Source organism: Musca domestica, unplaced genomic scaffold (assembly GCF_030504385.1).
Source record: "Musca domestica strain aabys unplaced genomic scaffold, Musca_domestica.polishedcontigs.V.1.1 2, whole genome shotgun sequence".
NCBI lineage: Eukaryota > Metazoa > Arthropoda > Insecta > Diptera > Muscidae > Musca > Musca domestica.
Window position 1 is genome coordinate 13,511,024 of NW_026712249.1, and position 271,322 is coordinate 13,782,345.

At 35.5% G+C, this 271,322-nt stretch overlaps 1 protein-coding gene across 1 annotated transcript; it reads right to left on the reverse strand.

Moving 5' to 3' along the window:
• Positions 1 to 3,156: 3,156 nt before the first annotated feature.
• LOC101898904 (mucin-2) lies at positions 3,157 to 210,170 on the reverse strand. Its single transcript, XM_059121801.1, has 6 exons — positions 209,855 to 210,170; positions 34,974 to 35,103; positions 20,839 to 20,953; positions 15,475 to 15,638; positions 14,997 to 15,136; positions 3,157 to 10,225 (listed from the first exon to the last, which is right to left on the reverse strand). The coding sequence occupies exons 1-6, from the start codon at positions 210,011 to 210,013 to the stop codon at positions 7,466 to 7,468; spliced, it is 3,468 nt and encodes a 1,155-aa protein (XP_058977784.1). The 5' UTR covers positions 210,014 to 210,170; the 3' UTR covers positions 3,157 to 7,465.
• Positions 210,171 to 271,322: the final 61,152 nt, after the last annotated feature.

Genomic DNA, 271,322 nt, shown 5'->3' on the forward strand with positions numbered 1-271,322 from the left:
TCAAAATACCGAATATCGAGGGGTACGGTATATGGGGGCTATATGAAGACGTGGACCTATATGGCCCATTTTCTGTTTTATGCTGCAGTATCTATTACGAACTTCAAACACCAAATTTGGAACGATTTCGCTGAATAATTTCGCTAAAATCATCAAAATACCGAATATCGGGGGGTACCGTTATATGGGGGCTATATGAAGAAGTGGACCTACATGGCTCATTTTTTGACTTAGGATGTAGTATCCATTACGAAGTTCAAATACCAAATTTGAAACGATTCCGGTAAACAATGTCGCAAAAATCATAAAAATACCGAATATCGGGGTGTACCGTTATATGGGGGCTACACGAAGACATGGACCTGCACAGATAATTTTCGGTTTTAGGCTGTAGTATTCATTACGAACTTCAAATGCCAAATTTGAAACAATTCCGGCGAATAATGTCGCTAAAGTCATAAAAATACTGAATATCGGGAGGTACAGTTATATGGGGGCTATATGATAACTTGGACCTACATGGCCCATTAACGAACTTAACCTGCCTACTGGCAAAATATACATGTGTGCAAAATTTTAGCCTTCTATCTCAATTTGTTCGAAAGATAGCGTGATTACAACAGACAGACAGACAGACGGACAGACAGACACACAGACAGACAGACGGACATGGCTAAATCGTCTTAGAATTTTACGCTGATCAAGAATATATATACTTTGTTGGGTCTGACATGAGTATTTCGAGGAGTTACAAACGGAATGACAAAATTAATATACCCTCCATAGTATGGTGGAGGGTATAAAAACTAAGATGTCCAAATTAAACTTTTAGAAGGTCATAGAGTAGGCCTGAAGTAGATCTTCTACGCTTAAAAGAGGCAAAGCAAATCTTCCAGGTCTAAAAGACCTATGGAAGTTCTTCAAGGTCTAGAAGACCTATAGAACATCTTATACCTCTAGAAGAAATACAAAAGGTAATCTATGTTTGGAAGACCTGCAAAAGGTCTTCTAGGTCTAGAAGACCTACAAAGGATTTTCTAGGTCTGGGATACCTACAAAACGCTTTCTAGGTCTAGAATACATACAAAAGGTCTGTTATGTTCAAAAGATATTCAGAAGGTTTAAAACACCTATAGTAGGTCTAGAAGACCACCAGAAGGTCTTTTAGGCCTAGTAGACCAACTGAAGGTTTTTAGGTCTAGAAGACCTACAAAAGGTCTTCCAGGTCTAGAAGACATACAAAACGTCTTTTATGGCTAGAGACCTACAAAAAGTCTTTAAGAAGACCTATAGAAGGTCTTATAGTTCTAGAAGACATGAAGCAGGTTGTCTATGTTCAGAAGACCTGTAGAAGGTATTCTTCGTATAGTATACTTGTATAGTCTTCTACGGAAGAAAGAACTGCAGAAGGCTTTCTACGTTCAGAAGACCTACAGAAGGTCTTCTATCTCTAGACGACCTACATAAAGTCTTCTAGGTCTAGAAGATCTGCAAAAGCTATTACACGTCTGTAAGACTTGCAGAATGTTTTTAATGCTTGGAATACCTACGGGAAGTCTTCTACGTCTGGAAGACCTACTGAAAGTCTTCTACGTATAAAAGACCAAAGGAGGGTATTTTACACATAGAAGACCTGCCGACGATCTTCTAGATCTAGATGGTCTACATAAAGTCTTCTAGGTCTGGAAAACGTATTGAAGGTCTTTAATGTCTAGAAGACCTACGGAAAGTCTTCTAGGTCTAGAAGACCAACTGAAGGCCTGTAGAAGGGCTTCTATGCATTGGAGGAGAAGGTATTCTGCGCATAGAAGACCTGTAGAAGGTATTCTGCGCATAGAAGGCCTGTAGAAGGTCTTCTGCGCATGGAAGGCCTGTAGAAGTTCTTCTGCGGATGGAAGGCCTGTAGAAGTTCTCCTGCACATAGAAGACCTGTAGAAGTTCTCCTGCACATAGAAGACCTGTTGAAGGTCTCCTGCGCATAGAAGACCTGGAGAAGTTCTCCTGTACATAGAAGACCTGTAGAAGGTCTCCTGCGCATAGCAGACCAGCTGAAGGTCTTCAACTTGTAGAAGATATACAGAAGATATTCTAGATGTAGAAGACTAGCTAAAGACTTTCTACGTCTAGAAGTCCTAGGTCTAGAATACCTACGGAAAGACTTCAAGGTCTAATAGAACTACAGAAGGATTTCTATGTTCAGAAGACCTACATGTTGCCTTTTATGTCTGCAAGACCTTCAGAAGGTCTAGAAGACCTACAGAGGGTCTTCTTCGCATAAAATACCAGCTGAAGGTCTCCCACGTATAGAAGACCTGTAGAAGGTCTTCTGCGCATAGAAGACCTGTAGAAGGTCGTCTTCGCATAGAAGACCTGCAGAGGTTATTTTATGTCTCGAAGACCTTTATAGGGTCTTCTTGTTCTGGAAGAACTGCAGAAGGTCTTATATGTATAAAAGAACTGTAGAAGGTGTTTTACGTATGGAGGACCTCTAAAAGGTCGTCTACGTATAGAAGACCACTAGGAGGTCTTCTAGTTGTGTCAGACCTTTAGAGGGACCTCTACAAGGTCTTCTATTCCTAGAAGACCAACAGAAGGTCTCCTAGTTGTGTCAGACCTTTAGAGGGTCTTCTACGTCTGGAAGAACATCTGAAAGTTTTCTACGTCTGAAAGACCTTCTGAAAGTCTTTTAAGTCTGGGAGGCCAACAGTAGGCCTTTTACTTATAGAAGACCTGTAGTAGGGAATTTTCATCTAGAAGACTTATCAAATGTCTTGTTCGTATTGTGTTGCTATAGAAGGTCTTATACATATCGTAGGCCTAGAAAATATAGAGGACCCTTTCAAGATCTTCCACTCGTATAAGACTTCCCATAGAAGACCTGTATCGTAACTTAAATCGGTATATGTTTATCGTTCGTGTTATCAGAAGTGATCTATGTTCTCCAAAGCATGCGTCCCCTGCCAGCATCATATCTTTAATTATTTTTTAATTAATTTTGTTTTTATAACTTATTCTGTTTTTATTTATTTAGGGGGTTTTCACTAAAACACCTTACGATAGTAATTAAATTTGCTGTGTAAACATTATTTATTTATTTTGTTATTTACCAAAATTCTCAATAAATTGTGGTTCTCCTTTTATTTATTTATTTATTTGTTCCTTTTAAATATAATTAAATTTTGTATTCAATAAATTTATTTGGCATTTTCTGTTGCATGACATACATTTGTGAATGGTGTGTTGTTGTTTTCATTACTCAACATCCTTGTTAGTGGTGTCCTTGTGTGTGTGTGTTTGTTTGTTTGTGTTAAGGGTCTGTTGTTTAAAACGGGAAGACCAGTGTAACAAACGTACATCCTGTTTTTTGGGGGTTTTGGTTTTTTTAGATTTATTTTTCTTATAAATTGACTCTGACTATACCAACATGTTTTTCCATTTTTTTTTTTTTTGAGTTGGATATTTTTTGGTTTTCGGGTTTATTTATTTTTCTTGTTCTTGTCCTTGTTCTCCGTCGTTTTTTTTAATACAATTTAATGTTCTGTGTTATGTTTTGTGTTGGGATTTTTTTTACAGACTATTACTGACATTTTTCTCTTGTTCACAAATAATTTATTATTTCCATGCCGACTATGGTTTGTTCGTGTGTGTGGTGTTACCTTAATCCTTTTTTTAGTTTTTTGGGAGAAGGGGAAAAGGGTTATATTGTTATTTTAACTGAATTATAAAAACAACATAAAAAACGAACTGGAGTGGGACTTATGTAAATAATTCTAAAATGACTTAAAGGTAAAATATACAAAATTTATTTAATTTGTTCTTCCACAAAACAAAGTGTGTTTTAGTTTAAGTTTAAGTTTAAAGGATTAAGGATATACATGTTGTTGTTATGTTGCTATGCTACTGAATTTTATTATTTTTGTTTTGTTTGTAACTCTCTAAAACCTGTTAGAAGTTATATTCATTTTGTGCATGTTTTGTATAGATTCTCTACATTTTATTATGTTACTATTTCTGTTCGCAAAAGGATGTCATAAGTTGCTCTTTCGTTTGTATATTAGGGTGTGCCGGATATTAAGAATGATATTCAATACATGGAGGAATGCCAATATGTAGCTGATAGCTGTGAAAGATCGTCCTGTAAAGGAGGCCTAGATAAGGACTTCTGGGATGTAAAAAGTCATGTAGAAGACCTGCAGAAGGTCTTGGATCTATAAAAGGTATAACAATTCTGTAACACCTATTACAATATCACATCTAAAGAAAAGAACTTTAAAAAATCATATAAAATCTATAACCTTTTAGATATAGAAACTCAGGGAGGCATAGAGACCCCCTGCAAAAGGTGGTGTAACCTTAGAGAAATAGTAGAGGGTCTTCTAGCTATCAAAAACTTGTAAAAAGTCTTTTAGATTTTCAAGGACAATAAAACTTCTACTCTTTTTGTCATCCGAGAAACTGTAAAAGCTATTCTGGCCACATACGTCATATAAAAGCTCTCATAGCTAATTAGATATAGAAACCCCTGGGAAGGTCTCCCAGATAAAGAATCCCTATAAAAGGTGGCATAACTTTGAGGAATAGTAAAGGGTCTCGTAGCCATCAAAAACCTGTAAGAAGTCTTCTAGATGCCAATAAAACGTTTTCTGGTCGTTTTTGTCCCCAGAAAACATGTACAAGCTCTTCTAGTCACATACGACATACAAAAGCTTTCATAGCAATAGAAAACTACAAAAAGTTCTAAAGGTGCCGTAGTCTAAATGGCATGTAGAAAGTTCTAAAGGTGCAGAAAACCTGCCTTCTGGCCAAAGAATTCCCCTTGTAGCCATATAATACATGTAAAAGCTCTTTTAGCTATAGAGAACCTGTAAAAGCTTCTCTACTTTAATTTTGTTTACTCACAGAAACCTGTAAAAGTTTTCTGACCAAAGAAGATCTGTAAAAGCTCTCCTAACCATAAAAACCTATAAACGACCTTCCAGCCATGAAATGACTTTAAAAGTTCCTCTAGCCAAAGAAGATTGTTAATGTCTATTCTAGCCAAAGGAGACCAGTCTTTAAGCCTTAGAAGACCAGCGAAAAGAATTCTAGCAACAGAAGACCTGAGCATGAACTTCTAACCACAGAAGATAGTCAAAAGCTCTCCTAAGCTCTTTTGGTAAAAAAAGAGCTGTAAAAGCTCTTTTGGCCAAAGAAGTCCTCCAGATGCTCTTCTAACAATAGAAAGCCTCTAAAAGACCTTCTAGCTATTAAATACCAGTAAAAGCTCTTTTGGTCATAGAAACCATGTAAACATTTTCAGGTCACATAAGACCTCCGAAATGACCTCTAGCCACAGAAGATCGGCAAAAGCTCTTCCAGCTATAAAATACCTGTAAAGTATTGCTTCGCCATATAAACTTGTAAAAGCTCTTTTGGCATAAAAAGTCCGCTAAAAGCTCTTCTGACCATAGAAAGCCTTTAGAAGTTCTTCTAGAAATGGACTACCTGTAAAAGCTTACTTTGTCATAGAAACCATGTAAAAGTACCTGAAAAACCTTGTTTAGCCATAGAAACTTGTTAAAGCTCTTTTAGCCAAAGACGTCCTCCAAAAGCTCTTATTACCATATAACGCCTTCGAAATTCCCTCTAGCCGTGGAATACATGTAAAAGCTCTTCTGGTCATGGAAGCCATTTAAGAGTTCAACTGGCAACAGAATACCTGCAAAAGTACTTCTAGACACAGAAAACCTACAAAAGCTCTTCTACTCATAAAATTTTGCCTAGCCATAGACACTTGTAAAAGCTCTTTTGGCCAAAGATGATCTGTAAAGCTCTTCTAACCATAGACACCCTCTAGAAGAAATACTAGCTATGGAATACCTGTAAAATCTCATCTGGCCATAGGAGCACATGATTAAGAGCTTCTGGCCACAAAAAACCTGTACACGATCTTTTAGCTATAGAAGACCTTTAAAAGCTCTTCCAGATAATATCCATATAATATCTATGAAACGTCTTCTAACCATAGAAAAGCTGTGACAGCACTTACGTCTACAGTAGACCTTTAAACCTATAGAAGACCTATGTATATAAGCTATTCTAGCCATAGAAAAACTTTACAAGCTTTTCTTGCCATAGAAGACTTTTATAAGTCCTTCTTCCGATTACCTGTTAAAGTCCTTCTAGTCACAGAAGAGCTGTAAAAGCTCGTCTATCCACAGCATACCTGTAAAAGTTTCTCAAGCTATAGAAGATCTGGCCAAAAATCCATCCAAGGAACGTCTACTCAAAGAAGACTTGTAACTTGTCTAGAGAACCTGTGAAAGACCTAAAATCTACAGATGACTGGCTTAAAAGCTCACAGCCATATGCAAAAGGTCTTCCAACTATAAGTCCCCTAAATATAAAGATATATTAGCATTCAAAGTCCTTTAAAAGCTCTTCTAGCTTTAGACGTATACAAGCTCTTCTCCTCTTTTTAAAGATCCTCAGACCACTTAAGACCTGTAAAAGCCATTCTACTTTTGTAGGACCCGTAAAAAGTCTGAAGCAGATATTTCTACATATATAGAAGAGGAGCTGTAAAAGCTTTTCGACCCATGAAATCTCTCAAAAGGACTACTATCCAAAGAAGACTTGCAGAGCTATAAACAACCATTGAAAGACCAGGCTTAAAAGCTTACAGTTTACGTAAAAGATATGTAATAGGTCTTCAAACCATTCTATATCTTCGAGATATAGAAAACCTTTAAAAGCTCTTCCATCTATAGACCCGCACACAATCTTCTACTGGCAAAAGTTCTTCTTCTAACAATAGAAGTATTTTAAAATATCTCCTTAAGACCTACTTTTGGAGAACCTGTAAGAGGTCCCAAGCAGGCATGTAGAAATATAAAAGACCTCTTCCTATGCTCAGAAGACTATGGACCCATACAAGGTTTTCTACTGGAAAAAGCTCTTCTTTTTGCCATAGAAGTCTATTGAAAGGTCCAAAGACTTCCAAAAGGCATTTTACTTTTAGAAACCCGTAAAAGACCCAAAACAGACATGTAGAAATACAGAAGGTCTCCTCCTATGCCCAGAAGGCTATGGACCTATACAAGATCATCTACTGCCAAAAGCTCCTATTCTTACCATAGAAGTCTTCTAAAAGGTCCTCAGACCATAAAAAACCGTTAAAGGTATTCCACTTTTGGAGAACCCATAAAAGGCCTAACACACATGAATAACTACAGAAAACCATCTCCTATGCCCTGAAGACCTAGAGAACTTTTGGAGAACCCATAAAAGGCCTAACACAGACATGAATAACTACAGAAGACCACCTCCCATACCCACAAGACCTTCAGATATAGAATTATCCGACCCACCCTAATATACAAAACCTGAAATTCTCTTTCAAGTTCCTTTTTTTCCTAAATACCTTTCATCACGTTCTTGTTGTTTTTGTTATTGAGTTATGTGTTTGTTTCTGTTTTTGTAAAACTTAACCTAAAATTTTCTTCATATAACTTACGGTTTCCGGTTTGGTTAGAGAGCGTCGGCGATTTGGTTTAAATGGCATTTCTGTGGTAACTTTTAAGAAATTTCGTGTAGTTTCCGATGCCAAATTTGTTGTTGGTGCTGCTGCTGTTGTTGTTGAGGTGGTGGAGCTGATGGGAGGTGGAAGTGTTGTTGTTGTGGTGGTGGTCGTAGTTGTGGTAGTAGAAATTTCTGCTGTTGTGGTGGTAATGGTGGAAGAAGGCAATGCAGATGATGGTGCTGATGTTGTTTGGCTGCTACTGCTTGTAGTTTCCGAAATCTTTGTCGTTGCTTCTGTTGTGGGTGGGTTGTTAGTGTTAGTTTCATTCGTTTCTGTTGTGGGTTTTAGTGTTGTGCTGGCGCCTGGAGAACTGGTGGATTCTGTTGCCTTTAATGTAGTCACATCCGTTGTTTCACCCTTGGCCGCCGATTCTCTTCCTCCTTCCGTGGCCTCAGTTGTGATTATTTCTTTGTGTTCTGTTGCTGCAATTAAACCGGATGTTGTTTGGATATCCGTAGCAAGGATTTTCTTTGTATCATCTGGTGTTACTCGGGCAGTTGTTTGACTAACTTGTTCCGCAGTGGTTGTAACACTTTTTTCTGCATATTTTGCTTTATTCAAATTCGTTGTTGTCGTCTTGGATTCTTGGCGATTCTGGCTTTCGGTGGCCACTGCAGCTGGGGTTGTTAATCCTATTGGCGTTGGTGTTTCTGTTACCAAATCATGTTTTTCCTCTGAAATTGGATGTCCTTCTTCTGCCGCCGACGCCGTCATCGTTGCTGGTGCTGCTGTCTCCTCGACTAGTTTTGTGGTTTGTTCTGTCTCGTCGGATTCTTCCTCTTTCATTACAATTGCTTTTGTCACAGCCACGGCATCAGTAGCTTGTGTCGTCCGAGCCCCAGTTGGCAGCTCGGTTTTATCTGCAATGTCATCACTGGAATTTGGATTTTCGGTTTGTTCGACCAGCTTCATTGTGGTTGTCTGCAAAGTTTTGTCTTCGTGGGGATTTATGGTTGTGGTGGTGGTGGTGCTGGTCTGCTCGTCAGCAACGGATTGAGGTGGCGATGTGGTGGTCAATGGTGTGACTGGAGTTGAATCAACTTCATCTTCTTCGCCTTGGCCATTTGCATGACTCGTTGCCAGAACTTCCTCCTCCAATTTCATATTTTGGTTATGTTTACCGATTTGCTGTTCTTCCGGTTCCTCTTCCTTTGTTCGTTGGGACTGAGTAATTGGTATCATGTTGCCATTTTCTGTTGTCTGTTCTTCTCTCCCCTCGGTCTCACCCTCTGATACTTTGTCCGTTTTCATTTGCAAAAGTCCAGCTGATTCGGTGGTAATTTTCTTTTCCTCTTCCTCGGCCAACTGCTGATGTGTCTGACTTTGATTCTCTTCGAATGTTCTTTCAATGTCCTTGGATTTCAGTGTGGTTGTGGACTCAACATCTATCGCCTTAGCTGTTGTTGTCATCGCCATGTCAGAGTGACTCTTTGGTGTCGGCGACGTCATTGTAGCATCTTCATTGTAGTGGGTGTTGGAATCCATGTGATGTTGCTGCTGCGGCTGTTGGCCCCCCGGAGCATGAGGTGCATGTCCTTGATGTTCATTGTGGCCATGTTTGTTGGCCTGGGGAACATAATGAGATTTCACCATCAACATGGGCGGAATGAAATGTGAGTTGTCAGCTGACTCTTTAACATGGCCATGTTGGGTTTCTTCGGTTATGACGGAGCTGCGAGCTTGTTGGGGGTGCATGGGATGGCCAATGGTGGCTGGAGCAACAGTCGAGGAGGCCCCATGACTCAATGTTGAGGATTCTCCATCGCTTGTTGTGGACATTTCTTGATAGCTATGATGTGTGGTTGTAATTTCTGTATCCTTAGTGGTCGAAGGGGTGGTGGTGGTTGCTGTAGTTGTTGAGGAACCCACAACTGTCTCCGTAGTTGTGGGGCCAGATTTAGACCTCAATGTTGTGGAAACCTCAGCAACTGTTGTTGTCGGCACTATCTCCGTGGTGGTAGTGGTACTGGTAATTGCCGCCGCCGCTGCAGCAGCTGCCGCCTTCTTCATTTGGGCCACAATTTCTTTGCTCTTTTGGGCGCTCTCCTTCATGGCAATGGCCTCTTTCTCCATTTTCTCCATGGCCTCCTTGTGTATGTTGGTCTTCTTGATGTGCGGCAATGGTTCCAAAATCTCATTCGACACCTCTTCATTAAGGATCTGTTCGGGCATTTCGGGCTCACCCTGAGGCTGATCACCCAACATCATATCCTCCATATCCAAGGGCATGCGAGCCGAATTCTTATCCTTTTGCTGTTGTGTGGCCGTCTGCTTCTTTACACTCTCTTTCTTGGTATATTCAACCACTTTCTTGGCCGATTTCTTAACAGGTTTTGGAATCAAACCAGGTATTTTATAGAACGAACTGACGGTGTCCATATTTGCGGGTTCATCGGCCTGCATTAGCTCATCCACATTGAATTGTTCAATGAGACGTTGTACAGTATTCTTTTCGGTTTGGAGATCTTCTTCGGGGCTATAATGTGAAGGGCCATAGTTGACATCCATGGGCAGTAGTTCAATGTCATTATTCTCATTATTATCCGATGGTATGCTGTTGATTATTTGCAGCGACTTAAAATGGGAATTGGTAATGTCATTGATACGCTGAGCTTCAAGACGTTCGCGTGGACAAATCAGATCCTGGAGAGCTCGTTCGCGATCCTAAGATGAAAAGGAAATCGGAAACATTTAAAGTATAAAGCAAACATTTGAATTTTTTATGAAAACCCGAAAATTGTATTCAAAGAAGATAGTCTCATGCTGGACGCTGTTCTATGTGGTGATATATCTTCCGTTCAAATCCAAAAAACACCTTGATCTGGAACCCTCTTTGTAACAAAGTAAAGCTTTCATCTGCCTTAGCGAGAGAAATATTTAGATAGAGCAAGTTGCAAAAATTCGCCGATTTCGTAAGTTGACAGATAAAACTATTGAAACTTGTTACCCTTCGTGGGTGAGGTACCAGAAGGCGTTCGCCGATATATACCATCTTCACAAAGGATCTTTTCTTAGCAAAAATTTTTGTATGTGTGAAATTTGAAGAGAATTGGATGTTTATATTGCTTTCTTTGAGCATTAGGTTTTTTAAAAATCTTGAATCCTAAGTGGGGAAGCACAAAAAAAAAAAATAAAAAAATATCCGATCCCTCCCATTTTTATGACAGATTTTGTGTTGATGGAAATATTGAGATATACCAAGTCCGAATGGAATCGAATGCTAATTTTGCGTTTTATGAGCTACATGGATATTCAAAATGTTGACCCTTTGTGGGGGAGGTACCAGAAGGAGTGGACCGATCTATTCCATATTCACAGCAGATCTTGAGTTAGTAGAAATATTGGCATGTGTGAAATATGAAGAGGATCGGATGCTTATTTCGGATTTTATAATAGTTTTGGTTATTCCAAATTTTGACCCTTTGTGAGGTGGGTTACAGAAGATACCGATATATGCCTTCTTCACTCCAGACCTTGGTTTAATAAATAAATTGTGAAGTGTGTAATTTGAAGAGAGACGGACATTTTATAAGAGATAAAGTTATTCAAAATATTGACCCAATGTGAGGGAGGTACTTAATGGAATGGACCGATATTGTTCATTTTTTCATCTAAGCTAGCACTGACAAAAATATTAAATTTTCAACCTTTTGTGGGGGAGGTAACAGAAGCAGTGCACCGATATCATCCTTGGAATTCGATCGAAATTTGACTATAATGTTACCGTGTACCAAGTTTGAACTAAATCGGGTACTCCCTTCGAGAGTTATCGTGCGCAAAAGCCAGCCATCCAGACGGACGGACGAACATCGTTAGATCGACTTTAAATGTCCTGAGACGGATTTGGTCCAAAGAGACCTAAACTGACATTTCGATGTGGTATGTTTTGGCCATAACATATGATATATACCTCTATTGATATGGTTGAGAGTATAAAGAAACCGAAAATATTCCCTAATTTTTTTTTCATCAATTCTTCCTCGGACTTTTTCCTCCTCGGTAATCGAATCGAATGAAAAATTTTAAATTTTAAAGAAGTCTTGATTTAATGCTTTTGTCAAACCGAACAAATTGGGTACTTTTCGCTGACGAAGGCGGGGATAAAAGCCTTTTTGGTCATTGAAAATATTTAAACAAATCAACGGCAATCCTTTAACTATTTTACGATTTTTTTTTTCTCAATCTGTGAAAAATAATCTTAAGAAAGATTTAAGATATTAGCCTTGTTGGTCCGTGAAAAATATTCTTTGAGTAACTAAAAATGTTACCCTAGTTGGTCCTTGAAAAAGATATACTTTAAAGGACACCAATTATAACTCCGGTGATACTGGAATATATACTTCCAAAAATCCACCTTTAAAATCTATTCTTCAAAAAATCGACGATTATCTTTGAGAAATATTATTCAAAAGAAAAAAAAAAACACTGAAAGCTAATCATCAAAAATATCTTAGATGCTAGCCCTGTTGGTCCCGGAAAAATATTATCTAAAAATAAACAATTACACACCTGTAGGTCTTTGAAAAATATTCTTTAAAATATCTACGATATCTTTAAAAAATATTTCATATAAATCAACAATTATACCCCCGTTGGACCTTAAGAAATATTCTTAAAAAAAATCACTTTTATCCTTAAAAAATATTCCTTAAAAAATTTGTGATTATCCTTGAATAATTCTTCTTTTTTTAAAAAATCACTGAAAGCTAATCTTAATAAATGTCTTAGATCTTAGCCCTTATGGTCCGTACAAAATATTCATTAAACAATCAACAATTATACCCCTGTTGGTCCTTGAAAAATATTCTTTAAAATATTCACGATTATCCCTAAAAATATTCCTAAAAAAATTAACAATTATACCCCTGTTGGCCCTTGAATAATATTCTTCAATAAAAATATTCCTTTAATGAAAGTATTCTTTTAATGAAAATATTATTTAAATACATTTACGATTATCCTTGAAAAATATTCCTTAGAAAATCCACGATTATCCTTGAAAAATATTCTTCAAAAAATTACAATTATCCTTGAAAAATATTCCTTAGACAATCCACGGCTATCCTCGACAAATATTCTGCAAAAAATCCGTGATTATCCTCGAAAAAATTTCTTCAAAAAATCCACAATTTTCCTTGAAAAATATTCTTTAAATAAATCTGCGATTATCGTTGAAAAATATTCTTTAACTAAATCCACGATTATCCTTAAAAAATATTCTTTAAATAAATTCACGATTATCCTTGCAAAAATATTCTTTAAATAAATCTGCGATTATCGTTGAAAAATATTCTTTAACTAAATCCACGATTATCCTTGCAAAAATATTGTTTAAATAAACCCACGATTATCCTTGCAAAAATATTGTTTAAATAAATCCACGATTATCCTTGCAAAAATATTGTTTAAATAAATCCACGATTATCCTTGCAAAAATATTGTTTAAATAAATCCACGATTATCCTTGCAAAAATATTGTTTAAATAAATCCACGATTATCCTTGCAAAAATATTGTTTAAATAAATCCACGATTATCCTTGCAAAAATATTGTTTAAATAAATCCACGATTATCCTTGCAAAATATTGTTTAAATAAATCACGATTATCCTTGCAAAAATATGTTAAATAATCCACGATTATCCTTGCAAAAATATTGTTTAAATAAATCCACGATTATCCTTGCAAAAATATTGTTTAAATAAATCCACGATTATCCTTGCAAAAATATTGTTTAAATAAATCCACGATTATCCTTGCAAAAATATTGTTTAAATAAATCCACGATTATCCTTGCAAAAATATTGTTTAAATAAATCCACGATTATCCTTGCAAAATATTGTTTAAATAAATCCACGATTATCCTTGCAAAAATATTGTTAAATAAATCCACGATTATCCTTGCAAAAATATTGTTTAAATAAATCCACGACTAATTAATCCACGATTATCCTTGCAAAATATTGTTTAAATAAATCCACGATTATCCTTGCAAAAATATGTTTAAATAATCCACGATTATCCTTGCAAAATATTGTTTAAATAAATCCACGATATCCTTGCAAAAATATTGTTTAAATAAATCCACGATTATCCTTGCAAAATATTGTTTAAATAAATCCACGATTATCCTTGCAAAAATATTGTTTAAATAAATCCACGATATCCTTGCAAAAATATTGTTTAAATAAATCCACGATTATCCTTGCAAAATATGTTTAAATAAATCCACGATTATCCTTGCAAAAATATTGTTTAAATAAATCCACGATTATCCTTGCAAAAATATTGTTTAAATAAATCCACGATTATCCTTGCAAAAATATTGTTTAAATAAATCCACGATTATCCTTGCAAAAATATTGTTTAAATACATCCACGATTATCCTTGCAAAAATATTGTTTAAATAAATCCACGATTATCCTTGCAAAAATATTGTTTAAATAAATCCACGATTATCCTTGCAAAAATATTGTTTAAATAAATCCACGATTATTCTTGCAAAAATATTGTTTAAATAAATCCACGATTATCCTTGCAAAAATATTGTTTAAATAAATCCACGATTATCCTTGCAAAAATATTGTTTAAATAAATCCACGATTATCCTTGAAAAATATCCTTTAAAACTTCCGTGATTGTCCTTAAACATGTTTCTTTAAAAACAACGATTATCCTTGAAAAATATTCCTTAAAAATTCCTTGGGTATCCATGAAAAATATTCTTCAAAAAATCCACGATTTTTCTTGAATAATATTTAAAAAAATCCGCGATTATCCTTGAAAAATATTCTTAAAAATTCACAAACAAATAGTTTGTTGGTCCTTAACACATTTCTTTAAAAAATCCAAATTTTTATTTTTGTTTAAGAACCTTCACACCAAAACTTCGTGGATTTGTTAAGAACATTTTAATTAGGAATATCTGATCATCATAGTCAAATTTTAAGAATATTTTTTTAAAGAGCCTTAAGGCCAAAAACGTAGATTTTTAAAGCAAAAGGGCCTTTTGTTCAAGGACCTTCTGAAAAATAATATTTTTTTATATGCAAATATCTCACACCATATATATTCCCTTTGAAAGTCCCGTTTGACTGCAACGATACGCGTTCTATCATATATCTACCAAAGCATTGTTTCATTTCCCCCCATGAAAGATCCATTTCTTCTTACATCCCTGCCAATTATTGAAATTAATTTTCCTTTCCCTTCTTTTCCTTTGCATCAGCAATACATTTCACTTAAGAATGAACATAAACAATATTAATTGTTTTTTAAAAAACTTTTTAATTAAATAACTTTCTTCAGCCTGCTGCAGCGTCAGTAGAAAACCATTATTGGAAAATAATTCACTTCCATTCGGAATTCTTCATTCATTTCAATTTCTCACATATAGGATGACATGCACACACACACATACGTAACAAAACTCACCTGCTTTCCTTGACATGTTGTCCGCAATAGACCCTCTTCCTGGCAATTGCGTATAAGTTCAATGCTTGCTGTATCGGCCATATATTGCATTGTTAAATTTGGCATATCCTTGAGGATGCAAACATCAGCCCAAGTTGGTACTGGTAAAAATGAAAAAGACACACATAGAGAGAGAGAGAGAGAAAAAAAAAACAACAACAAACCATAAAAATGAAGAACAATAAATTACCATGAATAAGCCGAGAGACAAAAAAATAATAAATGCCATTGTATGGCGTGCTCAAGAAGAGAGTGTCACTTAAAAGGAGAGGCTGGCTGGCTGGCCTTTTTTCCAAGACTGCAATTTTCGTTGTCAGACTTTTTTCGGTTTAATTAAGTTTTTTTCTCTTCCTCTCTCTGCCACACACATACACAGTGCTTCTGTTTTGGAAGTGTTTCTTGTTTTTTGTCTCTTGCATTTCATTTTTGCTGCTCTTACCTGGCATTTCACACAAAAACGATGCTGTCTCCGGACCACCACAACGCAGAGCATGCCAACGATAATCACGTATGGGATCAATAACGGCACACAGAGGTGCATCCATTAGGGGCAAAGATTCGGCCCAATAACCGGTGTCAGCCACCAAAGGTCGAGAGTTGCTACTTTAATTTGTGAAAAAGAAAAGAAGAAGGAAACAAAAAAGGAAAAGAAGGATGAAAAGAACAAAAGAAATGACGTTCGATAAAATTCAATTACCAAGTGTAGGGAAAAACTTTTACAAATTTATGAGCACAGAAGAATTTTAAAATTAAGTTTCGTGGGAAAAGAATAATTCGTTATTGAACAAGAGAGAATGTAACCCGTTTCTGTAGGATATTCAGTAAGGCTATGAAGGGAGAGAATGTTGGATGAGAAGAGATAAAACTACAGGAGGGATAACATTGACAGCAGATACTTTTTTCGGTGTAAGAATTTTTTAACAATGCTACTGTCATACTAAAAAGCATGGACGATTTTCAGACCAAGAACCTTTTTAGGATACTGTCAGACTTATAAACGTGGACTTTTAAGAAGATTTTTAAAGGGGCTGTTAAGGAGCTGTCAGACAAAAACATGGTATTTTAACAAAGACTCTTCTAGGTATTGTCAGACCTGATTGTTAAAGGACTTTCATGTCAGCAAAAATCTCCTAAAAAGGAGATTTTTTAAGCTAAAGGTCTTTTAAATATGATTTATTAAGAGGGCTTTTAAGGGGTTGTATAAAAATGTTTTTCCAAGAGAAAATGCCCTTTGAAGAAAAATTCTTCGGCTAAAAGCAACAATATTTTGGCACACAATGAAAATAGAGATTTCTATTTTTTGGTGGCTTATAGTAAAATTTGATTAAGAATATTGTTGTCTTTGAAGGCATCCTTCTAATAAAAGCTTTGTTGGAAAAATTTGCACAAACTCATACAAAGTACGGCTTTAACCCTAAAATGTGTTTTTATATGTATGAATTCCTTGCGTTTAAGTAAAATTTAGACCCTTGACGTCTTGTAGCACCTTTTGCTGAATTTTATGGCAGTTTTTAACCATATTAAAAAGAGGACCAAAAATTCCCCTTTTTAGACTGGCTCGAAGATTGAAGTTTTCGACAAAAACATTCTTCGTATTTTTATCTGCCATATTGATAAGACACTAAATTGATAAGACACTAAAATACACAGAATCTTAATCTAAAAATTTCCAAAAGTGTTGAAGATGGGGAACTTGTCCTCTCTATTTTGGTTACTTTTCGACTTTAAAAATGTTGATACACGTGACATTTTAGCTCTACTTTCATAATCAGCTAGATTTCGTCCGTATTTATTAAAAAGAAAAAAAAATAGATTTGTAACACAGTGTTTAGCAAATTCCGATCCTTTTTTATTTTGAGGAGAAGTAGCGGAAGTCCCATTCCAAAAAAGTTAACATTTTTGGAAAGTCATGAACCTGCTTTGATACGAATGGGGTTATCAATGTGGAAAGAGTTTGGTCTGAGGCAAAGATTCTTAGATTTATTAAAGATATCTTTCAAAGACATCCCATCCATAAATTGTAGAATTTTGAGTTTTTTCGCACTTTTTTAAAAAAATTTCATGCATAACCTGTTTTAAAGGACACCCCATATATAACTGGTTTTTTTTAAAAAAGGATTTTACCGGTGCACATTTTGAGCCAAGAATCATGATTTTTTTAAAATTGTATATTTTTCAACAAAATATGTTGATTGTTTAGGAAGATTATATTCCATCAGACCAAACATTATGTTTTCTAATATTATACACAATGTAATTCGGACTTAAGTACCGTGGATTTTTAAGAAAGTTTTATTCAGGGACCTTCGGAATTTTTAAAAAGATATTCAAATAATATTGTATTCGAGGACTTTTTAGCCGTGTTTTTTTTATTTAAGGACCTTCTGACCAGAACACCATTAATTTTAAGAACATAGAATTCAAGGACTTTCTTCGTGAAACACAGTAAGTTTTTAAGAAAATTTTAGTCAAGGACTTTGAGACCAAATATCACGAATTGAAAAAGATATTCTAATCACAAATCTATCCATTTTTATTGACGGACCTTCGACCAAAAAATCTTAAAAAAAATTCTGTGATCTTCTAATCAAAACTATGAGGAACAAGGACCTCAAGCAAAAAGGACATTGTAATCAATTTTTTTTTTCGCAAAAACTTTTTTTTTTCGCAAAAACTTCTTGATTATTTTTTTTAAATATTTCATTCAAAAAAAAAAAAATTATCCAAACATCGTGGAGTTTTAGAACATTTTATTCAAAGTCTTTATCTCTCGGTTCTGCCGACAGATGATTGGATCCTTATTTCGCGTTGCATGAAAGTTTTGTTTCTCAAAAATGTTAACCCTCTGTGTGGGAGGTACCAGAAGGAGTGCGCATATGTATCCAATTTTCACAACAGACCTTGCGTTAGTAGAAACAATGGCATGTGAAAAATTTAAAGGAACCGAATTTTGTGATCATTTTGGTTATTAAAAGCTTTGACCCTTTGTAGGGGGAGGTACTAGAAGAAATGGTCCGATCTCTATCATATTTACATCAGATCTTGTGCTTATAGAAATATTAAGATATGCTGAAGTCTGAATGGAGCCGAATGTAAATTTCGCGTCATTATGCGATTCTGCCAAAATATTCCATACCGACATATTGTGATGCATGCAATTTGAAGACAATCGGACTCTTACGTCACATTTTAAAAGAATTATAATTATTTAAGTGTTATATTTATTATAATATTTAAGTGTATTATTTAAGTGTAAGAGCTTAATGATCTGAAATTTGCAGTGAAAAGGAAAGCCAGATAGACACTATCACACACTCACCACTATGCGACGCGTTTCGCCGTTGGTTAAGCGGCTCATCAGGCATATTTGGTGTGGATGATGGCTTATTTAATTTCGACCCCTTTGGCGGTGGAGGTAATTGGTGGAGTGAACCGATATTGTCCACACCTAACCTGACTGATGCAAATACAAGGATTGGCCAAGTTGGAGCAATATTGGATTACCCTATCTCTTCCGGTGCAGTATTTTTTTATACTCTCCACCATAGTATGGAGGGTATATTAAGTTTGTCATTCGGTTTGTAACACCTCGAAATATACATTTTAGACCCCACAAAGTATATATATTCTTGATCAGCATAAAACTCTATGTCGATTTATCAATGTCCGTCCGTCTGTGGAAATCACTATAGCTTCCGAACGATATGAAGTAGGTTGTATTATGTCTGCAGGACTTTTGGTATTAAAAATGGGCCATGTAGGTCTACGTCTTCGTATAGCCCCCATATAACGGTACCTCTGGATATTCGGTATTTTGATGATTCTAGCGACATTTTTTACCGGAATTGTTTCAAAAATAATATTTAAAGTTCGTAATAGATGCTACAGAAAATGGGCCATGTAGGTCCACGTCTTTATAGCCCCAATATAACGGTACCTCTCGATATTCGGTATTTTGATGATTTTAGCACCTTAATTTATCGGAATTGTTTCAAATTTCGCATTTGAAGTTTGTAATAGACACTACAGCCTATGACAGAAAATTGTATGTGCAGGTCCACGTCTTCGTATAGCCCCCATATAACGGAACCCCCCCGATATTCGGTATTTTGATGATTTTAACGACATTATTTACCTGAATTGTTTCAAATTTCGCATTTGAAGTTCGTAATGGATACTACAGCCTATGACAGAAAATTGTCTGTGCAGGTCCACGTTTTACAACCACGATGGTACCTCCCTATGTTCGTTATTTTTATGATTTTAGCTACATTATAAACAGATTTTTTTTTCAAGTTTCGCATTTGAATATTGTAATAGCTTGTGACAAATGTTGCCTATGCAGGTGTACGTAGTCGTATAGACCCTAATATACGGCTACATTCGGTGTTTTTAAGATTTTAATAGAATTTTTAACTGATTTTATTTTTTTGAAAATTGTTAAATTTTGTACCACATGATGTATGGTATTCAAAGTTCGACCCGGCCGAACTTATAGCTTTTTTATTTGTTTTATTTTTAAATTTCGACTTTTTGGTTGGAGGGGCGTAGGAGGTACAACAAAGAGTTGACCAATATTACCCATCTCCGAACTCGATCTAAGTTATCGTGCGCACCAGCCAGATAGACAGGCAAGTGGACGGACGGACATCCCTAGATCGACTCCATTTTTTTCAAGGGTTTTCTGATTAAAACGTGTTTTTTTATTAATTTTTTTTAAGACAAAAATTTATTGATTTTAATATTTTATTCAAGGAACCAAAACACCTTGGAATTTGTGAAGGCAAATTTTGATAAAAAAAATTATGGATTTTACAAATATAAATAAAAGATCTTCTAGAATCTAGAATTTTTATTTAAGGACATTCTAGAAAAATCCTGGATTTAAAAAAATAAGGACCTTTGTATCAAAAAATTAAATTTTTGGGAACATTGTATTCAACATTTTTTTAAGGATATTGTATATAAAGACCTTCTCAACGGAAATATGGTAGATTTTTTAAGAAAATTTTATTCAAATATCTTCTTATTCGAGGATCTTTAAGTTAGAACTTTGTTGACTTGTTAGACCATTTTATGCAATGATCTTCTGTCCAGAACATTATGAATATTAAAGCAAAAATTATTCAAGGACCTCCTCAACAAAACATTGTGGATTTTTAAGAAAATTACCTTCAGACCAAAAATAACTTTTTTTTAAAGAATTTTATTAAAGGGGCTTCATAAGTGGGTTTTACATGTAATTTTATTGAAGGACAATCTGAGCAAAAAACTGGGTATTTAAAAAAGTTTTTGTTCAAACGCCTTAACTAATGAATTAAAAAAAGAATCTTCTATTCCTGGCAAATACGTTTTGGTTCTCGAAGAAAAACATGGAAATTATTAAAAAAACGATTTTTTTTTAACATGCAGACCAAATTATTATGATGGAGTGTTAAAGGTCCTTTTCACCAAAACATAGAATCTTCTGAACAAAATTTAAATTACCAATATTTTCAATACTACCTCGACCAAAAAAAAAAAAAAAAAAAACAAAAAAAAAAATCACAAAAGGCGGCCTAAAAATCGTGAATTTTTACGACCAGTCCCGAAATTCCTCCCTCCATACACTAGTAAGGTTATAAACAACCTCTCCGATTAAAAACACGTTCGGTTGTTTAAAAAAAACGAAGCATAAAAATGAAAATTTAAAAAATACATTTATCTGCAGCACCCTTAAAAAAACACCGCTTTACATACACATACATACACACATGTATGTGCATACTATAACACTCCCCCAGCACACAATTTAAATACTTACGACCACATAAAACGATCCGAGCTTTGCGGTCTCATCAGACCAATCCAAACGATGTCGTTAACATCTAATTCTCGTAAAAGGTCTCTGGTTGCATCAAATTGAAAACTGTTGTCGACTGAAAAGAGAAAAAAAACCCGAGAGGAGAGATAAAAAACAAATTCAAAACAAGAACAGATTATACAAGTGAAAATAAAAATAAAATCAACATCCAACCCAACACCACCCCAACAATGGAATTGAAAAGTTGCATATGAATGTGAACCTGTTTTGTTTTCGTTTTTTTATGGCAGCAGGACAAAGCAAAAAGGACACAAATCATTTGCATAATGTATGAATGTGTTTAAAGTGTCAAAATGAAAGAGAATATAAATAGCAACATTTTGTGTGAAGATAAATAAAACACAAAAACGTATACGAGATGCATATGAATGATAGGCAAATGGTGGAGTATGCAAACGGGTCAAGAACATTTTGTATAACATGTTTTATTTTAGTTTTATCTGTTACATGCTGAGAATAAAATATAACAAATAAGAAAAAAGGCCTCGGCCCGGCCAAACTTTTAATACCCTCCGCCATGAGGCCAAAGATAATGTTTGACAACATGCCCAAATTCACCTGTCACGAATAATTTTAACAAGAGAGTTAGCAAATCATAAAGTCCAAAAAAACAACGAATATATGGAAGGTATTGTAATATTAGGACCATGTCGTATCCATTGAGAACTGCAGAAATATCCAAAAAATGGAAAAACTAATTGTTCCAAACCCTGGACTTATATTGGCGGTTTTCTACTTAACTCATAACGAACTTCACCTACAAAATGGCAGCCAATTCTGTTAGATATGTAGGGGGATTCTGTTGATGGGCTAATTGGGCTAATTTTGTACGAAGCAAGCCCGTTGGGAATCTATATAGCAAATTTTAGCCTATAACTAACATTGGCTATATCACACCGATTACCGATATATCCATTATAAAGGGTTAAAAACGGATTGAAAATCCTAAAATTTTTTGCATGGTGGAGAGTATAAAATACATTTTCATCAAATAAGAGTATCACACAATTTGGTGCACAAAAGTTGGTTTACTCTACTGTTTTAAAATTAAGTACGCATTCGGTGATTCCGTTCTCGAAAATCTTGTTAAAAACTACAAACTTTTAACGAATTAGGAAAAACTTGATGATTGTGTTGAATGAAGGCTGAAAATGTTTGGATGTCGGATTCCATGTAGAATGGTGAATATTTTTGGTGAGGATCGTAAAATAGTTAAGAGCATTTTTATTTGTGCGAAATTTTTTTAGATGGATGTCATCTAATAATTTAATTTCTTTAAATTCGCCACTCAAACAGTTATCTCTGTACAGGTACAGGCTATTTCGAGGGTCTAGTTAATATCTGAAATAGTTCCACATTTTACAGTAAAGCCTTTACTTCATATTACAGAGGCTATTTTTTATAGCCACAGTCATATGGATACAGAGGGTATATATTTGCTTCATCGAAATAACGGTTTTAGACAGTTTGGACCAATTAGTTTTAGGACATTTAGAGTCGATCTAGCGATGTCCGTCCGTCTGACTGTCTGGCTGGTGCGCGAATAAATACCGAAGAGAGTATGCGGTTTGGTCCAAACTTGGTACATCGCAATATTATTATCGAACTTAGATCGAGTTCGAAGTCGAAACTTCAAAAAAAAAAATATTTTACTGAGAATCGATCTTCCGATTTTACTTCAACTTTGCAAATCCTGATATTTACCTCAGTGCTAGGTCAGGTCCGAAAATGGAAAATATCGGTCCACAAAATCAAATACCTCCCCCACAAAGGGTCAACATTTTGAACAGACAAAACTATTGTAATATCCGAAATAAGCATCCGATTCTCTTCATATTTCACACATCCCATTATTTGTACTAACACAAGATCTGCTGTGAAGATGAAGATATATCAAAAAGGGTTAACATTTTGAATATCCTCAAAGATCATAAAACGCGAATTTAACATTCGATTCCGGTCAGACTTGGTACATCTCAATATTTCTATCAACACAAGATCTGTTATGAAGGTGGTCTCTTTCTTACGCTACATCCACCAAAAAAGGGTCAAGGTTTTGAATAACCAAAACGATCATAAAGTCCGAAATAAGCATCCGGTTCTCTTCATATTGCACACATCTCACTATTTCTGCTAACACAAGATATGTTGTGAAAATGGGAAATATCGGTCCAATCCTTCAGGTACCTCCCTATCCATCCACAAAACGTGAAATTAACATCCGTTTCCATTCTGACTTGATATATTTCAAAATTTCCATCAACACAAGATCTGTTATCAAAATGGTAGCGATCGGAAATTTCTTCTGGTACCTCCTCCTTTAAGATTAAAAAACAAAACGCTCAAAGAATGCGAAATAAGCACCCAATTCTCTTCAAATTACACACGTACAAACATTTTTGCTAACCCACAAAGGTCTTTTAACCTTTTCGACAATATTCGCCTTGTATTTCCACAAAAAAAATTAATAAATAAAAAAAATGTTACAAACATTTAAATTTAGAACACCAACTACAATATTATTAGCAGATTTACTAAGGGCCCAAACTTTTGAATAATAATAATAATAACTCTAACAAAAATTTGAAATAAGAGTTCGATTGTCTTTGAATTTCGCCCATCTCAATATTTCCACCAACGTAAGGTTTGGTATGAATGGATAAAACGGACCACTACTTCTGGTATCCCCCCCCCCTTTCAAACGGTTCAAAATGTTGAATAACCATGAAACTCATGAAAAGTGAAGTACTCATCCGACTCTCCTCAAATTTTACAGAACCAGATGTATTCACCAACATAAGTTCTGTTATGGAAAACGGATAGAACAGACAACTGCTTCTGGCAACTCCTCCACAGCGGGTCAAAATATTTAATAACTTAAGTAAGCACACATATATTGTCTACAGATTTTACTGATCCCAATATTTTTTATTAACACGAGATCTGGTGCAGAGATGAGATATATCGGTCCTCTCCACCTCTCACACAAAAAAATTTCCTTTTCATAAAATGCGAAGTAAGTCTCCGATTCTCTTCAAATTTTACAGATGGCAATATTTTTCCCAACACAGAGATAAAATATATCGGCCCACACCTTCTGGTACCTCCCCACAAAGGGTCATAATTTTCGCATGACCCTTTTTTTATATCTGTCATAAAATATATTTAAATAAACGTACATAGCCTGATGAGGGTATACATCTGTCGGCAAAACCGACTAATACTTTCAAATAAAATTCTTCCACCGCTTCATTTTCGATTTTTTTAAAGAATTTAAATTTTGAAGTCAACATATGTTTTCATGTTTATTAAATAACAAAATATTTTGCAACATGAATGAATTTCATTCGAGATAAATTGAACAACAATTTTTGGCAAACTCTATTAACGATAACGGGTTGAACAGGTATTTATGTACAAATGTTTTTGTTTGACAAATATTCTTAGCTCCATAAAATCCTAAGGCATTTCTGAGCTCACACACAAAGATATATCTTCTACATGTGTTTGTGTTTGTGCAGATAAATATATGGAACATTTTAAACATGACAACTAAGAACAACAACATTCTGCCATTCAAGGAGCAGCAGTAGCACCAGCATTGATGTCGAAAATGGTATCACTTAAAATGTCAACATGTTTTCTTGCTTCTTTCCACTCGTACTTCTTTCAAAACATATTCCAAAATTCTCACAAAAATACCTGGCTTTGTGCACACACACACACAAGGAGTGTGTAAACAAATGTGTGTGAGTGTGTGAGTCTCTCTATAGATTTTACTCCAAAGAAGCGTTTTTTGTTCCAGAATACAACAACTAAACCAAGATGTTTTGCTCCAAATGCTCCCACAGCTCTTCTCAATACCAACTCTGTCAACTGATGCCTTCCTTTAAGTTGTCACTCGAGTGGAGTTCTGAGTGGCAGGGACTAGATAAGACAAATACAAATGGAGTAACAACAACAATGACGACAACGACAACAACAACATAAATTGTATTCCAACTGATTTTTAGCATCTTGTAGCGCCACAAGGTGTCACAAATCCATTGCCAAGAGATGGAGGGAAAAAATTGACAGCTCCAACAATGGTTGTCAAGCAAAGAGGCTAAAGTAATCAGGGTAGTGGTTGGAACTTCTTTGCCTTCTTTTTCTTCTACTCGATGTTGAGGGGTTGTTAGTCGAAAAGTTTGTTTAACTGAGTCGTTTTTTATACCCTCAACCATACTATGGAGGGTATATTAGCTTTGTCATTCCGTTTATAACTCCTCGAAATACTCATGTCAGACCCAACAAAGTATATATATTCTTGATCAGCGTAAAATTCTAAGTCTAGCTATGTCCGTCTTTCTGACCGTCTGTCTGTCTGTCCGTCTGTCTATCTGTTGTAATCACGCTATCTTTCGAAGGAGTTGAGATAGAAGGCTAAAATTTTGCACAAATGTTTATTTTTCCAGTAGGCAGGTTAAGTTCGCAAATGGACCATGTAGGTCCCCGTTTTCATATAGCCCCCATATAACGGTACCTCCCGATATTCGGTATTTTGATGATTTTAGCGAAATTATTAACCGGAATTGTTTTAAATCTGGTATTTGAGATTCTTAATGGATACTACAGCCTATGACAGAAAATTATCTGTGCAGGTCTTCGTATAGCCTCCATATAATGGTACCTCCCGATATTCGGTATTTTGATGATTTTAGCGACATTATTCACCGGAATCGTTTCAAATTTGGTATTTGAAGTTCGAAATAGATACTACAGCCTACGACAGAAAATTGTCTGTGCAGGACACGTCTTCGTATAGACCCCATATAACAGTACCTCCCGATATTGGGTATTTTGAAGACGTGGACAGCGACATTATTCACCGGAATTGTTTTAAATTTGGTATTTGAAGTTCGAAATGGATACTACAGCCTGAGACAGAAAATTGTCTGTGCAGGTCCACGTCTTCGTATAGCCCCCATATAACGGTACCTCCCAATATTCGGTATTATGATGATTTTAGCGTCATTATTTACCGGAATTGTTTCAAATTTGGTACTTGAAGTTCCAAATGGATGCTATAGCCTATGGCAGAAAATTATCTGTGCAGGTCCCCCCATATAACGGTACCTCCCGATATTCGGTATTTTGATGATTTTAGCGTCATTATTTACCGGAATTGTTTCAAATTTGGTACTTGAAGTTCCAAATGGATGCTATAGCCTATGGCAGAAAATTATCTGTGCAGGTCCACGTCTTCGTACAGCCCCCATATAACGGTACCTCCCGATATTCGGTATTTTGATGATTTTAGCGTCCTTATTGATCGGAATTGTTTCAAATTTGGTATTTGAAGTTCGAAATGGATACTACAGCCTGAGACAGAAAATTGTCTGTGCAGGTCCAGGTCTTCGTATAGGCCACACAAACCAGTACCCCCCTATGTTCGGTATTTTGATGATTTTAGGGACGTTATTCACCGGAACTGTTAATTGAAATTTTGTATTTGAGATTCGTAATGGATACTACAGCCTATGGTAGAAAATTGTCTGTGCAGGTCCACGTCTTTGTATAGCCCCCATATAAGGGTACCTCCCAAAATTCGGTATTTTGGTGATTTTACCGTCATTATTCACCGGAATTATTTCAAATTTGGTATTTGAGATTCGTAATTGATACTACAGCCTATGACAGACAATTGTCTGTGCAGGTCCGCGTCTTCGTATAGCCTCCATATAACGGTATCTCCCAAAACTCGGTATTTTGATAATTTTAGCGTCATTATTTACCGGAATTATGTCAAATTTGGTACTTGAAGTTCCAAATGGATGCTATAGCCTATGACAGAAAATTATCTGTGCAGGTCCACGTCTTCGTATAGCCCCCATATAACGGTACCTCCCAATATTCGGTATTTTGATGATTTTAGCGTCCTTATTGATCGGAATTGTTTCAAATTTGGTATTTGAAGTTCGAAATGGATACTACAGCCTGAGACAGAAAATTGTCTGTGCAGGTCCACGTCTTCGTATAGCCCCCATATAACGGTACCTCCCTATATTCAGTATTTTGATGATTTTAGCGTCATTATTCACCGGAATTTTTTCAAATTACGTATTTAGATTTCGTAATAGGAACTACAGTCTGTGACCGAAAATTGTCTATGCAGGTCCAGGTCTTCGTATAGGTCCCATATATCAGTACCTCCCTACATTCGGTATTTTGACGAGTTTAGGTACAATACCCACCGAAATTGTTTCAGATGTCGTATTTGACGTTCGTAAAGGATGCTGCAGCCTGTGACATAAAATTGTCTATGCTGGCCCAGGTCTTCGCACAGCTCCGATATTAGGGAACCTCCCTATATACGATATTTTGATGATTTTAGCTACATTATTCACCGTTTATTTTAAGTTTCGAATTTAAATATGGTAATGGCTTATGACAAACAATGCCCATGTAGGTCCACGTCGTATAGACCCCAATATAACGGCTATATTCGGAATTTTTAAGATTTTAACAGAATTTTTAACGGTTGTTATTTTTTGGAAAATTTCCAAATTCGTTCCAAATGGTGGAGGGTATTCAAAGTTCGGCCCGGCCGAACTTACTGCTTTTTAACTTGTTTTTTATTCGTTTCAAATAAATGAAAAAAACACCAACATTGTCAACTTTAAATTGAAATGTGTTATTGTTCATATGTACATTTATTTAAATTACTTTGAAATGTTTTCTTGAGATTGTTTCGCAAAGATATATTTACAAGTGCCATACAGAACGTACAACAGCAGTTATCAAAATAACGACTCTTGCAAAATAAAAAGCCATTTAAAAAACATGTTATTGTTGAAGAGGAGGAAAAAAAGTACAAGATTCGACAAATGAATCATTCAAAATTGCCAAAACGTGACTTAATGAAATTGATTGCCTCGGAAGTGTTGCAGTTTCAAAGAAAAACGAGGAAATGTAATAAAAGAATATGTAAGAAGTTTGAGTAGATATTTCTTGGCGAAAGTTTTAATTTAAGAGCAATGTAAATCGAAATCTTTCAAGAAATATCTATCATGGTTATATAAAATGTTAAAATTAATAAAATTGATAGATAATTAAATTGAAACCCGTAGTTATTGGAAAAAAGAGGGTATATTAACTTTGTCATTCCGTTTGTAACTTCCCACAATATTCATCGTAGACCCCATAAGATTAATGATTAGCATAAAAGTCTAAGTCGATTTAACCATATCCGTCTGTGTGTCTGTTGAATTCACGATACTGCCTACATTGTTTGACGTAGAGTTTCAAAATTTTGTAGAACAATTTGTATTGTGCCTACGATGGTTGGTATTTAAAATGGTGGTATATCGGCCCCACATTTTTGTATAGCCGCCATATAATGATACCCCCCGACATTCGATATTTTCCCACATTTTTTATTCATTTTTATTATTAAAAATTGGTATTTGTAAGTCAAAATGGCTTCTAGCTTCGGTGCCGAAACCTTTTTTGTACAGCCCCCATAACGGTAACTTCCGATATTCGATATTTTGGTGATTTTTGCCACATTTTTCCACGGATTTGTCTAAAAATTGATATTTGTAGTTCGTAATGGGTTCTACCTCTTGTGGCAGAACATAGTATGTATATATATATATATATATATATATATATATATATATATATATATAGATCCACGTTTTGGTATAACCTCCATATAACCTAATATTCGGTATTTTTAAGATTTTTGGCACATTTTTTCACGGATTTGTCTAAAAATTGGTATTTTTAGTTCGAAATGGGTTCTAGCTCAGGTGGCGGAATATGGTACAATAACCGACCCCATTAACGGTACCACCCGATATTCAGTATTTTTATAATCCTAGTTACATTTACCCACGAAATTGTTGCAAACTTGGTATTTAAGAATATGACAATCCTTGAAGTATAAAATATCTATAGAGGTTCCCGTTTTGGTATGGCCCCTATATAACGGCCTCATCCAATTTGTCATTTTTTTAAGTTTAACAGCATTATCCAAACGGTCTTTCTGATATTTGCAGTTTAAAGCGGAACACGTTTGAATTCAGATACTTTTATATAAAAATGTGTTAATACCCTGCACCGTTGGGTAAGTTCGGCCTGCCAAACTTTATGTTTTTATACTTTATGTTTTGATACGATCAAAACGTACCTCATCGAAATAACGATTTTAAACCCTAGTTCTCTTTGAACCAAATCCGTTCTAGGATATTCAAAGAAAATAATTTTATGGGCAGAAAAGATAATCCGATTTTGCTCCAGCTTTGCTAATCCTAATATTTGCATCAGTGCTAGGTCAGGTGCGAAAGTGGACAATATCGGCCCACTCCATCAAGTACCTCCCCCACAAAGGGTTAACATTTTAAATAATTATAACTCTTATAAACTGTAATGTATGTGTCCGATTTTCTTCAAATTACACAAATTACAATATGTTTATTCATCCAAGAATTTAACGGTCTACTCCTCCTGGTAGCTCCCATATAAAGGGTCAAGATTATGAATATTCATGAAGCTCATAATATACGAAATTAACATCCGATTCCATTCAGACTTGGGGCATCTCAATATTTCCAACAACACAAGATTAGTTATAAAGATGGTAGATATCGAACCATCCGAAATAAGCATCGGGTTCCTTTCAAAATACTCACATTACAATATTTTTATTAGCTCAAGGTCTGGTGTGAAGATGAAATATATCGGTCCACTCCTTCTGATACCTCCCCTACAAAGGTCAACACTTTGAATATCCATGAAGCTCATAAAACACGAAAATCTATCCGATTCCATTCAGACTTGATGCATCCCAATATTTCTATCAAGACAATATCTGTTATAGAGATGGTATGGATCACATATCTTTTTCTGGTACCTCCCCACATAGGGTTTAAGATTTTGAAGAACACAACGCTCAAAAAATCGAAATAAGCATCCGAGTCCATCCATCTCCTCAAATTTCCCACATAAAAACATGTTTGCTAACATGAGATCTGCCAAACCCCTCTGGTTCGAAAAATTAAAGAAGCGACTTGATCGAAACCCGCGTCGCAGTGGCCAAGAAATGACTCGTGAGCTGAACATATCGCAATATTCCATATGGCAAATATTGAAAAGTGAGCTCGGGGACAAGAGCTAAAGAGTTGCTTCGCTTGGCTTGGTGAACTGCCGAATTTGGTTTTCTCCGATGAGGAAACATTCGTTGTCCAGCAGTTTGTAAACAAACAAAATGATCGTGTTTACTTGCCAATGAGGTAAGGTAAATGTGCATCTTCGGTTGGCCACCAGAACTCAAGCGCCGCCCATGCTGATAGTGTGGGTCGCCAAACAACAGATAGTGGCTCTCCGCTCGTATTAATCGATCGTGGCATTAGAATAAATGCCGAATATTATTGCGAAAATATTCTGGAGGGTGTATTAAATCCTTAGCCACGCAAAAATTTTGGCCGCAGACCTTGGACATTTCAACAGGACTCAGCACCATCGCACTCAGCACGCGGCACCTAAGAATGGTTACAAAATTAGGTTCCTTGCTTCATTTCCAGCGTACAATGGCCACCAAAATCTCCGGATACCAATCCGTTGGACTATGGTGTCTGGAGTATTTTGGAAAACAAGGTTGGCACTAAAAAATACCAAAGTGTCAATCAACTTAAGCAAGCGCTTCGCCGGGAATGGGCCAAAATATCGCAGAGCAACATCCGGGCAGCGTGTGACGGTTTCATTGGTCGTTTGAAGGCCATAATTCGTGCAAAAGGTCACCAATTCGCACAAATCTAAACTTATTCTAAAATTTGATGCTATTTCCGACATTTTTTGATTTCATTCAATAAAATTAAAAAAATGTAAAAATTATGTCGTTCGACTTTGTTGCAGTTTTTTTTTCATCTCACCCTGTATTGGCAAACTGCCTCGGAAACTCCCCCATAAAGGGTTAACAGTTTGAACAATCATAAGTGAAGGCTGGGGGTATACATCTGTCGGCAAAAACGACTGATACTATTTTAGTTGGTAAGCTCTACTTTCAGAATCTGTTTTTTTTTTCTGTTATTATTTTTGATGTTACTTGTCTGTGTCAGAATCTGGAAATGAGTACTATTTTTAATCAATATTCAATATTATATTTTCGATGTTTCGATATTTTAAAGGAAAAATCGGAACAAAGCAATTATTATCCACCGTAGAGAAAGATATATGTTTGTAAACTTGATTCATTTATTTTTTGCCAGTTATTGCACAAAACTTGCATGGAAAACGATTGTTGATTTTGTTTTTTATACAACATATCAATAGGGGGTACAAATTTAAGTCTGCCTGGACCACTCCGGTAGAATTTTGATAGAATTTCCCCAGTGCGAAATAAGTCAAATTCGACAATGCCTTTAATACGTTTCATACACCTAATTTGCTGACTCATACTTTGCTAACACATCCTTGTTTGTGACTGTTCACATCTATTTGCAATGCAAATAATTTTGATATTTTTTCTTCACCTTCCTGAGATTGTTTTCTCTTTCCACTCTTCAAGAGTTCTCCACGTTGCTCTATTATTATTTAGACATCATTTGTGTGATGAAGAACAAAAGGTGTGATTGGATTGGGTCACATGACCCTTATTATGTCCGTTGGGGGGTTTGTGGAAGTGGGGTCTATTTGCTTTTGCTAATGGCTGTTTGTTCTTTGCAATTTTGATTCCTTTTTGCCAGGTTCTCATTTCAAAATTCTTTTTCTTTTTGCAGTTGTTTGCCATTTTATTATATGTTTTGTCATTTTCTCTGTCATGTGTTCTTTTGTGGGAGGGGGGGGTCAACCTGAAGATGAGAGTGTCATGAGTCCACTCCACAATATTGGCACGTTTCAAGAGGGATTTTTTAGTTTCAGGTGTCTAGCGTTTAATGATGTGTACAGCAGAGGTGGGTGTGGGTGTTTTGGATATTTACGTTTTTATAAGGAATAATTTTGATTTGGGTCATTTAAATATTAAAAACAATGACCTTGAACTGGAATTAAATATATTACTTCTACCATATTTTTTAAAGGAAATAGTTATGAAATTGGAGCTAAGATTAGTATTGAACCCAAAATGTGTGTCCCAAATCTAGGTGACTCCATAAAATTCAAAAATCCTATGATTTTTGTTTTTGAGGGGCATTGAAGATATCAATTGGGCCGTAGCAAATATATCGACGCCTTACTAAATAAGGTCTTAAAATAGAGCAATTCGAACCAGTCGGGTTTGCCGACAGATGTATACCCTCAGGCAATGTTCGATTTGACTTCTGTTATAATTATTGAAATTATAACCCTCTATGGAGTAGAGGTCAATTCTGAAAATGGAACAATATTGTTCATTTCATATCGGCACTAAAAAAATATGATATAAATATTGCGAAGTGCCCTGTTATAGACCAAATCAACATCGACTACGTGGGTAAAATTACAAGAAAATCGAACATTTATAACCAATTTTGCGTGAAATCATATTAATCTCAGATTTCAAAATATTAAATTTTCCGGGGGAGGTACCAGAAAAAATGGTCCAATCTGTACCATCTTTATAACAGATCTAGCTTTGATGAAAATATTGAGATGTATCGCATCTGAATGGAACCGGATGTTAATTTCGCATTTTATGAGCTTCATGGGTATTCAAAATTTGAAACTTTGTGTGGGAGGTACAAGAAGAACTGGGCCGTTGTATCCCATCTTCACAGCAGTTCTTGTGTTAGTAGAAATAATGGGATCTGTGAAATATGAAGAGAACCGGATGTTAATTTCGGATTTTATAATCGTTTCGGTTATTCAAAACTTTGACCCTTTGTGGAGAAGATACCAGAAGGTGTGGTCCGATCTCTACGATATATGCAACATATATTGTGTTAATACAAATATTGATATATTCCGAATCTGGATGGAATTGGATGTTGGTAGAAATATTGGGATGTGTGAAATATGAAGAGGACCGGATGCCTATTCTGGATTTAATAATTATTTGAGTTATTCAAAACTTTGACCCTTTGAGGGGAAGGTACCAGAAGGAATCGACCGATACATTCCATCTTCAAGCCAGATCTTTTGTTTATAAAAATATTGAGAAATATCGAATTTTAATGGAATCGGGTGACTATTTGGCGTTTTATGATCTTCATAGTTATGTGGGGGAAGTACCAGAAGGAGTGGACCGAAATCTACCTTCTTCGCAACGGATCTTGTGTTGATAGAAATATTGAGAAATACCGAATTTTAGTGGAATCGGGTGACCATTTAGCATTTTACGACCTTCAAAGTTATTCAAAATTTTGACCCATTGTGGGTGAGGTACCAGAAGGAGCGGACCGATACATTCCATTTTGAAGCCAGATCTTGTGTTTATAAAAATATTGAGATGTGAGAAATTTGAAAAAATCGGACCCTTACATCACATTTTATGAGAGTTGTAATTATTCAAAATTTTGACTCTTTGTGGGGGAGGTACTTGATAGAGTGAGCCGATCCATTGTCCATTTTTGCACCTGGCCTAGCACTGATGCAAATATTAGGATTTGCAAAGGTGGAGCAAAATCGGACTATCCTCTCTTTTTGTGTGCAGTAAAATATTTAGTTTTTTTTTTTTTTTAATTTTGACCTTTTGTGGGAGTGGTACCAGAAGGAGTGGACCGATATTGCCCATCTCCGAACTCGATCTAAGTTTGACAAACATATTACGTTGTACCAAGTTTGAACCAAATCGGATACTCCTTTCGAGAGTTATCGTGCGCAGCAGCCAGCCAGTGAACCGAACAGAGAGACAGGCAGACAAATAGACGGACGGACAATCCTAGATCGACTCTGAATATTCTGAAACAGATTTGGTCCAAAGAGACCTAGGGTTTAGAGCCGTTATTTCGATGAGACACGTTTTGGCCTGTCAAATGATATATGCTCTCTCTAGCCATATGGCTGAGGATATCAAAGGGCTATATAGTTCCACATTTTGGTATAGCTTCCATTTTACTCTACCGCAAAATTTGAAGGTTTTTGGGTGTTTTAGTCACTGAATTTATTGTATATGTTCCCGTTATGGATGAAGCATCCCTGTATTGAAATGTCAATATAGGTCTGAGTTTTCCCAAAGGTCCCATATAACTGTACCTCCAGATACTCGGTAGTTGGATGCCATACTTTTCACCGGAATTGGTTCAAATTTCATGTTGTAAGTTCATAACGGGTACTACAGCCTGGGACAGAAAATTGCCAGTGCAGGTCCACGTCTTCGTGATGGTGCCAATATAAGCATTACTTTCGATATTCGGTACTTTTATGATTTTAGCAGTATTTTTCAACGGTTTTTTTAATTGCAAGTTTCTTAAAAATGGTGAAGAGTTTTACAAGTTCGACCCCGCCGAACTTACAGTTTTTTCACTTGTCTAAACTATTGATTTTTGTTTTTGAGGAGTATTAAAAATAGGAATTGACCCAGAGCAAATATATCGCCACCTTACCACCAACAATAGAGCAATTCTGACCTCTCACAACCCCCCCCCCCCCCCCCCCCTGTTATGGTTCCAAAAACATTTTAAGCTCTAATGAAATTGTGTGACATTTCATGCAAAGTCTTCAAAAGTCTACATCAATTTGTTTCCATGCTAATTTAGTGGCCCCTAGCTATTTTCCAACTTGACTTCCTTGAGTGGTGGTGGTGGTGGTAGTGTTAGTTACCCGCTTTAGTCACGGTCAGTGTCTCTTCTGGTCGGAAGCGGGTGTGCTAGTGACATTTGTAAACAGCACATTCCATTTGGCCCCAAGGTCCGAAAATATTCTTTCATGTTTAATTTGTCTGTCCTGCCGTCCGGCTGTCGTTTCCTTGTGTTTCTTTGCCTTTACCTTTAAACTATGGCAATGAAAAACTGTTAGATTTATTAGTAGCTTTGACTTGTCGTACCCGAAGCCATCTATGGCTATTGACATTTGCAAAAGCAACAAAAGCCGGTGAGGGTGGGTGGATGAATAAAAAGAAGATGGGAAGATACGAAAAAAAAACGGAAACATCTTATATTGTAAATGGCCATATTTACCTGTCACCAGATTGGCATGATGAAATTGACAAACAGCATCTGCTTCGAACCATGATATCCGATCTCGAAAGAAACGGTAGAAGACATTAAGACCCTCCTGTGGCATTGTCCAAGTGTTGCTGACATTTACCTGTTTCGCAAAAAAGAGAGAAGTTGGCAGAAAGCAAAGAAGAAAAGGAAGAAGAAAAAGAGATGAAACAAAATACTATTTAGTAATGTTAAGGCTAACGAATAAAGGTCGGTTTTCTTTTAATATAACAATATGTAAATGTGTGTATGTGCTGCTTTAAGATTTAAAATTGTATGTTTGAATATTTTTTAACTTAATTTCTATTTGCAAAAATAAATTTAAAATGTTGATAAAAAAATATAAAATTTATTTGGATTGACTGAAGTAACTAAACGAAGGAGGAAAAACTGGGGCTACAGCGTACTCTCCCCTAGATATTAAGCAATTTGTTACACAGGGTAACCCCTTTTTAGGACTATGCGGCATCTTAGAAATTAAACAAAACTAATAATTTGGACATTTGGTTTTGATCTGCGTAATAGATACTACGGCTTTAGACAGGAAATGGGCCATGTAGGTTCACGTCTTCGTATAGCTGCCATATAACGGTAGCTGCCGATATTCGGTATTTTGATGATTTTAGAGACATTATTTACCGGAACTATTTCAAATTTAGTATTTGAAATTCGTAATGAATACTACAGCCTGCCTGCGCAGGTAACCGTTTTCGTATAGCCCCCATATAACGGTACCTCCCGATATTCGGTATTTTGATAATTTTAGTGATAATATTCAGCGGAATGATATTAATGATATTAGCTACATTATTACCGATTTTTTTAAGTTTCGCATTTGAATATTGTAATGGCTTATGACAAATGTTAGCTATGCAAGTCCATGTCATTGTATAGACCTTAATATAACAGCTACATTCGGTATTTTTAAGATTTTAACAGAATTTTTAACGGATTTTATTGTGTTTGAGAATTGCCAAATTCGTTCCAAATGGTGGAGGATATTAAAGTTCGGCCTGACCGAACTTACAGCTTTTTTACTTTTACTCAAAATGCATAATTGTTTATTTTTGACAAACTTTTCTAATCATAACTTACGTACGATTTATGGTACTTAATTTTGAGACTTTCAAGGTAGTCTATACTATTCAGGGTTTCCCTGTTTGGAAAGAACAATAGAAAAATAGGTATCTTTTACACCAAAAAGTCTTCAAAATCATTCATTTTGAAGTTGACCGAGGAGGATGTTAGTAAAATCATTGCAGAGTGGACACGCATTTTCCATATGTAAACCCTTCTCCCTATACCAAGTGTAGTACTACTTAGTACTTTTCATTAAATGATAGTACACATTTCCAACATCAGATATATCAACACAGAACTCAATAAGAAAATTCTAAATTCCAGCCCTATCCCTTCACCGAATATTAAATTTAGTACTTGTCGTAAAAAATAGTACACATTTCTAAAGCTACCTTCATATCTCAATTGCAGATATCAACAGAGACCTCAAGATCAAATTTGAGCTTTACAGCCCTATCTCTTCACCCAATACAAAATTTAGTACCATTCAAGACTGTTCGTACAAATAAAGTACACATTTCCACAATCACTTTCACATGTCCAGGCTACACAGGAACAGCGGCCCTAATATCAAATTTCAGACTTCAAGCACCCAATGTCAAATTGTACCAAATATAGTTCCATTTCGTAATTTTCGTGCACTTGTAGTACCCATTTGTCACAAATCAACCACCAAAAGGGACCCCAATAAAAATGCAAAAATGCCATCTCCATCTGTTCACCCTAAAACAAACTGTTTCATATTTGGTACCATATAGTACAGTTCGGATACTTAGTACACATTTCCAAAATCAACTTCGTATATCAAACGTAATCTTGATTCTTATACCTAATTTCAAGTGTTTAGCTATATCGGTCCACTTAATGCGAAATGGTACCATTTAAGTACTATCCTTACCCATTTAGTACAAAATTCCAAAAACTCAGCCTCATCACATGCCTACGCAAGATTCTAGCTTCAGCCGTTTCATTTGGGCGTTGATTCTGGAACAGTCTGTCAGTTATTATTCCCCAAAACGGCCAAAATGTGCCTCATCGAAATAACGGATTTAAACCCTAGCTCTCTTTGGACATAATCCGTTTCAGGACATTTGGAGGCGGTCTAGCGATGCCGTCTGTCTGTCTACCTGGCTGGTGCGCACGAAAACTCCGAGCTGGTTCAAACTTCGTACATCGTCATATAATTATTAAACTTAGATCGAGTTCGGTAATGAGTAATATCGATCCACTCCTTCTGGCAACTCCCCCACAAAAGGTCTAAATTTTCAAAAGAAGTAAGATAGTATCAGCCGGTTTTGTCGACATATGAATTACGATTATTCAAACTGTTGACCCCTCCTGATATGAACATTCCAACGTGCCAGATTTATACTATATCGACTACTTCCTATACTTTATATAAGATATGTGCAATTTTTTGGGAAATGTAGAAATATGCGTGATGTAACATATATTGCGACCGAAGTACTCCATTTTCATACCTATTGTAATACAGAAATTCCGATAAAATGCACATTCATATCAGATTTCTGGTTAAGAGAAATATTTAAATAAAGAATTGCCGAATTGTTTCGCAAGTTATGACAGATTTAAGAATTGGAAATTGTGACCCTTTTTGGGTGAGGTACCAGAAGGGGTTGGCAAATATATACCATCTTTACAACAGATGTGGCGTATATTTGGATGTGTGAAACTTGAAGATAGTTGGATGCTTGTTTCGCTTTCTTTGAGCGTTTGGTTTTTCAAAATCTTAAACCTTATTTGGGAGAGGTATCAGAAGATATGATCCTATCTCTACCATCTTTATGAAAGATTTTACGCTGATGGAAATATTGGAATCTGCCAAGTCTGAATGGAATCGGATGTTAATTTCGCGTTTTAAGAACTTCATGAATATTCAAAAAGTTGACAATTTGTGGGGGAGGTACCAGAAGGAGGGGACCGGTTATTCCATCTTCACACCAGACCTTGGGTTAATTAAAATGTTGTGATGTGTGAAATATGAAGATAACAGGATGCTTATTTTGGATTTTATAAACGTTTTGTTAATTCAAAATGTTAACCCTTTTTAGAGGGAGTTACCAGAAGGAATGGTCCGATCTCTACCATCTTTATTGCAATTCTTGTGTTGATGGATATATTGAAATGTACCAAGTCTGAATGAAATCGGATGTTAATTTCGTATTTTATGAGCTTCATGAATATTCGAAATGTTGACCCTTTGTTGAGAAGGAGGGGACCGATATTGTCTATTTTCGCACCTGACGCAAATATTAGGATTTGCAAAGTTGGAGCAAAATCTGATTATCGTTTCTCTTTCTGTGCAAAAAATATTTTTTTTTTTGAAAATTTCGACCATTTGTGGCGAAGGTACCAGAAGGAGTGGACCGATTTATTCCATCTTGGCACCAGAGCTTGGGTTAATAAAATTATTAGAATGTGTGAAATTTGAAGGCGATCGGACACATTTTATATGAGTTGTAATTATTCAAATTATTGACCCTTTGTGTGGAAGGTACCAGAAGGAGTGCACCGATATTGTCCATTTTCGCATCTGACGTAGAACTGACGCAAATATTACGATTTGCAAAAGTTGGAGCAAGATCGAATTATCCCTTCTCTTTCTGTGTAGAAAATATTTTTCTCTGCAAATTTCGGTCTTTTTGTGGGGGAGATACCAGAAGGAGTGGACCGATATTGTCCGTCTCCGAACTCGATCTAAATTTCACAATAATATTACAATGTACGAAGTTTGGATCAAATCGGATACTCCCTTCGAGTTATCGTGCGCACCAGCCAAACAGACAGACAAATGTCCTGAATCGGATTTGGTCCAAAGAGACCTAGGGTCTAAAACCGTTATCTCATTGAGGCACGTTTTGGCCGTATCAACTGAAGTATACCCTCTGTAGTCATATGTCTGAGCGTATAAAAAATGTTTCTATATATCTCAACAAAGTGCAATGATTAAAAAAAGCTCAACTCTATTCAAACATACATACATCCCACAGATAAATTCTGTTCTTTACAATTTCCTTCCACTTGCAAACGAATGGCACATCCCTGACTTGAGATTGACATTCAAATATCGCCAGACATTTATCTTGGGCTAACATGCAAATTCGCAAATGTTTTTCATTTGATGCATTTGTATGTTTTTCTATTTTCTCTCTCTCTCTCTATCCCTCTTTGTCTTATATCCCGAAGACAACCTCACCAGCCGACTTTTGCAGCAACGAGAAACATAGAAGTTTCCTAAGACCGGATGATAAATATGCGGTAATAAAAAGTTGAAGAATTTATGCTTTTAAAAAAGCATTATGCAAAGAGAGATGAGGAGGAGGAAGAAGCAACCAACGAGTCATTCGTTGCACAAGAAACGTGAATAATTTAAGAATCGAAAAAAAAACAGGTAAGCAAAGCAATCCGTTTAAATTCCATTAAAAGTCTATGCAATTCTCACCGTTGAGAGAGGAAACGCTGCAGAAGTTGGAATTAAAATAATAATGAGATTTCCATCGTTTTTTATTAAAGTAATTAAAATTTAAATAAATTGCTGCTGGTTGTTGGTACTCCCCATTGGTTTGTATTTTTAATTTAACTGCATTATGTTTCTAGGGTTTGCTTTTTTTGCGCAGCGTTTGTAGGAATGATGGGAAAAAAATCAGATTGAATTCAAATGCAAAATTACTAAATGAAAATTAAAATGAATTACGAAAAAATATTAAAAAGTATCAATCGGTTTTGCCGACAAATGTATACCCTCTGCCAAGGTTCGATTATTCAAATATATTTTGCCTTCTTTTATGATTATTCAAATTGTTGACCCTCTATGGAGTAGGTTCCGTAGGAATTGATAAATATCGTACATGATATGATTTAAATATTGTGACGTGCCAGGTTTGGTCTGTATCGAATACTTCCATTTTCATACTTAATCAAAAATTGATATGAGAAAAATTACAAGAAAACTGGTTAAGAAAAATATTTAGATATAACAAGTTATAAAGAATCGCTGACTTATTTCGCAAGTTGTGATAGATAAAAGTATTGTTAATTGTGACCCTTTGTGAATTAGGTACCAGGAAGGGTTTGCAGATATTTATTATTTTCACAAAAGATTTTGTGTTAGCAAAAATGTTAAGGTGTGTAATATTTGAGGAGAGTTGCATGCTTATTTGGCTTTTGTTTGTGGGATGTAACAGGAGAAATGGTCCGATATCTACCATCTTTATAACAGATTTTGTGTTGATGGAAATATTCATATGTACCGGATTTGAATCTGATGTTACTTTCGCGTTCTATGAGCTTCATGGTTATTCAAAATGTTGACCCTTTTTGGGGGAAGTCCCAGAAGGAGTGGACCGATATATATTTCATTTTCACATCAGACCTTGGATTAATAAAAATATGGTGATCTGTGTAATTTGGAGACAATCGGAACCTCAGTTATAATTCTTCAAAATTTTGACCATTTTGGGGGGAGGTACTTGATGGAGGGAACCGGTATTGTCCATTTTCGCACTTGACGTAGCACTGATAAAATTATTAGGATTTGCAAATTTAGAGCAATATAGGATTATCCTTTCCCCTTCTGTGCAGTATTTAATTTATTTATTTTGTTTAACTTTTTTATTTATTTTTTTTTTTTTTTTGAAAATTTCGACCTTTTGTAAGGTGTTACCCGAAAGATTGGACCACCTCCGAACTCGATTTACGTTTGATAGTAATGTTACTATTCACAAAGTTTATACCAAGTCGGATACTCCCTTATCGTGCACACCAGCGAGACAGACGGGCGGATGGACATAGCTAGATCGACTCTAAATGTCCTGAAACCCTCAGCCATATGGCTAGAGAGGGTATATATCATTTGATATGACCAAAACGGGCCTCATCGAAATAATGGTTTTATGGCCTAGGTATAATTGGGTCAAATCCATTTCAAGAAATTTGGAATCGATCTAGCGATGACCGTCCGTCCGTCTGTCTGTCTTTCTATTTGGATGGTGCGCACGATAACTCTCGAAGGAGGATCCTATTTGATCCCAACTTCGTACATGGTAATATTATTAAACTTAGGTCGAGTTCAGTCCACAGCATCGGGTACATCCCCACAAAAGGTAAACATTTTCATAGAAAACATTTTCCGAATAGGAAGAGAAAGGATTATCTTATTTTATTTACACTTTGCAAACCGCAAGATCGGGTGCGAAAATGAACAAGATCGGACGACTCCTTCTACTACCTCCCCCGCAAAGGGTCCAAATTTGGAATATCTTAAACGTTCATAAAATGCGAAATATACTGCAGATTCTTTTCAATATTCACACATATCAATATTTTCACCATTCCAAAATCTGGTGTAAAGATGGAGTATAACGGACCACTCCTGCTAGTACGCTCATAAATGCGAAATAAGCATCCGATTATTTTCGAACTTCGCATATCCCAATATTTTTTTTAAAACAAGATCTGATATGAAGTTGGGATATATCGGACCATTCCTTTGAATAACTTCCCCACATTTCGAATTACGAATTATCTAAAAAGCAAATAAAATGCGAAAGATGCATCCGATTCTCTTTAAATTTCGCACATCTTAACATATTAAGCATTACAAGATAGGGCATGGAAATGGGGAGATTTTGTAACCAATCTTGGGTGGCGCATGCTGAGTGCGATGGTGCTGAGTCATGTTGGAATGTCCAAGGTCTGGGGCCAAAATGATGAGTGCTCAAGGCTTTAATACGCAATAATATTCGGCATTTATTTTGATGCCACAGTCAATTAATACGAGTGGAAAGCGACTATCGGCTGTTATGGCGATCCACACCATCTCCATGGCCGACGCTTGAGTTCAGGTGGCCGGCCAACCGAAGGTGCACATTTTCAACTGACCTCTTTGGCAAAAGTAAACACGATCATTTTGTTTCTTTACAAACTGCGGGACAACGAATGTTTTCTCATCGGAGCAGAGAAAACCAAATTCGGCAGTTCACCACTTTCGGCCAAGCGAGGAAGCAACTCTTTAGCTGTTTTGAGTCTATTTTCTTTTCCGTTGCGGTGTAAGTTCTTGCACTTCTTGGAATTTCAATGGCTTTTTCAATATTTGCCGAATGGAATATAGCAATATGTTTAGCTCACGAGCAATTTTTCGGCCACCACGACGTGGGTGTCGATCAAGTCGCTTCTGTACTTTTCGAACCATTTCTTCTGATGTTGCTGTTTTCTTCCGTCCACTTCCTTGACGTCGGGCTACGCTACCAGTATCACGGTAACGAGCGATGGTAAGAGACACTAAAGTTTTATTCACATTTAAATGCTGAAGTGCTCTAACGATAGCCACTTGTGGTTTTCCAGCCAAATATAAAGAAATCACACTATCACGCTTGATATCCATTACGAATAATTTTTTTTCGGGAAAATTCTCATATAAAATGCTTTTGTACGCTTCTAAACAATATAATAAGCTGTCACTGGAATAATTTTAACATCTGTCGGACGAGTGGCTTAGAAATGACAGCAGTCAGCAGTGAATTTGGTCCCATTTTTTTTTTCATCTAACTCTGAATACTCTTTCTAGCCATATGACTGTGTTTGTCTCTCTGGCTGGTGCACACAAACCGAGTACCCAATTTTATCCGGATTTCGTACATTGTAATATTATCATCAAACTTAGATCGAGTTCAGAGATAGGCAACATCGGTCCACTCCATTTGGTACCTCTCCCATAAAAGGTCAAAATTATCATAGAAAATAATTTACCGCTTGGCAAGAGAAAGTATAATCTTATTTTGTTCAAACTTTGCAGATCGTGATATTTGCAATACCAACAGATCTCCTAAAATTGCAGATTCTCTTCAAATTAATATTTTCACCATTACAAAATATGGTGTAAAGATGGAGTATAGCGGACCACTCCTTCTAGTGGTCCCTCCCCCGCAAAGGGTCAAAATTTTGAATAACCAAAACGCCCATAAAATGCGAAATAATCCTACGATTATTTTTAAACTTCACATATCGCAATAGTCCTATTAAAACAAGATCTGATATGAAGATGGGACATATCGGATCACTCCTTTGAATGTCTTCCCCACAAGGGGTCAAAATTTTGAATATTTACCCACAAAGGGTCTAATTTTTGAATAATAGTCTCATAACATGCGAAATATGTCAAAGAAGATTCCTTTATTTTTTAAAAAAATAATTACAATATTTTACCAATAAGAGATCTGATTTAATATGAAATTTATGGACCCACTCCCCCTGGACCTTCCCAATTTTTAACATTATGAATTATTATTATAACTCTTATACATTATTTCGCAGCGATTTATTTCAAAAATCATGTACAGGGTTGCCCATATTCGACGGACCCATCTGGCAACGCCATAACTTTTGACAGAGATGTCACATCGCTTAATGACATACCGCGTTTGAAGCGTCAGTCCAAGCAGATTTTTACCATGAACCAATACACGCCACGCGAGCGCTCTGAAATAGTTAAAATTTACATTCAACAGAAGAAGTCAATTGTGAAAACTCAACGTGCTTTTAAAACATTAAAAAATGTGAGAACTGCGCCTTCTAAGAACACCATTAAGCGTTTATACGAAAAATTTTCGACTGGTAAGGCTCTTTCTAATCCGAAGAGGCCATATAAAAGTCGAGCAAGGCGATCGGCCGAGAATATCGCTACCGTACGAGCCAGTGTTGAGAGGTCCCCAAGAACATCCCAAAAACGCCGTTCTCAGCAGTTGGGCATGGCCACTTTACAACGGATTATTCGCATTGATTTGCATTTGTTCCCGTACAAAATTCAATTGACGCAAAGAATGTTGCCTGCGGACAAGCCTCGTCGATTAGAATGGGCCCAAAGGTCCGTCGAATATGGGCAACCCTGTATATGGGGAATGTTGACCCAATCTTTCTGGTAACTTCCCAAAAAAGTTGAGCATTTTCAAAAAATATGTACACATTATCCAAGCCTGCCACCTCCAATGATTATATCAGACTAAGGTCATAAGCGAACTGGACAATATTGTTCTACCGCATCGGTAGCTCTCCTATGGAGGGTCAACATTTCGAATAATAACAAGTAAAAAAACATTAAGTTCGGCCGGGCCAAACTTTTAATACCCTCCACCCTAGGGTAAAAGAACATTAGAAGAAATGTGGCAAAAAACGTTAAAATGCCGAATATCGGGAGGTACCGTTATATAGGGGCTACACCAACACGTGCACCTATAATTACAATGTTTCGCCACACGAACTAGGACCCATTATGACCCACAAATACCAACTTTTACACAAATCAGTGAAAAAATGTGGCATAAATCATCAAAATACCGAATATCGGGAGGTACCGTTATATGGGGACTATACCAGAACGTGGACCTATACATGCAATGCTTTGCCACACGCTCAGGGACCCGTTGTGACCTACAAATACCAATTTTCAGACAAATCCGTGAAAAAATGTGGCATAAATCATCAAAATACCGAATATCGGTAGGTACCGTTATATGGGGGCTATACCAAAACGTGGACCTATACATGCAATGTTTTGCCACACGCTCAGGGACCCGTCATGACCTACAAATACCAATTTTCAGATAAATCCGTGAAAAAATGTGGCATAAATCATCAAAATACCGAATATCGGTAGGTACCGTTATATGGGGGCTATACCAAAACGTGGACCTATACATGCAATGTTTTGCCACACGCTCAGGGACCCGTCATGACCTACAAATACCAATTTTCAGATAAATCCGTGAAAAAATGTGGCATAAATCATCAAAATACCGAATATCAGTAGGTACCGTTATATGGGGACTATACCAGAACGTGGACCGATATATCTCATTTTCAATACCAACCATCCTAGGGACAATACACACACTTGTGCCAAATTTCAAAGGTCTACGTCAAATAATGTGGGCTCTTCGTGATTTCAACAGACAGACAGACAGACGGACAGACAGACAGACAGACGGACAGACAGACAGACAGACGGACATCGCTAAATCGTCTTAGAATTTTATGCTGATTATGAATATATATACTTTATGGGGTCTACGACGAATATTTAGAGGTGTTACAAACGGAATGACAAAGTTAATATACCCTCCTACCCATGGTGGAGGGTATAATAAAATATGTCAAAATACATTTTTTTGGGGGTATCAATATTTGTGTCAATTGTCAATATAGGTGCACCTTTTTGTACAGCAGTTATATAATTATACCCCCAGAATATAGTTCTTACTTGGCTCTTGGTTATATTTTCCAATCGATTTTACTCAGTAGAAAATATGATAACGTCATCTGCCCAAAAAGCCTCTTCTATATATTTTAAAGCATTAAAGTTTATTGCCTGGATCTCTTTGTCCTTGCAATGTCCTTGTCATTATGCAGCAATTCACTTTTCCCCTCCAAACATGTATAATTTGCAATTTTTTTCAAGAACATTTTAATTCCCCTCTTTTTTTTACGTAATGACGTTGTTTTCTACGTTTCCCTTCCTACCCTAATTAATACTGTGCACCCAAATGGGAAGATATATTGCCGAGGGTTTGCAGGAACGTTGATGTATTGCCTTGCATTCTATTTTAGTTTGGTTTTTGTATTTTTCTCTTCTTTTATTTGGCGAGAAGAACATCAAGCAAAGTGATGCAACGATTTATTGCTGCTGTTGCCGTTGTTGGTAATGGTGGTGGTGGTGATGGCGATGGTGATGCTGATGGTGTTCAAGTTGGATGTTGCTGTTGGAACTGCTGATGTTGTTGGCCAACAAACAACGATGTTGAAACCCTCAAGTGATAATAATTTTGTTGTACAGTTGTCTATCATCGGTTGTTGGAGGGTAGTTTTTTTTTTGCATTTTTGTTTTCAATTTTTTAAAATGGGTACTAATGTAACTGCCACAAAAGAATGGCCAGTAACTAGGTGCTGGGGGTTGGATGTCCCTTCATTATATATTTTCCCCCATTTACTCTGTTATTTTCTTATTTTCTTTTTATTTATTTATGTTTTTTTGTTTATTATTAAATTGTTTATAGTTTTCCCTCTATATATTTCAATACGGTTCGTTATCCTTTCTTTTTTTAATGCTGTGTTCTGAATTAGTTCGCCTCTGTCCCTTTTTTATATCAGTTTTATTGAAGATTATTGCTATGCTTTACTTTTTGGTTTTATTCTCCTCTTCATTCTTTTCATAACAAACGAACCATTAATTTACGCCATGATTTTCAATTAAGGATAATGGGCTAGCTGCTTCTTTTTTCGAATCGTTTTTATTTGTTAACTCTTAAAGGCAAAAAGAATCGGACTTTAATAATTTTATGAAGTACTACCTATTTTTTAAAGGGACCAATTATTTGACCAATTAATAAAAATAGGGAAAAATAATAAATATATTATTAATGTACAATTTTGCCCTCTATCATTGTACATGTACTAAATTTTGTGTTGGGCAAACGGAATAAGCCAAAATGAAGTTTGGAGTGAGATTCACTGACGGAGTGCAGGATAGATTACCAAAGCGGCTTTGGAAATTCGAAACTAAATTGTATTAATTTGATTATGTGTATTATTTTGTATTATGTGAATGGCTAGAGATAAAACCTAACCAGTAAAGAAAGTCCTAAAGTCGGGCGGGGCCGACTTTATGATACCCTACACCACTTTGCTAATTTAGTAGAGCTCCGCATAACAATTAAAAGTTTTTATGGGAGAATTCAATCATACACGCCATGATTATACTTATAATTTAAAGTTCAAAGCACTAAATATGCCGAAACATTTGTATCTGTTAAATTCGGACTTGTATTGCCCATTTGGTGCAAAATTAATTTGAAATCGGATAAAAATATATATAGGAGCTATATCCAAATCTGAACCGATCTCAATAAAAATTGGCAAAGATATATCTGAGCTGTATTTGATATATTCCCCGGAATATCGTTGTTACGGAGTGCATATTATGGCTGGGGGTAACAAATACAACAAATCGATGAACAATATATATGGGAGCTATAGCTATATCTAAATCGATCTTCACCAAATTCGACATACTAGCTTCTAGACTCAATTCGGTCGTAGGTGCCAAATTCGATCTCATTTGGGCAAATATTAGATATTTGGTGCACAATAAAAGGTAAATCGGACGAAGTTATATATGGGAGCTATATCCAAATCTGAACTGATCTCGATAAAATTTCGAATATGTATTTCTGAGATGTATTTGATATATTTCTCCAAATATTTTTGTTGCAGAGTGCATATTACGGCTGCGGAAGACAAAAATAAAAAATCGGATGAACAATATATATGGGAGCTATAGCTATATCTGAACCGATTTCGATCAAATTTGGCATACTTATTTTCAAGTCTAATTTGGTTGTATGTGCGAAATTCCATACTATTCGGGCTGATATTACACGTTTGGTGTACTATAAAGGCAAGTCGGACGAAGATATATATAAGAGCTATATCTAAATTTTTACCGATTATCTCCAATTTTAATGGGGTTCGTCCTTGGGCCAAACAAATGATTTGTGCAAAATTTCATCTTAATCGGATAATAAATGCGACCTGCATTTTGATCACAAGAATACATGGACAGACGGACGGACTAATATGCAAAAATCAACTCAAAAAGAGATTCTATGGAGATCCTCAAAAGTAACTATGGGTCTATCTCGCTTCCTTCTCCATGTTACAAACAAATGCACAAAGACATAATACCCTGACCACCTTGTGGTAAAGGGTATAAAAATTCGGCATGTGAATCAAGGCTGGAAAGGAAGTTTGATATATGAAGGTGGTTTTAAAAATGTGTAAATGGTACCAAATATGGAACAGTTTGATTTAGGACGAACATACACGGTGAGATTAAAAAGCTGCAACCAATTTTAGACTGCTGTCATTTCTAAGCCACTCGTCCGACAGCTGTTAAAATTATTCCAGTGATAGCTCATTATATTGTTTACAAGCGTACAAAAGCATTTTGGTGCGAGTTTTCCAGAAAAAAACTTATTCGTGATGGAATTCAAGCGTGATAATGTGGTTTCTTTATGTTTGGCTGGAAAACCACAAGTGGCTATGTGAATATATACTTTGTGCTCGATACCGTAATACTGGTAGCGTAGCTCCCGACGTCAAGAAAGTGGACGGAAGATAACAGCAACATCAACAGAAATGGTTTGAAACGTAAAGAAGCGACTTGATCGACTTGATCTGAACATATCGCAATATTCCATTCGGCGAATATTGAAAAATGAGCTCGGGTTAAGCCATTGGAATTTCAAAATTTCAAAAACTTACACCGCAACAGAAAAAAAATAGACTCAAAAGAGCTAAAGAGTTGCTTCGCTTGGCCGAAAGTGGTGAACTGCCGAATTTGGTTTTCTCCGATGAGAAAATATTCGTTGTTCACCTACAAACCTACCTACTGTAAACCTACAAAATGATCGTGTTTACTTGCCAAAGAGGTCAGCTGAAAATGTGAACATTCGGTTGGCCACCAGAAATCAAGCGCCGGCCATGGTGATGGTGTGTGTGCCGCCATAACAGCCGATGGTCGCTCTTCGCTCGTATTCATTGACTGTGGCATAAAAATAAATGCCGAATATTATTGCGAAAATATTCTGGAGGGTGCATTAAAGCACGTAAACATTTTGGCCACAGACCTTGGACATTCCAATAGGACTCAGCACGCGCCACCCAAGAATTGCTACAAAATGAGGTTCCTTGTTTCATTTCCAACGCACAATGGTCACCAAAATCTGCGGATACCAATCCATTGGACTATTGTGTCTGGAGTGTTTTGGAAAGCAAGGTTGGCAATAAAAAATACGAAAGTGTCGATCACTTCAAGCAAGCGCTTCGCCGGGAATAGGCTAAAATACCGCAGAGCAACATTCGGGCAGCGTGTGACGGTTTCATTGGCCGTTTGAAGGCCATAATTCGTGCCAAAGGTGATCAATTCGAACAAATCTAAAGTATGGACAAACTAAAAGAAAATCTAACATTTATATCCAATTTTATGCGAAATCATAAATTCCATATTCATCTCAGGTTTCTGGTCGAGAGAAATATTTCGATATAGCAAGTTGTACAGAATCGCCTACTTGTTGACAGACAGACATAAGTATTGGAAATTGTGACCCTTTGTGGGGGAGTTACCAGAAGGGGATGGCAGATTTATATCACCTTCACAACAGAACTAGTGTTAGCAAAAATTTTTGTATGTGTGAAATTTGAAGAGAGTTGGATGCCCATTTCGCTTTCTTTGAGCGATTTGTTTTTCAAAATTTGGGTGGGGGAGGTCCTATAATAAATGGTCCGATCTTTACCATTTTTATAAAAATCATTTCTTAATGAAAATATTGAGGTATACCAAGTCTGAATGGAATCGGATGTTAATTTCGTATTTTATGAGGTTCATGGATATTCAAAAGCCCATTGTGGGGGAGGTACCAGAAGAAGTGGACCAATATATTCCATCTTCACAGCAGATCTTGTGTTAGCAGAATTATTGAAATGTGTGAAATATGAAAAGAACCGGATATTTATTTAAGATTTTATAATCGTTTTGAGATGTGCCAAGGTTGAATGGAATTGCATGTTAATTTCGCGTTTTACGAGCTTCATGGATATTAATAAATTTGAGCCTTTGTGGGGGAGGTATTTGATGGAGTGGACTGATATATTCCATCTTCACACCAGACTGTGGGTTAATAAAAATATTGTGATGTGTGTAATTTGAAGTCAATCGGACTCCTACATCATATTTTGTAAGAGTAATAATTATTCAAAATGTTGACCCTTTGTGGGGGAGGTACTTTATGGAATGTACCGATATTGTCCATTTTGGCACCTGACCTAGCACTGATGCAAATATTAGGATTTGCAAAGATGGAGCAAAATGAGGCACATTTTGGCTGTATCAAATGATATATACCCTCCATAGCCATATGGCTGAGGGTATACAAATAAAATGAAACATTTTAAGTGGAACAAGTAAAAAAACATTAAGTTCAGTCGGGCCGAAATTTTACAAATAGCGAATATCGGGAGGTACCGTTATATGGGGGCTATACCAAAACGTGAACCTATACATGCAATGTTTCGCCACTGCAGCTAGATCCCACTATGACCAACAAATACCAATTTTTAGACAAATCCATGAAAAAATGCGGCAAAAATCATCAAAATACCGAATATCGAGAGGTACCGTTATATGGGGACTATACCAAAACGTGGACCGATATACCAACCATCCTAGACACAATAAAAATTATTCTGCTTAATTTTGACGCTCTACGTAAAATAATGTGGCCTGTATCGTGATTTCAACAGACGGACAGACGGACATTGTTAAATCGACTTAGAATTTTATGCTGATTATGAATGTATATACATTATGGGGTCTACGACGAATATTTAGACATATTACAAACGGAATGACAAAGTTAATATACCCTCCTTTCCAAGGTGGAGGGTATAAAAATATATCTTTCTAAAGAATTAAAATGCAACTACAGAATTACGAAAACATTAAATCGTCTGCTTAACTACATTCCAAATATTCCATCATGACAAACATGTTCGCTTTAACCCTCAGAATGGCTAGGACTACAACAACGCACATTTGATCTCATTGAAATCTTCTTATTCCTTTGACTTTTCCTAGGCCCCATGACCAAAATTCGTAAAAAAACACTGAATTGTTCTATACCATCTTAAGAACATTTACCCTCAAAATCACTTATCTTTGTCATCTGAGGGTTAAATACCAAACCAAATGACCAGTTTGTAAAAAAGAACCAATGCAAAAAAGAGTCTAAAAAACAATTTCCATTTATCTAAGGATTGTTAACAAAATATTTCAGCAAAGTCTTAAGTAAACTGTACAAAATATCTGTTTCCGAAAGTTACACGAGTTCCTTAGAACTTTGTCCAAAAAAAAGAGGAAATTTAGCGAAAGAAAAAAATATACAAAATTTTAAAGGAATTACAACAAAAACTCCTTTGCAATAAAGATGCGAAGAAAACTCAAATTAGCTTTTGGCTAAATAACTACAAGAATTTACAACATGATTTTAACTGGAAAATGAAGTAGGAACCAACGAAAAAAGGACCAAGAAGCGATGCGCATCTAATGACTTGTAGCATTTTCGCGTTTTATTCCTTTCATTCATTCATTCCTTTTGGTAGATACGAAATTATTCATTACAAAACAAAAATCGCCATTAGTATAAGGATGAAAATATAAAAAAATATATGTTTAAGGGGAAAAGAAGACGTTTCAAAGAATTTTCGTCACTATTCTGCGCTGACAAATGATAAAATATTAATTAAACTCAAGTATTTTTTTTAGAAAAATCTTAACGGTTTCAAGTAAAACATTTCTTTGGAAGTTGGGATAAATCAAAAATAGATACAATGATAACAACTATTTGAGGTAAAAAATATACATCTTTAGAAATTGGTTCTCCAAAAAACACAGAGCATTGTATAATAAAACAAGTTTAAAAGTATCAGTCATTTACGCCGTTGTATACCTTTAGCAAATGTTCAATTATGTAAATATATTTTGACTTCTGTTAGGATTATTCAAATTGTTGACCCACAATGGCGTAAGTTCCGAAGGATTGGACCAATATTGTCCATTGCGTATTGGACCTAAATACATATGATACAAAAATATTGCGAAGTGTCTTCCTTCACTTTATATGACATATGAGATAATTTTACCCTCAGTCATTTGGTTACAGAGGGGGTATAAATCATTTGATACGGCCAAAACGTGCCTCATCCAAATAACGGTTTTAGACCCTAGGTCTCTTTGGACCAAATCCGTTTCCGGACATTTGGAGTCGATCTAGTGATGTACGTCCGTCCATCCGTCTGTATCTCTGGGTGGTGCACACGATAACTCTCGAAGGGAGCATATTCGATTTGGTCCAAACTTGTACTTATATTATTATCAAACTTAGATTGAGTTCGGAGATGGGCAATATTGGTCCACTCCTTCTGGTATCCCCCCACAAAATGTCGAAATTTTCAAAGAAAATCTAATTCTCCAATTCAATGTTATTCCAAATTTGCATATCTCAACACTCGCATCAGTGCTAGGTCACATCAGAAAATGGACAATATCAGCCCACTGCATTATGTATATACCCCCCACACGAAGGATCAACATTTTGAATATTTATAAATCTTATGAAATACAAAATTTTACACGTTCCAAAGCAAGATCTGGTGTGAATATGAGATATATGTATATATGTTCAGTCCTTCTGGTACCTTCCCCACAAAGGAGTCAACATTTTGAATAACCTGAAGCTCATAAAACCCGAAATTAGCATCCGATTACTTTCAAACATGGCATATCCCAATATTTTTATCAATACAAGATAAAGTGGGAATATGGAATAGGACGGATTATTACTTCTGGTACCTCCCATACAAACTTTTATAAAATGTGAAATAATCATCCGATTTTCTTCACATTGGTGTGAAGATGACAGATATTGATCCATTCCTTCTGGAACCTCACCCCACAAAAGGTCAAAATTTTGAATAATTATAACTCTTATAAAATGTGATTGTCTTTAAATTCCACACATCCCAATATTTTTATTAACCAAAGGTCTGGTGTAAAGAAGGAATATATCGGTCTACTCCTTCTGGTACCTACCCCTTCTGGACAAAATATTAAACATCCATGAAGCTCATAAGACGCGAAATTAATATCCGACTAACCTGTCGCATTTCGATATTTGTTCCAACACAAGATTGTGTAAAAAAATGGTTGAGGTTGGACCATTCCTTCTGGTACCTTGAATATGCATGAAGCTCATAAAACGCGAAATTAACATCCGATATAGATATACAAACATTTTTGCTAACACAAAATCTGCTGTGAAGATGTTAGATATCTGTGGGATGTATTCCTACAAAGGGTCACAAAAATTTCATGATTTTGCAACAAAGGGCCTATGAACATAGAATTTTTAATGAGATAAGGGTACAGGACAGCGCTGAAGCTTTAGCATTTTGGATGGTTATTGGATAATATTTAGCTGGGGAAATGGGTTATAATTTTGTGTTAAACAAGAAAAAAAAAACTGTAAGTTCGGCCATGCCGAACTTTGAATACCCTCCACCATTTGGTACAAATTTGTCAATTTTCAAAAAATAAAAACGGTTAAAAATACTATGAATTTTATTATAATATTCAAATTCGAAACTTGAGTAAAAAAATCGGTGAATAATGCGGCTAAAATCATAAAAATACCGGATATAGGGAGGTACCATTTTATGGGGGCCTAACGTGGACCTGCCCAGACAATTTTCTATCATAGGCTGTAGTATCCGTTACGAACTTCAAATACCAAATTAAAAACAATTCCGGTGAATAATGTCGCTAAAATCATCAAAATACCGAATATCGGGAGGTACCGTTATATGAGGGCTATACGAAGACCTGGACCTGCACAAACAATTTTCTGTCATGGGCTGTAGTATCCGTTACGAACTTCAAATACCTAATTTGAAACAATTCCCGTAAAAAATGCCGCTAAAATCATCAAAACACCGAATATCGGGAGGTACCGTTATGTGAGGGCTATACAAAGACGTGGACCTGCCCAGACAATTTTCTGTCATAGGCTGTAGTATCCATGACGAACTTCAAGTACCAAATTTGAAACAATTCCGGTTAATAATGTGCCTAAAATTAACAAAATACCGAATATCGGGAGGTACCGTTATATGGCGGCTATACCAAAACGTTGACCGATATATCTCATTTTCAATACCAACCATCCTACACATAATACAAATTGTTCTGCCAAATTGTGAAAGTCTACGTCAATTAATGTGGGATGTATTGAGATTTCAACAGAGAGACAGACAGGCGGACATCGATCATAAATCGACTTAGAATTTTACGACGACAAATATTTATGGATGTTACAAACGGAATGACAAAGTTAATATACTCTCCTTTTTAACGTGGAGGGTATAACAATTGCATAATTAATGAAATCACAAATACATAGAAGGTTCACCTTTAACCTTTCCATTGATGCTGATTCCATTGACGAATATAGCCAAATATCGGAGATACAGGAAATTATACAGAAGAATTTAAATTTTTAAATTTTTTAAATTTAATTTTGAAATAAAATTAATATTAAAGGTTCAATATGGAACAGAAATTTTGAATGTGAAATTTCTTTCTACGAAAATTTTTTTGAAATATTGGAACCTCCAATGTTTTTTAACTTTTAACTCCTCAGAGAAAATATAACAAAATATCATTATGAACAACCATAAATATGCCTACCTAAACCCCTCTCCCCCCCCCTTGTTATGTAACACAAATTGTTTTCTGCGCATAAATTAATTAAGCTAATGAGAGAGATATATTTAACTTTTGTTGTAAAACAAAGCAGGGTTTCCCTCTTTTTGCTGCCAACCACAAAAAAGCAAGAAAGTGTTCAAATGTAACTTTAACAAGACCACAACTCCAGCCCGTCAACCATCCGGCAGAAGGACCTCCCACCATTAACATAATCACCTTTGCCATCATAATTAGTCCATTTCTACTGGGCGCCTTGTTTCTTTTTTTCCTTCTTTCTTGTAAGCTGCAGGTATTTGATTTAACATCTTGACGACTGCAAAATATGTTGTTAGCTCCTGCTGTTGCTGCCGTTATTTTCGTCGCCCTCGTCGCCGTTTTTTGACAAAGTAATTTAAGCTAATGGTGGTGGTGGTGTTGCCAGGTGGAACAATTTTTCGCTCTAAATACATAAAGTAATCCTTTGCTAATTTTAAGAGGCAATTTTCCCATTTGCCACAGGCAAGGTATTATTGAAGGGTTAATGTTTCGCCACACGTTCTTTTTTTTTTGAGTTTCCATTTTTGTGTTTGTTGTTGTTGTCGCTACTAATTAGCATAATTAACATTTTTGTGAGTTTTTTCTTTCATTCATTCTTTTTGAATACCGAAAATTACCTTCCTTTGCCATTTGAGGGTGAAATAAAGATTTTTTTCTTCTTGGAAAAAAGCTGTTCGAAGAATTTTGCAAAAAAGCATATTCGTTCCGGTTGGGTTTCTTAGCATACATTAATTTCTTTAGAGTGTTTGTTGTGTTGGGCAATTTTTTAATGTTCGAAATGGTGGCGTATGATTAACATGCGTTGAGAAATATGTTGAAATCAAATAAAGTATACGCACATGGGTCTTAAAAAAGAATTAGAATGGAAAATGTCTTAATTCCCCAATCTTTTGTGTCCCACCTTAATATATGGCAACTTCCAATATAATTAGCGGCATTGGTTTCTTGGGTGCAGATATGTTTTCTAAAGAATATATTCCATTTATAAAATAGTATTGAAATAACTGACAGGCTCACTGACTGATCTACAATCAACGCTTAGACAAAAGGGCTGAAGCAAGAATCTTGAAACTTTGCTCGAGGGTCAGGACTGGTGGTGGGGAAACGATTTTCGATTTTTTCGAACCATTGGGTACGAAAAGCACTTGAATGTACTAAAAAGTGAATGCTTGGTATTCGACAAACGGAAAGAGCTAGAATACTGAAATATGGAATGACAGTCACTGATGGAGTGCAGGATATATGTACCGAATAGTTTTTGGTAAATTCGTGGACCTGCCTACCACATTTTTTTCATAGGCTGTAGTACCCATTACGAAATTCAAATATCAAATGTGAAACAGTTCCGGTGAAAAATGACGCCAAATTATAAAAATACCGATTATCGGGAGGTACCATTATATGGGAGCAATACGAAGACGTGGACCTGCATACAAAAATGTTTGTCAACGGCTGTAGTACCCATTACGAACTTTAAATACGAAGTTTGAAATAATTCCGGTAAATAATATGGGCCCTATACGAAGACGTGAACCTGCAAAAAAATATTTTTGTCATAGGCTGTAGCACCCACTACGAACTTCAAATATGAAATAATTCCGGTAAACACTGCCGCTAAAGTCATAAAAAACGAATATCGGGAAGTACCGTTATATGAGGGCTATACAAAAACGTGGACCGACACTACTATATTTGGTACTAGGTGAAGGGCAACGAGTTCGCAGATAGGTAAAATCGGTCCTCTCCTTCTGGTACCTACCCCACAACAATTCGAAATTTTCAAAAAAAAAAAAAAAAAAATACTTTACGGCACAGAAAGGGAGAGAGGATCATTTGACTATGCTCAAAATTTGTAAAATTCTAATATTTCCATCAGCGCTAGGTCAGGTGCGAAAATGGACAATATCAGTCCATTCCATCAAGTACCTCCCCTACAAACGATCATAAATTCCGAAATAAATATTCGGTCCTTTTCAAATTTCACACATCACACAATTTTTTTAACCCAAGGACTGGTATGATGATGGTAAATATCGGTCCACTCCTTCTGGTACCTCCCAAAAAAGGTTTAACATTTTTTTTAAAACCAGATTCCATTCAGACTTGTCACATCTCAATATTTCTATCAATACAAGATCTGTTATAAAGATGGTAGAGATCGGACCATTCCTTCTGGTACCTCCCAAAAATAGGGTTCAAAATTTAAAAAAAAAAACAAAACGCTCAAACAAAGCAAAAGAAGCATCCAACTCTCTTCAAATTTTAAACATACAAACATTTTTGCTAACACATGATCTGTTGTGAAGATGATATATATCTGTGAAACCCTTCTGATACCTCACCCATAAAGGGTCACATTTTTCAATATTGTTATCTGTCATAACATACGAAACAAGTGAGTGATTCTTTACAACTTATTTTTCTCAACCAAAAACCTGAAATGAATAGAAAATTTAAGATTTCGCAAAAATTGGATGTAAATGTTTGATTTTCTTGTAAATTTGCTCATTCCAATATTTTTACCTCTATTAGATGAAGTATGAAAATTAAATACTTCGGACGATTTATCTGGTACCTCACGTACATTTTAACCATTTCTAAAGATTATCACATATCTTATATAAAGTGAAGCAAATAACCAGTATGGTCAAAATCTGGCACGTCGCAATACTTATATCATTTTTATTTAGGTCCGATATGAAATGGACAATATTGACCCACTCCTGCGGAACCTACTCCGTAGAGGGTTAACAATTTGAAAAACAAAAAAAACACCTAAGTTTTGCTTGGCCGAACTATTTGTACCCTTCACCATTTGGAAGAAACTTTTCAAACGAAATTCCGTCGAAAAATACCGCTCAAATATATGGGGGCTATACGAAGACGTGTATAGCGTTGCCCATATTCGACGGACCCATGACTCTTTGGGCCCATTCCAATCGACGAGGCTTGTCCGCAGGCAACATTCTTTGGGTCAATTGAATTTTTTACGGGAACAAATGCAAATGAAGGCGATTAATCCGTTGTAAAGTGGACCGAGCCATGCCAAACCGCTGAGAACGGCGTTTTTGGGATGTTCTTGGGGACCTCTCAACACTGGCTCGTACGACAGCGATATTCTCGGCCGATCGCCTTGGTCGACTTTTATATGGCCTCTTCGGATTAGAAAGAGCCTTACCAGTCGAAAATTTTTCGTATAAACGCTTAATGGTGTTCTTAAAAGGCGCACTTCTCACATTTTTTAATGTTTTAAAAGCACGTTGACAATTGACTTCTTCTGTTGAATGTAAATTTCAGCTATTTCAGAGCGCTCGCGTGGCGTTTATTGGTTCATGGTAAAAATCTGCTTGGACTGACGTTTCAAACGCGGTATGTCATTAAGCGATGTGACATCTCTGTCAAAAGTTATGACGTTGCCAGATGGGTCCGTTGAATATGGGCAATGTAGTAAAGCTTCCGAACTTTATATACGAAATTTTACACAATTCTGGTGAATAATATCGCAAAAATCAAGAAAATACCGAATAACTGGGAATATAGTTATATGGTCGCTATACTAAAACCTGGATCTATTTAGATAATTCTCTTCTAAGGGATAAGATACTCAGAAGAAACCCCTTGTGTGAATTTAAAGAAAATTCCATTGAAAAATTTGGCTGAAATCATAAAAATACCGAATATCGGGGGGTACCGTTATATGGGGGCTATACGATATCGTGGACTTATACGTATGGATTTTCAGATAATTCCATTGAAAAATGCGGCTAAAATCATCAAAAACCCGAACATTAGGGGGGGGGGGGTGCCGTTATATTAGGGCAGTACGATATCGTAGACCGATACTGCCTATCTTTGAACTTGACCTGCCTGCAGACAAAAGACAGATCTTTGCAAAATTTTAGCTTCCTATCTTAATTCGTTTTGACTGTGGCGTGATTACAACAGACGGACGGATAGACAGGGCTAAATCGTCTAAGAATTTTACGCTGATCAAAATATTCCGAAGATTTATTTATTTTTTTTATTTTTTTTATTTAAATAATCGAACATTGGCTGAGGGTATACATCTGTCGGCAAAACCGACTGATACTTTCTAACTTGTTTCTTCTTATTCATAGCTTAAAAAAGTATCACAGCATCAGTCAATCCAATCCAACTTCAAATTTTACAACCACCACAAAAAACTTAAACATTAAGCCATTTTTGACGCATTTTTACATCTTTAGTGTTTTATTTCAGCTTATTATGCAGTTTTGCCACATTCTTCTTCATTTTTTTTTTGCGGATAGTGTTTTCCATTGTTGTTTCCATCCTCATCATCCTCATCACCATCATCGTACCGTTTATTTATTATCCTTATAAGATTTCCGTATCTTTTGCTAAACATTATAAATGAAGCTGTAACAACAAAGAAGAATGGGCGAAATGCCTGATGCGCGAAGCAGCTTTTGTCTTAAGACGACTTTGGTTGGCAGTGTTTTTTTACGCCGTCTTCTTCTCCAACATCGCGCTCTTTAAATAATTCTATTATAAACTTTATAAATTATTAAGTATCTTTATTGTTGCTGTTGTTTATGCACATACATTTTTGTTTGCTTAAACAAAAAAGACATTGTAGTCTTTGCTTATACTAAGCGGGGAATTTATGCGCCTTCTTCGTTGTTTTTTTTTTTTTCGTTCGGCAGAGGAAGAAGGGTGGGCGGTGTTACATTTTCTCGAATTAAGCTGTAAACGGAATTGTGTTCAGTTCAGTTTTACATTTTCTTTTTTTTTATTTTTTATTTATGACTGTATGCTGGCATTACAATTTAATAAGCCATAAAAAGCTTTTCTTGTTGCTCCTCGTGGAGCTGTTATTTTGGTTAATGTATGCCTATGTGTGTGTGTGTGTAGCAAAGCAGTTTGAGATTAAAAAATTAAAGGAAGTATACATACATACACACATTAACGTCTATGAAATAGAAAACATGTAAAATTGTATCAGTCGGTTTTGCCGACAGATTTATACCCCCAGCCTTGAGTTATGATTATTCAAACTGTTGACCCTTTATGGGGGAGGTTCTGAAGCAGTTGGCCAATATTGACCAATTCGTATGTGACCTAAGACTAATTTTGACCCTTTGCGGGAGAGGTACCAGAAGGTGTAGACAAATATATCCCATCCTCACACCAGACCTTGGGTTAATTAAAATATTGTGATGTGTATAATTTGAAGGGAATCGGATGCTTATCTCGGAATATATAATCGTTTTTGTTATTCTAAACTTTGACCCTTTGTGGAGGAGTTACCAAAGGGGATAGTCCGATCTCTATTGTCTTTATAACAGATTTTGTGTTGATGGAAATATTGAGATGCGCCAAGTCTGAATGGAATCGGATGTTCGTTTTGTTTTTTTTTTTTTTTTTTTTTTTTGAGTTTTCTGGATATTCAAAATTTTGACCCGTTGAGGGGGAGGTACTTGATGGAGTGGACCAAAATTATCGATTTTCGCACCTGACGCAGCACTGATGCAAATATTAGGATTTGCAAAGTTGGAGCAAAATCGGATTATATTTTCTCTTTCTGTGCCTTTTCTTTGAATCGTGTGCACCAGCCAGCCAGACAGACAGACGGACGGACATCGCTAGATCGACTCCAAATGTCCTTTCGATGAGGCACGTTTTCGTCGTATCAAATGATATATACCCTCTCTAGCCATAGGGCTGAGGGTATAATGAAAAATACAGTGATCTCATGATAATCTTCGGTCATAGAAGAGCGAGGGTCTTACTCTTCAATAACAGACTAAAGGTCTTCTAACATGAAAAAAAAACTGGTCTTCTATAGAAGACTAAGAGGCCATCTTCAGTTGACGACCAGACGAACTACTTCCAGAGAAGACCAAGGTTTGCTATCGAAGGAGACTACCTAATCCTTTATCGAAGACTTCCAGTAGAAGACCAGGCGGTATTCTTCGATAGAAGAGCAATGGGTCTTTTTCTCCCATAGAAAACCCTCTTCCATAGACGACCAAAGGTGGTCCTCTTCTTCAATAAAAGACCAAAGGTGATCTCCTTTTTTCAACTGAAGACCAAATGTGGTCTTTTCCCACAAAAAACAAAAGGTGGAGTTATTCTTCCCATAAAAGATCAGGTGGCCTTCTTTCATAGAAGAGTAGGTAATCTTCTCCCATAGAAGACTGAAGGTGGTTTTCTTCCATAGAATACCAGAGATGGTCTTCTTCTATATTAGAAGAACAGAGATGGTTGTCTTCTGCCATAGCAGACCAGGTGGTGGTCTTCTGCTACAGAAAACCAGGTAGTGGTCTTCTGCTATAGAAAATCAGGTGGTGGTCTTCTGCCATAGAAGACCAGGTGGTGGTCTTCTGCCATAGAAGACCAGGTGGTGGTCTTCTGCCATAGAAGACCAGGTGGTGGTCTTCTGCCATAGAAGACCAAAGGCTGTGGTCTTCTGCCATAGAAGACCAGGTAGTGGTCTTCTGCTATAGAAAATCAGGTGGTGGTCTTCTGCCATAGAAGACCAGGTGGTGGTCTTCTGCCATAGAAGACCAGGTGGTGGTCTTCTGCCATAGAAGACCAAAGGCTGTGGTCTTCTGCCATAGAAGACCAAAGGTAGTGGTCTTCTGCCATAGAAGACCAGGTGGTGGTCTTCTTCCGTAAAAGAACAGGTGCTGGTCTTCTTCCATAGAAGACCAGGTTGTGGTCTTCTTCCATAGTAGACCAGGTGGTGGTCTTCAGCCATAGAAGACCAGGTGGTGGTCTTCAGCCATAGAAGACCAGGTGGTGGTCTTCCGCCATAGAAGACCAGGCGGTGGTCTTCCGCCATAGAAGACCAGGTGGTGGTCTTCAGCCATAGAAGACCAGGTGGTGGTCTTCTGCCATAGAAGACCAGGTGGTGGTCTTCGGCCATAGAAGACCAAAGGTGGTGGTCTTCGGCCATAGAAGACCAAAGGTCGTGGTCTTCGGCCATAGAAGACCAGGTGGTGGTCTTCGGCCATAGAAGACCAGGAGACAACAGGAGACCAAAGTTGGTCTTCATCAACAGAAGGTCTTCTTCTATAGAAGACCAGTTGGAGACCAGACTAAAGAAGGTATTCTTCTATAAAAGATGAATGATGGTCTTCTTCTATAGGAGACCAAAGATGGTTTTTTCCACAGAAGACCTGTTGCTCTTCTTCCAGGTGGCCTTCTTCCACAGAAGACCAGGTGGCCTTCTTCCACAGAAGACCAGGTGGCCTTCGTCCGCAGAAGACCAGGTGGTCTTCTTCCACAGAAGACCAGGTGGTCTTCTTCCACAGAAGACCAGTTGGCCTTCTTCCCTCTTTGTTAGGAGTATGATACACCCAATTTTTTAACCGGTATACAAAAATCGACGAATCTAATAATGTCAAAAGTTCCATAGCTTTTGTTTTTATTTATTTCATGCGGTATCAAAAATTTCTAATGTTCCACAACAAAAACCAATTGCAACAACAGCAATACCATAAATAATGTAACTCCCATCGCCGAGCTATTAACAACGATGGATGGAATACTGTTGCGAGTTCCCGGCATGATCGTGGCAGCGCTGTTGGAGGATAAAGTTTTTGGCATTCGTGTTTTTTTTTTTTTTTTTTCATTCCGTCGTTCCCATTTTGAGCTCATAATTCAGTTTGTTGAAAATAATGTTTTATGGGCAATTTTTTGTGGCCCCTCTTTGGTTTTTGTTTTTGCCCCCTCTTTTTTACGGTTCTGCGGCATTGCCATTAAGGTTTCCTTCTGATAGTTTATTCTGGCAAGTTGTTGCTGTGTTTTGTTTTTCGTTTTTTTTTTTTCATATTTTTAATTTTTAGTTTTCCAAAGTCTATCATGACGCCAGCTTTTTGCCGGTGTCTACTGCACAGGTACTAGTATTTTTCCTGTAACAAGTTGCCACGAAGTTCTGTTTTTTTGCTGTTGTAAATTAGGAAAAATGTCATGTCCTGAAAATGAACTCTCTGGAGTTCGGGACATTTGAAAAGCGAGAAAAAAATTGTTAGCGAATTATAATGAGGTTGAATAATTTATTAACATTGTTGTGGAAACTTTGTTATGGTTGTTGTTTTTCCTGGCTTCTTTTGCTAGTTTGATTAAATGCCACAACAACATTTGGTGGGGGGGGGAAAGCAGTAGACGAGTGTGTTAATAAATCACACACTACAATGTAAACACACACAAACATATATACAATGTATGGCATGGGAATGCCTGAAAATAAAATGTCCAAAACACTGGAAAATTGGGACATTGTTGTTGAAAATTTCGTTGTGATGTGTGGTGGTGGTGGTAATAAACACGGAAGTGCACTGAACTTTGAATGGCGTTATTGGGAAATCAAATTTAAAATTTAAAAATGAAACATGAAACCCACAACGATAATTTTAATTTTTTATGACCTCGACTGGAAGAATAATTACATTTCGAAAATATGCGTTATAATACGAACTTTTCGAAATTAGGGCCGACAGATATAGCGTATTGAGGAGATAATATTTTTTAAGGGATGTCATACAAAAAAACCTAAGGAAATATATCAAAAATATTTTAATAGTTTGCTGCCCACTCCACTCCACTTAAGAAGCAAGCCGTCTGGCTTCTTGACTGAGTTACTCTCATTCCGAATGTCGCATACCCATGTGTTATAAGCAGGGCTTGGGAAATTCGTACTAAAAATGGTACGGAAAGTACTGTTATGTACTAAAAATTTAATACTTTGTATTGGACAAACAGAATGAGGTAGAATTCTGAACTTCGGAATGAGAGTTACTGATGGAGTGCAGGAAAGATGTACCAAAGGAATTTGGGAAACTTAAACTTAAAGGTCACGAAAAGTTCTGAAATGGTACTAAACTTTTAAAATGATGTTATGCAAACGGATAGAGCTAAGAGCTTGAAATTTGCTAAGAGAATCAAGAAAATTTGCAATAGTTTGGCTTAGAGCGAAAGGATGCAGCTGAACATTTAGAATTTTGTATTTGGGTCCCTGTTGGTGGTAGGTTTGCAATAAAGAGGTGGGTTTGGAATTGTGTACTACAAGTGCACGAAAAGTACTGAACGGTACTATATTTGGTTTTAGGTGAAGGGATAGAGATAACATTCTGAAATTTAATACTTAGATTACTGTATTATTATACCCTACACCATAGTATGGAGGGTATATTAAGTTTGTCATTCCGTTTGTAACACCACGAAATATACATTTTAGACCCCACAAAGTATATATATATTCTTGATCAGCATAAAATTCTATGTCGATTTAACGATGTCCGTTCGTATGTCCGTCTATCCGCCTGCGGAAATCACTCTAGCTTCCGAACGAATTGAAGTAAATTGATAAAATTTTGCTCAAATGTATGTTATGTCTGCAGGACTTTTGGTATTGAAAATGGGCCATGTAGGTTTTGGTATAGCCCCCATATAACGGTACCTCCCGATATTCGGTATTTGAACGATTTTATGGACATTTTTCACCAGAATTTTTTCAAATTTGTTATTTGAAATTCGTAATGGATACTACAGCCTATGACAGAAAATTGTCTGTGCAGGTCCACGTCTTCGTAAAGCCCCCATATAACGGTACCTCCCGATATTCGGTATTTTGATGATTTTAGCGAATTTATTCACCGGAATTTTTGTAAATTTGGTATTTGAAGTTCGTAATGGATACTACAGCCTAAGACAGAAAATTGTCTGTGCGGTACCTCCCGATGTTCGGTATTTTGATTTTATCGACATTATAACCGATTTTTTTAAGTTTCGCATTTGAATATTGTAATGGCTTATGACAAATGCTACCTACGCAGGTTCATGTCGTCGTATATATATAATAGCCAAAATCGTTCCAAATGGTGAAGGGTATTCAAAGTTCGGCCCGGCCGAACTTACAGCTTTTTTTACTTATTTTTCCTAAATTCTGAGATTTCATATTTAGATAACTGTTAGATTTGGTGGTGGGTTTGAAAATGCGTCCTATATTTGTACGAAAAGTACTAAATGGTACTATGTTTCGTACAATTGGTAATATTGGTGCTTGAAATCTGAAATTTGGTATTTGGGTCGCTGTTCATGTGTAGCCTGAACATATCGAGGAGATTTCGGAAATGTGTGTCATAAGTGTACAAAAAGTACTGAGCGGTACTATATGTGGTATTAGGAGATAACATTTTGAAATTTGATATTAATATTACCGTGTTTTCGGCGGTGGCTTGGAAATTCGTCCTGTGTTTGTACGATAAGTACTAAAGTGGTACTAAATCTAGTATTGGGTTAAGAAATAGGGCTGGAATAATCAAACTTGACATTGAAGTCTCTTTTGGTATCTGGAATTGAGATATGGAAGTGGTTTTGGAAATATATACTATAATTGTGCAAAAAGTACCAAATAGTACTCAATTTGGTATTGGGTGGAACTTGATACGGATGTCACTATTGGTATCTTTGGCTGAGATATAGGGAAGGTTTTGAAAATGTGCACTAAAATTATACGAAAAATACTAAGTGGTACTATATTTAGTATTGGGTGATGGAATTGAGCTAGAATCTCAATATTTGATACTGAGGTATTTTTTGGCATCTGGTGGAGGATTTGCAAATGGATACTATAATTGTTCGAAAAGTACTACATGGTACTAATTTCGGATCACTGTTGGTGTCTAGGATGGGGAGAGGTGTACATTGTTTTGGATATGCGTACTAAATTCGGCATTGGGTGAAGGTGGCAAAACTGTAATCCTCAAATTTGATATTAAGGTCACTGTTGGTTTCTAGGGTTTAAAGGTGGACACATTGAAATATTTTTGTACAGGAAAATTGGACGTGGGTCCATTGTGCAAAGGATTTACTAATATTCTCCTGAGTAAACTTCAAAATGAAAAATTTTGAAGAACTTTTGGTGTCAAAGGTAACATGTTTCTATTATTTTCCGAAGGAAAAAAACTATAAAACCGCGAAAGTCTGAAATTTAGTACGATTTATGAAGTTTTGATAAAAAAAATCACGTCAAATTGAACAAATTGTGTAGTTTGAGTACTAAAAAGGTCTAACACGAACAGTTGAAATGGACATTCATGTAACTATTGAATCTATTGAATTGACTATACTTTATTTACTCCTTTCCAGTGTGGAAAACCCATATTTAAGAATGTATTTGGTGGTGGAAGAGTCTTCTAACACTTGTAGAGTATTTTTTTAACTAAAATCCTCAAATTCCAGATGAGAGCCTCTGTACCAACAGAGAAAATAAAGCGACTTCAGAATATCAGACTAAACTTTTAGTATAGTATATATAGTGTAATTCCCTTGAATAACATGGGAGTGTTGACATAAAACTGCATACTCAAAAAAAAAAAAACAGTCTGATTCGCATAAGTCGATTTTCAATATTTTGTTTGATTTTAATTTTGAAAATTTACATCTTATCCGTTAATCATCAAAATTTATATTTTTTCTTCCTGCTTACATACAAAAAATATAATGAGGATAATTTTTGCAACATTAATTCCAAGAAGTAGTTCTCATTTTTGTTTATCTCTTTTCAGCCATGGTTAACCAACCAAAAAACGAAAGAAAAAGTAACACATGCCACCACAACCACACCAGATGAACAAAAAATCGGAAAAGCTAACCATTCCATTCAAAAACGAAAAAAAAATCTCGCGACCAACCAACATGTTTTTGAAAGGGAAAATGACTGAATGAAGAAACGAAAACATGAATGTATGAATTGAAGTGAAATGGTTAATGGCATAATCTGAAATACAAACTCTTGCTAGGATATACCATACAATACCACATACAAACAATCGTTGGCACTGTTATAAAATTATTTAGAAACCAAATAAGAGGCCTACTTTGCAAATGAATGCGAATAACGCCAAATGAGTTTTTCCTATGCCCTACGAAATTATGAGGAGTTAGTTTTCATAAAAAACGCGTAAAAAATCTACAAAAATGTATATCCGATTTTAATTTGGGCTAGTTATGCGTGCAGGTTAAAAATTGTTAAATAATAAAATAAATCAAGTTAGGAAAGATTATCATTAGGCGGGCCCACCATTTGATACCCTACAACAAAAATCTAGACAATTTTATGGGGGTTTAAAATATTAAGGGTTTAAAATGCACAAAAATTTTTAAACCTTAATATTTTGCGAACATCTTCCAAAAACAAATTCTATTCTGATCCAAACCCTACTCACATTCAAAATTTCGTGAAGATCCAACCAACAACCAGAGTGTTCGTTGGGCGCATAACGAAAAATTTAGTTTTCGGTGGTATGCGTTTACCGGTGTCACATATGGTATTCGGTTTGGGACACGATGAGACAGACTAGCTACTGCAGGAGGGCTTTCCAAAGGGTAGCTAGGGATTTCTTGAATCATTTGCCGTCTCCCGACTAAAAAAAGCGTTAGCTGGGAAAACCTTTTTTCAAGACTGGCTCTCATTAAGTTGAGTGACCGGTAATTCATTTACACAGGGGCTTTGGCTCGTTGCTCAGCGGGAGTTTCGGCTCGCTGTTCTGCAGGAGCTTCGGCTCGGAGTTCCGTATCATATTCAAACATTGGTAGTGGAGTAGATGGTCGTATACTTTGTAGACGACCCGAGTAGCTAAAACCGAACATACCTACAGTGAGATGCCAAATCCGAACGAGTTTCTACAAAGATCTAGACATCGGTTACCGAAACTACCTTCAACGAGCTGCCGAACTTGAACGAGTCCCTATCCATATATAAAGGTCTAGACATCAGCTGCCGAACCTACATTCACAGAGCTGTCTAACCCGAATGAATTTCAATAAGCTTACAAAGACCTGGGCAACTGCTCCCGAGCATCTCCATAGTCCACTGCTAGCTTTTATATCACAAGTGGCCAATCCGCCTCCGAAGACCTGCAAAGTCACATACCAACCACTTACATCGCAAACACCGATTGTACACCACTCGTCAGCCCGATAAAGTTTCCGCCTGACACTAAATCGTCAACAACCCGAATGTCAACCTCACTACATCGTAATTTCCGACTAAATGCAATCCGTCGACACCCGACGACCACATGTTCCCGATAACCATCAAATCGTCGACATTCCAGAAGACCAACGTTGTTCGAACACAAATATCATAAATCCTGATCTTCCTCACTTGTCAACATCCGAAGGCCGCCTAAAAGTACTCGGTCACTATCGAGTCGTCAGCTAATCGCACTTCACAGCAACCACCTAAGTACCAATCGTTAGCCTCCCAATTGTCCACGAGACGTTCCCCTTACCTACGAGGCGAAGCAAACGTTGAATGCTTAAGTTCCTTAGCACCTCCAAAGTCCATCCGGGATCCTATATTCAATATTCATCTTATTGTACGAGTAGATTGAAATTTAGTATTAAAAATCAATAAAACACCCGATTTTTATCCCCGGGAATGGGAGAAATCGACTCTTCTTATTTCATAAAGTTTAATGAATCCTTATGGATACCCTGGGTACAGCTGAGCTTACTCCGGCCGACGAGAAAACCACGTTACACCCGGGCTAAATTCCGAGTCGATTGATCTATAATTGCGACCTCTAGAGCAACTGCAAATCAGGACATTTTTCTATTTTTGGTGCGTTTTAATCCCTCAAAATTTTGTTATCATATCCCCCAAAAAATTAAGTTCTATTCTGACCATAACCCACCTCCATGCCAAATTTTATGAGGATCGGACCATAATTGGAACCTGTAGCGTGATTACAGGAGGATGAATGGGCATAATAGGTTAGGCTAGACTCAGCTCGGCGAAATACGAAGGTCCGTATATAGTTTCCTATGTCCAGAACCAATATGTTGAAAAGTTACATAATTTTTGGCTCAATCAAACTTATAATACCCCCAATACATAGCATTGTAGGGTATAAACACTTGTAAAAAATTTAAAGACGTTAATATCCGATTGAAATTAGTGCTAGTTAAGGGTGCAGGGTATGTGTTCTGTTCACAATCCACACACACATACTAGGTTACCGTAGACAGCTTATGTTCCGCAGATGTGTAGTAGAGATGTAGGTTAGTTGAATTAATGCTGCTGGCGTTATCTTTTCATTACACTTTTTCTTTCATTCGAATAAAATGAGGGTGAACTCATATTTGTTTCTCCTGCTCATAATTAGATAATTAAAATTACTATTATTTTTTTCAATTTTCTTCTTTTATGCAGAAGCAGGATTCTTTTTCCTATTTCTTTTTTCCCTTCCATTTTTTTTATATAATGCTTAACATTGCCCTATTAATTAGGAAGTGAAGTCTGGAATTCCCACGAGACAGGATATTCATTTGCATTTGTTAGTTGTTGTCTTTCTATGGCGTTAATTAATACGGGCTTCCCTTCATGAAATATTTATTTTTTTTTTTAGGGTCTTATTCTTCGGAAAACGAGGAAAACTAAAAAATAATGTGTGACGTTACAAAACACGTATAAATTGTGATTTTGAATCGGGAACTATTTTACAATATTTATACCCTACCCCTATGTGGATGTAAGGGTATTATGTCTTTGTGCATTTGTTTGAAAGCGAGATAGAGCCATTGTTAAGCACTCCAGAAGAATGATATTTGGTACCGAACATCATATACTGATCGAAAATACCTCGGTCAAATTTTATCGAGATCAGTTCTGATAAAGATATAGCTCCTATATATACATTTATCGGATATCAGGTTAATTGTGCACCAAATGGCTAATATCAGCCCAAATGGACTGAACTTTGGCAATAACGACTAAATTCATCCTATAAACCAGTACTTCAAATAGCTATAGCTCCCATATATATGTCTCATCCGCTTTGCAGTTTAAAGTCCCTCACACGCGTAATATACATTCCACAACAATGATCTTTGGTACCAGATATCAGATACAGCTCTGAAATAAGTGTATCAAATTTTATCAAGATCGGTTCAGATTTGGATATAGCTCCCTATATATCCTCAATCGATTTCGGGTTAATTGTGCACCAAATAGTCAATATCACTTCAAATGACCTGAATTTTGTTACATCCGAAAAATGACTAATATCAGCCAAAATGGAGTGAATTTCTGGACGTACGTTTCCATGTTGTTCAACTAGGCTCTGATATATATTTTTTATATAATTCTTCTCCAAGTAGCAAACTTTAACTGCTCTAAAGCCAAATGTTGATAAGTGGTACGATCTACTTCAAATAAATTCTTTTGTTACGGCAGCTCTACTAAATGTGCATAGTGGTGTCGGGGCCGACTATATGCCCCTGCAGACTTTTGACTTATTCTTACTGGTTTTGTAAGTCGCTGACGCAAATCTCACAAGATTATATATACGTCGTTTCTAGGCCTCTGAAATTTGAAATGAGGATCACTGATGGAGTGTATGATGGCTGTACCAAAGGGTTTTTTGCAAATTCCAACTATAAGTGTACGAAAAGTGCTAAAATGTACCACATTTGGTACCATTTCGTATCATATAAACGGCTGGAGGTAAAAACTTGAAATTTGGAATGGGGATCAAAATTGGGGAGTATGGTCGATGAATGAAGATAGTTTTCGTATACGAAAAGAAATGAATAGTCCAACATTTGGTACAACTTGAATTGGGGGGATCGAAAGGAACTGGAATCCTGAAATTAGATATTAAAATTACTCGGATATGGAGGTAGTTTTCGAAATTGTGTAATAATTTGCACGAAAAGTACTAAGTTTGTACTTTTATGTACTAAACTGTACTAAATTTGGTACAATTTCGATTTGATGGAGCAGACAGACCTGCTTTGTTGAAATTTATAAATAAGTAACCATTGCATTGTAGGACTAAGGTATGAAGGTAGTTTTGGAAATTCGTACTTAAGTGTAATAACTGGTACAACATAAATTTGGGAGAACCAATAGAATTGGAAACCTTAAAATTCGGAAATACTATTTCTATTAGATTATAGGATGTAGGTAGTCATGGAAATTTGTACTTTTGTGTACTAAATAGTACTAGATTTGGTGCAATTTGGATTTTGTTGAACCAATAGAGCTGGTATCCTGAAATTTGGAAAAAAAATTACTGTAGGAGGGTAGAATTGGGATATAGACGTAGGTGTAGAAATTTGTACTTATATATACCGAAATGTCCTAACTTCGGTACAATTTGGATTTCACTGAACCGATAGAACTGGAATCTTGAAACGCTTTTGCAAATGAGTATTAAAATTATGCGAAACGTAAAAGTTACTTAATTTGGTTTGGGTATAGAGCTAGAATCCCGAAATTTGATATTGAGGTCTCTGTTAATATCTGGTAGTCGTTTTGAAAATGTTCGAAAAGTACTAAATGGTACATATTTTGGATCACCGCCTTCGTCTAGGATGGAGTACATCTCTCCATCCAACTTTTGGATATGCGTACTAAATGTTATTGAATTTGTCATTGGGTCACTTTTGGTTTCTAGGGTTTACATATGAGGACATTAAAATGGTTTTGGACAAAAAAATTAGATGTGGTTCCATTGTGCAATGGTACTACTAATATCCTCCTCTATAATCTATAAAATGAAAGATTTTTAAGACTTTTTGTGTAAAAGTAAAATTTCCTATTTCTATTATTCTTTCCGAAAAGGAAAAAAAAAAACCTGAATAATATATAAAAATTTAGGACGATGTAAGAAGTTTTCATGATTAAACAATTAAAAAAGCAGTAAGTTTGGCCGGGCCAAACTTTGAATACCTTCCACCATTTAGAACGAATTAGACATTTTTCAAAAAATAAAATACATTAAAAATTCTATTAAAATCTTTAAAATACCTAATATCGGAAGGTGCCGATATATGGGGGATATATATGCTCATAAAGCATATACAAGCAAATATCGATATCGGGGGATACCGTTATATGGGGGGCTATACGATATTGTAGACCTATATAAATACTTCTCTTCCAAGGGATAAAGTATTCACAATGAACTCCTCGTGTGAAATTTCAGACAATTCCATTAAAAAATATTGCCGAAATCATCAAAATACCGAATATCGGGGGTACCGTTATATGGGGGCTATACGATATCGTGAACCTATATAGATAATTCTCTTCCGAGTTATAAAGTACCCACAAGGAACCCCCTGTGTGGAATTTTAGACAATTCCATTGAAAAATGTGACTAACATCATAAAAATACCGAATATCGGGGCGTACCGTTATATGGGGGTTATACAAACTTGAGCTGCCTGCAGACAAAAAAGAGATCTGTGCAAAATTGTAGCTTCCTACCTTAATTCGTTTAGACTGTAGCGTGATTACAACAGACGGACAGACGACCGGACGGACAGGACTAAATCGGATTAGAATTTTACGCTGATCAAGAATGTATATTCCTTTTTGGGTAAAAATTTATAATTTCGATGAGTTACAAACGGAATGACGAACTTAATATGCCCCCCATGTATGGTGGAGGGTATAACAATTTGGTGAACTAAAAAAATTGTGCATTTTGAGCACGGTTTTAAGGTGGACTTTTCGCTGATGTAGTAGCGGGCTCTTGCTAGTATTTATCTAAATCTTTAACTTGGACTTGAATGACTAAATGGAAAATGTTGTTAAATGTTTTCTGGTCATAGAAGAGGTATTCTGGTCTTAGAAGCCCTGTAAAAGGTCTTCTGGTAATAGAAAGTCTTCCTCATAGAATACTTATAAAAGGTCTTCTAGCCTTAGAAAACCTGTTAATGTCTTCTGGTCTTAGAAGACCTGTAAAGGTCTTCTGAACATAAAAGACCTGTAAAAGTCCTTATGGCTCTAAAAGACCTGCTAAGGGTCTTCACACCTCTAAAAAGACTTTAGCCCCAGAAGAGCTACAAAAGTTGTTCTGGTTATAGAAGGCCTGTAAAAGTTCACCTAGCTATAGACTACCTGTAAAAGGTATTTTGGCTCTGGAAGACCTAAAAAAGTATTTTGTCCCTTGATGACACTCATACTATGTATGGTGGAGGGTATAAAAATGTTGGTAAACTAAAAAAATTGTGCATTTTGAGCACTGAAGCGGTTTAAGGGTGGACTTTTCGCTGACGTAGTATCGGACTCTTGCTAGTATTTATCTAAATCGTTAACATGGACTTGAATGACTAAATGAAAAATGTTGAAAGTACAATCCATTTTCATTATTCTATATTTAAATTTGCACAGTTTATTTCATATATAAGTCACGTTCACCTCATTTAATGGCAATGATTCATAGAAAACTTGTTTTCAATTTAGTGTAATTTTGCGAATTTTCATCTCATTTTTGGCAGGTGAAACTTTTTCCGCAAAATATCAATCATTGGCTTGTATCAGAAAAACGGCATCTAATGTAAAAGTAAAAACATTTGAAACAAGTTTAGGCAATATGTTGTATTTTTTTTAACTTTCTTTATAAGAAAAAATAACTTTTTCTTTCCAAACTTTGATTTGTCTTCCTGAACAAAAAATCAACACGTAACGACATACAAACCCAGTCACATACAACGGAAAGCCACACATGAAGGTGAAACTCATTTGCATTTACAACATAAAATATCAGAGACGTCTGCTGCCAAAGGAAACTGAAGATTATGCCATGCGCCATGTGAGAAACCTCTTAAAGTCGTCATACTCAATATAACAAATGAAGCGGAACGCTATGTATTTTATTTAATTTACAGACATGTGACTGTGACTATGAATATTTACATTTTTACTCGAAACACCATTTCTGAAGACTATGGTCTGGCATGAAAATTTCTTCAAAAATCTCCAAAAGGCGTAGACGACGTGTAAAGGTGTGTGAGCAGCATTGCACGCAAAAGAAAAACTTTTGAATTTCCATTTGCAGCACCAACGTTAAAAGGCAAACAGAAATAAAATCAAGCAAATAAGAGCAAAGCGAACCACATAACTTTTCACTTTCATTACCTAAGAAAATTGGTAGGGGAGAGGGGGAACGGAAGCGTAACAAAAGCTTACACGTATGTTTTGGCAAATATCACCATGAATACATTAACCGTCTGCCGAAATGGAAGTCTTGAATGAACAGTGCGGATTGTTCAAAAAATAACTTTTACATTCACTAAAGATGGTTGAAGATGTAGTACATTCATAGAATGGCATATTACAGCTTTTCCATAGGCTGTTACAGATATTCTATAGCCTGTTACAGGTATTCTATAGCCAGAGCATAATCCGGAGGTCTGCTAATGCCAGAAAACCTTCTGCAAATTTTCCCTAGCCAGAAGACCTTTGTTAAGTTGTTAGCTCTTCTACGGCCATAACACATTTTGGAGGTCTTTAATGACCAGCAGGCCTTTTACAGGTATTCTTAGACCAAAATACCGTTTATTTGTCTTCTTTAGGCAAAAGACGTTTTGCAGTCTTCTAAGACCATTTACAGTTCTTGCAGGGACATAAGGCCCCAAAGAGGGCTTCTAAGGCCTAAAGCCCTTTCACAGGTCTTCTAAGACCAGAATACCTTTTAGAAGTTGTCTAAGACAAGCCATAAGACCCCAAAGAGGTCTTCTAAGGCCAAAAGCCTTTTTACATGTCTTCTAAGACCAGAAGACCTTTTAGAGGTTGTCTAAGACCAACAGACCTCTTTCAGACCTTCTAAGGCCAGAGAACCTTTCACAAGTCTTTTATAGCTAGAAGACTTTCTACAGGTCTTTTATCTAAGGCCTAAAGCCCCTTTACATGTCTTCTAAGACCAGAAGACCTTTTAGAAGTTGTCTAAGACCAACAGACCTTCTAAGGCCAGAGAACCGTTCACAAGTCTTTTATAGCCAGAAGACTTTCTACAGGTCTTTTATCTAAGGCCTAAAGCCCTATTTACATGTCTTCCAAGACCAAAAGACCTTTTAGAGGTTGTCTAAGACAAACAGACCTTCTAAGGCCAGAGAACCGTTCACAAGTCTTTTATAGCCAGAAGACTTTCCAGAGGTCTTTTATAGCCAGAAGACTTTGTACAAGTATTCCATAGTCAGAAGACATTCTACAGGTCCTGAAACCAGAACACCTTTTACAGGTTTTCCATGCCTAAAGATTTTAATGGGTTGTCTCGAACCAAAAGACCTTTGTCAGGTCTTAAATACCAGAAGACCTTTAACGAGTCTTCTATAGCCAGAAGATGTAGAACAGGTATTCTATAGCTGGAAAACCTTTTTCAGGTATTCTATAGCCAGAAGACCTTTTTCAGGTCATCTAAGGAAGACCGTTTGCAGGTGTTTTATGCCCAACAAACCTTTTACAGGTCTTCTAAGGTCAAAAGACTTTCTACAGGACTTTAATGACCAGAAGATCTTTTATAGGTTTTCTAGGCCCAAAACACTTCGTGCAGGGCGTGTAAGGCCAGAAGACCTTTCTAAAGGTCTTACAAGGCAAAAATAACTTTTACAGGTCTTCTATATATCCAGAAGACTTTATACAGGGATTTTATAGCTAGAAGATCTCCTAGAGGTCTTCAGTAGCTGGAAAACCTTTCACAGGTCCTTTATGGCAGAAGATCTCTTACAGGTCTTCTGAAGGCCAAAAATCTTTTATAGGTCTTCTGAGGCCAAATGACCTTTTATAGGTCTTATAATGCCAGAAGACCTTTTGCAGGTCATCAAGGGATAAAATACCTTTTTAGGTCTTCCAGAGCCAAAATGACTTTTACAGGTAGTCTATAGCCCGGTGAATTTTTACAGGCCTTCTATAACTAGAACATCTTTTTATAGCTCTTCTGGGGATAAAGTCCTTTTTAGAGGTTTTCTAAGGCCAGAAGACCTTTTAGAAGTCTCCTATATAGAAGAAATTTTACAGGCCTTCTGAGGCGAAGAAGACCTTTTACGGGTCTTCCAAGACCATAATACCAGAAGACCGTTTAGAAGTCTTCTATGAAGAAGACTTTCTATGAAGAGCTTTTACTGGTCTTCTGAGGCTTTCAAAGTGAAAAAGGTCAAGGTCAAAAACCTTTTTCATGTCTCTTATGCCCAGACGACCTTTTATAGTTTTTCTAAGGCCAGAATACCTCTTATCTGACAAGAACTCCTTCTATTGGTTTCTAAGGTAGGGCCTGAAGACATTTTACATGTCTTCTAAGGCCAGAAGACTGTTTACAGGGCTTCTGGGGCCAAAATACCTTTAACATGTCTTCTTTGGTCAGAAGGTCTTTAATGAGAGAAGAACATTTACAGGTCATCTAGAGAAAATATCTTTTACAGATCTTCTAGGACCAAAAGATATCTAGACAGGGCCAGAAAACCTTCTGCAGCTCTTTTATGATCAGAAGACGGTTGACAAGACTTCTAAGGCATAAAGACGTTTTAGAGTTCTTTAATGACCCCTATATCTTTTACTTGTTTTCTAGGCCCATATGGATTTTTACAGCTCTGCTAGGACTGCTAGAACTAATATAAATGTCTTAAATCTGGAGGACCTTTTATAGGTTTTTTAAAGCTAGAAAACCTTAACTATGGCCATAAGAATGCAAGAAGTCTTCTGTAGACAAAATAACTTTAATATGTCTTGTATAGGTCTGCAGGTCTTCTTTGCATTCAAACCCTTTCAAGTTTTGATATTCCTAAATAGATACCACCCACGGTATTCCTAAACCAAAAATCACTTCATAATTTGTTAAAGTATTCCGATGCTGTCATAAGACTTTTAGAGGTCTCTCCTATAGACAAAACTACTTTAATGGGTCTGCTATAGATCTGTAGGTATTTCTTGGATTTACACCCTTTCCAATTTGGATACTCTTAAACAAATACTACCCACTGTATTGCTCAACCTAAAATCCCTTCATATTTTGTTAATGTATTCCGATGTTGTTGGTTCATCTTCCTTTGGCAGAGAAAGATCACAAGCCATGCCAAGCTATGCAAATTCTTCATTCGCCGCAAAGTTACATTCCCTTTTTGTTAAATTATTTTTAGCCAAACATTGTTGTTACAACAATCAAAGTAAGTAATTTGCATATCTTCCTGCATACGTGAGGGTAGGTACATATGTAAATTTGACTCTAACAAAGTCTCCCCATTGAAAGGCACAGCTCTGTAAATTCATTAGGAAAGGGTGGGAGTTCAGAAGAAAACAAGTCAAAAGGCAACTTGACGATTGAATTTTATTTCGAAATTTTATTGGAATTTATTATTTTCAAAATTTGAAAATTCTAAGGCTTTCTTTCAGGTTCATTCAAAATTGTTTAAAATATTTTTTTAGAAATTTGATAGTAAAATTTTTAAAGGTCGTGCACTTTTTCCTTTAAATATTTAATTTCTAACCTTCTACATACATACCTTATTGTTGGAATATATTTAAAAAGATGGACATAGTTGAACAAAATCGAAACTTACCTGCAACGAGAAAATATTTTTTTATAAATTAAAAAATTAACTAAATTTCAATAAAATGCGAAATAAATTAAAACTAGAGGAGATCGGTGATAATTAGATTTTTTAAATACCAAATGAAGCAAAAGAGGTACTTGGATTTATGTTAAATTTTTAAAAAAGGTTAAAATATTTTTTATTGGTTTTCCCACCTGAGGATAAAAGGAAAATCTACAGTAAGTAAATACAGGGTGTGATGAAAAAACTACAACCAACTTCAGACTGCTGTTATTTCTAAGCCATTCGTCGACAGCTGTTAAAATTATTCCAGTGACAGCTCACTATATAGTTCACAAGCGTACAAAAGCATTTTGGTGAGAATTTTCCAGAAAAAAAATTATTCGTGATAGAATTCAAGCGTGATAGTGTGATTTCTTTATATTTAGCTGGAAAACCACATGTGGCTAACGTTAGAGCACTCCAACATTTAAATGTGAAAAAATATTTTGTGTGTCGTACCATCGCTCTTTACTGTGATACTGGTAGCGTAGCTCGACGTTCAAGGAAGTGGATGGAAGAAAAGAGCAACTTCAGCAGAAATGGTCGAAAACCGCGTCGCAGTGGCCGAAAAATGGCTCGTGACCTGAGCATATCGCAAAATTCCATTCGGCAAAAATGAGCTCGGAGTAAAGCCATTGAAATTCCAAAAAGTGCAAGAACTTACACTGCAACAGAAAGAAAAAAGACTCAAAAGAGCTAAAGAGTTGCTTCGCTTGGTCGAAAGTGGTGAACTGCCGATTTTGGTTTTCTCCGACGAGAAAACACTAGTTGTCCAGCAGTTTGTAAACAAACAAAATCATCGTGTTTACTTGCTAAAGAGGTCAGCTGAAAATGTGAACCTTCGGTTGGCCACCAGAAAAGTGTCGATCACTTCAAGCAAGCGATTCGCCGAGAATGGGCCAAAATACCGCAGAGCAACATTCGGGCCTGTTGGCGTGTGACGGGTTCATTGGCCGTTTTAAGGCCATAATTCGTGCCAAAGGTGACCAATTCGAACAAATCTAAACTTATTCCAAATTTTATGCTGTATCAGAATTTTTTGCTTTCTTTCAATAAAATTTAAAAAAAAATGTAAAAATTATGGCGTTTGACTTTGTTACAGTTTTTGTATCTCACCCGGTACTGGTGTTTACTTCTTATTGTTTTTTAAAATTAAATTTTAATTTTTTTAAATCAGAATAAATGCCGAATATTATGGCGAAAATATTCTGGAGGGTGTATTAACGCAGACCTTGGACATTCCAACAGGACTCAGCACCATCGCACTCAGCACGCGCCGCCCAAGAATGGTTACGAAATGAGGTTTCTCGCTTAATTTCCAGCGCACAATGGCCACCAAAATCTCCGGATACCAATCCGTTGGACTATTGTGTCTGGGGTATTTTGGAAAGCAAGGTTGGTACTAAGAAATAACAAAATGTCGATCGCCTTAAGCAAGCGATTCTCCGGCAATAGGCCAAAACACTGCAGATCAACATTCGGGCCGGGTGTGACGGTTTCATAGGCCGTTTGAATGCCATAATTCGTGCCAAAGGTTACCAAATTCGAACAAATCTAAACTTATCCTAAAATTTAATGCTACGTCCGAAATTGTTTGCTTTCATCCAATAAAATTTACAAAAAAAAAAATTATAAATAAATAAAATTAAGGCATTTGACTTTGCTGCAGTTGTTTTATCTCACCCTGTACTGGTGTTTACTTTTTTTAATTTTTTAACTTAGTATACAAGAGGGGTTCTGCATCCTTCCTTCTACTTTTTATATAAATATGTCTAAAAATCACTACTCTACTACCACCATTAAAATCAATTGCGCAATTGTCTGCCGAAATGGACATTTTCTAATAAAAGAAAAAACAGTGAGGATTCTTTAAATAGAAACATAAACATACACTGAAGTCCTTTCACAGGTCTTCTGGGGCCAACAAACTTTTTATAGGTCGTCTGAGGCCAAAAGACAATTTATAGGTCTTCTATTCCCCGAAACCTTTTACAGATCTTCCAAGGCCAGAAGACAATTCGTAGGGCTTCTATGGCCAAAAGACCTTTAAAATGGTCGATCACCTCAAGCAAGCGCTTCTAAACTTATTCTAAAATTTGATGCTATTTGCGACATTTTTGCTTCCATTCAATAATATTAAAAAATTATGGCGTTTGCTTTGTTGCAGTTTTTTTTTTTTTACTTCACCCTGCACTGGTGTTTACTTTTTAAGTTTTTTTTAAATATTATACAAGAGGGATGCTGCATCCTCCCTTTTACTTTTTATATAAATATTTCTAAAAATCACCTATACTCCACTACCACCAATAAAATCAATTGCCCAATTGCGCAAAATACATTTTCACATTACTTGCCCATGTCTGGCAAAACAAAATAAAACAAAAACTAAACTAAAATTTTATTTTAATTAGTTTAAATCAAAATTGCATACAATGTGTGTGTGTATGTGTGTAGCATAAACAGCAAAGCTGTTTCCAATGAATAAATTATTTATTCATGCTATATACGAGTGTATATGTGTGCGTGCCTGTGTTTGTGCAATTTGTTGTTTATTCATCGCCCAAAATAAATAAATAAATAAATAAATAGCAATATTGTGGAGCATCAAATGCAATTAATAAGCCACAATTAGTGAGAATTAAATATAAAAATAGCTAATTTGTTGTGGAATTTAAATTGAGTACTTATTAAATAAAATAATAACAACGAAATAAATAACAATATTTATAATAGAATTATCGTTTTTTTTATGAATTGTTAATTTCAACGGAAATAATTTGTGAATACTTGAAAATTGTAATTATTTCCCAGTGGAATGTGAAATGCTTGTGGAAGTATAATATTTTTAAATATTTAATAAGTTTTGAAAAAAAAGTACAATACATTTTTAATAAGCATATATTTGTTTAACAACAGGATTTGCAGAATTGTTTATTTCATTGAGAATATTAAGTGTGAGGCAAGTAAAAGGTGGTCACTGTAGTTATAATTTGCATACTTTCCATGTAGTTCGGGCTCAGGCCATAATTGAGAGTGAGAGTGAGTGTTTTAGTCAAAATCGAATAACATGGATGCTATTAACTCGGAAGCTGTGTGTCGTTAATAAAAACAAAAAACATGTTACGGAACCTACTCTATGAAGTAGGTTAGGGCTAATATTTTCCATTTCGCATCTCACATAAGTCAGACAAAAATATCACAACGTGACAGATTTTGACTACATAATTTTTGGAAAATGTTGAAATATGCGTGAGGTTCCAGATAAAGTGGAGCGACGTCTATTACTAATAAAAATATTAGGTGCAAAATTTAATGAAAATCGAACATTTATTTCCAATTTCATGCGAATAGTTTTTAATCAAAATTGGAACCTTTTGTGAATAAAGCACCAGAAGGACTTCACATCAGATCTCTGGTTTAGATAAATATTTAGATAGTTCAAGAATCAGTAACTTGTTTCACAATATATGATAAATATAGTTATTGGAAATTGTGACCGCGATATATGTGATATATAATTTTTTCAACTTCACAGCAGATCTTGTGTTGATAGAAATATTGGGATGTGCCGAGTTGGAAAGGAAGCGGGTGCATAAACCGCGTTTTCTAAGCTTCATGGTAACTAAAAATATGGCCCCTTGTAGGGAAGGCACAAGAAGTAGTGCTCCGTTCTATCTGTTCTTCTTACGAGACCTTTTATTGTTAAAAATATTGTGATGCACGAAATTTTAAAACATTCGAATTCTTATTTCACATTTTATTAGTTAGGTTCTAGTACCCCTTACGAGATGCATGTATGAAATTTGAAACAAATCCGGTGAGAAATGTCGCTAATACTATCGGGACGCCATTTGTAGGTGTCGTTGTAAAGGGTGTGATAACAAAACTGCAACAAAGTCAAACATTTTTTTCTTAATTTTATTGAATGAAAGCAAAAAATATCGGACATTTTAGAATAAATTTAGGATTTTTCTAATTGGTCACCTTTGTCACGAATTATGTACTTCAAACGGCCAATGAAATCGTGAAACGCTGCCCGAATGTTGCTCTGCGGAATTTTGGCCCATTCCCGGCAAAGCGCTTGCTTGAGGTGATCGACACTTTGGTATTTTTTAGTGTCAACCTTGCTTTCCAAAATACTCCAGACACAATTGTCCAACTGATTGGTATCCAGAGATTTGTTTTTTTTTTTTTTTTTTGGCCATTGTTCGCTGGAAATGAAGCGAGGAACCTCATTTTGTAACCATTCTTGGGTGGCGCGTGCAGAGTGCGATGGTGCCCTTTTGGAATGTTCAAGATCTGGCGCCAAAATGTTTGTGTGCTCAAGGCTTTAATACACCCTCCATAATATTTTCGAGATAATATTCGGCACTTATTCTGATGCCACGGTCGATTAATACGAGCTGAGAGTCACCATCGGCTGTTATGGCGACCCACACCACCACACCATGGCCTGCGCTTAAGTTCTAGTGGCCAACCGAAGGTGCACATTTTCAGCTGACCACTTTGACAAGTAAACACGATCATTTTGTTTTTTTACAAACTCCTGGACAACGAATGTTTTCTCATCGGAGCGGAGAAAACCAAATTCGGCAGTCCACAACTATCGGGCAAGCGAAGCAACTTTTTTGAGTCTATTTTCTTTCTGTTGCGGTGTAAGTTCTTGCACTTTTTGGAATTTCAGTAGCTTTACCTCGAGCTTATTTTTCAATATTTGCCAAATGGAAAATTATGATATGTTCAGCTCACGAGCCATTTTTCGGCCACAGCGACGCGGGTTTCAATCAAGTCGCTTCTTTACTTTTCCAACAATTTTTGCTGATGTTACTGATTTCTTCCGTCCACTTCCTTGACGTCGTGCTACGCTACCAGTATCATGGTAACGAGCGATGGTACGAGACACAAGAGATTTATTCACATTTAAGTGCTGGAGTGCTCTAACGATAGCCACTTGTGGTTTTCCAATCAAATATAAAGAAATCACACTATCACGCTTGAAATCCATCACGAATAACTTATTTTCTAGAAAATTCTCATTAAGATGCTTTTGAACGCTTATAGACAATAGAATGAGCTGTCACTGGAATAATTTGAACAGCTGTCGGACGAGTGGCTTAGAAGTGACAGCAGTCTGAAGTTGGCTGCAGTTTTTTCATCTCGCCCTGTATATAGGTAAATATCCAACTCTGAACAGATCTTGACAAAATTATAGGCACTTATTTCTGAGCTGTATGTGACATCTGGTACCGATGATCATTGTTTTGGAGTGAATATTACGTATATGAGGGACTTAAAATCCCCCATCGGATGAAACATATATATGGGAGCCATAGTTATATCTAAGCCGTTTCTCACCAAATTTGAAGGTTGTTTCTAGGATGAATTCAGTCGGAATTGCCAGGATTCTATTCATTTGGGCTGATATTAGCCATTTGGTGCCAAATAAACTTAATATCGGGTAACGGTATATGTGGGAGCTACATCGAAATCTATTCCGATCTCGATATGTGCTACCAAAGATCATTGTTGTGGGGTGCATATTACATATATATGGGAGCTATAGCTATATCTGAACCGATTTTCTCCAAATTTGAAGTAATTGCTTCTACACTGAATTCGGTCGGATGTGACAAAATTCAGGTCATTTGAAACTATATTGACTATTTGGTGCACGATTAACCCGAAATAGGTTGAAGATATATATGGGAGCTATATATAAATATGAACGGAATCTCACCAATTTCAATGGGATTCGTCCTTTTGCCAAACAATAACTTTTGTTGGAAAATTTCATCTCAATCAGATGATAATATCGACCTGTTTTTTGACATGCAAAAATCGACTCAGATAGTGATTCTATGAAGATCCTCAAAAGTATCTATGAACCTATCTCGATTCCTTCTCCATGTTACAAAAAAAAAACAGTAAAGAAAGTATTAAAGTCGGGCGGCGCCGACTTTATGATACCCTACACCACTTTGCTAATTTAGTAGAGCTGCGCATAACAATTAAAAGTTTTTATGGGAGAATTCAATCATACACGCTATGATTATAGTTATAATTTAAAGTTCAAAAGACTATATATGCCGAAGCATTTGCATCTTTTAAATTCGGACTTGTATGGCCCATTTGGTGCACAATTAATTTGAAATCGAATAAAAATATATATGGGAGCTCTATCCAAATCGAAACCGATCTCGATAAAATTTGGCAAAAATATTTCTGAGCTGTATTTGATATATTTCCCTGAATATCGTTGTTACGGAGTTCATGTTACGGCTGTGGGTAACAAATATGACAAATCGGATGAACAGTATATATGGGATCTATAGCTATATCTGAACCGACCCAAATTTGACATACTAGCTTCTAGACTAAATTTGGTCTTAAGTGCTAAATTCCATCAATTTGGGGAAATATTAGACGTTTAATGCACAATAAAAGGTAAATCGGACGATGTTATATATGGGAGCTATATCCAAATCTGAACCGATCTCGATAAAATTTAGCAAATGTATTTCTGAGCTGTATTTGATAAATTTCCCCAAATATTGTTGTTACAGAGTGCATATTACGGCTGCGGAGGACAAAAATAACATATCGGATGAACAATATATATGGGAGCTATAGCTATATCTGAACTGATTTCGATCAAATTTGGCATACTTATTTTCAGGCCTAGTTTGGTTGTATGTGCAAAATTCCGTACTATTCGGGCTGATATTACACGTTTGGTGCACAATAAAATGCAAATCGGACGAAGATATATATGGGAGCTATATTTGAATTTTTACCGATTATCTCAAATTTCAATAGGGTTCGTCCTTGGGTCAATCAAATGTTGTTTGGAAAATTTAATCTCAATCGGATAATAAATGCGACCTGCATTTTGTTCACAAGAATACATGGACAGACGGACTGACATGCATAAATCAACTCAGAAAGTGATTCTATGCAGATCATCAAAAGGAACTATGGGTCTATCTCGTTTCCTTTGCCTGTTACAAACAAATGCACAAAGACATAATACCCTGACCACCTTGTGGTGTAGGGTATAAACACCCATTTCCAGGCTCGCTTAAGGGATAATGCAGATAAAAAGCATCCCCATAAATGCAATGGGGATTATATCCAGGTACCGGGAGAGAACAACTGTTTACAACAAAATTTCAATGTACGAACATGTTTGATGATTTTGTATGACCCAATGTTGTGAAGATTCAAAATCTACCCCCCCCCCCCCCCCTGTCCGTCATTCGCGTTTTCACTTATTTTCTACTTAAAAATCCATTATTCTGCCATACTTTCGCATTTTCATCTATTTCATCTTAAAGTATAAAATTAATCCACCCAAGAGCTACCAACATCGTCTAAAGGTGTAACGGTAAACAGACACACACACACATGTGCATACATACACATATGAGATGTATAAAATTTAAAATTAATTTTCTTTGAATAACGAATATGCAGACGCTTAACCGCCATGTCAACTGACGCCTGTGCAACAGACTGTAGACTGTGTAAACATTGCGGTTTACCATCGCCAGGCTGGATGGCATGCTGGCTGTCTGAATGGCAAACAGGCAGCCAGGTTGGCAGCCCTTTAAAATTGCAATACATCATGATCTGCTGGTAGTGGCGGTCGGGAAAAGCCTTAATTGAAAATTTAACATTTCTACCCCGCTCCCCCCAAAAGTGGGTCGTGGAAGAAGGGAATATATTGTGTCAATAACAATAAATATGTATTTGTTTGTTGGTGTAAACATTAAAACATTATGCGGTATAAATATTTATGCGCCGTGTAATATCTATGAATACAACAACAACAGCAGCAGTAACAACAACAACCCACAATATATCATCATTTATGAATCGACATTTTCATGAATTTAAATGATGGAAATTTGCTGGCTTTGTTGGTTTCCTGTGGTGACGTGCCTGGAATATTGACAGCATTCAATGCTACCACCAGCACCACCAACAATATCCCTTGTCCTGCAAGATAGATTACAATGATGAGGCCGACGACGACGCCGATGATGTTGATGATGATTACACTGATATCCATACCCGGGCGTGTAAATATTAACACTTTGCATTTACATTGGTAACCGTGTTGTTGATAAGCCGGAATACGAAAAAAAAAAACAACTTCGGCTTCCGTATTCTCATTTACGGCCATCAGCCTCATCCTCATCGCCATGCATTACCATAATGAAGAAGAAAACACGTATTTGGTTAACAGAGCAACCAGGAAGTGTGGTTGCCAAACGGAAATGCCTGCAAAAAAATAGCCAGCTCTATATTTATCCGACTCTTTCCTTTCGAGCCATTTGGTATTTACCATTCTGTTATAAATATTAATGTCATAATGTTATTAAGTAATGATTACCAACCATTCCGGCACAACCAATATCCCGGGCCCCACTCGTTGCCAGGGTAAACCAAACGGCAGGCGTTATAAATAAATTACAGGGTATTTTTTTCACTTCATTGTGGATGGCAATAATGGAAGGCTTACATGGAGATTATAACAATTTGTTGGTTCAATAATGTGTTGGATAATATCAATGTTCAGGGGAATCTGAGAGGGGTTGGCAGTAATGTAATTGGAAAATATTAAAGTGAATTATTAAAAAATATTGGAGTTTTTTCAAAAAAAAAAAAAAATAAATAAATATTTGCCACAACATTTTTTACGAAGAGAAATTCCCAAGGAAATAAAGGTCCTTGGCGCATTGCAATGTGATATTCAAAGAAGTTAGAAAGAGATTCACTTAGTCTATGAATATTTGTAGACGGATTATTACCGGTCATATATGTAAGACCAAAAAAGTGTTTCGTATTACTTAATATAAAGCAGTGAACATTGTAAAACCTCGACGAATTTTGACAGGATGTTCTTATTAAAGTATGATTAATGGCAAGAGCATTTTACTAAAACGCTAGACTTAAATTTTTTGCTAGAAAATCCTGAAAATATGTTCTTTTGAAAAACAAGAATTTTAGCTCAAAATCCTTACTCCAAAATTTTTTACATTTAGATAATAAGTTTTTAAAAAGAATCTGGAAAAAATCAAAGAATTTTTCCGGAAGTCCCCAATTTTTTTTAATTTTTTTTTTAAATTTATATAAGAATTTTATAAAGATTCCAGAAGTTCTAATTTTGGCGAAAAAGATCTTCAATAATTTATAACTCAATATTTTGTCGATAAGTTTATACAACTGGTTTGAAAAATCCACGATTATTTTTTGTATTTGGTCCTCGGAAACATTTGTTACTATAAACATGAAAATTCCAACAAAAACCAAGTCTTTTGGGTTCGAAGTTCTAGAAATCCGAATTGTTCAAATATCCACCATTTTTCACCGGAATTTCTTAAAGATTCTGGCCAGGAAATCGTAGCATCTTCATTAAAAAGACCAGCAATTTAGAAAAACGAAGTCCATATTGGTATGAAATAACAAGATCTGAAATTCCATATTCACCTAAGGTTGTGGGAAACATTTAGATATAGTAAGTTGTAAAAAATCGCTGACTTGTTTCGCAAATTATGGCCGATAAACGTATTGAAAATGGTGACCCTTTGTGGATGAGGTAGTACAAGGGGTTCGCAGATATATAACAGATCTTGTGTTAGTAAAAATGTTTGTAGGTGCGAAATTTAAAGATAGTTGGATTCTTATTTCGCTTCCTTTGAGCTTTTTGTTTTTCAAACTCTTGAAACCCATGTTGGGGAAGTGCCAGAACAAATGGCCCTATCTCTACGATCTTTATAACAGATATTCTGTTGATAAAAAATAGTAATGTGCCAAGTCTGAATGGAATCGGACATTATTTTCGCGTTTTATGAGCTTCATTGATACTCAAAATGTTGGCCCTATGTAGGGGAGGTACTTGAAGGAGTGGGTTAATAAAAATATTGCGATGTGTGTAATTTGAAGACAATCGGACACTTATAACACCTTTTACAAGAGTTATAATTTTTCAACTTTGTGGCGGAGGTATTTGATGGAGTAAACCGATAGTGTCCATTTTCGCACCTGTCCTATCACTGATGAAAATATTAGGAGTTGGAAGGCTAGAGCAAAATCGGATCAACCTTTTTCTTTCTGTGCATTAAACTACAAAGTACAAAGTTAAACCAAATCGAATACTTCCTTTGAGAGTTATCGTGCGCACTAGACAGACAGAAGGATGGACGGACCGCCATCTCTTGATCGACTTTAAATGTCCTAAAACGAATTTAGTCCAAAGAGACCTAGGGTGTAAAACCGTTATTTCGATGAGGCACATTTTGGCCGTATCAAATGATATATACCCTCTGTAGCTATATGACTGGGGGTATAAAAATCCACTATTTTATTAATAACCGAATTTGTATATATCAAGTTTGTACCAAATCGGATACTCCCTTTGACCGTTATCGTGCGCACAAGACATATACACGGACGGACGTACACCCCTAGATCTTAGGGTCTAAAATCGTTATTTCGACAAGAAAAGTTTCGGCCATATCAAACGATATATGCCCGCTTTAGCCAAATGGCTGAGGGTAAAAAAAAACGAAATTCTTAGATGGGAAACCCTATAAAATAAACTCAAAAAAATTTCGAGAAAGTCTTTATTTTGAAAAAAAAAACTGCCAGTAGGACTTTCTAAATATATTCTAAGACATCCACAAATTTTTTGTGGACATTCTATATAAAAGCCCCAATTTTGGTCCTTAATAATTTTTAAAATCAACGATTCTAGGCTAGAACACCCGGAAATTAAAAATTTTTTGAAGGAAGTCCTTTAAAAAATATATTTTTTTGTCTTTCCCCGTAGAAAAGTATTTTCAAGAAGTCAAACCTTAGATGGCAAATATTATTTAATACGATTTTTGTTCAAGAAATCCTTGGAAAATAATTTTTTATAAATTCATAATTGTTGACTATCAAAACATTTTTAAAAGCCCAGGGTTCGTAAAAATATTTTGAGCCCTCCTCAATTCTTCGCCAGAAAATCTTACAAATATTAAAAAAAAATAAAAGAATATATGTCTAAATTTGGCCACAGGAAAAAATAATATTCTTCGAAATTTTACATTTTTTGTCTAGGAAGTCCTTGCAACAAATATTTCTTACAAAATCCACGATTTTTGCCTCGAAGTTTCCTGGGAAAATATTTGCTAAATTCCGCTTGGAATCCCAAAAAAATTCAAGTTTTTTTATTCAAAAAGTCCTCATAAAACTATTTTAAAATCTGAAGAAATTTTCCGTAAGACAAATTCTTAAAATATTTCTTTAAAATCCAGGATTCTTATTTAGGAAACCTTTAATGCTCATAAAAGTAATCATTGATTTTTGATGAATATTAAAAAAAATCAAACATTCTTTTAAAGAGTTCCACGATCCTTGTCAAAATATTGTTTCATTTCAATTTTTTCTAGAAGTCCTTATATTGTTTAAAAAAATCCACGAGGAAGTCTTCATAAAAATATATTCATTCAAAATCCACGATTAAAAAAAAAAAAAAAAAAAAACAAAATTATAATTAAAAAAAAATCAAAAATATGCATTTACAAAAATTCAAAAATTTTGTTCAGGAAGTCTTCGCAAAAAATGAATAATTACTGGAAGCCCTAGTAAAAAATATTTCTTTATAAAATATTAAAAAAGTCAACGCTTCTTAGCTAAAAAATCTGTAAAATATTTTAAAAATCCAGGGAATATTCAAAAAATTCTGAAAAAAGTATCTTTTAAAATTCAAGTGGATAATGTCTATGATACCTTCCAAGAAAATCTTACAAATGTTATTTAAAAAATTTATGATTTTAATCTGAAAACTTTTTACTAAAAAATACATTCTTAATAATCTTTAATTATAGTGTGGAAGGTCTTTATAAAAATACTTAAAAAGGTTTACAATTCTGGTAATGAAATCCATTAAAAATTCCACGAATATATTATTTTTCAAATAAAAAATGATATCATCTTGACAAATGTTTGAAAAAGACTCCAAGATATTTGACTTTATGCTTTTTCAAATCATCGGGCGGTATCCCTTTATCATATTCCCGTAAAAATATTGAGATGTGAGAGGTTTGAGAAACGATTGGCTGTGAGACACAAGAAAGAGTGATTTGATACATTCGACTTTCGCACCTGATCTTATGTTGACAGCAACATTCAGCTGGTCTAAGTTTGAAACAAACCAGGGACAGCACACACATTTTTTAGTTTTTTCCTTTGAATAAATTTTGATACAAAAAGTATGATATTCAAAATATCCACTTAAGTTTGAAATATTTCCGTGAGACTTTTTATAAACATTTTGAGGAGGTACCAAAAAAGTTAGCCCGATATTGGTACAAATATTTGGTTCTAGTCTCACATTATTCGAAAATGTCCATTGTTTTTGTTTAAAATAATTGGTCGATTTTCGGACGTGACCAAAGTCTAATATAAATATTAGCATATGAAAAGTTTGAACTATATTCATATTCTTCATATGAGATGTTGGATTATTTGTAAATTTACTTTCGTGTCGCATTGGCAGAATAGTGGACCAACTGAGTTAAGGCGAAATTTTCTATCAAGAACTTTTCTCCTCAAAGGAAATCTTTATTTTACAAACCATGAATGCGCCACTGCGATATAGAAGTTTAATTCCAAAAACTTAAACATGTTTTAAAAAAACCGAGTTCCATAAGTGTTCTGTAAACACCACTTTCACATAATTCATTCATGTTCCGTTTCTTAAATACCCATCAAATATAAAAACAACTTACAAACTCCACTTAGCACCACCCACCCAAACCAATTTCCCAAGAAATAATAACATCTCAAATGTAGCACTCTATATAGTCTTATATAGAATTCAACAAATACCCAATTAAGGTCAAAAAGCTTCAATTGAAAACCAATTAGAAAAGCTTTTTTTCATGGTTACATCGTCAATTGCACCACTTCATCGATTGCAATACTCTCTTTCTCTCTCTCTCTCTCTCTCTCTTTGCCATTTAAAAAGAACAGAGAACGAAAGTAAAAAAATGGCAAATAATACCTAAAAGTAACAACAACAACACTTCAATAGATTTTTATGCTATCAATTATGCAAGAGCAGCAGCACCATCATCATCATCGTCATCAACAACATCAACTTTAAGCAGGATCTAGCACATATAGAAGAGATTTTGAAATTGGCATGTTCTGTAACAACTTTGCACAACAAATGCATTCATTCCATGTCATTGAATCGAACAAAAGTTAGAAATAACTTTCAATTCAATCGAATAATGGCAAGAAATACCTTTGAATCTATCGAATACATTGAGGGCAAATTTAAAGCATAAATTTTGGTTTGTGTTTTTTTAATGTTTTTACTATTTTTATTGGAAATGTAATTCATATCTCGAAGTGACCAGAGCCTTTGCAACAATTAATAGGATCCAGTGAGCGATGGAAAAGAACTGGTATTTGAAGAAAAACAAGTAAAAAGCTGTAAGTTCGGCTGGGTCGAACTTTGAACACCCTCCACCATTTGCTACAAATTTGGCATTTTCAAATAATTAAAATCCATTAAAAATTCTGTAAAAATCTTAAAAACACCGAATGTAGCCGTATATTAGGGTATATACGACGACGTGGACTTGCATCCGCAACTTTTCCCATATGCCTGCACAGACAATTTTCTGGCATAGGCTGTAGTATCCATTACGACCTTCAAATACAAAATTTGAAATAATTCCGGGAAAAAATGTCGCTAAATTCATCAAAATACCGAATATCGGGAGATACCGTTATGTGGGAGCTATACGAAGACGTGGACCTGCACAGACAATTTTCTGTCACAGACTGTAGTATCCATCATGAACTCTAAATACGTAATTTGAAAAAATTGCGGTGAATAATGAATCTAAGATCATCAAAATACCGAATATTGGGAGGTACAACCTCTCTCTCAATACCTCTCAATATTCGGTATTTTAATGATTTTAGCGACATTATTCACCGGAATTGTCTCAAATTTGGTATTTGAAGTTCGTAATGAATACTGCAGCCTATGACAGAATACTGTCCGTGCAGGTCCACGTCTTCGTATAGCCCCCATATAACAGTACCTCCCTATATTCGATATTTTGATGATTTTAGCGACATTATTAACCGGAATTGTTTCATATTTGGTATTTGAAGTTCGTAATGGATACTACAGCCTATGACAGAAAATTGTGTGTGCATGTTCAGGTCTTCGTATAGCCCTCCATATACCGGTACCTCTCGATATTCGGTATTTTGATGATTTTAGCGGCATACTCAGCGGTATTGTTTCAAATTTGGTATTTGAAGTTCGAAATGGATATTACAACCTAAGACAGAAAACTATATTCCCTATATTCCTATATTCGGTATTTTGATAATTTTAGCGTCATTATTCACCGAAATATTTTCAAATTGCGTATTTAGAGTCCGTAATGAAAGCTACAGTCTGTGACAGAAAGTTGTCTATGCAGGTCCAGTTAATATTAATACCTCCCTATATTCGGTATTTTTACGACAGAAAATTGTCTAGATATTCGGTTTTTTCTAAGCAGATCCTACATGAGCTACATTATTCACCGTTTATTTCAAGTTTCGAATTTGAATATGGTAATGGCTTATGACAAACAATGCCTATGCAGGTTCACGTCGTACAGACCCCATTATAACGGTTATATTCGGTAGTTTTAAGATTTTTACAGAATTTTTTAACGGAGTTTTTTTTTTAAATTTCCAAATTCGTTCCAAATGGTGGAGGGAATTCAAAGTTCGACCCGTCCGAACTTACTGCTTTTTAACTTGTTGAGGAAATTCGTTCCAAATGGTGGAGGGTATTCAAAGTTCGGCCCGGCCGAACTTACTGCTATATAACTTGTTGAGAAACCAAAATGGGATAAGTTATCCATTGAGATTAATGGAAATAATTTGACTCATAAAAAGTTAAAAAGTATCAGTCGGTTGTGCCAACAGCTATATACCCTTAGCCAATGTCCGATTATTAAAATATATTTTGTCTTATTTCGATTATTCAAATTGTTGACCCTCTATGGAGTAGGTTCCATAGAAATGGGCCAATATTGTCCATTTTGTATCAGACCTAAATATATATGACCATTGGTGGGTGAGATACCAGAAGGGGTTCGCAGATATGTATCATCCTTACAACAGTTCATGTGTGTTTGTATGTGTGAAATTTGAAGAGAGTTGAATGCTTATTTCGCTTTTTTGAGCGTTCAAAATCTTGAAACCTACGTGGGGGAGGTACCAAAAGAAATGGTCCGATTTCTACCACCTTTATAACAGATCTTGTTTTTAAAAAAATATAGAGATGTGGCAAGTCTGTATAGAATCGAATGTTAATTTCGCGTTTTAGGAGCTACATGGGTACTCAAAATTTTGATCCTTTATGGGGGAGGTATAAGAAGGAGTAGACCGATATATCCCATCTTCACAGGAGATATTGTGTTGGTAAAATAATGAGATATGTGAAATATGAAAGAAACCAAATGCTTATTTCGCATTTTATGATAATTTTGGTTATTCAAAACATTGAGCCTTTGTGGGGAGCGTACCAGATGAAATGATGCGATCTCTACCATCTTTATAAAAGATCTTGTGTTGATGGAGGTGTTGAGTTGTGCCAAGCTTAAATGGAATCGGATGTTAATTTCTTTTTTATGAATTTCATGGATATTCAAAATTTTTACCCTTTGTGTGGGAGGTACCAGAAGAAGTGAACTGTTATATCCGATCTTCACAGCAAATCTTCTATTAGTAAAAATAATGAGATATATGAAATATGAAGAGAACCGAATGCTTCTTTCGGATTTTATTATAGTTTTGGTTATTCAAAACATTGAGCCTTTATGGAAGAGGTACCAGAACAAATTGTTCGATCTCTACCATGATGAAAATATTGAGATGTACCAAGTCTGAGTGGAATCGGATGTTAATTTCACGTTTTATGAACTTCATGGATATTAAAAATGTTGATCCTTTGTGGGGGAGATACAAGAAGGATTGGAGCGATACATTACATCTTCACATCAGACCATAGGTTAATAAAAATATTGTGACGTGTGTAATTTGCAGACTCTGAATGTCTCTTACATCACATTTTATAATAGTTATAATTATTCAAAATTTTGGACTTTTGTGAAGGAGGTACTTGATGGAGTGAACCGATATTGTCCATTTTCGCACCTGACGTAGCTCTGATGGAGATATTGGGATTTACAAAGTTGGAGCAAAATCGAATCATCTTTTCTCTTCCTGTGCAGTAAAATATTTTTTTGAAAATGCCAACCAGAAGGATTGGACCGATATTGCCCATCTCCGAACTCGATCTAAGTTTTATAATAATATTACGTTGTACCAATTTTCAACTAAATCTGATACTCATTTCGGGGTTATCGTCAGCCAGACACACGGACGGATGGACGGACATAGCTAGATAGGCTCCAAATATTCTAAAGCGGATTTGGTCCAAAGGGTGTAAAACAGTAATTTCGATGAGGCACAAATTTAGAACTTTTTCCGAACTTGTTGCAAATTTTCATACAATTTTACTGTTTTATAGCCAGACTTTAATTTTTGGGACATATTTTGAGAAAGTTTCATATTTTCAATGCAAAATTTTATCAACATGAATCCTCATCGAAGGTTCGACGACCCAAGCCATATTTTCCAACTAATATAGCTCTTATTTGGTATTTTGAGTTTCTCACGAAGGTGTTGCTCTTCGGAGAAAAATGTCAGTGTATGTTGAACTTTTGCAGTAGGCCTCATGCTGTATTGTCTTAAATTTTGCATAATTTTCTAGGCATATTTTTTAGAAAAAAATTTCGAAGCCATCTAACAAATTCTGAAATCAAACAAAATCCACAATCAAAATGAATACCAGCAATACCACTTTTGCCAAAGGAATTCCTTTGCCTAGAATCAACTACCCCAAAAACAGATAGAATGTGCTGACCATACACATTAGCCATATCAATGAAATTTAACCCCAATAAAAAAAAAACAATTGAAGCAAATTATTTGTCGGCCCAACCAGCCCAATTGATTGTAAAACCTTCGAATAAAAGTTTGCAATTTACAAACGCTCTCCATCCACAACTATGCTTGGGCTTTCCACAAATGTGGATGAGTTTCGAAATGGTGTCTTTTGTTTCGAATTTAAGAATGTGGAGTAGCAATGGCCAGGGAGAAGTGTTGCTGATGGCTGCCTGAAAAGTGTTAAGGGAATTTGCAACTGGCATGCATGGTTGAATGGATTTGAAATTCAAAGGCATGAAATAACAAAATAAATACAAAACAAACAAAATATTTAGAAGTTTTAACACTGCAGGGCATTCGGCCACGATACAGTGTTCAAGAAAAAATATAAATTTTAAGAGGTCTTTTATAGAAAAAAGTCTAGGAGACTAAGACCCGAAGAAATGTGGATAGAAGTCTTTTAAAAGGTCTTCTGTAGGCAAAATGTTTTCTATGGATTTATGGTGTTACAGATCTTCTATCCATAAAAGATCTACAAGAGGTCTTCTATACCTGGAAAAGCTGTTATAGGTCCATAGAAGTCTTCTTTGCATAGAAGAGGTCTTCTATTAATAGAAGAGATCTTCTATCCATAGAAGAGGTCTTCTATCCATAGAAGAGGTCTTCTATCCATAGAAGAGGTCTTCTATCCATAGAAGAGGTCTTCTATCCATAGAAGAGATCTTCTACCCATAGAAGAGGTCTTCTATCCATAGAAGAGGTCTTCTATCCATAGAAGAGGTCTTCTATCCATAGAAGAGGTCTTCTATCCATAGAAGAGGTCTTCTATCCATAGAAGAGGTCTTCTATCCATAGAAGAGGTCTTCTATCCATAGAAGAGGTCTTCTATCCATAGAAGAGGTCTTCTATCCATAGAAGAGGTCTTCTATCCATAGAAGAGGTCTTTTATCCATAGAAGAAGTCTTCTATCCATAGAAGAGGTCTTCTATGCATAGAAAAGGGCTTCTATTCATAGAAGAGGTCTTCTATGCATAGAAAAGGGCTTCTATTCATAGAAGAGGTCTTCTATTCATAGAAGAGCTGTCATAGGTCTTCTATCCATAACTTTATCCTTGAATTTTGTCCCCCACTGTACACACTGTTGCTTCCTCCATTGTTGTTCGATTCATGGCTTAAAGCAAAAGTTTTCTTTTTTTTTGGCATTCTGCAAAAATTGTTTCTGCTTCTAGCCCCGATGGCCAAGCTTTCGTTTCGTAAATGAATTTAATTCCAAATGCCACTCACGCTCAATTGCATACAAAACCAAAACAAAATGCCAAAGAACTTTAGCTTGTAGTTTTCATTATGGAAGTGCAACAGCATCGACAACAACAACAACAACTGCAATGGCGAACAAAAACAACAAATTCGATCTATTCCAAACAAATGAAATGAACATCTTTGCTTGTTAGTGGCATTGAGAGCGAGCAACGGACTAAAGGACAGCGAGGGTTTTTTTTTTTTTCTTTTTTGAAAATTATCCTCCTCTGCTATCACTTCTCTGCAATTCAATTTGGTTTTTCTTTGGCCAGTTAAGTGTAAAACTTGATTCAAAGGAAAAGTACGAAAAAAAGAATTAAGTGCCAAACTAGTACAAGGACAAAATGCGGAGGATTGAAATCGAAATACCAAATGTGTGTCCATGTTTATTTTGGATAGGAGAGTGTTGTGCGAAATAGTAATCGAATGGAATAGCTTCAATTTGAGTTCAATTAATTCAGCAAATTAATTAATTAATTGAAGCGAGGAATATTTAATCAGAATGTGGAGGATGTACAGAAGATAGTGAAAGTTAACATTGATTTTTGATTTTGGACAAGCATGATCAAAGTATTTATTTATGTATTGAAAAATAAAAAATAATAAATCACATTGTGCGACAAAATTCAATTTTTTCAATAATTACAAGGAAAGACGTGTGTATAGGCTAGAAAATTTACATTGAAAAGTAACCAAAATAGAGTGGACAAGTGGAAATTGACGGCTTAAGATTCATAGGAATCCGTGCATTTTAGGTATATATTGTCTTCGGCAGTAATGCGGATCACAATACGATTAATATTTTGGTTAAAAATTTCAACACTAAATCTTACCTAAACGCAAAGAATTTATATATATTAAAGAACATTTTGGGGGTAAAGCTTTTTTTTTTTTAGTTAGTGCAAAAATCTCCAGTTAATTTTCGAAAGATGTCGTCACATACAAAAATATTCATTATCAAATTTTACTATTATCACCAAAGAAAAGAAATCTCTATTCCAAGTGAATATTAAAACAAAAATATATTCGCATCAATTTTCCCAAAAAAAAAAAAAAAAAACTCGAAAACATTCGTAAATATTTCAACTTTTCCTCGGACTTTTTTTCGGATTGACGGCCGATAGTAACATAAAATTTCATTTTAGGCAAAAGGTGTCAAAGGAAAAAATGTTCCACACAAAATTTCAGTATAAATCTCAGAAAAACCAATGTAACTAGCTACAATAGTTCTTTTATGACAAGTAAAAAAACATTAAGTTCGGCCGGGCCAAACTTTTAATACCCTCCACCTTAGGGTAAAAGAAACATTAGAAGAAATGTGGCAAAAACCATTAAAATGCCGAATATCGGCAGGTACCGTTATATAGGGGCTACACCAAAACGTGGACCTATAATTACAATGTTTCGCTACACGAACTAGGACCCATTATGACCCACAAATACCAATTTTTAGACAAATCAGTGAAAAAATGTGGCAAAAACCATAAAAATACCGAATATCGGGAGGTACTGTTATATGGGGGCTATACCAAAACATGGACCCATACATGCAATGTTTCGCCACCGGAGCTGGAACCCATTATGACCCACAAATACCAATTTTCAGACAAATCCGTGAAAAAAGGTTGCAAAAATCATCAAATTACCGAATATCGGGAGGTACCGTTATATGGGGGCTATACCAAATCATGGACCCATACATGCAATGTTTCGCCACCGGAGCTGGAAACCATTATGACCCACAAATACCAATTTTTAGACAAATCCGTAAAAAAATGTGGCAAAAAAACTAAAATACCGAATATCGGGAGGTACCTTTATATGGGGGCTATACCACAACGTGGACCTATATATGCAATGTTTTGCCACACGCTCAGGGACCCGTTATGACCTACAAATACCAATTTCCAGACAAATCCGTGAAAAAATGTGGCATAAATCATCAAAATACCGAATATCGGGATGTACCGTTATATGGGGACTATATCAGAACGTGGACCGATATATCTCATTTTCAATACCAACCCTCCTAGACACAATGCAAATAGCTCTGCTAAATTTTGGCGCTCTACGTCAAATAATGTGGGCTGTATCGTGATTTCAACAGACAGACGGACAGACAGACAGACGGACAGACAGACATCGTTAAATCGACTTAGAATTTTATGCTGATTATGAATATATATACTTTATGGGGTCTAAGACGAATATTTAAGGATGTTACAAACGGAATGACAAAGTTAATATACCCTCCTTTCCAAGGTGGAGGGTATAAAAATTACATTCTAAATTTATATACTAGAAGTGTAAGTCAAAATCTTCCTTTTTTGGAAAGTGTCGATAGAATTATTCTATATCCGATTTTATTTCTGAAAAATCTAGCACTTTTTCCCTTCGAGCAAGGCAACAAAGGGCTCTTTTTGTTCCTTTTATTAAAAGTAAAAAAAACTATGTTTAAATGGGATCGTAGCAGGTAAAAATATTCTTCAAAATTATTTGTCATAAAAATCTCAATTATCTAAATCTTACCTAAAGAGCAGGAATTCATATATATTAAAAATAATTTAGAGTTAAAGCCGTACATTGTGTGAGTTTGTGCCAAAATATCCATAAAATAATCATTTTAGAAGGATGACGTCAAAGACAAAAATATTCTTCATCAAATATTACCATAAGTCACCAAAGGAGAGAAATCTCTACTTCCACTGAATATTAAAAAACTGTTTCAATCCTTCAAAAAAAAAAAAAAAAAAAAAAAAAACTGAAAATATTTCCTAATTTGTTGATCAATTTTTACTCGGACTTTTTTCGAGTTGACTTCTGAAAGTAACATAAAATTTCGTTTTAGTGGGAAGGTGTCAATAGAGAAAATAATCTACATAAAATTTCACTATAAATCTCAGAATAAACCATATATCTAGGGATAATAGATTTTATGAAAAATACATTCAAAATGTGTGTTTATGTTTTTGACATGTTTTCCATTTAATTTAACCACCATTTGACATTTTAGTATTTATTATGTAGAAACGCGATTGAAAACCATTAAAAAACTTCTAAATTCTACCGGGCCTCCCATCATTTGGAAGTAACTTGAAAATTTTCCAAAAATTACATTAAAAAACAAGTAAAAAGGTATCTGTCGGTTTTGCCGACATATGTATACCCTCACTCAGCCAATATTCGATTATTTAAAAATATTTCGACTTCTGTCATTATTATTCAAACTCTTGACCCTCTATGGAGTGGGTTTTGAAAGAATGGGCTAATATTCAATTTATGGAAAATCATAAATTCCATATCCACCTCAGGTTTCTGGTTGAGAGAAATATTTAGATATAGCTAGTTGTAAAGAATGGCTAATTTGTTTTGTAATTTATGACAGATAAAATTATTGACAATTGTGAACCTTTGTGGGCGAGGTACCAGAACGGGTTCGCAGATATATAGCATCTTCACCACAGATATTGTGTTAGCAAAAATGTTTATATGTGTGAAATTTGAAGCGTTTTGTTATCCAAAATCGTGGACCCTATGTGAGGCTGGCAGCAAAAGAAATGGTCCGATCACTATCATCTTTGTAACAGAACTTGTGGTGAGGGAAATATTGAAATGTACCAAGTCTGGAATGGAATCAGATGTTGATTTCGCTCTTTACGAGCTTCATGGATATTCAAAATTTTGAGTCTTTATGGGGGAGGCACCAGAAGGAGAGGATCGATCTTGTGTTAGCAAAAATGTTTGCATGTGTGACGTATTAAGAGAACTTGCTGCTTATTTCGGAGTTTATAAATGTTTTGCTTATTCAAAAGTTTGACCTTTTGTGGGGAAGGTACCTGAAGGAATGGTCCGATCTCTACCATCTTTATAACAGATCCTGTGTTGATAGAAATATTCAGATGTGCCAAGTCTAAATGGAATTGGATGTTAATTTCGCGTTTTATGAGCTTAATGGATATTCAAAATTTCGACCTTTTATGGGGGAGGAGGAGGAAGTGGGTTCATAAAAATATTAGGATGTGTGAAATTTGAAGACAGTCCTTTTACATCACATTTTATAAGTGTTGTAATTATTCAAAATGTTGAATCTTTGTGGGTGAGGTACTGGATGGAGTGAACCGATATTGTTAATTTTCGCACCTGACCTAGCACTGATGCAAATTTTAAGATTTGCAAAGTTGTAGCAAAATCGAATTATCCTCTCTCTTTTTGTGCATTCAATATATTTTATTGAAATATCGAACTTTTGTGGGGGAGGTACCAGAAGGAGTGGACCAATATTGTCCATCTGCGAACTCGATCTAAGTTTGATTATAATATTACGATGTACCAAGTTTGGATCAAATTGCTAGTTGGATTCCAAATGTCCTGAAACGGATTTGGTCCAAAGAGATCTAGGGTGTAAAACGGTCTTCTTGTAAGGATATGCCCGATTTATATTGTTTTACGTTTCGGTCACTTTTTTTTTAATTTTTCTATGTTTTATTCGACTTTTAATACGCTCTTTCACTCGGAAGAAACTTGAAAATTTTCAAAAAAAAAAATCATTAAAAAATTTACGCTTAAATTAAACCCGTTATTTGGCTGGTATACGACCTGCATAAGCATTTTTTTTTTCATAGGCTGTAGTATTCATTACCACCTACAAATACGGAATTTGAAACCGGTGAATAATGTCGCTGAAATAATCAAAATACGGAATATTGGGAGGTACTGTTACAAGTACAGGCCTATACGAAATCATTACCGACATGGCCCATTTACGAACTTAACCTGCCTATTGACAGAATACACATGTGTGGAAAATTAAGCCTTCGACATCGTTCGTTCGAAAGATAGGCAGATATCACCGATTCGACTAAGAAATGTACGCTGATCAAGAATATATATACTTTGTAGGGTCTAACATGAGTATTTCGAGGAGCTACAAAGGGGATGACATTGTTAATATATCCTCCACCTTGATCTTGGCCATATTTTCCACTCAAAATATGTAACGGGATACTCTTTAGGAAATTATTTTTTTTTATCATGGTTTCGAATAAATATCGGTTATATAGCTTAATTTACTAGCCATTGCGAAAAGTTAATAAAATTCTCTATAGAAAGGGTGTTCAAATTTAATTTTTTCTTTAAGAAAGTATTTTCATTTTCAACAAGCAAAAGTTACATTTTTTCTCATTTCCAGGAATGTCTTCATACTTCCCCATTGCATCTCTTTGAGCCCATTCCCCCTTATTGAGTTGTCCACTAAAATGTTTTTTTGTCAAACGAAGTAAAACTTTGTCCTCGACCAAAAACTCGAAAAAAAACGAAACACAAATTTTGTCCAGCCACCACCAGCAAACCGACTGTAAAACTTCAAGTAGTTGAGATTCTCCAGTTGAATATTTCCATTTACTTGTGAGAAATGTTTTCGATGCACAGCTATGACCAAAGCTAATTGAATGAAAAAGACAATTGCAAATAGTTGCGAATTTTCAACTTTAAAAATTGAATAGAATTCTTCTTTTATTTGGAAAGAGGAGAAAAAGAAGACTAACGACAAAAACATATTTGCCACCAGACATAACTTCAAACAAACAGAGCCAGAAAAAATGTAGTTTGCCAAAATTAAATTTCTTCTAAACTACCGCATAAATTGTCAAACAATTTCAATTTCCAAAAAAAAAAAAAAAAAAAAAAAAAAAAAAACAAAAAAAAAAAACAGGACAAGTTGAGAAAATATGTGTTTTGTAGTAGGGGTTATGCTTTAATGTGTGTTTAAGGTAGTTTGGTGGAGTTTTAAAATTTCGGAAAAAATGCTAAAGTATAGGAAAAAATGGACAACGACGAAGAGACTATACATATTGATCAAAACATTGAATATCATAAAACGTTTGTAAAAATTAGAAAACTTTGTTTCCTTGTTGGAAAGTACATACCGAATGTTATACCAAAAGGTATCTATTTAATGAGAACTCAAATTGCGAAAATTAAATGGAAAATATGGCCAAAACGTGGAAAAGCAAGGAAAATAGGAGTTATCCTTTCATGGGAACTATTTCCAAAAAGTGTACCGATGTGGCCCATTTTCTTTACCAAAGATTCTGGATGTAATCTAAATATCCTAAATATTGCGAAATATATACCAAGTTATAGGGGTCCATTTAGCCTAAGAACCTTGAACTGCGATTGATTTTTATACCCTCCTCCATTCTATGTCATTCCGTTTGTAACTTCATGAAATATTTATAACAGACCTTACAAAGTGTATATATTCTGGATCAGCGTAAAATTCTAAGACGATTAAGCGATTTCCGCCGGTCTGTCTATCCGCCTGTCTTTTGTAATCACACTATCTTTCAAACGAATTGAGATATAGTGTTTAAATTTTACATACATGCATAGTTTACCAGTAGGTAGGTTAAGTTCGTAAATGGGCCATGTCAGTCCACGTTTTCGTATAGCCCACATATAAGGGAACCTCCCAATATTCGGTATTTTAAGGATTTTAGCGACATTATTCACCCGAATCGTCTCTTATAGCCCCCGTATAAAGGTCATTACTTAAACGGAATTTTTCGGAATTTTTTTGAAATGTTTCAAATTCCTTCCAAATGGTGTAGAGTATCATAAGTTCGACTCGGTTTTGGAACATTGATGCAAATATTTGTTGATATGCAATGGAAATTGAGATTCCTCCTCTTTGTTGACTCATTGTAAAATTTTTAGCTTTGACGTCATCCTTCTAAAATGAGGCTTGACTTCTAAAATGTATTTTTATGTATTTGAATTTTGACGTCCTCGAGGACCTATAGTAGGATATTATGACAAATTGGAATACGTTGATATCATCCGACCCCGTTTAAATGCAGTTTTTAACCATATTGTAAAAAAGGACCAAAAACCCCACTTGAGGGTTAACTTTTTCGACCAAAAAATTCCTCGTACTTTCTCTGCAGTACCTAAAACGTACCGAAACGTACCTAAAACGTAATCTATTGTATTTGCCCCGTAATTATTGGGCATAATTGGTCCTCCAGAGACTTCCGATTCGATAGGCTAGATGAAGGGTCACATTGAGGGACAAGTTTAAGTGTTTTAAGAATGCCTCATCGGTAAGTGAGCTGAAGCTCTCCCAGCCCATTCGATGGGAGAGCTAAAAAGCCCTGAGCAGGTGAACAGAAGATCCTCCAAGGAGTCCCTGCAATAAGGCCTCGATAAAGTCTGTTCGATGAAGCGGCTTGTTAGGTAGGGTTCGGATTGGAGTAGAAACCTATTTTTTGGAAGATGTCCCAATTTATTTACGGTTTAAAATAGCGGCCCTCCAAGGAATGTATGCAAAAAGAAAGGGGATTGCCCTCCAGGGAGCCAATTTGATTGGTGAACAGAAGATCCTCCAAGGAGTCCCTGCAATAGGGCCTCGATGAAGTCTATTCGACAAATGGCGTGGTTAGGTAGGGTTAGGATCGGAGTAAAAACCTATTTTTTTGGAAGATGTTCGCAAAATATTTACGGTTTAAAATGGACCTAAAACCTAAATATTTTTAAGATTTTTCAGTCGCCTTACAGTTTTCAACTAAGGACCAATGGACATGGAATTTTTTATGAGTTTAGAATAGCGTTTAAGCGTAACATTTTATACGGTCATCGGATAATATTTAACTGGAGAAATTGTGAAAAAAATACCAAAAAAAAAAAAAAAAAAAAAACGAAATCAGAAATACATAGAAAGCGCACGTCTGACCTTTACATTGATGCTGATTAACTTGACGAATATAGCAAAATATCGGAGATACAGGAAATCATATAGAATTATCTTAACATTCAAATATTGTTTTGAATACCCATTAATACGGCCTGCTCAATATTTGGCAAATGCTACGAAGATTTGCATTAACTCGTGGTTTCGACAAAAATCCAAGATAAAACGTTGGCAGGACTATGTGATATCATTTCAAGAATTAAATGAAAATAAAAAGTTCAATACGGAGCAGTGAACAATGCTGCATGAGAAATTTCAACTCTTTTTGAAAGAGCGAATTAGATATTTGACGTAGCAGGAATTTTTGTTTCGTCAAATATCGAAGCTTTTTGGAGATCGTATGTTTGTGGAAAATATTGATGCCAGATCGATTATGATTTTTCGAAAAGAGGAGCAATTAGCTACATATCTGCAGAAACTTTACCGCAAATTGTAGTGTTGTTGACTATTCTCCCTGTATATTTTAACATCCTCGTATTTGGTTCCCGAAGGAATAATTGGCTAAAAAAATCTGCTTCTAAATCCGAACTATGCATTTTTTTAATGTATTTCTAGTTTCCGAAACTACGCTTTACTCACATTTCTTGAAACAAAATAATTTCCTCTTTTCGGTCAATTTATTAAAAACCAAACTCTTCCAGTTTCCTGAATGACAAAGTATTCAAAGTTTAATTAGATTACGTCCAGTTCTAATATAACAAAATGTAGTTTCAGAAAACTACAAAGACATTTCTTTGGAAAAAATAATTTTTGCAAGAAGTTGAAAAAGTAAGTTGAAATAATCAGAACTTATTTCAATCAAATGACCAAACATAGGAAGTTGCATTTTCTTGTTTTACGGTCATCAGACCTCCTACCTTACAAAAATTTCTTTGGAAAAAAATGCTGACAAACTTTGTTCATTGTGTTCAAATAGTTGTTCATTAATTTACGAAGAAGTATTCAAACATTTCTTGAAGATTTTAGTTAAATGAGATTTTTTTTGATGGAAAAAAAGATGGGGACTGTTCAAGAAAAAAAAATGAGTTGTAATTAATTAATGGAAATGGGGCAATGAAACTGAAGAAAAAATGTGATGCATAAAATGAAAAAAAAAAAAAAAATGATGATAACCTAACCATACCCTCCCTATGGTCAATAAAATGTATTTTTTGGCTAAATATATGAAAAACATCTCATTCAATCTTTGAAGAACTCCTTTAGACTAAGGAATGAGTTTTCAATTCAAATGATAATATAATTTATAAAAGTAATACTTGCTTGATTTCTGGATGTATATATATAGCGATATTATTTCTACAAAACTCACCTGAAATGGAAAAAAGAAAAGGCTTAATTTAATATTGTATTGAAAGTTCTGGCTTAAAATTATTTAAGAGAATAAGTAAAAACTAGTTTGAGAAGAAAATCGAATATTTATATCCAATTTTATTCTAATTTTATTAATTCCATATTCATCTCAGGTTTCTGGTTGAGAGAAATATTTAGATATCTTATTTAGATAGTTACGACACATAGAAGTATTCGAAATTGTGACCCTTTGTAGGTGAGGTACCAGAAGGGGTTCGCAGATATATATCATCTTCACAACAGATCTGGGGTTTGTAAAAATATTTGTATCTGTGATTTAAAGAGAGTTGAATCCATATTTCACTTTCTTTGTGGGTTTTCAAAATCTTGAACCCCATGTGGGCGAAGTACCGGAAAAATGGTCCGATCTCTACCACCTTTATACAAGATTTTGTGATGATGGAAATATCGAGATGCATCAAGTGTGGAATGAGAAGAAAATCGAATAAAGCGACCCTATGTAGGGGAGATAGCGGAATGAATGGTCCGATCTCTACCATCTTTATAACTGATCTTGTGTTGATAGACATATTGAAGTCTGAATGGAATCGGATGTCAATTTCGCGTTTTATGAGTTGGCATGAATATTCAAAATTTTGACCCCTTTGTGGGGGAGGTACCAGTAGTAGGGGGCCGATCTTTATGGCAGATCTTGTGTTAAGGGCATTAAATGGATATGTGAACTATGAAGGGAACAGGATACTCATTTCAGATTTTATAATCGGTTTGTTTATTCAAATCGCTGAACCTTTGTAGGGAGGTACCACAAGGAAAGGTCCGATCTCTACCATGTATATAACAGATATTGTGTTGATGGAAATATTGAGATGTCCCAAGACTGAATAAAATCGGATGTTAATTTCGCTTTTTATGAGCTTCATGGATATTCAAAATGTTGAACCTCTCGTGGGGGAGGTACTAGAAGGAGTGGACCGATATATTCCATCTTCATAGCAGACTTTGTGTTAGTGGAAATATTGAGATGTGTGAAACTTGAAGTGAGTCAGATGCTTATTTCGCGTTTTAAGACCTTCATGGCTATTCTAAATTCTGAGCCTTAGTGGGGGAGGTACCAGAAGAAGTGAACCGATATATCCCACCTTCGGGGCAGATCTTGTGTTAAGAGAAATAATGAGATGTGTGAAGTATTAAGGGGATCGGATGATTATTTGGATGAAATTCGATTTCGGTTAGAATTTTTTTTTTTAAGTCCTGCCTTGAAATCGACAAATTTCAGACAGGACATCTTTGAAAAAATATTTGTTCTTAAAAAAAATCACAAAACACACGAAGAGGCCCTTGAAACATTTCCTACAAAAAATCGTCGAATTTCGGTCAGGAGGTATTTGAGAATATTTTATTAAAACCCCTTTACAAAGGCAAGCTATTATTGAAAAATGTCCAAAAAAATCGACATGTTTTGGTCACAAAAATTGTGCGCGAATTGTATTCAGGCGGTCATTGCAAACTAATTAATAAAAGCCATTCCTGGAAATCCACAAATTTAAAAGCAAATGTCCTTACAAAAGTCAGGACTTTCTTCAAAACATTTTCTTACAAATCAGAAAAAAAAATTAAAAAAAAAATCAAAAATTGAGGTCAGAAATCCTCTTGAAAATCGACGAAATTTGATGATCAAGCAAGTCAATTTCAAATTTCGGTAAGAGGGTGCTTGAAATTTTGTCGAAAAAAATCGCTACTTTCTGTCCGGAGTTCTTCATTGCTGTAAAAATGAAAGCCAATCATTGAAATCCACGAATTTTGATAAAAATGTCCTTATAAGGGTGAGGATGTTCTAATTTGACCAGAAGGTGTGAACCGATATATTTCGTCTTCACGCCAGATCTTGTGTTGATGGAAATTTTAAGATGTGCCAAGTGTACAAAATACTTTGTACATACCTTTGAGTGCGGTTGATCTTGTGTGCTGACGTGTACGATAATAAAAGCCCACGCGCACAGATATCGATGCGTTCAGCAGATGTACAAGACCACTTGAATAAAATGCCAAGCAGCCCTGCAATTCTCCATTCAATATTAGAATAGATAAGAATAATTTTGTGGCTGCGATTAGGTTAGGTTAGGTTAGATTTTTAAATAAAAACTAGGATTGAATCAACAGCCAAACCATTCGGTTGGTTTTTTTTTTTTCTCATTTTCTTCATTGATCCTCCGAGCAGGATCCGAATAAAAAATAGAGTTGACAATCGAAGAGGGAAATTGGATTCTTTTCTTATTATTAAAAACATTGATCCTTCGATCAGAATCTAGAAATGAAATTACACCCTAACGAAGCGGTCGTGTTTCTTTTCTCACTTTCTACATTGCTGCTTCGAGCAGGATCTAGAATTCAGGATCCAGAAATCAACAGCCAATCCATTCGGCTGTATTCCTTTCTCACTAAAAATTGCTCTAGTCGAGCCGAATAGAGAATAGAGTTGACAATCGAAGAGGGAGATTGACATTGATTGATCCTCCGAGCAGGATCCAGAATAGAATTGACAATTGAAGAGGGAAATTGGATTATATTTTCAAACACTGAGTTTGAATGGAATCGTGTAGCCATATGGCTGAGGGTATAATTAAAGGAAAGCTTAACATTTGAAAACATCTCCAACCGGTCTATAGGCACAATATTTTGACCTGAAAAAATGTAACCAGCCACTGTGAAACGTACATGGACTGACATCAATAATTCCAAATCATTCCCCCCTTCCAGGGCAGTTTACGAAGAAATCACGAATTTACTGTAACAACATAATCCCACAATTACATACAGATATGAATATACCCCACTTGACAATCGAATAAATCTCATTCCCTTGCAGTGGGTAATTCCAATAACTCAGAGCTTACAACGTTCGAAACACAACACCAACAAATCTAAATTATATTACCTATCAGAAAATTTGATATTTACCATTTATCTACTGCCAGAAATACCAACTTCGTTCGTTGATCATCCATCCGTCACTATCATCGGAAGACAAAACAAGATACTTCAATAAGATTAATGGCATTTGATATCTTTCTCTTTCGGAGAAAATCATATATCTTGGGGGCAAGAAAAAAAGTATACGTGTATGTATGTATGTGTGCATGACTATAAGTTTGTTGTGCTGTCATTCAATCATAAATCCGGTCACAAGGAAACCAAAACACTAAACCACTTACCCAATTCCGTATATGAATGAATGGAAACGCTACACTCACACACACTCATGTATCTGGTGCGTAATAATATGGCCTTTTGTTGGAGTTCGAAAAAAAAAGAAAAAAATCTTGTCAAGACAAAGAAAACAAAAACATGGAGTGACATATCCACATCTTCTGAAGATAAATCCTAATTTGCTGTCAGTCTCTCTCCCTCATATCACATAACAAGAATCGGATAAAAGACAAGATGAAAAAAGAACTAAAACTCATATGAAAACAATTTCTTATGTCAAGTTGCTACATTGTGAATGCATGGAAATATGATAAAGAATATTTGGCAAAAAAAGGAAGAAAACAGGAAAAAAAAGACAGGAAAATAGACGCCAACCAAAAAAATGCGCAGCTGAATAATAGGGTGGAATGTTGTTGTTCATAGAGGGAATATATTATTATACCCTCAGCCAGATGGCCGCAGAGGGTATATATCATTTGATACGGCTAAACGTGCCTCATCGAAATAACGATTTTAGACCCTAGGTCTCTTTGGCCAAAATCCGTTTCAAAACATTTGAAGTCGATGTAGGGGTGTTCGTCCGTCTCTCTGGCTGGTGCGCCCTTTAACTCTTGAAGAGAGTATCCGATTTGGCCCAAACTTGTTACATCGTTATATGATTGCCAACCTTAAATGGAGTTCGGAGACGGGCAATATCGGTTCACTCCTTCTAATACCTTCCCCACAAAGGTCGAAATTTTCAAATAAAATATTTTATCTCGTAGAAAGAAGAAGGATCGCCAAATTTTGAACAACCTTTGCAAATCCCAATATTTTTGTCAGTGCTTGGTCCGGGGAGAAAATGGAGAATATCGGACACCACATAAAGTGCCTCTCCCACAACAGGTCAAAATTTAGAATAATTATAACTCTTTTAAAAGGGTGAAATAAGAGTCCGAATCTCCTCAGATTTTACACATCCATACATATTTTTATAAACACTACATCATCACATGAAAGGTTGTAAAAATCGTAGATATCGGTCCACTTCTTCTGGTACCTTCCCCACAAGGGGCTAACATTTGAAATAATTACAATTTTTATAAAATGCTAAAAAGAGCCCGATTATCTTTAACTTTTACACGTCCACACGTGTAAAGATCGGATATATCGGTCCACTGCTTCTGGTACATCCCCACAACCGATCAACATTTTAATAGATGTAAAACGCGAAATGAGCATCAGATTCCTTTCAAACTCGGCACATCTCAAAATTTCCATCAACACTAGATCGGTTGTGAAAGTCGTAGACACTGGTGAAAACCTTCTTTTACCTACCCCACAACGGGTCAAAATTTGGAATAATTTTGACACTTAATAAATGTGAAATAATAATCCGACAGATTCCAATTTTTATAAAAACTAAATTTGGTGTAAAGATCGGATATATTGGTCCACTGATTTTGGTACCTCCCCACAACGAATCAAAATTTGGAACAGCCCTAAAGTTTTTAAAACGCGAAATGAGCATCAGATTCCTTTCAAACTCGGTACATTTCATAGTTTCCTTCAAAACAAGATCGGTTGTGAAAATCGTAGATATCGGTCCACTCCTTCTGGTCTCTCCTCTCAAGGGGCCAAAGTTTAAAATAATTATAACTCTCACAAAATGTTAAAAAAAAATCCGATTGTCTTCAAATTTCACACATTCCAATATTTTTATAAACACTCGGTCTGGTGTGAATATCGGATATATCGGTCTCCTGCTTCTGGTACCTCCCCCAAAACGGATCAAAATTTTGAATAGCACTGAAGCTTGTAAAACGCGACATGAGTATCAGATACCTTTCAAACTCGGCACATCTCAAAATATCCATCAACACACAACACATCCGTTGTGAAAATGGTAGATATTGGTCCAATCCTTCTGGTACCTTCCCAACAGCGGGTCAAAATTTTCATTTAAAACTCGGCACATCTCAATATTTCTATTAACACAAGATATGTTATAAAGAAGTTAGAGATCGGACTATTTTTTCTGGTACTTCCCCCACAAACGGTCAAAGTTTTGAATAATCAGAACGATAATAAAATCCGAAAGAAAACATGCGGTTCTCTTCATTTTTCACACATTCCATTATTTTCACTAACACAAGATCTGGTGTGAAGATGAAATATATCGGTTCACACCTTCTAGTCAAATTAGAATATTCTGACCTTTGTAAGGGCATTTTTTCAAGGACAACCTGAGGAAATTTCGTGGATTTCAAGGATCGGCTTTAATTTTTACTGTATTAAAGAACTCCTGACAAAAAGAAGTTTTTTTTCGAAAATTTCAAGGACTCTCTAACTAAAATTCGTAATTTACTTTCTTATCAAATTTCGTGGATTTTAAATTTTTAACAGGATCTTTTGCCCATAATTTTGGAATGTAATTTTTTTTCTTTTGGAGTTTGAAGGACATTTTCTTAAGAAGATCCTGACTTTTGCAAAGACAACTGTTTTTTGAATTCATGGATTTTAAAGATCGGCATTTATAAATTAGTTTGAAAAGACCACCTGACCAAAACATGTCGATTTTTTGAAGGAAATTTTTTTTTTAAGAATATCCTTGCCATGTCATAGGGTTTTAATAAAATGTTCTCTAGGACCTCCTCGCCGAAATTAATATTTTTTTTTTTCTTTTTTTAAGAAAAGTTTCAAGGGACTCTCGGAAAAAACAATTCGTGTACTTTCTGATTTCAAGGACCAACAATTTTTCAAGGATATCCTGACCGAAATTCGTGGATTTCAAGGATTGGCTTCCATTTTTACGGTATTAAAGAACTCCTAAGAAAAAGTAGCGATTTTTTCGGAAAAAAATTTCAACCCTATAACCAAAATTCGTAATTGACTTCCTTATCAAACTACGTCGATTTTTAAAAGGGAAACATTTTCAAGATAATCCTGACTTTTGTAAGGAAATAATTTTTTGAAATCGTGGATTTCAAGAGTCTGCTTTTATTAATTAGTTTGAAAGGACCGCCTGACTACAAACATGTCGAATTTTTGAAAGCCATTTTTCAAGAATAACCTGCCAATGCCACGGGATTTTAATAGAATGTTCTCATGTACCTCCTGATTGAAATTCGTTGATTTTCTTGTGATTTTTTTCAAGGACAAAAATTTTTTCAAGGATATCCTGACCGAAATTCGTGTATTTCAAGGATTGGCTTCGAGTATTAAAAACTTCTGAAAAAAAGTAGCAAATTTTTTCGAAAAAAATATTAAGAAGCTCCAACCGAAATTCGTAATTGACTTCCTTATCAATTTTCGTCGAACTTTTATTTTCAAAAGGATCTTCTTCTCACAATTTTTATTTATTTATTTATTTTCTTTTTTTTTTTTTTTTTTTGTATTTTGTTTTTATTTATTTTTTGGGGTTTTTAATCTTTCTTTTTTTTTTTGGTTTTTAAATTTGTGGATTTCAGGGATCCGGTTTTATTAATAAGTTAGAAAGGATCGCCTGACCATAAATCGCACATTTTGTGGAAGAAATTATAAGGACCTCCTAGCCAAAACATTTCGATTTTTTTGAAGAAAATTGTTTAAGAATATCCTGCCCATGCCATGGGTTTTGATTTATTTATTTTATTTTTATTTTTATTTATTTTTTTTTTTTTGTTAAATAAGGTTTTAAAAATACAAAATAGTAACATTTACGAATTTTTTTAAGAACAACTTCTCCACAACCATCCGGAGACATTTTTTTCAGGAACTGCCTGACCATAATTAGTGAATTTGTTTATAAATAATGATCTCTCTTTCTTTTTTAAATTTCGTTTATTTAAAAATTTTCTCAACCAGAGATGTGATGTGATCATCGCCTCACCGATTCTGGTACCTCCCCACAAAAGCGAAAATTTTGATTGACAATTATTCGCATAAAAAAGAAAAATAAATGTTCGATATTCATTAAATTGTGTTATTATCGTTTCACAACTTCAAGTAGATATGCCATTGATGCATCCCATAACTTCAGTACATTCTCGTTGTCACTCCACAGAATTCCTCCATCAATTTGTTTCTATCTCCAAAAAAGACGTTTCTCCTCAACAGAATTTCATTCCAACCGAGTATCATACTTCCAATACATCTGAACAAATACTGACGTCTTCCTCAAAAAGAGTCTTAAAATCATATCACGCACACACACACACATAAATAACAACAAAAAAAGTCTCATCCGCAAAGAAAACAAATTATTGTCAAAGCAACAAGAAATGGACCAACAATCCGAAGTAAGGAAAAACAAAGCATCTTAGACAACACATATTCGTCAAGCTTTACAGACAGACATGTTTGATTAATGCTTCGCCTGTTGACAGTAACTGCTGTTGTCATTCTTTGTTGATTGCCTGGCTGTCCAGACACTGTAACAGGATCATTTTCCAGCCTCCATGGCATTTGCGATGAGTATGTGTGTATAAGTATGTGAGGCTTATGACCATTTCATATTAAATGATTTTCCTCTCCAGAGGCGAACTAATAAATTGACATATCATGCATGCTGTTGTCCTGCTGTTTTGTACAGCTGAGGGTCTAATTTGACTTGAAACAGTGTTTAAGTGTATGTCCACTTTTTGTTATTGTCGATATGTATTGCATTAAGAAGATATGTTTGTAAGTTGATGAGTAAATAAAAAAATATTAATTAATTGGAAAAAATCGACAATTTAGAATGTGTCTGGTGATTTAATTGACAACTATATAAGCACAACTCAGAAATGAGATTGAATCTGGTCAATTTACTTTCATTAATACTTCAAATTTAAAATTTACAACATAAATTTTAAAGAAACAAGGCAAACACAAATATTATATATATATATGTATGCTTCAACAATTCGGATCCAACCTTCAGAAAGAGAGAGAGAGAGAGTAGGCCAATAGAATCCTTTTTCAAATTTCCACAAAAGTGGAGAAGTTGACACTGCTTCGGTGCAATTTTGTCAGCTAGTACCGTGGACCCTGGCGTTTGTATGAAAACTCTGCGTATGAGTGATAGGAAATTTATGAGACCACTCATACGTTTAGGAACTGGAGTACTGGACAAATCTACTGTACGGACACAAAACGTCCTGAAATTGAATTTATTCATTTATAAATTCTAAAACCTTCAATTGATAAAAATTCGTTTTATCCCATATAGTCTTGAGGTAGCAAGGTTTTGAATGTCCCGATATAGACCATCGTCGCACTAGATAATAGATGTCGATATTATGATTGCAACTCAAAGGGAGTGGACCTAGATTTGAAATAAATATTACACTTTGCGTAGTTTGTTCGAGTGTTCTTATATCCTCAGGAACATAGCTAAAGTGGGTGTAAATCATATGATACGACCAAAAATTCGTCCGTCTGCCTCTGCATACGATAACGATGTAAAGAAATATACCAGTATAAGTAGGGTAATTAATTCCATATTTAAATCACATCACATTGAGAGAAATATATCAATATTGTTATGAGAGCTATAATTATTCCGAATGTTAAGCCTTCGTGTGGGAAGGGACCAGAAGGAAAGAACTGATATCTACCATCTTCACAACAGATCTTGTGTTGATAGAAATATTAAGATGTGCCGAGTTTGATAGGAACGGGATGCTCAACGGGAGTTTTACGACTTTCAATGCTATTCAAAATTTTGAACCGTTGTGGGGGAGGTACCAGATGGAGTGGTCCGATCTTGTGTTGGTAAAAATATTTGGATGTGCGAAATTTAAAGACAATCGGGTTCTTATTTCACATTTTATAAGAGTTCGAATTATTACAAATTTTGACCATTTGTGGGAAGGTACTTGATAAAGTGGACAAATATTGTCCATTTTCACACCTGACTTAGCAGTTTCAAAAATATTAGGATTTGCAAAGATTGCACAAAACCGAATGATCCTTTCTTCTTATATGAGGTAAAGTTTTTTCTTAGAAAACTTTGACCATTTGTGGAGAGGTACATGAATGCGTGAGCCGATATTGCCCATCTCCGTACTTGATCTATGTCTGACAATAATATTACGATGTACCTAATATTACGATGTTTGCAGCCTCCAGATATATCGTGCCAGCCAGACAGGCGGTCGGACACACATAGATCGACTCCAAATGTCTTAAAACGCATTTGGCCAAAGAGACCTCGGGCGTAAAGCCATTATTTCAATAAGAACGTTCTGGCCGTACCACATGATACAGGGTTACCCATATTCGACGGACCCATGTTTTTTTTTTAATCAAAAAGGTGGAGCGCCATCTTGTTTAAACCAGAACTGCCTCATATGCTTTCGACGAATAATTTGCATCACAAAATTGGTCATCATGTCGCGGTAACGCTCCTTATTGATGGTAACAGCATGGCCATTTTCATTTTGGAAGAAAAACGGCCCAATGACCGTTTTCGCACTAACGCCGCACCGAACTGTGACTTTTTCGTCATGAAGAGGCACTTCTTGAATCTCCTGAGGATTTTCAGTGGCGTAATTTTGGCGGCAATTTTCTTATTTACGGTCCCATTCAATGTGAAATGGGCTTCATCGGACATGATAATTTTGTTCCAAAATTGCTCGTCATCTTCGGCCATTTCGATGACTCTTTGGGCCCATTCCAATCGACGAGGCTTGTCCGCAGGCAACATTCTGTGCGTCAATTGAATTTTGCACGGGAACAAATGCAAATCAATGCGAATAATCCGTTGTAAAGTGGACCGAGCCATGCCCAACTGCTGAGAACCGCTTTTTTGGGATGTTCTTGGGGAACTCCCAACACTGGCTCATACGGCAGCGATATTCTCGGCCGATCGCCTTGGTCGACTTTTATATGGCCTCTTCGGACTAGAAAGAGCCTTACCAGTCGAAATTTTTTCGTATAAACGCTTAATGGTGTTCTTAGAAGGCGCACTTCTCACATTTTTTAATGTTTTAAAAGCACGTTGAGTTTTCACAATTGACTTCTTGTAAATTTCAACTATTTCAGAGCGCTCGCGTGGCGTGTATTGGTTCTTGGTAAAAATCAGCTTGGACTGACGCTTCAAACGCGATATGTCATTAAGCGATGTGACATCTCTGTCAAAAGTTATGGCGTTGCCAGATGGGTCCGTCGAATATGGGCAACCCTGTATATACCCTTTGTATCTATTCCGGCTAAAAGTGATAAAATCGAAGAAAATCGCGTAAAAATAAAAAATGAATATTAAATACATGTCCCACTTATGGTACGATCCTCACGACATTTTACATTGGGGAAGGATTAGGATTGGTTAGTAAAATGGACCACAAATTTTGTGTGAAATTAATACCTATCAGCACGGCAAATACCCCCAGTCAAAAAGCAAAGGTAACATTTGTGCAAGGCTGTATGACCCCGCACTTGTTTTAGCAGACTCCTAAAAAAGGTAGATACAAACCTTAACATATTTAAATCTCCTGTTCTCTTGGCTAGCCTCATTGTTGTTTTAGTTATAACATTTGGCTTTAATCCAAGACATGCTGATAAAAAGAAAGTTCAACAGACAAAGATGAGGGGTTTCGTAGTAAATAAATTGCTTGCACTTTACAGAACTAAATGTCAATATGTCACTGCAAGCGATGTTGTTGTTGTTGAAAGTAAATGACAAACTTACTGCAGTATTTTCCAGCATTTTCCCCCTTTTTATCAATATTAAATAAAAAACAAATTGTTGTTATGTTGAAATAGAAAGCAATTTAATTTTAATGAAATATAACAAGGGTAACGTTTATGTATTTTATATTTATTGCAAAGGACAATATAAATGTATGGTATTTAAACAAATATTTTCTGTAACTTCAATAAATTATATCTAAATTCAATATTGGATTTTGAGCGTAATACAAGTGAAGGGCTTTTAAAACACATCAATCACGTTTTTCGATATGATAAAAATATGGAAAAAATGATTTATAACTGGGTTTAGTGGATAGAAAATTTAATGCTGGCTTGATGAATTTTATTAAACTAATTTTTTCCAATAAAAACAATAAGAATATTCTCAAATCTAGGACATATTTGAAACCACCTATAATATTTCTGAAAGTGTTTGAAATTGCTTCGAAATATTGCCAATAGTTAAGCATACAATCAACTATTGAGAGTCATGGTAGCGTATGAGTAACGTGTGGTTAAAAAATGTATGTATTCGCCCCAAAGTTCTTGTGAGACTAGTTAAAAAGTATCAGTCGGTTTTGCCGACAGATGTGTACCCTCAGCCAATATTCGATTATTTAATTATATTTGGACTTGTGTTATGATTATTCAAATTGCTGACCCTCTATGAAGTAGGTTACGAAGGAATGGGCCAATATTATCCATTTCGTATCGGACCTAAATAAATACGATATAAATATTGCGACGTGCCAGGTTCGAACTATATTGGTTACTTCCTTCACTTAGTATGAGATATTTGATCATTTTTAGAGAATGTTAAAATGTGCGAGTCGACCGAAGTATTCCATTTTCATACTTCATATAATACAGACAAAAATATTGGTATCGAAGAATTATATCCAATTTTATGCGAAATCATAAATTTCGATAAACTCAATATTTACACAAGGTTTCTGGTTGAGAGAAATATTTAGATATAGCAATTTGTGAAAAATCGCTGACTTGTTTCGCAAGTTATGTCAGCTTAAAGTATTGAAAATTGTGATTCTTTGTGGTTGAGGTACAAGAAGGGGTTCTCAGCTGTATATCATTTTCACAACAGATCGTCTGTTAACAAAAATGTTTGGATGAAAGAAATTTAAAGAAAATCGGATGCTTATTTCGAATGCTTTGAGAATTTTGTGCTTCAAAATCTTGAACCCTATATGGGAGAGGTACCAGGTGAAATGGTCCGATCTCAATTTGTCACGTCTGAATGGAATCGGATGTTAATGTCGCGTTCTATGAACTTCTTGTACATTCAAAATTTTGACCAATTGTGGGGGAGATGCAAAAGGAGTGGACCAATATATCACAGCAGACCTTATGCTGATAGAATTATTGAGATGTGCCAAGAAAGAAATATAAATAATGGGATGTGTAAAATATGAAGAGAAACTGATGATTATTTCTGATTCTGTAAGCGTTTTAGTTATTCAAAACTTTGACTCTTTGTGGGGGAGGTACCAGAAGGAATGGTCCGAACCCTACCATCTTTATAATAGATCTTGTGTTGATAGAAATAATTGGGTTCGACAAGTCTGAATGGAATAAGATATTAATATCGTATTTTATGAGATTCATAGATGTTCAAAATTTTGACCCTTTGTAGGGAAGGCACCAAAAGGAGTGACCGATATATCCCATATTCACAGCAAATCTTATGTTAGTAAAAAAGTGGGGGGTGTGTAATATAAAGAGAACCGGATGTTTATTTTGAATTTTATAATCGTTTTGGTTATTCAAAACTTTGACCCATTGTGGGAGAAGTACCAGCAGGAATGTTCCGATCTCTACCATCTTCATAACAGATAGATAGATATAACTTGTGGTGATGGAAATAATGGAATTCACCAAGTCTGAATGGAATCGGTTGTTAATTTCGTGTCTTATGAGCTTCATGGATATTCCAAACTTTTGGTACCTTCCTCTGTGGGGAAGGTACAGAAGGAGTAGACCGATATATTCCATCGTCACACCAGACCATGGACTAATAATAAAATTGTGATGTGTGTAATTTGAAGACAATCGGACTCTCGCATCACATTTTATAAGATTTATAATTATTCAAAAGTTTGACCCGTTGGGGGAGGGAGGTACCAGAAGAAATGAACCGATTTCTACCATCATTATAACAGAACTGGCTTTGATAGAAACATTGAGATGTGCCAAGTCTGAATGGATTCGGATGTTAACTTCGCGTTTTATAAGATTCAAGGATATTGAAAATATTCACCCATTTGTGAGGAAGGTACAAAAAGGAGTGGACCTATATATTCCATCTTCATAACAGGTCTTGTGTTAGTAGAAATAATGGGATGTCTGAAATACGAAGCTCGAACTGTATAATCGTTTTGGTTATTCAAAACTTTGACCTTTTGTGGGAAAGATTCCAACAGGTATGTTTCTGATAGAAATATAGAGATTTACCGAGTCTGAATGGAATCGGATGTTAATTTCGCGTTTTATGACCTTCATGGATATTCAAAATTTGGATCTCTTGTGGGGGAGGTACCAGAAGGAGTGGATCAATATATCCCATCTTCACAACAGATCTTGTGTTAGAACAAATAATGGGATGTGTTCTTTTTCCGGTTTTTTCTGATTGTTTTGGTTGTTCAAAACTCTGACCCTTTGTGGGGCAGGTACCAGAAGAAATGGTCCGATTTCTACCACCTTTATAACATATCTTGTGTTGGTGGCGATATTGAGATGTACCAAGTCGAAATGGAATAAGATGATAATTTATGAGCTTCATGGATATTCAAAATTTTGACCCTTTGTGGGGTATGTACCAGAAGTAGTGGTCCGACATAATCCATCTTCACACCAGGCCTTGGTTTAATAAAAATGTTGTAATTTGTGTAATTTGAAGATAATCAGACTCTTACATCACATTTTACAACATTTATAATTATTCTAAATTGTGACCCTTTGTGGGGGTGGTATTTGATGGAGTGGACCGATATTGCCCATTAGACTAGAAAAGCTAAAGCAAAATTGGATCAACCTTTCTCTTTCTGTGCAGCAAAATTTCGACCTTTTGTGGGGAAGGTACCAGAAGGAATGGTCCGATCTGTGTTGATAAAAATATTGAGACGTACCTAGTTTGAATGAAGTCGGATGTTAATAACACGTTTTATTTGCTTCATGGATTGACCCCTTGTAGGGGAGGTACCAGAAGGAGTGAGCCAATATATTCCACCTTCACACCAGACCTTTGGTTAATAAAAATATTGCGATGTATGTGATTTGAAGACAATCGGACTCTTACATCACGTTTTATAGGAGTTATAATTTTTGTAAAACGTTGACAATTTGGAGGGAGGTACCTGATGAAGTCGATCTATATTGTCCACTGATGCAAATATTAGAATTTGCACAAAAGGAACCAAATTGTGTTACCCTTTCTCCCTATGTGTAGTAAAATAAATATTTTTTTTAATTTCGACCTTTTGTGGGAGAGGTACCAGAAAGAGTGGACCGATATTGCCTATTTCCGAACTGGATCTAATTTTGACAATAATATTACAATGTGCCGAATTTTAACCAGACAGACGGACATCGCTAGATCGACTCCAAATGTTCTGAAGCGGATTTGGTCCAAAGAGTCTTGAGGTCTACGTTTTGGTCTGTAGTCATATGACTGAGGGTTTAACTGGAACACTGACTCAATATATTTTGCTAAAAACATTTTTCCAGGCAAAATAAAATTTCTCGAAATCGCAAAAAAAAGAAAATTACAAACTCTTTATACCAATTTTCTGAAGTGTAGGCAAAATTCAAAATATTCAATACGAATTAGTTCCCTTTTTAGTTCTGTGGACTCCGGTCATTTATTTGAAAACTCTGCGTATAAGTGATGTCAAATATATGAATTTTATGAAATCACACGTTTAGGAACTGGAGTACTGAATTATAGACTAGATTGACACAACTCTATAGATTACTTCTATTAAAAAGCTTCATGGCGTATGAGTAACGTGTTGCTAAAAAATATGCATTCGCCCCAAAATTCTAGTAAAAAATATTCCCCCATTTTTACCTTTTTCAATATATAAGTAAAGCATTTGAATTTTGACATTAAACATATGAAATTCCATATGTATTTTTTAATTATTTTTGTTATTTTCCACATATTCCCAACATCTGGAGAGTTTCACATCTAAACTCCAAATGAAACCACCAACTTTTCTCTCGTTTTTTTTTTTTTTTTCTTTATTTCTCCGAAGTAAGAAAATCTTCACAAATGTTAGTATTTCTAAAATACATTACACTTCAAAAGAAGAAAGTTATATTTTTTTCTCTTATTTTTTTGGGAGGAGATTTTTAGCAACATTTATCAAAACTAATGCCAGGCTTTTCAGGGCAGTCATGCATATATCTACGTACATAAATACACATACTAAACAAGTACAATTGAAGATGGAAGATGGCAAAATGAAAGTTCTGCAGTACTTGGAAAATACAAAGTTGTCTCCCAGAGATACAATTCTTGGTAATACATACACTATGCACACACACACACAGACACATATATAATGAAATACATGTGAATATATTTTTTGAAGAAAATTCACAGAAGCTTATGACTGCACGACAACTAATGCCCGTATTCATGGAGATGTCATATTTTTGAAGTTGTTCTCTAAGTGTGATAAAGTTTCGGAGAATTTTTGTGACTTTATTTTTTAACTTGTAGTTGCCAACACGACGCGGTAGGGGGGAAGACTTGGAGTGAAAAATCACAAAAAATAAGCTTCTAAGAAATTGCATATGAAACATAACATATTTAAAAGAAAAACTAGTTAGCAAAAAACTGTGGATTTTCTTAAATATAAAAATAAATAAATAAAGATCCAATTTTTAAAAAATAAGTACTTTAATAAAATCCATGAATTTTGTTCAAAAAGTGCTATCGAATAAATATTTCAATCTAAAATGTTTATAAAAACTAAATTAATGAGCTGTGACATGAAGTATAAATATCTTCGTATTTAAAAAAAATCATAATTTTTTGAGAGAGATAATGAAAATAATATTTTGGAGGAAGACCACACGAAGAACCTTTTTGCATTTTTGGTCAGAAAATTTAAAAGCAAGTTGTCTTAATAATCCACAAATTTAACTAACAAACTCAATAAAAATATTCCTCAATATTCGGGGAATTGTAGTACGACAAGTACGAAAAAAAATGTTAATCAACGAAAAAAGAAACGAAAGAAAACTCACAGATGTTACCCAACTATAACAGAATTGCTAAATTTGTACAAAATGGTGGAGGGTATTCAATGTTCGGCCCGGCCGAACTTACAGTTTTTTAACTTGTTCTTATAAAATCAACGTTTCTCCGTCCTAGTGGCGTATGAATATGAACACGTGCCTAAATAAACATGCATTCGCCCCAAAGATATTGTACTCCATTTTCACATTACCTTGTTACAGATATTACCTAAATATCCTTGAAAAAAAAAAATAATATATAAAAAAATGAAAAAAAAAAAACTGTAAACTTCGGTATCTGCAGTTACGAAGGCCTTTCACAAATGTTCTTTAAATTTGTATACTTCTAATAAAAATCCACAAATGCTGATCAAGAAGCTCCAAGGTTTTGAGCTAAATCCTTGAACTCTTTAAAAAAATAATAATTCACAACTTTTCTGAGGTTGGCAGTCATTCTACAAAAATATGTTTTATCAGGAAACCTTGGAATGTATTCTCAAATTTAAAATTTTTTATCTGCAAAAACTCACACTTTTTGGATTGAAAAAACCTAATTAATCCACGATTATTAGGATGTCCGTAAAAGCTATTTTCTAAAATCCTGGATTTTTAAGCAGAAAGTCCTTCAACTAATTTTTCTTCCAATCCACCAGAGCATCGCTCTCCGTTCGTATTAATCGACCGTGGCATCAGAATAAATGTTAAATATTATAGCGAAAATATTCTGGCCTTGGACACGCAAACATTTTTGCGGCAGACCTTGAACATTCCAACAGGACTCATCACCATCGCTCTCAGCATGCGCCACCCAAGAATAGTTACAAAATGGGGTTCGTCGGTTGATTTCTAGCGCACAATGACCACCAAAATCTCCGTATACCAATCCGTTGGACTATTGTGTCTGGAGTATTTTGGAAAGCAAGGTTGGCACTAAAAAATACCAAAGTGCCGATCACCCCAAGCAAGCACTTTGCCGGGCCAAAATACCGCAGAGCAACATTCGGGCAGCATGTGACGGTTTCATTGGTGACCAATTCGAAGAAATCTAAACTTATTCTAAAATGTGATGCTATTTCCGACATTTTTTTGCTTTAATAAAAAAAATTAAAACTTATGGCGTTTGACTTTTTTGCCGTTTTTTTATCTCACACTGTAGAGCTGGAAATCCAAAATTTTACATTGGGGTATCTGCGGGTTTCTGGTGGATACGCGTACTAAATTTGTTACTAGGGGAAGGGATAGAGCTGTTGTTGAACGCTTTTATTGTCAACCTTAGATCGAGTTCGGAGATGGGCAACATTGGTCCACTTTTTCTGGTAGAGATAGGATTATTCGTTCTTATACAAACTCTGCAAATCCAAATATTTTTGTAAGTGCAAGGTTAGGTGCGGGGTCAAAATACAAACAAAAAATAGCCTCATAAAATAGGGGAAATATGGGTAATAAAAATCAGACTTTCTTCAAACCTTACACATCCGAATATTTTTACTAGTAGACGATTTGATGTGAGGATGATAGATATCGGTCATTCCTCTCTGGTACCTCCCAACAACAGGAGACAATTTTGATTAACAATTATATGCACAAAATTAGAAGTTTTTTTTTATTTTTTTTTTTTTAATTTTGAACATCTCGATATTTATATTCTATCGGTATCTTACGCACTTTCCAAATATATTCCAAAAATTATCACATATCTCATATATATAATGTGAAGGAAGTGTTCGATTTAGTCTTGGCCCACTCCTTCATAATCCCTCCCATAAAGGGTCAACAGTTTGAATAATCATAACGTAGATAAAAATATATTTAAGTAAACGAACAGTGGCTCAGGGTACAACTATTTTAAGACAGTAAATCCTTATCAAATTCTTTAATATTCTCCGATTTTTTTGATGTTTGCCAAATTTTCTTACAAGCTCATGATTTCTGATCACACAGCCCTTAAATTTGTTTTCTTAACAATTCTCCTTTTTTGTGAGAAGGTCCTTATATAAATTCATTTTGAAATTCAGGTTTTTTGGTCACGAAGCCCTTAATGAAATTATATTAAAAATGCCATTATTTTTGTCCAGGAAAGGCTTATAAACATATTCTTGGAAACCACTCCTTAAAAACATGTCTCAAATTAAATACACGATTTTTGTGCAGAAAGGTCTTGTCCGAAATATTTACAAATATATAAAATTATATTGCTAGAAAGTGCTTGAAAAAATTTCTCTTCAATGTCTAAAAAAATATTCGTAAAAGAGAGATTTTTTCGGAGAGATTTATCATTTCATATTTCCTGTTTATCCTGGCAAAGAAATATTACGGAAATATTATTGTCTTTCCTGAAATAAAATTTCAACAGAAAAATCCAATAAATGGCAAAGGGCCTCAGGAACAGGCATAAATAAACAAGTCCTTTGCCGTCATCGTTGTCCTTAGCATTTCCTTAAGCCAACCATTTCAGCAACATGAAAACAAATCCTTATAAATAATATCTATATTTTGAAATTCAACAAGAGAAAAAGGAGGAAAAACAGTAATTTTGCGGCAAACAGGATGCGGATGATGTTTGCTTTTCTTAAGGACCTTGGGGTTTTCTTTGCCGTTCCTGGAAAACGTTTACACAACACATTATATCCTTGTCCGTCTTTGGTTGGTTGGTTGGACAACCAACTATTGTTGTGGCTGTAAGGATAATTTGTTAGCCTCAAAACGCTTTAGTTTATTATCCTGTTTAAATTATAGGTTTTTAATATCTCCAGAATTCTCCGTATGAACAACTGCTACCAGAGCAAAGAAGTTAGCAGCTAATTATGGTATCTTCCATTTGAACATCGTTGCCATGATATGCCTTAAAACCATATCTCGATGGATACTTCGTGTATTACATTACAACTTCATTTTGCGGAATATCCTTGTACATATCCTTTTAACATATGTTTTATTATACTTATATGCATGTTCATATTGTTGTGTTAACGGTATTTGCATGGTTTCCGGTAGCAGATCATGTAAATGCTGTCGACTGCACTAAACATGAAATTACATTTTAATGATATTATCTTCAGGCTCTTGGTTACATCGGAATACTACATCTTGCCATAATTATGGATGAAATTGAGAGCTTATCTGTTGCGGAATATGTATATACATATTTATGTATGTGCATGTAGAGGTTGTCATGTCATTATTGCAATTAGACGTTAAGTTTTTAGGCATCTCATTAAAATTGGTATTAGTTTCTATGATTCGTCGGAGATTATATACGGTGCCGAGAGGCAATCATGTTCGAAGATGAAATACATGCATGCATTCTTGGAAGAAGATTTAACTATCAGTTTTTCTTTTAAGGAATAGCATGTTTTTCGAAATGAAAATAAGGCTTTAGCAGCTAGTTTTTTTTTAAATTACAAAATGAGGGACTATCAAAAATACTGACATAAATCCAAAAAATTGCCTCTGATCCAAATTCTATAAATAATCAAACCTATATCACATTAAGAGCAGAATTTTCGTCAGAACCTAAACCAAAAATCAAAAAATCTCATTTTTTTTCTTTACTGAGTTGTGACAATTCAAAAAAGTTAAAAAGTATCAGTCGGTTTTGCCTCAGCCAATGTTTAAGTATTTAAATATATTTTGACTTCTGTTATGATTATTCAAATTGTTGACCCTAGCTAGGTCCCGAACTAATGGGTCAATTGCGTCCACTTCGTATCGGACTTACTGGATAAGATCAAAACAAAAAAAAAAAAACTGCAACAAAGTAGAACGCCATAATTTTTACATTTGTATACCCTCCACCATAGTATGGAGGTTACAGGTATTGGAAATAGGCCATGTAGGTCCAGGTTTTGTTAGAGCCCCATATAACGATACCTCCCGATATTCGGTATTTTGATAATTTTAGCGACAATATTCATCGGAATTATTTAAAACTTGGTATTTGAAGTTCGAAATGGATGCTAGAGCATATGACGGAAGATTGTTTGTGCAGGTCCACGTCTTCGTATAGCCCCCATATAACGGTACCTCCTGACATTCGGTATATTGATGATTTAAGCGACATTATTCACCGGAATTCTTTCAAATTTGGTATTTGAAGTTCGAAATGGATGCTACAGCCTATGACAGAAAATTGTCTGTGCAGATACACGTCTTCGTACAGCCCCCATATTTTTTGATATTTTTAGCGACATTATTCACCGATTTTTTTTTAAGTTTCGCATTTGAATATTGTAATGGCTTATGACAAAAGTTACCTATGCATGGACCTGCATAGGTTTAGACCCTAATATAACAGCTACATTTGGTGTTATAGACTCTAATAAAACAGCTACATTCGGTATTTTTAAGATCTTAACAGAATTTTTAACAGATTTTATTGTTTTTGAGAATTGCCAAATTCGTTCCAAATGGTGGAGGGTATTCAAAATTCGGCCCGGCCGAACATACAGCTTTTTTACTTGTTTTTTTTTTTTTTTTTTAAATTTTATTGAATGAAAGCAAAAAAATGTCGGAAATAGCATCAAATTTTAGAATAAATTTAGATTTGTTCGAATTGGACACCTTTGGCACCTTTCAAACGGCCTATGAAACCGTCGCAAGCTGCTCGAATGTTGCTCTACGGTATTTTGGCCCATTCCCGGCAAAGGGCTTGTTTGAGGTGATCGACACTTTGGTGTTTTTTAGTGTCAACCTTGCTATCCAAAATACTCCAGACACAATAATCCAACAGATTTTGGTGGCGATTGTGCGCTGGAAATGAAGCGAGGAACCATTCTTGGGTGGCGCGTGCTGAGTGCAATGGTGCTGAGTCCTGTTGGAATGTGTAAGGTCTGCGACCATGCAATGTTTGCATGTCCAAGGCTTTAATACACCCTTCAGAAAATTTTCGCATTAATATTCGGCATTTATTTTGATGCCACGGTCGACTAATACGAGTGGAGAGCAATCATCGGCTGTTATGGCGGCCCACACCTTCACCATGACCGGCGCTTGAGTTCTGGTGGCCAATCGAAGGAGCACATTTTCAGCTGATCTCTTTGGCAAGTAAACACGATCATTTTGTTTGTTTATAAACTGCTGGGCAACGAATGTTTTTTCATCGGAGCGGAGAAACCCACATTCGGCAGTTCACCACTTTCGGCCATGCGAAGCAACTCTTTAGCTCTTTTGAGTCTATTTTCTTTCTATTGCGGTGTAAGTTCTTGCACTTTCGGAATACCGTGCTAATTTTTAAATATATGCCAAATGAAATATTGCGATATGTTCAGCTCACGAGCCATTTTTCACCACTGCGACGCGGGTTTCGATCAAGTCGCTTCTTTACTTTTTTTCCATTCACTTCCTTTACGTCGGGCTACGCTACCAGTATTACGTTAACGAGCAATGATACGAGACTCAAAAGATTTATTCACATTTAAATGCTGGAGTGCTCTAAGGATATCCACTTGTGGTTTTCCAGCCAAATATAAATAAATCAGGCTTGAATTCCATCAAAAATAACTTTTTTGTGGAAAATTCTCACCAAAATGCTTTTGTACGCTTGTAAACAATATAATGAGCTTTTACTGGAATAATTTTACCAAGCTGTCGGACGAGTGGCTTAGAAATGACTGCAGTCTGAAGTTGTTTGCAGTTTTGTCATGTCACCCTGTATATATCCACTTTTTCGCATAGTCCCATATAATTAGACCTCCCAATATTCGAATTTTTGAGGGTTTGTACACATTTTCTAGCGGAATAACTTAAAATTGAGCACTTGCATTCCGTAATGAACAATTTCTATAAGTCTTGATTTTTCTATAGCCCCTATCCTCCCGATATTCGATATTTTGATGATTGTAGCCAATATTTTTACTGAATTGTTGGAAATTTGGATTAGATGTTCCTAACAACATAAATGGCACATACCTCTCGAATACTGGAATTTCGACATTTACAGTCTCATTTTTATATCAGTGGCTTTCAAAATGGTGGAGGTTGTAAAAAGGTCGGCCTAGCCGAAGTAAGCTGCATTTTAGTGACTGTTTTTGCAATGTGAGAATAAATGCGAATAAGTATTTTAAATTCTACATGACTCATACGATCTCGTGTATAGCTCTTCAAGTTAATCTTTTACATGAAAATTATTCTGAAAAATATTCTTAGCAAATTGAAAACATGAATTTTCATTTGTAATTAAATAAAATAAAAAACACAATTAATTGGACATATAGGGAAATAAATTGGACATAGAGGAAAAACAAGAACTGGACAGCCTAATGAATAATTGAATTCACAATGAAAACAATTTTAACCAACAAATTTGCACCCAAATCCAAAAAGTTCCACAAATGCATTACTCAACACAAATTGCCAATTATATTAATACACCATACCCTCAGAAAATTAAAACAATAACTTGAGTACTTAATTCTGATTAAATGTACATGGCTATGAATTTTTAATCCAAATAAACAGAACTCAATATGCCATGATGCTGTGGCATTGTTGCAATTCCATGCTCCATTGTTCCAATTTCCACAATTTGTGAGAGTGCCTGTGATTATATATTAACGGTATTTTTTCTTTTTTTTTTCTTTTTTTGGGAAATTGAAATGTATTTTTCTCATTTCATTTTCTGCATTTTCTCTTATTATTTTTTATTATTGTGGAACTGCGAGCAAAAAAATTATTCTGCAACAGAAACATTATGTTCGTCATCTCGTAAAAACATATGACCCAATTTGGGTACATTTTGTTTTTTCGTTTTGGGGGCATCAGCCACAGTAGGTCCTTGGTGCCTGCTCTTGTTGGTGTAGATTGCAATCACGTACATTAACTGTAAGTGGAGCATGAGAACCTAAAAAAAAAGAAATACAGCAACCGATATTTGGCAACTGAAATCAACATCTCTCGAAATTGCCACTTTATGGCAATTAGAATGAACAAAAGAGTAATGAAGTAGTAGTGGCTGCAAAATTGGAATGGTTGCTAAAAATGAAAATGTAGAAATGAAAAAATTGAAATTTAGTTCAAAAATTAGTTGTAAAAAATAAGATAAATATAAACTTGCAAATCATGCGGCAAAAAGTAGGTTTTGGATTGATTCAGCTATTTGCAATGATTGCCAGGTAATCTATGGATATAAAAGATTAACAATGGAGTTACTGACTGATCGAAACGTCTGAAGCTTAAATCTTGAAATTTTGCATGTGTGTCAATGTTGCTGACAAGGGTTGAGAAATACCCCAGTTTCGGGCAATTCGGACTAGAAATTTACTAAAAAAAACTAAAAAGCACTAAATTTCGTACCTTTTGGTATTTTGAGGCATTTCGTATGAAAATAAAGTTTTGGAAGTAAGTATATGTTTTTGGAAATGTGTACTAGGTGCAACAGCTGTACTAAATAGTACTAAATTTGGTCCAATTTAGATTTGGTTTAACGAATTGATCTTGAAATGGAAGTTGTTGGTATTGGGGTTTCTTCTTTTGTGTAGGGTTATTAGAAGGACTAGGACTAGAAGAGTACTAAAAGTACCATATTTCGTAACCTTTGGTATTTTGTGTTATTGGGTATAAAAATTAAGTTTGGGAAATAGTGTTGATAAAAGTACAGGGTGAGATAAAGAAACTGCAACCAACTTCAGACTGCTTTAATTTCTAAGCCACTTGTCCGACAGCTGTTAAAATTATTCCAGTGACAACTCAATATATTGTTTACAAGCGTAGAAAAGCATTTTGGTAAGAATTTTCCACAAAAAATGTTATTCGTGATGGAATTCATGCGTGATAGTGTGATTTCTTTATATTTGGCTGGAAAACCATAAGTGGCTATCGTTAGAGCACTTCAGCATTAAAATGTGAATAAATCTATTGTGTCTCGTACCATCGCTCATTACCGTGATACTGGTAGCGTAGCCCGACGTCAAGGAAGTGGGCGGAAGAAAACAGCAACATCAGCAGAAATGGTTTGAAAAGTAAAGAAGCAACTTGATCGAGACCCGCGTCGTAGTGGCCGGTGGCTCGTGAGCTGAACATATCGCAATATTCCATTCGACAAATATTGAAAAATAAGCTCGGGGTAAAGCCATTGAAATTCAAAAAAGTGCAAGAACTTACACCGCAACAGAAAGAAAATAGACTCAAAAGAGTAAAAGAGTTGATTCGCTTGGCCGAAAGTGGTGAACTGCCGAATTTGGTTTTCTCCGATGAGAAAACATTCGTTGTCCAGCCGTTTGTAAACAAACAAAATGTACACCTTCGGTTAGCCACCAGAACTCAAGCACTTGCCATGGTGATGGTGTGGGCCGCCATAACAATCGATGGTCGCTCTCCGCTCGTATTAATCGACCGTGGCATCAGAATAAATGCCGAAAATTATCGCGAAAATATTCTGAGGGTGTATTAAAGCCTTGGGCACACTCGTATTAATCGACCGTGACATCAAAATAAATTCCGAATATTATTACGAAAATATTCTGGAGGGTATATTAAAGCCTTGGGCACGCAAACATGTTGGCCGCAGGCCTTGGACATTCTAACAGGACCATCGCACTCAGCACGCGCCACCCAAGAATGGTTACAAAATGAGGTTCCACGCTTCATTTCCAGTGCACAATGGCCACCAAAATTTCCGAATACAAATCCGTTGGACTATTGTATCTGGAGTATTTTGGAAAGCAAGGTTGGCACTAAAAAATACGAAAGTGTCGATAACCTCAAGCAAGCACTTCGCCGGGAATGGGCCAAAATACCGCAGAGCATCTTTCGGGCAGCGTGTGACGGTTTCGTTGGCCGTTTGAAAGCCATAATTTGTGGCAAAGGGTACCAATTCAAACAAGTCGAAACTTATTCTAAAATTTGATGCTATTTCCGACATTTTTTTGCTCACACTGTATGTGTTATAACTGTACAAAATGGTACCAATTTTTTTCGCTTTTGGTTTACGGATTGATCTGAAAATTGTTCTTATTGAAGAACTTTTCTTTTGGTTAAGATAAAGAGTAGGCTTGGGAAATGCGTTCAGCAAGCCTACGAAGGTACTAAACTGTGCAAAATTTGGTATTGCGTGCAAGGATACTGCTTAAATTTGGCATTAGGATTACCTTTAGTGTATAGGATTGAGATTTAGAGACGGTTTTGGAAATACGTTCTAAAAAGTACTAAATGGTAAAAAAATTGGTATTGAGTGAAGGGATAGGGCTCGAATCCTCAAATTTGATATTGTGGTCTCTGTTGGTAACGAGAACTGATATACGGAGGAGGTTTCGGAAATGTGTACGAATTTGGTATTGGGTGAAGGAATAGAGATAAAATTCGGAAATTTCATATTTAGATTACCAAACGTTTTTGGGTCTGTGATTTGGCGGTGGTTTGGCAATGTGTCCTATATTTGTACGAAAAGTACTAAATTTGATATTGGGTGAAAGGATAGAGATTCAATTCTGAAATTTAATATTGAGGTCTCTGTTGGTATCTGGAAGGTGGTAAATATGTACTATTATTGTACGAAAAGTACTAAATAGTACTTAATTTGGAATTGGGTGAAGAAATAGAGCTGAAGTCGTGAAATTTGATGCAGATATCACAGTTGGTATATGTAGTTAGGATGTGGAGGTGGCTTTGGAATGAAGTACTATAATAGTACGAAAAATGCTTAATAGTACTAAATCTGATATTGGGCTAGAATTATCATATTTAATATTCATGTCACTGTTGGGGTCTGTAGTTGTACGAAAAATACTTGGATCACTGTTGGTGTCTTCGATGGAGATAGACATATAGTTTTGGATAGAACTGAAATTCTGAAATTATGATATTGAGATCATTGTTTGTTTCTATTATTTAGATATGGAGACGTTGAAATAGTTTTGGAGAGAAAAATGTTATGCATGTTTATTTTGCAATGGTTTTAATTATACCCTCCTCCGTAAACTTCAAAATTAGGGATTTTGTGGATTTTTCAGTATAAAAGGTGCATATTTTCCCATTATTCTTTCCGGAAAAGGGAAGACTTGAATAATTTAAAAATCCTTAAAATTCTGATATTTTAGTACGATGTATGAAGTGTTGATTAGAAAAAATTTTATCAAACTGAACCAATTGTGCATTTTAAGTGCTAAAAAGACCTAACACGAACTGTTGAAACGAATCTAAAATTTCAAGGTGGAATTTTCGCTGACGAAGTGTGGACACTTGCTAGGCCAAAAAAACATCCTCCCACCTAGCACCGCAGGGCATAATTTATTTTAGCGAACACAAACAATGACCTCAATTTTCGATACCAATCACAAACACAGCCATTTGTACGTAATTTCAATGATTGCGTTTTTTTTTGCTGTTCTTCCTGTTCTGTTCACATTTATAATTCCATAAATTATATACAATTTCGATATTTGTTATCCAACACCCATATCGATCGATTTGATTCAATATATTTATATACAATTGCAAATATTTGTCCATCATTTTGTGGAATTGCGAATTGTTACTTAAATTGAATTCATATATTTGTACAAAATATTAGGTTTTGGCTTTGTTTGGGAATCATTTCCTCCGTAACTACAGATGGTTCCGGCGTTTGCCTTTTTTTTTTTGTGCACGGTAAACAAACTCACACACACACACGATTGAACATGGACACATTCACACATTGTTTGTATATACCTAATCACTACATGTGCCAACATTCACACACACACACACACTGTGGAACATATCACTAACGTTTTATTTTTATATTTAACTGAAATTGTTTTAATCCCCCCAGAGATTTGTTCTGTTTTTGCTTCGGTTTTCTGTCGATTTGGCCGCCGGCAGCAATCATGGCCAATCATAAATCAAATTTTGTTCATTTCAGCAGTTCACTGCGGCAACGGAAATGAAACCAAAATCAACAACAAAAACAAATGGTAGTTCTGAATGGTATAGAATAAATAGCAAATAAAGACCTGCAGTCAGGGGATATGACAATAGGGGAGTTTAACGTTATTTTCCTACCAAATTTTTGGGCGAAATTTTTGGGATTGGGGTATTAAGTTGATATAATAGAAACTTTAACCCTGAAGTTAGTCAACAAAGGGGTATTTTTGGTCCTTTTTTAAATGAAAGTTAAAAATTCCTTTTAAACGGGGTCGTAGGAGATCATGATATTACCTAAACGCCAAGAATTCAGTATCCTTAACTCTAAAAAGTATCTTTAATATACTTTTTGGGGTTAAGCATACTTTGACATGCTGAGTTTTTATTTTGAGTATTTATTATGTTAAAAACGGTATTTAGAAAATATGTTCTGAATAGATCCAGCTTTTGATACTGCCCTTATAACAAGATATCTCCCGATTTTATTTATTGTGGGGGTGATGCAATATTTTCCAATCGATTTGAAAAAATATATTCCTAAACACCACTTGTTTTTTCTCAGAGAATCCTCGAGAAAATATTTATACAACGCGATGTTTGGTTAGAGGGTCATGGGAAAATCTTTGGATTTTAATGCGAGGATTCTTGAAAAATATTATTTAATCAACAGCGATTATATGTCTTTTATGCCTTTGAAAAAAAAAAAATCAAAAAACATCCAAAATTTTTGGTCCGAAAGTTTTCAGAAAAAAAAATCTTAATTTTTTCTGTAGTAAAATATTCAAAATGCTCTGTTATTTTTGGTCAGAGGGTCCGTTGAAAAAATCTTTTGAAAAAAACTATGGAAGGAGGATTCTTAAAAAATATCATTAAAACATCTGTGATTTTTGTTTAAAGGTCCTTGGAAAAATATTCTTCAAACATCCATGAATTTTGTTGCGAAGGACCTTAAAAATATTCATAGATCATATGAATGGTTTTTGGTCAGAGTATAATTATTTGTTATTATTTTGTCCTTTCTAATTCTTAAATTTAAAAATCCACGATTATTAAACAGTTGGTCCTTGATTTTTTTTTTAAATCAAGATTATTCAACAGTTGGTCCTTAATAATTTTTTTTTTTAAAATTCACGATTATTGAACAATTGGTCCTTAATAAAATTTATTTTTAAAATCCACGATTATTGAACAGATGTTCCTTGAAAAAATATTCTTTAACAATCCACGCTTATTGAACAGTTGTTCCTTGAAAAAATATTCTTTAAAAATCCACGTTTATTGAACAGTTGGTCCTTGAAAAAATATTCTTTAAAAATCCAAGTTTATTAAACAGTTGGTTCTTGAAAAAATATTCTTTAAAAATCCAAGTTTATTAAACAGTTGGTCCTTAAAAAAATATTCTTTAAAAATCCACGATTATTGAACAGTTGGTCCTTGAAAAAATATTCTTTAAAAATCCACGATTATTGAACAGTTGGTCCTTAAAAAAATATTCTTCAAACGATTATTAAACAGTTGGTCCTTGATTTTTTTTTAAATCAAGATTATTCAACAGTTGGTCCTTAATAATTTTTTTTTTAAAAATTCACGATTATTGAACAATTGGTCCTTAATAAAATTTATTTTTAAAATCCACGATTATTGAACAGTTGTTCCTTGAAAAAATATTCTTTAAAAATCCACGATTATTGAACAGATGTTCCTTGAAAAAATATTCTTTAACAATCCACGCTTATTGAACAGTTGTTCCTTGAAAAAAAAATCTTTAAAAATACACGATTATTGAACAGTTGATCCTTGAAAAAAAAAAAATCTTTAAAAATCCACGATTATTCAACAGTTGGTCCTTGAAAAAATATTCTTTAAAAATCCACGTTTATCCGATTTTTGGTCCTTGAAAAAATTTCTTTAAAAAATCCACGATTATCAGGATTTGGTCCTTGAAAAACTTTTCTTTAAAAAAATCCACGAATATCAGGTTTCTAGTCCTTTAAAAATTTTTCTTTAAAATATCAAAAATTATCAGGTTTTTGGTCCTTTAAAAATTAAACAATTATCAGGTTTTAGGTCCTTTAAAAATTTTTCTTTAAAAAATCCAACTTTTTCAGGTTTTTGGTCATTTAAAAAATCCACGATTATCAGGTTTTTGGTCCTCGAAAATTTTTTCTTTTAAAATCCACGATTATCAGGTTTTTTGGCCTTTGAAAAAAATTTGCTTTAAAAAATCCACGATTATCAGGTTTTTGGCCTTTGAAAAAAATTTTCGTTAAAAAAATCAGGATTATCATCAGGTTTTTGGTCTTTGAAAAATTTTTCTTTACAAAAATCCATGATTATCAGGTTTTTGGTCCTTGAAAAAAATTTCTTTAAAAAATCCACGATTATAAGGTTTTTGTTCTTTGACAAAATTTTCTTTAAAAAAATCACGAGTATCAGGTTTTTGTTCCTTGAAAAAATATATTCTTAAAAATCCAAGATTATTAGTCTGTTATTCCTTCAAAAATATTTAAAAATTCACGATTATTGAATCTGTATGTTCTTGAAAAAATGTTATTTAAAAAATCAACGACTGTTGAACAGGTGATCCTTGAAAAATTTTTCTTTAAAAATCCACGGTTATCAGTCTTTTTGGAAAAAATTTTTTTTTAAAAATCCAATTAATTGTTTTTAGTCCTTGAAAAATTTCTTTAAAAAATCCACGATTATCAGTTAGTTCTTAAAAAAATTCTTTAAAAAAACCTCTTCTATCATTTTTGGTCCTTGGAAAAAATTTCTTAAAAAATCCACGATTATCAGTTTTAATCCTTGAAAAAATATTCTTTAAAAAATCCACGATTATCAGGTTTTTGGTCCTTGAAAAAAAATTTCTTTAAAAAATCCACGATTATCAGGTTTTTGGTCCTTGAAAAACATGTCTTTAAAAAATCCAGGATTATCAGATTTTTGGTCCTTGAAAAAATTTCTTTAAAAATCCAGGATTATCAGGGTTTTGGTCCTTGAAAAAAATTTACAGTTAAAAAATCCACGATTATCAGGTTTTTGGTCCTTGATTTTTTTCTTTAAATTTCCACGATTATCAGTTTTGGTCCTTGAAAACTAATCTTTAAAAATCCACGATTAATGAACATTTGGTCCTTGAAAAAAAAAATTCTTAAAAAATCCACGATTATTAGTTTGTCAGTCCTTGGAAAAAAATTATTTTAAAATCCACGACTATTGTAGATCTGGTGTTTTTGAAAAATATCCTTAAAATCCACGGTCATTGGTCCTTGAAAAAATATATTTTTTAAAAAATCCAAGGTTATTAGTCTGTTATTCCTTGAAAAAATATTCTTTAAAATCCAATGTTATTAGTCCGTTAGTCCGTGAAAAAATAATGTTTTTGAAAAATCCACGGTCATTGGTCCTTGATAAATTATTCTATAAAAATTTTTAAAAATTTCACGATTATATTAGTCCTTAAAAAATATTTTTCAAAAATCCACGATTATTAGTCCATTGAAAAACATATTCTTTAAAAATCCACGATTGTTAGTCCTTGAAAAATATTTTTTAAAAATTTACGAATATTAGTCCTTGAAAAAATATTTTTAAAAATCCACGATTATTCCTTGAAAAAATATTTTTTAAAAATCCACGATTATTCCTTGAAAAATATTTTTTAAAAATCCACGATTATTAATCTGTTAGTCTTTGAAAAAGTATTCTTCAAAAATCCACTGTCGCTGGTTCTTGAAAAAATATTCTTCCATGACAATTACTCCGTTAGTCACTTCTCCCTCAAAAATATGTTGAGAAATCACTATTATATTCAATTATATATTACCATAAAAAAAATTCCATTGCATACATTTTTGGAGAACATGCAAAATAACCCAAAACCTAATGCATACACTCAGGCGTTGGCTTTTTTCTGTCAGTTATTCCCGCGATTTTATGACATCTTTCAAAGACAATTAAATTTCTCCCATTACTGAATTATTACGTTTTCATTTTCAACGCCAAACCACAAAGGATTTCCACACCAGTGGCTTACAAAAGCCAGAGAGAGAGGGGTGGGAGAGATGGAGAGCGATTCAGTAGTATTAACGTGAAAGCGCAAGAAATTTCCACAAGAATCATCATCCAATTGAGTGAGACAGCCGAACACATTGATGCACACACACCCGCAACACTAGATATTTCATACAAAAGAGAGTGATAATAGCGAAATGGTGCGGCACAAAGAAGCTGACTGAACAAAGGGTGCAGCAAGCGATGTGCCCGACGACCAAGTGCCCAGAACAATAAGCGCGCGAGAAAATAATGCTGTCATAAAAGTGTGTACAAAGCTTTCGTCTGACATCATTAGTGGAATACAAAAAAGAACTTAACGTCATTTCTTTTATTCCGATTTCATTGTTGTTTTTGGTGGCGGCAATGGTGGTAGTGGTGGTCTGGTAGCTCATGGTTTGTCTTGGCGTTGAAGTTGTTCTTAAATGGTGTACCATATAGAAGATTGTGCTGGATACAACAGTGGTTCCACGCCGAAATTATAGCTTTGGATAGTCTTTGAAAGCAAAACAAATCCAGGACTAAAGGTATATCGGTGACAAATATTCTTTAAAAATTAGTCCTTTGAAAAAATATTCTTTAAAAAAAAATCCACGTTGATTGGTCCTTTGAAAAAATTTCTTTAAAAAATCCACGTTGATTGGTCCGTTGAAAAAAATATTCTTAAAAAATCCACGTTGATTGTCCTTTGAAAAAATATTCTTTAAAAAATCCACGTTGATTGGTCCTTTGAAAAAATATTCTTTAAAAAAATCCACGTTGATTGGTCCTTTGAAAAAATATTCTTTAAAAAATCCACGTGATTGGTCCTTTGAAAAAATATTCTTTAAAAATCCACGTTGATGTCCTTTGAAAAAATATTCTTTAAAAAAATCCACGTTGATTGGTCCTTTGAAAAAATAGTCTTAAAAAAATCCACGTTGATTTGTCTTTGAAAAAATATTCTTTAAAAAAATCCACGTTGATTGGTCCTTTGAAAAAATATTCTTTAAAAAATCCACGTTGATTGGTCCTTTGAAAAAATATTCTTAAAAAATCCACGTTGATTGGTCCTTTGAAAAAATATTCTTTAAAAAAATCCACGTTGATTGGTCCTTTGAAAAAATATTCTTTAAAAAAATCCACGTTGATTGGTCCTTTGAAAAAAATATTCTTTAAAAAATCCACGTTGATTGGTCCTTTGAAAAAATATTCTTTAAAAAAAAATCCACGTTGATTGGTCCTTTGAAAAATATTCTTTAAAAAATCCACGTTGATTGGTCCTTTGAAAAAATATTCTTTAAAAATCCACGTTGATTGGTCCTTTGAAAAAATATTCTTTAAAAAATCCACGTTGATTGGTCCTTTGAAAAAATATTCTTTAAAAAATCCACGTTGATTGGTCCTTTGAAAAAATATTCTTTAAAAAATCCACGTTGATTGGTCCTTTGAAAAAATATTCTTTAAAAATCCACGTTGATTGGTCCTTTGAAAAAATATTCTTTAAAAAAATCCACGTTGATTGGTCCTTTGAAAAAATATTCTTTAAAAAATCCACGTTGATTGGTCCTTTGAAAAAATATTCTTTAAAAAATCCACGTTGATTGGTCCTTTGAAAAAATATTCTTTAAAAAATCCACGTTGATTGGTCCTTTGAAAAAATATTCTTTAAAAAATCCACGTTGATTGGTCCTTTGAAAAAATATTCTTTAAAAATCCACGTTGATTGGTCCTTTGAAAAAATATTCTTTAAAAAATCCACGTTGATTGGTCCTTTGAAAAAATATTCTTTAAAAAAATCCACGTTGATTGGTCCTTTGAAAAAATATTCTTTAAAAAATCCACGTTGATTGGTCCTTTGAAAAAATATTCTTTAAAAAATCCACGTTGATTGGTCCTTTGAAAAAATATTCTTTAAAAAATCCACGTGATTGGTCCTTTGAAAAAATATTCTTTAAAAAATCCACGTTGATTGGTCCTTTGAAAAAATATTCTTTAAAAAATCCACGTTGATTGGTCCTTTGAAAAATATTCTTTAAAAAATCCACGTTGATTGGTCCTTTGAAAAAATATTCGTTAAAAAATCCACGTTGATTGTCCTTTGAAAAATATTCTTAAAAAATCCACGTTGATTGGTCCTTTGAAAAAATATTCTTTAAAAAATCCACGTTGATTGGTCCTTTGAAAAATATTCTTTAAAAAATCCACGTTGATTGGATCCTTTTGAAAAATATCTTTAAAAAATCCACGTTGATTGGTCCTTTGAAAAATATTCTTTAAAAAAATCCACGTTGATGGTCCTTTGAAAAAATATCTTTAAAAATCCACGTTGATTGGTCCTTTGAAAAAATATTCTTTAAAAAAATCCACGTTGATTGGTCCTTTGAAAAAATATTCTTTAAAAAATCCACGTTGATTGGTCCTTTGAAAAAATATTCTTTAAAAAATCCACGTTCCTTTGGTCCTTTGAAAAAATATTCTTTAAAAAATCCACGTTCCTTTGGTCCTTTGAAAAAATATTCTTTAAAAAATCCACGTTCCTTTGGTCCTTTGAAAAAATATTCTTTAAAAAATCCACGTTCCTTTGGTCCTTTGAAAAATATTTAAAAGATTTTCGAACGTTATAGGTCCTTTGAAAAATATTCTTTAAAAAATCCACGTTGATTGGTCCTTTGAAAAAATATTCTTTAAAAAATCCACGTTGATTGGTCCTTTGAAAAAATATTCTTTAAAAATCCACGTTGATTGGTCCTTTGAAAAAATATTCTTTAAAAAATCCACGTTCCTTTGGTCCTTTGAAAAATATTCTTTAAAAAATCCACGTTCCTTTGGTCCTTTGAAAAAATATTCTTTAAAAAATCCACGTTCCTTGGTCCTTTGAAAAAATATTCTTTAAAAAATCCACGTTGATTGGTCCTTTGAAAAAATATTCTTTAAAAATCCACGTTGATTGGTCCTTGAAAAATATTCTTTAAAAAATCCACGTTGATTGGTCCTTTGAAAAAATATTCTTTAAAAAATCCAAGTTGGAAAAAATATTTAAAAAAAAATGTGGAACCCACTGTGCCACCCATAATGCAGATGTGCCAGGCCATATTTAATTATGTTTGCTCTTCTCTGCCAGCTATCCATTGAATATCATAACATTTGCATGGTTTTTTTCTGATTCTTCTTCTTTCGAGCTGCTGCTGCTGCCTTTCAACAATTATCTTCTTTATTATCCGAACTTTGGAATGTTTATCTACGGCATTTTCCTTCTCTGCTACCCAGCTTTACTTTGGTGTTTGCTTAGAAAAAATGGAAACTGACCCTGGACCTATTGCTTCGTAGCATTATTAGCGGGTGGTGGCCGCATACAGATTGTGTTTATATGCGTTAAGCTAGATAAAGTCATAAAAATTCAAATGTAAATTAAAAAAATAAAAAAAGCAAACCTAAAAATAACACGGAAAAGGGAAAGTGTCAGGAGAAAATTAGCAAAACAAACCCCTAGATTCCAAGCAACAAAACATGATTAGCCTCTTAGCCTTCAAAGCGAAGGGGAATTTATATTCAAATTTGTCTTCTCCCTTTTCCTAATTGTTATTATTTTCATTGAAGCTTACGGACGGAGGGAGGAGGGAAATGCCATAAAAATGATGGTCAGTTGAGGTCCAAGCTTATGTGCCTCCAACCATTTGTTGGGACCGTAAAAAAATTAGCTTTCCGCTTTGGTGTTGATTTAGGCTTAAATTTAAATAAACAAAGAACACAAAATCCTTATGCCTGCTGGCGGATAATTAAATAAAAAAAATTGTGCGGGGCCCTGGCAGATAATGACCAGTATAAACAAAATGTGAGTTTCAGTCGACGAGCTTTGATGTAACTGGAGTTTGAAGAGCATTCTTTTATGACTGTCCATTTTGAGGTTTGAAAATGTATTAAAAATTTACAATGTTTCAAGTTATGTGTATTTTGTGGAAATTGTTTTTATTGAGCAGTAAAATATAGCTGATAAACCATGGAGTCATAAAACTTTTATTACAAAAGTTTTTTTATGGATTCTATTATCCTTCGCATAAACAATATTGATAAAAATTATGAGGCTTATCGCCCAAATAATTTATTTAATGTCATTAATTATGGAACCCTAATCCTGCATTTTTCAAGGACAATTAAACTTGGATTTTTTAAAGAATATTTTTTTCAGAGGGCCAATAAACGTGAATTTTTTAAAGAATATTTTTTCAAAGGACAAATAAACGTGGATTTTTTAAGGAATATTTTTTTAAAGGACCAATAAACGTTCATTTTTTAAAAAATAATTTTTCAAAGGACCAAAAACCCGTTGATTGTTTAAAGAATATTTTTCTAAAGGACCAATAAACGTCGTTTTTTTAAAGAATATTTTTTCAAAGGACCAATAAACGTGGTTTTTTAAAGAATATTTTTTCAAACGACCAATAAATGGTGATTTTTTAAAGAATATTTTTTCAAACGACCAATAAATGTGGATTTTTTTAAAGAATATTTTTTCAAACGCCCAAAAAAATGTGGATTTTTTAAGGAATATTTTTTCAAAGGACCAAAAAATGTGGATTTTTTAAAGAATATTTTTTCAAAGGACCAAAAAAACGTGAATTTTTTAAAGAATATTTTTTCAAAGGACCAAAAAAACGTGGATTTTTTAAAGAATATTTTTTCAAGGACAAAGAATCTGATAAACGTTGATTTTTAAGAGAATATTTTTTTGAAGGACCAAAAATCTGATAAACGTGGATTTTTAAAAAAATAATTTTTCAGGGCCAAAAATGTGATAAACGTGGATTTTTAAAAAAATAATTTTTCAAGGACCAAAAATCTGATAAACGTGGTTTTTTTAAAAAAATAATTTTTCAAGGACCAAAAATCTGATAAACATGTTTTTTTAAAAAAATAATTTTTCAAGGACCAAAAATCTGATAAACGTGGTTTTTTAAAATAGTATTTTTTTAAGGACCAAAAATCTGATAAACGTGGATTTTTAAAAAAATAATTTTTCAAGGACCAAAAATCTGATAAACGTGTTTTTTTAAAAAAAATAATTTTTCAAGGACCAAAAATCTAATAAAGGTGGATTTTTAAAATAATATTTTTTCAAGGACCAAAAATCTGATAAATTTGGATTTTTAAAAGAATATTTTTTCAAGGACCAAAAATCTGATAAACGTGGATTTTTAAAAAAAAATATTTTTTCAAGGACCAAAAATGAATAAATGTGGATTTTTAAAAGAATATTTTTTCAAGGACCAAAAATCTGATAAACGTGGATTTTTAAAAAAAATATTATTTCAAGGACCAAAAATGAATAAATGTGGATTTTTAAAAGAATATTTTTTCAAGGACCAAAAATGGATAAATGTGGATTTTTAAAAGAATATTTTTTCAAGGACCAAAAATCTGATAAACGTGGACTTTTAAAAGAATATTTTTTCAAGGACCAAAAATCTGATAAAGAATATTTTTTCAAGGACCAAGAATCTGATAAACGTGGATTTTTAAAGGAATATTTTTTCAAGGACCGCACAGTTGGGCTAAAGCTCTGATGATCGTTGAGTTTTAAGAAAAAAAATTAAGGACCAGGTCGTTGGATCTAAGGTCCGATAATCGTTTAGTTTTAAGGAATATCCTTTCATGGACCTCAAATTCGATAATCGAGAAATTTTAAAAATATCCTTTCAAGGACCGGACCGTTGGGACGTAGCTCCGATAATCGTCGATTTTTAAGAGTATTCTTTCAAGAACCAACTGTCATAGCCGTAGATTTTTAAGAATAACCTTTAAAACACTGCGACTAAGGTTCGATAATAGTGGATTTTTAAGAATATTCTTTCAAGACCATTGGGCCTAAGGTCCGATAATCGAGGATTTTTAAGAATATCCTTTTGAAAACCAACTTCCATAGACATGATTTTTTAAGAATTTTGTTAGGATTACCTGTTATATTCGTGCATTTTTTCTTTTTTTTTTTTTTGAATATTTGTTTCAAATACCGCCTGTCACAGCCATGGATTTTTAGAAATATTTCTCAACTGGCCCAACTGTCAAAGTCGAGGATTTTTAGGAATATATTTTTAAGGATACAATGTCGTAGTCGTCAATTTTTAACCAATTATTAAGAATAAATTTTAAAAAGGCCAACTCTCATAGTCGTGGATTCTAAAATAATAGCTTTTTTCAGAGATCATGAAATGAAGTTTGTCCTAGGACCAACAAATACATAAGCTTACATTTTTTTAAGGACCCAGGTGGTTATAATCTTAAAATGTTTATATACTTTTTTACCAACGGAATGTTGGACATTTTTAAAGTTTATTTTAGCGTTTCCGAATTTAAATATCCTAGCCCCCCAGCTTATGCCTCTAACAAATAATTCATAACTTCCAACAAATCCTGCCAATACCTCATCTCTCTTGCATATATCTATTGGCATTCGATTAGAAATGTTTACTCTTGGTTTCACAAAAATTCAATAGAATCGCCCTAGTCTTGGAGGCCAGCCTATATTTACTTTGTAATAAGGAATTTCCCATTTGTTGTTGTTGTTATTGTTATTATTATTGTTGTTGCTCTACATAACCGAACCTTTGTATGTGTTTACCATCATACAGGCCAGTAATCCATTAATTCTGTCATTTATCTAAAAATACTCACCCTCTATCATGGATCCAATATACAAAGTATGCTTATCGTTATATTTACGCATACATGCAAAGCTCATACAGGCACATATTAAAGATGGAAGGAAACTAAGCAATAGATGTTGATATTGAATAAACACACCCTGGAAAGGGTTGATATTTGCGTGTGTGAGTAATATTCTCATGAATAGGGCCATAAACTCTATTAAAATATTGATTTAGGTCATATTCTATTAGCAACTATAGAAAATGTACACAGAATAGAATAAATATACTATTGTCTGTAAACTATAGGTGTAGTTATGTGAGCTGTGTGTGTGTGTATATTAAGTGAATAAATGTAAATATTTATTAGCTTCATATATCAATTAAAACTGTGAAACAGAAGGGAAATTATGCCTAGTAAATATAAATATTGAGGAGAAAGTCAGCTCCAATTGAGGGCAGGGCACCACTGTATGGTAGTTTGCAATGGTGGAGCCTCGCAACAAATTTACTTATATTTATAAATTATGATTACAAAATCCCAAATTAAGAAGGCATATTTCCGAAAATGCATTTAATACATTCTCCTGTAATATTAATGCAGGATCAAGGATCAAAAGTTGGCTCGGAAATTCGGAACAGCCATGTACAAAATGTTTGCCAAATCTTAGAATATTGCACAAGGGTTAGTTCTGGGTGCGTACGCATGTGATAAGACTGAGTTTCTGGAAATAGTCACTAAAAGGGTACAAAAAGTACTAAAATGTACTAAAAATCGAAAAATTTGTATTGGACAAACGGAAATTTGGAATGAAAGTAACTGAAAGAATGCAGGATAGATGCATCAAAGAAAATTCTGAAAATTCTAACTTTAAGATTACGAAAAGTTCTAAAATGGGCATTATGAGAACTGATAGATCTAACAAGTTAAAAAGCAGTAAGTTCGGCCCAGCCGAACTTTGAATACCCTCCACCATTTGGAACGAATTTGGAAATTTTCAAAAAATAAAACCCTTAATTCTGATATATGGGGCCCATACGAAGGACCTGGACCTGCATAGACAATTTCCTGTCACTGACTGAAGTTCCCATAACGAACTCTAAATACGTAATTTGAAACAATTCTGGTGAATAATGACGCTAAAATCATGAAAATACCGAATATTGGGAGGTACCGTAATATGGGGGCTATACCAAGACGTGGACCTGCACAAAAATTTTCTGTCTTAGAGTGTAGTATCCATTTTGAACATCAAATGCAAAATTTAAAACAATTCCGGTGAATAACGTCGCTAAAATCATCAAAATACCGAATATGGGGAGGTACGGTTATATGGGGGCTATACGAAGACCTGGACCTGCACAGACAATTTTCTGTCTTAGGGTGAGTATTTATTTCGACTTTGTACATACTTTTGAGTGCGATTGAGGCGCTGGGAAAATGTAGCAATAAAAGATAAATGTTCTAAAATTAAATATTTCCCAGCCGCCATAAAATATCACATGTGAAGAATTCGGTGATTTTTTGCGCTGACACATACGATAATGTGAGAGATAATAAAGGTTATGACCCACACGCACATATATCGATACGCTCAGTAGATGCACAAGACCACTTGAATGAGATGTTAAGCAGCCCTGCAATGTTCTCAATTCAGTATTAGAATAGATAAGAATAATTGTGTGGCTGCGACTAGGTTAAGTTAGATTATTTTCAGTAGTACGTAAGGGAAGTATTTTCATAATAAAATTAGAATTGAAACTACAGCCAAACCTTTCGGTTGGTTTTCCTTTCTCACTCAACGTCGCTAAAATCATCAAAATACCGAATATGGGGAGGTACGGTTATATGGGGGCTATACGAAGACCTGGACCTGCACAGATTATTTTCTGTCTTAGGGTGAGTATTCATTTCGAATTTCAAATACCAAATTTGAAACAATTCCGGTGAATAACGTCGCTAAAATCATCAAAATGCCGAATATCGGGAGGTACCGTTATATTGGGGCTATACCAAAATTTAGACCTATATAGCCCTTTTTCAATACCAAAAGCCCTGCAGACATAATATACATTTAAGTAAAATTTTATCGTTCGGAAGCTAGAGTGATTTCCACAGAGGGACAGACGAATAAACGGACGGACATCGCTAAAACGAATTTTATGCTGATCAAGAATATACATACTTTGTGGGGTCTAAAATGTATATTTCGAGGTGTTACAAACGGAATGACAAACTTAAAATATCCTCCATACTATGGTGGAGGGTATAAAAATGCAGGATAAAGTGGGTCCCTTTTGGCATTACGTGAACGGGGAGATCTAAAAACTTGAAATTTGGAGTCAGAATCAAAATTTGAAAGTAAGTTTGTTATAAGAAAGTGAATTTTTTAAATGTGTACCAAGTGTGCGAACTGTACCAAAGGGTACTAAATTTAGAAAAGTTTGGTTCAAGGTGAACGGGTGAAGCTGGAATTTTGAAATTTTATATTGGGGTCCCCGTTGGTGGTTGATTTGCAAAAAAAGAAGTGGTTTTGGAAATAAGTACTACAAGTGCACGAAAGGTACCACATAATACCATATTTGGTACAATTTGGTATTGAGTCAGAGAAAAGGTAGAACTTAAAATTTCAAATTTGGTATGGCATGGGTCGTTTGCTCACATGTAGGTGGTTTCAGAAATGTGTACCATAATTGTACACACAATTATAAATTGTTCTAAATTTGGTATTGGGTAAAGGAATAGAAATACAATTCTGAAATGTGATATTAAGGTTACAGATGGAATATGTATTTGAGAGTTGGCGGTGGTTTGGAAATGAGTCCTATATTTGTTCGAAAAGTACTAAATGGCACTAAATTTGGTATTGGGTGAAAGGTTAGAGCTGGAATCCCGAAATTCTGTTCTGTTGGTATTTGGAATTTAGCTATGGAAATGGTTTTGGAAATGAGTACTATAATTGTACGAAGAGTACAAAGTGGTACTAAATTGGGTTCTGGTTAAAGGAAAAGAGATGAAATCCTGAAATTTGGTATGAATGTCCATGTTGGTGCCTATGGCTAAGATGATATGCAGATGGTCATCGAAATGTGTACTATAATTGTACGAAAAGTACTAAGTGATACTAAATTGGGTATTGGTTGAAGGAATAGGGGCTGGAATCCTCAAACTTCGTATTAAGGTCTGTATTGGTATCTAGGATTGAGATTTGGAGGTGGGTTTGGAAATGCGTACTTTGGAGGTGGTTTGGTAGCGTAGGATGTACGAAAACTACTAAATAGTACTAAAATTGGTATTGGGTGAAGCAATAGAGCTGGAAAAGAGATGGAATACTAAAATTTGATATGAATGTCACCGTTGGTGCCTATGGCTAAGATATGGAGGTGGTTTTCGAAATGTGTACTATAATTGTACGAAAAGTACTAAATGATACTAAATTGGGTATTGGATGAAGGAATAGTGCTGGAATCCTTAAATTTCGTATTTAGGTATCTGTTGGTATCTGGGATTGAGATTTGGAGGTGGGTTGGGAAATGCGTACTATAATTGAACGAAAAGAACTAAATATTGGGGTATCTGTTGGTGTTTGTGCTTAAGATATGGAGGTGATTTTGGAAATGTGTACTATATTTGTTCGAAAAGTACTGAATGGTACTAAATTTGGTATTGGGTAAAGCAATAGAGGTGGGATATGGAAATTTGATGTTGAGGTCTCTATTGGTGTCTGGAATAAAGATACGGAGGTCCGTTTGGAAATTCGTACTATAATTTTCCGAAGCGACTTGAGCGACAGTGACCGAAAAATGGCTCATGTCGTAATATTCCATTCGGCAAATATTGAAAACTGAGCTCTGGGTAAAGCCATTGAAATTCCAAAAAGTAAAAGAATTTACCCAGCAACAGAAAGAAGATAGACTCCAAAGAGCTAAGGAGTTGCTTCGCCTGGCCCAAAGTGGTGAGCTGCCGAATTTGGTTTTCTCCAGTTTGTAAACAAACAAAATTATCGTTTTTACTTGCCAAAGAGATTAGCTAAAAATGTGTATCTTCGGTTGGCCACCAGAACTCAAGCGCCTGCCATAGTGTGTGTGGGCCGCCATGACAGCCGATGGTCACTTTCCGCTCGTACTAAACGACTATGGCATCAAAATAAATAAAAAATATTATCGCGAAAATACTCTGGAGGTTGTATTAAAGCCTTGAGCACGCAAAAATATTGGCCGCAAACCTTGGACATTACAACAGGACATTTCCAGCGCACAATGACCACCAAAATTGCCAGATACCAATCCCTATTGTGTCTGGAGTATTTTGGAAAGCAAGGTTGGCACTAAAAATACCAAAGTGTCGATCACCTCAAGCAAACGCTTCGCAGGGAATGGGCCGAAATTCCACAGAGCAACATTCGGCCAGGGTGTGACGGTTTCATTGGCCGTCTGAAGGGCACAATTCGTGCCAAGTTGATGCTATTTCAGACATTTTTTGCTTTAATTCAATGAAATTAAAAAAAAAAATGTAAAAATTATGGCGTTTGACTTTGTTGCAGGTTTTTTATCTCACCTCTGTATATCATTTGATACGGCTCATCGAAAAAACGGATCTTTGGACCATATCTCAGGATATTTGGAGTCGATCCAGAGGTGTCCGTCCTTCCGTCTGTCCGTCCGTCTGTCTAGGTGGATAACTCTCAAACGGAGTATCATATTTGATCCAAACTTCGTACATCGTAATATTACTGTCAAACTTAGATCGACAAAAGAGATGAGCTATATGCGACCACTCTTTCTGGTACCTCACTCACAAAATTTTCACATAAATTAATTTTCCTTTAGAACAAGCTCATCCAATTCAGAGCAAAATTTGCGACTCGTATTATTTTTATTAGTTCTAGGTCAGATGCAAAAATGGGAAATATTGCCCAATTCCATCAGGTCCCTCCCCCACAATGGTTCGAAATTTTGAATACTTATAACTTTTATAGATAGTGAAATATGGGTCCGATTGTCTTCAAATTTGGTACATCTCAATATTTTTAATAACCCAAAGTCTGGTGCGATGATGGAATATATCGGTCTGCTCCTTCTGGTATCTTCCTCACATAGGGTAAAAATTTTGAAAATAAATGAAGTTTATAATACGCGAGATTAACATCTGATTCCATTCAGATTTGACACATATCAATATTTCTATCAACACAAGATCTGTTATAAAGATTGTAGAGATCGTTCCACTCCTTCTGGTACTTCCTCAATTTGTAGTCAAATCGGCCGATTTTGCCATAATTCAATTTTTCACATGATGGAGGTTATAAAATCTCGGGAATGTCGAATTTAAGGTCCGTTTTTGAGATTTAGTGTTAAAAGTCCTTTTATGTTATGTATATGTATATATTTCCTCATCACGCCTTTGCTTCTTTTACCTATAAAATATTATTTTCTGAGTTGTAGACCTTTTTTCAGGTCTTGGGTATATTTAGTAGCAATTTGACCATAATTTGTGTTTCCCTCATGTAGATGAAGTTCGAAACGCCATTTTATCTCACATCATTAAATATGCTTCCCAACTTGGTGAGGAAGATAAGCTAATATCCATAATAGCCAATAAAAAACCCAGACATCATTTTTATCTTTTTCGTTTTTCTTGCCCCACCTCTATTTTCAAGAAAAGCGAATAATCCATAAATAACTAAGTTGGAAACAATTTGTACACGTCATATATCATTGGCAGCAGCAGCAAAAAAAAAAAAAAAACAAAGCGAAAAAGAAGAAAAACACAACTTTGTTCTACTTTCCATGGTAAAAGTCATCCTAAAAGTATGCCATGGCGGTTAGCAAAAATAAGATATCTATATCTATGGCGGTTTAACATTCTAAAGTGAAATATAAATCATCGCATGGCAAAAGGAAGATAATTAGATGAGAAAGATCATAAATAATGAATCATTGGCCTCCGGGGGTGGTTGAGGTTGTATATATGTATCAGGTGATTTTTTTCTGTGCTGAAACTTAATGTAATGCATACCTTTAGGCTGAGTCGTCGATGAAGTTGCAAAAATATAGAGCATGCTAAGGCTGTGGGAACTTAAAGATTTATGAGGGAGTGATGAAAATGGAACAGCTTTTAAAAGGGGGAGGGGGTGTGGAATTGATGAAGTGAAAGTAAAGGTCAATTTTTTGTGTAAATTCTGTTATAACCCCTTGGGTTTGGGTTGTCATAAAATAAAAATGATTTGAAATATTATTATTTATTTTCAATCTCTTTTCTTGTTTATCTATGACTTTTTACGTTCCTTTGAATTCATAATTTCAAGATTATAAATAATTCAACAGCTTAGTTTTTAAAAGAAATCCTCCAAGCAGATTTCCCCCCTGAAATATGTAAATCCCTTTTTAAATATATTTAAATAACCAAAAAACAAAAGAATAACCTCTGAAGAAATTTTGTTTACAACCTCAAAATTCAATTTCAATTGATTCAATTTTTTATTCTCTCTTTTGTTTTCTGTTCTTCTTAACTTTACCGACTTTTTGGCTCCAGTAGACATTGTAAGCAAAAAAATATTAATCCCCCTTGTCATATATTTTTTTGTTCTTCATGACATAGTCAAGGTCAGTACCGTAATAATATGGCCGTAAACAATATTTAAAAATAAATTTTCGTTTCGCTGATGATTGCCATTGGGGCGACCTACATTTTTTCTCTCATTTCGAAAATAGCATATCGGATTGCGGTTACTGAGAGAGAGAGAAAAAAAAGGAATTTCACGAAAATGCCAAAAAGAAAACAACTTCAGAAACCACACAGCATATTTTGAGGCTTTTGAATTGTTATGCAGTAAAAATCAAAGCAAACCTTTTGAATTTCTAAGTGGCACTGCCTTTATGAATTTCAATGTAAAGTTGAAGGATTTTCTTTGCAAGTGTTGTTCGTAAGAAACGGATTTACATAGACGAACCTTAAGTTTGTGGCAAGTGCAAAGACTTGAGAATATTTTGTAAATTTATTCAATGACTTTTGAAGAGTTTGAAGAAGAAATTTGTCTCAAAGGTTTGGTTTTGATTTTTGGGATGGAGATTTTGTAATCAAATTTTCAGAACTAAGAGGAAGAAATTTTCAAGTAGCTTTTTACAGATGAGAATATCTGTTAGCCCTAAATTCTGTATAAACTGAGACTACAAAAAAATCAGCTTTTATCTGTGAAATGAACAAAATATATCAGACAAGTAGTAAGTTCGGCCGGGCCGAACTTTTAATACCCTCCACCATTTGGAACAAATTTGGAAATTTTCAAAAAATAAAATCCTTAAAAAATTTTGTTAAAATTTTAATAATACCGAATATAGTCGTTATATTGGGGTCTATACGACGTGAACCTACATAGGCATTGTTTTTCATAAGCCATTACCATATTCAAATTCGAACCATGAAATAAACGGTGAATAATGTAGCTAAAATCATCAAAATACGGAATATAGGGAGATACCGTTATATCGGAGCTGTGCGAAGACCTGGATAAGCACATAAAAATTTCTGTCACAAGCTGTAGCATCCATTACGAACTTCAAATACGACATCTCAAACAATTTCGTTGGGTGTTGTACCAAAAATCGTCAAAATGCCGAATATAGGGAGGTACTGATATATGGGGCCTATACGAAGACCTGGGCCAGCATAGACAATTTTCTGTCACAGGCTGTAGCATCCATTACGAACTTTAAATACGACATCTCATACAATTTCGGTGGGTATTGTACCTAAAATCTCGATATGCCGAATATAGGGAGGTACTGATATATGGGGCCAATAGGAAGACCTCGCCCTGCATAGACAATTTTCTGTCACAGACTGTAGTTCCCATTTTGAACTTTAAATACGTAATTAGAAACGATTCCGGTGAATAATGACGCTAAAATCATCAAAATACCGAATATTGGGAGGTATCGTTATATGGGGGATATACAAAGACGTGAACCTGCACAGACAATTTTCTGTCATAGGCTATAGTATCTATTACGAACTCTAAATACGTAATTTGATATAACTCCGGTGAATAATGTCGCTAAAACCATCAAAATACCGAATATCGGGAGGTACCGTTATATGGGGGCTCTATGAAAACGTGGACCTACATGGCCCATTTACGAACTTAACCTGCCTACTGGAAAAATAAACATGTGTGCAAAATTTTAGCCTTCTATTTCAATTCGTTCGAAAGATAGTGTGATTACATCAGACAGACGGACGGACAGACGGACATCGCTAAATCGACTTCGAATTTTACGCTGATCAAGAATATATATACTTTGTTGGGTCTGATATGAGTATTTCGAGGAGTTACAAACGGAATAACAAAGTTAATAGTATGGTGGAGGGTATAAAAAGACGACTTTTGAAAGTCTACCTATCAAAATTATTTAAATGGAGGTGCCAAGAAAACCCTTTTTCCCGGGTTTCCTTTTTGGAAATCTTCGGACTGAAATTCCTTGGAAATCATGTATTTTTGGTATCCTTGTATAATTAGGTATAGAAATCTTATTTCCAAATTTCAGGATTCCAACACTACCGGTTCTCCACAAAATTTGAATTGTACCAAATTTAGGACCATTAAGTAAAAATTTCCAACACTTCCTCCATACCCCAATCCTACGCTCCAACAGTATTATTTATTCTAAATTTCAGGATTCTAGTTCTGTCGGTTTTCCCAAATCGAGATTGGGGCAAAGTTAGTACAAACAAGCATAAATTTCCAAAACTACCTTTTTATCCCAATCCATAACTACCTATATCGTACAATCCAATAGAAATCTTGTCTCCAAACATAGGGATTCTAACTCTATCGGTTCTCCCAAAATTAAAATTGTAACAAATTTGGTAGCATTTAGTAAAGATAAGTGCGAATTTTCAAAATTTCCTACATATCTCAGTTCTACAATGCAATAGCAAACTTATATCCAAATTTCAGCATTCCAACTCGATCGGTTCATCTAAGTCGGAATTGTACCAAATTTAGTACCACTTAATACTATTCATGCACATAAGCACGAATTTCGAAAATTACCTCCATATCTCAATCCTACACTCCGCCAGTAAATTTCAGGATTCTAGCTTCATCCGTTCCCCCAAATTTAAACTGTACCAAATTCAGTACAATTTTGTACTTTTCGTATACCTTTGTAAACACTTCCAAAACTACCTCCTTACCGTTCATATGATATGTAATGGTACCAAATGTAATACATTTTAGCACTTTTCGTACATTTATAGTGCGAATCTCTAAAAACCATGTACCCATCATACACACAGTGACATCCATTCCAAATTTAAAACATTGGGTTATTCACAATCTATACCCTTTGTTGGAGAGGTACCAGAAGGAATGAGTCGATATCAACCATCTTCATACCAGATCTTATGTTAATAGAAGTTTTGGGATGTGCCGAGTTTGAAAGGAATCGGATGCTACTTTCGCTTTTTATAGCTTCATTGTAATGTTGGCCTGTTGTTGGGTAGGTACCAGAAGGAGTGGACTAATATATCCCATCTTCACACCATATTTTATATTAGTAAAAAAAAAAACGAGATGTGTGAAATTGGAAGACAATCGAACTCTTTTAATTTAAATTTTATATGAGTTATAATCGTTTCAAATTCTGACGCTTTGTGGGGGAGGTACTCGATGGAGTGGGCCTAACTTGACCTAAGTTTAACAATAATATGACGATGTAGCAAGTGTGGGCCAAATCAGGGACTATCTGAGAGTTATTATGCTCAAAAATTCGCCAGACAGATGGACGGACATCCCTAAACCGACTCCAAATGCCCTGAAGCGGATTTAGACCAAAGAGAACTAGGGTCTAAAATCATTGTTTCGATGAGCCACGTTTTGTCCGTATCAAATGAGATACTCCCTCTCTCTAGTCATTAGGCTGAGCGTATAAAAAGGCCTAACACGAATTTATTTTTATGATTCAGTCTAATTTTCGAATTGAATTAGATTTATGAGTTATGCCTTGTTAAGGCGAATATCATATGTTTATGATTTATGTGTTTCCTTCTCTTTCGACACGAGCTAAATGAGCTGAAATTTGCAGTGAAAAGGAAAGCTAGATAGACACTATCACACACTCACCACTATGCGACGCGTTTCGCTGTTGGTTAAGCGGCGTATTTGGTGTGGATGATGGCTTACAATTGCCGATCTGTGGAAAGTAGTATTTATTTCGATTAAGCATATGCGAATTAAACACTAGAAACTCTCCAAGTTCGACTCAAGTTCTATTAGCAGATCTTTTTTACAGCAAAGTTTGTTTTTATAGTGATGATAATTTGGCAATTAAATCTCTCTCTCAGTATTTGATATAGTCTCCCATATTCACGTTTGTAAAACCTCGAAATGCTGGTCCACGATGTTATGTATTGATCTGTCGATCTAGCTACACTTGACAGTCTGTTCATGTTAATATTTAATCACACAACAGGTCGCAATTATGGCCCGATCTTTACAAAATATTTCCATGGAGGTGGGGCTATGGCCAGGATATAAGCTTATTGCTTTTGGAGACAATCGCAAAATATTTTCAGATTTTGCAGCTGCTCCACAGGTCGTACTACATGGAATTTACCAAGGGGCTAGAGTTTAGGGAAAAGCCGAAGCATAACTCATTGGACAATATTTACCAAGAAAAATATGGCAGCGATTTTTTCAATTTGACTTACAATTTTGAATTGCACTAAGTTTTGAGTGTATTTTATACAAGTCACAATTATTGTCCGATCCCCACGAGGGTAGGGTTAGGGTCAGAATTTAAGCCTATCGTTATTAAATGTTCAAAAATTTAAATGGACCAAAAAATGTATTTATTTATTATTATTTTTTTTTTTTGCAGTCGCGTTGCAGATCACGATTACAAACCAATCGACACGGAATTTTGGAGGTTGGAGTTTGAGACAGGGAATTTTGGATGACCATTGGATTGTATATAGCGGGTAAAGTAGACTACAATTTTTGCGCGAAATTGTTTTGAATTGTTTGAAAAATTATTAATGAGGTATCATATGGTCGGCCCCGCACGGCTATTGTCTTTGCTTAATTATTGCATGATCAAATTGTGGATCTAAAAAATAATTTTTTGGGGGCTATAAAATGAAATGGAACGAAAACAGAATACTCGAGAAACGATCAAGAAATCCATTCGTTTTTGCATTAAATAGGTTTAACCCGTTTAAAATAAAATAGCTTCACACACAAAAAACCGATTCATTCGATATCAACGAATTTTGTTTTTTAAAGTTAAAATTAATAAATAAATACCTGAACATTTGTTTTATAAATTTTTTCCAACGATTCAGAACTTACCTAAAAAGAAAGAAAATAAATTAAATAATTTTTTCATTTGTAAAACTACATTTTTCAATAAATATATATGTTTTACTTATTACTTATTTTACTGATCTTGGCAATAAAAAATAATTTTCGATTTTATAAATTTAATTATTAATTAAAAATAAATAATTGATTTGAATTTCCTCAGTAATTTTGTTTTAGAGAAGATGGTGTTCATCGTTTTAGATTTTAAAGTATCAATTCCGTATTTTTTTTAAACTACTAGCAGGACATAAATTTTATTAATACCGACGAACTATATTTTAAGGAGTTGTTTAAAAAGATCCTTAAGGTGCTGGTGAGAGACAGTTTTTTTTTTTTTTTTGACAAAAATAATTATTTTTCCATAGCCCAATTTTAATACAGGAAATGCCTTACACTGTCAGAGACCTGACATTATTACTTACAGTTCGATGAAATCTAATTCTGCGATTAAAATAAATCTTTCTCAAAATACGGCTTATTAAAATAGGAATGACATTTTCTTCTGTCCTCTTTGGTTTTCTTGAGAAAATATCATTCAAGGCATTAACACATACACGCCGTAGAAAAAGATATAGCACGGCTTAACACTCTTGTACTTTTTTCTATTAGCTGTTTATTAAAATAAATATATTTTCAATATTATTCAATATTAAAAATATATTTTCTTTTGTCCAAAACAAAATTCTTGTCCTTCCAGCATAATGTACTTTAGATTAGTCTAATTCTTTGAATTTTTCCGGAAAAATGGTAATGACAGATAATAATTTCAAAACAGTCGAAAACAATGCCTTAAACTCAGTTTGCATAACATTGCATCAGAGAGGAGAGAAGACAACAACAAAATGACAACACTAACAACAACAATCATCTAACAAAGCTTTTAAGTATGCTTCAGTTCAAAATTGCATATGCACATCGCGTCGAATCGCATCGCATCCATTCATCCTACTTATAGCTATGCATTTGTTAGCCACCACTACCATCAGCAGTAGGGGAGTGTAGTGGCACAACCAAATGGAATATTAGGGTGGGTATGGCAGATAAGTTAAATTGTTTGTGTAATTTATTTGCAGCACTCGGAAAGTGTTTTATTAATTTTGCGAACAACAAATGGCACATTTTTGTCAAAACTATTTTTTAAAGAACAACAGATCGCAAATTTTTATACCTTACAACACTATGTGTTGAGGGTATTATAAGTTTGATTGGCCCAAAAATTATATAACACCTCGAAATATTGGTTTCCTTCCATCTCGACGAGCTGAGTCGATCTGAGTGTCCGTCCGTCCGTCTGTCCATGTTAATTTGTAATCACTCTACAGGTCGCAATTATGGGCGGATCTTCACGAAATTTAAAATGTAGGTGGGGCTAAGGCCGGAATAGAAGCCTTCTGCTTTTGGAGATTATGGCATAATATTTAGGGGTGGAAGTGCACCAAAAACTGAAAAATGTCCTAATTTTGCAGCTTCTCTACGGGTCGCAATTAAAGATCAATCGACGCGAAAGTTAGCATGAGGCTAGAGCTTAGGGCTGGGCATAAGCCTTCCAATTTTGATGGTCATCGTGAATTATTTAGTGAGTGAAATAGACCATAAAATCTGTGTTAAATAAAAGTCGAATTTCCCATTAAAACGCGAATTGTAATTCCGGCGAAATCACAAATAGACGAAAAGGTCAATCCTGACCGTTATGTAGTTGCCGATAGTAAATATATCGGATATATATAGCGAAATATATACAATGTGTATATACAAAGAAGGAAAGGAATGTTAGCTAGAATGCTTATATCTCAAGAATGGCTGGACCGATTTTGACAAATTTTGTCAATTCAGAATGCCCTCTTGGCATAAAAGTATAAAATCTAAAAAAATCGCATAAAAAGTTGATACGTTCCTAACGAAAAATTGTTCAAGGGTAGAATTAGGCTCAGAAGGGCTAGACCTATTGTTTTCAAAAATGTCCGCAATATATTTAGGGGTTAAAATGGACCAATAACTAAAAATGTTCCCGATTTTGCGTTATAAAGGTAACAAATAGAAACCAAAAGACACGAAATCCTGTATGAAGTTAGAGTTTAGGACAGCGGGTAGAATGGGCCACTATTTTTGTGTGAAAAAATAATAACGTAACTTACAGGCGATATCAGAAATCACAAGCAGCGAACTTCTGATTTCTTTAGGCTGATTTCGTTGATGAATATAGCCAAATATCGTAGACAAGCAAATGACATAGATTAGTCTAAATTTGGAGACACAGAGGGGCCTCTTGCTTCTGTGGATAATCGCAAAATATTTAGGGGTTCAAATGAATCAAACACAGAAAAAAATTCCTGATCACACAATTGAAACCAGTCGACACGCCTGAGAAGAGAGTTAAGGACAGGAAAGAATTCTAGCGTTTTGGATGACCATTAAATTGTATTTAGCTGTAAAATGGACCACAACAACTAACAGCACGACGGAGTGCGTAAATATTGGGTAAATGTCCCTGGTCAAAATGCTAAGGGTAATATCTGGGCAGTGATCAGTTCAAAAGCGAAATCTTTCAAAATGGGCTTGAACATAAGGGGGCTTCTAACATATTGTAGTGTTGTAGGGTATCACATGGTCGGCCTAGCACGGCTTTGCTTACTTGTTTAAAATATATATTTTTAAAAACTTTATGAAAGACAATTGAATCGTATTTTTTGTCAAAACTTTCAAGAAACTTCTAAGGTTAGAAGAATTTTATTAAAAATCCACGATTTCAAGAGCCTAGAAAAATGTTTTTTTAAAAAGCCACGATTTCTAGGACCTAAGAAAAATATTCTTAAATATCCACATTTTGTAGAACCTAGGAAAAATATTTAATAAATCCATGACTCTAGAACCTACAAAATACATTTTTAACAAAATCGAAGATTTCTAGGCCCTCGTAAATATATGTTTAAAAATTCCACAATTGCTGGAAACTAGGAAAAATATTTTCCACGATATCTGGGACTTGGGAAAATATATTTTAAAAAATTCACGATTTCTAGGACCTAGAAAAAATATTTTCAAAAAATCCACGATATCTGGGACTTGGGAAAATATTTTTTAACAAAATTCACGATTTCTAGGACCTAGAAAAAAATATATATTTAAAAATCCACGATATCTACGACCTAAGAAAAATATTTTTTTAAAATCCACTATTTTTAGGACCTATGAAAAAAATATTTTAAAAAATTAACGATTTCTAGGACCTAGGAAAATATTTTTTAAAAATCCACTATTTCTAGGATCTATGAAAAAAATATTTTAAAAAATTAACGATTTTTAGGACCTAGGAAAAATATTTTTTAAAAAATGTTAAAAAGTTTATAGGACCAAGGGAAAATATTTAAAAAAAACTGGTTTATAGGACCTAGGCCGAATATTTAAAAAAATCCACGACTTCTAGGACCTAGGAAAAATATTTTTGTTAAAAAATCCAATATTTCTAGGACCTTGGGAAAACATTTCTTAAAAGTCCACAATTTCTAGGACCTATGAAAATGTTTTCTTAAATCCACGATTTCTAAGACCAAGGAAAAATATATTTAAAAAATCCACAATATCTGGGTCCTAGAAAAAATATGTTTTAACAAATCCACGATTTCTAGGTTCTAGGAAAAATATGTTTTAAAAAATCCACGATTTCTAGGTCCTAGGAAAAATATGTTTTAAAAAATCCACGATTTCTAGGTGCTAGGAAAAATATGTTTTAAAAAATCCACGATTTCTAGGTCCTTGGAAAAATATGTTTTAAAAAATCCACGATTACTAGGTCCTAGGAAAAATATGTTTTAAAAAATCCACGATTTCTAGGTCCTTGGAAAAATATGTTTTAAAAAATCCACGATTACTAGGTCCTAGGAAAAATATGTTTTAAAAAATCCACGATTTCTAGGTCCTAGGAAAAATATGTTTTAAAAAATCGACGATTTCTAGGCCCTAGGAAAAATAGGTTTTAAAAAATCCACGATTTCTAGGCCCTAGGTAAAATATATTTTAAAAAATCCACGATTTCTAAGTCCTAGGAAAAATATGTTTTAAAAAATCCACGATTTCTAGGTCCTAGGAAAAATGTGTTTAAAAATTCTACGATATTTTTTAAAAAATCTACGATTACTAGGATCTAGAGAAAAATATTTTTAAAAAATTCACGATTTCTAGGAATTTCAAGGAAAAAAGTATTTTTAAAAAATTCACGATATCTAAGACCAAGAAAAAATATTTTTAAAATAAATCAAAATTTCCAGGATCTTGGAACAATATAAAAAAAAAATAAAATTTCAAAAGCATCAAATCACAAATGTTTTAAAACTATTTTTTTGTAAAATATTTATGAAAAACAATTTAATCTTATTATTATTAAAACTTTCAGTAACTTCTAGAAATTTAGAAATTATCTATAATAAAGTCTTTAAAATAGAGTGATCGGAAAACCTTGATATGTAGTAGAAGATGTTTGAATGCCTTTTTTAAATAGGAGTCTTTCAATAGTGAAAGATTTATTATTTTGTGGACAAAAATCCTTCTAAAAAATCCCTCTGGTGTACAGTACGTTAATGTTCTCCTCGGCCGACCATAACACCAAAATTTCCCCTCCGCTTTTCGTCCGTTAGTCATGTCTATAATTCATGGTTTTTAGAATGCCAGAGTCATTTAAGCTCATTTTCATATCTGAGTGAGTACAAGGGGTTCGTGCGTTCATTCTCATTCACTCGCTGCTGTGCCGCTGCCGCTGCTGCCGATGCATACATTAACAATGCAAATATTCTGATCATGGCAAGCTGACAATGCACGAAAACTGGTGTGACAGTGGTGTGCATGTGTGTTTCTGTGCATCTGTGTATTTATGTTTGAAGAGCCTGTAAATGAGCGTGTGAGTGACTGTGTGTGTGTTCAGGCATATGAATGAGCGAACATTATTTGCGTGTTGGCATGCATTTACTACTCTCCCCAAGTGACACTCGCGCTCATTCATTCGTTGTCGGTCGTTCAGTTTTTGAAAGGCGAAAAAAAAGTTTGTTGCTTGTTTTGTGACAGGATAAGAGAGTGTTGCATTCGTGTGTGTGTGGATAATTTCTACTGGTAGCAAATTACAGTTTGCCCAACTTATGCCAACTCCCCATACCCCCCAACCATACAAACACTTCTTCTGTTGCGGAAAATGAATGAAAATAAATTGGCGAAATGACAAAAAGGGTAATGGTGATGGCCGTCATATAAAAACGTGAACACACTGGCACAAACACAAAGAATGCAACGTGCATGATGGCATGGCCGGCTGTGCAGCAACATGAGTTTTTAATTTGCTGTTAATTTGGTAAATACGTTGTGAGTACGAGCGAGAGTGTGTGTGTGTGTCTGAGTTAAAAGAATGTATGGACAGGCGTAATAATGAATTATCGTACCTGATGTGCCTTATAAATATTCATTGTCCACAGGTAGATGCCCCGATTCACGAACATTTTTTTTTTTGTTAAAACAAAGAAAACAATGCATTGACCTAATATTTTGGTGCTAAGGGAATACTTTAGTTCAAAGGGCAATACGGAAGGGTGTTGCAAAATTCAACAATTAAATATATAGAATATAGCTGTACTCTATAGCTATGTACTTCACAATGAGACAACTCGTCAAAAATATTTTTCAAAGATCGAATTTTAAATATTGATTTTTAAAAATTGTATTGATGAGCCTTATTTAAAAATATGCATTTAAAATCCACAATGTAATAAGAATATAAAATATATAATATTAGGAATATTACAACAAATATTAAAATTTGGTACTCTAAAAACCGATCAACCGGTCTTCAATATATATTTTTAGAAATCCTCATTTTGTGGTTTATCATCAAATATTTAAAAATAAAATACGTGATTAATTGCTCCCAAAAAAAATATTTATAAAAATCCATCGCATTCAAGTCAATTGAAAAATATTTTTAAGAATCGACGATTTTATAGTCCTTTATCGAAATACTTTTGAAAGAATATTTTTAAATAAAACTACAAATTTTCGGTCCTTCGAAAATATATTTTTAAAAAATCTAGATTTTTTGATCCTTCGAAAAAGTCTTTAAAAAATATGCGGTCTTCAGTACTTCGAAAAACAATTTAAAAAACTTCATGACGTGTTTCAAAGAAACCACTACATTTTTGCCCCTTGGAAAATATATTTTTTAACAACGATTGTCGATCAAATAGATATTTTAAAAAATCTATCTCTATCTTGTGGTCCTCGACAAAATATGTTCGAAAAATCTCAATTCAAGTCAGTCTTCTAATTTTTTTTTTTTTTTTTTTTTTTTGAAAATCCACCAGTCTTTGGTACTTCGAAAAAAAAATATTTTTTTAATCCAACATTTGTTAATCTGTTAAGAAAGTATTTATTAAAATTTTTTTTTTAATTTTCAGAAAGAAAAAAAGCTGTCAGTCTTTTCAAAAAAATATTTTTCTTAAGAAATCCACAATTCTTTTGTCCTTTAAAATTAAAATTAAATTAAAAAAATCTCCATTCCAAACACTGAAAATATTTTTGAAAAATACACGATTTTATAGATCATATGGAAAAATAATTTTAAAAAATGCACATTTTTTAGCCTTCCAAAAAGTATTTTTTAAAAAATCTACGATAATAGATACTCGATGTTTGGGGTCAATTCAAAAATATCTGCAAAATCCCTATTTGTCAGACTGTTGAAAAAAAAAATAGAAATCCACCATTTTTGATACTTCGAAGAAGCATTCTTAAAGACACCACTATTTCTTGGATAGCAAAGAATATAATTGGTGGACAACTAGGTGATCCCACGACAGACATATTTTTAAAAAATCCACTACTAAAATATTAAAAAATCCAAATTTTATGTTCATTTGAAACATATTTAAAAAAACTCCACACTTTTTGATTATTAGAAAAAAAATATTTATAAAAATCCGCGATTTGGTCGTTTGGGAAAGTATTTAAAAAAAAACGCGTTTTTTATGTCCTTTGAAAAACTTTTTTTTTTTTTTTTCGAAAAATCCACGATTTGTTGGTGGCTTAAAAAAATATTTTTAAAAAATCCACGTTTTGTTGATCCAATTTGTTGGTTTTAAAAAATATATGTTTAGAAAATCCAGGACTTGTGGGTCTTTATTATTTCACGATATTTTCAAATTCATAATTTGTGGATCTCTACATATTTTCTAAGTCGACGATTTGTGGTTCTCTCAATATTTATATATATATTTTTTATTTATATATATTTTTTTCAAAAAAAATATATATATTTTTAAAAAACCTAATTCTTAAAAAACCTACGTTTTGTGGGTCGTTCAAAAAATATTTTTAAAAAATCCCCGATTTGTGAGTCTTTCAAAAAATATTTTTAAAAAATCCCCGATTTGTGAGTCTTTCAAAAAATATTTTTAAAAAATCCCAGATTTGTGAATCTTTCAAAAAATTTTTTAAAAAATCCCCGATTTATAGATCATTTGGAAAAATATTTTTGTAAAGTCTAAGAATTGTAGGTTATTTGAAAAAAAATATTTTCAAAAAATTCCCGATTTGTTGGTCGTTTAGAAATATGTTTAAAAAAGCAAAATTTACATTTTTTGTCCTTTTGAAAAATATTTAAAAAAAAATCCACAAACCCTTAATATTAAATAAAATATTTTTATAAATCCACGATTTTTAGGATCTAGGAAATATATTTGTTAAAAAAATATTAAAAAAAATATTTTTAAAAAATCCACAAACCCATAATATTAAAAAAAAAAATTTTAAAAAATCCACAAACCCATAATATCAAAAAAAAAAATATTTTTAAAAATCCACGATTTTTAGGACCTAGGAAATATATTTTTAAAAAACTCCACAAACCCATAATATTTTAAAAAAATAAATCCACGATCTCAAGGACTTAGGAAACATATTTTTAAAAAATCTTTAAAAAAAATCCAAAATCAACGAAATCTTTCAAGAAATATTTTTAAAAATTCACGTGTTGTGAGTTTTTCAAACAAATTGTTTTAAAAAATCCACGTTTTGTGGGTTTTTCGAAAAAAAAAATATTTAAATAATTCGCTATTTGTAGATCTTTCAAAAGAAATATTTTTATAAATCGACGTTTTGTTTTGTCTTTTAAAAAGATATTTTTAAAAAATACACGATTCGTGGGTCTTTCACAAAAACTATTTTAAAAATTTACAATTTCACAGATTAAAAAAAAGCAATACTTAAAATGTTAGTTGTAGCAGTCCATCAATTTGAAAAACCTTCAAAAAAAAATAAATATATATGGTCGTCCTCCATAAATTTTAATACATATATATTTTTTAAAATTTATTCAGTAAATATGTTTAAAAACGTAAAGTTTCATAGTATAATATTTTATAAAATGTACGATTAACATTTCTCCTTAGATACCCTGAGACTAATGTAGAATTTCCAAGCGAAAGTTATTTCAGCTTGAATAATTTCTGCACATTCATAGGGGTTGGCCACTCTGCTAAATTACAACGAAAAAAAAAATAACGAATGTTTCTTTTTCAGCTTATTTTTAATTAATTATGAACCATATTTACGTTATAAGTTTAATATTCATTTAGCGTAATTCAACAGTTTTGTGTAATAGTTGAAGGTCATACAAAATGGTTGGTTGCTGCTGCTGTTAACTCACGAAGACACATCCTTTCCCAGCAAGCATTTGGAAGTGAGTGACTCACTTCCATTTTAAGATGCCACTTCTGCGACGCTTCTAATCGTAATAAATGCGATAGTATGTACATTTACAATAACAAATCTACTGTTGTCTACTTTCTATCTTCACGTAGTTACTACGTAGTGGCGCAAGAAAGTTAAAAGAATGTATCTCGTGTGCAGATACTATGTAGTGACTGCCATCGGATAAAACAGTGATAGTTTACAATCATTCACGAATTGAACATAAATAAGACTTTATTCTATCTGAGGAATATAAGACACTGTGGCGCAGTGGTAAGCATGCCAGCTTTGCTCCCTGAACACCTCGGTTCGATTCCCAATCCAGACATCACATTTTTAAAACGAAAAAAAAATGTTTGAATATTTCATCTAATAAGTAAGAGTTCTATGTAAATTAACATTGGAACACGTAACAATAACAATAAAAAAATAATAAATGCTTAAGTCTGGAGTAAAAATTTTTTTTTTTTTGTTTTTTGTTTTTTCACTTCCAATAACTATCGAGGAAGTGACTTCCACGATTTTTAGAAAACCATCGCGGGCGTGGTTCATCTCTTCCCGAAGGATGATCCTTCCGGGGTGAGAAAGCGATATCAGACGCGATGATTTCAATCGCTTAGGCGTGACTTCTAAGTGATTTGGGGGATAGTTTTTGCTTGCTGGGTTGGGGGGTTAGACAGATATGTGGTTGTAGTTGGCATCACTTCTTTTTGTGTTACATGTGTGCACAAGTTGCTCTGTGAAGCCACGTATTCTCTAAATAGTTGGTGGCTTATGAAATGCATAACAAGACATGCATGAATGACGACGACCTTCACCAGTCAGTCAACCAACCAACCATCTACTAACGAAACCACGAAACATACCATCATCCTCTTTGTATATCGTCTTCGAATACTTTTGGGGCTTTGGTGCATTACTGGCAGCAGCTAGTTATGCGGCTGCACTCAACAGCGCTTGAGTAATTACTAGCAGTAGCTCTGACTGTGACGAAACAGCAGTAGGTCAAAGGTTATTTTTGGTGTAGAATAATCAAGTAATGAAATGTTATCTAAGTTAATAGCGTTAGGTGTTTCGTGTTTTTCATTCAAGGATAAATATGTGCAGTAGTATAAGTTCCATATTCTTCTCATGTTTCAGGTTGAGGAAAAATTAAGATATGGCAAGTTGTGCAAGGGTTCGCAGATGTATATCATCTTTTCAACAGATTTTTTGGTTAGCAAAAATGTTTGTATGTGAAAAAATTTGAAGAGAGTTGGATGTTTACTTCGCTTTCTCTGAGTGTTTTGTTTTATATATATTATATATAATATATATATATTTCATATTCCGACCCAACCTTGAGTTAATAAAACTATGGTAATGTGTGTTATTTGAAGCAATCGGATCAAATCACTTACATCACATTTTATAAGAGTTATAATTGTTCAAAATTGTTACCCTTTGTGGGGAGGTACTTGATAAAGTGGATAGATATTGACCATTTCCGCACCTGGCCTAGCACTGATGCAAATATTAAGATTTGCAAAGTTGGAACAAAATCGGAGTACCATTTCCCTGTCTGTGTAGTAAAATAAATTAAATTTCGACCTTTTGTGGGTCTGATATCAGAAGCAGTGGGTCGATATTGCCCATCTTCGAACTCGATCTAAATTTGACAATAATATTACGATGATCGGATACTTCCTCCGAGAGTTATCGTGCGCACTAGACAGACAGAGAGACGTACGGACATCACTAGATCGCCAAATGTTCTGAAACGGATTTGGTCCAAAGAGACGTAGGGTTTAAAACCGTTCTTTCGACTGGGCTTTCGCTTTGACCGTATATACCCTCTGTAGCCATATGTCTGAGGGTATAAAAATATACATTATGTATCTTCTCTATATAAATAAAAGAATAAAGACTGAATTGTAGATTTTAGCACGGCGGACAGTCTTAGCCCATATGTGTGATAGGACTGGCTATTTGGAAATTCTAACTTCAATAGATACGAAAAGTACTAAAATGTATGAAAAATTGAATGCTCCGTATTGGACAAACGTAATAAGCTAGAACTCTGAAATTCGGAATGTGTGGCGCTGATGGAGTGCAGGATAGATGTACCCAAGCGTTTTTTTGGAAATTCGAACTTTAAGGTTAGGAAAAGTTGAAGGATGGTAGTAAACTGCAAAAATGGCTTCAATGGCTCTACCCCAACGGATGGATCTGAAAACTTGAAATTTGAATTTGAGAATCAAGGTTGCGAAGTAAGTTTAATATATGTAGATGGTATCGGAAATGTGTACTAAATGCGAACTATACTAAATGGGACTAAATTTGGAACACTTTGAATTAGGATGTATGGATGAAGGGCGATTTTAAAAATATGTACCACAAGTACTAAATAGTACTATATTCGGTACAATTTGGTATTAGTTGAACAGATAGTGCTTGAAATTTTAAATTTGCTATAAGAGTCGATATTCATGTGTAGTTACGACATATGGAGGTAGTTTCGGAAATGTGTATTATAATTGTACAACCAGTAAAGAAAGTCTCAAAGTCGGGCGGGGCCGACTTTATGATACCCTACACCACTTAGCTAATTTAGTAGAGCTCCGCATAACAATTAAAAGTTTTTAAGGGAGAATTCAATCATACACGCTATGATTGTAATTATAATTTAAAGTTCAAGGGACTAAATATGCCGAAGCATTTGCATCTTTTAAATTCGGACTTGTATTACCCATTTGGTGCCAAATTAATTTGAAATCGGATAAAGATATATATGGGAGCTATATCCAAATCTGAACCGATCTCGATAAAATTTGGCAAAGATATTTCTGAGCTGTATTTGATATATTTCCCTGAATATCGTTGTTACGGAGTGCATATTATTGCTGTCGTTAACAAATATAACAAATCGGATGAACAATATATATGGGAGCTATAGCTATATCTGAACCGATCTTCACCAAATTTGGCATACTATATTCTAGACTCAATTCGGTCGTATGTACCAAATTCCATCCAGTTTGGGCAAATATTTGATGTTTGGTGCACAATAAAAGGTAAACCGGACGAAGTTATATATGAGAGCTATATCCAAATCTGAACCGATCTCGATAAAATTTAGCAACGTCATTTCTGAGCTGAATTTTATATATTTCCCCAAATATTGTTGTTACAGAGTGCATATTACGGCTGCGGAGAACAAAAATAGCAAATCGGATGAACAATATATATGGGTGCTATAGCTATATCTGAACCGATTTCGATCAAATTTGGCTTACCTATTTTCAGGCCTAATTTGTTTGTATGAGCCATTCCATACTATTCGGGCTGCTATTACACGTTTGGTGCACAATAAAAGGCAATCGGACGAATATATATATATGGGAGCTATATCTAGATTTTTACCGATTATCTCCAATTTCAATAGGGTTCGTCGTTGGGCCAAACAAATGTTGTTTGGAAAATTTCAACTCAATCGGATAATAAATGCGACCTGCATTTTGTTCACAAGAATACATGAAAAGACGGAAGGACGGACTGACATGCATAAATCAACTCAGAAAGTGATTCTATGCAGATCATCAAAAGGAACTATGGGTCTCTCTCGTTTCCTTTTGCCTGTTACAAACAAATGCACAAAGGCATAATACCCTTACCACCTGGTGTGGGGTATAAAAAGTACTGAATGGTACTACTTTGAGTATTGGATGAAGGAATAGAGGTAAAATATTAATATTTTGATAACTGTTGGTATTTGAGGTTGAAATTTGGAGGTAGGTTGGCAAAATTTTACTAAATTTGGTATTGGATGAAGGAATGGATCTGAAATCACTGAATTCGATAATGAGGTTCTTGTTGGTATCTGGAATTGAGATGTGGAGTCGGTTTTCAAAAAACGTACCATCATTGTACGTAAAGTACTAAGTGGTACTAAATTGGGTATTGGATGAGAGATAGAACTGACATCTTGTCTGTGGTTAAGATATAGAGGTGGTTTTGAACATGTGTACTATAAGTGTTTGAAAAGTAATAAATTGGGTATTCGGTGAAGGGAAAGGGGTGGAATTCTCAAATTTGATATTGAGATGTCTGTATCTGAAATTGAAATATGAAGATGGTTTTGGAAAATATGACTTATAATTGTACGAGAACTACAAAATAGTACTAAATTTGGTGAAGGTATGGAGTTAAAATCCTGAAATTTGATGTAGATATCACTGTTAGTATCTGGGATTGAGGTATGGAGGTATTTGTGAAAATATATGCAATAATTGTACGAAAAATAATAAATAGTACTAAATTTGGTAATGAGTGAAAGAATGGAGCTTATATCCTGAAATTTGATGTCGATATCACTGTTGGTGTCTGTGGTCATGGTGTAGAGGTGATTCTGAAAATGTGTACTATAATTGTTCGAAAAGTACTAAATGGTAATAAAGTTGATATTGGATGAAGGGAAACAAGTGGAATCCTCAAATTTGATATTGTGGTCTCTGTTGGTATCCGGAATTGAGATATGGAGGTGGTTTTTGTAATATGTACTATAATTGTACGAAAAGTACTAAATAGTACTAAATTTGGCATTGGGTTTAGGAATGTAGCTAAAATTTAATCCTGAAATTTGATGTAGATTTCACTCTTGGTGTCTAGAACGGGCTTCCCAAAATTTGATATTGAGATCTATGTTGGTATCTGTAATTGAGATATGGAGGTGTTTTCGAAATGTGTACGAAAGAAGCTAAATAGTACTTAATTTGGCATTGCGTTTAGGAATGGAGCTAAAATCACGAAATTTGATAATGAGATTTCTGTTGGAATTGAGATATGAAGGTGCTTTTAGAAATATGTACTGTAATTGTACGAAAAGTACTAAATAGTTCCAAATTTGGTATTGGGAGAAGGGATAGAGGTGAAACCCTGAAATTTGATGTAGGTATCACACTTAGTGTCTGTGGTTAAGATATGGAGGCGGTTTTGAAAATATGTACAATGTGTAAATGTGTATTGTTCATGTTTGAGATTGTACAAAAAGTACTAAGTGGTACTAAATTTGGAATTGGTTGAAGGTTAAGGGTTGAAATCCGTAAATTTGATATAAAAATCCCTGTTGGTGGAATTGAGATGTGGAGGTGGCTTTTGAAAATGTGTACTATAATTGTTCGAAAAGTGCTAGGTGGTACTACATTTCGTGCTGGGTGCAGGAATGGATATAAAATTCGGAAACTGTTAAGTTTTGAAGGTTTCTATTTGCAATTGTGTCCTATACTTGTACAAAATGTACTAAATGGTACTAAATTTGGTCCAGGTTGACGGGATAGACATGAGGCCTCTTTTGGTTTCTACGGTTTACATGTGGACAGAAAACTTGGACAAAGAATAGGATAAAATTCAAAATGAAAGACTTTGAAAACTGTTTGGTGTAAAATGTAATAATTGGGATATATTTTTTTTCCGAAAAAAGGGTGAAATGACGTACACAACCTCGAAGGTCTGAAAATTTAGTACAGGGTTGTCCATATTCGACGGACCCATGTTTTTTTTTTAATCAAAGAAAAAAAAATTGGCGGTTGGCAATGTTAATCATTTAATCATTAATTTCGGAATAGCGGCTATGTCTTCACGAATGTTGTCCTTGAGCTCTTCTACGGTCCTTGGCTTGTTAACGTAAACCTTTGAAATATCCCCACAAGAAGAAGTCAGGCGGCGTCAAATCGGGCGAACGCGGTGGCCAGTCCAAATCACCACTTTTCGACATCAAACGGCCCGGAAACAAATTCTTCAGAAAATCGATTGTTATGCGACTTGTGCGCGGTGGAGCGCCGTCTTGTTGAAACCAGAACTGCCTCATACGCTTTCGACGAATAATTGGCATCACAAAATTGGTCATCATGTCGCGATAACGCTCCTGATTGATGGTAACAGCATGGCCATTTTCATTTTGGAAGAAAAACGGCCCAATGACCGTTTTCGCACTAACGCCGCACCAAACTGTGTCTTTTTCGTCATGAAGAGACACTTCTTGAATCTCCTGAGGATTTTCAATTTCGTAAAAACGGCAATTTTTCTTATTTACGGTCCCATTCAATGTGAATGGGCTTCATCGGACATGATAATTTTGTTCCAAAATTTCTCGTCATCTTCGGCGATTTCAATGACTCTTTGGGCCCATTCCAATCGACGAGGCTTGTCCGCAGGCAACATTCTTTGCGTCAATTGAATTTTGTACGGGAACAAATGCAAATCAATGCGAATAATCCGTTGTAAAGTGGACCGAGCCATGCCCAACTGCTGAGAACGGCGTTTTTGGGATGTTCTTGGGGACCTCTCAACACTGGCTCGTACGGCAGCGATATTCTCGGCCGATCGCCTTGGTCGACTTTTATATGGCCTCTTCGGATTAGAAAGAGCCTTACCAGTCGAACATTTTTCGTATGAACGCTTAATGGTGTTCTTAGAAGGCGCACTTCTCACATTTTTTTTCACAATTGACTTCTTCTGTTGAATGTAAATTTCAACTATTTCAGAGCGCTCGTGTGGCGTGTATTGTCTCATGGTAAAAAGCTGCTTGGACTGACGCTTCAAACGCGGTATGTCATTAAGCGATGTGACATCTCTGTCAAAAGTTATGGCGTTGCCAGATGGGTCCGTCGAATATGGGCAACCCTGTATGATGTTTTGATAACAAAAAATGTAATTTGAAGAAATTGTGCATTTTGAATACTAAAAAGGCCTAAAAATGCCCAACTAATTAAAAAGAATAGGTTGCTACTAAACTCAACTGTAAAGGTTTTTATCAAAAATATGAAATTTGTAAATGTCGAAAATATCCTATATTCGGAATGAAACTTATTAAAACTCTTTCAACATTTGACGTTGCTGTGGTCTCCCAACAGTATTTAATGGAAGCAGTGTGGGTTTTCGTATAACTTCCGAGGAAATTTGAAAAATCACCACCTACTAATCTACCCTCGTATACTCAGATAATAACTACCACGTAGGTACTTTTTAATTCAAATGTCATTTAAAATATCGGTTTTTTATATTTTTGGTGATCGATTCCTCGGTATCGCAAGAAACATTGTTCCCCTTCACAAAATAAATTGAAAACGGAAATTTCGTTAATGTCCCTTTAAATTTGTTTACATCATTTCAAATGACAAGTCATAAAAATTCCATCAAAGACAATAACGAGCGACAGGCGACAAACCTGTCACTCTTCATTTAGCAGCGACAAAAAATAAAGTTGGCAATAAATACGAAATGTATCTACACAATGGTAACAACAACCACCACCTCTAAACAATTAATTTACATTAAAGTCTCATTAATTTCTATTATTTATTTATTTGAATTACATTCGTCATCGTTCCCCATCTCCACCACCATCATCATCATCGCTGTCTCATTGATATTCATGACAGACCGGTTTTTTGGCACATAAAACACGACATTGTTTAGAAACAAATCAAATTATTCTGTTTGTCCTTTTGTTTGGGAATTTATGGCGTTGCCAATCCAAACGCCTGTCCAACGCCCCACATTAAACGCTTAAACGCTCATTAACATTCAATATGTTTAACACCGTTGACAGTTTTTTTTTTTTTTTTTGTATTTCTTTTGGACATTCAGATTTTCCAGAGGTTGGGAAGATTATTTCCGAAAAAAATGTGAAGGCCGTAAAATAATGTTTTTGAAGAACTCAAGAACACTCAAATCTTAATTTTTTACATATTTTTTGAGTTTTCAAATCGACGATTTTTAAAAATATAATTTCGTAGGATTTTAAAAATATAATTTCAAAATACGGATTTTTAAAAATAATTTTTGAAGGACCCTCATAATGTGGATTTTATACAAATGTTTAATGAAACAAGTAAAAAAGTATCGTTCGGTTTTGCCGACAGATGTATACCTTCGGCCAATGTTCGATTATTTGAAAATATTTTGACTTACGTTATGATTATTCAAAGTCTTGACCCTCTATGAAGTGAGTTTTGAAAGAATGGGAAAATATTGTCTAGAAATAGAATATATTGTCCGGAGATCCTAGATCTGTTGATGTAGTCTGACTATGGAGACTGGTGCCCCGAAGTCCATAAATGTGATATTCGAACTAGTACCTGCGGAATAGACCTAGAACTCTGTAGAGGGCTAACACTCTATAAGTTAACTCTGGATAATTCTAAAGGGGAGCTGGTCGACGCATCGTATCACGTCAGCCATTGGATTGGTGACGTACATCATGTGAGATCCCTAGACTTCAGGACAGCCTATGTCTTGGATCAATATTACGCGGTGTTACATAGTTTTTAGGCCAATCAAGCACACAGTGTTGTAGAACAAACAAGTAAAAAGTTCGGACGGGCAGAAAATGTTCAAAAAAAAAAAACCGATTCAATAGGCTGTAGTCTGCAGCCAAAATGTTTGCGTGCCCAAGGCTTTTATACACCCTTCAGAATATTTTCGCGATAATATTCGGCATTAATTCTGATTCCACGGTCGATTAATACGAGCGCAGAGCGACCATCGCCTGTTATAGCGGCCCACACCATCATGAAGGCTGGCGCTTTAGTTCTGGTGGCCAACCGACCTGCTGACCTCTTCGGCAAGTAAACACGATCATTTCGTTTGTTTACAAACTGCTGGACAACGAATGTTTTCTCATCGGAGCGGAGAAAACCAAATTCTTTACTTCACAACTTTCGGCCAAGCGAAGCAACTCTTTAGGTCTTTTGAGTATATTTTCTTTCTGTTGCGGTGTAACCAGGACTATATTGTTTACTTCTTTAACTTCCTTAAAAAGTGCGTAAGGTACCAGATGTAGTCGACCGAAGGATTCCATTTTCATACTTCCATTCCATTTTCATCTCACCCTGTATACAGGTTATTCGTGATGGAATTCAAGCGTGATAGTGTGATTTCTTTATATTTCCCTGGAAAACCACAAGTGGCTAGCGTTAGAGCACTCCAGCATTTAAATGAGAATACGTCTTTTGTTTCTCGTACCATCGCTCGTTACCGTGATACTGGTAGCGTAGCCCGACCGGGTCTAGGAAGGGGACGGAAGATAACAGCAATATCAGCAGAAATGGTTCGAAAAGTAAAGAAGCGACTTGATCGAAACCCCCGCCGCAGTTGCCGAAATATGGCTGGTGAGCTGAACATATCGCAATATTCCATTCGGCAAATATTGAAAAATAAGCTCGGGGCAAAGCCATTGAAATTCCAAAAAGTACAAGAACTCACACCGCAACAGAAAGAAAATAGACTCAAAAGAGCTAAAGAGTTGCTTCGCTTGGTCGAAAGTGGTGAACTACCGAATTTGGTTTTTTTTCGATCAGAAAACATTCGTTGTCCAGCAGTTTGTAAACAAACAAAATGATCGTGTTTACTCTCCAAAGAGGTCAGCTGAAAATTTGCACCTTCGGTTGGCCACCAGAACTCAAGCGCCGGCCATGGTGATTGTACGGGCCGTCATAACAGCCGATGGTCGCTCTCCGCTCGAATTAATCGACCGTGGCATTAGATTAAATGCCGAATATAATCGTGAAAATATTCTGGAGGGTGTATTAAAGCCTTGGGAGCGCAAACATTTTGGCCGCAGTCCTTGGACATTCCAACAGGACTCAGCACCATCGCACTCAGCAAAATGAGGTTCTTCGCTTCATTTCCAGTGTACAATGACCACCAAAATCTCCGGATATCAATCCGTTGGACTATTGTGTCTGAAGTGTTTTGGAAAGCAAGGTTGGCACTAAAAAATACCAAAGTGTCGATCACCTCAAGCAAGCGCTTCGCTGGGAATGGGCCAAAATACCGCAGAGCAACATTCGGGCAGTGTGGGACGGTTTCATTGGCCGTTTGAAGGCCATAATTCGTGCCAAAGGTGACCAATTGGAACAAATCTAAACTTATTCTAAAATTTGATGCTATTTCCGACATTTTTTGCTTTCATTCAATATAAATTCCAAAAAATTTGTTTTTTTATATCACACTGTATATTCCATGTTTCGCCACCGGAGCTTAGACAAATCCGTGAAAAAATGTGGCAAAAATCACCAAATTACCGAATATCGGGAGGTACAGTTATATGGCAGCTATACCAAAACGTAGACCGATATATCTCATTTTCAATACCAACCATCCTAGACACAATACAAATTATTCTGCCAAATTTTGAAGCTCTGTGTCAAATTATGCGGGCTGTATCGTGATTTCAACAGACAGAAGGACAAAAATAATCTCCTTTTTCAAGGTGGAGGGTATAAAGACGACTTCATTGACCTTATTTCTATTGAGCCCCATTACAAGAATTCTTAAATAGACACATTTTCTTTTTTTTTTCGCCCGTCATTTCCCCTATTCACAATATGTCATCTGTCAAGGTTCACTTTATGTCAAGCATAGAGAAAACTAACACATTTTCTCAGATAACCATGTTTTGCGAGAAGATAAATCAAACTACAATAAGGAATGACAAGCAACCAATTCCATCGCCCTCCATTTCTCCACCTCCCCCTTCAAACATGATTGAGCAGCAAATTGATGTAAAAATGGAAATCTTACATCTAAATGCTTCCTTATACCTTGAGCTTAGTAACATTATACCTGAGCGTATCTGTTATGGTGGCTGGAAGACGACGGGAGAATGAGTTGCGAAAAGGATTTATTTCATCTTCTCTTCTGCCTTTGAAAGGAAACGAAACAAAAATCACGTTAAGCAAAGACCATAGAGACTTAGTAAATCTTCGACATTTGCTTTCAACGATGACAACTAAACCTTTAAGACAGTGTGGAAGGTTTAGGTAAGTGGTGGAGAAATTGAAATAGTGTGAGGAAAAATTACGGGAGAAGGATATCTAAGAATCGTGGGAATATTATTTAAGAGAATTAGATAAAGTTTATGAATAAAGGGGAGATATTATCACAAAGCACAGAACAAATTGAAGAATATCGAATATTTTTCGCCACTTTATGGTACTTATAGTTCAAAATATTGACTTCCTGATATATTGTCTACAATCGTTATTTTAAAAAATCTTATTTTTACCATTATATACGCTGAGGGTGTAATTACAGGTTCCGACATATACATTTTTTTTATATCCTCAGCCATATGGCTACATAGGGGGTATATATCATTTGATATATACCCCCCAGAATGTGCTTCTATGAAATAACGATTTTAGACCTTAGTCTCTTTGGAAAAAATCTTTTCCAGGACATTTGGAATCGATTTAAGTGTATTCGTCCGTCTGTCTGGCTGGTGCGCACGTTAACTCTCGTAGGGAGTATCCGATATTGGTACATCGTAATATTATTGTCAAACTTACATCGAGTTCGGAGATGCCCAATATAGGTTCATCCCATTTTGTTATAATTTCGCAAATCCTAATATTTGCATCTGTACTAGATTGGGTGCAAATATGGATTATGTCGGTCCACTCCATCATGTACCTCTCAGACAAAGGGTCAACATTTGGAATAATTATAACTCTTATAAAATGCGAAATAAATACCGATTCCCTTTTAATTTCGCACATCGCAATAATTTTAGTAACGCAAGATCTGCTGTGCAGTTGGGATATATCGGTACACTATTTCTGGTACTACTCCCATAAAGAGGTAAAATTTTGAATACAAAACATTTATTAAAAGCGAAATGAGTATCCGAATATTTTCAAACTTGGCACATGTCAATATGTCTATCAACACAAGACTACAAGTGAGGATGGAATGTGTCGGATCATTCTTTCTGGTACCTCCCCCACAACGGGTCAAAATTTTGAATAATTACATCTCTAAAAAATACGAAATAAAGATAAGAAACGCGAAAAGAACATCCGATTTTCTTCAAACTTCTTACACCCTAATATTTCTCTCAACACAAGATCTGTTGCAAAGATGAGAGATATGGGCCCATTCCTTCATGCATCTTCGACATCGCATCTGAAAAATGCTCTAGATTCTCTTTAAATTTCAGACATATCAATATTTTACTATTTATATGATTACTGTTGCGTAGATCGGAATATCGTCCTATTTTTCCTGGTACCTCCCACATAGGGTCAAATTTTTAATAATTATATCTATCATGAAATGTGAAATAATCATCCGATTCTAATTCCAATTTCTGGTACATCCTTCTTCAAGGGGTCAACATTTACAATTCCTTACAACAAGGAATATTTAAGTATTTATCTCAACCAGATGGTATTTATGGGCCCACTCCTTCTGGTGCCTCCCTCAAAAAAGGCTACATTTTTATACCCTCATACATATGGTTAGAGAGGCGTATATCATTTGATACGGCCAAAACGTGCCTCATGGAAACAACGGTTTAGACCCTAGGTCTCTTTGGACCAAATCCGTTTCAGGACATTTGGAGTCGATTTAGCGATGTCCGTCCGTCTGTCTGGCTGGACGGTGCATGATAACTCTCGAAGGGAGTATCCGATTTAGTCCAAACTTGGTACATCGTAATATTTTTTTCAAACTTAGATCGAGTTCGGAGATGGACAATATCGGTCCACTCCTTCTGGTACCTCTCCCAAAAAAGGTCGAAATTTTCAAAAAAGAAAAAAATATTTCACTGCATAGAACAGGAAAGGATTTGCTCCAACTTTGCAAATCCTAGTACTTGCCTCAGTGCTAGATCAGGTAAGAAAATGGCCAATATCGGTCCACTTCATCAAGTACCTTCCCCACAAATACTCAAAATTTGGAATAATTATAACTCTTATAAAATACGATGTAACAGCCCGATTGTCTTCAAATTACACACATCAACATATTTTTATTAACCCAAGATCTGGTGTGGAATATATCGATCCTCGATCGGGTACCTCCCCCAACAAAGGTTCAACATTCAATTCTATTTAGACTTGGCACATCTCAATATCTCTATCAACACAAGATATGTTATAAAAATGGTAGAAATCGGATTATTTCTTCTGGAACCTCCCCTACAAAGGGTCAAAGTTTTAAATAACCAAAACGATTATAAAATCCGAAATAAGCAACCGGTTCTCTTCATATTTCGCACATCCCATAATTTCTACTAACACAAGATCTACTGTGAAGATGGGATATATCGGTCAATTCCCTGTTGTACCTACCCCACAGAGGGTCAAAATTTTGAATAATTATAACTCTTATAAAATATGATGTAAGGATCCGATTGTCTTCAATTTACACACATCGCAAAAGCTTTATTAGTTCAAGGTCTATTATGAAGATGGAATATATCGGTCTACTCCTTCGGGTACCTCCCCCAATGTTGACAATTTTCAATATCCTTGAAGCTCATAAAACGCGAAATTAATATCCGATTTCATTCAGACTTGGCACATCTCAATATTTCCATCAGAAAAAAATCTGTTATAAATATGGTAGATAATACACGATCTCCTGTGAAGATGGTATATATTGGTCCACTTCTTCTGGTACCCCTTCCCCCACACAAAATTTGGAATATCCATGAAGCTCATAAAACGCGAAGTTAACTTCCGTTTACATTTAGACTTGGTACATCTCAATATTTCCATCAACGCAAGATCTGTTATAAATATGGTAGGGATCGGACCATCTATTCTAGTACCTCCCCCACATACGGTTCAAGTATTTGAAAGCCAAAACGCTCAAAGAAAGCGATAAAGCATCCAACCATCTTCAAATTTCACACATTCAAACATAATTGCTAACACAATATCTGTTGTGAAGATGATATATATCTGCGAACCTCTTCTGGTACCTCACCCACACCAAGAGTCGGAATTTTTTTATTTCTCAAAATTTGTGAAACAAGTTAGTGATTCTTTACAACTTCCTATATCTAAATATTTCTCTTAACCATAAAACTGAGATGAATATTGAATTTCTGATCTCTCATAGAATTGGATATAAATGTTCGATTTTTTTGTAATTTTGCCCATATCAATATTTTTATCTATATTAGATGAAGTATGAAAATGGAATAATTCGGTCGACTATACCTAGTATCTCACGCAGATTTAAATATAGTCCAAACCTGGTACGTTGCATTTTTTATAAAATATTTACTTAGGTCCAATATTAAATGGACAATATTGTCCCACTCCTTCGGAACCTACTCCAAAGGGGATCAACAATTTGAATAATCATAACAGAGGTCAACATTTATTTAAATAATCGAACATTAGCTGAGGTTATACATCTGTCGGCAAAATCGCCTGATACTTTTTATTTTTTTTTTTTATTAAAATTATTTCCATAAAATTTTGAATTTTTAATTTTTAAAAACCCAATGAATTTCTTCTATCATCTACATCGCGCACATTTTGAAAATTGTCAAAAATTATCATATATTTGATATAGTCTAAATCTGGCACGTTGTAAGATTTATATCAGACGTGGACAGCATTGGCCCACACCTTCAAAACGGAGATTTATTTAGAGTATACATCTGTCGGTAATACCGACTAATACTTTTTAATTTGTTATTAGAGATTTTTTGAGGTCCCAGAAAGGAAGACATTTTTCACAGGCCTTGAGAAAGCTGTGACATTTTTTTTTTTTGTAGAATAAGCAGAGATATCAACTTCAGCAAGTCTCTCTTTCTCTCTCTCGCTCTTTTAGTGGTGTTGTTGTTGATTTTATTACACAGATGACTGAATGTCAAATTAAAGTTAAAACGTATTACGAACAGTTGTATTTCTCGTTGCCATGAAATTTTATGTCCTCACAGTTTTGACGGTTATCATCTTTGCAGACATTACACATTTGTCTCGCCATCGGTGAATGGGTGCTGGGATGGTCAAAGTTTGTGAGATTACTTTTCTGCCTCGGCTAACGAGGTTAATGTTACATTTATATGCTGAGCAAATCCGCCAACGAGAGGGGAATATGGGGTTCATACCCCCCGCTTTGTGGGGGAGTGTGTTTTTCGGATGTTGTAACAAATGTTTCGAATTTTATAAATTGACTTGACTTTGTTTGGAGGCTGTTTGTTTAGCTGCCTGGAAATGTTTTTTTTATTATTTGTGGTTGTTAAAAACAGTTAGAAAGTTATAACTTTTCTAATGGCTCTTGTTGTTGTTGCTACTGTTGTCCATGATGTCTGGATGATTCTCTGTTTTTTCTTTGAACCTTGCGGTCGTATTTTAATGTTTATGAATTATGATAATGACTTTTTGTTTTAGTTTGATTTGTTTGTGGGAAAATTTGTCCATTTAGAGATCTATTAATGGGGTTGATGCCAGCACCGAAAGAAAAAACAAAAACATAAAACAGGGCAGGGATTGACAGGAGGCGTTATGAGACAGAAGGCGTTCCAAGGCATTTCTTGTGATTAATGCCTAGTGATAACTGTACAGAAGCTGATACTTAAGAGGTTGTTAAGGGCTTAAGTTTTGCAGTGATTTGGCAAAAATAAGTTTTTAGAAAAATTTTCTTTGAAGGAAATTTGTGAAAAGAAAGAAAGAGAGAGAGAGGGTGAGAGAGAAATTTCAGGCATCTGAGCTATTTTTGCTTTAATGAAACTTGAGCCTCAGGGAACTGATGCATTTAGGAGCATGGTGTACTAAAAATTGAATTTGTTATATTGGGCCAGCGGATGGGCAAAAATTTTGAACAGGATGTAGGTTAGCTGTACAAAGAGTTCTAAATAGCACATATGACATTTGGAATAAGGATGATGCTGATGTACCAATTCGAAATTAGAAGTTTGTTGAGGTTGAGCGTACTAAAGGTAGTAAGCAGCACTAAATTCGGTATTGTAGGGAATCACTTAAAAAGATGGAACTATGATCTTGGCGTTTCGTATAGGAATTATGTTTGGAAGTAGTTTTGACATTAGGAGGTTTTTTTGGAAATTTGAACTAAGTGTAAGAAATGTAGTAAATCGTACCAAATTTGGTACAATTTGCTTCAAAAAAAAAAGTACTTAATTTAAAGGTAAGTCGAATTGTCCTTGGTATCTAAAATTTGACGTTAGGGTATCTGTTACTGTGTGTAGGGTTGGAATATGGAGATGGTTTTTGGAAATAGGTACAAAATGGTACGAAAAGTACTAAATGACATTAAAAGTGGTATTTGGGAAAGTTCTACTTTTGAAAATCTAAAATTTGCTATGGAGGTGGAGTACTAAAAAAGTTCGAAAAGTACTAAAAGCATTTAAATTTAGTATAAAGCTAGATTTCTTAAATTTGGATTGAAAGTGGCTGATAAAGTGGAGAGATGTACCAAAAGTGTTTTATTTGGAAATTCGTATTAAGAGTTTATTGAAAATATTAATGGCCTTAAATTTTGTACCATTTGACATTATGTAAGAGGATAGAGCTAAAATCATTTGGAGCATGATTTAAGTTGGGGAAGTAGGATTGACATAAGGAATTTTTATACCCTCAGCTATATGGCAGATGGTATATATCATTTGATACGGCCAAAACGTGCCTCATTGAAATGATGGTTTTCGATCCTAGGTATCGTTGGACAACATCCGTTTCAGGACCTTTGAAGTCAATTTAGCGATGTCCGTCTGTTCGTCTGTGTGGCTGGCTGGTTCTCGAAGAGAATATCCAACTTGGTCCATCGTAATATTATTATGAAACTTAGATAAAGTTCGGAGATGGGTAATATCCCAACATTCCTTCTGGTACCTCCATAACAAAAAGGCAAAATTACTTCATAGAATAAGAAAGATACATATTTTGTGCTTTAAAAATCCCAGCGCTAGGTCTGGTGCGAAAATGGACAATATCGGCTCACACCATAAAGTACCTCCTTCACACAGAGGGCCAAAATTTTGAAAATTCATAACTCCTATAAAATTAGAAATAAAGTCCGATTGTTTTAAAAACTCACACAACCCAATCTTTTAATTGACACAATATCTAGTGTGAAGGTAGGATATATCGGTTCATTCTCTTCGATACCTCCCCCACAACGGGTAAAAGCCATGAAATTCGTAAAACATTAAAATGATAAATGATAAATTGAGCATCCGATTTTTTTTTTCAAAATAAGCACATCCCAATACTACCACTAACACAAGACCTAGTGGGAAGATGAAAAATATCAGACCTGGTGCCTTCCCCACAAAGGATCAAAAATTGGAATAATTATAATTCTTATTAAATTCGAAATAAGAGTCCAATCGTTTTCAAATTTCACACATCTCAATATTTTCATTGACACCAGATCTGGTTTGAAGGTAGGATATATCGGTCCATTCTTTCTGATACACCCCCCCCCCAAACAGTTAAATTTTTTGAATAGCCATGAAGTTCGTAAAACGTGAAATAAACATCCGATTCCATTCAAACTCGGTAGATCTCAATATTTCTATCAACAGAAGACCCGGTATGAGTATCGAATATGTCGGAACACTCCTTCTGGTTCCTACCCCACAAAGTGTCAAAATTCTAAACAATCAAAATGATCATAGGATCCGAAAAATGCCTCCGGTTCACTTCATATTTCTCACTTCCCAATAAGTCAACTAAGGTAAGATCTGCTGTGAAGTTGGGATATATCGCTCTGGTACCTCCCCCACAAAAGGTCAACATTTTGAATATCCACGAAGCTCACAAAACTCAAAATTAATACTCAATTTTATACAAACTTGCTACATCTCAATATTTGCATCAGCACAAGATCTGTGATGTTAGAGATAAGACTATTTCTTCTGGTACCTCCCCCACAAAGGGTCAAGGTCTTGAAACAAAAACTATCATAAAATCCACAACAAAAAATACATCTGGTTCACATCCCAATATTTCAATTAATACAAGATCTGCTGTGAAGATGAGATATATCGGCGCACTCCTTCTGCTACCTGCCCTCACAAAGGGTCAACATTTTGAATATCCAGGAATCTCAAAGAAAGGCGAAATTAACATCGGATTCCATTCAGATTTGGTACATCTCAATATTTCCATCAACACAAGATCTGTTATAAAGATGGTGGAGAAAGGACCATTTCCTCTGGTACCTCCCCTATATTGGGTTCAAGATTTTGCAAAACAAAACGCTCAAAGAAAGCGAAATAAGCATCCAACTCTCTTCAAATTTCACACATACAAACATTTTTGCCAAGACAAGATCTGTTGTAAAGATGATGTATATTTTCGAACCCCTTCCAGTATCTCACCCACAGAGAGTCACAATTTTCAATACCCATATATCTCCAATAATTTGCGAAACAAGTCAGTGATTCTTTACCAGAAATCTGAAATGAATATGAAAATTATCGGAATTTATGATTTCGTCAACTATACCTGGTAACCCACGCATATATGAAAATGTTCTAAAAATTATTATATATCTCATATAAAGTAAAGGAAGCAACCAATATAGTCCAAACCTGGCACGTCGCAATATTTATATCAGATTTACTGGGCGAAATAAAAAACCTGCAACCAACTTCAGCCTGCTGTCACTTCTAAGCCACTTGTCCGACAGCTGTTAAAATTATTCCAGTGACAGCATATTATATTTTTTACAAGCGTACAAAAGCATTTTGGTCAGCATTTTCCCGAAAAAAAGTTATTCGTGATGGAATTCAAGCGTGATGGTGTGATTCCTTTATATTTGGCTGGAAGACCACAAGTGGCTATCGTTAGAGCACTCCAAAATTTCAATGTGAATAAATCTTTTGTGTCTCGTACCACCGCTCGTTACCGTGATACTGGTAGCGTAGCCCGACGACCTGGAAGTGGACGGAAGAAAACAGCGACATCAGGAGAAATGGTTCCAAAAGCAGTGGGCGAAAAATAGCTCGTGAGCTGAACATATCGCAATATTCCACTCAGCAAATATTGAAAAATGAGCTCGGGGTAAATCCATTGGAATTCCAAAAAGTGCAAGAACTTACAACGCAATTGAAAGAAAATAGACTCAAAAGACCTAAAGAGTTGCTTCGCTTGGCCGAAACTAGTGAACTGCCGAATTTGGTTTTCTCCGATTAGAAAACATTCGTTGCCCAGCAGTTTGTAAGCACACAAAATTATCGTGTTTACTTGCCAAAGAGGTCAGCCGAAAATGTGCACCTTAATTTGGCCTTCAGAACTCAGGCGCCGGACATGGTGATGGTGATGTGGGCCGCCATAACAGCCTATGGTCACTCTCCGCTCGTATTAATCCACAGTGGCATCAGAATAAATGCCGAATATTATCGCGAAAATATTCTGGAGGGTGTATTAAAGCCTTGGGCATGCAAACATTTTGACCCCAGACCTTGGACATTCCAACAGGACTCAGCACCATCGCACTCACCACGCGCCACCCAAGAATGGTTATAAAATGAGATTCCTCGCTTCATTTCCAGCGCACAATGGCCACCAAAATCCCCGGACACCAATCCGTTGGACTATTGTGCCTGGAGTATTTTGGAAAGCAAGGTCGCCACTAAAAAATACCAAAGTATTGATCACCTCAAGCAAGCGCTTTGCTGGGAATGGGCCAAAATGCCACACCGCAACATTCGGACAGCGTGTGACGGTTTCATTGGCCGTTTCAAGGCCATAATTCGTGCCAAATGTGACCAATTCGAGCAAATCTAAACTTATTTTAAAATTTCTGCTTTTATTCAATAAAATTAAAAAAAATGTAAAAATTATGCCGTTAGACTTTGTTGCAGTTTTTTATTTCACCATGTATTTAGGTCCAATACGAAACGGATAATATTGGCCCATTCATTCGGAATTCCATAGAGGGTCATCAATTTAAAAACTCATAACAGAAGTCAAAATTAGAACAGTGTTGGCATGTTTGTTTGGGATACCGTAGTATTTTGTTGTTGCAAAATTCGTCAGGCTTAATCCCATTATTGTTTTTTTTATAAAACAACATTTGTTTATTAGTGGAGAACGATGGTAATGTTTACCAGGCTCGTCTATTGAGCTTATGATCTCGTCACTTGGGTAAAAAAGTTTTTTTTTTTTTTTTTTTTTGTCATAGGAGTTATTTTAAAATAACTTCTTGGGAGAATATCCCAGGCAAAAAACAAGGGCACTGATGAGGATTGGTGTCTCTTTCGAAACCTAGGTATTCCCTGCCTTACACCCTGGTAAACATTACCATCATTCTCCAATAATAAACAATAATAGGATTAAGCCTGACGATTTTTGCAACAACAGAAGTCAAAATATATTTAAACAATTGGGCATAGGCTGAGGGTATACAGCTGTCGACTTGTTCACTTTCTTTCTATCAATTGCGATACACTGTGTCCATGTCCTTGTGTATCATGTCCTTGGCTATATTCTAAGCCTAGAAATATGATTTATTTGAAAGCATAAAAATAGTCCTGTAATTTTTGTTCAATTTACAAAATGTTCTCCCCCATTCAAGGACTGTGACACATCCTTAACCTCACACACACACACACATATATACAGAAAAATAATAGCCAGTTGCGGTAGTTTAGTTAGAGACACAAACTGAATACAAATGTCGGAGATGGTATTCCATGAAGAACAAAGGTAAAACTCCTTCGCATATTTATGAACGACAACAACAACAACGAAGCTTCACATAACCCACAAGGATGTTATTTGTGTAGCAAAATCATGAAATGCCAGTGGTTCGGGATTTCTCACAGCAACAACATGACAAGGAAATATTTTCTCTTTTTCCAGTTATAAACATAACCCTCAGAGAGTGAACTGTGATTTTTGTTGGCAAGACAAAGACAAAGGTGTACCTTATTTTCAAATACTTTACATGGTTATCATGTGAGGAAGGATGCGAAGGATCAAGGGATGCCGGATAAACAGAAATTTGCCAGAATTTTGTAACATTGTTGTTGTACTTGTTCTTGTTTGTTATATGACAGATGACTAGCACTTGAGTATAAATGGACATGTCTCACTTTACTAACAAATATTAAGGAGTCGGGAACAAATACTGAAAAAGGATAATAAATATTTTGTTGTTGGTTTTCAAGTGTTAACTCTTCATATGATTTTGCTAAGGTAACGTGACTAGTTACTTTATGGAACATGGTTGTTTTGATGTAATATATTTTGGGAGAAATTAACGGTGTATGGGAAGAAGGATACTTTCAGACAGGAGTCCCCTTATCTGACATAGCTCTGTTGTGTATCTATTAAGAAATTAAATATATATAGAAACAGAGAGTAAGTTAAGTCAGTATTGAAAATGTAGCAGAATACCTTCGTATATTCCATGGTTATTTTCAATAAATTCAGTTAATACTCTTTTTGTGCCCTACAATACTAAGTGTTGGGCGTAATGTACGTTTGATTGGGCTAAAAATTATGTAACACCTCGAAATATTGATCCCGCACATAGGATGCTATACATGGATCTTCCTATCTTGCCGAGCTTTCGTCTGTGCATGTTAAATTTTTATACCCTCCACCACACTATGGAGGGTATATTAATTTTGTCATTCCGTTTGTAACTCCTCGAAATACTCATGTCAGACCCAACAAAGTATATATATTCTTGATCAGCGTAAAATTCTAAGACAATTTAGCCATGTCCGTCTGTTTGTCTGTTGTAATCACGCTATCTTTGGAACAAATTGAGATAGAAGGCTAAAATTTTGTACACATGTATATTTTGCCAGTAGGCAGGTTAAGTTCGTAAATGGGCCATGTAGGTCCAAGTTATCATATAGCCCCCATATAACTGTACCTCCCGATATTCAGTATTTTGATGATTTTAGCGACATTATTCGCCGAAATTGTTTCAAATTTGGCATTTGAAGTTCGTAATGAATACTACAGCCTAAGACAGAAAATTATGTGTGCAGGTCCATGTCTTCGTGTAGCCCCCATATAACGGTACCCCCGATATTTGGTATTTTGATGATTTTAGCGACATTGTTTACCGGAATCGTTTCAAATTTGGTATTTGAAGTTCGCAATGGATACTACATCCTAATTAAAAAAAAAATGAGCCATGTAGGTCCACGTCTTCATATAGCCCCCACATAACGGTACCCCTTCGATATTCAGTATTTTGATGATTTTAGCGACATTATTTAGCGAAATCGTTCCAAATTTGGTATTTGAAGTTCGTAATAGATACTGCAGCATAAAACAGAAAATGGGCCATATAGGTCCACGTCTTCGTATAGCCCCCATATAACGGCACCTCCCCGATATTCGGTATTTTGATGATTTTAGCGACATTATTTACCGGAATTGTTTAAAATTTCTCATGTGAAGTTCGTAATGAATACTTCAGCCCATGCCAGAAAATTGTCTGTGCAGGTCCCCGTCTTCGTATAGCCCCCACATAAAGGTACCCCCCATATTCGGTATTTTAATGATTTTAGCTACATTATATTGATTTTTCTTCAAGTTTCGCATTTAAATTGTCTAATAACTTATGACAAAAGTTGCTTATGCAGGCCCACGTCGTCGTATAAGCATTCGGTATTCTTAAGATTTTAACAGAATTTTTAACGGATTTTATTTTTTGGAAAATGCCAAATTTGTACCAAATGGTGGAGGGTATTAAAAGTTCGGCCCGGCCGAACTTACAGCTTTTTTACTTGTTATCACTGTGAAGATCTCAATTATGGCCCGATTTTCATAAAATTTTGCGTGGCGATTAGGGTTAAGGTCAGAATAGAAGTTTATTGTTAGAAATGTTCGCAGAATGGATAAAAACAAGAAAATTTCCTGATTTTGTAGTTGCCCTAGAGGGCACAATTATAGACCAATCGATGGAATTCAGCACGGGGCTAGGGTTTAGGTCGGGACAGAAGCCTACCATATTGGATGTTTCACAGCAGATCTTGTAAAATTTCAAGAGAACCGGATACTTTTTTCGGATTTTATAAAGGTTTCGGTCATTAAAAATTTGGATCCTTTGCGGGGGCGGTACCAGAAGGAATATCCCGATCTCTACCTTATCCTTATAACATGCCTTGTGTTAATACGTTTTATGAGCTACTTGGATACTAAAAATGTTGACCGCTTGAGGGGGAGGTACCAGAAGGAGTGAACCGATATTTCCCATCTTCACACCAGATCTTTGGTAAATTTAAATATAAAACATTTTAAAAAGTATCAGTCGGTTTTCCGACGGATGTATACCCTCAGCCACAATTCGATTATTTAAATATATTTTGATTTCTATTATGAATATTCAAATTGTTAATATCCTGTGGAGTAGGTTCCGCAGGAATGGGCCACTATTGACCATTTCGTATAAGACCTATATAAATAGGATATACATGTTGCGACGTGCCAGATTTGGACTTTAACGACTACTTCCTTCACTTTATATGAAATATTGTGATAATTTTTAAAAAATGTTAAAACATGGATGATGTTCCAGATATAGTCGAAAGACATAATCCATTTTCTTACTTAGTCTATCTAATACAGATAAAAATACTGATATGGGCAAAATATCAATAAAATCGAACATTCATATCCAATTTTATGCGAAATCATAAATTCCATATTCAGCTCAGGTTTCTGGTTGAGAGAAATATTTAAAGATAGCAATTTGTAAAGAATCGCTGACTTGATATAAGTATTGGATATAAGTATTGGAAATTGTGACCCTTTGTGGGTGAGGTACCAGAAGGCGCTGTCAGATATAATCGTATATCATCTTCACAACAGATCCTACGTTAGCAAAAATATTTGGATGTGTGAAATTTGAAAAGAGTTGGATTCTTATTTCGATTTTTTTAAGCGTTTTGTTTTTCAAAACCTTGAACCCTATGTGGGAGAGGTACCAGAAGAAATGGTCTGATCTCTACCATCTTTATAACAGATCTTGTGTTGATAGAACAATTGAGATGTGCCAAGCCTGAATGGAATCGGATTTTAATATCGCGTTTCAGGAACTACATCGATACTCAAAATGTTGACCTTTTGTGGAAGAGGTACAAGAAGAGGTGGACTGCTATATAATAGCCTCATGGCAGATTTTGTCTTAGTAGAAATAATGGTATGTGTAAAATATGAGAACATCCGGATGCTTATTTCGGATTTTATAATAGTTTTGGTTATTCAAAACTTTGACCCTCTCTACCATCCTCATAACAAATCTTGTGTTAATGGAAATATTGAGATGTACCAAGTCTGAATGGAATCGGATGCTAATTTCGCGTTTTAGAGCTTCATGGTTATATGACCCTTTATGGAAGAGGTACCAGAAGCAATAGACCGGTATATCCTATCTTTACACCAGACATTGGATTATTAAAAATATTGAGATTTGTGAAATATGAAGAGAACCGGATGCTTATTTCGGATTTTGTAATCGTTTTGGTTATTCAAAACCTTGACACTTGATAGCAGAACTTGTGTTGATGGGAATATTGAGATGTGCCAAGGCTGACTGGAATCGAATGTTAATTTCGTGTTTTATGAGCTTTATGAATATTCAAAATTTTGACCCTTTGTGGGGGAGGAACTTGATGGGGTGGACCGATATTGTCCTTTTTCTCACCTAGCACTGATGAAAATATTGAGATTTGCAAATTTGGAGCAAAATCGGATAATTCCTTCTCTTTCTGTGCAGGAAATTATTTTCTTTGAAAATGTTGATATTTTGTGTGGGAGGTACAAAAAGGAATTGACTGATATTGCTCATCTCGGACCTCAATCTAAATTTGATAACAATATTACGACGTACCAAGTTTTGACTAAATCCGATACTCCTTTGAGAGTTATCGTGCGCACCAATCTGCCAGACAGACGGATGGACGGACATCTCTAGATCGACTCCAAATGTTCAGAAACGCATTTGGTCCAAAGAGACCTAGGGTCTAAATCCGTTATTTCGATGAGGCACGTTTTGGCCGTATCAAGTGATATATAACTTCCTCTGTAGCCATATGGCTGAGGGTATTAAAAGTCATGCAATTTAAGAAAATATTTTTTAAGGACTAAACTTGCCGACAAAAAATGTTGGATTTTTTGAAGATTTTCAGCCAGAAACTTCTAATTATGGGTTTAGCGGAATTTCTTAATGAACTTCATGTTAAAAATTTGTGGATTTTGTAGGAACCTGTTTTTAGGATTTATTGGCCAAAAACGTAAATCTGATGTAACCCAACCCAAAACCAGCCACAATTTAGTGTGGAATTTGGTTTAAAGGCAAATTTGGACCATTTTCCTTCGAAAATGAGCTAAGAGTGGCTGTTACGTTATCGGGCCATGTTGAACGAATTTTGTTCATAAAATTCAAGAGGAGGAAATTGGCAATAATTGGCTTCAGCAGGACGGCGCTACTTGCCACACAATTGAAGTTACACTCGATTTTCCAAAAAAAAAAAAAAAAATATATATATATATATATTTCGCGGACCCTATAAAACCCGTACCTTCTGATCAAATATGATAAGTATAGATAAATCGGATAAGACTGATAATTTCTAAGTTGTTCTGTGCCTCTTCAGCAACCGATGCAAAATGATTCGGAACTCGATTATTCTTGCCAAAACCCCAATTTATTGTCCTTATCGATATTTAATCTATATATGTGGTCCGATAACGAACCACATACCATGAAGACCTTGAGGAAAACTATTTTAATCAAGGGATAGAATTGCTAGAAAATCGTTGGACTAAGTGTACGGAAGTTTCAGAAGATTATATTGAAAATTAAAAATATTTTTGATAAACTAACTATTTTCTTTTATTGATCGTCTAAAGAAGATTCCGAACCGCCCTTGTAATTATGTTAAAAAAGTACCGAAAATCGTCGAAAGACTTAAATGGTATATAGAGGTTATATGAAAAACTAGGCCGATTTAGCCCATTTTCGTACTTGATCTGAATCTAATTCAATTCCTTCGGAAGATAGCGTGAATACAAAAGATCATAAATGTATATACTTTGGTAATTCCAAAATAATTACTTCGATGAGTTAGAAAAAAATGGCAGACTTAATATTCTTCCCATGTTATGGTAACGAATCTAACTTTCCTTACTGCTCTTGTTGTTGTTATATACCTTCTGGACGACATCGTATGGAAAAACCATCAATTCGATATTTTTGTTTCCCTTGGAAAGAAAATCTTTTTAAAAATCATAAAATACAGTCATACTTTATAACAAAGCCCTCCAAGTCATCCATTACTTCCCTAATTTCCAATTTCCCTCAATAATTTCCTGCCTTGCTTTTTAGGCTTCCTCATATCCAATTTGTGACTGCAATGACTCACCTTTGCCCACAATCAATTATTTTCTGATTAGCTGACAAAAAAAACCTCCCCAAATGAAAGCCACTTTAAAATAACCCATAAATAAAGCCATAAACCAGGAAGACTTTAAAAATGTTATTGACTCCAATAAAAAAGAAAGGACCAACCCAACCCCCCTTCTGTCAGTCATAACTCACAATGACTGATGGGATGGCACCTTTATGGACACATAGCCGAAAAAACAATGGCCCATAAACTATGTTTTTTTCTTTTGTCAGTCAACACACCCCAAGCTATGGCAATCGTTTGCCATTGACTTTTCAATTGTTGTTTTTCCAAAACCCCTTTTTCCTCCCCCCTCAATTATCTACCTTTTTCATTATATCGATATAACGAAGAGTCAAAAATAAACAACACAGAAGAAAAATATCCAACATTCAAAGATTATCACTGCCACTCTGGCTGGGGTTAAAGTTCTCCGTAAAAAAAAAGAAAAAAAAGCTAAATTGCTTTCAAAAGAGAACGAGAAAAATATTAAAAGATAATAAACAATGAATATTGCCTATTGGTTGTGAGGTTGGAGAGGGGTAGGTGGGTGTCGTAAATATTCCATACAAAGCCATGTCTTTTTTTATTTCCTATTGCACCACCTTCATTTTGGCAGTCGTTGGAATATATAACCGGAAACAGGAAATGAAAATGCTGTCAGAGCAGCATATAAACTTTATGAACGTGAGCACAATTTTAATGTTTCCGATTTTCAGTTTTTACCATAGACTCTATAAATTTCGACGGCTAGGATGCTGATATTCACCCACCAAAAATAATAGAGAAGGAGAGCGGGAGTACAAAAACCCCACCACACCAAATGAGAACAAATAAACAAGGATAAACAAGTTAAAAAGTAGTAAGTTCGGCTGGGCTGAACTTTGAATACCCTACACCATTTGGAACGAATTTGGAAATTTTCAAAAAATAAAATCCTTAAAAAATTCTGTTAAAATTTTAAAAATGTCGAATATAGCCGTTAGATTGGGTTCTATACGACGTGGACCTACATAGGCATTTTTTGTCATAAGCCATTACCATATTCAAATTCGAAATACGAAACTTGAAATAAATGGGGAATAATGTAGCTAAAATCATCAAAATACCGTATATAGGGAGGTACCGTTATATCGGAGCTGTGCGAAGACCTGAACTAGCATAGACAATTTTCTGTCACAGGCTATAGCATCCATTACGAACTTCAGGCTATAGCATCCATTACGAACTTCAAATCTCAAACAATTTCGGTGGGTATTGTACCTAAACTCGTCAAAATACCGAATATAGGGAGGTACTGATATATGGGGCCTATACGAAGACCTGGACCTGCCTAGACAATTTTCTGTCTTGGGCTGTGGTATCCATCACGAACTTCAAATACCACATTTGAAACAATTCCGGTTAATAATGACGCTAAAATCATCAAAATACCGAATATTGGGAGGTACCGTTATATGGAGGCTATACGAAGACGTGGACCTGCACAAACAATTTTCTGTCTTAGACTGTAGTATCCATTACGAACTTCGAATACCAAATTTGAAATAATTCCGGTAAATAATGTCGCTAAAATCATCAAAATACCGAATATTGGGAGGTACGGTTACATGGGGGATATACGAAGACGTGGACCTGCATAGACAATTTTCTGTCACAGGCTGTAGTATCCATTACGAACTTCAAATACCAAATTTGAAACAATTCCGGTGAATAATGTCGCTAAAATCATCAAAATACCGAATATTGTGAAGTACCGTTATATCGGAGCTATAAGAAGACGTTGACCTTCGCAGGCAATTTTCTGTTTTAGGCTGTAGTATCCATTACGAACTTTAAATACAAAATTTGAAACAATTCCGGTTAATAACGTCGCCAAAATCATAAAAATACCGAATATCGGGAGGTACCGCTATATGGGGGCTATACGAAGACGTGGACCTGCACAGACAATTTTTTGTCATAGGCTGTGGTACCCATTACGAACTTCAAATACCAAATTTGAAACAATTCCGGTTAATAATGTCGCTAGAATCATCAAAACACAGAATATAGGGAGGTAGATTTATATGGGGGCCATACGAAGACGTGGACCTGCATAGACAATTTTCTGTTTTAGGCTGTAGTATCCATTACGAACTTCAAATACCAAATTTGAAACAATTCCAGTTCATAATGACGCTAAAATCGTCAAAATACCGAATATCGGGAGATACCGTTATATGGGGCTTATACGAAGACCTGGACCTGCATAGACAATTTTCTGTCATAGGCTGTAGTATCCATTACGAACTTTAAATACCAAATTTTAAACAGTTCTGGTCAATAATGTCGCTAAAATCATCAAAATACCGAATATTGGGAGGTACCGTTATATGGGGGCTATACGAAGACGTGGACCTGCACAGACAATTTTCTGTCATAGGCTGTAGTATCTATTACGAACTTCAAATACCAAATTTGAAATAATTCCATTGAATAATGTCGCTAAAATCATCAAAATACCGAATATCGGGAGATACCGTTATATGGGGCTTGTACGAAGACCTGGACCTGCCTAGACATTTTTCTGTCTTAGGCTATAGTATTCATTGCGAAGTTCAAATACCAAATTTGAAATAATTCCGGTTAAAAATGTCGCTAAAATCATCAAAATACCGAATATTGGGAGGTAACGTGATATGGGGGCTATACGAAGACGTTGACCTGCACAGTCAATTTTCTGTCTTGGGCTGTAGTATCCATTTCGAACTTCAAATACCAAATTTGAAACAATTCCGGTTAATAATGTCGCTAAAATCATCAAAATACCGAATATAGAGAGGTACTGATATATGGGGCCTATACGAAGACCTGGACCTGAATAGATAATTTTCTGTCATAGGCTGTAGTATCCATTCCGAACTCTAAATACGTAATTTTAAACAATTCCGGTTAATAATTTCGCTAAAATCATCAAAATACCGAATATCGGGAGGTACCGCTATATGGGGGCTGTACGAAGACGTGGACCTGCCCAGACAATTTTCTGTCTTAGGCTGTAGTATCCATTACGAACTTTAAATACCAAATTTGAAACAATTCCGGTTAATAACGACGCTAAAATCATCAAAATACCGAAAATTGGGTGGTACGGTTACAAGGGGGATATACGAAGACGTGTACCTGCACAGACAACATTCTGTCATAGGCTGTAGCATCCATTACGAATTTCAAATGCCAAATTTAAAACAATTCCGGTTAATAATGTCGCTAAAATCATCAAAATACCGAACATCGGGAGGTACTTATATGTAGGGCCTATACGAAGACCTGGACCTGCATAGACAATTTTCTGTCATAGGCTGTATTATCCATTACGAACTTTAAATACCAAATTTGAAACAATTCCGGTGAATAATGACGCTAAAATCATCAAAATACCGAATATTGGGAGATACCGTTATATCGAAGCTATACGAAGACGTTGACCTTCACAGACAATTTTCTGTCATAGGCTGTAGTATCTATTACGAAGTTCAAATACCAAAATTTTCTGTAACAGACTGTAGCATCCACTACGAACTTCAAATACGACATCTCAAACAATTTCGGTGGGTATTGCACCTAAACTTGTCAAAATACCGAATATAGGGAGGTACTGATGTATGGGGCCTATACGAAGACCTGAACCTGCATAGATAAATTTCTGTCTCAGGCTGTAGTATCCATTACGAACTGCAAATACCAAATTTGAAACAATTCCGGTTAATAATGTCGCTAAAATCATCAAAATACCGAATATAGGGAGGTACCGTTAAATGGGGGCTATACGAAGACGTGGACCTGCACAGAGAATTTTCTGTCTTAGGATGTAGTATCCATTACGAACTTTAAATACCAAATTTGAAACAATTCCGGTTTATGATGTCGCTAAAATCATCAAAATACCGAATATGGGGAGGTACCGTTATATGGGGGCTATACGAAGACGTGGAACAGATAATTTTCTGTCATAGGCTGTAGTATCCATTTCGAACTTCAAATACCAAATTTGAAACAATTTCGACGAATAATGTCGCTAAAATCATCAAAAAAAAACCGAATATCGGGAGGTACCGTTATATGGGGGCTATACGAAGACGTGGACCTACATGGCCCATTTACGAACTTAACCTGCCTACTGGAAAAATAAACATGTGTGCGAAATTTAAGCCTCCTATCTCAATTCGTTCGAAAGATAGCGTGATTACGACAGACAGACAGACAGGCAGATAGACGGACAGACAGACGGATATCGTGGGGTCTAAAATGTATATTTCGAGGTGTTACAAACGGAATAACAACTTAATACACCCTCCATACTATGGTGGAGGGTATAAAAATCCTGTAACAAAAAATAAATAAAAGCTAGAAGAGAGGAAGAGAGAGACAGAGAGAGAGGGAGAGGGGAGAAAAACATAATCCCATTTAAGGCAATAAAATTCTTCAATTGTGTTAAAATTGTATAATAACAAACACCGACAAACTTACACCAACACACATGTATACACACACACATCTCGACAGCATCCATATATGTATGCACATAAAAAATAAACAACCGGCATACCTTTAATATTTATAAATATTCATACAATATTACCACATACATGAAGATATACCAACAACACGACGACAACAGCGAACATCATCAACATCCATATCCATCCATATATGTATGTAGACAAGGAGATATGAACATCAATGAAACTGCCAAAGTCCTGCACGTGTGGCTTCAATCCCCCAAAAAAAAACTTCATCGACAATCATGTCGACTTTGGTTATAAAGTTGTAAAAAAATTTTTTCATAAACACATTTTTTCCCTCCCTCCTTTGTTTAAAAGGATCCATCATAATTTTCAGTTACCGAAAATATTTCCAAATAATTCCAACATTGCCTTTGAAGTGAGACACCCTAATGTCCATACCTTTACAACAAGACTTGTCTGCCATGAAAACATCGATGGGAAAAAATATTCACATACCTACAGTCAGTCCTTGGCTTGCCTTCAACCAGCCAAAGGTAGAGTTGTTTGACATGGGAAGCTTGGTGTACCAATAACAACAACAACACCAACAAATGTAAGCAGGATAAAAACAGAATTTTTTTTATACAACAATAACAAAAGAGGAACTATAATGTAATAAAAAATCCATATAAAACATAAAAACAGGACTTGCCTTTGTTCTTCGTCAGTAATTTATGAGATCGTGTAAAATGTGGGGGAGAGGGGGGAAATAGAAGAATTTATAATTTTTAAAATTTAAAGGAAAAGTGTAGAATTTTTTTTTTTTTTTTATACCCTCAGCCAGAGTATATTTCAGGATATATATCATTTTATACGTGCCTAATCTACATAACGGTTTTAGTCTCTAGGTCTCTTTGCAACAAAATATATTCGAGGATATTTGGAGTCGATCTAGGGGTGTACATTCATCAATCCACCCGTCTGGCTGGCTCGTGCCCGCGATAACTCTCGATGGTCCAAAGTTGTACATCTTAATATTATTGTGAAACTTAGATCGAGTTTAGAGATAGGCAATATCAGTCCACTCCTTCTGGAACCTCCTCCACAAAAGGTCAACATTTTCAAAAAAAAAAATATATGCAAAAGAAATCCGATTTTTCTCCAACTATGCGCATCGCAATATTGGCATAAGTGCAATATCAAGTGGGAAAATGGACAATAGCGGCCCCTCCGACATGTACCTCCCTCACAGAGGGTTCAAAAATTTTAAAGATTATAACTCTTACATAATGCGAAATTTCACACATCCTCATACAGGGTTGCCCATATTCGACGGACCCATGATTTTTTTTTTTAATCAAAAAAAAAAAAATAAAAATTTGGCGATTGGCAATGTTATCCATTTAATTTGTTCCAAGTAGATTTGTTTACATCAATTTTTGAATATGATATCTCTCAAATGGCCGCCTCTGGCGTTGATGACATATTGTGCCCTTTTTGCTGCATTTTCCATCGTTTTTGCCAACATTTCGGCCGAAATAGCGGCTATTTCTTCACGAATGTTGTGCTTGAGCTCTTCTACGGTCCTTGGCTTGTTAACGTAAACCTTTGACTTCAAATATCCCCACAAGAAGAAGTCAGGCGGCGTCAAATCGGGCGAACGCGGTGGCCAGTACAAATCACCACTTTTCGACATCAAACGGCCCGGAAACAAATTCTTCAGAAAATCGATTGTTATGCGACGTGTGTGTGGTGGAGCGTCGTCTTGTTGAAACCAGAACTGCCTCATACGCTTTCGACGAATAATTGGCATCACAAAATTGGTCATCATGTCGCGATAACGCTCCTGATTGATGGTAACAGTATGGCCATTTTCATTTTGGAAGAATTTTGGAAGCCCAATGACCGTTTTCGCACTAACGCCGCACCAACCTGTGACTTTTTCATCATGAAGAGGCACTTCTTGAATCTCCGGAGGATTTTCAGTGGCGTAAAAACGGCAATTTTGCTTATTTACGGTCCCACTCAATGTGAAATGGACTTCATCGGACATGATAATTTTGTTCCAAAATTTCTCGTCATCTTCGGCCATTTCGATGACTCTTTGGGACCATTCCAATCGACGAGGCTTGTCCGCAGGCAACATTCTTTGCGTCAATTGAATTTTGTACAGGAACAAATGCAAATCAATGCGAATAATCCGTTGACCGAGCCGAACCCAACTGCTGAGAACGGCGTTTTTGGGATGTTCTTGGGGACCTCTCAACACTGGCTCGTACGGCAGCGATATTCTCGGCCGATCGCCTTGGTCGACTTTTGTATGGCCTCTTCGGATTAGAAAGAGCCTTACCAGTCGAAAATTTTTCGTATAAACGCTTAATGGTGTTCTTAGAAGGCGCACTTCTCATATTTTTTAATATTTTAAAAGCACGTCCAAAGTTGGTACATCTTAATATTATTGTGAAACTTAGATCGAGTTAGGGGATTGGCAATATCAATCAGTCCACTTCTTCTGGAAAAAGTCAAAATTTTCCAAAAAAAAAAATAAAAAATCAAAATGTTTAAAAATTCTGAACTTTTACAAAATGCGAAATGAACATGAGATTCTCTTCAAATTTCACACATCTTCATATTTTTGATAAAAACCGAATTTGGTGCGACAACTACTTCTGGTAGCAACCCCACAAAAGGGTCAATATTTTGAATATCCATCAAGCACTTAAAACGAGAAATTATCTTCCGATTACATTCCGACTTGGGGCATGCATCTCAATATTTCTATCAACACAAGATCTGATATAAAGATGTTTGAGATCGGACCATTACTTCTGGTACCTCCCCCCAAAAAGGTTGAGAGAAATATTTAGATAAAGCAAGTATAGCAATCGCTGACTTATTTTGCAAGTTATGACAGATATTAGTATTGGAAATTGTGACCCGTTGTGGGTGAGGAACCAGAAGGGGGTAATCAGATGTATATCATCTTCACAGCAGCTACAGCTTTAGCAAAAATGTTAGGATGTGTGAAATTTGAAGAGAGTTCGATACTCATTTCGCTTTCTTTGAGAGTTTTGTTTCTCAAAATTGTGAACCCTATGTGAGAGAGGCACCAGAAGAAATGATCCGATCTCTGCCATTTTTACTACAGATCTTGTGCAGATGGAAATATTGAGATGTGCCAAGTCTGAATGGAATCGGATATTAATTTCGCGATTTATGAGTTTCATGGATATTCAAAATTTTGACGCTTTGTGGGGGAGGTATCACAAGGAGTGGACCGATTTATCCCGTATTCACACCAAACCTTAGGTTAATAAATAAATGTGTAAAATTTGAAGAGAACCGTACGCTTGTTTCGGATTATATGATCGTTTTGGTTATGCATAACTTTGACCGTTTGTGGGCGAGGTACTAGAAGAATAGTCAGATTTCTACCATCTTTATAACTGATCTTGTGTTGATGAAAATATTCAGATGTGCCAAGTCTGATTGAAATCGGATGTTAATTTCGCGTTTGATTAGCTAAATGGATATTCAAATTTTCGACCTATTTTTGGCGGAGGTACCAGAAGGAGTGGACCGATATATTCCGTCTTAATACAAAATTTTGGGTTCATAAAAAAATTGGGAAGTGTGAAATTTTATAAGGTTTATAATTATTCAAATTTTTTACCCTTTGTGGAGGAGGCACTTGATGGAGTGGACCGATATTGTCCATTTTTGCACCTGACATAGCACTGACGCAAATATTAGGATTTCTGTGCAAAAAAAATATTTTTTGCATATTTCTACCTTTTGTGGGGGAGGTACCAGAAGGAGTGGACCGATATTGCCCATCTTAACACCAGACCTTGGGTTAATAAAAACATTAGGAAGTGTGAAATTTAAAGACAATCGGACTCTTACATCATATTTTATAAGGTTTATAATTATTCAAAATGTTGGCCCTTTGTGGGGGAGGTACTTGATGGAGTGGACCGATATTATCAATTTTCACACTTGACCTTACACTGGCGTGAATATTAGGATTTGCAAAATTGGAGCAAAATTGGATTATTGCTTCTCTTTCTCTGCAGAAAATATATTTTTTGCAAATTTCGACCTTTTGTGGGGGAGGTACCAGAAGGAGTGGACCGATATTGCCCATCTTGGGTTAATATAAATATTGGGATGTGTAAAATTTGAAGACAATCGGACTCGTACATAACATTTTATAAGAGTTGTAATTATTCAAAATTTTGGCCATTTGTGGTACCCTAAGGTGTGGACCGATATTGTCCATTTTCGCACTTGACCTAGCGCTGATGGAAATATTAGGATTTTTAAAGTTGGAGCTAAATCAGATTATCGTTTCTCTTTCTGTGCAGAAAATATATTTTTTGAAAAATCCGACCTTTTTTGGGGGAAATGCCAGAAGGAGTGGATATTGTCCATCTCCGAACTCGATCTAAGTTTGACAAAAATATTACAATGTACCGAGTTTGGACCAAATCCGATACTCCCTTCGAAAGCTATCGTGCGCACCAGCCAGCCAGACATCGCTAGATCGAATCCAAATGTCCTGAAACGGATTTGGTCCAAAGAGACCTAGGGTCCAAAACCGTTATTTCTACTAGGCACGTTTTGACCATACGAAATGATATATACCATCCTTAGCCATATGGCTGAGGGTATAAAAAAATTGTCTATAATTTTTTTTAATCCTGCTATGACCCCCCGCATTGTAAAAATGTTCCTTAAATTTCCCCATATTAATAGCGACAGAAATTCATACATTTTAAATAGACAACATGAATTCTTATCGCATGTGTCTTTAAGAATTCCCGGTGTTAGTTATGGGCATGAACATTCTTGTTTGGCCTCATCTTGTTGTCTGTACACTGACCTACAATGTTTATTGTTGTGCCTTTCATGTGATGATGCAGGCAGCCAGAAGCGGCGGCAGCAGCAGCCAGCAACACCACTAAAACCATGGAGGTCTTCAGTTGCTTGTATTGTACTATTTTTCTTTTCATTTTCCTTTTTTGTTGTTGTTGTTGCTGTATACTTTAGATAAGGCACAGGAAGGGGGTTAAAGGAAGAGAGTGAAAGGAAGGTGGAGAGTCAGAATGTTGAACTGTGGAATAAATGAATTTCTGTGCCATTTCAAATGCAAACAAACAAAGGGCGGGGAGGGTCGGTCGTCTTTTGTTCGCGTTACAACTGCTGTGAGGGTTCATTGCTGTTGTTGTTGTAGCTGTTCGTATGTTTGTTGGTTCATTCGTTCGCTCGTTTTCTCCATGTGAAGAGAACAATTCATGTTTTTTGGCAAATAAATAAATTGGGTTGAGTTAAATTTTTGAGGGTTTCCTGATGGAATTTTTAAATGGAAAATGGAAAGTGGAGGGAAGGGTTAGATGTTATTTGAAGAACTCTTTAAATTCATGCAATTTTTTGTTTGCTTGTCAAATGAAAGAGCGTTCAGGTTTATTGAATTTTATTGGATTACTTGATACGAGGAAATAAATTGAGCAGTTAAGTATGTATGTGAGTCGGGTTATATGTAAATGGTTATGTTGACCTATTTGGATGTTATCCAAACTAGGGAGAGATATGTGCGTATGAATATTTTTTGACCCAACAATGCGACCCTTTCATGAATGCTGGGTTTCGGCAAAAGGGGTTTATTTCGGAGAAAATGGGTTTTACGGCCGTAATTTTCTAGGAAGTTGCTAGGATTTAAAATGGAGTATTTTTAGTTGGAATTAGCCCATATAGCGGCTTCTGGTTTCTGGCGAGGGCAGAAATCTTCGAAGGGAGAAGTGAAAAAATTAAAAAAAAATAAAATATGTATTTTGGAGTAGAATATCTGAATTCAAACAAAAATCGTTTTTGTCCATAAGCAATCATCCCAGGACGGGACATATATTATTTGATACTGCCCAAATGTGTATCATCGGAATAACCCATGTCTCTTTGAATGAAATACGTTTCAGGTAATCATAAACTTTTCAACAGAGGGTCAGCATTTAGATTGAGCACACATTTTGCAAAATGCGAACTGATCTCGCAATTTCCTTCCAAATTTTCATGTTTCAATATTTCTATAATTTAATTGGACGTAGAACTCTGACATATGGTATAATAGTTTGGATTGTGTCTGAGATGACTGGATTCGTAATCGAGTTGTTTCGGCCTTTATTATCCTATTGTCCCCATATAACGGTACCGAATATCGAAATGTGGTATTCTGAAGATTTTAGTCACTTTTTTCACATAAATTGTTTAAAATTTAGTATTTAGGTCTTATATTGGAATCGAAGTTCTGTTCGTGGTCTAACATTGTCTTTATAGATGAAATATTCGGTATTTTTTACGATTTTCTATCTAACTTGTTTAAAATTCAGCATTTGGATGGACATACCCTTTGACAACCTTTCGAATCGACAAAAGATATAAATATTTGGCAAAAGCCACCGGTCAAAAACCAAAGGTAAATTTTTTACAGAACTCTATGGCATTATATCAGAAATAACATCGGCTAAAATCGATTTGGACCTAAAGAGGCTTGGCCATGCCTTATAACGTTTTAGGGTATCACATGATCAGCGCGCACGACTATAGCCTCTGCCTACTTGTTATGCCCTCAGTCATATGGCTACAGAGGATATATATCATTTGATACGGCCAAAATCTGCGCCATCGAAATAACTATTTCCGACCCTAGGTCTCTTTGGACCAAATCCGTTGCAGGTCATGTGGTGTCGATTTAGCGATGTCCGCCCGCCACTCCGTCTGTCTCCTCACGATAACTCTCGAAGGGAGTATCCGATTTCGTCCAAACTTCGTACATCCTAATGTTATTGTAAAACTTAGATCGAGTACGGAGATGGGCAGTATCGACACTTTCCTTCTGGTATCTGCCCACAGAAGGTACATCAAGTAGTTTCCCCACAAAGGGTCAAAATTTTGAATATCCTTGGAGCTCAAACACACGAAATTGTTATAAAAATGGTAGATATTGGACTATTACTTCTGGTACCTCCCCCCCAAAGGGTTAACATTTTGAATAACCAAAACGATCGATCATAAAATCCGAAATAACTATCCAGTTTTCTTCAAATAAAACATATAGCCCTAGGTTCGATGTGAAGAAGGAATATATCGGTCCACCCCTTCTAGTACCTCTCCCACAAAGGGTCAAAATTTTGAATATTCAAGAAGCTCATAAAATACGAAATTAACATCCGACACCATTCAACTTGGCACATTTCAATATTGTTATCAACACAAGATTTGCTATAAAGATGGTCAAGATCGGACCATTCCTTCTGATACCTCCCCACAAAGGGTCAAACTTTTGAAAAACCAAAATGATTATAAAATCCGAAAAAAGCATCCTATTCTCTACAAATTACACACATCACAATGTTTTTATTAACCCAAGGTCTGGGGTGAAGATGGGTTATATCGGTCCACTCCTTCTGGTACCTCCCCCACAAAGGGTCACAATTTTGAGTATCCACAAAGTTCACAAAACCCCACATTAACACCCGATTCCATTCAGACTTGGTACATTTCAATATTTTCATTAACACAAAATTTGTTATAAGGCTGGTAAAGATCGGACCATTACTTCTGGTACCTCCCTTACATGGGTTTAAAAAACAAAAAAAACAAAAAGTTCAAAGAATGCCAAATAAGCTTCCAACTCTCTTCAAATTTCTCACATTCAAATCTTATTGCTAGAGCACGATCTGTTGTGAAGATGATCTATATCTGCCAACCTCTTCTGGTACCTCACCCACAAAGGGTCACACTTTCCAATGGTTATATCTGTCATAGTTTGGGAAATTATTATTACTCTTAACCAGAAATATGATATGAATATGTAATTTATCGGAATTTATGATTTCGTATAAAAGTGGATATAAATGTAAAATTTCCAGCAAATTTTGAAAATGGAATATGTCGGTCCGCTATATCTGTTACCTCTGGCATATTTCCATATTTTCCAAAAATTTGCACATATCTCATATAAAGTGAAGAAAGTAGGCGATATAGTCCAAACCTGACACGTTTCATTATTTATGTTATATTTATTTAGGTTCGATACGAAATGGACAATATTGGCCTATTCTTTTGAAACCTACTCTATAGAGGGCCAACAATTTGTTAATTGTCCTACACAAATGAAGAGAGGAACCTCATTTTTTAACTATTCTTGGTGTTGATACCTGTTGGCTGTTATGACGGTCCACACCATCACCATGGCCGGCGCTTGAGTTCTGGTGGCCAACCGAAGGTTTACAATTTGTTCAATTAGTTTGTTTTCAAACTGTCGGCAAAACCGACCGATACTTTTTAACATGGTTTGTATTGAAATTTGTTAAGGAGCCCAAATTATATATCAGCACGTATTTCCAAAAACATTTCAATTTTTAACCCATAGTATCCCTCATGGAAAAATGCATAAGTTCAGCCATATTGCCACACTTATAACGAAATTTGTAACTTTTAGTACTTTTCGTACACTTTGCAAATTCGCTTCCCTATCATAAACTCTAGAAATTTAGAGTTATCCTTATGCTAATACTCACAACTCTTCGCATTCACAGTGATCGTAAAACCAAGTACTTTTCGTACCCTTATTCCAAAAATTTCCAGAACGACCTCTTTCTATCCCAAATTTCAACATAGAATTTGATCCTGATCAGGAATATATATACTTTGTGGAGTCTAAAATGCTTATATCGGGGAGATACATACGGAATGACAAACTTAAAATCCATTTCCATGCTATGTATGGTGGAGGGTATAAAAATCTTAATTATTTTGCAATAACATAAAAAACATTAATATTTTTTCCTCTGAAACACTTCCGAGTTTCAGAAATAGGATATTTTATAAACATAAAATTTTCAATTAATATAAAATTTAATATTAAGGATTATAGGCAAATGATATTCATAAAAGCGTGCCATATTCATATAATCTTAAATAAATAGTTTAAATTTTATAATAATAAAATCATCTCTTATTCCCAATCCAACATCCACCAAATTTTCATTACAAAGAGAAAGCAAGCGTTTTTAATAGCCTTGAATTAAACACAATAAAATGAAGCCGAAGTAAATAAAATGTACACATGAGACCCATATGAGACACAGATGAATATTTTTCATGGTAAAATATGTAACAAAAAAACATAAAAACAACAATAATAATACATTTTCCACAAGTCTCAGGCGGCATTCAAAAATAATCTCCACTTTTAATGCCTTCACGCCTTCTTTGATTGATGGATGAATGGATGGTTGGCATGTGTGTGTGTGTGTGGAAAGCGAATTGTAAGAATTATTGACATTTAAGTTTATTTCATTGCCATTCAAAAAAGAAAAATACTCCTGTATGACAACAACAATGAAAAAAAGAGCTTAATTGTATAAAGTTGTTAATGTGTTATTGTTTGTTTATTGTTCCATTCTGCTTTTCCTTTCTGCTGACTGACTTACTTGCCGCAATGTGTATTTGCGTGCGTATAATTAATATTAATTGAGGAAATAATGTGAAATGCGTATACGCATGGAAGAACGTTTTTTTGTGCGCGAAATGGTTTTCTTGGAATGAAAATGTGAGAGCAAAGAAAGAAGAACAATATATCTACATATACATACATATTTATATCAATTTAAGAAAATTGTTAAGTGTGGCATTTACATTTGCGAGCAAAGAGGCGTTTGGAACATAGCTTATGTGGAAGATTTTTGGCAAAGTTATTAATCAAAATTATTAATAAAATGTGATATGTTCAAAATATCACAAATATTTTCTAAAATTTAATTCAATATTCTCTGAAAATGTTAAAATGTTTATTCTTGGATATTTTGGACTGTCAAGCCTCATGCCATTATTATTGTTTTTATACCCTACAACACTATGTGGTTGGGGGTATTATAAAATTTATGGGGCCAAAAATTATGTAACACCTTGAAATATTGTTCCAAGACATAGGAATCTTCCTAACTCGCCGAGCTGCGTCAACCTAGCTATGTATGTCCAAGTTAAAATCAAGCTACAGGCCAGAATTATGGACCGATCTTAACGAAATTTTGCCAGGAGCTGGAGTTGAGTCAGAACAGAAGCCTATTGTTGGGGGAGATGATGATAAATTATTTATTTGAATAGAAGAAATCATGATTTTCAGTTGTTCTAGACCATATCGACTCGGAATTTTGCATAGGCCTAGAGTTTAGGGCTGGGCAGAAGCCCACCAATTTGGATTGCCATGATATAATATTAAGCAAGTAAAATAGACCATAACTTTTATGTAAACAAGTTAAAAAGTATCAGTCAATTTTGCCGACAGATGTATACCCCCAGGCAATGTTTGATTGTTGAAATATATTTTGTCTTGCGATATGATTATTCAAACTCTTGACCCCTTATGGCTGAGGTTCTAAAGGAGTCGGCCAATTTTGTCCACTTCGTATCGGACCTAATTAAATATGATATAAATATTGCGACGGTTGGGACTATACTGGTTATTTCCTTATATTTATATGAGATATGTTATAATTTTTACAAAAATTAAAATGTGCGTGATTATTCTATTTTCATAATAGATGTATTATTACACATATAAAAATATTGAAAAAAGGAAAAATTTAAAAAAAAAGAACATTTATATATAATTTTATTCGAAATCATAAATTCAATATCGCTGACTTGTTTGACATGTTATGATAGATAAAAGGTGAGGTACCAGAAGGGGTTCACAAAAGATCTTGTGTAAGCAAAAATGTTGGCTTATGTGAAATTTGAAGAGAGTTGGATGCTTTCCTTGAGGGGAGGTACCAGAAGAAATGGTCCGATCTCTACCATCTTTATAACAGATCTTGTGTTGATGGAAATATTGAGATGTACCAAGCATCGCAGCTTTACGGACATTAAAATTTTTGACCTCTCGTTGAGGAAGTACCAGAAGGCGTGGACCGATATATTCCATCTTCACACCAGGCCTTGGGTTAACAAAAGTATTGTGATGTGTGTACTGTGAAGACAATCGAATTCTTACATCATATTTTATAACAGTTATTATTCAAAATTTTGACCCGTTGTGGGGGAGGTACCAGAAGGAATGGTCCGATCTTTACCATCTTTATAACAGACATTGTGCTCATGGAAATATTGGGTCCACTCTTTCTGCTGTCTCCCCTCACAAAAGGTCAAATTTTTCACAGAAAAAAATTTATCCTAAAAATTCGAATATATTTATCAGTGCTAGTTCAGATGCGAGAATGGAGAATACTATCTACTACTGGCTACTCTATCAAGTACCTCCCCCAAAAAATTGGCTAAAATTGTAAATAATTACAACATTTTTAAACAGTGAATTAAGGGTCGGATTGCCTTTTAATTCTAAACATCTCTATATTTCTAAAATTGCAAGAAATGGTATGAAGACGGCATAGAACAGAGCACTACTTCTGGTACCACCCAAAATTTTTCAAAAATTATCACTTTTCTCATATAAGTGAAGAAACAGAAAAATTTATTGATTTTACATTTGCTCATCAGGCTACAAATATTGACCAATAGACCTTTATATAGCCTATAGGTCTATATTTTGTATTGTTGTTATAGGAGTTGTTTTTTTTTTCACAGTTCCTGGAGGGGAAGAATATCTCTAGACAAAAGTCAATATAACTTCCACCCTAGCTAAAAACCACAAATACAAATCCTTTAGAAAGTGTGGCTTAAATACCGAAATCGGGAGGTAATATTATACGGGGATATACCAATTAACGGACCTGTAGCGAATATTTTTTGCAGGGAGAGAACAGACCTACCAAGAAACCAAAGTGTAAGGTTTCAGCTGATGTGGTTGGAAATTGGGGCCGAAGCCTTTAAAATACCGAAAATCTGAAGGTACCGTTATATGGGAGGCTATACCTAAACGTGGACTAATGTAGCCCCTTTTCAATACCAATATATAATATAATATAATATAATATATATAAACCTTTGTCATAGCTCTTGATTAAATAACGTGGACTCTATCGAGTTTTTGAAGAGAGTTATGTATTTATATCCGTCTAAATACATAACTTTTTGGGGTCTCCGACGAATATTTTGAAATGATGCAAACGGTATGACAAATTTAATATACCCTCCATTGTACGGTAGAGTGTATAAGTGTTTTTATAAAAACACCAAAAATAGGATTAAACTTATTTTGAACATCAAATATAATATTATTATTTGAAACTTTTGACTTATTAAGGCGAAGGTCATTTGTTGGCGGATATTTGATAATTTTCTATTTCAAGTTGAGCTTATAACTACCTATGAAGAGATAGTACTGAAAATTGGAATCTAGTGATTTCGCCGTTGGTTAAGCCACTCAGCAAGCAATTTTGGATATAGATTAGATAAATACATATGCGCATTGTAGTGAAATATGTTTACATTCCAATTCGAAAAAGTTTTCAATGGATCATGTCAACTCGAAAGAAAAAATATAAAAAAAATGTAAAATTTTTTATATGTTTTTTTATTACTTTCCTTCAGGGATATTGGACTCGGTCAATTTCCTCTGATTTGTTCAGCTTCTTAAACCTTTGTGTATCCATCTTTATTGTATTTCTATTTGTCTTATTTCAAATTTCTTATTTCTCATTCATATTTCTCAGAAACAATTTATCATTTAATAAAATATAGACAACAAACACACACATACATATATATACATGACTTTTCGTTATTAGATTTTATGCAGGCAATTTAATTTCGATATTTATTCATTTATTTATTTGAGTATTTGCACTTGGAAATCGATATTTGATATTCATTTATGCAATGATTGATTTATTTCCAATTTCATTCATCTACTACTGGTATTCTTCTCAACATCTCCTTCGTCTTTTAGTCTTTAGTTGTGCTCACCTGACTGTTATAGAATTTCCTCTGCTTGACTTGCCATCATTGGCAAACTAAAGAAAATACATTTCTAATTTTATTTAGCAAATAAAATTGAGTAAAATAGCACTTTATTCATTGAAACGTGTCAATGCTGACATTTAAATTTCATTCGAAGAAAATGGATATTTTCTTTGCTTTATCAGAGCTCGGGGAAGTAAAGATGGTGAAATGAAATTAATTAAATTGAAGACTTTCGCAGAAGAATAAAATATAAAACATTGGGCTTGGCAGAAAAATTTTATACTTTCGATATTATTTCCCTCATTTACAAATTAGAAAAAAATACTAAAATCGCTTTTTTCCTATCGGGAAAATACAGTAACTTCAATTGGAGGCGGTATAATTTCAGCAGATCAGAAATTTAAAGAGGTTCAACGTTATAAGGTCAAATTTGTATAAAAGCAAAGACGAAAGATCTGTAAAAAGTTGCATTTAAATCAAGCACCTCACCAAATGTGTCTTTTTGAACTATTTTTCAGAATAGGCTTAAAAACTGGGTTTAGACAGGATCGTAGCAAGTTTTTAACAAAATCTATTGAAAATGTGGTAAAGACCCCCGAAATACATGAAATCAGGAGCATTCTATTTTTGGACGATACATCGAAAAAAAAGGCCAGCACTGAAAAAAAAAGTGTTCTACTCAATAAGAAACATAAACGAAATTCTCGCAATAACTAAAATCAGGGGTACAAAAGCGTGACATATTTTCATAGTTTTCATAACATCCACCATACTGTGGAGGGTATATTAACTTTGTCATTCGGTTTGTAACTCCTCGAATTGCTCATGTCAGACCCAATAAAGAATATAAATTCTTGATCACCGTAAAAATCTAAGTCGATGTACGTCCGTCCGTCTATCCGTTTGTCTGTTGTAATCACACTTTCAAACGAATTGAGATAGAAAGCTTAAATTATGCATACATGTGTATTTTGCCAGTAGTTCGTAAATGGGCCATGTAGGTCCACGTTTTCATATAACCCCCCTATAACAATAAGAACCAATATTAGGTAGTTTGTTGATATTAGTGGCATTATTAACCGGAATTGTTTCAAATTTCGTAGTTGTAGTTCGTAATCGGTACTGCAATATATGACAAAAACCAGGTTCACGTCTTCTATAGCACCCACCCATATAACGGTGATTTTAGCGATATTTGTTTACCGGAATGGTTTTAAATTTTCCCCTGCCGAACTTAGCTGCTTTTTTACTTGTTTATGCCAACATGTCTCTGTTGTGAGAAGCGCCTCTACTTATGACACCCTCAGCCATGTGCCTGGAGAGGTATATATCATTCATTAGGCCCTAGGTCCTTTTGGAACAAATCCGTTTTAGGATATTTGCAGTCAATCTAGCTTGCTGGCTGGTGCGCACGATAACTCTCGTAGGGAGTAACCGATTTGGTCCAAACTTGGTACATCGCAATATTATTGTCAAATTAAGATCGAGTTCGGAGATGGGTAATATCGGTCCACTCCTTTTGGTATATCCCTCACAAAAGGTCGAAATTGTCAAAGAAAATATTTTACTGCACAGGGAGAGAAAGTATAATCCGATTTTGCTCATCAGTTCTGGGTCAGGTGCGACAATGGACAATATGTACCCACTCTATAAAGTACCTCCCCCCACACAAAGGGTCAACATTTTTAATAACTACAACTCTTATAAAATGTGATGTAAGAGTCCGATTGTCTTCAAATTTCACACATCACAATACTTTTATTAACCCAAGATCTGGTGCTAAGATGGACATTTTTGAAATTTTCAAAAAAAATCTGCACAGAAAGGGAAGCGATACTCCGATTTTTCTCCAACTTGCCAAATCCTAATATTTCTATCAGTTCTAGATGAGGTGAAAAAATGGATATTATCGGTTCACTCCACAACAAGAGGTCAACATTTGGAATTATTATAACTCTTATAAAAGGTGACGTAAGAGTCCGATTGTCTTAAAATTACACACATGCCAATATTTTTATAAACCCAAAATCTGGTGCTACGATGGAATATATCGGTCCACTCTTTCCGGTACCTCCCCCATAAAAGCGTCAACATTCCATTCCAGTTAGACATGGCATATCTCAACATTTCCATCAACACAAGATCTGTTATAAAGATGGTATAGATAAAACCATTGCCTCTGGTACCTCCCCCACAAAGGGTCAAAGTTTTGAATAACCAAAACGATTAAAAAATCCAAATTTAGCATCCGGTTTTTTTTTTCATATTTCCTACATGCCATTCTTTCTACTAACACAAGATATGCTGTGAAGATGGGATATATCGGCACAAAAGGATTAAAAATGTGGATATCCATGAAGCTAATATAAGGCGAAATGACATCCGATACCATTCAGACTTGGCAATTCTCAATATTTCTATCAGCTCAAGATCTGTTGTAAAGATAGTATAGATCAAACCATTGCCTCTGAAACCTCCCCCACAAAGGATCAAACTTTTGAATAACCAAAACGATTAAAACATCTGAACTAAGCATCCGGTTTTCTTCATACTTCCCACATCCCATCATCGATCCACTCCAAGAACAAGAATGCATGGGTCTACTCCTTCTGGTACCTTCCCCACAAAGGGTCAAAAGTTGGAATATCCATGAAGCTCATAAAACGCAAAATTAACATCCGATTCCATTCAGACTTGGCAATTCTCAACATTTCCATCAACACAAGATCTGTTATAAAGATGGTATAGATCGAACCTTTGCCTCTGATACCTCCCCCACAAAGGGTCAAAGTTTTTAGTGACCAAAACGATCATACAATCCAAAATAAGCATTCGGCTCCCTTCATATTTCCCACATCCCATTCTTTCTACTAACACAAGAATGCTGTGAAGATGGAATATTTCGGCCACTTCCTTCTGGTACCTCCTCTACAAAGGCTCAAAATTTTGAATACACATGTAGCTCATAAAAAAACGAAATTCACATCCCGTTCCTTTCAGACGTGGTACATCTCAATATTTCTATCAGCACAAGATTTGTTGTGAAGGTGTTAGAAATCGGGCCATTCCTTCTGGTACCTCCCCTATATAGCGTTGAAGATTTTGAAAAATAAAACGCTCAAAGAAAATATCCACTTCTCATAAAATTTCCGACACCCAAATATTTTTGATAAAGCAGGATCTGCGAACCTCTTGTGGTAACTCACCCACAAAGGGTCACAATTTTCAATAATTTTCTCTGTTAAGTCGGCGATTCTTTACAACTTGTTATATCTAAATATATTCCTTAACCAGAAACCTGAGATGAACATGGAATTTATGATTTCGCATCAAATTGGATATAAATGTTCGATTTTCTTGTAATATGGTCCATACCAATATTTTTACCTGTATTAGATGAGGTATGAAAATGGAATACTTCGGCCGACTATATCTGGTACCGCTCACGCATATTTTAAACCTTTTCCAAAAATTATCACATTTTTTCATATAAAGTAAAGGAGGTAGTCGATATAGTCCAAACCTAGCACATCGCAATATCTACATCATATTTATTTGGGTCCGACAAAAAAAGGACAATATTGGTCCATTCTGGCAGAACCTACTCCATAGAGGGCCAACAATTTGAATAATCATAAAAGAAGTCGAAATATATTTAAATAATCGAACATTGGCTGGGGGTATACATCTGTCGGCAAAACCGACTGATAGTTTTTATCCTCTTTCTTGTTTCATTTATCAAATCTCAACAGACGATTTTTAAAGATAATTATTAGATAAGCAGTGGCATAAAATTTTCAATATTTCTTGGACTGTTTTTAATAATCATTATGGATATGTTCTTTAATTTAGTCATGTCCTTCTACAACTCCAAAATATTCTGTATCACTTCCTGCACTTCAGTTTCAAACTCTTAGGTTAGTGGAATCATCGTCACTTCTTACACTTCAGTTTCAAACACTTAGGTTTGTGGAAGTGACCAACGTCTAAGTTTTTTTAAGTCTGTATTTTATAAGCAAGCTTCCCTTCGCTAAGACCATCAGATCTCTTTTAATAATGTGTCAGTAAAATCTTTTTCCCTTTATTTGCAATTCCCGATGTCTTTCCGATGCCTTTAGTACAAAATTTCACATTTAACTTCTTAATGCCATTGTTTGGCGCTTATAATCCAATGAGATTTATTTTTTTGCCAACTCATGTTAGTTTATGAGATTTTACGGAAATATTCAAACACAACACACAAAAGCAACACCCACACCTTCTACGGAACTTATGTTGTGGTTTCTTCGTTTATTAAAACTTACCGCACGTGCATCACATTGCATGACAATGGCAAATAATCCCAGAAACATGAGGAGGTTACACGGCAATGATGATAATGCCGGCATTGTTGTTGTTGTTGCGGATGCTTCCGCTCCTCCGGCTGGCATCATTGATGGTGAGGTTGCCTTGCGACGTACCATTTTTTCCAAAGAGATTTTTTTCTGATTGAATTTTAAAATTCTTGTTTTTTAAGATTTGTTTAATTTTCAATGACTAAATTTTTGTAAACACGAACGCACACACACTCAACAAAACACTGCAAAAAGAGAAAAAACCAACAATAACAAAAAGTTGCTACAAAAAATAAACTTAGATTTTTTGTCACAGTTGAAAACACACACACACAAACACAATGTATGGAGAAGAACTTTGTCACTTTGTTTATGTTTCAGCGAGAAAATATAAACAAAATCTCCGATATTTCTTCTTAGATAAAATTTCGTTTCTTTGAATTGTATTTTTCGGAGAATTCTTTAAAAAAGAAGTACTTTCCAAGCTTATTTATATTTTTCATTCATGAAACTTTTTTTTTATAAATTTTTCCTTTAATCCTTTTTCAAACACTTTTTGCCTTATTTTGTATTAACAATTCTCTTAAATTAGAATCAATTCTATTTCAAGTCGGTTGTTTTGAAGAAACAAAAGTTTAATTTGATATTAACAACAACGTAGTATCAACGACCAGAGAGCTTTTGCCCCACGAACCTTACGCTTTGAAACACCGTTCGAGAATGCTAAGGATATGCGTTCAACATGTCCTTAAAAAGACCCAAACATAACAGCAAGTGAGAGAGTAATGCAAACATGTTTGAAGTAGCCAAAGATGTAAACAGAGCATTGCCGAGAGAGAGTTTTACTCTCTCACGTGAAAACTCGCTGAGTAAGGAGACATTGAATTCGCCGTTAAGCAGTGATGACAATTTAACGATTTTAAAATCAAGGCAAAATGTGAAGCAGCGGGCAGCATTAGTGAAGCGAAGACGAGCCCTAGAGAGCTATAGACAGTCTTTATTTATTCTTATAGACGAGTGGAAGAGAGACCTTATAGTGGTATGGAAGGGAGTCCTTAAGGGCAAGTGGGAAGAACTCCTTATAGACGAGTGGAAGGGATTTATTTTAGACGAGTGGAAGGGAGTCCTGATAGGCGAGTGGCATGGGTCCTTATAGGCGACCGGAAAGGGGACGAGTGGAAGGGGGTCGTTACTGACAAGTGGCAGGAGGTCCTGATAGGCGAGTGGAAGAGAGTTCTCATAGGAGAGTGTAGGGGAGTCCTTATAGGAGTATAGGGGGTTCTTATAAGCAAGTAAAGGGGGTCCTTACAGACAAGTGGCAGGGGGTCCTGATAGGCGAGTGGAAGGGAGTCCTTATAGAAGAGTGGAAGGGAGTCCTTATAGAAGAGTGGAAGGAAGTCCGAGTGGAAGGGAGTCATTTTGTAGACCACCTTGAATCCAGTACTTTTTGTACATCAGGTTAAGTTTGGATCTTTTTCTTTTTTTTTTAATAAACTTGAAGCTAGCCCTTTTGATAGATCAGCTCGAAGTGTGTCTTTCTAATCCAGAAAGAAGCCAATCCTTTTTGTAGACCAGCTTGAAGTCAGGCCTTTTGTAGACCAACTTGAAGCAAAAATGAAGCCGGTTTTAAGACCAACTTGAAGCCAGCCCTTAAATTGAGCAGTCAGTCTTTTTAGACCAGAATGAAGAAACTCCAATTTGTAGACCCGTTTGTAGCCAGGCCTTTTTATATACCAGGTTGAGATCAGCCAGCTTAAAGCCTATTTTTTTTTTTTGTAGACCTTAGGCCTTATGTGGACAAGTCAGTCTTTTTAATCCAGAATGAATCCACTCTTTTTGTAGACGAGCCTTTTTACTTTTTCACATACCAGGTAGAGAATAGCCCTTAGACAGCCGGCATGGAGCCACTCTTTTTTGACGTCCAGCTTAAAAACGTCTATTTTTTACTGACTACCTTGAAGTCAGTCTTTTAGTCCAGAATGAAGCCAGGTCTTTTTATACGCCAGGTTGAGACAAGCCCTTGCCTTGACCGGCTTAAAGCCTGTCTTTTCTTAGTCCAGTCCAGCCCATTTTGTATATAAGCTTAAAGCCAGGCCTTTATATGCACTCAGTCATGTAGCTAGAGAGGGTATATATCATTTGGTTCGGCCGAAACGTGCCTCATCAAAATAACGATTTTAGACCATAGGTTCCTCTGAACCAAATCCGTTTCAGAACATTTGGAGTTGATCTAAGGGTATCCCTCCGCCCGTCTGTCTCAATGGCTGGTACGCATAATAACTCTCGAAGGCAGTATCGATGTGGTCCAAACTACATCGTATATTATTATTACTATTATTAGATCGAGTTCGGATATGGTCCAATCCTTTTGGTACCTCCCCCACAAAAGGTCAATGAACAAATTTGAGTGCATGGAAAGAGAGAGGATGAACCAATTTTACTCTAACTTTACAAACACTAATATTTGCAACAGTGCTAGGTAAGGTGCGAAAATGGAAAATATTTGGCCCTTCCATCAAGTACTTCCCCACAAAATTTAGAATAATTATAACTCTAATAAAATGTGACATAATAGTCCGATTGTTTTCTAATCAATTTTTTTATTAACCCAAGAAGATAAAATATATTGGTCCGCTCCCTCTGATACCTTCCCCACAAAAAGTCAAAATTTTGAATATCCATAAAGCTCATAAAACGCAACATTAACATCCGATTCCATTTACATCTTGGAACATCCTAATACTTCTATCAACACAAGTTCTGTTATAGAGAAGGTAGAGATCGGACCATTCCTTTTGTTACCTCCCCCCTCAAAGGGTCAATGTTTTGAATAATCAAAGCGATCGTAAAATCCGAAATAAGCATCCGGTTCTCTTCATATTTTACACATCCCATTATTTCTACTAACACAAGATCTACTGTGAAGATGGGATATGTTGGTCTACTCCTTCTGGTAAAATTTCTGGTCAAAATTTTGAGAAAATCATAAAACGCGAAATTAACATCCGATTTCATTCAGACTTGGTACATCTCAATATTTCCATCGGACCATTTGCTATGGTAACTTCCCCAAAAAGGGTTCAAGATTTTGAAAAATAGAACGCTCAAAAAAGCTACAAAAATCCAACTCTTATCAAATTTCACACATACTCACATTTCTGCTAACACAAGGTCTGTTGTGAAGATGATATGCATATGCGAACCCCTTCTGGTACCTCACCCACAAAGGGTCAAAATTTCCAACAGTTTGTTGTTTCCAACAAATTTATCTATCATTATTTGGAAACAAGTCAGCGATTCTTTACAGCTGTAAATAATCGAACATTAACTGAGGGTATAATCTGTCGGCAAAACCGACTGTTTTCCTAAATCTAATATTTTTTGTTGGCTAAATAAAAGCGACTCCCTTTTGGTAGACCAGCTCTTTGTGTCGGTTGGCAACTCTCTTCTTTAAGGCGAATTGAATTCAGTTTTTCCTTTTCGCTTCATTGAATGTGCAATTCCTTTTATGTGTTTTCCACAAACTCTCCATTTGTTTCTCTATCTCTTCCACTCTCTCAATTATTCTCTCTTTTGATGTTGTTGTTTGGTGTTTGTTTATTTAGCAAATTATACTCTCACTCAAGGACACACTTTTAGCTGTCAACGTGTGAATTTTTTTTCTATGGCATTGTTATAGTTTGCTTGTCATTCTTATTATTGTGTTTGTTGCTGTTGTTTTTGTGTTCTGTTCTGTTATGTTTTTGTTTTATTTTTCCCTTTTCTAGTAGTTTATTTTTTCTCTCTACCAGCTTTGCTTTGTTATATTTTGTAACTAAAAGCGTGTTAGTTGTTGAGGTTGCTCTGCCATTCCAATTGGGAGTTAAGTGGGTGTAGTTGTGTATGTGTGGCTGTGTTTGTGTGTATATCTCTTGGCCATTGTGAGTGTGTGCCAAAAATATTATTTTGTTGTTATGATAACAATCATATTCGCTCAGCTGTTAAGTGTGTGCATTGCAACGGCAACAACACGAACAAACATGAATCATATGACAACAAAATAAAAAAAACAAAAACACAATAGGAAAAGGACCCTGACAACCTAACAGACCAACAAACAAACAAATGAAAATAAAATGTGAAATCTCTTTCAAACACACACACACAAACACTCATTCATACATAGCTCTGTTCTTTTTATCTCCATGGACAGTAATTACCAAAAACAAAGCCAGTAAAAATAGTTCATGTTTAGATGAAAACGTAAACGGAGACTCATGCCAAAAGATATGTAAACGTCTGGAAATTTACTGTCACAGAAAATGTTGTTCGTTTGTTTGCCAATGCTTGGAGCACAGGTGAGGTGTTTTTTGTGATGGTAATTTATGGTAGATGCATCAGTTGAAAATTGTTGAAATTGGGAACAAGGTCGAATGAAGAAGAAATTGTTAAATAAAGTACGGAGAGAGATTAAAAGGAATGTTTTTAGATAGCAGACCATTTTGTGTTTTAGGTTTAACAAAGCCAGAAAATGGGTTTTAACAATTATTTTTCTAAAGACCAACGAAGCTGGTCTCGCGGACATTTTTAAGAGTTTTCTCCTAGATAAGAGATAAAGTTTTAGATTTTCAGACTCATCCAAGCTATGTTTGTGTATTTTTTAGAAATTGTATTTGAAAAGAGCTGTAGTTGCAGATTTTAAAACAAATTCATTCTTAGGACCAACACAGCTTTAACCAAGGTTTTTTTTTTGAAATTTTCGCTTTCAAGTTAAGCCTATAATAAGCTGAGGAATGAAGATTTTTTGAAATTTTCTGGGGACTAGAAGAACTATATTAGCAGATTTTATTGAGTTTTTTCCATTTTTAAGGACTAATTAAGTATTTTATTATTAGGACTGAGCTATAAAACCGGATGTAAAAATAAGAACCATTAGAGCTAATTATTAATAATTTTTAAATACATATATTTTTTGTGATCAGCAAAGCTGTTTTTGCTGAATTGTAAAAAAAATTTCAGAGAACAAGTGAATCTACTAATTAGGACATTAAAAGGCATTTTCTAAGGACTAGCAGGCCTATATTTAGGGATATTTTAATATATTTTTAATTTATTTAAAAAATAGCAGAGCTTTAATCGTACGTTTTTAAGGAACTTTTCTAAGCATCATAAGGGAGTAATTTTTTAAGACGAGAAAGGGAATAATCTCAGAACAACAAAATCATTCCTTGAGAGGAGAAACAATTAAAAAACGCTGCTAAATTCGACCGGACCGAGCTTTTAATACCCTTCACTATTAGGAGGAGATACAGCTTAAATTAAACTGTTATATTGGAGCTATAGAAGACGTGATCCAGCATAGACAATTTTCCGCCATAGGTTGTGGTACCCATTACAAGGTTCAAATATGACATACAACATTTTTTCACGGATTTTTCTGCAAATTGGTAGTTGTAGGTCATAATGAGTCCCAGTTCGTGTGGCGAATCATTGCATGTATAGGTCTCCGATTTGGTATAGCCCCCATATAACGGTACCTCCCGATATTCGGTATTTTAATATTTTTTGCCACATTTCTTCGCGGATTTGTCTAGAAATTGGAATTTGTTGGCCTTAATGGGTTCTAGCTCTTTTGGCGAAACATTGCATGTATAGGTCCACGTTTTGGTATAGCCTTATATAGCGGTACCTCCCGATATTCGGTATTTTGATGATTTTGCCACATTTTCCCAAGAATATGTCTGAAAATTGGTATTTGTGGGTCATAATTGGTTCTAGTGTTTCCATTACCCTAAGGTGGAGGGTATTAAAAATTCGACCCGGCCGAACTTAATGTTTTTTTTTTACTTGTATTTAATCGATTGGGCCAAAAATTATGCGACACCTCGAAATATTGGTATCCGACATAGGAAACTATATATAGATCTTCCTATCTGGCCAAGCTGAGTCGATCTAGCTATGTATACCGGTCCGTCCGTCTGTCCATGTTAATTTGTAAGCAAGCTACAGCTCGCAGCTACATCCTCACGAAATTTAAAATGGAGGTGGGGTAAGGTCTTTGTTTTTTTTTTTTTTTTTTTTTTTTTTGTAGATTATCGCTAAATATTGAAGAGTTAAAGTGGGTCAAAAACAAAAAAAAAAGAAAAGAAAAAATTCATGAATTTCTTTTTGCTCTACAGGCCACAGTTATAAACCAATCGGATATTTGCATGGAGTTAGAGTTCAGGACTGGACAGAAGACTACCAATTTGTATGGTGATCGGACAATATTTAAAAAATATGACAATAAAAAAGTGAATATTTCATCAAGTCATGAAAGTGTTGATGATCAATGCGAACAAATTTAAACTTATTCTAAAATTTGATGATATTTCCGACATTATTTGCTTTCATTCAATAAAATTTAAAAAAAAAATAAAAAATTATGGCTTTTAACTTGTTGCAGTTTTTTTTTATCTCACCCTGTATATGTTTTTTCCGATTTGGTGTTAAGGTCCCTCACATGTGCAATATGCATTCCCTTAAAAATGATATTTGATACCGGACATCGAGTACAGCTCGAATATACATCTGATTTTCACAACTTTCATCAATTCCGAATATTCTCTTCCCAGGCAAGTATAAAATCTAAGAAAATCGTGTAAAAATATGACAATAAAAAGGTGAATATTTCATCAAGTCATCAAAGTGTCGATGAGCAATTCGAACAAATCTAAACTAAAATTTAATGCTATTTCCGACATTATTTGCTTTCATTCAATAAAATTAAAAAAAAATTAAAAATTATGGCGTTTAATTTTGTTGCAGTTTTTTTATCTCACCCTGTATATGTTTTTTTTCGATTTGGTGTTAAAGTCCCTCACATGCGTAATATGCACTCCTCAACAATGATATTTGATACCGAACATCGAGTACAGCTCGAAAATACATCTGCCAAATTTTATCAAGATCGGCTCCGATTTTTATATACCTTCGATATACATTTCTGATCTTATGATTATTGCCCACCATGTATGTAATATCAGTACATATAGGATAGATTTTGTTATATTCAACCGAATTTTTCCATTTGGTGAAATTCGGTGCTCCTATATATATTTTTATTATAATTCTTAACGAAGTCATATCATGCACTATAGTACAGCAGTGGTATTTGGATCATAATTGGTATGATCTACTTCACTTAAAATGTCAATATAAGCTTTCTTGCTACGGAAGCTCTTCTAAATACGTATAGAGTGGTGGGGTATCATATAGTCGGCCACGCCCGACGTTTGTCCATCTTCGCAACAAATCTTGTGTTGATGGTCGTATTGGAATATGCCGAGTTTGAAAGTAATCGGATGCTCATTTCGAGTTTAATGTGCTTAATGGTTATTCCAAATTTTGGCCCGCTACGGGGGCCAAACCTTGTCTTAGTTGAAATATTGAAATGTGCGAAATTTGAAATTGGATAATCGGACTCTTCGTTTACATTTTATAAAAGTTATAATAATTCAAAAATTTTAACCCTTTGCGGGGGATGTACTGGAAGGAGTGGTCCAATATCTACTATATTGGGATGTGTGCATTTTGAAAAGAACCGGATTCTCATTTCACGTTTTACAAGCTTCATGGTTATTCAAAATGTTGAAAACTTGTGGGGGAGGAGTATACAGATATATCCCATCGTCGCACCAGATCTTCAGTTCACAAAACTATTGGGATGTGTGAAATTTGAAGACAATCGGACTCTTATCTCACATTTTATAAGAGTTATAATTATTCAAAACTTTGACCCTATGTGGGGTAGGTACTTGATGGGGTGGACCGATGTTGTCCGTTATCGCACCTGATATAGTTTGAAGTTTGCACAAAATCGAATGATTCTTCCTCTTTGTATGAGGTGAATTATTTTCTTTGACAATTTTGTCCTTTTTGTTGGGGGTGGTAAAAGAAGAAGTGAACCGCTTATTGACCATATCCGAACTCGACCTACATTGGGTCATAATATTACAATGTACCAAGTTTGGACCAAATCAAATACTCCCTTTGACGGACATCTCTAGATCGACTCCAAAACGGATTTGATTCAAAGATACATAGAGTCTAAAATCGTTATTCCAATGAGGCACGTTTTGGCCGAATCAAAAGTAGCTATTGCACTGAGGGCATAAAAGAGGAGTAGTATAGCTTATTTTCACATATTGTTTGTAAAACCCTCCACCATAACATGAAGGGTATATTAAGTTCATCATTCCATTGGTAACTCATCGAAGCTTTCATGTAAGACCAAACAAAGTAATCCATGATCAGCGTAAAAATCTAATCCGATTCGTCTGTCCGTTGCAAACACTCTATCTTCCGAAGGAATTGAAAAATAGTGCTAAAAATGTAGCACACATGTGTTTCGGGTCTAAACTTAGATTAAGTTCAAAGATGGGGTATATCGGCCAACTTTTTTGTACCACTCCCATATAAGGTACGCCCTTCTTTTAATCATTTCGACGATTTTCTTCTGTACATTTTCCAAATGAAATTGTCTGGAATTTGGTAGTTGAAGGTTGTTAAGGGTTCTTAACCCCCTTTGCAAAAAAAAAAAACGGTTAATATAAGTCTTTAATTTGGTGTTTGGAATTCGTAATAAGCACCATCTTCTCTGGCAGATAATTGGCTGTAGAGGTCCACGTTTTCGTATAGACCCATGTAACACCTGACTTTCGGAATTTCTTAAATTATAGCGGAATTTTTAACATTTTTTTTATTTATTTATTTTTTTTAATCCAATTAAAGATTGCATTTAAAAAAATACTTTTAGATCATCAAAGACTTAACCTAGTTTATAAAAATGAAGGAAATCTCTAATCTAATTCCTATCTAAGTGGATAGGAATATTTGAAGGACCTTCAGAGCTATAATTATAAACGTTTAAAAAGCTTTTTTAGAATGATCCGAGCTCAGGAACAGCAAAGCTAAAATTGCAAATTTTAAAGGTATTTCTTCCTAATATCCGTAGAGGCTTTAGATAGCAGTACAATATAGGTAAATATCTCAAAGTAAATTTTTCTGGACCAGAGAGTTATAATTATGACCTTTTAAAAAATATATATATTTTTTTCAATGGCCAGCAGAGCTATTGTTACAGATTCCTAAGCTATTTTTATAACTTTTGGAGTTAAAAATTTTTTTTTTATTTTCATGAAATATTTTAGCAGGTCATCAAAGCTATAACTTCTAATAAAAAATAGCTAACAGAACTAGAATCATATATTTTGCAAAGTTGTAATTTTTGACTTTTTTTTAATTAAATGAAGTAATAAAATTTTGTCCTAAATAGACTTAACTTGAGACTCTCATTCTACCATGGAATTTTCTGCCTTCTCAAAAAGGTTACTGTAATACGTAATTAAATCAATTGTTTCTTTAGAAGTTGATTAAACATGTTTTTAAAAGGACCTCATTTAGACATAAAAACATTACTCAACTTCCGAACAGATGTTATTTTTTTAAATGCACACTAGCCATGAACTGCAGGACACAGTGTGTGTCAATCTCATGTCAATATTTGTTTATATTTGTCAAAAAATGTTGTTTGTTTCATGTTAACAGTATTGTTCGGCCCTGACATAATAGACCTTTTTGATATGATTTGTTGTGACGACAGAAGCACCGACAAATTCCAACGACCTGCCATTGAAATTCAATTTGGCCACAAATTAAAATTCAATTAATTCCATTAATTGATTTTCATCACGGCACAGCTTGTTAATCAAGCAAACAGCCAGCCAGCCAACAACAACAAAGAGCAAACAATGTTTAAATAATTTGATTCTGAAACTTTACAAACAATAGTCGAGCATTCATTCCGTGGACAACGGACGACAATAATGGCGATGCAATTAAACCCAAAAACGCTTGAAAGGATATTTTAAAATTATTCTTTAATTGAAAAAAAATAATAAATAAAAATAAATTAATAAATAAAATAATTATATAAGTATATTATTATCAATTATTAATTTAATTATTTAAGACAAATAATAAATAAAAAATTAAAAAATATAAACAGTATAGGGTGAGATGAAAAAACTGCAACCAACTTTAGACTGCTGTCATTTCTATGCCACTCGTCCGACACCTGTTAAAATTATTCCAGTGACAGCTCGATATATTTTTTACAAGCTTACAAAAGCATTTTGGTGAGAATTTTCCAGAAAATAAGTTATTCGTGATAGAATTCAAGCGTGATAATGTGATTTATTTATATTTGGCTGGAAAACCACAAGTTGCTATCGTTAGAGCACTCCAGCATTTAAATGAGAATAAATCTTTTCTGTCTCCTACCATCGCTCTTTACCGGGATACTGATAGCATAGCCCGACGTCAAGGAAATGGACGGAAGAAAACAGCAACGTCAGCAGAAATGGTTCGAAAAGTAAAGAAGCGATTTGATCGAAACCAGCGTCGCAGTGACCGAAACATGGCTCGTGAGCTGAACATATCGCTATATTACCTTCAGCAAATATTGAAAAATGAGCTGGGGGTAAAACCATTGAAATTCCAAAGAGGGCAAGAACTTACACCGCTACCGAAAGAAAATAGACTCGAAAGAGCTAAAGAGTTGCTTCGCTTGGCCGAAAGTGGTGAACTGCCGAATTTGGTCATCATCTCCGATGAGAAAACATTCGTTGTCCAGCAGTTTGTAAACAAACAAAATTATCGTGTTTACCTGCCAAAGAGGTCGGCAGAAAATGTGCACCTTCGGTTGGCCGCCAGAACTCAAGCGCCAGCAATGGTCATGGTGTGGGCCGCCATAAAAGCCGATGGTCGCTCACCGCTCGTATTAATCGACCGTGGCATCAGAATAAATGCCGAATATTATCGCAAAAACATTCTGGAGGGTGCATTAAAGTCTTGGGCACGCAAACATTTTGGCCGCAGACCTTGGACATTCCAACAGGACTCAGCGCCATCGCACTCAGCGCCACCCATGAATGGTTATAAAATGAGGTTCCTCGCTACATTTCCAGCGCGCAATGGCCACCAAAATCTCCAGATACAAATCCATTGTATAATTGTGTTTGGAGTATTTTGGAAAGCAAGGTTGGCACTAAAAAATACCAAAGTGTCGATCACCTAAAGCAAGCGCTTCACCGGGAATGGGCCAAAATACCGCAGAGCAACATTCGGGCAGCGTGTGTAGGTTTCATTGGCCGTTTGAAAGCCATAATTCGTGCCAAAGGTGACCAATTCGAACAAATCTAAACTTATTCTAAAATTTGATGTTATTTCCGACAAAAAAAACAAGTAAAAAAGTAATAAGTTCGGCCGGGACGTACTTTGAATACTTTCCACCATTTGGAACGAATTTGGAAATTTTCAAAAAAAAATAAAATCCGTTAAAAATTCTATTAAATCTTAAAAATAACGAATGTAGGCTGTAGTATCCATTACGATTATCAAATACCAAATTTGAAACAAGTCCGGTGAATAATATCGGTAAAATCATCAAAATGTCGAATATCGGGAGGTACCATTATATGGGGCCTAAACGAAGACATGGACCTGCATACACTATTTCCGTTATTAGTCTGTAGTATTCATTTCGAAATACCAAATGAGAAACAATTCCGGCGAATAATGTCTTTAAAATCATAAGACTAACGAACATTGGGAGGTACCGTTATATGGGGGCTATACCAAAACGTGGACCTACATGGCCCATTTTCAATACCAAAAGTCCTGCAGACATAATACACATTTGAGTAATATATTCTATTAATCTACTTCAATTCGTTCGGAAGCTAGAGTGATTTCCACAGACGGACGGACATCGCTAAATCAACATAGAATTTTATGCTGATCAAGAATATACACATATACTTTGTGGGGTCTAAAATGCATATTTCGAAGTGTTACAATTGGAATGAGAAACTTAATATACCCTCTATACTATGGTGGGGGGTATACAAATGTAAAAATTATGACGTTTGACTTTGTTGCATTTTTTTATTTCATACTGTAAATACAAAAATATAAAATAATTACTAATAAGTAATAAAGTAATAAAGTGTTGAATAATAAATTGTAAAAATAATTAATAAAAAAATCATTAATAAATTAAAAAATAAATAAATAAATATATAATAATAAAATAACCTGATATAACTAAATTACTAAAATTAAATTAATAAATTACCAATTAAATAAATTACGAATTCGAAAACCCTTTCAAAAATATTCCAACATTCCAGAATCACCATTTTGAAACTCAAAACTGTCTTAGGGTTAAATTCAAAACTGAATTTCTAGTTTTAAAAATTTTCGTAATTAAATTCAATCTCTTGGGCCATTGGTTTTGACTACTTTTGCCTACTTTTGTTGCCATTAGATGCCCTCTATAAGCTCGCTCTCATAAATAAAACAAAAATCAATTAAGAACTTCAACTACTTTCTCCGCACTGCATCCGAAGGGATGCCAAGCCAGCCAACACAACGACTTCACAACTTGCCTTGTTTAGTTAGTCAATTTTACAAAATTTTCAAACTCAATTAAACGCTGGCCTGTTGTCGTAACTTTCTACTGTTTTTGTCCTCATCGCCGACTAGACATAATTTTTATGGCAAAATAACGTTGGCAATTTAAGTGCAAAATAATTACTAGTCATCGAAGCTGTAAAATTAAATAACAATTGGCAAGAGGTTTCAAACAAAGTATTGAAAAACAATGTAGTCCTGAGAAAAATTAGAAAAATCACTATATAAATAAATTGTAGATTTTTTTCCAAAAGTCGCAAAAAACCTGACATGGCTTTAATAACACTCTACAACACAGAAAATAATTACATAAAGATTTTCTACCACAAAGGAAAAATAATACAAATTCTTAAAAAATATCAGTCAATATTGCCTTCAACCAATGAACGATTTCAAATGTTTGATCCTACCACAGATGTTTGAATGATTGATCATACCACCTATCAACATTTGGCTTTAGAGCAGTTATAGTTTGCTGTAGAGTGCACTTCGAGAAGGATTATATTGAAAAACCAGTAAAGAAAGTCCTAAAGTCGGGCGGGGCCGACTTTATGATATCCTACACCACTTTGCTAATTTAGTAGAGATCCACATAACAATTAAAAGTTTTTATAGGAGAATTCAATCATACACCCTAAGATTATAATTATAATTTAAAGTTCAAATGACTAAATATGACGAAGCATTTGTATCTTTTAAATTTGGACTTGTATTGCCCATTTGGTGCACAATTAATTTGAAATCGGATAAAAATATATATGGAAGCTATATCCAAATCGGAACCGATCTCGATAAAATTTGGCAAAGATATTACTGAGCTGTATTTCATATATTTCCCTGAATATCGTTGTTACGGAGTGCATATTACGGCTGTGGCTAACAAATATAACAAATCGGATGAACAATATACATGGGAGCTATAGCTATATCTGAACCTATCTTCACCAAATTTGACATACTAGCTTCTAGACTCAATTCGGTCGTAAGTGCCAAATTCCATCCCAGTTGGACAAATATTAGACGTTTGGTGCACAATAAAATGTTAATCGGACGAAGTTATATATGAAAGCTATTACCAACTCAGAACCGATCTCGATAAAATTTAGCAAATGTATTTCTGAGCTGTATTTGATATATTTCCCCAAATATTGTTGTTACATAGTGCATAGTACGACTGCGGAGGACAAAAATAAGAAATCGGATGAATAATATATATGGGAGCTATTGCTATATCTGAACCGATTTTGATCAAATTTGGCATACTTATTTTCAGGTCCAATCTGATCGTACGTGCAAAATTCCATACTATTCGGACTGATATTACACGTTTGGTGCACAATAAAAGGCAAATCGGACGAAGATATATATGGGAGCTATATCTAAATTTTGACCGATTATCTCCAATTTCAATATGATTCGTCCTTGGGCCAAACAAATGATTTATGCAAAATTTCATCTGGATAGGGCAATAAATGCGAATTATACTTTGTTTACAAAAATACATGGACAGACGGACGGACGGACATGCAAAAATCGACTCAGAATGTGATTCTATGCAGATCATCAAAATGATCAAAAAATGAAATGAATGAACCGATTTGCTCCAAATTTGCTGTAGTTTTTTCTAAGACTGAATACGGTCGGACGTACAAAAATGCAGAACTTTTTGAGAGATATTGGCCGTTTGGTGCACAATTAACCCAAAATAGGTTGAAGATATGTAGCGTAAGAAAAAAAAACTGCAACTAAGTCCAACGCGATTTTTGCGGTATTTTGGTCCATTCCCAACGAACCGCTTGCTTGAGGTGATCGACACTTTGGTAATTTTTGAGTGTCAACCTTGCTTTTCAAAATACTCCAGACAGAATAGTCAAACGGATTGGTATCCGGAGATTTTGGGTGGCCATTGTGCACTGGAAATGAAGCGAGGAACCTCACTTTGTAATCATTCTTGGTTAGCGCGTGCTGAGTGCGATGGTAGTGAGTCCTGTTGGAATGTCCAAGGTCTACGGCCAAAATGTTTGCGTGCCCAAGGCTTCAATACACCCTCCAGAATATTCTTGCGATTATATTCGGCAGTTATTCTGATGCCACGGTCGATTAATACGAGCGGAGAGCGACCATCGGCTGTTATGGCGGCCCACACCATCACCATGGCCGGCGCTTGAGTTCTGGTGGCCAACTGAAGGTGCACATTTTCAGCTGACCTCTTTAGCAAGTAAACACGATCATTTTGTGTGTTTACGAACAGCTGGACAACGAATGTTTTTTCATCGGTGTGGAGAAAACCAAATTCGGCAGTTCACCAAGCGAAGCAACTCTTTAGCTCTTTTCAGTCTATGTTCTTTCTGTCGCGGTGTAAGTTCTTAAACTTTTTGGAATTTCAATGGCTTTCTCATGTTTCAATATTTGCCGAATGGAATATTGCGATATGTTCGGCTCACGAGCCATTTTTCGACCACTGCGACGCGGGCTTCGATCAAGTCGCTTCGTTACTTTTCGAACCATTTCTCCTGATGTTGCTGTTTTCTTCAGTCCACTTCCTTGACGTCGGCCTACGCTACCAGTATCACGGTAACGAGCGATGTTACGAGACACAAAAGATTTATTCGCATTTAAATGCTGGAGTGCTCTAACGATAGCCCCGATAGCCACTGGTTTTCAGTCACACTATCACTCTTGAATTCCATTGCGAATAACTTTTTTTCTGGAAAATTCTCACCAAAATGCTTTCGTACGCTTGTAAACAATATAATGAGCTGTCACTGGAAAAATTTTAACAGCTGTCGGACGAGTGGCTTAAAAATTACGGTCAGGCTGCTGTGGGTGGATATATTTTATATCACCCTGTATGATTTGTTGTCAAAATCAACAATTCTACTGACCCAAAAAAAAAAAACTCTTACCCAAGATTTTTTAAACCTGATTCTTTCCGTTCTGAACATTGTGACGGATATGACTAATTCGATATGCAATTTTATGCTGATCCAGAATATATACAGGGTTGCCCATATTCGACGAACCTATGACCCATTCCAATCGACGAGGCTTGTCCGCAGGCAACATTTTTTGCGTCAATTGAATTTTGTACGGGAACAGATGCAAATCAATGCGAATAATCTGTTGTAAAGTGGACCGAGCCATGCCCAACTGTTGAGAACGGCGTTTTTGGGATGTTCTTGGGGACCTCTCAACACTGGCTCGTACGGCAGCGATATTCTCGGCCGATCGCCTTGGTCGACTTTTATATGGCCTCTTCGGATTAGAAAGAACCTTACCAGTCGAAAATTTTTCGTATAAACGCTTAATGGTGTTCTTAGAAGGCGCACTTCTCACATTTTTTAATGTTTTAAAAGCACGTTGAGTTTTCACAATTGACTTCTTGTAAATTTCAACTATTTCAGAGCGCACGCGTGGCGTGTATTGGTTCATGGTAAAAATCTGCTTGGACTGACGCTTCAAACGCGGTATGTCATTAAGCGATGTGACATCTCTGTCAAAAGTTGATGGGTCCGTCGAATATGGGCAACTCTGTACTCTTAGTGAGGTCTGAAATACTTATTTCGAGGAGCTACAAACGAAATTATGACATGATACTGAGCATTTTCAAAAGCACATTCCTTTATAATACAGCTTTCGCAATTTTTAGATTAACATTTCAAAAAACCTTTACCATATCAGAGATAATGAAAAAATAAACCCCGGACATACGACCGGTGGATCCATTTTCCAAATTAACTGATCAGTTTGGCTTCTTTAAATGTTAGAATTGAAACAACACAAAAGAGGTCCTCTTCATCGTGTTATACAAATTTTGGGTAAAGCAATCATGTTAAGCTTTCAAATAGTGGTTTCGAATCAAAAAACATATTCTGCGTCTCATTATTATATTGTTTCAGGAATCCTGCTTTAATTGGAATTTTAATATTAGCGCTTCCTGGAAACGCCCGAAAATCACAATTATGTTGAAAGCTTTGTAAACACACATTTGGCAAAATGCCTCAAATCCAAATGGCATTAAATAATTTTGCATAACAAAGCCTAATATTTCGCCGTTACTACATTATCTGATATTCATACATTACTCACGTGTTGAGCTCCTGGGTATTGTTAAAGGGAGTGTGTCTCGTTCTCTCGCTCAAATAAAAAATTTAACAACAACAATAACTACAAAACAAATATGCGCATATGTTTTCTTTGAGGAAGTCCTTCAAGGTTCCAAAAGCAGAACGTGTGCCACAGTGTATTAGGGTGGGCGCCAAGAGAGCGTTATGGGAAGTAAGAAAAAATACGCCTAAAACTCGGTACTAATTTTTTCCATTTTATTTTAAAATTTTAAATTTTTATTCAAAAATGGAGGAGAAGGCACGAAAAATAGAACAGATCATTTTATTTATGGCTTTAACCTTCTTTAAAGAGCCTCAACAATTTGGCTGAATTTTTCGTAACTTTTTATTTGATAGCTTTAAAAATGCCTTAATTTTTATACCCTCCACCATAGTATTAAGGGTATATTAAGTTTGTGATACCGTTTGTAACACCTCGAAATATACATTTTAGACCCCACAAAATATATAAATTCTTGATCAGCATAAAATTCTATGTCGATTTAGCGATGTCCGTCCATCTGTGGAAATCACTCTAGCTTCCGAACGAATTGAAGTAGATTAATAAAATTTTACTCAAATGTATGTTATATCTACAGGACTTTTGGTATTGAAAATAGGCCATGTAGGTCCACGTTTTGGTATATCCCCCATATAATGGTACCTCGCGATATTCGGTATTTTGACGACTTTAGCGGGATTATTCGCCGGAATTGTTTTAAATTTGGTATTTGAAGTTCGTAATGAATACTACAGCCTAAGACAGAAAACGGTCTGTGCCGGTCCTCGTCTTCGTATAGCCCCCATATAACGGTATCTCCCGACATTCGGTATTTTGATAATTTTAGCGACATTTTTAACCGGAATTGATTCAAATTTGGTATTTGAAGTTCGAAATGGATACTACAGCCTATGACAGAAAATTGTTAGTGCAGGTTCACGTCTTCATATTCGGTATTTTGACGATTTTAAGTACAATACCCACCGAAACTTTTTGAGATGTCGTATTTGAACTTCGTAATGGATGCTACAGCCTGTGACAGGAAATTGTGTATGCTGGTCCAGGTCTTCGCACAGCTCCGATATAACGGTACCTCCTTATATACCATATTTTGATGATTTTAGCTACATTATTCACCGTTTGTTTCAAGTTTCGAATTTGAATATGGTAATGGCTTATGACAAACAATGTCTATGTAGGTCCACGTCGTATAGACCCCAATATAACGGCTATATTTCGAATTTTTAAAATATAAACAGAATTTTTTAAGGATTTTATTTTTTTTAAATTTTCTAAATTCGTTCCAAATGGTGGAGGATATTCAAAGATCGGCTAGGCCGAACTTACTGCTTCTTAACTTGTTTTTTTTTTTTTTTTTTTTTTTTTTTTGGCTCATGGCTAACCCGGCCTTCTAAAGAATTTCTGCACAAAAAAATCGGTGTCCAAAGAAATTAAGTAAATTTGTATAGTTTTCAATATTTATAATATGTTACAAATAACAATATATTAATGTTCTGATCTAAACCCTAGGATTCACAAAAACCAGAAATAAGACAATTCTGAAATACCTCGAAAAAATGGTTGCTGCTGCTTTTCACAACTTTGTATTTGTGAGGCTTTGCTTTGAAGCTTTGAAATTGCCTCCAATTTTTAATTATTTCATTATGAATGAATTTTACATTCCATTTCCTCTTCGTCCCACCCTAATACCCATTTTTCACTTCTGTCACTGCCATTTACAATATTATCCCCACGGTGTTTTAAAATATCCCCAACTTATGGTGTATTATGTTTACAATTTATCTTTGGGGAGAATTGTGTCGATGTGTGCGTGTATGTATGTGTGTGTGTCAGGGGAGGGGGTGTTAAATACCTCGTAATTTTGCAATGTTCCATTGTCTCCATACATTTCAAATGACAACATCCGCCAAATGTTCTCCAGCAGCATTTTGTTTGTTTTAGTACTTTGTTCGGAAACTGGCCAACCTGTAAAAGCGACAAAAATAAAACAGCAATTTTAGCAGGAGCTTTGGAAACGCTTTAAGTGGGTATGCAATGGGTGTGATGTAAAAAGGAATAAAAGAAAAAATTATATTTTATTTAACCAAAAAAAGCAGAATACATATGTTGGAATACTAGAGTGGATTGAATTCATTAATTTGATCATATATGGCTCCTTGAAATGCCTGAAAATGAGTGTTAGCATCAGAGCTTAGATGTGATCACTTAAATTCGAGTGTGGAGTGCAACAAGGAACCACGATTATTTTATTATACCCTCAGTCATATGGCTAGAGAGGGTATATATCATCGTGCCTCATCGAAATAACGGTTTTAGACCCTGGGTTTCTTTGGACCAAATCCGTTCCAGGACATTTGGAGTCGATCTAGCAATGTCCGTCCGTCCGTCTCCTGGATGGTGCGCACGATAACTCTCGAAGGGTGTATCCGATTTGATCCAAACTTGGTGCAACGTAGTATTATTATCAAACTTAAATCTAGTTTGGAGATGGGCAATGTCGGTCCTCCTTCTGGTACCTTCCAACAAAATGTCGAAATTTTCAAAACCAAAACAAAAAATCTGCTCAGAAAGTGAAAGGATAATCCGATTTTGCCCAAACTTTGCGAATCCTAATATTTGCATTAGTGCTAGGTCAGGTGCAAAAATGGTCAATATCGGAACACCTCATCAAGTACCTCCTCCCGCAAAGGGTCAACATTTTGAATAATTATAACTCACCACGATCTGGTGCGCATATGGAATATATCGGTCCACTGCTTCTAATATCTGCCCCACAAAGGTTCACAATTTTGAGTAACCCTGAAGCTCATAAAACGCTAAATTATCATCCGATTCCATTCAGACTGAGTACAACTCAATATTTCCATCAACGCAAGAACTGTTATAAAGATAGTGGAGATCGGATCATTTCTTCTGATACCTCCCCCACAAAAGGATGGAAGTTTTGAATACTAATAAAAACCAAAATTATCATAATATCCGAAATAAGGATCTGGTTCTCTTCAAATTACACACACCACAATATTTTTTATTAACCCAAGGTCTCGTGTAAAAATGGGATGTATCAGTCCACTCTTTCTAGGTAAAATTTTGAGTATCCATGAAGCTCATAAAACGCGAAATGAACAGCCGATTCCATTCAGACTTCGAACATTTTAATATTTCCAGCAACACTAGAGATCGCACCATTTCTTTCGGTACCTCCCCCACATAGGGTTCAAGATTTTGAAAAACAAAATACTCAAAGAAATCGGAATAAGCTTCCAACTCTTTTCATATTTCACACACCTTTTTTTTCTAGGAATAAATTGAGTCGAAATTTTTTTTTAGAATACTTTTTCAGGTACTATCCTTGGATAATCAAGCATATTTAAAGAACAGTTTTTAACAACTGTTAATAATTGTGACATTTTTTAATATTCTCTTAAGAAAATTCATTAATTTCTTTTTCCAGCGATCCTAGCAAACATTCAATATTACAGCATGCTCACTTTAATTCAGATGTTTTTTAAAAATATTTTTTCAAGAATTTGGATATTTCAAAAAAAATCTGAGAAATATTTCTTATGGCGGATTTGTTGAAAATATTTTTAAGAAAGGTCCAGATTTTTGTATTTTTGAAAAAAAAAAAAACAAATTCGAGTGCTATCCAGAATCGTCGATTTTTATATTTATTTTCTAGGACAAAAATCGTGGATTTTTAAAAATATATATTTTCAAGGACTTTTCCCTGTCGCGGATTTTTAAGTATATTTTTCAAGGACTCTTCACATTCGTGAATTTTTAAAAATATATCTTTTCAAGGACTCTTCAAAGTCGAGGATTTTTAAATACATTTTTTAAGGGCTCTTCACAACTGTGAGATTTTTAAAAAAATATTTGCTCAAGGACTCTTCACAGTCGTGGATTTAATAAAAATTCAAGGACTCCTCACAGTCGTGGATTTTCAAATATATATTTTCATGGACTCTTAAAAGTCGAGGATTTAAAAAAATGTTCAAGGAATCTTCAAAGTCGAGGATTTTAAAAAAATGTTTCAAGGACTCCTCACAGTCGTGGATTTTTAGAAAAATATATATTCAAAGACTCTTCACATTCCTGTATTTTTATAAATATTTGCTCGAGGATTCTTCACAGTCGTGTTTTTTAGGAAATATTTTGCAAGGACTCTTCACAATCGTGGATTTTTAAAAATAAATATTTTCAAGATCTCTTCACAGTCGTGGATTTTTAAATGTATTTTTAAGGACTCTTCACAGTCGTGGATTTTTAATGCATTTTTAAGGACTCTTCACAGTCGTGGATTTTTAATGCATTTTTAAGGACTCTTCACAGACCTGGATGAAAAAAAAATTAGGAAGAGTCCAGATTTTTGTATTTTTGAAAAAAAAACTAGTGCTGTCCAGAATCATCGATTTTTTAATTTATTTTCTAGGACAACAATTTTTTCAATGAAGAATCTAAAATTTGGTATTATAAAATGTTTTGGAGGACTATTAAGATTCTAAGGACTAATATATTTTTTTCAGATTTGACATTTTTTATAAATTTATTTATTAATTTTTTAACGTTTTGGAATCTTGTTTTTTTTTTTTTTTTTTTTTTTTTTTTTTTTTTTGGACTGTCTATATTCGTAGATATTTGTGAACAGTTTTCATTTATAATTGTGAAAATTTGAAATTTTTATTCAGTCAAATCATTGAATTCCTATTCTACCCATCCTAATAAACATTTAACACTACAGCATTCCCACTTCACCTGATCACCATCTCCCCGCAATTCATGCAGTTTTGCTCTCGATGCATTGCTCCACAAAACTTTAAATATTTATATGGACACACGTGTCCCCAACTCCCACCTTTCCATATTATTTCAATATTTTCCCAAATTTCGCAACAAAATTTACCGAGGAACATATTTTATGGCACAGGAAAATTTTACGCATGTAGTTATTTTTTAGCAAATGGTATTAAAGAAATGAAATTTAAAAAATAATGGCATTCATTTTATACTTATGACAGTATTGTGCGTTTATGACAAACGTATTGCACCACGGGGAGACATTCCAAGATTGTTTGGAAACGGGCGTGTGTGTGTATGACACGAGTACCCTCATAATTAACCATTTTTAAATCAAAACGTAAAGAATTTTATGTGGAAGACAATTGGCGGATTTGAACAGTTATAAATAGCTATTCGGCAAATCAGAGATGGGCATAATGAACTGTATTTTTAGTGCACTAATAATTTCACTATCACTGTTCATGTAGTGGTAGTGCAATTTTTAATTCCACTACCACTAAAGGGTTAGTGGTAGTGAAATTTCAATAGCACTACCACTAAATTTAGTGGTATTTAAAAAAACTTGCACTAAATTAGTGGTATTTCATAAAAAATAGCACTAAATTAGTGATATTTAGAAAATTAATCAAATTTTATGAATATGTACTATATATTCTGAATTGTTGTTCCCTACTCACTTCAATAAACTTCATTATAGCTGGTACAATACTTATATACATAGTGCTTTTTTGGCTTCGCTAAAATTTAGTGGTAGTGCAAATTTTTTTGAAAAGTCACTAAATTTAGTGGTAGTGCTATTAAAATTTCACTACCACTAAAATTTAGTGGTAGTGCAATTTTTTTTTAAATATCACTAAAGGGTTAGTGGTAGTGCAATTTATTTTTCACTACCACTAACCCTTTAGTGATAGTGGAATTAAAAATTGCACTACCACTAATTATTTAATTCTTAGTGCAATAAAAATTTAGTGCAATATGCCCAACCCTGCGGCAAATGTATGCCTCTTTAAACACCTACTTCAGCTTAAATACCTACTTCAATAACAATACTTTTCTCCTAAATTAAAAAACCTAGAGAAGGTTTGTCCTACCCCTAATTTCCATAAAATGTAATCTACTTCTTCCATGTGATATGTTCCCTTATTAAATACTCTCATCAATCTTAAGCTCTCCAGCGGCAATTCCCCATAAATTGCATCAATCTACGATACTCGGATAATCATCGTCTAATCAAAAACCAATAATAACTTCAATAAACAAACAGTATTAAGAACAAAACTCAATTATCGGTTTGAAATAATGGAACGAATAACGAGCAGAGAAGAATTGAGAGACACACGAAAAAATTGAATCCTAATTAAAGGCCCAAGGACAAAAATAGCTAAACAGATAGATAGATCGAAAGAATGACAGCCATGACGTTAATGATGACGATGACGATGATGATTGAAACCGAAAACAGCCAATAAAATAAACACAAAATACTGATACAGAGAGATAAAGATACATTGGAATCATACGCACATACATACATACATTTATATCTACAGCAAATGGCTGAGAGTACACCCTCCCATTCCCAAAACATCATCCTCTTTTCTATCGTCAGCCCAAACGTTGAGTGATGATGAACTAATGAGAAACAAGTGATAATCAAAGTCGACAGCATTTTGTCACAATTGTTTAACTTGCTAAGCACGTTGCAAGCAAGACGTGCAACGCATAGACATCACACCAGTCAACCAACCAGCCAGCCGGTCCATCCACATTATTGCTGCCACACTTTACTTCTGACAGTTCCATTTTTGTTGTGAGAGAAATTCAACAACCTGCCATTGGCTGGCAAAAATGGCAAGAAGGAGTCCTTTGGTTTATGGTGAGCTCCATAAGGCAGCCTTTTGTCAAGGTCCCCAGCCACAACAAGGTCCGTGGATTTCAAAAATATTTTTAAAGAAATATCCACCGACGTCGATTTGTAAAAATATATTTTTTCAAGGACTGATTAGAGTCAGGATTCTTAAATAATTTCTTTCAAGGACTCTTTACAACCATGGATTTTAAATAATTTCTTTCAAGTACTCTTCATAGACGTGATTTTTTTAAAATACTTTTTCAAGGACTCTTCATTGTCGTGGATTTTTGAAAATATTTTTTCAAGAACTCTTCATAAACGTGGAATTTTTAAAATATTTTTTCATGGACTCTTCACAGTGGTGGATTTTTGAAAATATTTTCTAGGGCTCTTCCTAGTCGTGGACTTTTAAAAATGTTTTTTCAAGGACTCTCCATAGACGTGGATTTTTAAATAATTTCTTTTAAGGACTCTTCACATTCCTGGATTTTTAAAACTATTTTTTCTAGGGCTCTTCACATTCCTGGATTTTTAAAAATATTTTTTTCTAGGACTCTTCATAGACGTGGATTTTTAAAAATATATTTTCAAGGACTCTTCACAGTAGTGGATTTTTTAATGAATTTTCAAGGACTCTTTACAGTCATGGATTTCTAAAAAATAACTTTTCAAGGACTCTTCACAACCGGGAATTTAAAAAAAAATTAGGACTCTTGACAGTCGTGGATTTTTAAAAAGATATCCTTTTAAAGAATCTTCACAGTCGTGGATTTTTAAAAATATATATTTTTATGGACTCTTCACAGTCGTGGGTTTTTAAAAAATAATTTTTTAAGGACTTTTCACATTCATGGATTTTTAAAAAATAATTTTTCAAGTTCCTAGTTGTGGATTTTTGAAAAATATTTTTTCAAGGACTCTTCACATTTAAAAATGTATATTTTCAAGGAATCTTCACAGTCGTGGATTTTTAAAAAATATATATTTTTTAAAAGACTCTTCACAGATGTGTTTTTTTTTTAAATATTTTTTCAAGGACTCTTCTCAGTCGTGGATTTTTAATAAATATTTTTTCGAGAACTCTTCACAGTCGTGGATTTTTACATACATTTTTTTTAAAGACTCTTCACAATCATAGATTTTTAAATAATTTTTTTCAAGGGCTCTTCAAAATCATAGATTTTTAAATAATTATTTTCAAGAACTCTTCACAGTCGTGGATTTTTAAAAATATTTTTTTAGGACTCTTTAAAGTCGGCGATTTTTAAAAATATTTTTTCAAGGACTCTTCATAGAAGTGGATTTTTAAAAATATTTTTTCAAGGACTCTTCATAAACGTGGATTTTTAAATATTTTGTCAAATTTTAAATTTTTGTCTTCACATTCCTGGATTTTTAAAAATAATTTTTCAAGGACTCTTCTCAGTCGTGGATTCTTAAATATATTTTCTTAAGGACTCTTCACAGTCGTGGATTTTTAAAAAATATTTTTTCAAGAACTCTTCACAAACGTGGATTTTTAAAAAATCATTTTCATGGGCTCTTCACAGTCGTAGATTTTTAAAAATATTTTTTCAAGGATTCTTCACAGTCGTGGATTTTTGAAAATATTTTTTCAAGGACTGTTCACAGCAGTGGATTTTAAAAAATATTTTTTCTAGGACTCTTCACAGTCCTGGATTTTTAAAAATATTTTTGTAAGGATTCTTCACAGTCCTGGATTTTGAAATATATATTTTTAGGACTCTTCACAGTCCTGGATTTTTAAAAATATTTTTTCATGGGCTCTTCACAGTCGTAGAGTTTTAAAAATATTTTTCAAGGGCTCTTCACAGTCGTGGATTTTAAAAAAATATTTTTTCTAGGACTCTTCACAGTCGCGGAGTTTTAAATGCATTTTTTAAGGACTCTTCACAATCCTGGATTTTTAAAACTATTTTTTCCGGAACTCTTCAGAGTCCTGTATTTTAAAAACTATTTTTCCAGGACTCTTCACAGTCCTGGATTTTTAAAACTGTTTTTTCTAGGACTCTTCACAGTCCTGGATTTTTAAAATATTTTTTCTAGAACTCTTCATGGTCGGGTATTTGTTAAATATTTCTTCAAGGACCATCGAAAATTGCGAGGGGTCACATGATGGGGCTTTTATGGTTGGGTGTTTTTAGTAGATTTGTGGAGAATCACTTTTCTAGCACTCTCTTTAATAGCGGATTTTGTTTTAAATATTTTTTGTAGACTATCCACACATGTAGGTTTTTCAAAAATATTTTTGTAAGGCCTATCCACAATTGTTATTTTTTTGTAAATAATCCGAAATTTGGAGCTTCGAAAGAATATTCATAGCCTACACCACATAGTTGTAGGGTCTTTGTGCATTTGTTTGTAACATGGAGTAGGAAGCAAGGTAGACCCTTAGTTACTTTTGAAGATCTTCATAGAATCACTTTTTGAGTCGATTTATGTATCCGTCTGTTCATGTATTCTTGTGAACAAAATACAGGTCGCATTTATTATCCTATCCGATTTGGAAAGGCAAACAGTATTTTTTTGACCCAAGGACGAACCCTATTGAAATTGGTGAGAATCGGTAAATATTTAGATATAGCTCCCATATATATCTTCAGCCGATTTCGGGTTAATTGTGCCCTAAATGGCCAATATCAGTCCAAATGACCTGAATTTTGGTACATACGACCGAATTCAGTCTAGAAGCAAGTACATCAAATTTGGTCAACATCGGTTCAGATAGAGCTTTTGCTGTCATATATATGTTTTATCCGATTTGGTGTTTAATTCCCTAACATTCCAAATGACCTGAATTTTGACTTTTCATTACGGGTTTTTTGAATATTTAATATACTTTTATTTTTTTAATATTTTTAGAGGGCTATAATTTTTTATTTTTTTATACTTTATTGCGTATGAAACCACCCATACATTTCAAGTAGAATGATCCTCACGAATGTTTCCCCTCATTGTGTCACTTCGTCTTTTATGTGTTCCCAAGAAATGTTACAGCATCGAAATTGTAATGCTTTATTTCAACACTCGAATCAACATTTCATTCCCCAAGAAATCTATCTCAAAGCATTCATGCATTTACCAACTGGAACCTGTCACCAACCAGTCAGTTGTCGTCACACCAAAGTGAAGTTAATGGCAAAACAGGGCAAATCCTTACAACAAAAGGGATACAGTGAAATTGTCTTCTTATACATTTCGTTTGGAGCTCAACGTGCAGTCCATTCGTCTCGACCAGTTAACATCAAAGCGAAAGATGGCAATTTCTAGCCAACTTAAGCTCGTTGACCTAACCAAGGATATACAGCTGAAGGATAAACCAATACAATGACCATTTCACATTTTCAGGGGGAACCGAACAATACGCACACACACACAATCGAACGTATGTCTGACTGTCTCATCGACTGACAATTGAGGACTTTAATTGAAGGACAACATAAGTAAACTGATTGTTAAGTATTTAAACTGTGATAGTCAATGGAGGATGAATGGTAGTGGCCATCTGAAGAATGCTCCCTAATGCAGCGACAAGAAGTAGCTAAGTTTCGAAGAAACCAAAACAAAATGCGAAGAATAGGAAGTATTAAACATAATGAGCTTTGTGAGAATGAGTTGTGAATTGGAAATTGGGTTCACTTACCAATTTAACTTGAGAGTTAGTTAAAATTTTATTAGTTTTTTGCACTTAATTCCGAGATGGACAGTGGTAATTGAAGGTGTGGAAAAACTCTGAAAACATGAAGGAAGAGCTGAAGGTAGTTTTAAATTACGCCCTAAAGGAAGTCAACACAGAGTAGTCTCCATAGACGAGGATTTCAAGGAGTCTTTATAGACGAGCTGAAGATCAGGGAGACGCAATAGACGAGCTGAAGGTCATGTAGGCGGGAGTTCAGGGAGCCTTTATAGACAAACTGGATATCAGGGTCCTCATAGACAAGCAGGAGGTGAGGGAGTCTTTATAGACGAGCTGAAGATCAGAGCGTCGCCATAGACTAGCTGGAGTTCTAGAGTCTCCATAGACGAGCGGGAGTTCAGGGAATCTCCATAGACGAGCAGGAGCTGATGTTCAAGCTAGAGCTCAGAGAGTCTGCATAGACGAGCTGGAGGTCAGGGAGTCTAACTAGACAATATGGTGGCCAGCTAGTCTCCATAGACGAGCTGGTGGCCAGGTAGTCTTCATAGACGAGCTAAAGGCTAAGGAGTCTCCATAGACGAGCTGGAGGTAAGGGAGTCTCCACAGACGAACTGGAGGTCTGGGAGTCTCCATACATGAGCAGAGGGTCAGAGAGTCTCCATAGGCAGGGAGTTTCCATAGGCGAGGTAGAGGTCAGGGAGTCTCCATAGGCAGGGAGTTTCCATACACGAACTGGAGGTCTGGGAGTCTCCATACACGAGCAGAAGGTCAGAGAGTCTCCATAGGCAGGGAGTTTCCATAGGCGAGGTAGAGGTCAGGGTGTCTGCATGGACGAGCTTGAAGTCAGAAATACTTCATAGAACTGCTGGGGGTAAGACAGTCTCTATAGATGAGCTAAGGTCAGAAAGTCCCCACACGACATAAAGGTCAGGAGGTCTACACAGACGCGCTCCAAAAATGAGTTAAAAGGTCAAGGATTTTTCAAGGGCGAGGCTTAGGGTCAGGGAGTTTCCATAGACCAGCTGAAGGTCATGGAATCACTAGACGATCTTAACGTCAGGAAGTTCTGAAGATCTGGAAGCCTCTATAGGCAAGGTAAAGGTCAGCAAGCCTCTGTAGGTCAGCTGAAGATCCGGAAACCTCGATAAGCTAGCTAAGCGGAAGTCTCGATAGGCTAGCTGAAGGCCAGCAAGCCTCGATATATAGGCTAGCAAGCTTCTATAGGCTAGCAAGCTTCTATAGGCTAGCTGATGGTCAGCAAGCTTCTATAGGCTAGCTGAAGTTCCGGCAGCCTCTATAGGCCAGCTGAAGGTCAGCTCGCCTCTATAGGCCAGCTGAAGGTCAGCTCGCCTCTATAGGCCAGCTGAAGGTCAGCTCGCCTCTGTAGGCCAGCTGAAGGTCAGCTCGCCTCTATAGGCCAGCTGAAGGTCAGCTCGCCTCTATAGGCCAGCTGAAGGTCAGCTCGCCTCTATAGGCCAGCTGAAGGTCAGCTCGCCTCTATAGGCTAGCTGAAGGTCAGCTCGCCTCTATAGGCTAGGTGATGGTCAGCAAGCCTCTATAGGCTAGCTTATGGTCAGCAAGCCTCTATAGACTAGCTGATGGTCAGCAAGCCTCTATAGGCTAGCTGATGATCAGCAGCAAGCCAGCTGAAGGTAAGCAAGCCTATATAGGCCAGCTGAAGGTCAGCAAGTCTATAGGCCAGCTCGCCTCTATAGGTCAGATCGCCTCTATAGGTCAGCTCGCCTCTATAGGCCAACTGTAAGTCAGCTCGCCTATATAGGCCAGCTGACAATAAGCTCACCTATATAGACCAGCTGAAGGGCAACTCGCCTCTATAGGCCAGCTGAAAATCAGCTCACGTCCATAAGCCAGCTGAAAATCAGCTCGCCTCTATAAACTATTTGAAGTTCCTACAGCCTCCACAGGCCATATGAAGTTCCTGCAGCCTCTATAGACTATTTGAAATTCCGGCAGCCTCTATAGACTACTTGAAGTTCCGGCAGCCTCTATAGACTATTTGAATTTCCGCCAGCCTCTATACGCTATTTGAGGTTCCGGCTGCTGCTATAGGCTACCAGGTGTTACGCAGGCCTCTATAGGTTACCTGAAGTTAGGGCAGCCTCTATAGGCGAGCTTAAGTTCCAGCATCCTTTATACCTAAAGTTCCGGCAGCCTCTATAGGCCATCCATCCATCTTCAGATCCTTGAAATGGACTCATCCACTGTGCCACCTCATTATGGCCTTTACGAAGCTCTCAACTTCAGCTCTGCTCGATATTTGTTACGCATATTGAACGTGTCATTCATTCCATCCTCTATTTCCTCAACTTTTTCTTTGTCTTTCATCTTCCGCTCGAATTGTCACTGTTATTTTTCTTTGCAAAACCGTTATTTTTCTTTCTTGGTCTCTTCTTTGCGAGGTTTGTTTCTGTTTTGATTTGTCTTTAACTTGTCAGATGCGTTTATAGAATTTCTGATGTCCTTAACGAGCCACGTGATCGGCAAACTGATGATAAAGTTGATACACAAGCGAATAACTTTCAAAAGATTTCCATTTGTTTGCCAGTTTGTCCAACGGCCAGGCGGAGTATGAAAACGTGTTGAGAGGAGGAACGAACGAGCTGTTGCTAAAATTCAAGTTTCTTTTTCATTTCTTGAGAGCATTTTTTTTTTTTTTTTGGGATAGTGTACACAAAGGAAAGGACACACAGGACTAGAGAAGAACTAGAAAAGGGAGTAACACAAGTGAGGAAACAAACAAACAAAACGTTCAACATAAGAAAACTCTGAAACTTTGAAAATGAAACCTACATCGTGTTGTAATTCAGTTTTTTTTTTCAATGGGGTGACAGTGATGGAAATGGAGGAAAAAGGAAAAGTGGCCTTCGCTCTTAAGGACACCTCTTTAAGACCTTCCGTCCAAAGACGAACCCTATCACAATACACATCATAAGAGCACTTTTTGCTCAGAATGTCTCTAGAAAATTGGATATCTTTGTTCAGTCGATTATAGTATGCCCTCTTTAATTATAAAAGGCCCTCTGTAAGTATTTTGTGGATACAGGACCTTTTTATGTCTTTATAGGTGTAGGACTCCAATGTTCTTTTTTATTGGAAGTAGAGCTCTAGATAGTCCTCTATAGAGCGAAAACTTCCCAGATGTCCTCCATAGATAGAAAACCTTCAAGAATTATTACTCCGATAGTAGACCTTCTTGAAGTCTTTATTGCAGGAGGACCTTGCAGATGTTGTCAATAGGGAAGGACCTTTTTTGTCCTTCCAAACATAGAAGACACTCAAAAGGCCCCCAATACCAACACTTCCCCAGCCGCTCCTATCCACCCACTCATCAGTGATTACCATCGCTTTACCATGTCCTAAATGTCTTTGCAAAGCTTTTATGAGTAATGAGTCTATGTTAGTCCTGCGAAAAAAATCCAGAGTATAACCTCCTCTTTAATTTCAACATTTTGTTCTACAATTTTTTTCTTCTTTCATTTCTACATTTTTTTTTTTGTTTCTCAACACAAACAAAATCGAGCAACAAAACTGAAACGAAAAAGTTTCTATTTGTTTAACACACTCTCGCTCAGTGTCTCATTTTCATAGATTCACAAGAGCAGCTCATTGGAAAAGCAGACACAACAACTAGCAAACGCAAAAAAAAAAAAAAAAACAACAACTAACAAACTTTGTCATTGTTTCACAACGCTTATGAATCTCTATTTAAGTTTTGGACAATTTTCCTAGGCAACACTTTGAAACGTACTACGGCCTCTTTTGTCTCCTCTGACTTCGTCTCCTCCTACGCTCAGTGCAAAAGGCAATCAACATTCTTCTCATCATTGTTATCGTCATCAGCATCATCATTAGCCAGAGACTTGTTTTATTTATTGCCACTCACTTCCCTTCTTTCAGAAGGAAAGATAAGATTTTAATAAAGGGTGGAGCCAATGACTTGTCTTTTTTTCTTAGAAGAAGCAAGGGAGACTCTGTAGGCAGGGAGCATCCAATTAGGAACTGATGTCCAGGGAGCTATGGTGGACAAAGATTAAAAAAATCCTCATAGACAAGCTGAAGGTCAGGGAGTCTTCATAAACGAGCTAGAGGTCAGGGAGTCTAAATAGCCGAGAGAGGTTCAGAACGTCTCCATAGCCGTGAGAAAATTCCAAAGAGGGAAAGTTCAGCTGGTGGTCAGGGAGTCTCAATAGACAAGCTGAAGAACAGGGAGTCTCCATAGACGAGCTGAAGGTTGGTGAGTCTCCAAACACGAGCTGAAGCGACAAGGAGTCGCTATAGACGAGCTGAAGGGTAGGGAGTCTCTATATATGAGCTGAAGGGGTTGGGGGTCTCTATAGACGAGCTGAAGCCCAGGGAGTCTACATAGACGTGCTGAAAAATCAGGGAGTCTCAACAGAACAGCTGAAAGCAAGGGAGTGTCCATGGACGAGCTGAAGGCCCAGGGTGTCCCTATAGGCGAGCTGAAGATCAGAGAGTCTCCATAGGCGATCTGAAGATCAGAGAACCTCCATAGGCGAGCTGAAAACCAGGGAGTCTCCATAGGCGAGCCGAAGGCCCAGAGAGTCAGCAAGCTTCTGTAGGCTAGCTGAAGGTCAAGAAGCCTCTGCAGTCTCGTTTAGAGCGAGAAATCCTCTATAGGTTCGTTAAAAGTCAGGATGTCACTTTAGTCTCGCTGGAATTCAGAAAGTCTCTTTAGGCTCGCTAAAGGTCAGGGAGCCTCTATAGACTAGCTGAAGGTCCGAAAGCCTCTATAGGCTCGCTGAAGGTCGGAAAACCTCTAAAGACTAGCTAAAGGGCAGGAAGCCTCTATAGGCTAGATGATGGTCAGCAAGCCTCTATAGGCTAGATGATGGTCAGCAAGCCTCTATAGGCTAGCTGATGGTCAGCAAGCCTCTTTAGGCTGGCTGATGGTCAGCAAGCCTCTTTAGGCTAGCTGATGGTCAACAAGCCTCTATAGGCTAGCTGATGGTCAGCAAGCCTCTATAGGCTAGCTGATGGTCAGCAAGCCTCTATAGGCTAGCTGATGGCCAGCAAGCCTCAATAGGCTAGCTGATGGTCAGCAAGCCTCTATAGGCTAGCTGATGGTCAGCAAGCCTCTATAGGCTAGCTGATGGTCAGCAAGCCTCAATAGGCTAGCTGATGGTCAGCAAGCCTCTATAGGCTAGCTGATGGTCAGCAAGCCTTTATAGGCTAGCTGATGGTCAGCAAGCCTCTATAGGCTAGCTGATGGTCAGCAAGCCTCTATAGGCTAGCTGATGGTCAGCAAGCCTCTATAGGCTAGCTGATGGTCAGCAAGCCTCAATAGGCTAGCTGATGGTCAGCAAACCTCTAAAGACTAGCTGATGGTCAGCTAGCCTATAGTCAGGAAGTCTCCGAAGTCAGGAAGCCTCCGAAGTCAGGAAGTCTCCGAAGACGAGCTAAAAGACCAGGGAGTCCCAATAGACTGACTGAAGGCCTAAGACTCTCCACAAACGAGTTGAAAGGCAGGAATATAATAAGGACGTTTATATAGACTGAGGGGTCAAAAAGCCTTCTCGGGCCATCACTATATGTTCGCTGTAGGTTAGGAAGACAGAATTGAGGTTCGTGAAGTCGCTATATACCTTCCGGTATGTGCTGAAGAGCGTACATGGATTTTATCTACCCATCATCAAAGAGCCTCCCTACAGGTCACTTATAGATATTTCTTCGTGCCTTCAGCACGTCCACAGAGACTGGTCATCACAAAGACTGGTTTATGAGAGCTTAGCTTGGTCATAACACGCCGTTCTACAGGTTTTAGAAACGCCTTTAAGCTTGTCTATAGAAATGCTCTTCACTTCATTTAAAGGATGCACTTTTTTTTTGGCTATTGGCGCCCAAGTAGGTTATATATCAAAAAGTCTACTTTGACACAAAACCCACAAAAAAATTGACAGAAAAATCCTGCCCCCTTTCGTCGAAAATCGGCAACACCTTTTTAGCTATTTTTCTACTTCCTGGTAATGGAAGTCTCTCCTAACTTCATGCTGCATCTCCGCCCCGTCCCATCACTTTTTGTTGGAGTGCCTTTTATGTGGCCTCTTAATTTAAAAAGTTTGCTTCACATAATATTTAGAAAATATTGTTTAACAACAAGGACATCGAGGATGCTTATAAAACAGTTATTTGTTTTTTTTTTTTTTTTTTTTTTTTTTGTAACCGACAGACATCGAAGCATAAAAAAGAGAGAAAAATTTAATAAAACAAAAACTAATTCTAGGAAAAGAAAAAGAAAAAACTTTTCTCAACTAGCATGTGTTTCGATTGAATAATGTTTGGCATGGAGAGGGAGGCGGAGTGGAGAATGAAGGTAAATTACTTGGAAGGACATTTCGGAGAATAGAAAGCAATTTATGTTTTTGTTACTGTTTATTCGATGTCGGGTCATAATGTGAATTATATAGATTAGATTGTGTTACAGAATATAGAATTTACTTGATTTAGAAATTGACAGAGGTTCAAGAAATGCAACAAAAAATTGTGAACAATAACAAATGAATATCAAACTCCTAATTGGTCAATAATGACGGGTTTTGAAACGAGAAAAGTTTTTATATTCTCCACCATTCTATGGAGGGTATATTAATTTTGTCATTCCGTTTGTAACTACGTGGCCAGGTCGGTCCTCGATTTCGTATGGCTCCCATATAACGGTTCTAATTTAAGCGGTATTTTCCAAAGTTTCAAGTTTTTTCTTTCCAAATGGTGGATGATATTAATATCTCAGCCGAACTTAGCCTTTTTTGTATCTGGTTTTGCGTAGTTTTTCCTTTTGGAGTTTCCTACGCATAAATAACGCATTGAGATTATTAAAATTAACTCAAAATTTTTGAAATTCGTGGAAAAAAGTATTGGTTTGAAAAGTAAAACCCAAGCACCTCGCTCTACAACAACAGACCATTTTCATTTTTATTTGGACACCTGGTTTTATACCCGAAGCCTAATGGCTACAGACGGCATATATCTTTTAATACGGCAAAAATATGCCTCATCGAAATAACGGGTTTAGACCCTATATATCTTTGGACCAAATTTGTTTCAGGATTTTTGAAGTCGATCTAGCGATTTCCGCCAGTCTGTCTGTCTCGCTGGCTGGCTGGCGCGCACGATAACTATCGATGGGAGTATCCGAGTTGGTCCAAGCTTGGTACATCGTAATATTTTTGTTAAACTTAAATCGAGTTCGGAGATGGGCAATATCGGTCCACTCCTCCAAAAAAAGGTCGAAACTTTCAAAAAAAAAAAAAAAGAATACTGCAGCGAAAAAGAAAAGATAATCCAATTTTGCAAATTCCAATATTTGCATCAGTGCTAGGTCAGGAGCGAAAATTGACAATGTCGGTCCGCTCCATCGAGTTCCAACCCCCACAAATTATTGAAAAATGTTGAATAATTATAACTCTTATTAAATTTGTGATCTAAGAGTCCGATTGTCTTCAAATTACACACATCACAATATTGTTAGCAACCCAAGGTCTGGTGGGATAATGGACTATATCGGTCCACTCCTACTGGTACCTCCCCCACAAAGGGTCAACATTTTGAACATCCATGAAGCTCATAAAACGCAAAATTAAAATCCGATACCATTAAGACTTGGCACATCTCAAAATTTCTATCAGCACAAGATAGAAATAGTAGAGCTCGGACCATTCCTTCTGGTACTTCACCCACAAGGCGTCAAAGTTTTGAAAAACCAAAACGTTTATAAAATCCGGTTCTCCTTATATTTCACACATCCCATTATTTCTATTGGCACAAGATATGTTGTAAAGATGAGATTTATCTGTCAACTCCTGCTGGTACCACCCCCACAAAGGGTCAAAATTTTGAATATCCATGAGAATGTTAAAAAGCGAAATTGCTATCCGATTCCTTTGAGACTTGGCACATCTTAATATTTCCATCAACACAAGATCTGTTATAAAGAATGTAGATATCGGACCACTTCATCTGGTACCTCCCTACAAAGGGTCGAGGTTTTGAATAACCAAAACTATCATAAAATCCGAAATAAGCATACGGTACACTTAATATATCACACATCCCATTATTTCTACTGGCACAAGTTATGTTGTAAAGATGGGATTTATCGGTCAACTCTTGCTGGTCCACCCCCACAAAGGGTCAACATTTTGAATATCCACGAAGCTCGTAAAACGCGAAATTAACATCTGCTTCCATTTAGACTTGGTACATCTAAATATGTCATAAAGATGGTAGAGATCGGACAATTTCTTCTGGTACCTGGCCCACAAAGGTTCAAAGTTTTGAATAATCAAAACGATTATAAAATCCGAAATAAGCACCCGGTTCGTTTCTTATTTCATGTATCCCATTATTTCTACTAGCATAAGATCTGCTGTAAAGATCAAATATATCGGTCCACTCCTGCTGGTACGTCCCCCGCAAAGGGTCAAAAAAACTCGATCTAAGTTTGACAAAAATATTACGATCTAACAAATTTGGACCAAACCGGATACTCCCTTTAAGAGTTATCGTGCGCACAAGCCAGCCAGACAGACGGACGGACGGACATCGCTAGATCGATTGCAAATGTCCTGAAACGGATTTGGTCCAATGAGACCTATGGTATAAAACCGTTATTTCGATGAGGCACGTTTTGGCCGTAGCAAATAATATATTCCCTGGCCATATGGCGGAGGGCTGTAAATGAATCGAGGATAAGGGATTTTCCAATAAGAGTCCCAATAAAAGAGCATAAGGTCAGGGAACCTCTGTAAAGAAGCAGAAGACTCTATAGACGAGCTATAGGGTCAGGGAGTCTGTATAGATGAGCTTAAGGCAAGGGAGTCTTCATTAACGAGCTGAAGCAATTAAGTCTTTATAGACTAGTTAAAGAAAAGCTGAATGCCCGGAGTCTCAAGACAAGCTGAAGGGCCTGGGAGTTTCCATAGACGAGCTGCAGGGTCAGGGAGTCTTAATAGACGAGCTGAAGGGCAGAGAGTCTCAATAGACGAGCTGAAGTACAGAGAGTCTTTTTAGACAAACAGAAGGCCAGGGAGGTTTTATAGACGAACTGAAGGCCAAGGAGTCTCCATAGGGGGGTTCGAAACAAGAGGTTTTCAAACAAAAGGTTCTATTGAGAACTACCCGGTTTTTTGGTATATGCCACTTTTGGAGGGACATTTGACAAGCGGAACCAACATCATCACTTCAAAAAAAAAAAAACCCATACGGCAACAGCGATTATTTACTTTATTTGGACCTCATTTTTTAACATCTCACTTTTTATACGATTACTTTCGGAGAGGTCGCTTTGCCCATATTATTATTTATTTCCCAAAATCATATTGAACGAAAATAAAGTTTTTAAACAAATTTGATTTATTACCCAAAATCGCAAATATTTACTGCTCTATTTCCGACCCAAAATTTATCTCTTTCTCTTCCTCTTAAAAAAATATTCTATTGGAAATCAAAACATTGCCCCAGAGAATCCAGCTACCGTCAAAAACCAGACTAAATACCATCTAAAATACTTAGCCAAACATTTGTATCACCCAATATTAACCCCGCCAATATCCCATTAGGTCATCATCCAAATCCCTTTGATGTCTCCTTAATACAGCAGCACAAAAAAAATATATCTCATGGTTGTCTTTCTTGCCATTCAGCTTAAGGGCCTGCAATTTGTTCGAGTCGATTTCCTTTTAATATATCAGGATCATTAACGCACACACATAAACTTACACGCTGATGCACACACATACCGACATACAAAACCAGAGAGGGCATAAAGCTATCTTAAGGAATAGTTAAAAACAAAAATAACTAAACTAAAACTACAACGAAGGTCTAAAAGGTTAACACCACAACAAGAACAGCAAAAATGTGGAACAAAACAAAAAAAAAAACCACCTCTTAAAATGCCCTCCAAAAAAAAAAGGAATCCAAAAACGACTCATAAAAAATGGCCAATAAGAACTAAATGCCGTAGCATCAAATGGATTGCTTCCAGTAAATAGTTACGCATTAAGTCCATTAGATGTGAGTGGTATTAAAAGCGGCTTACGTTTCGTTTCATGGCAGCAGCAGCTATAAAACACTGCTCCTCACACTAGCAGGAGCTGGCCCATCAGAGGGCAGGCGACTAACTGACTGCCACACAAAGTAAGATGAATGATATGGAGCAGTTGTGTGGAAAAGAGAAGTGGAGTTGTTGCTATGGTTTAAAGTTAAAAAAATTACTAAACCCTGAGTTTGAAAAGTCAGAAGTCAAAAATTATTAGTGGGTCAAAGAGAAACCAGTAAGGAAAGTCTTAAAGTCGGGCGGGGCCGACTTTATGATACCCTACACCACTTTGCTAATTTAGTAGAGCTCCGCATAACAATTAAAAGTTTTTATGGGAGAATTCAATCATACGCGCTATGATTATAATTATAAGTTAAAGTTATGCCGAAGTATATTTGTATGTCGGATATTCCGACTTGTGTTGCCCATTTGGTGACAAATAATTTAAAATCGGATAAAAATATATATGGGAGCTATATCCAAATCTGAACCGATCTCGATAAAATTTGGCAAAGATATTTCTGAGCTGTATTTGATATATTTCCCTGAATATCGTTGTTACGGAGTGCATATTACGGTTGTGGGTAACAAATACAACATATCGGATGAACAATATATATGGAAGCTATAGCTATATCTGAACCGATCTTCACCAAATTTGACATACTACCTTCTAGACGCAATTCGGTCGTAAGTGGCAAATTCCATCCCATTTGGACAAAAAATTGGACGATTGGTGCACAATAATTGTTAAATCGGACGAAGTTATATATGGGAGCTATATCCAAATCTGAACCGATATCGATAAAATTTGGCAAATGTATTTCTGAGCTGTATTTGATATATTTCTCCAAATATTGTTGTTGCAGAGTGCATATTACGGCTGCGGAGGACAAAAATAACAAATCGGTTGAACAATATATATGGGAGCTATAGCTATATCTGAACCGATTTCGATCAAATTTGGCATACTTATTTTCAGGTCTAATTTGGGTGTATATGCAAAATTCCATACAATTCGGGCTGATATTACACGTTTGGTGCACAATAAAAGGTAAATCGGACGAAGATATATATGGGAGCTATATCTAAATTTTGACCGATTATCTCCAATTTCAATAGGGTCCGTCCTTGGGCCAAACAAATGATCTGTGCAAAATTTCATCTGGATCGGATAATAAATGCGACCTGTACTCTGTTTACAAAAATACATGGACAGACGGACAGATGGACGGACGGACATGCATAAATCGACTCAGAATGTGATTCTATGCAGATCATCAAAAGGAACTATGGGTCTATCTCGTTTCCTTTTGCCTGTTACAAACAAATGCACAAAGACATAATACCCTGACCACCTTGTGGTGTAGGGTATTAACAAATTTTGGAAGTTTGGTGACTTCCTTAGGTCCAGTATTGGGACTTACAAAAATTCGAAGTTCGTTGGAGATTTCACCAATGAACAAGGCAAGACTTAAAGGTAACTATATGACTTAGGGAATCTTTGCAAATATTTGGAGGTATTGAAAGTGGAGGTAATAAAGCTCAATTTCTCTCAGCTCAAAAGAAATCGGGTGTTTTGTTTTCGGATTTATGCGGGTTCCTATCGATTCGTAGGAAATTGGGTAAATAGTTGTCAGTTCAGATATATTTGGTTGTTGTCGAGTTCAAAGTATTCGGATAAATTCTATTCGGAAGGGATCCAATTGTTAATTTTGCCGAGGTGCTAGGAAGAATTGGGGTTACAGTTGACGACTCGGATCCGTTTGGAGTGTGGGTATGAGCGTATGTAGTTGGACTTTCGAAAGAATTCATGGTAAAAAGCAAGGAAATTGGTTAAAGGTTCTGCTGACCCAAAATATTATACAAAACTACTTTGTACAAAAAACATGTTGTCTATGAATTTCGTTTGTCAAGGACCAAACGACTTGTCACGGACTTGCTGGTTAAAATCATGGAGTTTTAAAAAAACATTTTCAAATGCTGAGGGTATATATTTTGTCGGTAAACAGACTGATACGTTCAAACGGGTTTATTGTGCCATCGGTTAATATGTAGAACTCACGTCTTTTATTAAAAAAAAGTTAAGACGTATCAGTCGGTTTTGCCAGTTCGGTTTCAGCCAATATTCGATTATTTAAATAAATTTTGACTTCTGTTATGATTATTCAAACTATTGATCCTCTATGGAATGGGTTCCAAAGGAATGGACGAATATTATCCATTTCGTATCGGATCTTAATAAATATGATATAAATATTGCGACGTGCCAGATTTGAACTATATTGGTTACATTCTTCACTTTATATGAGATATATGACCATTTTTAGAAAATTTTAAAATGTGCGTGAGATACCACATATAGTCGACCGATGTATTCCATTTTCATAGTTCAACTAAAATATTGGTACGGTATAGCAAGAAAATCGAACATTTAAATCCAATTGTATGCGAAATCATAAATAAGAGAGTTGGATGCTTATTTCGTTTTCTTCGAGGATTTTGTTTTTCAAAATCTTCTGGGAGGTAACAGAAGACAAGGTGCGATCTCTACCATCTTTATAACAGATCTTGTGATGATGGAAATATTGAGATGCATCAAGATTGAATGGAATCGGATATAGATGTATCAAGTCTGAATGGAATGGAATATTCCAAGTTTTGGCCCTTTGCGGGCAGGTACCTGAAGGAGTGGACCGATATATTACATATTCACAGCTGATCTTCTGATGGTAGAAATAATGGGATGTGTGAAATATGAAAAGAACCGGAGGTACCAGAAGGAATGGTCCGATATCTACCATCTTTAAAACAGATCTTGTGTCGATGGAAATATTGGATGTACCAAGTCTGTATGGAATCTGATGTTAATTTCACATTTTATGAGCTTTATGGATATTCAAAATTTTGACCCTTTGTAGGATCTTCACAGCGGATCTTGTGTTAGTAAAAATAATGACATGTGTGAAATTGGAAGGGGACCGAATACTTATTTCGAATTTAATGAGCGTTTGGGTTATTGAAAATTTTGACCATTTGTGAGAGGTGTTGATAGAAATACTGATATGTGCCAAGTTTGAATGGAATCTGATGTTAATTTTGAGTTTTATGAGCTTCATGAATATTCAAAATTTTGACCCTTTGTGGGAGAGGTACCAGAAGGAGAAGACCGATACATTTTCACAGAAGATCTTTTGTTAGTAGAAATGATGGGATGTGTGAAATATGAAGTGAACCGGATGCTTATTTCGGATTTTATGATCGTTTTATTTATCAAAATCTGGAATCCTGTAGGGGAAAGTACCAGAAGGAATGGTCCGATCTCTACCATCTTTATGACAGATCTTGTGTTGATAGAAATACTGAGTTGTGCCAAGTCTGAATGGAATCTGATGTTAATTTTGCGTTTTACGAGCTTCGAAATTTTGGCCCCTTGTGGGGGAGGTAACAGAACGAGTGGACCGATATATTCCATCTTCACAGCCAATCTTGTGTTTGTAGAAATAATGGGGGGTAAAAAATATTAAGAGAGTTCGAAGCATATTTCGGATTTTTTGATCGACAGACAATCGGATTCTTACATCACATTTTATAAGATGTATAATTATCCAAAATTTCGAGCCTTTGTGGGGGAAGCACTTAATGGAGTGGACCGCTATTATCCATTTTTGCACCTGACCGAGAACTGAGGCAAATATTAGGATTTGCAAAATCTTTCGTTGCGGAAAATATTTTTTTACAGTTTCGATCTTTTGGGGAGAGGTACCAGAAAGAGTGGACCGATGAATTCCATATTAACACCAGACTTTGGGTTGATGAAAGTATTGGGATGTGCGGAATTTGAAGACAATCGGACTTTTACATCATATTTTATAAGGGTTATATTTATTCAAAATGTTGACTCTTTCTTGGGGAGTTGCTTCATAGAGCGGAAAGATATTTTCCATTTGCGCACTTGATCTAGCATTGACTGACTAACACAAAAATTAGGATAAGCAAAGTTGATGCAAATTCGGGATATCCTTTCTCTATCTGTGCAGTAAAATATATATTTTTTTTTAAAAAATCTGAACTTTTGTGGGGGAGGTACCTGAAGGAGTGAACCGATATTGCCCATCTCCGAGCTCGATTTAAGTTTAATAATAATATTACAATGTACCATGTTTGGACCAAATCGGATACTCCCTTCGAGAGTTATCGTGCATACCAGCCAGACAGACATATGGACGGATGAACATCGCTAGATATACTACATATGTCCTGAAACGGATTTGGTCCAAAGAGACTTATTTCGATGGGGGCACGTTTTGGTCGTATCAAATGATATATAGCCATATGGCTGAGGGTATTAAAAATTAGTGCATTAATGAGACAAAAAATATTATATTATTTCTATCCGCTCAAAGGTTAAATATTCCGAGGTAGTGAATCACCATCTAGTCGTCTTTGGTGGTCGTGTATTCATGTATCCTGAATGTCATACTGTCATTGCTTTTCTCATTGGTGTTCACGATCAAAATTTGTATTGCTACCGGGATACACTTTGATAAGAAGAAATCTTTTCATGAATTCTTCAAAAAAAAAAAACTCGGATGCCATCAGAGAGCAACTTGCCTTAGAAGCCTGTTATCTATGGAACCAACTGTAAAAAATCTGGAACAATTCTTTTTAATTCATAATACCCATCCTCCTCATTTTGAATTCAATACGGCGAATTTAAAACGATTCCTAAATGTTTTCGTGTGGTTCCAGGAATGAAGTCTGCCTCCCCGAAAAGAGCGCAATCAAACTGACAATTCAGTTACCAAACATGTTTGGTTGGAAGTTGTATGGCTCTCATTAAATGTTTGGCAAGAAAAAACAAAAATAAAAACAAAAAGTGGCTCGTTTCGTTTGAGGAAAATAAACCGCATTCACCGGCCAAAGTCCCTTTTTATGGCTCTGAAACGTAGAGACTTGGATGTGTATGGGTCTGTGTTCGGTAAAGTGTTTTTGCGTTCGTAATTGATGTTGTTCTGGCGCAAATTCTGTGATTGTGTATGTGACTAGGTTTGTGCGTGTCTAGGCAAAGGCGGCTTCAAACACTTTTTGACTTTTGAATTTTGTTTTGTTTCCCCTTTGAAGTTTTGTTGGTTTTTATTGCCCGCACTCTTCCTCGTTCCTTTGATGTTCCACAATTTTAATGTTTACTTTACACAACAGGGATAATTAATTGCACAAATTATCTGAGTGGCAGAGAGTGGAGGAAACGGGCAGCAAACAAAAAGTGGGCTCCACATCAAAGTTCGGAATTGCTTTTCAATGAAAAGGACATCTGTAAATGTATGGGAATGTGAATTGTTTTGAAATGGCGGCGATGCGTGGCAGACAACCATTTGACTCAAACAACCGGCCAACAACGACTATAAAAAAAAGTACGCAAAAGTCGTAATTCATGAAATAATTGGCCACGGCGATTTCTAATGAATTCCCAATTTCAATGAAACACAACCCCGCCACCATAGCATTACACACAAAGGCATTTCGGGTCATTTTATTGCAAAATTGTTTCTAACTAAAATTGGTTGCAGTTTAGGTGTGGAAGGCATGTGGACAGGCCAACATTTAAGTGCTACCATAAATTACCGGTAATTAGAAGAAAAAAACAACAACAATAAAAAATAGAAATAAAGGTTCATGTTGTGTCTTTGGTCAATAATCAACATTAAATTTATGACCCTTTTTTGGGGGCAATAATGTTTTGGGGCTTTGCGTGTTTTTCAAAGACATTTTACTTTGACTTCTTGGGTTTGGGGTCGATGAGCGTTGAAATTTTAAGATATCCATAATCTCACCATATTTTCGTTCAAATGGGAAGATAATTAAGGACCTCAATCCTACATATACCCTGATGCGGTAAAATAAATATGAGATATGTTTCTGATTTTAAGATACAAGCTAGCTAAGCTGGATCCCTAGGACAAAGGCCTCTATAAGGCGATATAGAAATAAGATTTACAATTTTAGAAAATGCCAATATTTCTCATGAGTTCTGAGAACTCTCGAAGAGTATTAGATTTCATATAAAAACACTTACAAGATCCGGTAAAATCGGGTAAAATAAATGTCTGGCTATTGAAATCAAGTATTTAGAAAATTATTTGTTAAAAGATTTTGATGGACAACAAGTAATGAAAGTCCTTAAGTCGGGCGGGGCCGACTTTATGATACCCTACACCTCTTTGCTAATTTAGTAAAGCTCCACATAACAATTAAACGTTTTTATGGCAGAATTCAATCATACACGCCATGATTATAATTATAATTTAACGTTTAAAGGACTAAATATACCGAAGCATTTGTATCTTTTAAATTCGGACTTGAATTGCCCATTTGGTGCACAATTAATTGGAAATCGGATAAAGATATATATGGGAGCTATATCCAAATCTGAACCGATCTCAATAAAATTTGGCAAAGATATTTCTAAGCTATATTTGATATGTTTCCCTGAATATCGTTGTTACGGAGTCCATATTACGGCTGTGGGTAACAAATACAACAAATAGGATGAACAATATATATGGGAGCTATAGCTATATCTGAACCGATCTTAATCAAATTTGCCATACTAGCTTCTAGACTCAATTCGGTCGTCTGTGCCAAATTCCATCCCATTTGGGCAAATATTAGACATTTGGTGCACAATAAAACGTAAATCGGACGAAGTTATATATGGAAGCAATATCCAAATCTGAACCGATCTCAATAAAATTTGGCAAAGATATTTCTGAGCTGTATTTGATATATTTCCCTGAATATCGTTGTTACGGAGTGCATATTACGGCTGTGGGTAACAAATACAACAAATTGGATGAACAATGTATATGGGAGCTATAGCTATATCTGAACCGATTTCGATCAAATTTGGCATACTTATTTTCAGGCCTTATTTGGTTGTATGTGCTATACATTCCATACTATTCGGGCTGATATTACACGTTTGGTGCACAATAAAATGCAAATCGGACGAAGATATATATGGGAGCGATATCTAATTTTTTAACGATTATTTCCAATTACAATAGGGTTCGTCCTTTGGCCGAACAAATGATTTGTGCAAACTTTCATCTTAAAAGGATAATAAATGCGACCTGCATCTTGTTCATAGGAATACATGGACAGACGGACTGACATGCATAAATCAACTCAGAAAGTGATTCTATGGAGATCCTCAAAAGTAACTATGGGTCTATCTCGCTTCCTTCTCCATGTTACAAACAAATGCACAAAGACATAATACCCTGACCACCTTGTGGTGTAGGGTATAAAAATTACGAACTTTTAAGACTATTGCCACAATGTCTTACTAGAGATTCTTAATGTAAAGTATCAGATATTTTCGATTCATACATTAATAGCGGATTTAAAAAAAATAAAAAAAAATTCCAGCCATATCGAGGACTTTTCTTTGAAGATATTCAGCGTAAGTCTTCCTGAAAAGCTAGTGAGATGAAAAAACTGTAACCAAGTTCAGACTGGTGTCATTTCTAAGCCACTCGTCCGACAGCTGTTAAAATTATTCCAGTGACAGCTTATTATATTGTTTACAAGCGTACAAAAGGATTTTGGTGAGAATTTTCCAGAAAGAAAAGTTATTCGTGGTGGAATTCAAGCGTGACAGTATGATTTCTTTATATTTGGCAGGAAAACCACAAGTGGCTATCGTTACGGCACTCCAGCTTTTAATTGTGAATAAATCTATTGTGTCTCGCACCATCGCTCGTTACCGTGATACTGGTAGCGTAGTCCGAACCGGCTCCAGGAAGTGGACGGAAGAAAACAGCAACATCAGCAAAAATGGTTCGAAACCCTTGTAGCAGTGGCCCAAAAATGGCTCGTGAGCTGAACATATCGCAATATTCCATTCGACAAATATTGAAAAATGAGCTCGGGGTAAAGCTATTGAAATTCCAAAAATTGCAAGAACTTACACGGCAACAGAAAGAAAATAGACTCAAAAGAGCTAAAGAATTGCTTCGCTTGGCCGAAAGTGGTGAACTGCCGAATTTGGCAATAGATTTTGTATGCTGTATGATTAAATACTGATTCTATATATTTAAAAAAAATCCAAAAGTTGAATATTTATAAATCGAAAATTTGAAAAAAATTCATAATTTTTATAAAATATTCGTGGACAAAAAAAAACTTGCAAACTATTTTTTTCAAGTCGAGAATAGTTGATTTTTAAAAACTTTTCCGAGAATGGAGTTTGTAACATTTTTTATTAGAAATTCTGGTATAAAACAAATAGAACAAAAATATATATTTTTTTTAAATTATATTCAGGGATCTCCTATCGAGAGTCACGAATTTTTAGGGATAATTGTAAGACACGGTGGGTAGACGGCGGGAATTTTAAAAATATATATCATGAACTTTGAATAGAAGGAATAATTCAGAATCTTCAAAAGTCTATCAACCTGATCCGGCAAAATTATCCTGGCAATCACAGCGGGAGTTGAAGATTACTCAAGGCCACGTTTAGTATTTCCCATCCACACAAATCGTGAATGTTTCAGACATCGGAAACGTTCTGAAACGGATTGGGTTCAAAGAGAACCGTTACTTCAATGAGGCTCTTTTTACCGTATCAAATAATATATACCCTCTCTAGCCATATGGCTGAGGGTATAAAAGTTATAGATTTATATATTTTTAAGAGAATAAATTCAAAGACCTCCTAACGAAAAGTTATGGATTTTTTGGCCACAAGACGCGAACTTCCGTAGATTTTTGAAAATTTTTTGGGGACACTTTTTAGGATTTTCTAAAGAAGGAAATATGAAAGTTGGAGATGTTATTTAGCTTAGGTAGGAGAACAGACGGCCAAATATTTCCAATCTTCGCTACAGACGTAAGTCTGATCAGATCGCGTTTCATCACGTTTGAACTAGGTACTCGATTCGTTTTATATGAACATTTGTGGGGGAGCTCTATTCCTTCAGCCAATACAAAATTGAGTACTATTTAGTACTTTTCGTACAATTACAGTACACATTTCCGTAACCACCTACATATGTCCAGTCTACACATGATCAGCAACCCTGATTCCAAATTTCAGAATTCAAGCACTATATGTTCACCCAATACAAAATTGTACGAGATATATTACTTTTTCGTACTTTTCGTGCGCTTGTAGCACACATTTCCAAAACTACCTTCCAGGAAACCCAATACAAAATTTAAAAATTCCAGCTTCATTCGTTCACACTAAACCAAACTGTTCTAAATTTAGTACCATGTACAGTACAGTATGCACACTAAGTATACATTTTCAAAACCACCTTCATATATCCGACTTACTTTCCGACTTACAATCAAGGGATTCTCGTATAAAATTTCAAATGTTTAGCCCCGTTCTCATAATACCAAATGGTACCATTTTAGAGGTTCAGTACCATTTTAGAACTTTTCGTAACCTTAAAGTTCGAATTTTCAAAAAAAAAGCCTTTGGTTCATCTACCCTGCACTCTATCAGTGACTCTCATTCCAAATTTCAGATATCTATGCCAGAAAGAGATGCAGAGAATGTATGTATCACGTCGGAACGTTTTCTTAACTTGATGATTATTCTAAGAATAAATGGCAGAACACGTTCCACGCAATTGGCTATAGAGGAAATGTCTTGGAAATAGAAAGGGCTGATTTAAAATTACCCCCGTTTTGACCACATTATATATTCCAGAGCATGCAAATCTTAGCTCCATTGTACCTAACTTCAATTACAACCATGTGTCAGTTACCTGAAGTAAATGAAAAATAAACAATGACATCAATGCATGTTTGTAAGTATGTAAGTGTGTAATAAGTGCCACCCACCCTTGCCATCGAAGTACACCAATAATTGCCACAATTGCAACACCAAATAAATTAAATTTTGCTATTCATGCATGTGTGTATCACACATACACCATGCTCCATAACTTTGTATGGGTGTTGAACATCCACCTGTAATGCGGATGTTCACATGCGCTTACATTTCATGAGGTAGTAATACAAACACATATATGTATGTGTAAACATAAGTCTATGTGGCATCCAGGCAGCGTACAGCGTGTCATGTATTAATTTCATTAAAATTGACATTTTGCGCTGGGTCATCGAGTCAGACGTTCGCTACGGTCAGACATGAAGTGCACAATGTCCAATTTGGGTGTGTTGCGGTGGTCAGGTAACAAGATACGATAAAGTGCATCTCGGCTACACACACAAACACACACACCTTCAAAGGAGATGGAAAATGGTAAGTTGCAAGGCAGGAAAGTCTTATTAAAGTATTGGACATTTTTAACATACAGAACGTTCTAAGGGGATTTTTCACGTGTCATAAAGTAAAAATTCCAATTTTTCAGTTTTTCTACATGTCGTGAAAAAATCGATTAAATCGATTATTTTAAAATTTTATTCGAAACTCCAAAGAATTAAATAAAACTAAAGAATTCCAAAAGAATTTTAGTTTTATTTAATTCTTTGGTTCCTCTTCTATTGAGCTTACGATCTCGTCATTTGGGTAAATTTTTTTTTTTTGTCATAGAAGTTATTTTTAAAATAACTTCTGGGGAGAATATCCCAGACAAAAAAACAAGGGAACTGATGAGGATTGGTGGCTCTTTCCGAATCCTGGGTATTCCCTACCTTACGCCCTGGTAAACATTACCATCGTTATCCACTAATAAACAAACGTTGTTTTTATAAAAACAACAATATAGGGATTAAGCCTGACCAATAACAAAAGGTAATATCAAGAAGGATTATATTAAACAAATATATATTCCCGAGTAGAGTTCCACCAAATGAAGATTGACGTCAAGAAATTCACTCCATTTGAGCTGATATTAGCCATTATTTGCACAATAAATCCGAAATCGAAATCCAATTCTTAGCCGTTATTAGCCCTTAGCCGTTATATGTATCCAAATCTTAGCCGATTAAGTAAAAAATTTGGCAAAGGTATTTCCGAATTTTATAAGATATCTGGTACCAAATATTATTGTTGTCGAATGCCAATTACGAATGTGAGGGACTTAAACACCAAATCGGATGAAACACATAAATGGGAGCTAAAGCTGTACCTAAACCGATTTTCTCCAAATTTGATGTACTTGCTTCTAGATTGAATTCGGTCGGATGTACCAAAATTCAGGACTTTTTGACTTATATTGGCAATTTGGTGCACAATTAACTCGAAATCGGTTGAAGATATATGGGAGCTATAACTAAATCTAATCCGATTATCACCAATTTTAATAGGGTTTCGTCCTTGGGCCAAATAAATATTGCTTGGAAAATTCCATCGTAATCTGATAATAAATGCGACTTGGTTTTTGTTCATAAGAATACATGGACAGACGGACGGATGGACAGACGAGCTGATATACATAAATCGACTCAGAAAGTTATTATGTTCCTTCTCCCAACTACAGACACCAACAGTGACATCCAAACAAAATTTAGGCATTGCAGCTCTATTCCTTTACCCAATACCAATTTAGTAATATTTAGTTCGTTTCGTACAGTTAAAGTACCCGTTTTCAAAACAATCTCCATATCTCAACCTCAGATACAGTAACGTTAATAAAATATGATATTCATATTTCAGGATTTCAGTTCTACAATTTCCCTACCCATTGCCAAATTTAGTACCATTTAGTACCCATTTCCATAATCTTCCTTCTCTCAGCTACAGGCATCGAAAGTGACTTCTATATCAAATCTCAGGATCTCAGCCGTATTCCTTAACCCAATTCTACATAGTACCAGTACCAGTACGTTTCGTATATCAAATTTCGTGATTGTAGCTCTATCCCTTTATCGAATATCTAATTTAGTACCTCTCAAACCTACCTTCAAATCTCAATTCCAGCTATCAACAGAGACCTCAATATCAAGTTTTTTTAATGCCAGAACTTTTCGTACAAATATAAAACTTGTTTCCAAACCCACCTCCTAATCCCAATCCCAGATACCAACAGAGACTTTAATGTAAAATTTTTGGATTTCCGCCCTATTTCTCCACCCAATACCCAAGATTAGTACCAATAGTACGCATATCAAAACTAGGTCTTTCTCCCAAGCACAAACACTAACAGTGACACCCACATCAAATTTTAGCTCTATTCCTTAAGCCAATACCAAATTTAGTACTTTTCGTACAATTATGGTGCACATTGCCGAAACTACCTCCATGCGACATCCACATCAAATTTTAGCCCTATTCCTTCAGCCAATACCAAATTTAGTACTATTTAGTACTTTTCGTACAATTACAGTACACATTTCCGTAACCACCTACATATTAACCAGGCTACACATTAACAGCGACCCTAATATCAAATTTCGGATTTCAAGCATTATCTGTTCAACCAACAACAAATTTCACAAAATATAGTGCTATTTTGTACCTTTCGTGCGCTTGTAGTTCTTATTTCCGAAACCACCTTTTTTGAACAAACCTACCCCCAACAGAGACCCCAATACAAAATTGAAGCTTTTTTCGTTCACCCTAAACCAAACAGTTCCAAATTTGGTACCACTCAGTACTGTTCGCAGGATTCGAGGGATTCTCGTACAAAATTTCACATTTTTAACTCCATCCGTTCTCATAATACCAAATGGTACCATTTTAAACGTTCAGTACCATTTTAGAACTTTTCGTAACATTGAAGTTCGAGTTTTCAAAAAAACCCTTTGGTTCATCTACCCTGCGCTTTATCAGTGACTCTCATTCCAAATTTCAGATATCTATTTATTTTTTGACATTTAATCGTATAGTTCGTACCATTTGGTCGTAAACTCTAAATCTCGTTCATTTCATCTCCGACCTCTTACATTGAGGTTTTGTATGTGTTTCCTCCCATGCCATGTACAAGAACTCATGTATGGAGGCTACAACACTGCAAATTACTGCAAGTGGAAAGATAATGGATCCACGGGTCAATAATATTCAATTGGCAAGGAGTGTAAAATTAAATTAACAAAGTAAATTAAATGGAATAGGTGCAATTACAGAAAAAAGAAAGTACCTTGTAGAAGTACCATTTCGAATTTGTTAAAAAGACTCACATTAAGAAATTGCTACAAAATCAAAATTTTGAAATTGAAAATATCGGATATGCATAAAAGGCTGAGTTAGACAATATTTGGATGTGCCAATTGAATGGAATCGGGTGCTCATTTCCCATTTTATGAGCTTCATGGTTATTCAAAGTTTTGACCTGTTGTGGAGGAGGTACCAGAAAGGAGTAAGCCGATATCTGCCATCTTCAGTTTTTGTGTTGGTAAATATAATGGAATGTGCGAAATTTGAAGACAATCTCCTTTTATGAGATATATAATTATTCAAAATTTTGACCTTTTGTGGGGGAGGTACCAGAAGGAGTTGTCCGATTAATTCTATCTTCACACCAGAAGCTGTGTTGGCAACCATATTGGAATGTTGAAAACAATTCAACTCTTATTTCACATTTTGTAAGCGTTATGATTATTTGAAAAGTTGACCCTTTGTGGGGGAGATACCAATAGGAGTGGACCGATATTGTCAATTTTCGCACCCGACCTAACATTGGTACTGATATTAGGATTTGCAAAATTTAAACAAAATTGGGTGATCCTTTCTTTTTTTTATGAGATTATTTATTTTGAAAATTTTGGGGGGGAGGTACCAAAAGGAGTGGATCGATATGGTCCATCTCCTAACACGATCTACGTTTCACAATAATATTACGATGAAACAAATTTGAATCAAATCGGATGCGCCCATCGAGAATTATCGTGCGCATCAGGCAGACAGACGGACAAGCCAAGATCATCTCCAAATGTTCTGAAACGGATTTGGTCCGAAGAGACCTAGGGTCTAAAATCGTTATTTCAATGAGGCACGTTTTGTCCGTATTAAATTATACATACCCTCTGTAGCCATATGGCTGAGGGTATAAAAAATGTAGATTTAGTAGGAACGTGTTTAAAAGATTTAGTGCCCAAATCTGACGTAACCCAACTCGATACACGAGTCGCTGGTTGGTGTGGATTTTGGTCCAAAGGCATAATTGGGCCAATTTTCTTCGAAAATAATTAAGAAGTGATCGTTACGTTACTGGGCCATATTGATTGAATTTTGTTCACAAAATTTCTGAAATAGAAATAGGCAACAATTGGCTTCAACAGGACGGCGCTACTTGCCACACAGTCAAAGTTACACTCAATTTTCCAAAAAAAAGTTTTTTGGCGGACCCTATTAAACCGTACCTCCTGATCAAACATGATTAGTATAGATAAATCGCATAAGGCTGATAATTTCTAAGTTGTTCTGTGTCTCTTCAGCAACCGATGCAAAATGATTCGGATTTTGATTATCCTTGCAAAACCCCCAATTGCTTGTCCTCATGGATATCTAAGCTATGTACGTATTCCGATAGCAAACATACTAAATCTAAGGAATGCAAAGAAATATATATACCCTGTAGGCGAGGCGTGAAACTAAATTCGAATATTGTCTTCTCATTTCAAAAAATACTTATTTTTTGTTATTGCTTGTACAAAAAAATACCCATATCTCGGAAACTATTACCGATAAAATGGGGTTGTTGTGAATAAATTACTGTACAAGAATTCAGCTTCTTTTTTATTCAGGTAATATATTTTAGTAAAATTTTATCTTCAGGTAACTTTAACTACTGGCGCCCAAGAAGACTCCCGGGAAAAATTCTAAAATTATCTGCAAACTAAAAGTAGTTGTGCAAAGTACATTTCTTAACTCAAAATTACAGTTAACTCTACATACCAAATCACTGGATATTAAAGAATGTCAAGCAAACATTGCCAATTGGAAAAAAGTAAAAAAACGTTAAATTCGGCCGTGCCGAATGCTTAATATCATCCACTATTGGGTAAAGAAAATATTTTTATATAAAAGTATCTGAATTCATACGTGTTCCACTTTAAACTACAAATGCCAGTAAGATCGTTTGGATAATGCTGTTGCACTTTTCAAAAAACCATAACGTGGGTGAGGCTTTTGTACGGGGACCATACCAAAACGGGAACCATTTTATACTCCAAGGATACAAGGAATCTTCTAAAGTACCAAGTTTGAAACAGTTTCATGGGTAAATGAGACTAGGATTATCAAAATGCCGCTGCGGTATAAGAAAACGAGATCCTAAACATTCAATGTTCTGCCACAGGGGCTAGAACTCATTATGAACTAAAAACATAAATTTTTAGACAAATCCGTGGATAAATATGGCAAAATCCATTAAAACCCCGAATATCGCGAGGTAACGTTATATGGGGGCTATACAAAAACATGGACCCATATATACTATGTTCCGCCACCGGAGCTAGAACCCATTACGAACTAAAAATACCAATTATATACAAATCCGTGAAAAAATTTGGCAAAAATAGTTAAAATATCGAATATCGGGAGGTACCGTTATATGGGGGCTATACCAAACCGTGGACCTGCATAGACAATTTTCTGTCATAGGCTGTAGTACCCATTACGAACTTCAAATATCAAATTCAAAACATTTCCGGTGAATAATGTCGCTTAAATCATCAAAATACCGAATATCGGGTGTTGCCCTTATATGGGGGCTATACGAAGACGTGGACCTGCAAGGACTATTTTCGATCTTAGGCTGCAGTATCCATTACGAACTTCAAATACCAAATTTGAAACAGTTTCGATGAATAATGAGACTAAAATCATCAAAATACCGAATATCGGAGCTATACGAATACGTGGACTTGCACAGGCAATTTTCTGCCTTAGGCTGCAGTATCCATTACTAACTTCAAATACCTAATTTGAAACAATTCAGGTGAATAATGTCGCCAAAATCATCAAAATACCAAATATGGGGAGTTACCATTATATGGGGGCTATACCAAAACGTGGACCTACATGTCCCATTTTCAACACCAAAAGTCCTGCAGAACAAACATACATCTGAATAAAATTTTATCAATCTACTTAATTTCTTTCGGAAGCTAGAGTTATTTCCATAGACGGACGGACGGACATTGACAAATCGACATAGAATTTTATGCTGATCAAGATTATCTATACTTTGTGGGATCTAAAATATATATTTCGAGGTGTTACAAAGGGAATGACAAACTAAATATTCCCTCCATACTATGGAGGAGGCTATAAAAATATTCAGTACGTTTTCATTTACAATTTTTTATGGGGTTAATTTAATAGAATTGCCACTGGGTGAGAAAAAAAGTGTTAAGTCATAGTTCCAATGATTTTTTGTTCAGTGCATCATCGTCAATGGAATTTTTTTGTCCCAAACGATTGTGTGCCTCCTCTAATAGGATCTGGCTGTTAATATTTGAATCCAAAGGTGCACATGTGCATAGGTGTGTGTATGTGCGTTTGGTTGTATTAAATCTCTGTTATATTCACTAAATTGAATTCGAAAAAACATCCCACTTTTACGAAAAAGTCAAACCAAAAAAAACTTTGGCAAAAAAATGCAGGAAATCCAATGAAATCGAAAAAAAAAAAAAAAACACAAAAAACGAACCAAATAAAGTCCGGCAGTCAATTTGTAACAAATCCATACGGAGATTGCACAGCAGTTTTGTGGTGGAGAGAGAGAGGGAACACTGTAATTGAAAAGGGCATGACGTCCTGACGTCTATGGCGGCTAAAGTATAATTGCAAAAAAAAAAACAGTAAAGAAAGTCTTAAAATCGGGCGGGGCCAACTTTATGATACCCTACACCACTTTGCTAATTTAGTAGAGCTCCACATAACAATTAAAATTTTTATGGGAGAATTTAATCATACACGCTATGATTATAAGTATAATTTAAAGTTCAAAGGACTAGATATGCCGAAGCATTTGTATCTTTTAAATTCGGACTTGTATTGCCCATTTGGTTCACAATTAATTTGAAATTGGATAAAGATATATATGGGAGCTATATCCAAATCTGAACTGATCTCGATAAAATTTGGCAAAGATATTTCTTAGCTGTATTTGATATGATTCCCTGAATGTCGTTTTACGGAGTGCATATTACGGTTGTGGGTAACAAATATAACAAATCGGATCATCAAATATGTATCGGAGCTATAGCTATATCTGAACAGATCTTCACCAAATTAGACATACTAGCTTCTAGACTCAATTCGGTCGTAAGTGCCAAATTCCATCCCATTTGGGCAAATATTAGACGTTAAATCGGACGAAGTTATATATGGGAGCTATATCCAAATGTGAACCGATTTCGATAAATTTTAGCAAATGTATTTCTGAGCTGTATTTGATATATTTCCCCAAATATTTTTGTTATAGAGTGCATATTACGGCTGCGGAGGACAAAAATAACAAATCGGATGAATAATATATATGGGAGCTATAGCTATATCTGAATCGATTTCGATCAAATTTGGCATACTTATTTTCAGGCCTAATTTGGTTGTATGTGCAAAATTCCGTACTATTCGGGCCGATATTACACGTTTGGTGCACAATAAAAGGCAATTCGGACGAAGATATATATGGGACCTATATCTAAATTTTGACCGATTATCTCCAATGTCAATAAGGTTCGTCCTTGGGCCAAACAAATGATCTGTGCAAAATTTTATCTTGATAGGGCAATAAATGCGAACTGTACTTTGTTTACAAAAATACATGGACAGACGGACGGACGGACATGCATAAATCGACTCAGAATGTGATTCTATGCAGATCTTCAAAAGGAACTATGGGTCTATATCGTTTCCTTTTGCCTGTTACAAACAAATGCACAAAGCCATAATACCCTGACCACCTTGTAGTGTAGGGTGTAAAAAAAAAAATAAGAAGAACTGACAGCAAACAAGGAGCCTTGAAACCTTTACTAGGTCTCGAAAATTGCAATGAAATATATTTTAATACAGCGCCTTCCAAGAAATTTCAATGTTCGGCTAATTAAATAATGACGGAGCTAACATTCACGACAACGTGCAGAAACATTGGCAGAAATTCTTTTCCTAAGAATATCTCAAAAAAAAAATTTGGCACTTTTTCATTTCGAGGGTGAGAGGTTGTTTGAAGTGAACATAAATGAAAACCGGACATCATGTCGTATACTTAACACCGATGCATATAATCCAGATATGTCGACGTTAAGTATACGCTATGGTGTTCTGTCTGTCTTCGCCAAGGTTTATCCCCTGGATGTGTGACATTTAATTTCAATATTTCCTTTTCCAAACCCCCTACCAGAAAACCACTGTCCATGGTCCCACTCCCACACCATGACATGTGATTTTTATAATCCACCCAAAAAAAACAAATGAATACGAAAATCATGCTGCTCGCTTTTGTTCCCTTCCAGCGGAGGTAAATATCAAAGTGGTGCTCGCGCAAAATTCGTACACAAGCAATGAAATGGTTGTTCCGCCGCCGCAAACGAACAAGGTATTAACGGTTGTAGCCACCGTCACCGACATCACCACCACATATCCACAAAACATACACAATTGTTACGTGAGACAATTTCGGTCGAGGATTATTGTCAATAGCGACATTCCGCAATCCCCCTTCATCCTGCGCTGGCACAAAAATGAAACTGATTACAAGGTTTTATACAAACTTGGCAAATTGAAATATTCGTTTTAATTGAAAAATAAATGGCGAACGAATGGTAGCTAAACGGAGGATATCGAGAGAAGAAAATGAAAACAATTGGGAGGAGAAATGGGGAGGCTGTAAAAAGAGGATTGGTATGGTGCTAACAATGTTCGTTCATTTTGCGTTCATATGCTGGTTACGGAAGCGCAAGTTGTGGTTGACTTTCACTACATAATTGAGGGAATTATGAGGAGGTTTCGGTCTAAAGCTTGTAGAAAGTCGATATTCCTTTGATAGACTAATTCGTCCTCCATGAGAAAATTTACTGCTCTCCCTGAGAAGACTTATTTGACTTAAATAAGAAGACCACCAGTCTTTATGAAAAATACCTTATGGTCATCTATAAGAAGATTGATTAGTACTCTGTAAGAAGACCGGTTGATCTTCTGAAGAAAGACCGATTAGTCTTCTATAAGAATACCGATTGATCTTCTGTAAGAAGATCGATTGGTCTTTTATAAGAGGAGTTGAAGAAGATCTTTTTCTAGAGGACCTGGAGCTACTACAGAAGATCTGGGGGAGAGCTTATTGTAGAAGACCTAGAGTACTTATAGAAGACCTCCTCCAGGTCTACAATAAGAATTCCTCTATAAGAAGACCTCCTTCAGGTCGTCCATAAGAAAACCTTCTTCAGGTCTTCTGTGAGAAAATCTTCTTCAGGTCTTCTATACGAAGATCATCTGCAGGTCTTGTATACGAAGACATTCTGCAGATCTTCTATACGAAAACCGTCTGCAGATCTTCTATACGAAGACCTTCTGCAGATCTTCTATACGAAGACCTTCTGCAGGTCCTCTATACGAAGACCTTCTGCAGATCTTCTATACGAAGACTTTCTGCAGGTCTTCTATACGAAAACCTTCTGCAGGTCTTCTATACGAAGACCTTCTGCAGGTCTTCTATACGAAAACCTTCTGCAGGTCTTCTATACGAAAACCTTCTGCAGGTCTTCTATACGAAGACCTTCTGCAGGTCTTCTATACGAAGACCTTCTGCAGGTCTTCTATACGAAGACCTTCTGCAGGTCTTCTATACGAAGACCATCTGCAGGTCTTCTATACGAAGACCTTCTGCAGGTCTTCTATACGAAGACCTTCTGCAGGTCTTCTATACGAAGACCTTCTGCAGGTCTTCTATACGAAGACCATCTGCAGGTCTTCTATACGAAGACCTTCTGCAGGTCTTCTATACGAAGACCTTCTGCAGGTCTTCTATACGAAGACCTTCTGCAGGTCTTCTATACGAAGACCTTCTGCAGGTCTTCTATACGAAGACTTTCTGATCTTCTATACGAAGACTTTCTGATCTTCTATACGAAGACTTTCTGGTCTTCTATACGAAGACTTTCTGGTCTTCTATACGAAGACTTTCTGGTCTTCTATACGAAGACCTTCTGCAGGTCTTCTATGCGAAGACCTTCTGCAGGTCTTCTATACGAAGACCTTCTGCAGGTCTTCTATACGAAGACTTTCTGGTCTTCTATACGAAGACTTTCTGATCTTCTATACGAAGACTTTCTGGTCTTCTATACGAAGACTTTCTGGTCTTCTATACGAAGACCTTCTGGTCTTCTATACGAAGACCTTCTGGTCTTCTATACGAAGACCTTCTGGTCTTCTATACGAAGACCTTCTGGTCTTCTATACGAAGACCTTCTGCAGGTCTTCTATACGAAGACCTTCTGCAGGTCTTCTATACGAAGACCTTCTGCAGGTCTTCTATACGAAGACCTTCTGCAGGTCTTCTATACGAAGACCTTCTGCAGGTCTTCTATACGAAGACCTTCTGCAGGTCTTCTATACGAAGACCTTCTGCAGGTCTTCTATACGAAGACCTTCTGCAGGTCTTCTATACGAAGACCTTCTGCAGGTCTTCTATACGAAGACCTTCTCCAGGTCTTCTGTACGAAGACCTTCTCCTGGTCTTCTGTGCGAAGACCTTCTCCAGGTCTTCTATACGAATACCTTCTCCAGGTCTTCTATACGAAGACCTTCTCCAGGTCTTCTATACGAAGACCTTCTCCAGGTCTTCTATACGAAGACCTTCTCCAGGTCTTCTATACGAAAACCTTCTCCAGGTCTTCTATACGAAGACCTTCTCCAGGTCTTCTATACGAAGACCTTCTGGTCTTCTATGAGAAGACCTTCTGCTCTTCTATGAGAAGACCTTCTGGTCTTCCATACGAAGACCTTCTGATCTTCTATTCGAAGACCTTCTGATCTTCTATTCGAAGACATTCTGGACTTCTATACGAAGACCTTCTGATCTTCTATACGAAGACCTTCTGGTTTTCTATACGAAGACCTTCTGGTCTTCTATACGAAGACCTTCTGGTCTTCCAGACGAAGACCTTCTGGTCTTCTGTGTGAAGACCTGCTGGTCCTCCAGGTTTTTTCCATCCCTAGTGTTTCCCTTTCTCTCTCATAGCATATTCAATGACTTTGTATTCCACCATTCATTTGTATTCCGATGTGAATGCAAATCTTATTTAAAATTGAAATTATTAATTAGTGGCATGTTGAAGGTTTTTTTGTGGCGAAACCTCAGCCAAAGAAATGTTGCCCTCATTTTTCTCGCAGAACAAAACTTTCATTGTCTCTGGCTTATTTCAACAAATTACGATGGCACACAGATGAACATTGGCTATCGGCCCAGTGGAACGCTTGTCCTTGTAATACAGCCGGACAAACGACGACCAGCCATTCAACCAAACGACCAACCAACCAACACTCTTTTTATTATTTGATGCTGCACAGCCGAGAGAAAAAAGGACCACATCAGCAGGATGAGCAGAAACTTTTTACAAAGCGGAATTTTTTATTTGTATGTATATAAATATATATGTAAAAATAGACAGGAACTGAAGTGACCAATAGCAAATCATAGCCGTAGGACCATTATGGGGTAAAGATCAGCTACATTAAAAATTAACTGAAATTGTCTGTGGAACTCCTAGTGGTCTTTTATATGTATAAGGTTCTTCGAAAGGTCTTCTATAGGGTGAAATGACAAAACTGCAACGAACTTCAGACTGCTGTCATTTCTAAGTCACTCATCCGACAGCTGTTAAAATTATTCCAGTGATAGCTCATTATATTGTTTACAAGCGTACAAAAGCATTTTGGTGAGAATTTTCCAGAAAAAAGTTATTCGCGATGGAATTCAAGCGCGATAGTTTGATTTTGCTGGAGAACCACAAGTTGCTGTCGTTAGAGCACTCCAGCGTTTAAATTTGAATAAATCTTTTGTGACTCGTTCCATCGCTCGTTACCGTAATACTGGTAGCACGACATCAAGGAAGTGGACGGAAGAAAACAGCAACATCAGCAGAACTGGCCCGCAAAAGTAAGGAAGAGACTTGATCGAAACCCGCGTCCCAGTGGCCGAAAAATGGCTGGTGAGCTGAACATTTTGCAATATTCCATTCGGCAAATATTGAAAAATGAGCTCGGGGTAAAGCCATTGAAATCACAAAAAAGTGCAAGAACTTACACCGCAACAGAAAGAAATCAGTAAAGAACGTCTTAAAGTCGGACGGGGCCGACTTTATGATACCCTACACCACTTTGCTAATTTAGTAGAGCTGCGCATAACAATTAAAACTTTTTATGGGAGAATTCAATCATAAACGCTATGATTATAATTATAATTTAAAGTTCAAAGGACTAAATATGCCGAAGCAATTGTATGCGATCCGAATTTAAAAATTCGGACTTGTATTGCCTATTTGGTGCACAATTAATTTGAAATCGGATAGAGATATATAAAGGAGCTATTTCCCATTTGGAATCCATCTCGATAAAATTTGGCAAAGATATTTCTGAGCTGTATTTGAATATCGTTGTTACAGAGTGCATATTACAGCTGTGGGATACAAATATAACAAATCGGATGAACAGTATATATGGGAGCTATAGCTATATCTGAACCGATCTTCACCAAATTTGACATACCGGCTTTTAGACTCAATTCGGTGCCAAATTTCATCCCATTTAGACAAATATTAGACGTTTGGTGCACAATAAAAGGTAAATCGGACGAAGTTATATATTGAAGCTATGTCCAAATCTGAACCGATCTCGATAAAATTAAGCAAATTTATTTCTGAGCTGTATTTGATAAATTCCCCCAAATATTGTTGTTACAGAGTGCAAATTACGGCTGCGGAGGACAAAAATAACAAATCGGATGAACAATACATAAGGGAGCTATACCTATATTTAAACCGATTTCGATCAAATTTGGCATACTTATTTTCAGGCCCAATTTGGTTGTATGTTCAAAATTCCATACTATTCGCACTGATATTACACGTTTGGTGCACAATAAAAGGCAAATCGGAAGAAGATATATGTGGGAGCTATATCTAAATTTTTACCGATTATCTTCAATTTCAATAGGGTTCGTCCTTGGGCCAAACAAATGATTTGTGCAAAATTTCATCTGGATAGGGCAATAAATGCGAACTGTACTTTGTTTACAAAAATACATGGACAGACAAACGGACATGCATAAATCGACTCAGAATGTGATTCTATGCAGATCATCAGAAGGGACCATGGGTCTATCTCTTTTCCTTTTGTCTGTTACAAACAAATGCACAAAGACAGAATACCGTGACCACCTTGTGGTGTAGGTTATAAATTGGCTCAATAGAGCTAAGGAGTTGCTTGGCCGAAAGTGCTGATCTGCCGAATTTGGTTTTCTCCACTCCGATAAGAAAACATTCGTTGTCCAGCAGTTTGTAAACAAACAAAATGATAGTGTTTACTTGCTAAAGAAGTCAGCTGAAAATGTGCACCTTCGGTTGGCCACCAGAACTCAAGCGCCAGCCATGGTGATGGTGTGGGCCGCCATAACAGCCGACGGTCGCTCTCCGCTCGTATTAATTGACCGTGGCATCAGGCGAATATTATTCCGAAAATATTCTGGATGGTGTATTAAAGCCTTGGGCACACAAACATATTGACCGCAGACCTTGGGCATTCGAACAGGACTCAGCACCATCGCACTTAGAATGCGCCACCCAAGAATGGTCGCTTTATTTCCAGCGCAAAATGGCCACAAAATCTAGAGCATTTTGAAAGGCAAAATTGGAACTAAAAAATACCAAAGTGTCGATCACCTCAAGCAAGCGCTTCGCCAGGAATGGGCCAAAATACCGTAGAGCAACATTCGGGTAGCGTGTGAGGGTTTCTTTGGCCGTGTGAAGGTCATTATTCGTGCCAAAAGTTACCAATTCAAACAAATCTAAACTTATTCCAAAAATTTGATGCTACTTCCCACATTTTTTGCATTTATTCAATAAAATTTAAAAAAAAAATAAATAAAAATTATGGCGTTTGACTTTGTTGCAGTTTTTTTTTTATCTCACCCTATGTATATCAGATCCTTTGAGAGGTCTTCTTAAAAACCTTCTAAAATTCTTCTATACTGAGCATCCCTTTTATAGGGTTCAAAGAAGATTTTATTCATACCAAGCATATTGGAGGTATTCATTTCATATAAGACCTTCTAGACGTCTTGACAAAATTCCCTGTAATGGGATTATTCGCGTGATATGTAAACACTCCTTACGCCCTGAACTGATCAGATAAAAATTAACACTCTCCCACACTCCTAAATATAGGTCCGTTTGTAAGTTGTTCGGTAAATATGCAAAAGTTTACATTGGCACCGGCAGCGACATCTATGGCTATAACAAAAAACACACGTCGAACAAACAAATAGATAAAGTTGGC

Coding starts and splice junctions, on each gene's coding strand:
- LOC101898904 (XM_059121801.1), bottom strand. CDS start 210,013: ATGGTACGTCGCAAGGCAACCTCACCATCAATGATGCCAGCCGGAGGA. Junction 35,104..209,854: donor TGCAATGTGATGCACGTGCG/GTAAGTTTTAAT, acceptor TTTGCGAAACAG/GTAAATGTCAGCAACACTTG. Junction 15,639..20,838: donor TCGGATCGTTTTATGTGGTC/GTAAGTATTTAA, acceptor CACAAATTAAAG/TAGCAACTCTCGACCTTTGG.